General features: G+C 39.7%; 2 protein-coding genes and 1 long non-coding RNA gene across 32 annotated transcripts; 1 reads left to right on the top strand and 2 right to left on the bottom strand.

Moving 5' to 3' along the window:
• Positions 1-129,493: 129,493 nt before the first annotated feature.
• Positions 129,494-136,170, bottom strand: TENT5A (terminal nucleotidyltransferase 5A). Of its 2 annotated transcripts, XM_080585430.1 has the most exons (3): positions 135,944-136,170; positions 135,263-135,760; positions 129,494-134,363 (listed from the first exon to the last, which is right to left on the bottom strand). In XM_080585430.1, the coding sequence occupies exons 2-3, from the start codon at positions 135,695-135,697 to the stop codon at positions 133,584-133,586; spliced, it is 1,215 nt and encodes a 404-aa protein (XP_080441556.1). In that variant the 5' UTR covers positions 135,698-135,760; positions 135,944-136,170; the 3' UTR covers positions 129,494-133,583. The 2 variants fall into 2 exon arrangements, with proteins under 2 accessions (XP_080441556.1, XP_080441557.1); XM_080585431.1 differs by lacking the exon at positions 135,944-136,170 and having other exon boundaries at positions 135,263-135,911.
• A 17,974-nt stretch (positions 136,171-154,144) lies between these two features.
• LOC308191402 lies at positions 154,145-178,814 on the bottom strand. Its single transcript, XR_013947958.1, has 3 exons — positions 177,203-178,814; positions 166,241-166,348; positions 154,145-156,692 (listed from the first exon to the last, which is right to left on the bottom strand). It is a non-coding gene; the product is annotated as an uncharacterized lncRNA (long non-coding RNA).
• A 3,651-nt stretch (positions 178,815-182,465) lies between these two features.
• Positions 182,466-280,742, top strand: LOC308191401 (uncharacterized protein). Of its 29 annotated transcripts, none has more exons than XR_013947938.1 (7): positions 182,466-182,975; positions 188,165-188,275; positions 218,901-218,943; positions 229,475-229,592; positions 235,722-235,887; positions 255,145-255,245; positions 259,440-259,895. XR_013947938.1 is itself a non-coding variant. In XM_080583738.1 (4 exons), exons 1-4 carry the CDS (start codon positions 182,784-182,786, stop codon positions 255,168-255,170), a joined length of 372 nt encoding a protein of 123 aa, XP_080439864.1. In that variant the 5' UTR covers positions 182,466-182,783; the 3' UTR covers positions 255,171-257,834. The 29 variants fall into 29 exon arrangements, 4 of the variants coding, with proteins under 4 accessions (XP_080439864.1, XP_080439865.1, XP_080439863.1 ...); XR_013947935.1 differs by lacking the exon at positions 259,440-259,895 and adding an exon at positions 259,912-265,707 and having other exon boundaries at positions 182,475-182,975; XR_013947943.1 differs by lacking the exons at positions 255,145-255,245; positions 259,440-259,895 and adding exons at positions 206,880-207,032; positions 253,046-253,641 and having other exon boundaries at positions 182,483-182,975.
• Positions 280,743-281,738: the final 996 nt, after the last annotated feature.

The raw sequence follows: 281,738 nt of genomic DNA, 5'->3' as shown, positions 1-281,738 counted from the left end.
CCCTCCCCTCCCCTCCCCTCTCCTCTCCTCTCCTCTCCTCTCCTCTCCTCTCCTCTCCTCTCCTCTCCTCTCCTCTCCTCTCCTCTCCTCTCCTCTCCTCTTCGCTTCTCTTTTTTCTCCCTTCTGAACAAAGTCAAAACAGGCTAAAATGAAAAGAAGTAAACAAACAACCCAGCACAAAAAGTTTAATTTCATCTAAAAGCAGTTCTGGACCAGACTACATCAGATCATCTTGTCTTTAATTAAAAACTAACTTTAAACTTATTTTTAATTTTAATCTAATAAATAATAGGAACATATGAAATTTGCAGTTTACTCCTACACTGAAAGGTCAGGTGAGTTTGATTACATTTTCACTGGTAAATATAATGACTGGCAAAAATATAAATGAAGACAGGATTGATGCAAGGTAAAAATTACTGCTCTAGAAGTTCATTTAATTTTATAGCCATTTCAACCCTCATTCAACCTGATAATTTTGATTTTTTTTTTCTTGTTATGCTTACTGGTTGGCTGTAAAACAGAATTGTCAGGGTTTTATTTTTGTACTTTTCATAAATAAACAATTCTGAATGACCATTTCAAGTGTTCTGGAGAAAGCTTGGAGTGAGCCAGCAGATTCTCTGTTGACACTGCTGTGGAGCTAACATGCAAGCGCTTCTGCATAAAAAAGAGAAAGGATTTGATGTAAAGTCCAGCTGTCTGGTTCTTCATGTTGAAAGTGTCTTTTTCTTTTCAGCTATTACAAAATTGCTTCAGATTCAGATGTCCAATTCCGACTTTTGCACAAAGTATTTTTTACCAATATATTTTTCTTTGCTGATGATCTTCTTTAGTGACTTGTTTTTCTTCAGTGAAGAGGAGGAAGCAGTGAAGTGACAAACTTAAAACAAAGACATCATTTATATATGACACATTATATGTTAGAAGAACTTGAAGAACTCTTTGGTTCAAAGCCAAGCATTCAGAGGTCGAGGAAAGCCAGAATGAAAATTGCCTGGGCAAACTTAATCAAGCAATACAGGCTTTCATTACATGAATGCACACAATCATTTTCTGTTAGACCCCTATTGTCCCTTGGCTGCTGTGCTGTGCCCATTACTGTGTTCTATGCGCAACGTGTTTTCAACTCAGAAAGAAATTCGTCTGGGGACATTTGTGTAGGTGTTTCTCACTTCTTTCCTCCACAGTTCATCTTTTCCCCCTCTTTTGGTCACGCCAGACAGATTCTGCTTCCCTAATGTGAGGGCAACTGTAGGGTAGTTGGGAGAGAAGGGCTTTTATTTCAGATAAGACTTTTCAGTCCCAGTAACCAAACTGGAACCAGCCACTCATGCCCAGACCACACGTGAGGTATCATTTCAAGAGCAGCATGACTTTAGTGCATTAGATGAAGGGAATATGTCCAACTGTCATATGGAAATTATATGTGAAAGCCTGGCTCTTTCTAGGAGTTAGGAAGGGACTGAGTGTGATTAGTACACTAGCTCAGGCTGCTGAGATCTACAAAGTCTCCTAACGGTGTGTAAATTGCAATATTTCAGAGATGAATTAGGGCAGATATTCATGAGGTGTACTGTAAAGACAAGTTTCCAGTCTCATTTTCAACGTATAGAACTATGAAGTTTTCCAAAAAGAAACACCCAAACTATTACTTACCCTTAGACAAAGCTGACTTTTTTCCAAGTATAAAATATGAAACACAACCTGAGGCAAAGGTATGGCATAGAAAACTTTCGTCCTAACTTGGCAAGATTAAAAGTAACTTTAAAAGCAAAGTTAAAAAGAGTTTGATGATGGGAAATATCAAGAAGGCTTAACCATAGATAATACCACTATTATGCTAGCCAAATGAAGAGATATTACAATGTCTTTTGTGGCAGGTAAATACTGCTTTTCCTATTGGCTTCAAGGTGTTTTTTAAATAAAATTACATTTAAATCAAACAGACATTTTGGTAAGAGCAGTTGACTTCTGCATGTTTTTCTAATTCTGTATGTTTTTCTAATTCTAATCAGCTCTGCATGTCCCATGAAAATCTGAACTCAGATAGGCATATCTCTTTAGCGGTGAGTAGATGAATGTCAAAGTTTTTCAGGTTTTGAGCTCACAGATCACAAAATATTGTCTATTTCTACAGTGTTAGAAGTCATCAAAGTTCTACAAAAGCAAGGGGGACCCAATCTGTGTCCTGAAGACTGAAATCTAGGTCATCCACAATTATTTTTCCAGCAGGTGAAATTCCTACCTTACAAAACTATCTCAGCACATCTTTCTAACAGAAAGGGAGAAAGCTGTTTGGCCCACCAATATAGTTCAGTATCAGTATTAATATCAACTGCATAGTTAACAGACCATTTGAAAATCTGGAACTTCAGCTGTAAAACCAAGGTTGGCTGACATCACAAAGAGAATTTAAACTCACAAGAATTTCTTTACCAACCCCTACTCTTATTTTTCTTTGGCTTAGCAGATTTTCTTGCTGTTTTCCCATTTAAGCTATAAAGTTTGCTGAAATGTCAGAGTGCAGAGTTGTTGATCGTAACCAAGTCACATATCAGCCAGAACAGAGTATCATACTGCTTGCTAAATAATGGCTTGCTATCTTTGGCATTTCTATAGACCAGGCAGGCTTTCCCTTCTGACAACAGTCAGCTTCAGTAGGAGCCAACTAATCCTGTGGTCACTTTGAGTAGAGAGGACCAATTGTCACAGGCATCCATTGCCATTTCTCCTGTTTACATAATTTCAAAAGGAAAAGCAGACTGTCCTGGAGTCTCAGTGCATTAGAATCTACTGGTTCATGGCCATCACTCAGAAAGCACATGCGGTGCTCTGTAAAAACCCCAGAGTATTGACCAGCCATATAACTGCCTATGATATAATGCTGAGAAAGATTTGCCTTTCAGAGGAAGCTCTGAATTGGAAAGCCTTGACAGCATAAAATTTGCACCTAGAAGAGCTCATGTGTGAAGAGAGAGATGAACATGGCCACCTTAAGATAAAACAAAATGGTACTGAGCCAAACCTTAGTGATTGTACTTTAAAAACACAGAAAGCAATGCTTGAATTTAGTATTATTTCTGTACATCTGTCTTTAAATATAGCCCCTCTGAAGGTTCAAGCCTAAAATACATCCTTTTTCAACTAGCCAGGCACCCTACAACTCAGGCTGGGCATGAGGAAAATGTGTTTTATTGGTATTGAAGCTACATTTTTCTGAATAGGAATTACTAAAAAATAAAATAAATAAAATAAAATAAAATAAAATAAAATGAAAATAAAATAAAATATAAAACAAAATAAAATAAAATAAAATAAAATAAAATAAAATAAAATAAAATAAAATAAAATAAAATAAAATAAAATAAAATAAAATAAAATAAAATAAAAGAGCAGGCTAAAACAAACACTTGTGTTTGAATATTTTTTCCCCACCTGTCCACCAATTATCATAGTCTTCTTTTGCTTAGTCACCACAGTTTCTATCAAATAAGGTCAAATGGGAACTTCTGGTCAAATGGGAACTTCAAGGTCAAATGGGAACTTCTGTAAATGACTGCTTTATCACTGCCCCAGCAGTGGAATCCCAGGTAGGAGCTCTCCCAAACTGTAGTGCAATGTTTTGTCTTCTGCTGCAGTAATGAAGGTTCATCTCTAAGAGATTTTGCTCTAATCTGTTTATTGCAATGTTTCTGAACCACAGCTACAGAGCCCAGCATGTAACCTCCAGTGTAAACTGAACCCATTAGGGCAGTACCTACTAAAATGGCAGACCTACCTAAATGACAAGCAAAATTACTGCAATTTTGTTAAACTTTAAGCCCTCTTGAGGAAAGAAGCTCCTCTGCTTCAAACATTGTACATTTTATATTCTGTAGCAATAAATTCTAAAAGATGTCAATATTGACAGAAGTTTTTCAGTCATGTTACCCTAAATGCCCTCAGTGTGTTATGGCAGCAAATGGTAGTGCAGGTTGTGTCCTAGGAGGGAAATTTTCTTTGGCCACTCCCTTGCCAAGGATAGATATAACACAAATATTGCCCATTACAAATATTTCTTCTGAGACAGTTTCCCAGACTACCAAAAGATTTATAGCATTTTCCCCCTTGAGATTGGCTTATGTATAAAAACATCTTTATCCGAAAAACGAAGGTGAAAAGTTTTCTTTTTTTCTACACCAAATATACATTACAAAAATGCCCCATATTCATAAAAATATAGATATTAATTTTCCAATAGGAAGAGATGGTTGACACACGCCATTCATCTAAACAAGGAGTACTAAAGGCATCAGAGATTTTCGTGAATACAAACAAAACAACGTGGCACAATACTTGAGCAGTTAATGAATTATCCTTAAAGGACCTATTAATTTTACCTAGCTTGTGATTAGTTCATTTTGTTTAAAATTATCTCTCACTTTTTTTTTTTCCTTTTTTTTTTTTTCTTTTTTTTTTTTTTCTCACTCTTCCTGTTTTACAGGACGGCAAACAAAAAATCTAGAAAGTAGAAAGACAATCTGTAAGGTCAATCTAGATGAGCCTACAGTGCATGACAGGTGCAGTCCTGGTAGGTGCAGCGTATCTGGTCTCCCATGCAAACCATGGCCACACTTTGCCTCCAAATCTGGCCATGCATGATCCCCTTGTCTGAAAAGGTTGCCTTTGGAATGAAATAGTGGTATAGACTGAGAAGCTGCAGTGCATTCCAGTAGGTCCCCGGCCTCTTTGATAAAGAGATGACATTGAGAGTACCTCCAGAGTTCATCTACCACACAGTTCAGACATATGCATGATCCCTGCTAAGTGTCACATACTTGACACCCTCTTCAATTTTACTGAAATAAAAGATATTCTTGATTTTTACTAGGATTTCCCAGTGATATGCATTTTGACAATTCACTAGAATGGAACATTTTCATAACAACTTGTCATGAAATATGAATGTTACAAATCAGCAAACATTTTAAGGCATGTGGGGAGATATAAGTATTTGCATATGACATTTGGAAGGAATCCAGTAAAATCGGAGCATCTTGGAAAACTGAGAACGTTTCTAATGTATTTATGCTTTGGCTATCATAAATGATTTAACTGATTTACTTATACGTGAAGAAGCAGGTAGAAACAAGCTAAAGTGTATATACATTCTCCTTGCTAACTTACCTAGAAGGAAAGAAGCTGTTTAGGAGGAAGTGGTAATTTCACAAACAGAAGACAATAAACAGCTTCAAAGGTGCAATACTTTGCCATCAGTATGCTTGTTTTATTCTATTATCATTTCTTTGAATTACGTAAATCAGAGTGGAACGGTACCATAACACATCCCCAGGGCATGAATCACACCACCAACTGTTTCTCCACCAACTCTTCTGTAAGACAGATGAAAAAAAACAGCCTTGGACCACATGGCTTCTCCCACTTAATATGGAAGTCTAGTATGATGTGAGAAGTAAACAGTGCCTTTATACCCTGCTTTTCCTCAATGGCAGACTAAACCTTTGCTTTTTCCAGGAGCATGTTTACCTAATTCTCCCTGTTACCTCTGGGTACCACTGCCCACCACATATCCCTCTCTCCCAGATGCAAGTGTTCCCATCTAGAGAGACACAAAGTGCACATGATTTATTTATTTATTCATTTATTTTTATCCTAGCATTAAAATTACACAATTTATATGAGAAATGATATATTCAACAACATCACCAAGAACACGTCAATAAACGCTAGTTTACAAAGAGGCATGTTAATATGATTGAATTTGGTGTGAAATTTCAACACCTAATGAAGAGATTCTGAAGATATGGAAATTTTCTTAAAAAGATTGGACTCATTATTCTTAGAGTCATGTGTGTGTAAAAATAAGAGAGATGTTGTTTTATTCAACACAGTAAAATTATTTCAAATGCATGTATTTTTAAATGCACAGCTCTGACTTTTTTTGTTTCACTTATGAGTTTTCCAGGGAATCAAAATCAATAGATAATAACTCAACATTTCACAAATCTCTCTCTACCTCTGTGTCTACATTTGACTTGTATGGGGTCCCTAGGACCAGGAGCAAAGGTTCAAATATGAATCCTGCTTGACCTTCTGCTGCTCAATTAACTAGCTTTTGCTATTGATCTGTGTTGCAGAATCTACCCCAAAACCACATCTTAAACTTGCTTAAACCAGCAACCTAACTACCTAACATAACAGCATTCTGATGTAGAATAAAAGTGCCCAGACAACATAAGTTGGACTTCATACACACTTTTGTTGTTGTTAAAATCCCAATAAAATTATTATTATTATTTAATCTCACGGAAATTCTGTCATTTCTCAGACTACTTTGAATGAAAAATAATCACAGATGGAAGAACAGCCTGAGTACACATTGCCTGTGGTAGCTGATTTTGCTATGAAGTACCTGACAAACATACTACCTACAGTAAGTATATTTGCTTACCCCCTAACAAGAACAGGATGGGTTTATACTTTGACTGGAGTTTCAGGAAAGAGCTTGAGAGAGCTCCTGATGCAGGTAAACTGGTTTCAATATCTCACCCAAAAATTGAGACATTGCAAACACACACTATGGAAAGTTCAACTTATTTTGACAGAGGTAAAGAAAAAATTAACTGAAGTCTTCCTCTACTCATGGATGTCTGTAATATTCACTGTCAGGTCATGTCTACAAAGGTTAAGTTTTGGTAAACTGGAGGGAAAAGCATTGGATTTGTCCAGCTCTCTGTGCTCTGAAACACTTGCCATTTGTGAGATAAAATGATAAAATGATTGTAACACCCTGAGCACTTTCTTGGCAGATGCTGACAGTTCCATAGTAACTGGAAACTTAGTAAGAAATCTAAAGCCTAATCACTCAAGTCAGACTGCTTCTTCTCTCGGTAGCACTATGACTGGTACCTTTCAATTGAATAATTGAGTCTGTGTTTTGTTGTTGTTGTTGTTGTTTTCTTTTTTTCTTTTTCTTTTTTTCTTTGAAAGTACTCGGATTAGTTTAGGCTCCCTGTCATTATTGCAGGACAGGAAAATGGGATTGTATGATGTGGTGGAAAGGGGTATTTAATGTGTATTTCACATCCACAGCTTGAAATTACTTACAGCCATTCTCACATCATTTAATTGAAGCATGAGAACAAAATCTTTTTAAGATGGTTAATTTTTCCTGTGGTATAAAGTAACCCATCCCATATTCTTATTTTATAATTACTACTGCACACTGGAAACAGCAACTAAAAGAGCTCATGCCATTCTTTACCTGACATAAACTGCAAGAAGGCAGTTGTGAAGTTTTTAGCCAATAAAAAAGAAGGATCTCTACAAGTCATTATGTGTTCTCTGTAGTCTAAAAAAAGCTTTACCAGGGGTGACTTTTATGTCCTTTACCACTTTCTCTCCTACCCACTTTGGAAAGATAAACATAACAGGCAGTGCAGATCATTCTAATTACCTTTCAGATACCCAGGTAAGCAAGTCCCATACACTGTCCCAAATGCCTTAATTACAGAGACATATCTGTGTCTTTACCTGCTGCGTGAATGAAAACTCTAGTCAACACCACTCTTTTTGAATCAGAACTGTGTCAGTACTTTCCAGCTTTCATCACAACATCTTCCTGCTTGTGCAAAGTGGTTTCATTCTCCTCCTGCTTTGCTCCTTTGCTGCAGTGACTTGTTCAGTCTGATGTAGTAACCTAACAGCAATTTTGTCCTCCCCGGTCCTCACTTATAAAAACCAAGAAAAGTAGTAATTCTCACACTTGTGCTTGCTAGAAAATAGTCTTGTTCTTATCACCAAGTTTCAAACTCACTTCAATAAGGCAACTAAGAAATTACTTAGAGGAACAAAGAATTTTAGCCTATTTTTCTCTAAGGGATTTTTTCACAGGTTTCTCCAAAGCTATTACCCCAACACTGGTATCCACAGCTGCAGTACTTGCTGACTCAGACTGTTATATATTTATTTATATACTGTCATAAAACTCTTCACAGGAAAGGAGGTATGACTCCCAGCAAGCTCTTCACAGAAATTGTTCTCTCTGCCTTGTTTGTCATGTCTGCAAGAAAATTGTTCCAGTAATCTTCCTAAAGATTTGACATTGCCTATCTGGTGAATCAAAACAGTGGCAACCTGATGGAGTTGTCCCCCTCTGAATGACTGAATGTTGCTTAAAGCTGTTGAGTGTACCTTTGTTCCAGGACACATTGCACCATAACTTGTTGATTCATGTTTTTACAAAGCATGATTTGTAGAGATGCTAACTAGGGTTCCTGTGTTTCTGGTTCTTTCTGGAGTCAAGTTGTTACTGTTACAGCGTGATATACATCTTTAGGAAAAGCTATCAAGTACTTTTCAATAACATATGTAAGGTTATTCACTTATTATTTGCTGCAATGTATCGAGCATTTGAAAAGCATTTCATATTTATTTACTGAAAGTCATAGAAAAAGACATGAGTGCATATTACTTTCATTTAAACCCAGGAACCCTAAGGTTGGGATAAGAATAAACAAAGACATAAAAAATTGTTCTCACAAGTATGTTAGTATAACATTCAAATGACTTTTATGAGTATTTTATAGTGTTTGCTCTCTTGTCCTTCACCCAGAATGTGGATTACGCAGAATCAGGTGTTGGTTTTGTTTGGGATCTGGGTTGGTTTTGTAACACACGGCACCTAGGCATTTCTATATTAGAGAGCGAAAGTTTAAAGAAACTTGTCATGCACATGGACAGGAAGTGGCAAAATCAATAAAATTGGTTAGATCCTGGAAAACTCACTAGGGGAATTCTGTTAAAGGTGAAGAGTAAAGGAAAAAAAATTCTACACGGACATCAGTGTGAGAAGACACTTCAACCACCAAATTAACATAAGAAATGCTCTGTGGGTCAAACCAGCAGTACACTGGATCCAGCATTATCTCCAAAAGTTGCTGTTGGAGATGCCTTAAAGGAAAAGCACTCAAGTTTCACTGTTATCTGTGATATGTTTTACCCCTGCTCTGACAGCACTCACAATCATTGGATCATGGATGTTGTTACACAGCACGTTCCCTGTATTATCTGTTTATGGACTGGCTGTCCAAATAATGACCTTCACACACAAACAGAAGTTTCACTGATAGCTTCTCAACTGACATCTCTATTAATTTTTCTGAATGCCCTGGAGGCAAAACTATCCTTATCACAGCACGAGCACTTCCCCATCCACCAGCCCACAGAATGGTGTCAGTGGCTCTCACATGCCTGTCTCCAGGCCTCTGGGAAAAAGTGCCTTGGCCTATCCTGTGACTTTGCTATCTATGACTACTAACATGACCTGAGCCTTTTGCAGTGGCAGAAGATAAGAGACTTAAAAAAAGATGAATCAGGTTTACAGACTTGCCTCTATTCTGTATTTTGTAAAATACCTTCCACAAGTGGCACCAACCTTGTGCTATCAGGTACTCATGTGTCTTCCCAAATCAGTGCTTGGTGGAGGCCAACCAAAAGATGATTGTCAAGCAGCAGCCCTGTGCCCATCTCTCAATTCATTATCATTGCCCAGTCCTGAAGTCCAGGTACTTCAAATAGATCTTATAACCCCACCAGCAGATCCAGGCTGTCAACTGTACAACCCATATAAAAATATTTTCCCTTTTCATTGGCAGATATGAGAAAGCATCACCTTTCCAACTTGTGATTCTGTCCATATGGAGCTCTGGATGGACAGAGCTTATTCAGATTAAAAAGCACTGCACCTTTCCGTCTCCTGAATTCCAGCAGCAGGGGCCCAAAAATCCAAGATTCACCCTGTAATATTCCAGGCAGAAAAAGCATTTAATAAGATTGTTTGCAAGCTCTTCCTACAATGAAAGTCTTGAAGCGCAAAACATCATAAACACATTTTATGAGCTGTATTTTGTAAAATCTTTTCTAAACACAGAGAGGGCATTAAACAAAGATTCCTACTAAAGCAGGCAAACAGAATGTTTAGAAGTAAAACACTTTTAAAATGAGAAAATAACAATGTAGGTTAATAAGCTATACATGTACATAATCATAAAATATTAATTTTACAAAACAATTCAATTTTAGGTTTTCTATTGTGACAAATGAAGTATTGGATTAAAAATAATAAGATGAACTTAATTATCCGATGAATAAAAAAACCTGTGGGCTATCATACTAATATGGGTCTATGTCTAGGGTACTGAAAACAGAGCACCCTAAGTGATCTTGAGAATTTTGAATTTTCCCTTTCATTTCTGCTACGTCCTTTGGCATAACGAGGGATGATCACAACACTGTCCCTCAAAGCATCTCCTTTTCTCTGGCTTTGAGGCATTCAGTAATGCTTGTGTCCATACAGGATGGTATTCAAAAAGCATTTTCTTCTCTTCACTTCCCCTCCATTTTCTGCTGCATCAATATAAGCTATTTCTCTTTATTTTACAAGCTCTCCACAGCATGTCAGTGTTGTATCTACCACTTATTCAGTAGCCTACTGAGCTCAACTGGCTTACAGGGCTTGTCCCCATTACCCGTTTATTATATTTTTTAGGCAGTAAAGGCTCTGTTCAGTTTTGAATGATGCATCAATAAGATCCTAATAGATATGTCAACTTCTTTCAAAGCTTTATTGCCTATTTCTCATTTGATGTGAGGTCTTCAAAAATGTTGATAAGGGCATTGTGAAGGCCTGTTGTTATGACTGTCTTACTGATTCTATGCTAGGCACAAATGCTGTCTTTTAGCAATGCATTTATGGACACAAGCATATAAAACTTAATCTATAACAGGAATTCCTAGCTAATTAGAAATATTAAACATTCATAAATGCAAGTCTGAAAAAGAAACCAATTAACTTCTTCAGCAAAGAGTAGTGTCAGGTAAAGATTAAAACTGGAAAGTATATTTGATAAAATCATGTAATAATGAATGATTTTTTGTTTTGGTAATTTCTCCAGGCAGAAGTTAAGATATAGTTATAAAAACCATTTGTTTTTTTGGTAAGTGTAGGCTCAAGGAATTTAATTTGTTCGTTAATGTTCTAGTCCATATCAGAAAGAGATATGAATATCCCTCTCCATTTTACAGACAAACTAGAGCAGAAGAGAAATGTTTCACTTCTAGTCACATGGCAGAGCAATGTGAGGGTCAGGAACAGAAGTTCTGTCCCCTGAATAGATGTCTTGTCCTCTGTCTGTTGTGGTACTCAGCTTCTCTGAGATTCATTGGTATCACTGTTGTAGAACATGCATGCTAAATAGGATGGAGGATTCTGGATTCTGATATTGAAATTTGCCATGAATTTCACATAGAAAAGTGTCTCAAAACCAAAGATGAGGGTATTTCTTAAGAAATAGAAAAAAAAAATCCTCTCTGAATAATGAAAACTTAATTTGAACCTGCTATGTCTTTGTTTAAGAAAAAGAGAGTAAATATTTTCCTGGACATAGTCCTTATTTATTAGGTGTGTCAAGCTGAGTTAAAACATTCTCAGCAATATAATCTGAAATAAGTGAGTGAAACTACTGAGGACTTCCAAGGAACCTTTTTCAAACACAAGTGACATATGCTCATGCCCATAAGTGAGTGAAACTACTGAGGACTTCCAAGGAACCTTTTTCAAACACAAGTGACATATGCTCATGCCCAAGCTTACTGAATTATTTACCTGATAAGTTCATAGTACATTTTGGACTATATTGTTTTGTTTATTTGTTTGTTCGTTTTCTTCAAAAAACACTGAACAATGAACTCCTTCATCCTATTACAGGCCATACAGGATGAAACAGTGATATAGAGGATGATATAGCCACTGAGGAACTCTTCCGTCTTATGTTATTGATTGTTTCATATCTGCAAGACATAAGCCATTCCCTGAATGACTGGTTTTAGAATTAGGCAAGAAGAATTTAAAGATGGTTTTCTTGGCTGAAAAATAAGCAGTCAGGAAAAACTCTGGGTTTGTGCAGATGAAGTGCTTGAACTGGCAACTCCTGTTGATACTTCTGGAATAAACCTGAGCCGCAGGGAAGACTGGCTGCAATTATAGGCATTACACACTGTAATAAATAGAGCTGCATATATCATTACTAGTGATTGCCATTGAAAGAGTGTCTATAGTGGAGAAGGAAGGGTAATCACTGAGGAGCCAGGAGAGTTTAGCACTTGGCAAAGATTCAGGGACTTGTCTTTTGAAGGGGTGAAGCTAAAGGATTTCTATGTTTTAACAGATCTTCTGAGTTTAAAATATGTAACCTTATTTGATATATTTATTTTTTATAACTCCATAGGTTCAGGTTTACTGATCATCAAGATGGAGGTCTCCCAGAGCTCCTCACAACTTCAGTTACTCAAACTCTCAGGATGGTTTACAAACAAAAAGGATTTTCCAAACAAATATCACTGTGCACTGTACTCATATGCTCTAGTAAGGACTACTTTTCTCACGGTAGATACAGAAATGCAACTTATCATTGAATGGAAACAGAACAGCCCTTTGCTAAAAGGCTGCAGGACTGGATGTGCCCCTTCCATTGCCATCCACAAACAGGTAGAGAAACTATTCTAAATCACCCCTTTGCCTTTATATCTGTAGTCCTTCTAGTTTCCCTAGTTAGCCAAAAGTGTCAAATAGAGGCAAAGGCCCAAACCCTGCTTTTCTTCTAGCCTAAGGACCTTATTCCCATCAAGCTCATCTTGAGAACTGCAAATATCCAATAATCTCAGCACAGTTAAAAGCTCTCTAAGCTTCTGTTAACACAAGCCCCTAAAATCTCTCTCATAGGATCTCTGTCGGATGTATACGAACATCTCCAACACTGTGTGAACTCTCAGAAGGATTTTGCTAGCATAGCAATCTTGATATTGTAATAATAAATCAGTAGTTGCAGAAATTTTCAGCTTATGTATTGTGATAGAGGGACTTTCCCTCTTTTAATGTGTTAACCAGATGAATGTTGGCTTCTTCAGAAATAAACAGCCACAGGGATATTTAGAAATGCCCACACACATAAAGATGAAGAGTGGAGCTGTCCTGTGTTAAATCTCCAGGCAAGGTAACTCATACCCCAAATTATGAGAAATCTGCAGTAACCTTTGAAAATGAACTTGTTCAGTGTTTCATGTAGACACAAACCCATCAACTGCTGCAGTTTGGAGCTGAATTTTTGCTATTGTTATTTTCTTGTCCATGAAGTTCAAACAGCTAGCTAAAGACATAGAAGCGTGTTCATGCCACAATATTAAATCAGTTCAACAGAGAATGGAGAGGTATTTGGATGTTATATAGAGTCTACACCATACAGCATTGCTCCCCTCTTGAGGGATGCAATCACACATACTTTTCCTGTGCTAACTGAACCATAATGTTTTGTAATTTTCCAGGGTAATACTTTATCATTTCCCTTCATTTTCATTATGAAGTATTTGAACTCTTCATCAATTACTCACTGTGACCTCCAGTTAAGAAAGCATAATACAGTGAATTCAAACTTGAAGCTTATTTATCCAGTCAAGTTTTAGGCTATGAATAAAACACATAGCAAGTTTTCTGTCTTAAGCATTAACTTGTTTTGGAAATAGGTACAAAGTTATGATTTGAACTTAATCTGAACTTCTAAAGATCATTTTAATATAGATATAACAAGTGAAAGCTCCTCATCACTTACAAAAGAAAAGAAAAACCCAACCCTGAATATCCTGAGATGAACTTATTGCATTTGCTGAGCCATGGATCTTAATGTTAAGCTTATTTGTGTAATCACAAATAGTACCTGGGATGTGAAACACTGCCATAATCAAGCCACAGGAAAAATCTCTTCTTCCTTTCTTCTATTGGGTTGGTTAAACCTAGAAAGTTCCAGCCAAATATTTCGAGGAATGCAACAAAATGTTTGGAGAAGAAAAACCCTGATTGCGCATTACAACAATGACAGGCGTGTGAAGTGGACTAGTCTGACATGTGCTAATGAGGACTGGGATGTTAAAGAAAAAGTGGACAAGTTTTCGTGGCTTCTACTGCCTTAGGTTTCCCACAAGATCTTTCCTTCTGAGATGCTTTTCGGCTTGCAGAACAGCATTTCTGGGAAACTGTAGAAATGTGTGGCTTTCCAGATAAGATCTTTTTCTTTTTTACAAAGTTATGTGTATATGGAAACTTGCAGGCCTGCATGAATTTTGTGAAGAATTAAGCTATAATTTAGTAGATGACAAAAGAGTTTGAGACCACAATAGCTTGCCCTTCTGCACAATAACATCAGATGATTTGATGAGCACAGTACTATATGATCTTAAGTTCAGCATTTCACTTGCCATTTTACAACTGGATTTAAGGTTCACTGAGCTAAATAGGTATAAATATTTGGAATTGTAATGAAATAATTAAAAATATGTTTTATTTCCTTTTTTTTTTTTTTTAACTCAAGTTTATCTATGACACAAAGCTGGCTTGATAACTATGCCCTTTTTGTGTGTCAAGATGACATTTTCCCCCTCAGAATGACATCATATTAGTCTTAAATGTCAGCTTTTAAGAATTTTTTTTTCCAGGATTCTAGTGGTTTGCATTGTATTTAAGTTATTTACTCAAACGATATTTAAACAAAATATGAATGAAGCATCTCTCTAGTTTGTATCTAAATGTTCTGACAAATTAGGTATACAGAAACACTTGAATTCTTTCTATTTACATTTTACTCTAACATTAGGGCAGACAAATCAGAAGTCTAATTATGTTAAAAAGATACAGCAAAGATGCATCTATACATGCAGAAGCCGGTTTTCAGATACTCTTATTGGGAATTAACTTTGTCACTATTTATTATTATTCAACTAAAATACCAAAACTGTGTAACCATTTATCAGATTTAGATGGCCTTCCCCAAGGATCTAGGCATCATTACACCAACTCCATTTGTAAGATTGGGATATATCTGAACCACCAGTCATTGCTCAGACAACGGTTGCAATAAAAACTGAGGTCATATACGTCTTCAGTGAATTTATAAATCGTTTATAAATCTGACTAGGTTAGCTGTTAACAAGAATTTCACCTGAATCTTATGCAATACAAAAGGAGTTTTTTTTTTTTTTTTTCCTTTGTTAATCTTCAGGTTCCTTCTTTCTTTTACAGAGTTATGCCACAGTCTGTTTATTTAGCTGCTTGCATGATTCTTTATATTCTGCTCTCGGTAAACTTTGCACATGGAAAAAGTCTAACATTGAAGATGATTGTAGCAATGTCATTCTGTGCACATTCTGCTGTGCATTCATCACATCCCATCCATGCTATAGCTGTATCACTGTGTCTTGCATTTCCTACTTAACTTGAAAATAAAGTATGTCAAATGGATAAAAAATTGAAGTTACTCAACCTAGTTCACCAAAATATCAGCATATTCAAAAGAACAAAGCACATACCAGGTCCCTCAGCAATGACCCAAACCTTCCTTGACCCTACATTCACTTTTTAAATCAAGAATTAAATAGAAACTGTGGTTTTATAAGTTATTAAATCCATTTCCTCTCAATAAAGTCTGTTTTAGACATTCTGACTTGGCAGTATCAGCTGGGATCTTTCAACAATACCAAAATTCATTTCTAAATGACCAAAGTAGGGTGCGGGTGGGGAGAACATGCAGAACTATTATTCCATCATATTTCAAGGACCAGCTGTGACACAAAAGGAAAGGGTGGGAACAGGATCAGCAAACAGTCTTTCATTTCTCCTGCTAAGCAAGACAAAATTAAAACCAGAAAGAAACTAGAGCTACTGAGAAAAAGGAAGGGAAGACAAAGAAGAAACAGGAGAGAACACTAATAATTTTTTTTAAGTGTTACTTAAAAATAACTCAAATGAAGATCTGAAAACAGGGTTTAGTGGAACTGAGAGAGGGAAATGTTAACAATAAACAAGAAACAGACTGCACAAGATTAATAAAGGCTGGTAAACAGGTGCTTTATAGCTCTTGCAGAAAGGGTCTCCTTGTATGAGCATCACTTGTATGAGGAACTGGTGTTGCTGCCCAGGATGTCTCTTCTGGTTAGGAAGAATGACAAGAGCATGAATGGACCTGGCTGTCCCTTCACCTTTCCCACAGCACTTTCTCAACTCTGGGTCTCAGCAGTAACCCAAAGAGAAAGGCTTCAATGCAGCAGAGCTCTGTGTCAAGGGCAAGGGCGGCCTGGACAGAACTGACCTCTACTGTGTACAGGTACATGGAATAAGTGTGCTGAGCCTGGAAAGAGCCTGTTGCTGATCTGTGTGGCCTGAACACACAACATGAGCACCCTTAGGGCTGCTTCCAACCTGGCCGCAACTGGGAATAACCCACTGAAGTGTTTTGAGGGTGTTCCTGCCTTTGACTGACTAGAGGTCTCTAAAACAAGAGATCAGCTCTTGTCAGTGAAGGTAAAAGAAGACTCCAACATGTGTTTTCTGTTGTTGTTGTTTGTTTTTTTGTGTGTTTGTTTGTTGTTTTTTTTCTCTAACACCTCTTCTAGATTAGATGTGATGTGAGGAAGTGACCAAGTGACCTCAGCCGCTCCTCATATGTGTTCCCCTCTAGGCCCTTCACCATCTTAGTAGCCAAGGAAAGGTTGGATCTGGTGCACAGGGACGTGGTTTAGTGGGTGGCATTGGTAGTAGGGTGATGGTTGGACCAGATGATCTCAAAGGTCTTTTCCAACTTTAATGTTTCTATGATTCTATGATTCTATATCCTTATCATATGGGAGAAATGGCCAGGATGGGAATGGATGAATGGAACCAAGATCTGCTATGTCTTATCCATATAAGTCATTTCAGCAAGAGAAATGGGCAGTTTGTTATGATGACTTTCCTCCCTGGGCAAGGTTACCCAAGAGGAGAGATTGGAAGTATCTCCTTAGGCTTCTGTCAGGCATTGAGAAAAATCTGAAGTTCAGTGGGTGGAGTTCAGCCCACAGCATTGTCTGTGTTTTCAATGCCCAAAATCAAGGAATTATGTTGAGCAAAAATCAGGGTAAGGAAGAAAATATTACAGGTAGGGATAACACAGAGCGTGGAAGGCAGAGGCAGCTTTGTATTCCTTGTACGTTTAGACAGCGGTCTTAATGTCAGAAACCTTTACATCCCTAATGGCTCCCAAGATGGTTTTCTGTTGTTTTTGCCCAGAGTGGCAACAAAGTTGGGATCTTATTTCCTTGTTCTTTACCACGTGACTGGTGGCTCTTGCTTCTGAAAGAGGAGCTGCACATAACTTGGCACAGGGAGGTTGACACATCACTGGGAAAAAGACCTCCTTATGCAGAACAGTGGAACTTTGAAGTGGTTCTTCATTCCTCCTACTGGAATCCTGGCCAGAGAGGAATTTGGGGTGTGACACCAGCTGACCCACTATGCTTTGAGAGCACAGAAGTACAGAGCAAATTGCTCTGAGCCTGAGAACTGCTCTTTAAGAAACTACTCATTTCTCACTGAATGCTCTTCTGTCCAAACCTCTGTTTCTTGTACCTTTCCAGCTCTTAGCAAAGCAGTTTATACAAGAATGGAGAGATTCAAAACTGTGATTGCATAAACAAGATGAAATGCAAGCTGTTGACATTTAATAACTGGCATAAGGATAAAGAAGACATACTTGCCACTTTTGTAGAAAGGAGTAATAAGATGATCAATCTGAATAGAAAAATGACAAATTACTTCCTTCATAACTAAGAATTTTAAGCTTCCTGCCAAGAGCACTGAATCTCCGAAAGTGAAGCAACAAGGATCTGTGATCTGCTCTCACTGTCCATGTGCCACCAATGCAGGTCACCTTGCTTTCCCCAAGTAGAGCCTAGTTACTTGTGCTTTGCTGAAGCACATCTCTCAGAAGGGCAGTCTGTATTAATCTGAAGACAATAAGAGATGGAAAGTCTATCACTTCTCTTGGTAGTTAGTTTCTGTTGTTCCATTCCTACCTCACTTCTAAAGACACTTGCCTCATTTCCTGTTTGCATTTGCCTGTCTTTGGCATGCAAGGATGCTTCTTATGGCTTTTTCTTTCAAAAAGTCTTTTAATGTCTGCTGTTTTCCAGAAATGCTTATGCACACATCTAAATCTTACACAATACAAATCTAAATACACAATACAAATCTAAATCTTACACAATACAAATGCATTTTTGTGTGAGTCTACATTAATAAATTTTCAAGATTATTCTACCTGGAGCATTATTAACTTATCACTCTGACAAACTTTTTATGCTAACCCAGTAAAATTAGTGGATTATGACAAACATGCTTTGGCATTTAACAAAAACAACTTAATAAGCTTAGTTGTGCACCTTGAAACAAGAAGATAAAAAGACAGCTGAAAACACAACATTTGGACAGTGGTAAGGAACTGAGTTACTAACATTTTCTTTAATAAATAAAAAAAATAACAGAATAACTTTAAGTGTTACTAGAGACAGTCTCTCTCTAGAGAGAGACAGTTTAGGAGTAGAGGTAAGCTTACTCATTTTTTTTCAAATGATGAATTCCCTCATTCCATTCAGAGGAGAAGAAAAGGTGGAGGGGGAAGTAAATTAATGGAAAGAACTACCTCTGGTTTTCAGAGGACATCTTCTTATGAAGTCCAATAACAGTATCTTCCTTTTCAGCTGTAGTACAACGTTAAATCATTGGTCTTTTCTTTTAGGCTGTTCTAATTGAAATATTTCACTGACTTTTTGGAAATTTTTACTTCAGTTAAAACCCTTGAATAAAGTTCTCCATTGGCTTTATGGGCAGATGGAATCTGAACTCAGATCTGGACCAGAAAAACAATTAATAAAAGCCTTGTAAACAAGTGTGAGGCAAGTCTCTAAATGTAATGTAGGAAATAGATGGGACAGAAGCACACAAACCAGAGCAAAGCACTCTTCATGTGTGTGTTCTGAAACTTTTCTTTTACTGTGATAACACTGTGTTCTTTGTAAATGCCCCTTCCACATTACATCTCACAGACAGTTAAGTAACAGTAAGCTGTAATTGAAAACGAATTGGGTTTGTATAGTCTACAGAAGAGAAGCCTGAAGGAAGACCTGATAACGCTCTTCAAGTACAGAGAGGGCTGCCGCAAAGAGCAAAGGAATAATCTGTTCTTCATGTCCTCGGAGAGAGAACAAGAAGAAATGCGCTCAAATTACCGCTAGAGAAATTCAGGTTGGATATCAGGAAGAATCCCTAGGCATGGGAATAGATTACCTTGGGTGATTGTGAAATCTCTGTCAAGGGGAGCTGCAAAGAAGGGGCTGGACAAGTGTTTGCCTGGAGTGGTAAAGGCAGAGTTGAATTCTTGAGGCTGAGTATAGACTACATAACCTCTCCAAACCTTTGTCAATTCTGTTTTTTGTGAACTTTCCTTTACTCTGTCCATTTATAGAAGGGACAGAGTAATTTATACTCTGCAATTTCTACAGCATATTTATAGATATTCACCAGTTCCACCAAACAACAACAAACAGAAGCTTATAAAGACATGTAAGGAATAAAAATCAATATTTCTGTAAGTAGCACCGACTCTATAGCTTGTAATGTAACTGCTAAGGGTCATAATTACATTATAACATAATTATGAAAATATTTATGAAAACATTTGACAGTGCTAAAGCAGTAAAAGCACCAGAACCTGTGGATTAATACCATTTACATATATCTTTCAGCTGTCAAGCATACTTACAGTCCACAATTTTTCTTGACAAAGCTCAAAAGTTCATGAGGAGAAAAACAAATGCATTGTAGTTATCCAGACCAAATGACTAACTTTTAAATAAGCCCCTCTCCCTACCATGCAAGGAAAAAATGTCTACAGGGCTAAGACATGTTTTTCCATGAGGTAATATTTTTTAAAGCCAAATATCTGATTTTGCAATACATACTAAGGTATCATTGCCCAAACAATAAATACACAGTCCTCTGATGCAAAAATCCTGCTAGAATATAGTAAAAACCAATCCTTTCCCATTCATTTTGTAGTCTTTTTAAATGAACAATGAAACCATTATTCTTCCCACTTGAATATCCCCCAGTCTGTATTACCAGCACATTTGTATTGGCAGTATCATAATTTTCAGGATTTTTCTCAGGAACATCATTTCACAGTGACCAGTGGGATCCAAGCAACTTTATTTACTTTTGTGTTTGTTTCCAAAACATTTGCATCCAAACAGAATTGCTATAAAGTCTGTTGCAGAACCAAAGGTAACACATGCATCAACATACTAATTTTTTTTTTTTTTTTTGAGGATCTGAATCAACTTTCTTTGATAGCAAGTTGCTCTTGACATTAACAAAAACAAGTATGGTCCCAAATTGTTCATTCACAGCACCAGTTAACAGCAGTTTAGTAAGAACCAGGACTGCATTATAAGGACAAATATTTGGTATGATTCATATCTTATGCAATATCGAAATAAGCTCAAGGCAAGATTGCTTTTGATGCTATAGTCAGTCATCTCTGTAGTGTGACTTGTCATAAGTCTTCCTTGCAGAAAATACACTGAAGAAGTAGAAGCAAAGGGAATATCCAGTTAATGGTTACATAAGGCAAGGCTCATACCATGTGAAAATCAAAGAAAACTGAATAATACATATATTAAAATACACACCTGCTACATAAGGATTTGTCATATTATCCCCATGTTCTTGCCATTCAAACTTTTTTCTTTAATAGCAAATCCCTGCTTGAGAGGAATTTGGTTTAGTTTCCAATATCAAAATGAAATTTAGCTGTACGAAACATATTTAGTAAAGTAACCTGTTCCAGCATTTCTGGAAATCTGTCCATCTTCCTGCTTCAGTGCTCTGAATGCAGCTGTGTATGTGAGCTTCCTCACTCACCATTTAGCTCACTGAAGCAGCAGACAGAGTTGGCAGTAGGCAACTTTTAAGTTTTATATTCATTAGCATAAAGTTGCTTATGCACTTGCTGCATAGCCACTTGGTAATACCATAACCCTTGCCTTTCCTCTCCCTTCTCCTTACAACTTAAAAAAAAAAAAAAAAAAAAAAAACTTTGACCCTTTACCATTCTAACTTCTTACATTCAAAATGTCCCTTTAGTTATACATGCAGGGGGGCAGCTCAATTTTGGTATCTCACGGTAAGTGATTAGCACAATGACTGCAGTGAAAGTCAGTTCAGCTTCTGGGAAACATCAAAAATTTTCACTTCTTTGTGAGCCAATATATACCCTAAATAGCTTTTTGGTTGGGTAACAGACCTTTGTGTATTTGGATTCATTTTCTAACCTTTGGGGCTTTGATACTGTTGTTCATGCTTCTACCAATGTTTTAAAACAACAAAAAGTTTAGATCATCCAAAACCTAAATACAAAGCATGCTAGTGAAATCTGCATACTACACCTGGCCTGTGCTTTGCACCATGTGAGTCCAGCATCTATGCAAGTTTAAATTTATAATCTGAAGCATAAAACCTTGACACTAAATAAGGAAAAAAAAATATGTTCAATGTTTTCAATGAAGTGTGGATAGACTTGCATATAGAAGCATTTCCTGAGCATAGCTACATAAATAGGCCAGCTTTAGTGTTGCTACAGAGGCACAGTCCTGGCTGATGTCAGCTGGAAAAGTATTGGAATAATCATTGTAAACTATTCTGGAGGTGATTTTCTTGCCAGGAAAAATATTGCCAAGAAACTCAACTATATATTCAAAGAATATTTTTAATACTATTTTGATACATTTCACTGAGAAGTGTATAGCTGTTTCCACTTGTATTGCATATTCTCTGTCCTGAAGCAATTGTAAAGCAAATTGTAAACTATCATATCATCTGTTTTCACGGAAATAGCATGGAAAGTGATTTACTGTGTGTTCAAAAACAGTATAAAAATGTATTAACTATGAATATTCAGAGAAAAATGGATTTTAATCTGATTGTCATAAGTCTGCCACAACTCATGAGCAAAAAGGACAAATCTGTAACTGGAGTGGTAACACAACAAAAACTTGAGGAAAATGGTGGTGGTACCATCAGTATTAACCAGCTGGGTAAAATTCTATATGCTAGGTGAGCTACTGGTGGTCACTAACAACATGTAAGAGAGTTGTTATGCTTTCCATAGTCTTCTGATAAAAATATGTTTTTAATTCCTCTTGGGGGTGTTATTGTTCTTCACTTCCTATCCTAAAATGTGTGAGCATCAGCTACTGAGCAGCTGTCATGTCCTAGCCACAACTGGCTCTGTTTCTCTGATGACTGAAGCAATCTCTATACATAAACAGACATACATAAATATGAAGTTTGTATCTCTTTGGGAATAAGATCTTGAAAGTTGATTGCAAGATGTTATTTTACTGCTATAAACACCCACCAGTTTTCCCCACGCTACTCAGTCTTGGAACTATGGCACATTGTTTTCAGGAAATAATGCTTATTGAGATTATTATATGTGTCCAAAAACCAGTTAACATGTTCTCTTTAGATGGACAGTGTGGAGAAGGCTGTACGTGTTAGCTCATTTGTGAAGCAAGATGGATTATTAATAATAGAATTAATGATATTATATTCCTCAGTCCCACCAAATACACGCAAGAAAAAGAATACATGAGGAGACTTTATGGAAAAAAAACCTTTCCTTGATGAATTCTACAAAGCAACATCATTACATTTTTCTGATACTTTCATATTTTCTTCTTACTTTTTCGCACACACCCTTGATGAGATGTATCTCCTCTTTCCATGTACTGAACAAAGGATTTACCAATAGATGAAGACTTTTTTTCACCTGACACTCTCCAAGTGGTCTCACAGGATCTCTCCTGTGTTAATATCTGAGAAATCTCAGCATTTAAAGGCACAACAGAACAGCCAGCACTGACCTCACCAGGCTCCCCAGGATGTACTGGCTGAGGCTGTAAATTAAAGGCATCCCGCTCCTGTAGGGATTCCTTTAGGTCAAGGGTAGGCTAAGTACTTGTCATCATTTTCCAGTTCACAATGCCTAAAATAAAGTGAGGATTGTGATGCAGTCTGGTACAGCTGTGTTTTTCATAGCATGACACCATGAATATGTGCTGTATTACCACATGGGATAATGTAGGAGGAATGTCCTAGATGGAAAGAGTCAATGTTGACGTGGGCTGCATCCATACAGCCTGTCAGGAACAGACCCTGGAACAAATTATCATGTTAACTGTGTCTAGGTCTCCTCTTGAAAGGAAATAGCTGGCTTACTCCAGAGTGGAGTCTGGAAGAAAAGCAGGCAACAAAGATATTCAGTAACGCGCCTGCAAAAGCACACAATTTCACTTTTAGTTGGACCAGATTTTAGGTCACTTTTGAGCACCACTAAGAGTGTAAAAAATCTTTTTCTCACATTTTCCAGCCTTGAAATGGTTTTGTGTTTGATATTATAAGCAATTATCTTGGAAGAGCATAAAGTGCATTTTGCTGTAAAAAAAAAAATAAAAAAAAAATGAGGCCTACGGTACTTCCCACCCTTAATTTACAGATTAATACACAAAACCACAAAGCAATTGAGGCAGAATCCCTGCCCTTCATATCAACAAATCTCACTGCCGAGGGTAACATTCCCCTCTTCAGGCGAAATATTCGCCAATGTGGAGAGTCACATGCACACACTGAAATTTAATGGCCTAAGTCATTCACACTTTGGGGCATAGTACTAAAAATTTTGGTCTAGCTCAATCTTTGGAGGGACCCACATCCAGAGATCAGGGCCTAGGGGCACTGTCTTCTCAGCAGCCTGCCTCGTTCATTTTCTTAAGTGAGAACAAACTGCGCATTTTCAGCTTAGTCACCTCATTCCTGTAGATCAAGCCCAGAGGTCACTAGCGCAAGGAGTGTCTCTCCTCCCAGCACACAAGACTGACCAGTGACTCAACAGAGCTGTAAGCGCTGTATTGCATACTGTGGTGCTGAGCTGAAGGGAAAGCTATTCGAAATGGTTTAACAACACAGCCTGAACTTTACACTAGAGTAATCGTTCTCTCCTTCTTACCTGTCTTCACAGTTCTCCAGACTGCAAAAGGATTAAGTAGACCTTTGCACAGTTATATGCCTCCTTTATTACATACTTCTCAACTGATGTTCTTTGACCAGTCTTTGACCTTGAGGCAGGGAAAGTGGTTGGAGAATACTCACTAGCACCCTCCCTTGCATGTCCTACATGTGGAAAGCTCTGACAGTACAAGATCTCAGAAACAAGCTGTATCTTCCCAGCTAGAGAAATGCATCTAAAAGATCAAAGAACAGCATTTCCAAAGCATGGGATTTGCACCACCTCACCAACCCCTCTCTGGGACACCCACAGATTCCCTAAGCTCTAAGGTGATTGCTCTAAGCGTCTTAAACACACCCCAAGTACCTTGCTCCTGAATCTAAACCCAACCCCTCACTCATCTCTCTCATTAAACACTTATCATTTCCATCAGGCTTCACTCTGTTTATATCCTCTTCTCCTAACACTTGCCTTCTGTCTCAGCCTTTGTCAAATTGCCCACTGCTGTAGGCCCAAACCCCCTTGAACACCAAAGCCCCAGCCAGCCTATTGCCCCAAGGTGTTTCAGGCTCAGTAGCTGCCTGTTAGGATTTAATGACCACCTTGTCAGGCAGGTCTCATCAAGCCAACCTGTGCTGACAGAGAGGCATTCATGACACAGCAATTTTCATAGCAGTAATTCCCTAATAACTTCATGATCTGCATTTACTGAGTTCACTAAACCAACACTGTGGCCACATTTGGAATAAGCTATCAAGGTTTCTTTCAACATACAAACTGGATTCTCATACTTTTTTCATTTCTTGCTTCTTAAAAGTAGTGAATAATATTGCAAGCAAACCATCTGAAAAGTCATGAGAGCAAAAGACACAGCAGTAACTAGTTTCATTTTAAGAGTTAAAATGATAGTATGTAGATTCATGTCAAGTAGTTACCTCAGTTTTAGTAAGAATGATGTCCTATGCTTGCAAAGCCCTTGAACACCCTTTTCACAGAAGCATGAAAACAAAACTCTGTCCCAGGGACACTTGCTGTCCATTGGATTTTATCGTAATTCAGATTAATTCTTTTAGTCAATGTACTTTGTACAAGAGATACTGGCTTTAATGGTGGAGGTGGGGAATACTGCCTTAAAAAGACACACCATTAAAAGTCACTGTTGAGATTCTCTTATAATATATTCTTAATAACAATTGGACAGTGGACAAAGAAACTGGTTTGTCTGTTTAGCTGCAAGGGCTATGCATGTTTAGCTTTAACTCTATTTTATCCTGGAAGATTTCCTATCAGCGTTGGTTAGCAGCCCATCTTAGTCTGAGAGCTAAGCATCCCAGGTCAAACTCTCTGTTCTGGATTTTGATGTTTCATTTTGGCAAGCTCTCTGTTTATTTAGTTTCCAGGCAGGCACACAGGGCTGAGGTAATAAGACCAATGAACCAGTTTTCCTCAGGAGAGTTGAGCTATCATTTACAGATGTGCTCTGAGCTTTTTTGAGCTCAGACATTCAAACTCCATTCTTGTAAAGAGCAAAGAGTAAAAACATTTAGTATTCTTCTGGTGCTGTCACTTTTTTCTTCCTTTATTTTGACACATAGATTCAATGAAAAAAAAAAAAAAAACACTAATGGCATGTTTTTGGATTCAGGTTTAAAGCAGCTATGAGGCACCGTGGACACGGTTTGTGCTTGCAATTTGTGGCTATATGGAAATTAAAAATTTCACTTGGAAAGGCTGACAACTACAGTATATTTAGTTAAAACACCAGATGTACCTACTTCTCAATTAAATGCTTAGACTGGCATTCCTGAAATGGAAACCACATGGTCCTTCTAATTCTAATATATCACATCAGGGTCCCTTTCAGTGTGTTTTAAAAAGTCACATCCTGATGGAACAGTGAATAAAAGAAAATTCAAAATGAAGTTATATTAATAAGAGTCCTGTCATAATGCTGTTTTACATGACTGCTTTTCATACATAAGAACCCACCTTTAACTTCTTAGGATCTCATGTAGAGTGTAGTGTACAAATCTGTGTACTCCACAGATTTGTCAGCCTTGTGGTCTCTCTGAGGTCATCGTGTGGCAGTCCTTTTATCCAGGGTAAAAGATGTCATCAGTTTTGTCCTTATTGTTTGTGTAAAATCATACATTGCTTAAGCATGTTTGTCCCACAGTGGAGGACACCCATATTTTTAATACAACATGTAGCACTGTAACTGAACTCATTCACAGGACAGGTTTGATCTAAGCTACTATTTATCAATTGCACCATTCTGAAAACAAAATAAAACAGATGATGTTCCTTTTGACTGAGCTTCTCAAGATATTTCTGAAAAAAATACATAAATGTATTGTGATGTACTGATCACTATCTAAAGCCAAACGCTGCACCTTCAGTACATCACGGAATCACAGAATGGCTGAGGTTGGAAGGGACGTCCAGAGATCATCCAGTCCAACCCCCCTGCAGGGTCACCTCGAGCCTGCTACACAGGATTGCATCCAGGTGGGTTTTGAATATCTCCCAAAAAGGAGACTCTAAAACTACTCTGAGCAGCCAGTTCCAGTGCTCTGTCACCTGAACTCTAAAGTTCTCCTTCATATGGCGATGAAACCTCCTGTGGTTCAATTTATACCCACTACCCCTTGTCCTATCAGCAGCTACCACTGAGATGTGTTTGGCCCTAACCTCTTTACATTGTCCCCTTAGGTATCTATAAGAGATTGATAAGATCCCTTCTCAATCTCCTCTTCTCTAGGCTAAACAGGCCCAGCTCGCTTAGTCTTTCCTCATAGGACAGATGCTCCAATCCCTTAATCATCTTCATGGCTGTACTTTGGACCCACTCCAGCAGTCCTATGTCCCTCTTGTACTGGGGAGTCCAGAACTGCACACAATACTCCAGGTATGGCCTCACCAGAGCTGAGTAGAGGGAGAGGATCACCTCCCTTGACCTGCTGTCCACACTCCTCCCGATGCAGGCTAGAATCCCCTTGGCCTTCTTGGCCACAAGGGCACACTGTTAGCTCATGGTTAACTTGTTGTCCACCACGACCCCCAGGTTGCTCTCTGCAGAGCTGCTCTCCAGCAGGTCGGCCTCCAACCTCTACTGGTGCCTGGGGTTGTTCCTCCCCAGGTGCAGGACCCTGCACTTGCCCTTGTTGAATCTCCACCCAGCTCTTCAGCTTGTCCAGGCCCCTCTGAATGGCCACACAGGCCTCTGGTGTGTCAGCCACTCTGCCAAGCTTTGTATCGTCTGCAAACTTGCTGAGGGTGCACTCTGTCCCTTCATCTGGGGTTTATTTCTGGGGCTGCTGCAAATTAAGATTCTCACTAATGTCTGTGTATTTTTCTAGGTGCTAGAAACTGAGTCATTAGTTACTCTAAGGACAACAAACAGAATTTCCTTGAGTAGTTTGGTTCACATGACCTTGCTTGTATTTTCTTAGTAATTTTTCCTGGAAAGTACAGGGATCCTAATGCTCTTCAGCTTCAGTCTTTCTGATGGATTTGCTCCCAGAATAAGCTGTAGTTTTCAGATGTCTGGATGGAAAATTTTCTGAGAACCTGCCCTCCTATTACTGATGTATCTGGCCCATGAAGACTTTTCAACAGATCATCTGTTTAGGACTTCTCTGTTTGCTCAGAGCTGAAAAGAACAGTTATTCCTTTTTTTCATTTTAGCTGCCTTGCCTCCCAGTTCAAGCACTGTTTCAGTCTGAAGACTTCACAATGCCCTATAGTGGATAGAAAACAAGACAATTCTCAGAGAAGGAATTCAATGACCCATGAGCCAGTTTTATTAAACAGAAAACATTTGTCTATCAATATAATTATATTTTCATATTTCATAATATCCTAATGCAAATATTTTGTTTGGATTTTTTTTTTATTCATCTTGGAACCCATTCCATCTCTTCTTCGGTTACAAAGAGGTTGTAGGACCATATTTCCTGGTTCATCCTGTTGCAATGCAATTGCTACACACAGTGCTGTTTGCTTAATTAGCAGTTCTGTGAAAGCACTGCCTGTGATTTCCTTAGAACCACAGCTTTAAATTCAGTGATATACTTTTAAATACTAATGCAATTTATACATACAAAGTGAGGCAGTGAAACTGCATTTCCTCCATCCATGTAACAAATAAAATGATTTTCTCTTAATTGGAGAAACCTTTGACACATCTGCTGTGTGTGAACCCATGCAGCGGTGTTTTTTGTTGTTGTTGTTAAGTTTTAAATAAATGTCAGTTTGCTCAGAGCAGTGATTTTTATTATTTCTTTATGAATAGTCGGATCTGAGAATTTTTCAATTCCCTTTGAAACATGAAGCTAAAATACCCTTGAAAGCAGAGATGTTAAAAATAATAGTGTGTTGCCATTTAAGAAAGATGTTCTTCAGACAGAGAATAGCTCAGCTTCCACTTTATCTGCAGAATCATTTTGCAGTGCAAGTGCTGACAATAAATCATGTTAACAAGTGCTTTCATTTTAATCTTCCTTTGTCATTGCTTCTAAAAATAATGAAAATGTAACATTCATGAAAGTTACTTGTATTAATGGAAATTAGACCTGTCAGATTCCCACTGTAGTCAGTGTAATAAGCTGACAAGCAAAATTAATTTTTTTTTTTTTTTGTGTAACACACTGATTTGTGTTCACTGATGACAAAATGTAGATGCTAAGGTTACCATATCAAGCTACTTGACACCTGAACATGCTCAATCTGTTCTTCTAACACTCAGAAGATAACTCACACCACAATTTTTCTTTCATAACACTGGGAAGCCATAAGACAGAGAATGTCTAATCTTGAACTCCTATACAAATCATAATCATAAACACTTTGCTACTGTATTTTATCATTTTATCCAATTTGTTTTGTATAGGACACTTGTTAAGGAAGGAGACCTTTTTTTCTTCTCTTATTTTTTTCCTTTTTTTCTTTTGTTTCTTTTATTTTTTATTTTGGAAAGTCTTTAGATCTGTGTAATCACAAAAAAAATAAAAGAAATACCACTTGAAGTATTATCTGACATCTTATCCAACAGTTACACCAATTTCTACAGCTGATAATCTGAATCATTGGTTGTCACCAAGTATTTGACTTTCATTATTCCACTGTCTAAAATACCTCTTAATATACTTCAGTCATCTCATCAGAAAGTTGATTGTTCCATGCCCTATGAATCAGGTGACTGATCACACATCAAGAATAAATAATTGAGAATAGGGTGGATTCAAAATCAACAATTCATGAGCAATTGATATGAAGAAAATTGTCTAACCTAGTCAGTGACATGTTGTGATTAATACATTTGTATTTATGATATGCTTGCAATTGTGTGTGAGTATAAACAAGCATAAAGAACATTAATTTGTAATACAAACTGGTTCCAGAGATCATGTTATCTGCTGAAGTATAAAATGTGTGCAAGAACATAGCTGGAAAGCATAGACCTTCTGTTTGAAGTAAAGGTAGGACATACTTCTAGCACTGAAACTTTTTTTGTGTGTGTGTGTGTGTCTGTATATTAATTTTAATTAGTAATAAATGTAAGTTCTTTTTCTGCAAGGTGTTACTTCCTAACTTACCAAAATAGACAAGGTGTTTCCTGAACTGGCATCAAGCCAGTTTAAGAAAAGCCCTGTGACTGGGTACACAACAACAGGGCAGGCAGTCTACTCCTCCACACCCAGCCTTCAGTAACCATCTTAAACCTTTTATTTCTTCTTATTTATTTATTTATTATTATTTTTTTCATGCAAATCTGCCAGCCCATAGCCTTTTCAGGACAAAGTTACTGAGTGACTGATATTGCCATCACACAAGAAGTCTCTGATCTCAAGTGACTGGGTCTGAGTGAGCATTCCAGCCTGGTGAGTAGTTTAGGAATATTGCAGGGACTCCAAATTAGGAAGCAAAAAATGTATGGATTTAAAGCAAACAAGGTACCACATTGTGTTATCATCTGCCCTATCCAAAGGTGTTGGCAGGTAGCCACAGGAAAAGGTAAGGTGAAATTATCATGTTATTCAAGCTACCAAATTAGCTAGAAAGACTAAGGAAATGTTCAACATCACCAGGACTACGGCACATCAAAGGTATTCCAGGCCCTTTAATAACCTTTACCAAAGGGAATTTTGCCAAAGGCAAGGCTGAAGATGACACCAGCAAGGGCAAGACCTTGACAAGTTTGAGAAGATGCTCTAGGAAATCTGTTGCTGATCTCCAGCAACGAAAAGTTTTGTGAGAGCAAAACCATCTCAGTTCCTCCCTCTGAAGTGTTGATTTTGTGTTTGAGGAGAGACCTGATAATTGCCCACATTTATTTCCTAATATTTGCATTGGTAAATAAGGCTGCACAGGTGAGGTTAGCCATATGATAATTCACTGAACCTTTTCCAGGCACATCAGATTTCCCTATGCCTCTCTGATTTTTCAGTGCCCATTTTATAGAATTAACAAGACACTAAGAACACATTAGAAAAACCTGTAAATCCTCTCAGTTCTGCAGGAAAAATAAAACAAAACAAACAACAACAACAACCAAAAAAAAAAATAGATTTGATGATCGTCCTGTGCCTAGCACTAAAATTTTACTACGTTTGTGAAATCATGGATGGAAGACTCAATGGAAGAGTCAATGCGAGAGTCACAAAATAGGTATATCACAGCAGCTAGCAATACCAAAGCAGTCAGAATCAGATACCGAGTCTGTATTTCATTCCTTTATTTTCCTTCTTCATTTCTTTCTTTTGTAAATTCTGGCCTCTTTCCACTTCATCTTCGATGTCCCTTCTGTGTTCCTAGTTTCCATCTTGCAATCAGAACATGCAAGGATAGCAAAAAAAAAAAAAAAAAAAAAAAAAAGGAACCAACATTAGCGAAATCACCCAAGATTTTAATTACTTAGAGACACCTGGGAGTCCTGGGGTGGACAGCAGGCTGACCATGAGTCAGCGATGTGCCCTTGTGGGCAAGAAGGCCAAAGATACCCTGGGCTGTATTTGGAGGACTATTGCCAGCAGGTCAAGGGAGGTGATCCTCCCCCTCTACTCAGCCCTAGTGAATGTGTTGTCTAGTTCTGGGCTCTACATTACCAGAGGGACATAGAACTACTGGAGTAAGTTTAGAAGAGGGCTACAAAGATGATGAGAGGGCTGGAGCACCTGTCGTACGAGGACAGGCTGAGAGAGTTGGGCCTGTTTAGCCTGGAAAAGAGAAGACTGAGAGAAGACCTCACCAATGTGTATAAATATCTGAGGGGAGGGTGTCGAGAGGATGGAGCCGGTCCCTTTTCAGGGTACAAACTGAAGCACAGGAGGTTCTGGCTGGATATGAGGGGGCACTTCTGTACTGTGAGAGTAACAGAGCACTGGGACAGGTTGCCCAGAGAGGTTGTGGAGTCTCCTTCTCTGGAGATATTCCAACCCTACCTGGATACCATCCTGCGCAACGTGCTCCAGGTGATCCTGCTCGGCAGGTGGATTGGACTAGATGATCGTCAGAGGTCCCTTCTAACCTCGGCCATTCTGTGATACTTGAAGACTTAAAATGAGTACATTCAACACTTGCCTAAGAGAGAAAGAAGAGTTGTCAACTGAAAAGTGGCATAAGTCACAGAGTATTTTATTAGTCTACAGTTTTTATGATGATTGTGTTTTAAATCAATTGGGAGTAATATCAGAAATTATGGTCCAAAAGGAGAGTCCTAAATTTTATTTTACCATTGTATAGGGCACCTTGTAAGTTTGAAAAAGTAAAGTCAGAAGAAAAAGAAAGAAAAGTATATTAGGAATTAATGAAACCTAATCCAAATTTTGTGGATGATCTTAATAAGCCAAACTTAACATTCCTGATCTGGGAAATACATACATACCTGAGACATTACTTTAATCTCCACGTGTTTTTACACTTTGAAGTGCTCATGGTTGCACAGGTATTTCTATCCAAGAACAGTTTGCTCTTCTTTATCTGAACTTGATCAGTTGATCACCTCCTTGTATATTTAACTAATAAAAATTTTAACTAGTTAGTGGAAGATACATTTGGTCACACAAAAAAACATACAAACAACTGTTAATGTGTAGGGCTATTTACCAAGGAAACTCTGGATACTGTGATCTATGTGACAAAATATTTAATTGAATGTGATAGGGAATTTAATGAGCACTGCACACTTGTGGAGCTTCCTTTTCTCCTCAATGAGGTGGCACAGGAGCACCGATTGCACATATTCTCCAAGTGCCTGAAGAGTTAGAAAACCAACTGTAGCACATCAAACACCTGAAGCTGCAGAGACCCTTCAAACCCAAACAGCATAGCTCTTGAGAGATTTTTCAGCATGAGATTTAACAATGTAGAATTACAACAGGCTTCAGGAATTCCTGAAAAAATGCTGGTTCTGCTTTTCTTCTGCAGCAGTTTAAAACAGCAAAAGCCACTAGCTTTGAGAAATCCTATACAAAGTCGTGGGCAAGCAGAATATGATTAAGGGTGGAAAGATTCTTTTTCCCTGTATTTAGCTTGGTAGCACTTTGGGGGCATAAGCATATTTTTCATACATCAGACAGCATACAGATGTACAAGAACCTTTTTGAGATGTGATCTCATTTTAGCCTCCTCTGCTTAAGGTAAAGAGATCTAAGTGGGGAAAAAAAAAAAAAAAAAAAAAAAAAAAAGCAAGCCTTCTTAATCACTCCTAATTTTGAAAAAAAAAATAACAAAAAAAAGCAAACAGCTTTAATTATCTGAAAACGTCTTGTTTGGAAAACTACAATTACCCAGACTGTGTGAAAAGGACACTATCTGTAACGCTAATGTGAATCTCAGACTACTGTAGAAAGGAAAACAAGCAAGGAAAATGCTGTCTTTATTCTATGATATGTTCTGCAAAACAAAAACAAAAACAAACAAAAAAGGTCATCTGCAGCGTTTAGCAGGTGGAAAGGCAGTATTTCAACTGCATTCAACACATCAAGTGATTTTTTAAATGATATCTACTTGAAGTGCTAACTTACTTTCATAGTGTCGAAGACAAAAAGAAGATGCGCTTTCTGTCCCAGACAGTACTTTTGCTTTCTGTATATTGGGTCTTCCTGCACCAATTTTTCCACAGACTTGATACCACACCTTTTTTTTTAGTTTACCACAAATATATTTCTCTAACTCAATTCAAACTCTAACATGAATTTTTGAAAAAATAAAAAGCAACAATAATCTTGAGACACTTTCCTGTACTGATTCAATAGAATCAATTAGAAAGTTCAGTCTTTGTCATTCTTTTGTCACATATCCAAAAGGCAACCAACGTTCATGTGACTGAGGGATCTAAGGCTTATTGACTTTGTTTCCTTTGAAAGTGTCTCTCCCATTTAGAATGAATGCAACTTTTAAAGTTGATGAACTCTCAGCTCTCAGTGATTTCTGATGCTATATGAGTCCTATCGCCATGTAGAAGCTAGAGACGCATATCAATATTTCAGAATATACTTTAAAAAAGAGTTATAAGCACCTCACTTTGAATTTTTTTGCTTATGTAACCAAAGAATTACTTTACAGCTGAAAAATAAAACATGTTAAAAACAGTCCTAAGAACAACTAAACTCACACACCGGCTCACTGATATCAAGCCAAGAATGAAGAAAAACCTCATAAAAAAGAATGACAATATTTATTACGATTTAGTAGGTCACACAGACCATCTGCCTGCAAGTCGGGGACTATTCATTGCGATACCATAATCATTGCTGTGGACTGTCTAGTTCTGACTGCCTCAAAAGGTTGTGTTGTCACTCCTTCCTAAATAGATCATTGCCCTTCTAAGCTAACATGTGACATTTTAAAATTATGATGTGTCAGATAAGTATATTGTACTGATTTGGGGGGCGGGAGGGGAGAGAGGATTCAATTTTCCTGTTATAGAGTGAACAAATATACTAATTACCATAGTTTCTATAATGATTTAATTAAAAAATCATTATTGCATTGAGATTAAAATCTGTGACACTGAGAAGTACCTTCTTTTGACATAATCCTGTTTGCTTTTCCCTCATCTGTAATGTTTGCCTGACATTCATGAATAAATTTACCCCAGCTTGGCAATTCTTACTGTTTCATAAGGTACTACAATTCCTAGTTACATGTGCTCTGCTTGGACTGGTGTGTAATAAATCTAGAAAGCATTGAAGAGAAAGAGATTTTTTTTTCTTTAACTTTTTGGCAGCAGCATGTTTAAACATTATGACTCAGAGCACCAAGGGATCAATAAAAACACATTTATCTCTCTAGTTCCTTAAAATGAACTCTAATCCTACTTTCTGCATTTCCTGTTTGCAAGAGGGTGGGAAGAGATTCCTAAGCAGCAGTGGAAAAAAAGAAAAGAAAAAAAAAAAACCCTTATTTTTAATTATAGATTGAGAACAATCAATCTTTTATGGCTTTTTCAACAGCTATAAGACAACCCTGCTTGAGTTGCTAGTGATGTAGTTCTGGAATATAAGTGAATTGTTCATAAATTATATTATATATAGAAAATGCTTGTGCAGAAATGAAAAAGTTTTAAATCCAACAAGCACATTGCTAAAAAAAAAAAAAAAAAAAAAACAGAAAAAAAAAGCTGCTGGCTACTGTAATCATCCCATAAGTGATAAAAATGAAGGTAGTTTCACTTGAACTTGGAAATTCCCCTGAAACCATTTATGTTGGAAACACAACAGTGAGGATGAGGATTACTAGGCATTACATGGAGATAGGGTGGTAAGAGGCATTCCTGTCATAGAAATGTAATATGAAACTGAAACTGTACATTCTGATCTTTTCTCCAAATATCTCAAATCATATGTCAAGATACAGTAAGAGTATTATAGTGAAAACATATTCTCCAAAGTAAAAGGCACAGAGAGCCTGCTTGAGCCACAACTGAAGCGCAGAGGTGTTGGGTTATGCCCTCAGGACCTGATCACAACTGGCAATAGACCTTAATTTGACATCCACGTTGAGTCAGTTTGCACACAAGTTTAAATCCAGTAAGCCTGTACCCTGTGGGATGGCAGAGAGGATATTCTTTCTGATATAATACTAATTTCCAATCACTAGGAGCAAGTGTGGCAATTAAAAGCAATGGATTTGCCACTGGGTGAACACATGGACTCATTATGGTTCGGTTATTAATTTGCACTTTCAACAACACTGTCCTAGATTGATCCCTTGGAGTCAGAAGGTCAGCCTGAGCTTGCTGAGATAAAACATTGTGGGCTTTGCATTGAAAATGTCAGCTCCTTCCCACCTCTTCTCCCTCCTCCACAAGCTGAATTCACCCAGGTGATGTACCTGGGTACTCAATGATTTTAGCATCTTAGCTTCTAACCAATGTCTCCAAAATTCAGCAGTTTCCATAAGGGGAGGTTTTGCAGGACAGCTAATATTGCCTTGAAAAGAAATTACAGAGCACAGCATTGTAGAAATATTAATGACTCAACAAAGCAGTTATAACTTCATCACTTGGGGGTAGAGCTGAGCAAGTACATTCTAATGAACTATTGATTTGCTTCTTTTTTTCTGCCTGTGGGATAGCCTTAGAAGATTAGCCCATAAACTGATCTGTTTCTTTTTAGAATTGTTATTATTATTATTTGATCTTATCATGTGCAAATCCTTAACTATTGATTAGCATCAGGAAGTTCTACAGGTGTTCAATATTTGGCAGTCTAGTTGTTAGGATTAACTGGGATACTAATAAGTCATGTAGAATGGTTTCTTTCACCTGGCTGGATGAGACTACGGGCTCTTCCAAAACAAATATTCACATAAGCAAATGGAAAAACAGATGATTAAAGTCCATTTACTTAAATGCTCATGGACATTAAAGGCAGAGTGACAACTGAAGGAAACTTCCAGAAAATTATTTATTTGAGTATTTTATCTCCATTCACCCAGCCTTAATTACAATGTCATGGTGGGGGGGAAAAAAAAAGTACTGCTAAAAAATGTGTCTGTGAAAGTAAGAAAAAATCTATTATAAAAACACACCCAACTCAGATCTGTGAGACTGGAATGCCATTATATAAAATCAGCAAGAAAACATTGATTACTGTAAAATTTCAAAAGAAACACAAAAGATATGGCAGGGAAAATGACCATTTCATGAGGAGAAAAAAAAAAAAAAAAGCTACATAAGCTATATCATTCTAGCCAAGGAATGGAGAGATGACAGGTCTATAGAGCAGAAACAGGCTTGAGATCCAGACAACAAGGTTGAAGGATCTGAGGACAAGCCAAGTCCTGAGTTTATGCTGCTGTAACTAGAAACAAAATCTGGCCCAGAAGTTTATGGAAGGCTGCCAAGAAAATTCTTGGCATATTGAGTTAAAGATGTAGGTGGTTAACAGGAAGATCAAGGTCAAATAAGGAGACCCTCACTTGGCCTGGGTTCCATCAGATAAGACAGCCCACCAGGCAAACGGCAGTAAGATTTCAAGATTTAAAGGGCTACTCTTCACTGTAGTTCAAGACTCTATCAAGCAGAATGCTTCATTTCTAGAATAATATGAGTTTCTCCAAATACTGACATTTAATCATTCTTTATTAATGCGCCAAGCTTTTGAATCAAAAGAAGTGTTCCCATCATAAATTAACTTCTCTTTTATTCCCAGTGTGCCAGGCATTGTAATATATATCCCATGGGTGAAGCTTGAAAGATTAATGTTTAAGTTATACCTTCCATATTGTTAGTTTGTTTGCAATCTGTGGTTGCGCAAAGGGACTGAGGTGCTGAGAATCTGTTGGTGGGCTGGTCAAGAGCCACCTTAGATGAGATAAATCTGTAGCATAGATAAATTAGTTTTGTGGATCTTTTTCCCAAGAATCCTACAACAAATATTCTGGGTCCTCATTCTTTCATTAATACATAAATAAACATGTATGTATATATATATATATATATATATATATATATAAAGTGTCTAGCTCAAATAACTAACTATCTCATTAGGAAGCAAGATTCTGTGTATTTCACATAGATCTGCAAGTCAAATTGAAGCCTAGGCTCACCCATAATCCTATTAACCTGTGTAAAAACTACAGACTTCACATCTGAATTTGCTTCAAATGGGCAGTATGACACTGCTGCGTTTCATAGCTATTTCATGAGTTAATTCTGCCCAAAAACATATCTGAGGAAAAAAAGACACAGTATTGAATTACTGTCCTACATAAAGTATTCTGGCTTCCAGTCATCAAGACTTCAGAGAAGGAAATATACTATTATTATTTTCCTTCCACAGATGCCAGAGCCCAGATTACAGGCTGAAATTCAGCTGGCTTTTTGTTACTCCCTTTAAGCACCTTTCCTAAGAATGCTTTGGATTACCACCAGCATTGGGATGATAAGAGTTTAGCCTCTGTGCTAATCTGAGTGATTTCCTTTCTCTATGTCTAGAAATCACTGAAGACAGAGTCCAATGTTCATGTCATCGATGAGGTTTCTTGTGGACAAAGCAACAGAGAACTATGTGCAATGCATATAAATGCAGTGTGCATTCCCTGCATAAAAATGCAAACCACCCCACCTGATGTTTCATCGTCTTTCTCTTATTATCATAACCTCATCCAGAAACAGGCTGAGTTTACTACACAATATGTCCTGTCCTGCAATACAAATGTCAAGCATCCATCTTTTTGCTACGTCACACTAAAAGACAGCTGCTGATGCAAGTGATTGCCCTAGAGAAAGTGACACTGAAATGATACTGTTCTCTGTGATGCTGAAAGCCAGCAATTATGTCCAGGTCCTCACTTCTCGCAATGAGTCATCCATCTGCTTATTCCACCTCCTCCGACAATGACTGTCCCAGCTATTTAGGAATCTCAACAACTGAACACATCAATAAGTCACACTCTCATTCTGCCCATAATTTTAAGCAATTAAACTGGAGCCTGCTCATCTGTACAATCCCCTCAGGTTAATAATTTTGCAATTTGCTAGCAAATTCTGCCTCCTAGGTGAAATGGTGAGTAGAGAAAATGAAGTGACTGTATAGCTCTAACTTAAAAACTGGCTCACATCTCTCCATCTTGGAGCATTGGTACAGAGAGCACGTGATAGTCAGCACTGACTCTGGAGAGAGGCCTATGATCTTTAGCCCATTCTCTGTGAATAAAACATTCTTTGTATCACCACATATAGTTTTTCTGCAACTTAATGAAGAGATCACTTCAGGAAGTTATAATATCATCACATGTTAATGCTTCTTCACAGAAGACAAAGCACAAAACTCAACTGGTGCACACTGTAACAAAGCCCAGATATTTATTTGCCAAGATAATAACAATTTTATTATTGAATCACTTTATTCTGGAGACTGTATTTTCTTATATCAGACTATTCAGGCAATAGATGTTGCCACTGTCTCTGGTGGATAATTGTTTTGAGAAGGGGGGTTGATGGATCATCTGATTCTGCAATTTTATTAATGCCTACTCTGGCTGTCATGCCAAAAGGACTCTTTTATTTAATATCAGTGTAATTCAAAAGAAAGTGTATCTACAGACTGAATATTTTTTGTTAAAATATTCAGCACTGAAAGGGGAATGAAATATTCACTGGATAAATACAAGACCACTAACACAAAAGATCACATAGAAAGAGGAAATATGGGGAAAAGACAAAATCAATACTGATATATACATATTATGTACTTACATATATATGTAAGTATAAGGTAATTTACAAAGAAATCTATTCTTTCAGGTTAAATTTGAATAGCACATAATATTTGGATAGAAAGGAGGTTTTGTTTTCACCTGAACTGCACATAAGCAGACTTTCCAGAAGTAAATATTTGAACACTTCTGCAAGCACTAATTCTATTTAAAATGTTTCCAAGTACAGCATTAATTTATTTCAAGTAAAATAATTTATAAGATACAGCTTCTCCAATTCACCATAAATAAATAAATAAATAAATGATCAGTCAACAAATATTACATTTGAAAACCTAGTAGGAGAAAAAAAAAAAAAGACTCAAAGAAATGTTTGTTATCAGACTAGCTCTTCAAAAAAGAAGTAGTGAGCAATGCAATTTCCACATGTTCGAGTCTTTGCTTTCCAAAGGAAAGGAATCGCTTTTATGATATTTGAAAAATAACTTTATGTGATCATCAGGTTTTGCTCCAGTTTTGCTATGCAGTCAAAGTCCTCCAGGAAAGATGGGATCCTGACCCTGGAGTTCTTAAATATTCTCTATTGAAAGATAAATGGACACTCCATAAACTTTTCATTGATCTAAACATCTGTTTAGACTCATGAACAGCTTTTCAGCCAACTTCAGCAATAAGGAGATTCACTTCATATATCTGTTCTTTACTTCTTGCAAACAACAAAACATGTCTGTAGTCAGTGTGAGTTACCAGAAAGAAAGGGAATATCTAAACCTGTACAGAAAAAAATAAAAGAATAAAAATAATAACTTGTATACTCTCCTGTTTCCCACCCTTATACATGTAAAGAAGCCCAGACATCCAGGATGTGAAAGTAGGTGGATCCCCTACACTGCTTCTGAATGAGTTACTTAGCCAATTTATTATAGTCTTTTTTTTTTCTTTTTTTTTTTTTTTCTGGCTAAGTGAATAATTATTTTCCCAAGAAAAACAGAACTGCAACAACAACAACAATAAGAAAACTGAGAAATATATTATTCCAGAATATATTTTGTAAGAAAGATGTAGAAATGAGCCTTTCTTCAAGAGTCTGGGACATTTTCTAGATTTCTTATATATGTAACTTACAGCAGATCACATGTTTCTGCATCATCAATCATCTATTTCAAAGCAATTGGAACTTTGGCATTGCTGCAACATGTATGTGTCAAGAGTTTGATACTTCTTGCTCACACCTCCCTGTGACATTTTGAGGAAACAGCTCATAATAGTAGTTTCTGTGTATCCTATTCTGAACACTTCAATCTTTGCGCAAAATTCAAGGGCATTGTTCAGATCTGTACTCAGAGCCACCAAGTCCTCTGCTTGCTAGATTTTCTACAAGTTAGACCGTGAAGACCAGGATGCTGAGACCTCAGAGCCTGAGAAATGTTGTGTTTAGTGACTTTCACAGCACAATTGTCCTCCTAATAAAGAAGATGAGACAAGGTAAAACAAGTAATACAGATGTGAATATGACAATATATATATATATATAATGAAAACTAACTGCACATATTCAATGTTAAACATGATAATGGAAAGTGAAAACACTTTGTATTTGTTTATTTATTAATGATTCATTGAATGGTAGGGTTTATAAGGGCCTAATCATATTACATGTCCTAACAATGTTTTTTGTAGCCATGGGATGGAAAACAATGGGACAGTAGGAAACGTGTTTTATATGACCTTCATAAACTTGTCAAGCAGGTCCATCGGTTCCAGTATTTCTCTTCTAAGCTTGCACAAACTCAGTCTACAGGGCTGCACATTATCTTTTCTTCAAAATCCTTTAGAACTGAGCCCAGGAACATGCTGAATCTGTCCAAGAGACTACTGTCCAAGAAACAAGGAATTCAGAGCCACTTGAGGTTCAAATGTGATGCTTGTCACCTTGCAGACCCACACTCCCAAGGAATGAATCAAAATTTTAAATTTAACTTAGTTAAAGAAAATTATATTGTTTTCTTGCTGGATATTATAATAGAGTATGGAGCAAAAAAGAACCTCTGAGAGAGCACGTACAATTTATTCAATGTTATGCCCCGCCCTTGGATTAAAATTGTAGCTTTCTGTTGATGGCAATCTCTCAGCCAGAAGTTTTGTCCTGAGAAACATGAAATGAAAGTTTAATTGCTGGAACAAAATATATTTTCTAGCCCCAAGACCACAAAGGAGAGCAAGGCCAAGATATAGAATACTAGATGCCAAAAGTATTTGAGTGCAGTTCCTTCATGCATTGTTTTTAGCGGTGCTTTTAATTTGGGAATGGCTACTCCTGTCCCTGACACAAACAGATAAATGCCACCACCAAGGTGAAAATACTGACAGCTTAAGGGCTGATCTTCCTCTTTTTATCCATAAAATTTCAGGGACAGAGGTGAAGTGTAGGATTTAGTCGGCTTTTGTGTGCACTTGAATATTATTTCCAATACTTTTGGCCGGTATATGATCTTATCTCACTGCCTCATGCTCTAGGGTAAAGTTTATCATATCTTAGCTCAGTTGTTCCACACCATTTACAAGTAGTGGCCTTCTTTAACATTCTTATAAATGAATATATATTCTTTAAAAAGCAAATAAGTGGTTATTCTTTTATTATTATTATTATTATTTTGTTGTTGTTGTTTTGTTGACTGGTTGGTTTTATTTTGTTTTATAATGTAGGACCATAGAGAACAAGTCAACAAAGCTGATTAATTCAGGAGCTTTATTATATAATCAGATGCCAGCTACTTTGAGTAGAGGAGGCAGCACTAGGTTTTATTTAGGGAAGACAAATTTTGTTTTCCTAATATATCTGAAGCACAACACATAACAAATTTCCTCACTGAATTGGCCCTCACCTGATGTCTGTCACTGTACCACTTCTATGCAAGTATAGCACTATCAAATATTCAGCACTCCAATCTGTTAATCCTCTTGGAATCTTTAAATTCCACACATTTAGAAGTCAGATGACCATGTGCTGACTATATAATATGTAGGCAATTTTTTCTACCTTACAATCTTCTTTTCCAGGTTCTACAGGAAAATGATTTATAGAGGTCAGCTCCATTTGCTCTGATATCACAATAATGGAACATATATTGCCTTTTTATCTTACTGATTGTCTCATAGTATGACAGAAATATCAATTTAGTGCCTAAAACAGACTTCAGTGAATCATTTGTCACAAAACAGTTATGTTCCCTGAAAATAGTTATTCCCTATAAATAGTTATTCTGCTTAAAATTTATCCAAAAATGTCATACACATATTCAGGAATTACTTTCAAAATAATTTTGCACTTGCTTTTGAAAGTATTTACTATCTGAAATTTGACCTTTTACCATGGGAAAGAGAGGTCACATGGTACTATATGAGTCGCATACCTGAAGGAATAAGCTTGTGCCCTTTTCAACATATGTTCTCAACATTTACGATTACTACTTTTGCTTTCTAAGTATGCGATAGTTACTTGACCTTTGCTAGGTCTGTAAAAAATCTTGCCAGAAGATTTGTTTTTGGCACATGCTCTAAAACAAATAAACAAGAATGGTGCAAACACTGCCCACTGGTGCAAAGTGGATATGTTTCAAAGCACAAAGAGATATTCATATAATGTCTTTTAATTGTGTCCTGCAAGGATTTCTCTTTAATCACTCGACACAAAATCTTTTTCCCTGTCTTGCACATCTGGTTGTAAATCATTCCTGCATTATGATATGTGTTCTAGCTTGGTACCATGCCTTTGAATAGAGCAAATGCTGCCAGACCACTGTTAAGCTTGAGAAAGAGCACTTTTTGTTCCTATACGCATCCTACTGTTCAAGCAGCACGTGCTCTCTGATGGAGAGCTTCTCTCTACGCCCGCGAGTTGCAGCTGCAAATGGCAGACATATTTCAGTTGTTAGTTCCCAGGACAGATCTGAGAAGGGCAGGAGAAAAGCATTTCCAGTGGGAAGCCTTTAAATGTGGCTGTCTTTCTCACTGTAAAGGAGCTTTCAACTGAGAGTAGTGCCCTTCAGAGCACAATGCATGACTCATTTTTGTCTGGGCTGTCTAGGATCATTAAATATGTCCTGAAGGGTCTTCTGTGCGTGAGTAGGTGGCATGCCCACCCTTCAGAATTCCCCTTAGACAATCCCAGACATCATATCTCTTCACCACCTCTCCTGATAGACTTTATTTATTTATTTATTCATTCATTTATCTGCCAAAAAGTAGAGAAGAAACAAAATTTCCCAAACTGTGGAAACGTGTTTTTTATATTCCTCTTTTGGGGAAAGGAGACAATAATTCAGATACAGGGCCTTTTACTGTCTCTGATAGGGTGCTAAGGGAGTTGGCAGATGTGATTGCCAGGCCAATTTCCATCATCTGTCAGCAGTCATGATCATCTGGAGACATCCTGGATGACTGGAGACTTGCTAATGTGATGCCCATCTATAAGAAGGGTCATAAGGAGAACCTGGAGAACTACAGGCCCATCAGCATGACCTTGGTGCCAGGAAAGGTGATGGAACAGGTCGTCTTGAAAGAAATTACACAGCATGTGCGGGACAACCAGGGGATCAGGCCCAGACAGCACGGGTTCATGAAAGGCAAATCCTGCCTGACCAACCTTATCTCCTTCATCACCCTGACCGGGTGACTCAGCTGGTGGATGAGGGAATCACAGAATCACAGAATTGAAGGGGTTGGAAGGGGCCTCAAAAGATCATTGGGTCCAACCCCCCTGCCAAAGCAGGTTCCTTAGAACAGGTTGCCCAGGTAGGCGTCCAGACGGGCCTTGAATATCTCCAGAGAAGGAGACTCCACAACCTCACTGGGTAGCCTGTTCCAGTGCTCCGTCACCCTCACTGTGAAGAAGTTCTTTCTCATGTTGGTGCGGAACTTCCTGTGCTCCATTTTGTGGCCATTACCCCTTGTCCTGTCCCCACAAACCACTGAAAAGAGGTTGGTCAAATCCCTCTGTCTCCCACACCTGAGGTATTTATACACATTGATGAGATCCCCTCTCAGTCTTCTTTTCTCCAGGCTGAACAGACCAAGGTCTCTCAGCCTTTCTTCATAGGGAAGATGCTCCAGGCCCCATATCATCTTTGTGGCCCTCTGCTGGACTCTTTCCAGGAGATTCCTGTCTTTTTTGTACTGGGGAGCCCAGAACTGGACACAGTACTCCAGGTGAGACCTGACCAGGGCAGAGTAGAGGGGGAGGATCACCTCCCTTGACCTGCTGGCCACGCTCCTTTTAATGCATGCCAGGATCCCATTGGCCCTCTTGGCCACCAGGGCACACTGCTGGCTCATGGTCAACCTGTCGTCCACCAGGACCCCCAGGTCCTTCTCCTCAGAGCTCCTCACCAGCAGGTCGTCCCCCAGCCTGTACTGATACGTGCGGTTGTTCCTTCCCAGGTGCAGGACTCTACACTTGCTCTTATTAAACCTCATTTGGTTTCTTCCTGCCCATCTCTCCAGCCTGTCCAGGTCTCATTGAATGGCAGCACAGCCTTCTGGCGTGTCAGCCACTCCTCCCAGCTTTGTGTCATCGGTGTACTTGCTGAGGGCAGACACTATTCCCTCATCAGGGACGTCAATGAAGATGTTGAAGAAGACCGGACCCAGCACCGACCCCTGGGGAACACCACTAGTCACAGGTCTCCAGCCGGACTCTTTGCCACCAATCACCACCCTCTGAGCTCAGCCAGTGAGCCAGTTCTCAACCCACCTTACCGTCCACTCCATGGGAGACAGTATCAAAAGCCTAGCTAAAGTCAAGGTAGATGACATCCACTTCTCTCCCCCCATCTACCCAGCCGATGATGCCATCATAGAAAGCAACAAGGTTGGTTGAGCACGACTTCCCCTTGGTGAATCCATGCTGACTACTCCTCATAACATTCTTCTCTTCCAATTGCTTGGAGATGGCATCCAGAACAAACTGTTCCAACACCTTTCCAGGGACAGGGGTGAGACTGACTGGCCTGTAGTTTCCCAGATCCTCCTTCTTGCCCTTCTTGAAGACTGGAGTGACATTGGCTATCCTCCAGTCTTCAGGCACCTCTCCCGTTCTCCAGGACCTTTCAAAGATACTAGAGAGTGGTTCGGCGATCACCTCAGCCAACTCCCTTAGCACACGTGGATGCATCCCATCGGGGCCCATGGATTTGTGTGCATTGAGCCCACTCAGACGCTCCTGAACCACTCCCTCATCAACCAGGGGGGAGCTCTCCATTTCCCAGACCCTTTGTTCTCCTGCCAGGGTCGAGGAGTCCCGGAGGGAAGTCCCTGAAGCAAAGAAAGCATTCAGTATCTCCACTTTCTCGGCAGCTCCCGTTACCAGGACACTCGCCTCGTTCAGCAAGGGACTCACATTATCCCTAGTCTTCCTTTTACTGTTTACATACTTAAAAAAACCCTTCTTATTACCTTTTATCTCTTTTGCAAGCCTCATCTCTAGGTGAGCTTTAGCCTTCCTCATCGGGTCCCTGCAGGCCCTGACAACACTTCTATACTCCTCCCAAGAGGACAGGCCCTTTTTCCACATTGCATAGACTTTCCTCTTTTGATCTTATCGATGAGCTCCTTGCTCATCCACACAAGTTTCCTGCCCCCCTTCCCCAATTTCCTACTCTTAGGGATGCACCGATCCTGAGCTTGGAAGAAGTGCTGTTTAAATGTAGCCCAGCTCTCACAAGCACCCTTGCCTTCTAGCAACCTAGCCCATGAGATACTCCCAAGTAGGTCCTGGAAGAGGTCGAAGTTGGCTCTCTGAAAGTCCAGGGTAGCAATCCTGCTTTTAGCCTTACTTCTTCCACCTAGTTCCATCTTGAACTCCACCATCTCATGGTCACTGCATCCCAAGCTGCTCCCAACCTTCACATTCCTAACAAGCCCATCCCTGTTGGTAAGGACAAGGTCCAGAAGCACCCCTTGCCTCGTCGGCTCCTCCACCACCTGCATCAGAAAATTGTCTTCAACGCATTGTAGGAACCGTTTGGACTGCGCGTGCCTGGTCGAGTTGCTTACCCAACAGATGTCTGGATAACTGAAGTCCTGCATGAGAACCAGTGTCCGTGATCATGAGGCTACTACCAGTTGCTTGTAGGCCTCATCGACCTCCTCCTCCTGATCTGCTGACCTGTAGTACACCCCCACAACAGTGTCCCCCATACCAGCCCACCCCTTAATTCTCACCCACAAGCTCTCCACTTGTCCTTCGCCCTCCCCCAGGTGGAGCTGGGTACACTCTAATTGCTCCCTCAGATAAAGGGCAACTCCACCCCCTCGCTTCCCCAGCCTGTCTTTCCTAAAAAGGACATAGCCCTCCAGGACAGCATTCCAGTCATGCAAGCTGTCCCACCACGTCTCTGTGATCGCAATGAGATCGTGGCCCTGCGACTGAACACAGATCTCAAGCTCATCCTGTTTATTTCCCATGCTCCATGTATTGGTATACAGGCACTTTAGGGAAGCAGCAGGCACAGTTACCCCTGGAAGGATGCAAGAAGATATTCTGGACGGGGTATCGGGATCATTACCTTCTCTGAGGAGCCCTCAGACAATCCTGTGGGACAACTCAGAGGTTTTTCCCTACTATCTTCAGCAATGACAGCATTGACAACTTCCCCTAGCCCCTCTCTGTCACTTTTAGCTCTCCTCCCTTCCCCCATCAAAACTAGTTTAAAGCCCTGGTAATCAGCCCAGAGAGCTTGCTCCCCAACACACTTGTGCCCCACTTGCTGAGTTGGAGTCAGTCAGCAGCCCACATACCTGGCTTCTCAAAGGACTGCCCAAGATTGAAATACCCAAATCCTTGGTCCAGACACCACCCCCTCAGCCAGTGGTTCACCTGTCCTGTCCTCCTCCTTCTTTCTGGGTCCTGGTCACCCAGCGGGAGGACAGAGGAGAACACTACCTGCACCCCTGATCCCTTCAACAACCTTCCCAGGGATGCAAAGTCCTTTTTAACATTCCTCATTTTTCTAGTTGCAGCTTCCCGGGATCCAACCTGAATGACAACAAGAGGATAGTAGTCTTCTGGTTTACTGAGCTGTGGCAGAGCCTTCCTAATGTCTCTGACACATGCCCCAGGAAGACAGCACACCTCTCTGCATAGGTTATCTGGGTGACAAATGGGAGCCTCAGTGTCCCTCAGCAAGGAGTCTCTGATCACTAAGACTCTCCGCTCTTTTTTTGTGGCACCATGTCCTGGTTCCAGTTAGGACAGAGTTAAGTAGCTCATAGTAGCTGGTAGGGTGCTATGTTTTGGATTAGGATGAGAAGAGCGCTGATAACATGCTGATGTTTTAATTGTTGCAGAGCAGTGTTTACACCAGGCCAAGGACTTTTCAGCTTCTTGCTCTGTCCTGCCAGCGAGCAGGCTGGGGGTGCAGCAGGAGCTGGGAGGGGACAGACCCAGGACAGCTGACCCAAACTGGCCAAAGGGGTATTCCATACCATCTGACGTCATGCTAAACAATATATAGGGGTGGCTGGCCGGGGTGGGGGGGCCGGCTGCTCGGGAATAGGCTGGGCATCGGTCAGCGGGTGGTGAGCAATTGCATTGTGCATCACTTGTTTTCTTACACATTATTATTGTTAATACTATTACCATTATCACTATTATTATTATTATTGTTATTATTATTTTCCTGTCTTAATAAACTGTCTTTATCTCAACTCACAGGCTTCACTTTCCCGTTTCTCTCCCCCATCCCAGAGAGGGAGGGGGGAGGGTGAGCGAACAGCTGTGTGGTGTTTAGCTGCCGGCCGGGTTAAACCACAACACACCAGTTGTGATGCAGTGCTCTGTCCAGCCCCAATCCCTATGCTCAGTACTTCCCCCAATCTTGACACACTTCTCAGGGTTGCTTCCCGGGTTCGGACTACTGTCCAGACCCTTAACCTCTTCCTTTTCCTCCCTGAGAACCTCAGATCTATTACCCAGGGACACCGTGGGGGTTGGTGGCACCATGGGTGTCAAGGGCAAACGTCTCTTTCTGCTTCGAGCTGAGACGAGGGTCCAGCCCCTTTTCTCTTGTGGGTGGTCAAGCCCTCTTTCCTGCAAAGGGAAAAGCTGTTGATGAGTCTACCTAGACTTTGGCAAGGCCTTTGACACAGTCTCCCACAGTATTCTCTTAGAGAAGGTGGCAGCCCATGGCTTGGACAGGTACACTCTTTGCTGGGTTAAAAACTGGCTGGATGGCTGGGCCCAGAGAGTGGTGGTGAACAGAGTGAAATCCAACAGGTGACTGGTCACCAGTGGTGTTCCCCAAGGATCAGTGTTGGGGCCTATTCTCTTTAATATCTTTATTGAAGGTTTGGATGAGGGAATTGAGTGCACCCTCAGTAAGTTTGTAGATGACACCAAGCTGGGGGGAAGTGTCCATCTGCTGGAAGGTACGAAGGCCCTGCAGAGGGACTTGGACAGGATGGGTTGATGGGCAGAGGCCAATGGGATGAGGTTCAACATGGCTAAGTGCCTGGTCCTGCACTTTGGCCTCAAAAACACCATGCAGCACTATAGGCTTGGGGCAGAGTGGCTGGAAATCTGTGCAGAGAAAAAAGACCTGGGGGTGCTGGGCAATGCTCACCTGAACATGAGTCGGCAGTGTGCCCAGGTGGCCAAGAAGGCCAACAGCATCCTGGCTTATAACAGGAATAGTGTAGCCAGCAGGACCAGGGAGGTATTTGTATTCTGCTCTGGTGAGGCTGCACCTTGAGTATGGTGTTCAGTTTTGGGCCCCTCACTACAAGAAGGACATCGAGGCCCTGGAGTGTGTCCAGAGAAGGGCTAGGAAGCTGGTGAAGGGCCTGGAGCACAAGTCCTATGAGGAGTGGCTGAGGGAACCAGGGTTATTTGGTCTGGAGAAGAGGAGGCTCAGGGGAGAGCTTATTGCTCTCTACAACTATCTGAAAGGAAGTTTTGGGGAGCTGGGGTTTGGCCTCTTCTCACAGATAACTAGTGATAGTACTAGAGGGAATGGTTTCAAGTTGCACCAGGGGAGGTTTAGGTTAGAAATTAGGAGACGTTTCTTCTCAGAAAGAGCAGTCAGGCATTGGGACGGGTTGCTCAGGGAGGTGGTGGCATCACTGTCCCTGTGGGTGTTTAAGGAAAGGCTGGACCTGGTGCTTAGGGACATGGTTTAGTGGGAGATATTGGTGGTAGGGGGATGGTTGGACCAGATGATCTTGGAGGTCTTTTCCAACGTTAATGATCCTATGGATTTATATTATAAAATGTTTTTTTTTTTTTTTTTTTCTGGATAACAGCACCTGAAAAAAAGACTAAATTCATGGTATTTTTTAATTACTTAAACTTTCAGAACTCCAGCAACAGATTTTTATATCTATATGTATATCTGCTTTTTCATTTATGCCATATATGACAGACATGTTATGCATCTAGTATTATTGTATAATTAATACTAGTAGTTTGAAAGTAAAATAATGTTATAATTACAAAGCTGAAAGATCTACCACCTGGTACACTGCAGCTAACTCAGGAGATAAAGAAATGATAATGTTACTACCAAATGACCTTATAATTGTCAGTTGTAAAGTTCACTCCAAATCTCACATTAACCATTTGCTTGAATTAAAGCCAACTGAAGATTTACTTCATCCCTCTGGGTTTCAGAAAGTTATCAGCTGTTACAGACAAACGACTCTACTGTCTCCCAGACTGAAGGTCCATGTATTCAGCATCCTTTCTCCTAGAGCCACTAGCAACAGATGTTTGCAGAGCAGCTTGAGAACAGAACACACATAAAAGAGCTCTTCTTCTGTTGTAATCTCCTGCTTCCAGCTATCAGTGGGAGTGTCTGACATGAAGCTTGCATCTCAATGACTGTATGAAACAGCCACAAATGGACCTAATCTTCATTAATCTATCCAGTTCCTTTCCAGCTCTGTCTATACTTTTGGCCTCCACCATGTCCCACAAGGATTCCCACAGTTTAATTATGCATCATAAAGATTTCCTTTTGTTTGCTTTAAACCTGCTGCAGTATAGTTTCACTGAGGCCCACTAGTTTTTCCTCTGTGAAAAATGATGACTGATCACTCCTTGCTCACATTTTCCACATAATTCATGATTTAACAGGACTTCAACACACCCCTCCCCAGCTTTGCTTGCTGCAGTTTATCAAACTGTAATTTCATTTGATTTTAAATGCTTGTTTTATGCCCTTCTATACAAAAAAGGTTGTATTTGTATTCCAGCTGGTTGTTACACTTTTTTTTTTTTTATCAAGAGATTTTGCAAATAATTCGGTCCAAGTGAGGTGAAGAGAATAATTTCAATGTCAGAATGACTCTTGCAAAATCTCCAGTGTGATCAGTTCCAAAATAATATCTAAGTTTGTTTCAACACCTCACATCAGTTCCCTAGAAACTGAAATCCTCACCCTTTACAACAAAAGTTTGGGAAAGATTTGGTGTTGCATAGGATATCCTAGAAGGTATTCATCATCTTAGCAAATGGAGAGAAGAATTTCCATGCTTAGGCTCTCATCCTTCATTCATGAAAAGTCCTTGAACTGTCCTGTAGGTAATTTTTTCTTCTGATTCAGGAGTTGCATTAAGAGCCTGCAAGGAACAGAAGTATCCTGTAAGTGACCTAGATACTTTGAAATAGTTATTAACTATAATGTTAACTCATATAGCTAAAAGAAGGAGCACATATGTTTTTGTAATAAAAGATTAGCACAGAGAAAGCAGAATAATCAGAAATACAGGGAGGGAATACCTCACAGATTTGCTTCTTAAGGTCTCTTTTCTATTGTGTGCCTGGAGGGATGAAGACCTTCACATCTGACTTGGCAAATCATTTTGCTATTTTACATGGAAGAAGAAAGTAACACAATTTTGTCTCCTAATGTTTTAGATAAATCACCCTCTCTTAATCCCAGTCTGATGCTCCTGATGTATTAAGGGCAAGAATACCCCAAATCTGTTGGCCTTTTCAGGATTCCAGTATCTCATACCTAATTCCCTGGGGTCTGTCTTGCCAATCTCAATGTATTTTGCTCTCTTTGAGCTTTCTTTAAAAGCAACCCCTGACTTATCTCCTCCACTCCATTTGCTTTCTTGCTACTCAGAAATACTATCTTTACCTCTGAAACAGAAAAAGATGAAGTCAGTACATCAGGCCCATCACTTCCTGCTTGAGTAATGCAATATTTCTGGGCATGTATCATCGCAGCTCATTAGGTTCTGGACTAATGTGCAAAGTCACATCTAGAACATTAGTCTCTGCTGCTGTTTTGTTAGTTTGGGGAGTGGTGTTTTCTACATTTCTGCCTCATTTTATAGCTGGAATTAAGTTAATTTTCCCTGAGGAGTACTAGAACTGTATTAAACCAAATTGAATATCTTATATTATTTCCCATTGGTACTTTTACTTTCAAGATGAAATCAAATTACGTATACTTTTTTACTCGTGTACATAAAATAGTAAAGTGCTGCACTGAAGGTAGTAACTCAAGTTCTATAATTTATTTTAAGGAGGCAGAAAAATGTTAATTGCATTTATAAACGTAATTAACGTTTGTAGATGTGAGCCTCCGAGGGGGTATACATATCAATATATGGTCATGGAGAAGTTAAAATCACCTCATGATCAACTAAGCCTACAAAACAGTGAAGGCACTCCCCACCACTGCAAGACTGCCATTCAAAAGAAACATATATCAGAGCCTATGTCCTAGAGCACAGAGCACAGTTTGTCTGTCCTTTTTTTTTTTCCCTCTGTACCTCTCTTGTGAAATACTGTGATGTCAGTTACTGTTTAAATCTATTACAGACCAACAAGACTTTGAGATTTCTGTAAGAAAGAGCATTAACCTGCTGTATCATGAAGGTGCTAATTATTTCATTACCACAAAAGGGAGACAAGCACCAGCCTGAGGTTTTTGATTCAAAGGACAGCAAGTGATAAAGAAGTGAAACAGCTAAATAAATTACATTTGAGAGGGTCAGCAAAATCTACACAAATCCATCAAGATGGTAGAAAGAAGGTCAGTAGAACAAAGAAAGAGTATATGATGGAAATAAACATAGTTGTAATATTGTACAGCTGACTGTTCTAACATTTCTGCTTTGGACCAGCGAACAAAGAGTGAGTTCAGAGGTGGAGGCTCCAGGAAACATCCAGGACGTGGCCACAGCATCAACAATCATTGTAAAGAAGGGGAGAAATAGTTGTTTTGGTTTCGGTATTTGTGTTTTTTTCTCAAAGTGAAAGAAAGGGGAAAAAACAGTTTTAGAAGAAGGTGTTGAGTTAAAAAAAAAAAAAAGACAATGATTTGTGTTTTGGTGACTCAGTGTCTGTGTGTCTGAATAATTTGGTTTCTGCTACTAACAGAGAAAAGAGATAGAAGAACAGGTTACATAATTCCTCCATTAAATATCCATTTAATTTGGACAGACGACTCACTTGGGCAGTCTGTTAAAATCTCACAGAAGACAGGTTGCTGTCAGCAAAAGGTAACATCTGAAGCTACGAAAGAACCATGAGAGAAGACTGAAAAAAAAAATGTAGATAGGAATAGGAAAAGATAGCTAAAAGAAAAATTGAGATTTGAGAAATCATAAGATACTGATAACAACAACAACAAAAAAATTATCAGTCTTACCAAAGACTTCCTAATGTTAGGGAAATGTCACATCCATCTTAACATAAGATCAGACAAGAAACTACGTACCTTTCTAAGACAACGTCTTCTGTCACAAATGTGCTAAGAAAGGCTCATGTGTCAACAAAAGTATTTTTATTAGCTCACTTAAGATTTTTTTTAATATTGGGACCAGACCTGTTTAAGGTTGTGTCATTGACATAGACAGTGGCATCAAGTGCACCCTCAGCAAGTTTGTAGAGGACACCATGTTATGTGGTGCGGTTGACATGGTGGAGGGAAGGGATGCCATGCAGAGGAACCTGAACAGGCTTGAGAGGTGGGCCTGTGAGAACCTCATGAAGCTGTACAAGGCCAAGTGCAAGGTCCTGCATGTGGGCTGGGGCAATCCCAAGCAATACAGGCTAGGGGGGTGGGAGGGAATGGATTGAAAGCAGCCCTGAAGAGAAGGACCTGGGGGTGTTGGTGGATAAGAAGCTCAACATAAGCCAGCAATGTGCTCTTGAAGCCTGGAAAGCCAACCGTATCCTGGGCTGCATCAAAAGAAGCACGGCCAGCAGGTCAAGGGATGTTATTCTCCCCCTCTGCTCTGCTCTTGTGAGACCCTATCTGGAGTGCTGTGTTCAGCTCTGGGACCCCCAGAATAAGAAGGACATGGATGTATTAGAACAAATCCAGAGAAGAGCCATGAAGATGATCAAGGGGCTGGAGCACCTCTCCTACAAAGACAGGCTTGGGGTTGTTCAGCCCCAAGATTTGGGGTTGTTCAGCCTGGAGAACAGAAGGCTCCAAGGAGACCTTACAGCGGCCTTCCAGGACCTAAGGGGGGCCTACAGGAGAGATGGGAAGGGACTCTTTGTCAGGGAGTTAGTTACAGGACAAGGGGTAATGGCTTTAAACTAAAAGAGGGTAGGTTTAGATTAGATATTCAGCAGAAATTCTTCACTCAGAGGGTGGTGAGGCACTGGCACAGGTTGCCCAGAGAAGCTCTGGATGCCCCATCCATGGAAGTGTTCAGTGCTAGGTTGGATGGGACTTTGAGCGACCTGGTCTAGCGGTAGGTGTCCCTGCCCATGGCAGAGGCATTGGAATTAAACGATCTTTAAGGTCCCTTCCAACCCCCACCATTTTATGATTCTATGATTCACATTGCTAACAAAACAGAATCATAAATAAATAAATAAATAAATAAATAAATGGGGGAAGTCCGGGAAGTTTATTCTCTGTATTCATCCATATATATGTACTATAAATTGAAGTGAAGTGAAGTGAAGTGAAGTGAAGTGAAGTGAAGTGAAGTGAAGTGAAGTGAAGTGAAGTGAAGTGTTGGATGGTGACTGCCCCAACCCTATATCAATAAACCATGGAAATGTCAGTGTCAGCACTGAAGTAGCAGGATGACCAACATTTATATGGAAACATATGTGAGGAAGGACATTACCTTAGAGGGAAAAGTTTGCAGATATAGTCTGCTTACCACAGCTGAAAGAGTTTGGACTGAGATGAGAGTGTAAATAGTGAAAAAACAACAGTCATAAGGAACTGCTATGCATCTCCAGGGCAGGATTACGTGGCAGAACATGAAGCATTTATTAATTAAAAAAAAAAAAAAAAAAAGGAAATTTAGGAAATTTGTAAAAATGCCCAGACATTGATCATGGAGATTTCAATTATGTTGATGTTTACTGGAAATCAAGTGACAAGTAAAAACATTTTCTCAAAATTCTCAAGGCTCGTTCCATATGAAGCTCTCTGCAAAGTCACCAAACTGCAGCTTATAAGTAAAGCTGAATTCTAGGCTCTGCCTACAAGGTAGCACTTAAAGGTGTCAAAACAAGCTCTGAATGAAGGAATTTGGAGTCTGGAAGCACTACAGGTTACAGCAACACAGCAGTTCCAGCAGTCCGAGTTTATTACCCAGCTGCTTTAGCAACACCTATATTTTCAGACCTCTTGGGAGGCTGCAATAAGTGACCCCAGCTGACTATTATCCACATCACTATAAACAAGAGGAACAAGGAAAATGAGGGAAAAAACTGTAAGGACACTTTAAAATATTTTAATGGTAAATAGGCATACAAGAACTCCAAAATCCTTGGGGAGGGAGGGGGCGGCGGTCAGAGACTGATTAGTTGAAAATGTGTTACAGAAATTATAGCATTCACTTATCCCTGACAAATTCATCAGTCCCGTTGAATATTATCTACTTAGAGCATTACAGAATGACTTTGAAGGGAAATAAATAAATAAATAAATAAAATAAAATAAGATTAAAATAAAATAAAACAAATAAATAAAATAAAATAGAATAAAATAAAATAAAATAAAATAAAATAAAATAAAATAAAATAAAATAAAATAAAATAAAATAAAATAAAATAAAAGCTTCTTGGGAAGTAACACTGAAAGGGTCGATCAGAGAAAATAAACATATGTCCTGTAAGTACTTCCTAAACATTGGTCTTACGCCTGCAAGTACTTCCTACCTAACTTGGTCCTAATAATTTCAAGTGATAATTCTGCAGCTCTTTTAGCAGCAATCTTTACTGCTCTATTCAGCTAGTGATTCTCTCTTTAAGTTTAGAATACACGTTGAAAAATTGGATGCAATCAAAACAGGTATAAACAGGCTAATCTTACCTAATTCTCCATATTTTATTGCAATGAGGTTATCCACCCTTTCAAACACTAATTAAACAGGTTTGCTCCAAAATCTTGGAACAGGGGCAATAAAATAGTACATTGATTGATTTCATTTTTCAGGTTTCTACCTACATAAATAGGGTGAAGCAAAGAAACCTCCATTTAACAGACTTCAATTTTTACAGCTAACTCTTCCATTTACCCTTTTGTGTCTTTTCATCCTCTATGGAAAGTGTTTGCAGAGGACTAACTTGTACCAACAATGATATTTAAATATTTAGATATATATATATCAAGCAGAAAGTTAGCCCCACCTTGGAACAGCTTGATGGTAGCACAAAGCAGAAAAAAAAAAAAAGAACAAAAAAAAAAGTTTGTTCTTATGCAAGTCCCAAGGGCAGAACTTCACTGTTTAGCAAAGAGGTTGACAAGCGCTGCAGAGCAGGAAGAGGGGCTGGGGCAGTGCATTGCTCTCATACAATGGTTCCTAGGCAAAAAGAAGGATAAGAAAGAGAACGGGCAAAAGCATCCTTTCTCCCAGACTTCTCTTGTTACTGAGATTCTGGAAAAAAAAAATATATATATATATATATATATATATATATAAGGGTTAATTTTATCACTTATAAAAAAAAAAAAAAAACAAAATTTATGATTTTTCCCACAATGCAAACAGGGTCACTTCTCATTTCAAGTAGAAAAGACAAATTAAATATAGATGGTAGTGTGATCTTGTACTAATGGCAATAAAGTAAATAGCTTAAACTGTATTTCACCTCATCAGAGTAACAATACTCAATCTTTTCTAAAGTTTGCAGACTACTCTTTACAAAAAAAAAAAACAATAACAACAACAAAACTCATCTTTAAATATCTCTGGCTATTTTTTTTTCCAGTTTGAAGCAATGAACAGACAAATAAATGTTTGAGTACATACATTTACATGCACACCAAAACTTATGAATAACCCCAACTTAACTCATATCTGAGGGAATTTGGACAAATACAGATCATTGTGCTAAGAAAAGGCTATTGCTTAAAGTAGGCTACTGATACAAGATTGTTGATCAAAATAGACAAAAAGATAAATTACTCCACAAGCTCCAGGTTTTATGTGAAGAAAATTAGTGTCACTAATATAATACGGGATGCATCTGTAAAAAGTAATAATAACAATGAGTGATCAAAAATGTTTAAAGGAGTAGGTAAGAATCATCTGACCCTATGATGTACTTAGGTGTGTAAACAAGGTAATGGTTTCAAATCTCTTATAATCAATAAAAATAACCCATTTACCAGACTGGGTAAGCAAAGGAGAGAATCCATGAGTAGGATCATAGAATCATAGAATAATAGAATGGTTTGGGTTGGAAGGGACCTTAAAGATCATCTAATTCTATGTCCCTGTCATGAACAGGGACACCTACTACTAAAAACAACAGGAACAGTTGACAGCATTGTATTCACAGCGAACTAAAACAAAATGAATAGCAGGTTTGGAAAATAATCTGTACCAGTCACTGTGATTTCATGGAAGAATAGTCACAAAACAAACAAATCTGATTTCAATTTTTGAGGGAAAATTGCATACTTGATTGATAAAGACAATGGTACTTTTTATATTTAGACTTTTGTAAAATATAAACCATTTGCCTTAACAATGTTAATAAACAGAAACATCAATGATGCAGATTAACAGATAGCTAAATCACATATACGTATTTAAAAAAGAAAGAAAGAAAGAAAGAAAGAAAGAAAGAAAGAAAGAAAGAAAGAAAGAAAGAAAGAAAGAAAGAAAGAGAAAATAAAAAGAAAAAGATTATAATTGCTAAGAAAAAGATTACAATTGCTAATTTCACCAAGAGGCCTAGCATTCAACGTCATCAACAATAAACTGATAGTGCATATTACATACTTTTGTTGAAGCTTACTGATGGGATAAGTAGTATAACAAAATATTAAATGGTGCAAATGTCTGAATGGCCATGTAGTATATTTAGTACTTTGATACAGAGAAAGACAAGCATATGTCACAGATTCATCAAACTTTCATTGGAGATCATAAGCTCCAGCTTCTTGTCCAACACACAGCAATCTCTAATGCAAGGTAAGGTCAGCTGTGGTTTTCATCTGGCCAGCTATCCTTTCTCCAAGCACAACCTGTTCCAGTGCTGGGCAAACCTCCAAAGGAAAGACCTCTTCCTTATGTCATGGTCAGTAAACCTCCCAAACCGCATTTTTTAGCCTCTTTATACCATCTGTCATCAATGAAAAGGTCTCGGATCCATTACCTTTTAACTGCCCACATGTACGTGTATGCAGCTGTTAAATTGCACCATAGTTTCCTTCTGTCAATGTCAGTAAACCCAGCTCCTTCAGCCCCTCTAGGAAGATCACATGCCTTAGGCCACTGACCATCCTGGCAACTTTCTGCTAATGCTGGCCAATCTCTTAACAGTCCTCTTGAATAGTTAATCCCAAAACGATGCCATCTTCCAGCCACACTAGAACTGAGCAAAGGAGAAAAATTACGTATCTCAATATGCTGGCTTTACTTCTCCTATTTCGTGGTGCCCTGAGGGCACTGCCCTGCACACAAACAATGTTGAGTGTTATTATTTTGCCTCTGATGTGGAAGAGTAAACTTTTTTTGATGAAATCTGTGATGGTCCTGATGATTCAATCCTTAAGTTTGTCTTGACTGAAATTCTGCCGTTCACCATCTGATCTACCTTCCAAATTTAATGTCCTTTATGCTTTTTTTAATGTTCTCATTAAGTTTTTTTAAGGATGTTTATCCTCTGGACTCTGGATAAAACTATTGAATAATAGCAGTATTTATCTGTTGCATTTATCCACTCATTACAAATCCTCATCTAAACTCAGTCGTCCAGCTAGTTTCAAGCCAACTAAGACAGTCCATTCACCCAGTCCATGTATTTGTCAGCTTCTAAATGAGGATGTTGATCAAGGTAGTATAAAAAGCTTTACTGAAGTCAAGACAGGTTACATCTATTGCTCCCTGCTTATCCAAATCAAAAGCCATTTAATTATAGAAGGCAGCCCTCAGATTGCCTTCCTGTCCTTGGTGTACTTGGAAATGAATTAAAAGAGGACACACTCCATGATATATACATGGACTGGGATGAGGTTCACCCATCTATAGCTCTCAAGTCCTTCTTAACTTTCTGAAAGATGGGTTTAACATAAATTTTTTCCCCAGTCATCAGGGACCTCCCACAGCTACTGTGATGATTTTTACAAGTAATAAGCAATGACTTTGCAAGCAAGGCGTCAACACAAGAAAGTCCTCAATCACAAAGGGCTTAGCTGCAGTGAAACAACATAACATGATTTCTCATGCTAAGGCAAGAAGGATGTAGAAAAGGAAAAAAGTGAGAAAGAAAAATGAAAATATGACACTATCTGTTTATGGAACATTTTCAAGTATATGCAGGAATATACTATGCATTTCTGTTACCCCTCCTATAAAGGAGATATATTGAATTCTCCAATATTTCATAAAGATAAACAAAAAATGACTGAGAGTGGCAACAAATGCCAAGTTTTAATGTTTTATTTGCTACAGAGATGATGTAGAGAGTTCTGCAATTACAGTACAAATGAGCCCCCAGAAAGGGAGGACTATGGGGATTAACTTCTCTAACTTTCCATGAAAGGTGCAACAAGAGCCACTGGATGAAAGCTTTTCTGTATGACATTATTTAATCAAGTTCATGACATTTGGCTCAATATATTAATAACTGGATGAAATATGAAGAATCCACAGATCAGGCAAGATAATAGAATGGCTCCTTTTGCCCTTTCACTCTATGGATCTTAAATTTTATGGTGATAACAACATTATTGTGAGAACAATAAAAAGAACATGACCAGTAAATCTATATCAGAATATCAAATGTAAATCTTATGATACTTCTTTCAGAATATCTCATTTACTGAACAGAAAGCCAAATGTAGGGTAAAATAGAAGACCTTTCTCCTAAATAAATTAGAAGCACGTCATTTTTCATGTGGCAAAGCACTAACACTGTGACCAAAGTACTAAAGAATTTACTGTAATACACAACTTAAAAAAAAAAAAAAAAAAAAAAAAGACTTGTGCCTTCAGGTCAATGTGCAGCTGCAGACAAAACCAGAAACAGTGCTGTGTTGCATTATTGTAGCAATACAAAGAAAAAAGAAAAAAAAAAAAAGTCACTAGGATATTTATATAATAAGAGTTAGGATTAAGTATTAATATATCCTTGTGGTCCAGTAGATACTTACCCACATTAAGGTATGGGAAGCTTAATTAACCCTTATTGGAACAAGAGATCACACACATAGATTCAAAGGAAAATGAGAAAAAGAAGTCATTTTGTTGCCAATGAAATAATAAAGCAAGTTTCTGTACAACAATAACACTCTACATCCTTAATCCTTTGATAATGCTTAAGATATTTCCCAAGACAACAACTACTGGTGATTGGTGAATCAGTCTTGACAAATATTAGTCCAAATCAGAACACCAAATACATAGAGAATTTTAATGTATTTAAAGTTTCTCCCGTTCTTTTCAAGTGACCTCAAATTTTCAAGTTGCTAATTAGATCTCAAAGGAGAGTGATGCAAGCTCCTCAGAGAGTCTCTGGTAAGGAAATACTGGCAAAGGGTTAGGTATCCTAAAATAATTTTTCCTTATATGAGACTATACTCAGCTGGCCAGCCAGCCAGTGTTTACGTATTTTCTGGATAGCATGACAAATAGGGGACAAAAGTAAGGGACACAGAAAAGTGGAGCAAATTGCTAGAATGCAATTCCCAGGGAGAGGGGTGGAGAGAGAAGGAGCCTAGAAAAGGACAGGAGAAGGGGGAGCTGAAGACATTGAGGTTAAATCACAATGTATAAAGCTGTAAGAAACGTGGTTTCATTAACTTTACTCTTCAAAGAATTCCTTGTTTTGTAAAGTGTAGCAGCGCCTGCTGTCATCCCAATGCCAGGTTAGCTTTTGAATCGTAGGTCGCAAACGGCCCTCTTCTCGCTTGGCATCATTGCTAGGCTGGGATAAAGGGGGAAACTTTGAACAGAACATGTCTCTGTTCCCTCACATACACAAAGAAAAAGAACAAGACTACAGTTAGATTAGAGAACAGAGTAAGAGGCTATATTCGGTCTCGTTAGCCAGCAGGACTGTGGGAATGATGCAAGGACATTAAGACACCTATCCATTTAGAGCCTTTTAAAGCCCTCCATGCTTCTTTTAGACCACGGATCTGATTTACATACATAGCACAGTCTCCATTTAAAGAGCATGAGTGAAATTTGAGCCAAACTACTTTGTTTTTCCTGCTTGCCTTCTACCATTGAAACTTCTCTTGCAGTAAATTATCATAGATAAACAAGATGTGTCTTAAAATTAGCATCTGATTGCCCTCAAATTAAACCCATGCTTTTGCTTCAGAGAGATCAGTCCAGGATCAAGAAAATACTGTTAGTTTTACTAGAGTTCTTCATTAGAAAGGTGGCACAGAATTCAGAATAAATTTTATTGTGTCAGTCCCTCAATAGCATGAGGACTGATTGATAATTGTATACTGAAATCCTGGGGGAGGGTGAGGGGAGGGAAGAGAGGGAAAAAAAAAAAAAGGAAAAAAAAAAACAGTAAATGAATTACTCAGTATTCCTTATCCCAATGCATTATTTACCTTAGTTTAGCTAATATTAATCCCACAAAACCAGGTGGTGAAAACTGGCATTGGTCCATTGCAAAATGTTTCTTCACTTCTTGTAACTTAAACATTAAGTAAATTAGAACAAACAACATTCAACACTGTGGGTGGTGCACAGATGATACCACTGTGAATGGTAAGACTTCCAGCAGATTTAACATAGTCATGACTGTTCTAGAATAAAACTTTGTGTATGTGAAATGTGCCACTGGACTCCAATCAACCAAGATCAGGTGTCCAGTGCTGAAACTATCCCATCTGGTCTTCAGCTGCCAGTCAAGATGTACACAGATCCTCTCTCCTACATGCCATCCCCGTAAAAGCATCTCAGGTGTCTCTGGCACCCAGTGTGCGAGATACCCCCTGTGTGTAGGTGTGGTGGTTTTACTCAGGTGGGCAGCCAAGCTCCACCAAAGCTGCTCTCTTGTTCCCTCTCCTCAAAGGGAAAGGAGGAAAAAATACAATGCAAAGGCCTCACAGGTTGAGACAAGAATGGGGAGATCACTCAAAAATTATCATGATGGGCAAAACAGAGTCAGAGTAGGGAGACAGTAAAATTTATTGCCTATTAATAACAAGCTAAAGAAGTGAGAAACAAAGGAAAGAAACCAAAAAACACCTTCACCCCATCCACCCTCTTCCATCTCCTCCCCCCAAGTGGCGCAGGTGAACGGGAAAATGGGGGCTGCGGTCAGTTCCTGACGCTTCTTCTCTGCTGCTCCTTCTCGGTCCCTCTCTGCCCCTGCTCCACGCGGGGTCCCTCCCACGGGATGCCGTCCTGCCCGAACTGAGCCTGCGGGGGCTGCCCACAGGCAGCAGCTCTTCAAGAACTGCTCCCACACGGCTCCGTACCACGGGGTCCATCCCCCAGGAGCAAACTGCTCCAGCACGGGTCCCCCACAGGCGGCAGCTCCCCCCAGACCCCCTGCTCTTGCGTGGGCTCCTCTCCACGGGCTGCAGCTCCGGCCCGGGGCCTGCTCCTGCGGGGGCTCTCCATGGGCCGCAGCCTCCTCCAGGCCACATCCACTTGCTACACAGTGGTGTTAATATCCTAATCTGGTCTTCTATGAAATGCCACTCTTCAATATCTAGGAATCTCTATATTCTACCTGAGCAAGACTTTCCTATATTAAGATGTGACTATGTATGTCATCTTTTGCAATACTTTTTCCTTTGCAGCATAATAATGGGCTGGAAATCTCCTTTACCACATAAAATTCTGGTTGTTCTCCCTTGAGTCACTGTTTTACAGCTTACATCTTAGTTTTCATTTAGTACAGCTCCCCTGTGAGCTCTACTCTGTCCCCTCCTGAAGTTCCAGCTCCTAAATAAAAAGGAGCCCCACAGCTTTCTTAAGCTAGTATATTTCATGTCAAACCCTGGTTCTTGCTTGCAGGGACTGTGCAGTAACCAGGGTCTATGAAAGAAAACTTCTTTCTTGCCCTCATCTCCCTTCCTCCATGAGGACTCAAACCTGCCCTTGTTCCGTCACTCATGAAATTTGATTGTGGCATCTGTTCTGGATGTACTTTTCTGGAAGTTGTAAGATGGTTTCAAATGTGTTCTGAAAAAGACTGTTCCATAGCTAGACTTTCATTATTCCAAATTTCAGGTAGCATTACAGAAAATGCTGTGACCCAATGGTTTCTATCCTCAAGATCCGAGATGAGAGCTTAGTAAGGGATTTGATCCCATGCCTTCTTCTAGGGCATTGTCATCATCTATTTCTTCACAAATAGCCATGACACCTTCAAAAATCATCAGTCATTTCAAGTATACTGCAACAGCACTGACAGCCATAAGTTTTGCTTTGTTTCTTTTCACCTCTCAAATATTGTTTTCTTGTTAATTTATTCTGCTTTGCACACAGAGCCTTGGTCATTTCCCTCACAGAGGCCTGAGTGACTCAGATCTTTGATAATACTGCAGCATATCCCACCTACACTATACTGAGTTCACACTTCAGATATTTTCATCAAGTTTATTTATAGGTTTGCTGAAGTTTGTAAAATAGACAGAATACTCCATTACAAGGCTGGGTACTATTTAAAACTTTCTAATGTCAAATAGTTGCTGGTATTACAGTAGGCTTCCATAGATAAATGACAAACATGGTCTGTGAAAATGTAAAGAAAAAAAAAAAAAACTTAGTCACACAAAATACAAATTTTGAGAATTTCTACCGTTTTTAAACTAGGCGTAGAGAGATTTTTATCTTGGTTTACGTTAGCATCTTGTGGAAAAAATGCCAAATCCTATTTACCAAGCTGGTTTTGCCTTTAGTTCTTCTTACTCTTTCCTAAATTCAGCTGTGAATTCTTTCTGTAACTTATCTTCTCTGTCATCTGTTCTTGTTTGTTTTGAAGCATGGATTCAAATCAAACAAGACAAGGGGAAATGGCTTTCTTTCTACATAAAAAGGGCCGAAGGTGAAGGGACTATTTTCTAAACTCTGTTGTCTACAGCTTTATTCAGAGATCTCAAAATTAAATGAAAACCTCTGTACTATGTATAGTCCTTTTGACCTAAGCATCAAAACAAACAGAAAATATTGCATAAGTTAGGATATACATCTCAAACAGATAGAATTGATTAGGACTCAATATAAGATCTTTTAAGCGAATTATTCCATATTTATATTTTTTATGAAGTAAGAGCAAATAAAAATAAGAATAAAAGTTAACCAGCTCTTGCAGAATATTTTCTCTATTTGCACAAACCAATCCCCATTTTTCTTTGCACAAAAGGGAAAAATAAAAATAGAATAATATATATATATATGTTTTTTAAAGAGATGATTGTTCTTTGTTGGCCTAGGAATACATCTGACTTTTGACAAAGTCCTCTACATGTAAGAATTCACCGTATATTTACATTTACAGTTTGATTTTACCAATATTGTCCAGACTTCCCAAAAGCATTCTTTCTTTCTCCAAGTTCTCAAGCAGGAGAAAGCACTGGTTCCTTTTTAGTTTCTAATTAAATATCATTACTCTCAGTTATAACTGTGGATTTGGGGGTTTTTTTGCAGAGTTTTCAATAGCTAAGGATCTGGCTACTGCGAAAATGCAATATAACCATTGCTGCTATCAGTGAATGAGCTTGTATAAAACACCCAGTGACTTCACATGCAGGCTTTGCTGCAAGTCTTTATGTGTAGCATCAGAACCTCCCCGTTCTTCTACGAAATCTGACTCCACTAAGCTACACAATGTAGTTGGAGATATGAGAAAATATACGAGATTTCTGAAGAGTGGAAGGAAAAAAATAAAGTTCTTTGTTGAATAGTATTAACAGTTGGCCAATTAAGTGGACAAGATGTACTTGAAGAAAGAGCATTGGGGCTTAAGAAAAATAAACCACCAATTCATTCTGTTCAGTCTTAAAAGAAAAAAAAAAAAAACAAACTCAGCCAAACAGGATGAAGAGCTATTTAAATAAGAATATTGCTAACACTGGGATCCAAGTCAAGAGAATCGGGTCCAAAATGTGTCTGGGCATGGTGTGCATAGTGATCAAAAACTTTTTATTTGCATATTTCAGTGCAAATCTCTGGTACCCAGAATGAAAGAATTCACAGTGTTTATGCACTGCAATCTCTAGATTTCACTTTCATTGAACTTGCAGAAAGGATTTTTTCTTCTTTTTTGGTTGGGGAAGATAGTTGGGGGGGGTATTTTTTTAAACCATTTTGGATCTTTATCTGTAATTAACATTATTTATTATGTCTTTATTATCCTTGCATTACTTATCACCCTATTTCAACTGTTTCAGTACAATAGGAATAGGAAAAAATGTGGTTTTTTTCCTTTTTTATTTTTTAACATGTTATTTTAGGTCTTTAATCTGTTCATAAAATTAAAATAATTTATAAAGAAGTGTTCCTTACAATCCTTCAAACAGTTGTCCTTACAGAAATGTTTTCCACAACTGAAGAGTTTTAGTACAATATTAACAAAATAATATAGAGAATTTATCCATTATCCATCTGTGGGCTACTGGCCCACAGGAAAAGCATTAGTACAGATTGTGGCATGATTCCCAAGAAGGATTCAAGATGCCTCATGCCTGTATCCAATTTGGACAACCACCACGGAGGCATCAGTGTCAGCCAAACATGAAGATATACAATCTGTAAATGATAGATTGCGTCACCACCTGAAGTAATAATTGGTGTTCAGGTACTACAATAGGACAGACTCCATTTCTCGAAGTCCCTCTTATCTTACAGCTCACACACAAGAACATGATGTGCAGCTGAGCACTTGGCATTGACCAAACAAGAAAAGAAGATTTCCAGCTGGATCCTTGAAACACTTCCTTTCACCAAGGAGCACAGTGTGGATAATGTCAAAAGAAGTGTTCAAGCACATTAGCAGAGATCTGACATTCCCTTGTAACAAATACATGATGAGCATCTAGTGTACAGCAATACCCAGCTACACAGTAACATCTCTGGATAACAAATTTTTGGGGAAAAAAAATAGAGAAAAAAAGGTAGCTGGAAAAGAAAAGTGTAGAAACAGTTTTGTAGGGGGAAGGGAAGGGAAGGGAAGGGAAGGGAAGGGAAGGGAAGGGAAGGGAAGGGAAGGGAAGGGAAGGGAAGGGAAGGGAAGGGAAGGGAAGGGAAGGGAAGGGAAGGGAAGGGAAGGGAAGGGAAGGGAAGGGAAGGGAAGGGAAGGGAAGGGAAGGGAAGGGAAGGGAAGGGAAGGGAAGGGAAGGGAAGGGAAGGGAAGGGAAGGGAAGGGAAGGGAAGGGAAGGGAAGGGAAGGGAAGGGAAGGGAAGGGAAGGGAAGGGAAGGGAAGGGAAGGGAAGGGAAGGGAAGGGAAGGGAAGGGAAGGGAAGGGAAGGGAAGGGAAGGGAAGGGAAGGGAAGGGAAGGGAAGGGAAGGGAAGGGAAGGGAAGGGAAGGGAAGGGAAGGGAAGGGAAGGGAAGGGAAGGGAAGGGAAGGGAAGGGAAGGGAAGGGAAGGGAAGGGAAGAAGACCAGTTAAGCCATTATTTTTGTCCCAAAAATTAAGTTACATTACAGGTTCAAACATATCCTGGGGGAAAAAAATAAAAAAAAAAAAAAAAATGAAAAAGCTTTTTGAAGACTAACTGTAACCTACATAGGAAACTTTTAAAGACAGAAATTTTGTAAGTAAAGATAACTGGTTAATTGTCAAAGCACTGATGAAACCCAGTCATTGTAATGGTTGCCATAGAAAAAAATCTTCAGTGGAGACAGCACTAGCCAAATTCTGCATGTGAAGTGAGGAATGGTGTCTGGGCCAACATATGTGTTCCGGCCTCATATTCATTGCAGTTTGAGGGCAGAACAGATATAGAAAGGAAATGAAAGAGGTGGACAGGCTCCACCAGACCATATGCAAGCCTGGTCACAGACCATATACTTGAAAGCCCTCATAGGACTGACTTATCACATCATATTGAGAAGATTATGCTTGCTGGGGACATGAGTAGAAAGACTGTGTTGTAGAGACTGCTATAAAATCTTTTTTCTCATAACAGTGGAAAAAGTCGAGATCGGGTCGGGGGACAGGGAGATAAATGGTACAAATAGCTAAGAGAGTTGGCTCACATACTCCTGAACTCTTGCCATAAACAATGTCTGGGAATGGCCAGAGGCTCCTCCAGGATAGAAGCTGTGCTTGTTCCAATGGCTGAAAACTGGAATTTCCAGCATGAGCTCTGTGTGAATTACAAGATCAAGCCTCCCAAACCTGCAGTTTTCTGAGTATATGAAGAGAACAGAACTGAAATGCCCACATCTGATTTCGTCATTGCTGTTGTCCCAAACCCTTGGTAAGCTTCAAAGAATGCTGACTCAGCAGATCTGACAGAGGGTCTCAGAACTGGCCCAGGAAGAGTTCTTGGTGGCATAGAGAGAACATGGTTTTTAAGCTTTACCACACCCAGACAACCTGGACTTTTCCCCGTTGTTCAGCATAGCTCACTGCCTGTCCCCTCACCTTGCAGGATCAGTGGTGATACCAAAGTGACATATTAATTTGCTTTTAAATATAGCATTTGAAAATAGCAGGAATACAAGAATGGATTTAAAAATATGTTTTGAAGATATTAAGTGAATATCCCCAGCAGTTACCATTCAGATGTTGGGAGAATGGTTTTTGAAGACACTCTGCATTCTCTTTTTAAAAATTACATCAAAGTGATATGAATAATGTCTTGTTCTCATTTTATGAAAACAAAGCATATGCTTAAAACTCCAGATACACACCAGGAACACTGGGAACACTAATAGCATTTGGATTTTATAATGATGAATTAACAAGTAAACAGGAAACCATCATTTTGAAAGTCTCATGAGGCAGATAAGGAATGAGAGAATTCTGGCCCAACATATATCTCTTCACATATTTCTATGCATACCTAATAAATACACTTTGCATAAACACATATATGTTTGAGCACACACATATGTGAAAAGACTCAGAGAAACAATTTCCAGATTAGCTTAAATAATAAACGCAAACTGTTTCAGTTGAATAGGATACTAGGGTAGCACAGTTAAGCCTTCAAAATTTGAAGTGTCCAAATAAGTTTGCACAGGAAACCTTATATTCTTCTTCTCTCTGCTATTTGCCAAGACAAAGTTTCATTCAAGTATCATGCATTTATTTTTCCCCAGAGGATCTCTGTCTACTTAATGCACAGGATGGACTGTTCTCAATGAAAAAACACTTAATGAAAATAGACCAAAATATTTAAATGTTTAAATATGTAGGTTCATGGCTTATTTACATGGTATTATTGCAAATCTCTTCTGAAGGCAGAATAACTTTTATAAAAGCTCATTTCCATGGAGTTCATCAGCATAATATGTATTTTACATTAAATAGTTATTATTTAAACTACAAAAAAATCACATACAACAAACAAATAGCTAGAGAAACAAAAGCACAGGCTCAAACTCACAACCAAGTCACAAAATCCATCTTCTCTCCTTCTGCAACTGCTCATCCTGCAATTTTATCTGTAACAAAGGAGGAAGGGATCTTACAGAGAGTAGCTGCCATTGTTACATAGCCCTAGCTCACCCTCTGAGCACTGAACACCCTTGGGAAAAAAAAAATGGAAAAAATTGGAAAAAATATTATTGCTCCTACAGTTCAGAGCTGCATAACCACGCATGCACATACACACACATGAGCCCTCTAGAAGTTGTATAAAGGCAGTGTTCAGTGACTTTCAGCTGTTTCCAATCTCCTCATGCCCTGCTGCTTCCTTGTTCCCTAAGGATGCCAATACCCATCTTAGCATCAACTCCCAGCTCCTTTCTTCAAGCAGCCTGGTCTCCTTGTCTTTTTTTACATCTTTGAGTTTCTGGTCCCACACCTGACATTTTGGCAGCTTCTCGTTATGGTGAGGACTGATGGATCCCATGCCACCCCACCACCCCCAGAGGGAATGTGTTCAGCCAGGCTCTGCTGATGGAACATGGGTGTGCAGGGTCAATGTGGAAATGGCAAGGGGTAGGAGCACACACAGTGCATGCGAAAACGTTGTGTAAAGCTACAAGTAAATTCAACTTTGGAGAAGTTGTAAGCCATTGAAAACAGTAATTTGTAATGGAAATTGCTGCCTTCAGTATAGCTGTGATGGGTTAGAATGAGGAGCAGGAGGAGGCATTCAGACCCTGCAATGGCAGGAGTGGTTAGCATTGGCTGCACAGCATTTGGGAAATGGATTAGTCAAGAAGTTCCAGCTCTGTGGTCTGTGGAGCACTTGCCTGTGGTCCACAAAGAACTGCTTGGTTACATGATGCTAGATCTCCTCATTTCCAGCTGCTAAATTACATGAAAAGACAGATCAGGTTTCCTAATATTTGTCTTGATGTACACAGGCCACTGCAAGAAGACATGTAATTGTAATTGTTTGAGGAAGGGAAAATTGGTGTCATCATGGATGAAAAAGAAGCATGTCCACAATATGAGCCTTCTCATTAGATGTGGTCTGTGCTGTGAAATGGTGGGGAGCCTTGCATTAGACCATCAATTTCACTGGTATTTGTAGAATACATTTAGATGAGGAATTCTTTCCCATACCTTGTTCCTCCCTCTGTCTTGCAACCAGTTCTTTACTACACCAGGGGAAAAACAGCAGAGATGTCATCTGTGAACCCTAGACCTTACTGACTTCTGAAGGAGTGAAACTGCATCTATCTTTCTCAGTTGAAATAGAAATAAAAGCTTCAATGCAGTTTTGCTTAACTTTATTTTAAAAAAAATAACTAAAACATGGAGAAAAAAATAATTCTGACAGAGGAAGTGGGTCCCTCCTTCACATAATTTACACCATTCAGCACATTCATTGCAACACAGGCACTTTATTGTAAATATAGACGAGTGAAAGGGAAAAAAGAAAGCAGAAATAGCTACTATCTCATCCACATCCATGCACAGATGAGAACCATGCAGGGTAAATCTTAGGCCAACAGGCAGGCCAACAAAGGAGCAGTAACTCCTTGGGTTATCTCAGACAAATATGTACAAACATACAACAAATTCAGGACCCCTTAAATCAGGATGAAGCGAGTTGCCACTAATTGCAACTCTATTTCCCTTTGCTGTACACCTCACAATTTCTTTGTGAATAAAGGTAATTTACATTATTGTTGGTCAAAAAGATACAAAGATACACTGTGCCTCTTTGTGTTCAGAGGAGCATTTTGTGTGCAAATGTGGAGGATGAGAAGGTGGATCAGTGATCTTCCTCTCTGATGCATATCTGCAAGGGACAGACAGAAGAAAAAAAAGGAAGAGAAAATAACTGTGGTGCAATACAGATGAATGGTCTTGACTAAGGAAATTGTAATACTTGATATTGCCCAAGTAGAAATGTATATATTTACACACATAGAAATTTAATAAAATATCTAAATAAATAATATTTTCAAAAACACATATATGCACGCATTCATACTTAAGCTAGTATGTACACATATACACAGAGAAAATTTCAGTAACTACTGTAAAAAGATAATACTGATATATTATTATTTATCAAACATTACGTATGGAATTACAATTTACCTTAAAATTAAACTTGGAATCAGTTCCTGTACTTGAAATCATCCCAGTATTGCAGTATTTATCAAATGGTGCTTTTAGAGACAATTACTGAAGAATTCATAATATGAGTATACATTCATACCACTAAAGAGAAAGGACTTCTGACTAGGAGGATTATAAATTTTTAAAGAAGGGAGCCTTCTGGAAAACAACTGTAAGAAAGCAGACCCTAATTTTCTATTCAATAATTCAAGAAAAATGTCTTCAATAGCCTGCCAATGGATAAGAAATTTATTAACACACTTTAAATTCCAGAAGAATTATTATGAAGATCACCCATGAAGAGTCAAACAGCCAAAATGTGTCAACCCAGGAAAAAAAAATAAAAAAAAAAAAGTAGAGGATAGTCAGAGGATAGGCTAACCACAAATCAAAAGCCCAGCATTGGTGTTTAAGACAGGTATGTGTTACCCATTATTCAGAGTGTGGGTTCCTCAGAGGTGGAATGTTTTTCATTTTCAGCTAAGAAACGTCTTAAGTGGCATATGAGAATCAAAACCAAAGACGACATGCTAGCTTGTTTCAATAAAATCATCATCTGCTTGCCAGCTACAAACCAGAAATCCCAGAACATTTCAATGAGCTGCATAGCAACAGGCTGGTTTTGCTTCTTTACATGACAGCCAGGACAATCTGGAAGCCAGAAGCGTATGTCACAGACATTGGGGTTGGCTCTATTTCTAAGTCCACCTTCGAACTTAATATATTAGAAGGCCAAAATGCAGCCTTGATTGGATTGTCATAGGTAAAAAGGTTTGTGTATCACTTTTTTTTTCCTCACTATTACTATTATTTTTAACTGATTCCTTTTGTGGAAGACAATGGTTGAAAGATTTCCTTTGAAATGTCTTTGGAAGTCTCGGGGTCTGGATTCATCTTATCTAATTTCAATTACTTGCCTGAAGCCCTAAGTACTCTGCTTTTAGTCAGTGGAGACTATCTGCCTTTTCAGTCATTCTGAAAGATCTTCCATCAAGTACAGAGAAAGCCTTGTGTGACTAGATTAATAGTTCAGATGTTCTGGTTTGGGTGGAAGGAAACCAAATTTAAGACTGTCTGGTAAGTTTTCCTCCTTTATTTATTTATTTATTTATTTATTTATTTATTTATTTTTATTCCTAATAAGCTTGCATTCCAACTGAAAGATGAAGAACATGAAGAGAGCAATCCCAACTATTTTAGTGTTGGTGGTGGGTTTTAATTTGTCAAAGTAAAATAATGACAGCCTCTATAAGATGAGTTTACCTCAGCCATATATATCCCCCAGTGTCTCAAAAGTTTTAGGAATGGTCTCCTGTATTTTTCCTCCAAACACATCCAGTGCTGGTTGCTCCACAATATAGCCTGATAATATCTAACCAAACATTATGTTTCTACAAGATCATCTTTGATGCAAATAACTAAACCCAACCCTTCATTAGCCTATCTTGGCTGAGTAACTTAATGCAGAATATGGTACCATTATTCATACATTATTTCAGGCCAGGTCTCATGTCTTCCTGTGATGGATCCTCTAGAAATTACATGGCACAACTCATAAATCATATGATGAAATCATACAGCCAACAGTACATTCCAGTACGAGTAGGCAAGGATGGTGGGACCCCTTTGGATTGACATCCTAAACATCTCAGTATTTTTTGTCTATTCTTTTCTTCAAAAGAGAATTCAATTAACAGAATTCTTCATGTACCTTTGTAAAGGGATATTCAAGGTGCTTATAAATGTTTTTCCCTGACTGCTTGATCACAGTATCACACAGTATCACAGATTTCTAGGTTGGAAGAGACCTCAAGATCATCGAGTCCAACCTCCGACCTAACACTAAGTACTCCACTAAACCATATCGCTAAGCTCTACATCTAAACGTCTTTTAAAGACCTCCAGGGATGGTGACTCCACCACCTCCCTGGGCAGCCCGTTCCAATGCTTAATAACCCTTTCGGTAAAGAAGTACTTCCTAACATCCAACCTAAAACTCCCCTGTCGCAACTTTCGCCCATTCCCCCTCGTCCTGTCACCAGGCACGTAGGAGAACAGACCAACCCCCACCTCTCTACAGCCTCCTTTAAGGTAACTGTAGAGAGCGATAAGGTCGCCCCTGAGCCTCCTCTTCTCCAGGCTGAACAAGCCCAGCTCCCTCAGCCGCTCCTCGTAAGACTTGTTCTCCAGACCCCTCACCAGCTTGGTCGCCCTTCTCTGGACTCGCTCGAGCACGTCCATGTCCTTCCTGTAGCGAGGGGCCCAAAACTGAACACAGTACTCGAGGTGCGGCCTCACCAGAGCCGAGTACAGGGGCACAATCACTTCCCTAGACCTGCTGGCCACACTGCTTCTTATGCAGGCCAGGGTGCTGTTGGCCTTCTTGGCCACCTGGGCATACTGCTGGCTCATATTCAGCCGACTATCAACCAATACTCCCAGGTCCCTCTCGACCAGGCAGCTTTCCAGCCACTCATCTCCCAGCCTGTAGCTCTGCTTGGGGTTGTTGCGCCCCAGGTGCAGGACCCGGCACTTGGCCTTGTTGAACTTCATACAGTTGACCTCAGCCCATCGCTCCAGCCTATCCAGATCCTCCTGCAGAGCCTTCCTGCCCTCGAGCAGATCGACACATGCACTTAGCTTGGTGTCATCTGCAAACTTACTGAGGGTGCACTGGATGCCCTCATCCAGATCATCGATAAAGATATTAAAGAGGACCGGCCCCAGTACCGAGCCCTGGGGGACACCACTAGTGACCGGCCTCCAACCAGATTTGACTCCATTCACCACAACTCTCTGGGCCCGGCTATCCAGCCAGTTTCTAACCCAGCGAAGCGTACGTGATCTTTGAAAGGATCCCATCATTAATTGTAGCAAGGAATTATAAGGCAAGAGGGATGCTTGAGATCCTTAGATTTATAGCTATAATACTTTTTCATAGTAGCAATGATGAAATTGGCTTGTTTTAAAGTGGAAGTCTCTGTTACAGAACTGGTCTCCTCTAGCAAGCCTAATCAGTTGAAGCTAAAGGAAAACTTTATCTATGTTCTACTTCAATTTAACTAGCTAAATTCAGGTTAAAACAAACAAAAAAGTTTGTCTGTGTCAGGAAAAGGGGATCATAATTGCACTAAAAAGAATTCCACTACTGATACAAATAGCGCTGTTTTAAACTATCCATTTCCAGATCTCTTTCAGTGGTTCTGTGGGAAGAAGCAGAAACCATGGAACCAGTTAGTCATCATGATAGTAAAGCTCTTTTAAAGCAGTTCCAGTTGTTTATTATTGCTGATTTCAAGAAAATAAGCTAAAAATGTTCACTGATGCATGAGATTGGTATGAAACTTAAAAACACATACTAACTTTTTAAGACTAGGTTTGCCATTCTGTGAGAGAGACAGACAGGCAGACAGAGACTCTGAGAAGCAGGGACTGAAGAAAGAAACCAAAAGATAAAAATGTGCCACTTTCGATGTGAGAAGGCATAGGGGAGCTTCCTTATTTTGGTCACTTCCTCTTCCCTCTTTCTTGCTGATACACAAATATAAGCACAGTGTACAGTCCCCCACAGAATGCTCCTGAACCTGTAAGCCTTTGTGAAAATCTCTCTACTCTAATTAGCTGAATTCTCTTTGGAATAAAGGAGATTAAATAAAAATTCCAGCACAACAGAGGAGTCATGTTTAAGACAAGAATGAATGGTCAGGGTGGGATCATGAATAAGTAAGTAAGTAAATAAATAAATAAATTAAATAAATAAATAAATAAATAAATAAATCGAAGCAAAACCAGATAAAAACTTCCATCAAACTATTGTCCTTGTAAGTTCAGATTTCCAGCTGCCCATTAAATCATCTGAATTCTTCTTGGGCTCAAATATCTCCTACAGATCAATTTGTAAATCAGGATTTAAGGTTGACAATGTGAAATGTCCCCTGAGTAAAAGTCGCATCACAAAAGTTTTCACTATATTCACTCACAAGAGAGGAAGACAAAAGAAATACTAAAGTGCTTCAGGAACAGATTCAAAAAGAAGAAAAAATATTAAAATTGAATTGTTGTTGTAGCTTATTTAAATTTTGAGTGTTAAGGAAACACTCTACTGCCTAGTACCATACAACATGGAGGAATTTAGGGATATCTGATACCACTTTATCAGGACTGTATTACTTTTTCAGTCCTATATTTTATAATTCTTTAGTTCATAATTGAGACCTCTTGCTCCTTTTCCAATGCCAAGAGGGAAGATGCCTCAGCATTTCAAATAACAATGAGATCATGACTCCTATTAATTTGATCTGGGTTTTTAAGTCTAGTCTTCCAGCACAAAACTCAGCCATACAGCAGAACTTTAACTAGTAAACAGCTTCAGTTCACCAAAAATGTACACCATCCACCCTATAATAGGCTTAAAGCCTTTCACATACAAAATTAAAAACTTCAAGAAAAGCAATTCTGTCACCAGAATGGAGGAATATTCCTGCAATAGTAGGCAATTACTCCTCTGAATATGCCTATAGATCAAGAGGATCCATCTATTGCAGCTGTAGCACCCATACTGAAGATTTGAGATTCTGCTCCTAAGTGAAAAAGACAGAAGGCTGGCTGGAGGCTGCCCCCCAGCTGGCCCAGAGGTCACAGTACCTCCAAGCACTGGAAAGTGGTCAGATTTAAAAAGACCAAGCAACAGTTCTTGTCAATTTGAAAGAAAACTTTTTTTCTGGCTGGTAGTTTAACTGAGTATAATTAAAAGACATACCAGCGAATCACCTGAGATTCACAATTGTAAGGTGAAGCAAAAAAAGTATCAAGATAATTTCAGCAATTACCAAAGCATGATTAGAAGAATGTCTGCCTCCTAGTCATCTAGTAGATGACTACTAGAAACCTCACGTTCCACTGTTTGCACAAAAATAAAATCAGTTAACACTGTTTGCACAAAAATACAATCAGTTAACACTGTTTGCTTTCACTCTTCCCTAAAGAACATGAATAAATCCAAACACCCAGAGTCTCAAAAGGGTTATAAAGGTGACTATGGAAAATGATGAGTTTAGAGTTATTTATGTTATTTGACTATTGTCCATATTTAAAAAAACATATAAGTAGACATCTGGGAGGAAGGGGAATAGAAGTAGAAATATTTCTTGGGGTGTGAGAAACATTGGTTTCATATGCCTCAATATAAAACATTAAATAAATTCCCCTTAAATTTTGCAGAAGACTCTTTCTTGTTTAATTAAAAATCACAGAATCATAGCAGGGTTTGGGTTGGAAGAAACCTTAAAGAACATTTAATTCCAACTCCCCTGCCATGGGCAGGGACACCTCCCACTAGACCAAGTTGCTCAAAGTCCCATCCAGCCTGGCCTTAAACATTTCCAGGGATGGGGCATCCACAGCTTTTCTGGGCAACCTGTGCCAGTGCTTCACCACCCTCTGAGTGGAAAAATTTCCTTCTAACCTCTAATCTAAATCTCCCCTCTTTTAGTTTAAAACCATTCTCCTTTGTTCTATCCCTACACTCCCTGACAAAGTGTCCCTCCCTAGCTTTCTTGGAAGGCCACTATAAGGCTTCCCTGGAGCCTTCCCTTCTCCAGGCTGAACAACCCCAACTCCCCCAGCCTGTCTTCACTGGAGAGGTGTCCCAGCCCCTTGATCATCTTCGTGGCTCTCCTCTGGACTCATTCTAATAATTCTATGTCCATCCATGAGCAAAGTAGAGGGGGAGAATCACCTCCCTTGACCTGCTGGCAATGCTGCTTTTGATGCAGCCCAGGGTACGGTTGGCTTTCTGGGCTTCAAGCTCACATTGCTGGCTCACTTTGAGCTTCTCATCCACCAACATCCCCAGGTCTTTCTCCTCAGGGCTGCTCTCAAAAATAAATAAATAAATTAATGAATGAATTAATTAATTAAAATAAAATAAAATAAAATAAAATAGAATAAAATAAAATAAAATAAAATAAAATAAAATAAAATTAAATAAATAAAAAGTTTAGTAGAATATCAACATATTCAAGAGTCAAGTCCTCACAGGGTACTTGATCTCATCTAAAAATAATAAGCAAAACACAAAATCATTTTATCTGTGATAAACTTGCAGGATGAATTGAAGAATGTGATTTTGAACTCTTAGTTATCTGCATACAAATCACCGTCTAGAAACTTCAGATGCATCTAAAACTAAGTTTAAATTTACTGGTATGCAACTTAAAATTACTAGTATGTATAACAAAAAGTGTTGCCTATGGAAATATCATTCAGTTTTATCAACACTGAAAAAGCCTCTGTTTAACATAAGATGTAGTCTGTGAAGACACATTTCAAGTCATAGTTCACCTGGAAAGAGTCTGGAGGAAAAAAAGAGAAATATATTTGGAGGTATGAAAAACTCCAACTCCAAAAGCAAGCTGCTAAACCTATGGAGAAAAGATCAAAGAGAGTAAACAAAGGGTGAAAGACAGTATATGACTAAGTATGTAAAAATGATCCATAACAAACATGGATCTCTGTGCTTGTGATGGACAGAATAAAAGTAGCATAAATGGTGCATAAAAGTAGCACAGTATCACAGCATGGAAGATGCAGTTAGATTTAGTGAAAAGCTTTCCAGTTTTAAAGACAATGAAGTACTAGAATAGCTTACACACTGTAGACCTTAAGAGGTTACATCTATAAGTGTAAACATCTGTTAACTTGTTTAAAAGCCAACTTAATTCAATTAGCACAAATCCTTGTGTGGCATTTCATTGAGTTAGTTAAACTAAAATCATAAACTCCCTGAACTGGAAGGGTTCTCAGGAGGTCACCTAGTTCATTCTCTGTCCCCAGGCAGGATCAGCTTCACTCACGTCATCCCTGACAGATGTTTGTCTGTCCTGTTTTTAAAAGGCCACCAAGAATGGAGACTTTATAACTTCCTTAGACAATCACTTTACTGTGAGAATGGTTTCACTAATCTACATAGCACAATATTACACAGCCACAGCAAAGTAGGAGCACACACTGACAGATATCAAAGTGATAAAAAGCAATATATTAAGCAATGGTAATTGCTTTTAATCATGTGAACATTTTTATTACAATCTCTTAACAAATTACCATGTATCAGCTGACAGATGGTAACAAAGCAAGCACACACACAACCTATCACAAATATAAAATAAAATACATTTGCTTAAACTAAATTAAGCCTTTTACCTCCATTTGCCAGGGGCTAAAAATATGCATGTGATTAATTTCTTCTGCTCAATTGGCAGCTGGTTAAGTCAGGATAACTTTATTTTTACTCTAAGTTCATAGGTAATTTCTATTATAAGTTGATTTACATATCACTATTTGAGAATATATTTATTCTACTCACAGCATTAATATATTTTCCTTTTTCTGCATACTCATATAACAAAGTCTGTGGGCTCTAATCAAGCTTTGATAAAGATACATAAGAAATACATCCAGAAGATGTATTTCAACAGCCAACAATGCTCCTATCCATATTTTTGCCAAAATACTTCCCACTCCTTTGACAAAAAAAGATAATGTAGTCACTAGTACCACAGAGTAACACCTGTCCTTACCGGTGCATTTAGCAGAGGAAAAAAAAAAAAAACATGCAAGAGAAAGTTTGCAAGAGAAAGATCGTCTCTTTCTTCTGAATTTAAACCTCTCTTTGCAGCTACACTAGTGTAGCATAATACATCTGCTTTTACAATGCATTGTCTTTGATGTAGTATATTGTAAAAAACATTTTAATATTTGTTATGCTGAACAGAGACTCCTGCCCTCCCAGTCAAGTGGCAGATGTGCCCACCCTTCATACCCACACCTCCCTCTGTTATTGTGGTACATTCTTTTCAGATGAGAAGACAAGCATGAAAGACATTTTTCATCACATTCAAGTGCACTGGCAAAGATAACTTCAGGGACATCCCTGGAAACTTGCATTTTCTTGCAAAGTCAATATTAAAAATATATAAACAAATAAGTCTGAAAGGTTTTGTTGTTTACTTCTGAAAAAATAATGATACGTAATAACAAGTCCCTTTATACTTTGTTTGACAGGAAGATGCCAGGCATGTATTACATTTGTTCACAAATTACCATTTGTTCATGGTAAACTTTTATAACTCCAAGGAATGAGTAAAGAACTAGGCTTACTTTCCTCAAAAAGACTTAGAAAATTAACATTTTCTTTTATTATTTCAGGTCTAGTAAATGCCACTTTCACCAAATTCTAAGAACTAAATAAGGCCCAACTATATTATGTAAAACAACAGGGTGAAAAAGATATTAGAGTATTTCACACTTTTTGAAATACCCCATAAACAATGTTAAAGAGCTTACCTGCACATTACAATGCAGGTCTCAAAAAAAAAAAAATTTAAAAATGTATAGAGTTACATTAAAAGAAAGAAATATTGGTACATTTTATAGATGTCTTAGCATTTCATACAAAAAAAATCACACACTCTGGAGTCAGGGATGGAGAGAGGATGGTTACTTATGGAAACACCTTAGACAATCGTATTATGTGTTGTTAATGGCAACTTTCAAATTCACTAGTCAAATTCAACAAAAAATAGAAAAAATGTAAAAAAAAAAAATGTTCAGCCTGGATAGAGGAAAGACATCCCAGTTATTGCCTAGTAAGGTGATAATTCTTTTGTGCAATAAAGAAGACATTATCTTGTGCTTATGAGTTACCACCCACAGGTATGTAAAACCATAGCAGCAACAAGGTGCACATCCCTCTGCAAACCAAACAGGAAACTTTATGAACCTAACAGGCTAGAGAGAGAGAGGGAAGAGATCCAGACAAGCAGGACACAAACCTGTGGGAAACCAGGATTTGGTAGTTCCATTGCTGTTTGACCAATTAGGGGTGTCTCATTTAAAATGAGTGAGAGATTTCCTTGTGATGAAAAGGCTACTACTATTTTCTTCTGTGCATTTTCTTTTGTGAAATTTTCTTTTTAGTAAATTGGGTACTGCACCACTATGTAAGCATATTTAAAGTTGCCAAACAACTGGATTTACTTGTCCGAAAAGTGATTTGTACCCACACTCAGATGCTACCGAAGAATCATTAGAACATAAACATGAAGACTTTAGATATCAAAGCATTATATCTGATATCAAATAACTGAATATAATAGAAAAATATTTTATTGTTATTATAAAATCAATGTCAAATTAACCTGGAGCCACTGAACTTCCTCATTTCATTGTCTAACAAAAGATTCAGCTGCTCAGTTTCCAGAAGTCCTACGTGGAGCACAGCTTCTGCCCAATTACCAAGATGTATATCATAGACATCACTCTTTATGGTATTAATATAAAACTAGAATTTCTATTTTAACTTTTCACAGGCATTTGTAATGAGATCACATATAATATAAAAAACAGTTCTCAAAAGGAGACATATCCCATTTGACTGGAGTTTCACTTTGAAATTTATGACAAATACTTAAATAATTGAGCATGTAAGGATAACGTGAACATTTATGTTTCATGGTTCTTTTTATAAGACTGTGGTAAATAATAATATTTAGAAATATCTTATGTCTAAAAAGGCTTCCTGAAAATTCCTAACTTTTTTTTTTTTAACAAATCTATAATCTGGCAGAATATATATATATTTATATTTATTATATTTTACATTTTATATTTTATTATATGTATGTATATATATAAAATCAATAACATTAATAAATCCTACTATGATGATTTACCCAGAGCAAATTAACTGCTGGCTATTTACAATTTTGCTGGTACTTTAAGCCAAGTAACTTTGCCTTAAAATATCAGTTATATTCTAATCTGCTCTCTTCAGAGAAAGAAAAACTTATTAAGTTGCACTATTTTCTTTAATTCATTAACATTGTCATTAATAATGTTTGGTGATTCCCCAAAGTCAGCTGACAATTTCTTTCTTTAAATTACCTTTCTAATATTCATTTTAATGACTAAATATGCAATCTTTGTAGAGTTAAGAAAATGTGTAATAACACAATCTAGAATGCAATTGGCAGAAGGCAAAGAGTCTCATAGATCATTTGTTCTCTTACTGTAGATATATGTCCAAAGAATAAGTGAGGTTATCACTGGCATGCATTAGCCACAAGAATGGTTATTTTCACTACATAGTCACTGAGCTGTTTCCCTGCACACTAAAGTTAAAGCTGCCAGTCCTAATGAGGATAAGCCTTAGAATGGCTGAAAAAATATCACTGTCAATTGCCTGATGTTGACTGAATGCCTAGGGACAATCTTTCTCCTTGCTGAGAGAGAGAGAGAAAACAGATTGTTTGTAGCTGTTTTGCATTCAGGTTGTTTTCCAGGTTACAATCTTTAGTTAACAGAGGACACTACAAATAGTCCCATAAAATTCTTCAAGGAAGTCATCTCCACACCACATTTAAGGAAAATGATATAAAAGAAATGGGTTTCTTACAAGAGGTCTAATTTAAATCATTGTTGATAGCAATGTTCTTTACCCAGAATCAGAAGGCTTTGGAAAATATTTTACAACTTTTATAGTTCTTTGGATTATATTAGGGACTTTTCTAAAGTTTGAGGCACTATTTTTTAATCTTTTAAGTAATTTGAACCTGATAGCAACGAACACTCAACAGAAAAAAAAAAAATACTTCTACCAGGTTCCTGAATGGAATGCAAAATACAAAGTTTGGGTTGGTTGTTTAGAACTGAAGTGGATTTGAAATTATTGAGCTCTAGAGCAAAATACATCAATAGTAATGAGTATTTGTAATGTGTATGAGGTAATGCAGAAGTAAGACTGATACGGTGAAATTTTAAGCCAATATATAAATGCTCCCAAGACACTCGTTATCTGAGCATCTGGATGCACATCTCATACTCAACTGAAAATCTGTTTTAACAAATCTCTGTGACTGAGGTGTACATTCATGATGTGCTGTGATGATAATAAACCCTGGAAATCCCAAAGCCAGATGTTTCAACACCCCATCAATAGGGGGAACTACTAGGTGCAAGAGCAAGGTAATGTGCAAACCAAAGGAGACAGTAAGAAACTTGACTAGCTATGATTGACGTAGATGGGAATCATACCTTTGGATTTTTGGACTTGTGACTTGATGAGCAAGCAACATACATATTTAATCATCACCATCTAGCTTTAACAGGAAAATGCATTTCTGGATTCTTATTCCAGACAGACTCTAAGCAATATCCCCCTTTTATTTAAATAAGCTGTTTTAAGAGTATATTCTGTGTATGTTAGTTTGGTGTATTTTATGATAAAGAAAAAGTTTGCTGAAGATTAACTTCTCCACTCCCACACTCACCCCATGTTGCTTGGATATGTGATTAGCAGTTTATTAGAACAGACCTAGTAGATTTAAACATCTTGGTTTATGGTTGTACAAAGTCAGCAAAAGAACCACAATACTTTATAATAGCAGGCAGATATCATATTGAGGTTCTTTTTCAGATCAATACTCAACACAGGCCTTGCCATTTTTATGCAGTCATCTGGAGAGCAAAAACTCTCTTCCCCAGCTCAAAGAAGACCAAACAAGCAGAGAGACCTTGCCCTACAATGGACATTTCACTTATTAAGAGTGATCTCTGGTAGTCTCACAGTCTTCAATTTCCCCATCACATGTTAAGATCATTTGTTAGACACTTCTAACAGGAAAGCTGTCTTTCAACCTCTTCTGCTGGCAGTGTCCAAAGGAACATCAGATGGGATGTTAACTTAATGGGTGAAAGTTTACCCCTGAAGAACTACAGTGAGATTGTACAGGCTCCAGAGAAGAACCTTGATGAATTATTGGCTGGATTACACTTTGGTAGGATTTAACATCAACTCACTCCAAGTCTGAATTTAATTCTCTATTTACTATGGGATCACACGACAGAGTAGTTGTTAAACTGGCTTCACTGCTTGCTGATGTTGAACAGAGATGCTGGCAGTCTACATTTTGTCCTTTCTCTTCTAGTAAGGGCAATCCAGAAAAGTAAATCAAGCTGTGGCTCTTGAAGAGCAACTAGTTTAACATATAATGATTTAAACCTAAGCTGCTGTTGCAATCCTTTTTGTTTGTTTCACATTTACAAAATCTTCCAATAAGCAGCAATCAAGCTAATGATATAGACAACTACTAGTTTTGACCTAATTAAAACATTAAAGGTTTTTACTTTTAGGCCTGTTTGGCTAAAAAAAAAAAAAAAAAAAAAAAAAAAGTATTCTTCCCATGTTTATTTACATCATCTTTGTAACAGACAAAGTCTTCCTGTTTTTCCTCAGTGGAATAAATAAAAATGTATGCCATCTGAATAGTTATTCATTCAGATGAGTTGTTATTAGGGTAGGCTATTCATTAACTGCTCCTTTGTGTGTGGATAATTGGTGTTATACACCAAATTACACGTTTTCCCAGTTTTTCCAGTTCACACAGGGTTCCTAGTCACCATTTCATTCACAGTCATCTGTCATTCCCCTTCCATGTGACAGTGCAAAAGAGAAAACAAAAAAATAGACTAAAAACAACTGTCTTGATGATCATTAGGTGGAATGTTTACACTTACAAACAAGCTGGCTAATGCTTCAGTCCATAGGTCGTGGTTCTAATGCAGATTATTCATCTGAGCTATCTCTAGTAGAATTAATATGTTCTTTATAAAGAAGTTCTATGCTGTTTCAAAAATCATTTCCTTCTGTTCCATGATCCCTTTGAGTTCCCCTTGCTATCAACAACAATTCAGATTGGACAAACAAAAGAGAAATATAACAGCCATGACATCAGGTTCAAAACATTAACCTATCACTCTTCTCTCCACAGTTGCCCAAATCCTTAAAACAAACAAACAAACAAACAAAAAATAATTTTCTTGGACCTTCCTGAAAAACATGAATAGTAATCAGAATATTTTCAAAGAGCATTTTATGAAGCACCTGTAAAATACATAGAAAAACAATTTCCTTACTCCACTTTTTTATTTTTTTAAAGCAGAACAGTGTTTTAAAAAGACCATTAGAAAGGACACCTCTTTTATTTATTTATTTGTTTGTTTTTCTCTTCCCTGTTGCTTCACTTTCCATTCTGAGACATCTGGATCTGGTGAAGTACATTGTGGTTGACAAACAAGAGAAATGCATGTGCTTTTGGTTGCAAGAGTCAGGCCTATTGACAAAGTTTTCATTGTCCTGTTGTATCTCACTCACACACACACACAAGCTATGAAAATATGAAAATCCAAATCTTCAAACAAAGAAATAACTACTGCTTTTCCTTTCTACTACATATAAAGCAGGGCCCTGCACCTACCCAAGGGCCCTGTATCCTGTAATTACCAGGAACAAATTGTAGTTGTCTAAGACAGACTCTGAGGGGACAGGAAGTATATTGTACCCAACAGAACTGTCTCACCCTCTTTAATGGTTTTGTGCCACAAAGGCTTCCTGAATTAGTGGTGGTGTCCTTGAATTTAACTACCAAGATGGAATTCTTCCATGAATTCCCTTGGCCAATTTTGTGACAAGAAATGTTCATACCTACAACATACCCAGGTAAGATGTTCTGCAGAGTTACTACATATGCAACTATTACCCTACCTGTCAAGTTCACTCAATGCTTCCTAGCCCTTGTATGGAGTAAGACTCCGAACAATTTTTCCTAGTTCATCTTCCACAGAGTGCTCATGCTTATATAGCCTTCTGTCATTTCTCTCCAGGCTGACAACTTATAATCTTGGGCCATCCTTCTTTCCCTCTTTTCCAGCCATAACAGCTCTTTTTGAACTTGACAACCCAAGGCACAAAATACTATTTCATAAGCAAAACAAACACTGTTTTACATAAAATTTTGTATTGATTAATAATAATTCTTAGCATTGTTTGCTTACCTCCCTGAAAAGGAATGAACTAATGTTTTTGTTGATGCTCTGTTTCTGTTCCAAAATCGTATTCCTAGAGACCAATTCAAATTGGCCCAGAAAGCAGCACAGAGCATTCAAAATTTAAGTTTTTTCTCTTTCCACCTTGTTTTAAATTTAACTGGATACAACTTCAGCTGTTATTTTATTCCTTAGTATCAGCAGGTGCTCTTGTGACTCTCTTCAACTAGGCCTTACTATTCTAAATAACTTGACGCTTCACTTTTTTCTAAACCAGTTACAAGTATGTTGAACACTGTAGATCCCTGAAGAGACTCTTGTAAGGTCCCACTAATTATATGGCTTTTTGTAGCTTTGAACCATTTTTTATACTTGTAAGGACATTACAGAAACTTAGATTCTTCAATTTTCAGGCACAGAGCATGTCAACTGCATTAGTAAAACCAGCTATACTACATTAGCCTAGTCTTCTTTATCCTTAACTTCCGCTATAAACTCTTTAAAGAAGTTCAAGCATTTGAATGTTCTGTCTACAAATACCATATTTGCCTTTTAGTAGTAGCTTGCTCGCAGAGAAAAATGACTTCCAGCCACATAAATTAGATCCAGAGCTTTAGTTCCCCAGAAATTCAACAATCTTTGAATTCAGCATTTTGTTTGGTGTTGTAAGAAAACAGCAGTTTCATTGGCATGAATTTAGTCAAAGTGACAGGATGTTGGCAGTTGGTCCATACTGGTAATTTTGATTGAATGAGCAGCTCTTTTACTGCACTCTTCTTCATTTTGTCTTGCCAGTCCGATATCAATATGAAGATATAGAAATTAATTCAGGCTCTTGATTGCTGCTGATGGATTATTGTAAACAAATAGGCTCAATACAATGTAAAATGAGGGAGTGATTGATGCAGTGACAAACAGAAGACAAGGCACCACTGACAAAGTATTTTTCAAGGAAGAATAAATAGAAACCAGTTTGACTTGGATTCCTAGATGACAAAGTACTTTAAATATAGTCATCTGGATGCTAACAAAATTATAGTTTGGAAGCAAAAAATAATAATAATAATAATAACAAGAATAAAAGCTGAACACAAGCAAAGCGGGAATCAGAGACTGAAAAAATCATCATGCAAATCATGCAAGACACAGGAATCCTCCTCATCTTGTGACTGAAATCCTGGCCAACAAAGTCCTGAACAAGTTATTCATCCCATATGTAATGGATATTATGTTGTTGCTCTGTTTTCTATAAGTTGTCAATAAATCAGCGTACCCCATATGATTGGAATGGTTTGGGGCTTTACTTATTACTATTTCCTGTTCACCTGTAACTGCTGCAGCTGCAACAGGCTTATCAGAGAGCATGTGCCAGAATGAATACAGATCACAGGGTTCACCCAATTAAAAAGCTCAGAACTGGAATGTCTTCTGTAAAAAGTTTCAGGAAAAAAAAAAATAAAAAATTACTTATAAGTGAAAAGAAAGCACTTTCAAGTAAATAGTCACAGCTCTATGTAAGTCCCCCAAAAGAAGCCTGAAGTGGCCTAAGGTCCCGGAACGATGATGTTTGCATCTGTACCAAGAGAGCCTCTCACTTGTTGTCTGCACAGGTCAAAGCATGAAATGTAGATTTGGCTGACCTGTTTTTGAGAAGTTACTCATACTGGGGCGTGTTCCTTAGTAGCCTTCTTTTTCCTAGTAAACCTCAGCTAAACTTAGTTAAATATATTAAATAGAAATTACTGGTATGATAATTAGCCTGTTTCCTCTGCAGGCTCTTGATCCTTGCATCCTGCAGCTGAGAGGTGGGGCATTAAAGTGTGCTACCTTGGTCTGGGCAGCAGCCCCTAAAATAATGCTTTATTGCATTAATCTTTCCAGTTAGGGAAGAAAAAATAAAATAAAATAAAATAAAAAAGACAATTTAGTAATGTAACTGCTGTGATATATTTCTCTCTCCATAAAAATGCACAAGCTGTTTCTAATTTCTTTTGTTATCAACTGCTCTTTGTTCTGGCCTTTACATTATTTCTCACTTTATTCTGACATTGTAAGGCCTGGGTTGGACCTTCTTCTCAATTTTTAGAGGTGTCACTGGAAAGGAAAAGTTAATTCAGCTCCAAGAGAGAAAATTATGAATAGGTTTGCAAATGATTTTTTTTCTTTCCTATCTCTGAAAGCTCAGTAAACTCCAGTAGAAGATGAAGAGGCATTATCAAGAACTGGGCATAGGCACAATAAATGTCCCAGAAGTGACACTGCTTTCTCTCACAGTTGACAGTTCAGAATTCTGTCAATTAAGAGATCAGAGCAGTTTCATTTCCCCATAGATACTAGAACTCTTTTCTTGTACACCATATTATGTTATTCTACAAATAAGATGCAGGTTATAATAATTAGCATTTACCTTATAAAACTGATTAAGTGCTTTCCTAGGTTTCTCATATTCTGAGCAAGTGTCCTAAAATACTACAAACTGTGACTCATTCTTGTTCAGCAATGTGAAATCTAACTCTTCGGGTATGCAAACCTCCAGAAGACAACACAGAGACCTGGGTGAGGTACCACAGGACCTCAGACCACACATTCTTGTGGTCTGTCATGTTAATATGTCCATGAGTAAGTAGTCTGTGAGTTTTTCAGATTAGACCAGTTACCACCTCTCTTACTTTTGCCAAGTCTATGTTTTCCAACAACCCAATGTAGTGATTACAACTCTATTGTCTGTATTTTTTCTGCTTTGAGATATCACTCATTATCACGCAGTTCCTCTCTGTGGCACTGATCTTCCTCACCCCAAACCACCAGTTGCTTTTATCTCCTTCAGGTCCACAAACACTGCCACCAACTTCTTTGGTGACATCTCATGTACAGAAGAAATCTTGAAAGGATTCCTGGAGAAGTTACTCAGTTCCCTTCAGCATTATTTATAACAGAAGGAAATTCCAAATTGAAAATTCAAATTACTTTATGATTCCAAACACTTGGCTTATACTCAAAATGGAAAATGTTCCCCACCATTGAACTAGATTGGACTCTCCCAGCTCTCTGAGATGGTAATACCAAGAAAAATGGTCTTGGACACACTAAATCCTGAAGTCACCTATCCCAATTGCAACACCTTTGTCATTGATGGGCAATGAGGGGGACCATTGTCAGCTAAGGGGAAGGATGGCACTTGGAGGCTGCATTAGATCTGACTACTTCACTCTACTATTAAATGTGGTGAGGGTGTGATGTCAATAAAGGAACTCTATTCTGGCCGACCACCCATCCTCCTGAAGGTTTTTTTTTTTCCTTCTTCCAGACACTGTGCCCAGAAGCCCCTCTATCAACTCTTCATGGATGCTCTTTACCACATTGTCACCTTCAACTTTTTGTTGTCCTGTTAAGGAGTTTTGAGATGGCTTTTCCGTATGGGGTTACAGAGTTTGGGTGTTAGTAGTTCAAGCCTCCACAATTTTCCCTCTAGATTCATCCCCATGCTTTTTATTTCTGCTTGCCTGCACATTCCAGCCCTGCATTGCTTGTGAGATTTCTAATGAGGTCAAAACTCAATATAATATAATTGAAAGGAGTGATATGTTTTCCTTCTTTCTTTTTACTTGGAAAATAAAAAAGAAAAAGAAAAGAAAAGAAAAAAAGAAAAGAAAAGAAAAAAAGAAAAGAAAAGAAAAGAAAAGAAAAGAAAAGAAAAGAAAAGAAAAGAAAAGAAAAGAAAAGAAAAGAAAAGAAAAGAAAAGAAAAGAAAAGAAAAGAAAAGAAAAGAAAAGAAAAGAAAAGAAAAGAAAAGAAAAGAAAAGAAAAGAAAAGAAAAGAAAAGAAAAGAAAAGAAAAGAAAAGAAAAGAAAAGAAAAGAAAAGAAAAGAAAAGAAAAGAAAAGAAAAGAAAAGAAAAGAAAAGAAAAGAAAAGAAAAGAAAAGAAAAGAAAAGAAAAGAAAAGAAAAGAAAAGAAAAGAAAAGAAAAGAAAAGAAAAGAAAAGAAAAGAAAAGAAAAGAAAAGAAAAGAAAAGAAAAGAAAAGAAAAGAAAAGAAAAGAAAAGAAAAGAAAAGAAAAGAAAAGAAAAGAAAAGAAAAGAAAAGAAAAGAAAAGAAAAGAAAAGAAAAGAAAAGAAAAAAAGAAAAGAAGAAAAGAAAAGAAAAGAAAAGAAAAGAAAAGAAAAGAAAAGAAAAGAAAAGAAAAGAAAAGAAAAGAAAAGAAAAGAAAAGAAAAGAAAAGAAAAGAAAAGAAAAGAAAAGAAAAGAAAAGAAAAGAAAAGAAAAGAAAAGAAAAGAAAAGAAAAGAAAAGAAAAGAAAAGAAAAGAAAAGAAAAGAAAAGAAAAGAAAAGAAAAGAAAAGAAAAGAAAAGAAAAGAAAAGAAAAGAAAAGCTCACCAGTGCAATCAGAAGCCTGTAGCACTTCCCTGCCTACAGAAAGAGCACAGCTTTAAATACTTCTCTGCCTGCAGAAAGAGCCCAGTTTTAAACAATGATGCTAACAATTTTGACTGGCAGTATTGGCTTTTGCAGTGTATAATCTCAGGTGTGTGGAAGTAGAGATTGTTTCACATTATCATTCCAGGGCCCCACGAAACACAGGTTCCAATACAGAGTAGACAAGAGGTGGGCTCTGAGCAAGCAGAAGTTGCACACACAACATTGCAGCAAACTGCTTTAACACCAAGCCTTGAATATATAATCATTTGATCTGGTACCCAGACCCACAGCAGCAGAAGCCAACCAAGGTCAAAGGAGCAGTTTCTGCTCAGTGTGGTAATTCTATAATGCATACAAGACAAATTCTACAATAATTCCGGGAAATGGTAATTTATAATTTCTAGAAATCTCTTATAGATTATATGTCTCACATACATTTTTAAGTTCCCACAATGGGTAGTAATGTTCAATTTTCAATTGATGGTGCTGGACATGAAAGTTAAATCGAGTGTGCTAGCAATTACTGGATGATTATTTTAAAAGTGATGATGTCCTAGATTTTTTTTTCTATAATTGATGCCCTACACACCTCAATGAAAGCACTTTCTCATTAGAAATTCATAAAAGCAAAATATAGTTTATGTTCTAAATATGCTAGAAAACTTTGTCTATTACAATTTAACTGTTCATTGAGTTCCCAGAGGTTTTATGCTCCCAAACCATAAAAATTGTTATACATACACAAACACATAAAATACCCATGCATACATAGTAAAATTTTCAATACCAAGAAAAACAGAGCTTGAATGCTTGAAGCCATGACGAAACCTAGCTTTCAACCAGTTAGGTTTCCTAACTTACAGCAAAGTGGTGTCTCAAAAACAAAAGCTTTTTAAAACAGGAAAAAAGATCTTATCGATTACTGAATATTTAAATAAAACAAAGTAGGGAAACCCATTCATTGAAAGATGTAACTATGGGTGGCAAGAAGTATTTGGCATTAGGCAATGCAGAATGCAAGGTTCCTTGCTTACTGTTGCTATTGTGTTGCTTCCTGCCTTGCATTAATTTCCCTTCAATCTCCTTGGCAGTTCAGGCTATTTAATGATCCTGATTTCTGTACCTTTGAATTGTTAGATGTGAAACAAAAGGCATTATTCAAAGAGAAAGGACTACTCTCTCCCCTGGTTCTTCATCAAGAGCTCACAGCATGAGCTGTACTTGCCATTATCAAGTAAAGGATATCAGTAAAATCAGTGGGAGAGCAGCAAAAGAGTGAATTACTATGGAATCCGCATGAATGGAAAAAAAACAGTGTAAGAGACAAATACTTTCTCTTGATGGTTCAGATAAACTTGTATCCTATTTCATGATCTGTCAGTGGTAGCCAAAATTTAGATTATTCTTTTCGTGTCCTCTAAGCCTGTGTCAATTAACTAAATATTTAGCAGGGGACTATACAGAAAAGGTGGAGAAAAGAAAACTCTGATTTGTTTAAATTCAATAACAAGACTAAACTCACCCCTGACTACACCCGATTTTGCCAGTAGGACCTATCTGCAGGGACTCTGCTAGCGATCACTTAGAAAGAAATTGTAGGTGGCTTAGAACTTGCCCCGCATATGTAGCACAACTAGGTAAACAAGGGTTAAAAAGCCTGGGTGGTAAAAGGACTCTATGACGTGCAAATTCAGCACATCTCTGCAAGAGCATGTGCTGGTGGGAATCCTTCCTAGAGCACACCCGGCAAGAAGCAAACTCCTTCAGATACACTGGCAGCACTCCCTCGCAACTGAACCCACATTGGCACAGCTTAGTGCAGAACAATTTCTCTGTCTTGTGACACAGTATGTCAAGGCCTTTTATTTTGCTAATGAGCTCTGTTATGTCTGTTTTAGTAACTCTATCTGATGTTCTGAAATGGAAACTCTGCTGCTCAATTATTGTTAATTTTTACTTGGAACATCTCTCCAAGCACTTTCGATCCAGGTGGAAAGCAGCAGCCACTCTAAAGGGTGACCTCAATCTATCAGGAAACAGGTTTATTTTTAGACTGTGACTGTTAGTTGTGCAAATGATATGGCAAGTTGAGCTTGCAGTTTCCCAATGAATCAGTCAAAGGATCATGCACTGGCAAAGCAGTATGGTGTTATGACATCCGCTTGGCAACAAGACTCTCAACTAAAATATGAAGAAACACATGTACAGAAAGGAATCCTGATCATGCTGTCACACAGATTTAAAATAAAGTAATCAGTCAAAAGCCCAGGTATTCAGAAGAATAGTCACACACTGCAAGCAATAGCCATCTGAGGTTAAATGTTTAGCTAATATAGTAGCTGTGCAGCAAGAAGTTACACTTAATGAAGTCAGTATGTCAGATATTCAGGAGCAAGATGCTATCTTCAGTACACCTCTAAGCCTTATTAAACTGCATGACTACTGTGTTTGGTAGTATGCTGGTAGACACCAGCACCACGTGTACTAAGTGTAGTCAGAGTTCATACATGACCACAAACCCTACTTGTTGCCACCATCTGCTCTCGGTTCTGTGATCACCTCTGCAAGGCAAACCACAGCAAAAGGTTTGTTTTGGAGCATGGCAGCTGCCATGTCTCAAGAAGAGAAAGCCTGGTACATGAGGCTCAGTACCATTAACTCTTCAAAAGTAACTTGATTCCTTTCTTCCCAGCCAAGTTTTATCTGAGAAAACCCATTAGTCTTGCATGATGATAGCACTGGAGGGAACTCTTAGTGACAGCACTCAAGGATCTGAGTGGTGGACTACCTCTGATGTTTTTTCCTTCAAGAGCATGGGACCTAAGCTAGCATGACATTTTCCAGTCTCTCTTCAGCAGCTGAAGCTTTTGCTTCAGGTCACTGTTAAAGTGCTAGAGAGAGAAAAGCATTGCACTATAAATGCTGAGTTAGTTCTTCATTAGTCTGTGATAAAACAACATTGTCACTACATTACTTTTGAGACAACAGCTCTTCCTGTGGCTCAAGATTTTTTTTTTCCATGAAGAGCAGAAATCCACTACAGAGGAGGAATAAATGGGAAAAAAATGCATACCACCATGTCTCCTAGACCTTCCTATTTGCACATATTTCCTTACCTACTTACAGACAAGAATCCCATAGGGACACCTGTTTGCTACCACTGAGGTGGAGCACAACATCTCTCAGGCTCACCAAGTTCTGTTCTCCTTGCAAGGAAAGTAGCTGTAGTATTGTTGCCAAATGACAGCCTAGTGCCAGAGGAGAATAACAAAGCTTTGCATCAGTGTTGCTTGTTTTCCTCCCTTTCTGCACTGTGAACTGGATGGAGCAATCAGCTTCCCACGACAGCAGCAAGCTATTCATTAAGACAGTTTAAATACAGGTTGGTGCAGCAGACAATGTAGGAGCTCTACAAGTACCTGTGTTTATAGCTCCTGAGTCATCAGCTAAAATAAGTTTCAAGGAAGGAAGCTAGAAATGCTTTATACATGCCCTACACACATTAAAATAAATAAATCGACAACAACAAACAGAAAATCTGCTCATCTAATCTGAACAGCAAGTTGGCACCAACAGGGTCCTGGAGGCACTGACATTTTTTCCACAACAGGAAAATGTCTCAGGGACAAACCTTTCCTGAAGTCAGAGAAAAGAAGAAAGAGAGAAGTTTCAGAGGAGTCTTCCCCTCTGCTTTCTCATGCTCATTCTTAAGTATTTAAGAGCTGCTGGAAGCCAAGACCCAGTTTTAATTTTCACATCTGAACTACCTGATTTTTCTTTTTTTTTTTCTCACATCTGCTGTATGGCATGACCTAAAAACATATGGGTCCACTGGTCAGCTTAGGCTCACTCAGCTACATAAACTCTGTTGCTTAGGAATCAGACACTAAACTCTCAAAGGGAAAAATCACATCAATAAGCTATGACAACCCCCCAGATTCTATGGAAGTTGTTCTATTGACAGTATGAATTCAGTTGTGCAGGTCCTTACAGCCCACAGTTTTGTGGTTCAGAACTCACAGCTCTCCCTTCTAAGTTCTGTGGGCTGCTCTGACCTGGTGCTGAAGTCCATCAAAAAAAATATATATATATATATGTCTCATAATTATTGCTTTCACCACAGCATTCATAAATCACTGTGTAGAACTACATGTACTGTTAAAACCTATAATGCTATTTGCAGACTGCAAAATCATCCATATTCTCCTACACTGAATGATCCAAAGGAGTGTTAGAACAGATGGTGAAAGAGCAATACAGATACCTCTTCCAGCGTTCATTATTCCTACACCCAGCTGAAGGCAGAGGAACACCTCTTTTTGACACTACTGTCTTAGGGTTGCTGTCTCTATACAGGTTCTGGCCCTGTACAGTCTATCCATTCACTGAGCTCATCTGCCCATCACAAAAATCATGCTGCTCATGCTCCAGAAATAGAAAGAAAACTAATAGAGAGATTAAAAAAAAAAAAATAGAGAGAAAGCTAACTGAGGGAAAACTAATACTTCTGTAGCAAAGACTACCAGGAAAGCATGGCCTGAATGCAAAGGCAGACTAATGCAACAGTCTATAAGCATGAGAATTCTCCTCTTGAGGAGGATGCCCCATTATTTGATTATCTTGGTAGGCAAACAAACCTCCAATTTCACGCTATGAAGCAAGAAAACTCTATTTATTGTCACAGACAGAGAAAGAAGAATGGAAAATAGTATCTATTAATAAATCTGGGATTCAAAAACATATTCCAAAAAAAAAATAAAAAAGGAACACAAAGAGTTCTGTGCTTGGTCACTGCTTCTATACGCAAGCCAATCCTTCACTTATACAACTCGTATGACTTGTAAGCATTTTTTTAACTGACATTTTTCTTGAACTGACACATTGTTCTGACATTGACGCATGTCAGGTCACATTGTTAGGCTCTCATAGAAATGGCTAAAAACCAGTCATATTTGTCAAGCTGCACAAAACAATTCCATTGCCATGAAGTAATTCAGGCATGAATTGGAAAAGGTACAGAATTAACCCACACTTGAAAGCTTTTATCAAGGAAGTTCACAAAGATGTCACAGCTTTGCTGTATTTCCAATAGGTTACAGAGTTATGTTCCTGCCACAAGAACAGTTATGTTTGTTTGTCAAGTGGTTTATTTATAGTAAGGGAATATTATTCAGTTACATTTTTTTTTATTCCAATTACTGCTTCTAAAAATCTATTCTTTTTCCTCACTAAAGTGTGCATAGGCATGACAATGTTGTATTTCATTTTAAAAATGAAAAGTGCATTTACTGAAGCTCCAGGAAACATTTAAAAGAGAAAAGAAGTAAGTTAGGATAATTGAAGCAATATAAGATATTTAAAGAATGTGTAATTTTCTCATCAGAATGATTAAAAAAAATAAAAATAAAAAAAATCTCTTCGTGTAAATTCCCAAGTGCTATTTTTAACCCTTCTGTCTGTTTTTCTTCACTGTGCTAGGGTTTTTGTAGGTACCACAGTACCATAAAAGTATGTTGCATCCTGGGCTGCCAAATCATACAAGCAGTATGCTCAGGAATTAATTTCATTTCTTTTCTTATCCATAGAACTTCAGTGCTTGAATCACATCCCAGGGCTTCTGCTTTCATTTTCCATATCTAAATGCTGCTACAGCTTAGTCAGAAACCAAGTGACCCATGCATGCTTGCTGACAAGCCGGTGCAGGTTGTAGGGAATACGCAAGTCAGCTTGTATGTCCTGGCTCATGGATTTCATCTGTACAGACTTGCTGGCCTAGAGATCTGACGCAAGCTTTTTATTGTCTCAACAAAAACAAACAAAGAGAAAAGTGAAGAATTCCTGAAGAATAAACAACAGTTTCACTACCAACACCTTCCAGTTTAGAGAGAGACAGAAAAACCTATACGTTCCTTGGAATCCTTTGGCTAACAGCACATGGAAGCTCACCTGTTTTTTCAGCAGAAGAAAAACTTTTTCCTGAAAGTACATAAACAAACAAACAAAACAACAAAAAACAGAAGCTCCTGTTGTAATCAAACTTTATCAAGTCTAAATTCCACCACTAAGAAATGCAGACAAAATTAGACGTGCCTTACAGAGCATCTGCCTTTTACTCAGAGCAATAACTACCAGTGGGATCACACCAAAGTTGTCGTCTTATGTAGAAGAGGTCTTCATCTGGTCACTTACATGAAAGTTAAGCATATCTCCAGGGGTAAGAACCAGGCTTGCTAAAAGTGATTATTGCAGAATTGAAAATGTAGGCACTTGGTCTGTACAGAAGCATACAGGTTCCCAAGCATAAAGGTTCCCTGTGCTGTCTGAAGGATTGTCACAAACGCCTTGACATGGAGAGCAAAACCTAAGGACATCCAGAAGGAAAATACTGTATATTCGGATGATGTCTGAACTGCCTGGAGCCTAAATTGCATCCATCTGAATTTTCATCCACCTGTGATCTGTGGCATCCAGTGCACCACAGCTGATACCATGACCAGAGGGGTAGAGTTGGTGGTTGTTGCCTTTTTGCATCATAGGGGTTTAGAGTGTTCATCCAGGCATGAAATGGAAACACTGTCTTCCAGCTCTGCCAGCTTGAGGAGATTCAAATCTATGTCACTTATCTTACAACAGACCTTCCTAGTTACTATGCTATGCTTGGCTGATGTGTTTTCTGTTCTGTTTTTTTAAGGATAAGACAATGCTCAGCCATGAAGCCCAAGCTCACTCAACCAAAAGCGTAAAATGCAAGACAGACATAGCCTCTATATATTAGAGGCTTTGATACCTGCTAGAAAGGGGCAAAGCTGATTTCCGCTTCCTTAAAAAAATAAGAGGAATTTAGGGATATATTTTTTTTTAATTTTCTAACTCAGCAACTCGTTTTATGGAAAATGCATGCAGACTCCTATAAATGGACCCCTTCAAACACTGTACCTTCTGTCTGACCTGCCCAACCGATAGATTTCTGGGGATTTTCAGAGAACCAAATGGCTGGGACACCTCTGTGAACACTGACATACAGTTGCCAGAGTTAGCAAGGATTAAGCAGCATTGCAGCAGTCCTGAGTGGTCCTCCAGACCTGAGTGCTAAATTCCCCATCCACCCACCTCCACCACCTCAAGTAGTTGGCTTGAACCTTCTCCTCTGCTCAGCACATTCAGCATGAGTTCTGCTTTGATTTTTTTTAAGTTTAGCCTATAATTTCAAGTTTACAGATGGTGCAGCTGCTGATAAAGAAATGTCTTTTCTCAACTGTTAGATCAAACCAGATACAAGGTGGAATGTTCTGTGGTTTGAAAAGGACTAAATGTCATCCTAGATGTAACTTTTGAATAGTGAAAATGCACTGAACTCCAGCCCATTGGTAACATCTACAAAAATGAGGTTACAGATGTATAGCCAATGTGCATGGAAGTTCTGGAGAATATCATCAAATTGTAGCATTTACTATGACACCCGTTCCTTTATGAGGCAGTATGCAGCCCCATGGAGATCTATAAAGACTTTCATGTACAGTGTAAAGCCACAAGAAGCCACGGGACATGTAACCTCTGAAAATTAAACCAGTTGTTAAGTACCAAAATCTGAAAGTATTGGTTTCATCTAATCAAATACTTGGAATTACTTGAATCTGGCAGAGAACAAAAATGTATTTTTCCCGGTGTTTCAAGATTAATTCTCTAGTACTGATATGCTCTTCAATTTTTCACTCCTGGCAGTACAGATAATAACTGCTGGTACTGGCAGAATTCATAAATGGGCTCCTGTGCCCATTTCAGTCTGTATTAATATGGACATTTACTGGCAAAACTCCTTTCCAAGGATTTAAGACATCAAATTTGGTGAGTTTATAAGTGAAGAGATCAAGAAATCCATGGATAAAAACAAATCCCATAAAATCTTGCCAAATGTACTATGGGATTCCCTAAAGGCTTACTTGAGAAAAAGAGAATCATTTATTTTTCCTTACCAAGAGCCAAAACAACAGAAAGAATACCACTGGAAACTCTAAAACAGATGACAAAGAAGACAAAAAATATATCTGTTTAAGGTTAGCATTACCGATGATAATTCTAGCATATTAATCAAATTGATATTTAAATTGTATAACATAAGTCATGTCAGAGCAAGTTTCTTGACCAAAAAAAAAATAAAAATTTACACCATAGAATGATGTAGTAAGTCAAGGAAATAACAAGAAACTGCATGTCTAGAATTATAAAAAGTTAGGATTAGTAATAAAAATGAAAAATGAAATGAGTGCTGTCATGGAAAGAAATAGTCCTCTGTATCAGAATACATTTTTGATGTTCATTATGATCAGGAATCTTTTTTTTTTCTTTTTTTTATGAATTAAAAACAAACCAAAAATAGCTCATTAAATTTTTATCTCTATAATTTATCATTAGGGCTTGCATTCTGACATCTCTACTGGAAGAGTAATTCTTAAGTACAGTTTATCATCTTTGCATAAATTTAGAAGGATTTTTACCATGTTTTGGGCATACAACATTTAAAATTTGCTTCTGTAATATTTAATATATTGACAATAAGGAAGGAGATACTTCTCTGAAACATTTATAGGTCTTCAAATGAATTTCAGTAGAATTTGCCTATGGTTTTTAATGAGGCTTGAAGTCCTGTAGAAGTTAATAATGGAAAAGGCTAAGTATTCCATTTTGTGGGTTCTTTTTACTTCAAAGTAAAAACAGTTTTACTGACTTACTATTAGTATCATTTTAATTATGTTTTGTGAAAGGCCAGTTACAAGAAAATAAGAAGCGTTTATTACCCATTTGCCTATTACTACCTGTTTGCCCCAACTAAAAAACGACCCTCTTTATACCAAGACCTACAAGCACAATTCAGTTTGACTATGCAAATCAATAAATTAGCCTAAACATTTGATAAGAAAACATATTATAAATGTATATTTTATTTAGAGTCATACATGAAAAGATGCAAAGTGCCTAAAATAAAATCTAAGCAGGTATGTTAAAATAAATAAATAAATAAATAAATAAAAAGATGAGTGAGCACAGAGGATGAATTTTTAATATAAATGGTTTCAAAGTTTTGTGGGTTTCTAAGCTTAATTCCATTTTAGCAGCAATCCCTACACAAGCTAATTGAATATACACTGTCTTTTTACCACGTCTCAGTGTGAAAATTTCCTTGAAAATCTCCAGCTCTGGATCACACAAACAGCAGACTCTGCCCACACGTGACACCACCAGAGGTAGGTTTCTTACATCCAATACTAAAGCTTGGTTCTTAGATAACACTTGAGCGGAAGTGGGAAAAGATGAGACTCAGGAAAGAACTCGGTCCCAGTCTACAACAAGTGAAATTGGACAGGGTCCCAGTTTCTCTCCAAATTGCAATTAATTTTTCACGCTTCATTTCTGTCTGTCTCTGACCTGGAGTCAGTACTGGACCCTTCACAGCTTAATGGTGCATGTTCTACACCCACTGATCTTAAAGAAATTAAGCTTATCAGCTTCCCTATTCTTCTTTCTTCCTCCTCCACCCCAGTTGTATGAGCAATTGACCTCCAACATGTTCTCCCTACCCTCTGCTAAAACCTGCCCTAGATCACATCAATGGGATATGACCACAACTATCACTGTCTCTTCTATCATTGTAAATGAACAGTAGTACTGCAGTCACAAACAAGCCACAGCATCAAAGCAGCAGGAGACATAGAGACATATAGCCAGATCCACCTCATAAATGAAACTAACCCTAAAGCTTTTCCACCTTTTACTTGCTATATTGCTTCCAGAAATAAGTATGAAATTAACTTTACAATTTTAGTTGGCCAAAACCCAGAAGGTGTCAGGAAGAAGGAGTTTTCCTTCAGACAGTCAATGTATAAGAGCCAAGAATAACAATCAGCAAACCCTGTAGGAACATAAATGTGGGTTCATAAGGCACACTTAACACCTGCCATAGAATCAAAATTCAAGAGAACAATAAGCAGCTTAGATATCCCATTGAAAGGATGCCAATATTTGGCTGTGGGGTCTCACTTCACTATGGGAAGTTCTGATTTAAGTACCTACTACGTGTCATCAGAATATGGTTCTGGTCATCAAAACAAAAAGTATTGCAAAACATTGAGATATTCTTTCAGGTTTACATCACATCTTCCTTGTAAAAGGTTGTTAAGTAAATGAACAAAGACAACATGAAGCAATCTGAAGTGAAGCACTCTACTCCGGTGAGCAGGAGACAAAGGCCAAGGTAAGAGGTGATGCTATAGCATGATCCAGTGACCCACTATGAGTGCTCTGAACAGCAAGAGCTTAGCAGGGCCAGCCTGCTTCATTGGTCAAAAAGGAAAGCTGTAGCAATTTTTCTATTATTAAATAATAATAATAATAATAATAATAATAATAATTAATAATTAATAATAATAAACTTTAGCTTTCAGGAGACTGATTTTTGTATTTGTCTATCCAGGCCCCAGGGACAAGAAGGAAGTATGTTCCCTTACAGAAATAGATAAAATGCTTCATCTTATTCCACAGCTGTGTAAGACGCACATGTCCAAAGTTTCTTCCTTTCTTTCTTTTGTGGTGCAGATTTTAATTTCTCATATATTTAACAGAGAGTTTAGGTTATTTTTTTTTTAAAAAACATTTAATCTATCTATCAAGGATGGAGGAAGGCAGCACGTGGTAAGTGCAGGAATCTTGTCATTTGTGAAATACATGGACAATGAACTGGCCTCCACAGCATCTAGATGTTAGACAGGGAAAAGGGGCAGGCAATACCAAGAGGAATAAAAAATATATTTTGTTGTCTATTCCAGCAACTACCACAGGGTCCTCTTTCTATGGCTTGAACATAGTCTTTCCCCTCCTCTTTCACCCAACTCTCTCAGTGACACTATTCTGCTGAAACTTCTCACGCACTTTACATATCAGATTTTAAGACATTAAAGCTCCCATCAAAATAGGGAATGAAAAGTCAGCCTGGGAATCAATGGATTGTTACTCAGGGTGACTCATTTAAGACAACACAGTTATGTTAAATAACTATTTTAAGATATTATGATTCGATTTGATTTGAATTGATTCTTCTTGAACTTGTAACCTTTCACTCCACCCTCTCCCTCTTGGGCCTACTTCTGTTGAAGTCACTTGGATCTCTGCCATAACACATACAGCCTGCAAGCAACGGTGTAGAAAAAGTAATTCAGAAAAGTTGTGTGATGGAAGAATTTGGCACCCTTTTCAAGGAGAAATAGAATAACTACCAATGTGACATTGAATTTCTAGAACCCTTTACCCCTCCTTCTCAGATCTTGGATCAAAAAAAAATAAAAAATAAGCTCGAATGATTTAGATAACAACGTTTATAGACTCACAATTTACTGTAAGGAGTGTCTCAGGTCTGCAATAATAGACATGTCAAACTCAGGAATGAAGTTCACTGGCATATATTAAAACTAATAAAGCCTATCTCCATACTTGGTCTGCTGCCTCTTAGCCTGTGCCATGTTAGTAATCATTCCCTTTTAAATAGTGTCATAATTTTTACTTAAACATGACAGAAATCAAGGCAAGAGCACCACAGGATCACAGAACTGTGTTATGTGGATCTAACTTCTGCATCTAATAATAATTTATTTGAAGGCAGACCTCCCATTCCTTAGCTTCCTAGTAATATTTTCCATTAAGATTCAATAACGAAGGCAGGAAAGGGAAAGGAAAGACATTTATGTCGTGTTAAATCTTTATTCATATCTCTAGTTATTTGTCTAAGGTCTTTTCCACCTTTGATTTCCAATAGCAGCAATATCAAGGAATCTCAATGCACTTAGATGTAAAAAAGGCTCTTGCCAGAGGCGTAAGTATCCAGAGGATAATAAATATTATATATAAAACAACAGTTATTATATATTTATTATATATAAAACAACACTAGGACATACACAACATGCAAACAGAGTAGTGAAGATCTTTGACTTTAGTGCAGCCAGCAGCATAATTGATTTAGAAAAGCCCAGTGAGATGAAAGATACCCACATGAATAAAAATTACCGACTGAGAGCATACTAGTGTATCTACTGGGAGAAGGGGTGTCAAAGAAGAAAATATTATAGAACAATGTGTACTATGGAGTATTGATAATCTCATTTTGCCTAGAATAGTCCCAGATCCACTTGGATGCCAGCTACATTAAAGGTTTGAAGTGACAGCCGGTTGGACCATAGCTTCTAGGTATTTTAAACTTATCCCTGCCTCAAAAAAAATATGCATGAAGTAGAAATTTAATATCTGACCATTCTTTTAGACTTGGATGTCCCATCAGGCTCATTTTCTTTCAGATCTTCAGCAATCCCGTTTAGCTATACCTTTATGAATTCCACAGCCAAGACGGATGGTTCTGGTCATCTGTTCTAATTTCCTGGATAACACAACCCATCACACCAGTTCACCTGGTGGCTGAACTGCATGTCCTGAATTCTTTTTCAGGTCAAATCTTCCAGACAGACTTGTAGTCCCCCATTGACTAATACATCTCTGGATTGTGCATTCATGTTCTTCAAGTTGCAATCCATTGAATTCATCTAATATTGTTACTAAACTCTCTCAGGAAACCAGAGAAACAATCTACAGATCTGCTGAACTTTATCCCTCCGGCACCCCTGAGTTATCAAAAAGGCTTCAAGCAGCACCACATATCATACAAAAGATGAAAACCTTGTGACCCAAAGGAGCAGCTGGTTCAACAGAAGAAGGACTACATAAAAGAAAAAAAAATCCAAAGCAATTGATAGAATATACTAGAGTCTCTTTCTGGTCTCAGTGCATGCTCTTCACCACCAAAATCAGTGAGTATAAGAATCCAAAGGTTTCATTTAAATATATTTCTTCTTCCCATTGACACATACAATAAAGACAGCTTTGACTGCAGTTGTCATAGAATGCACATATGTAAATACATAAGACCTGAGAATTCTTTTCTCAGTATGATATCTAAGACTATGAATTGTAGAAGTTAGCATTTAAGTAAAAATCAGGAAGAATCAGGAAAAATTTGAGCTCTGTCACTGGAAACCACAAAAAAAAAAAAAAAAAAAAAAAAAAAGTACGTCCTTACCACAGAAGTTATTACTACTTAGCAAGTAATGGACAGAATATGAAAATTTTGGGTGCATTTTCCTTAATGAAATTTATTTTTTTCTGAATATTTCAGGTGATCTCTTTTATCTACTTAGGTATAAAATTGCCTTGCAGATTACATGAGCAGTCAGAATAACATTTTGCAGACCTAAAACTAATGGAACTGGTTGCATTTTGGTGTAATGGTAGAGATGTATACCAGGGAAATGCCAGTAACTCTTTCAACCAACTTTTGTTCCAAGTTAATCTGCAGTACAACCTAGGATGCTTGATACACCAAGAAAGCTATAAAACTAATTCATCCTTTCTACGTGCTGCTGATTCCAAGGCTGTAGTTTTTCTAAGCAGGATAGTATTTATTTTTCATCAAACAGTGACAATATTTTCGGTTATAATTTCCTCTGCCACAAGACAATTTAGGGCCTGATCCTGGGAAGTGGTGATTAATCTCTACACTATGAGAGACTAATTGCAAAACTGGAACATGCTGCCCAGGGAAGTAGTTGAGTCAACATCCCTTGAGGTCTTCAAAAAACATGTATATGTAGTGTTTAGTGACATAGTTTAATGGTGAATTTGGCAGTGCTAGATTAATGGTTGGACCAGATGATCGTAGAGATCTTCTCCAACCTAAATGATTTTATGATTCTATGGTTCAAAAGAACCAATAATTAGCTACAATTGGCATACTAGAACATGAACTTTCGGTTTTGATGTCCCAGGCCTTTCACCAAGCAGACAGTCCATTTTGAAGACTAGACTGCGTAAACCTTCCTAGTGCTACAGAGCAGGGATATTCATTCAGCCCCACATCCTGCTCCCAAAGCCTCATCAGGCATTAATTCTAGCAACCAAGAGGTATCCATGCTACTTCATAGACAATCTGGATCAGACACTATATATAACTCACTGGAGAAATTTAACAGTAACTAATTTAAGAACACACTTCTTGCCCATCAGAGGTGGATATTTTTTTCAGCATATTGGTAGTTTCCTGATCACTGATCTGCTCAATACATTTGGAAAAGGTTTTCTTATGTTTTGTTCTTGTTGTTGTTCTTGAAATTGTCACCTCAGTTGAATTTCATGATAAGGATTTTGATTGCTTAAAAATTATTTTCCGCATGTAATTATTTCCTAGCATTCACTGTCCTTCTCAATTTATTCAACTGCAATAACAGGTTATATTTTCCAATAGCCTGGAATGGCTACACAAGAAAACATTGCAGTTTCTGTTTGCCTTCGTTTCACCTTGAACTGCTGTCTCCCACCAAACTGAGGGAGAACTGGAACTTCCCTCAACACCTTCATAAATCTTTGCTACAAATCCTCTTCAAGTAACTCATGAAATTTCAATCTTCCATTTTTTATCTCTTCATCAAGGAGTGTAGTGATGGGACTAGAGGGAATGGATTTGAACTAAAAGAGGGTAGATTTAGATTAGATATTTGGAAGAAATTTTTTACTCAGAGGGTGATGAGGTACTGGAGCATCTACTCAGAGAAGCTGTGGATGCCCCATCCCTGGAATTGTTCAAGGCCAGATTGGAATGGGACTTTGGGCAACCTGGTCTTGTGGGAGGTGTCCCTGCCCATGGCAGAGGGGGTTGGAACTGGATGGTCTTTATGGTCCCTTCCAACCCAAACCATTCTATGATTCTATGCTTCTGTGATATAACAGAATATTCAAACCTCTTTGCCTACAGGTGAATGACATGGTCAGTTTATGGAGCTCAGCAGTTAATCTACCTTGCAGTACTACAGGCTGAGCAAAGGTTGTTAATGCTCATGCTTTTGCAGACAAAGTTAAATAGATATTAAGTTCCTTAAGCAGTCATAGTTATATAGATACTAAGTTCTCTAAACCAACAAAAAGAAAACAAAATCACACATTATCAGATGCTATTTTAGAAAGACAAGAATATGCTTCCTCCTCAGAGAAACAGGAAGCAGATGGAGAGAACAGTAAGAGCAGTAAGGGCAGCCAGCTGCCAAAGGTGAAGGGACAAAAATACAATTAGCTGTTTTGAGGCTGCATCCAGGTGTTACCGCCAAATGTAAAGAGCTAACCGTAGAAAAGCCATGCTGAAGAACTACTTCTGTAAGACAGTAATTTTACATTAATAAGCTTGTATGAACTAAAAACAATGAAGTAATTGTTGCAAGAGGAGAGAAAAGTGCAGAAGTATGTCTGCATGTCATTACACATGGTATAAGTGGTAGTGTTAATTCACAAGAAGTATGAAGGTGAACAGGAGACACAGCAGCGGTTTCAGTAAGTTGCCTTGGTTATGATTACCTCCTTTATGATCTTATTGCGTTTTTCTGTTGTTGTTGTTTTGTTTGGTTGGTTTTTTTTTTTTTTCATTATGCTTGTGCTTAGATAATTGGATTTTACACTTCTGGGGAGGGCGTATGGCAAAATCAATGGCACTACTTCTGCTTCCTGCTTTTTATGGGAAGTCTTTTTCTGTGGGCATGTTCTGAGAATATCTATGAGGAGGAGTAACTGGTTATCTGCATACTGGGCAGGGACTCATGTCTATTAGTACAGCTCCTCAGACTTCATACCCCCAATGAATTCCAACATGTAGAAAACATTGAAAGCACAGATCATTGGAATGTTTGTATCCCTAGAAAAAGGTGACAACTGAGTGCAAGTTTTGAATATCTATAATTTGGACTCATGGCAGTGTTCCTGTTGGGAATCTGGCTCAGAAACTATTCTGTGTCTTGAGAAACTCAAAGACCAAGGCAGAGGATTTGTTACATAGAAAGTTTGTAGTTTAAATCAACATAACCAAATCTATCTCTTTGAATCACATCGTGTATCAAATGACAGCACGATTAAAGATGTCTCACTCAACAACTCTTCTGCATGTCTGCTTCATTATCAAGAGTTTAAATATGTGCCCATCTTTCAATTCCATCAATCTATTTGTCTGAAATTCTCACACTCACAGGCTGTCTCTGTTCCACATGGTATCTTCATTAACATGTTGGCAGTGACTTATTCTATCCTGCCTGTCCATTTGCCCCTTCATTTGTAAAACATATGAATTCGAAACCCACAAAACTTCTCAAATGAAAAGTACCTGTGAATTGAAATATTGGAACCGGCTGCCCAGGGAAGTGGTTGAGTCACCATCCCTGGCAGTATTCAAAAGATGTATAGATGTGGTGCTTAGAGACATGGTTTAGAATCATAGAATCATAAAATCATTAAGGTTGGAAAAGACCTCCAAAATCATCTGGTCCAACCATCTCCCTAAGTGGTAGACCTGGCACTGCTAGGTTAACAGTTGAACTTGATGATCTTAGAGATCTTTTCCAACCTAAATGATTCTGTGATTCTATGTTCTTTGCCATCTTCTCACACCAACGTTCCTGTTTGGCAGTTTATGATGTCTTGTCCAGCAGTTTCCCACCTCCTGTTCTGTGAGATTACCCTGAGCCTGAAAACCACTCAGCAGCCTGGTCACTTGTCAGTAGCGTCCTAGGTAAGACCACACTGCTGTCTCCTCCAGGTCACTCATAAAGGTGTTAAGCAGGGCAGCTCCCAGTTGTGGGGAAAGTAACTAATATCCCTCTTCATTTTTGCCATTAATGAGAATATGGAAGGATCTGGCCCACTTGACAGAGTTACTGGTATTCAGAAATGACTGTAGATATCATAGGTGAGGATTTCCAAAGAGCTTTATAGTCCCCAGAACTGACTTTGACCTACATTTGTGACCCTAGAAAGACTTCTAACACTTCTTTTGGGTGTCAGTCACTCTGGCACTCACTTATTTTGGTTCTGCTCCCAACTGCATGACCAAGACTAACTCTGCCTAGCAAACATCTTTACCAGCAGAGCAAACAACGCCATCCAAGTGAGTGGAGATGAAGCCTGTAGAGGTGTTACAGTCTGTTACCACTAGAATAACTTCCTTTATACAGGTAAAGGAGCCATGCTGATACGCTCTACTTTGAGGGCTTTTGTGGAGGAGAGAGATTTTTTTAGAAGGAGGCATAGGACTGATTCTTACAATGCTCTTGCCTTTGCTTGTGAATGCAAGGACAGTAGTGATGTACAATCACAAGAACACAGAACAAAAAGTCGCTTCTGTCCCAGAGCTGTTCCCACTCAAGCTCTGTCACTGAACATCTTCTGGGTATCTGGCTGAAGCAGTCTAATGCAGCAAAGAAAGACTATCAGTTTTATGCTTTAATTCTTGTTTATCTTCTATGCAGTCACAAAAGCACCTTTTTTATTTTTAAATCAGGTAGAAAATCACCATCTTGACTCCAGTGTGAAGGATGAAATATCAAAAACATCACTATCCACCTAAGTAATTTTTAATGAATCGAGTCCTTTGTCCAACAACAAATGAACTTCTCCTCTTGGCACAGTAATACAATCTAATCTGTTCTTATTTTTGGATTAATTTCAAAAACTGTCTCTCTGCATTTGAGAGCTTTCTCTTATCCTTTTATGTGCAATTTTTCTTTCTTAAAATAAACTTTAAATATTATTTTTACTTTCCTTCTTAATTTCCACCTGAGGGAAGATTTCTTACTGTAAAAGGACTAGAGCTAAACTGAGATATCCTTGCCAATGCATAGTTTCATTTGCATTTACCTTGCAGAAAAATAAATGGTATATTTCTTGTCCTGGCTTGATGCACGCAGGCTCTGAGGTGCTTTATCCACTGGTTCTACTCTGATATATATATATTTTTTATGCTGGACTATGCCACACATTTACTGTGTTAGAACTTCACAGAATGGCATCGGTGTTGTGACATTCCTCCTGATGATACTTAGCAAGTATCCTTGGCTTATATATGTTTTAAATTCGGAAGCTTGGGCTCTTTTTCATTCTAAATAACAGCTCAAATAATAAATGCATATACATGCATATTTCATGTATAAAATTATACTAGTCATAAATGTCATTACAATAAAGACAACATATTTTAAGCCCATCCAGTTTCATGAACCTTCTTATTTTAACTGTCACATCACCGGTCATGACAAATGCCTTTGTCTCCTTTTCATGATATGCTGCTATTTCTGGGTTTGTTCACCCACTGCCAGACTCTGATCTCAGTAACATTGGTGTAATTCCAGTGTAACTCCAGAGTGGCCCCCAGTGTCTGGATGAAAGTCTGATACTCTTGGTTCAATCCAGATAAAACAGTAGTAATGCGTGCTGGCAGAAGGAAATATTTTTGGGGATTTGACAAGGACCGTGACCAGACTTCAGACTGAGGGCAAACATGCATATCCATCTGTTGTCAAGACAATGTGCAGTCCCAGGGTCTGTTGGGTTTGGCTGCGGTGGGTCTGCTCTCAGTCCCCAGGGCTGGGCTCATGGGCTGCGTTCTCAGGATCCCGCGCTCCAGCTTTCATTCCCACTGCTGTCTGCTGGAGTGGGACCAGTGCCAGCCCCAGTGCACTGTGCGAGGGCTCTCTGGGCCAGCTTCTTCCTCTGTGGCACAGGCCCTGTCATGCCCTTGGGCAATCATGCCTTTCAGACAGTGCTCCACTCTGGGCTCAGAGAGGCCAGCTGTGCTCTGCAGAAGAGGGGGACTTTTTCAGGATGTTGCGAGACATCATGGCATAGACGTACATTCTCCTAATCTGAGCTACTTAATTATTTGACAAAAGCTAGCGGACTATGCCTGCATCTGAGTTGATGTCAATGGAACAAATAATGAAAATCAGTTCTGTTCAGTCCTGTCTTTTCAATCTCATACAATCCTTGCGCTGTAACAAACCTCTATTTACTATACCTAAAAGACCAGTGATATTTTTCCTAGTTGACATACCCACAGACTTACATATTTGTCTCATTTATTGTGGTATTTCCTCCTCTGACATTTTCCCTGCTGTACTGTTTGTGCTGTACAGATGACTTTTAAAGCCTCTCCCTTTACTCCCTTACCTGCTGAGACTCGCTTCTATCCAAACACTGGATCAGAGTCTATCAAACAAAGTGCTATGCTATCTTCACTCCTAGCCTGCAGTACCTGCTTGCCACTGGACCGTTACTCTACAAGCCTGCCTGTGGTTGGTAGGTGACAGCCCAGTTCAGTTTGCAGTGCTAGTCACTGGTGATACTGGTGTTTAGCATCTGCCCTGACTGCCTGATGAGCAGCGACAACATGAGCTGAAGTTTTGTTCTCTACACACTGGATGGCTTGGACTCTGCTTACTTCTTCTGCTGAGGCACCATCTCTGCACTGGTTAGTACCACCAGAGCTGAAGCCCCTACAACCTAAAATATGATGTGGCAGCCCCTTGGCTTTGCAATTTATTTCACTTGTTTGAGCTGTAATATCTTCTATCTACTCACTTTCAAGGCAAATTTTGTTTACAGGAATAGCAAACACAGGACACAGGCTGCTATTTATTCCTTACAAATGAGATACTGTTTAGCTGATTTTAATTCTATAGGAGGTATATGTGAAGACTTCTGTTTTACTTGTCCTTGTACCGTGCTTTCACAGTAGAGCACTTGGAAAAAGAGATGGGAACATTTAAAATGCCTGTACTAGTTATAGATGCACACAGTAAATGGCACACATGCACTGTAGACAGGCGTGCAGGGCCACACACCCACCTCGCCCTGCACGGCTACCCTGTGCCTTCTCCCAGAGCCCAGGCAGACGGAGCCGGCTTGTCTCCACAGGCATAAATACCCCTTCACACTCCCAGAAGAGTCTGACAAGGGCTGATTCAAGAGATGCAGAGGGAAGAAGGATAACATACCCACACAGCTAATCTGGCAGTCTGACTCCTGATCTGTACCATTCTTCCAATAATTGCCTGCCAGGATCAAATGCACAGTGCACCCATTACAACCTCCTCTTTTTTGTGTCACAGTTCAGGAAATCATCTCTATTAAACAGAACATTAATACACATTCTCAAGTGTCATTATTGCTGCTGAAGTAATGATGGAGGTGGTTATGGTGGCAGCCAAGTAGCTGGGTGGAGGTGTGTTGATGCAAAAGAGCTGGGTAGTTAAATTCAGTCTGAAGTGATAGGGCAAGGTATTGGGCTTTGGTACTAGCAAATAAAAAAGTCCAACTTCACCCCAAAAGAAAGAAAATAATAATAATAATAATAATAAAATCTTTTTCACAGGTTAACAAAAGAGGAACAATCTGTGTGAAGCAGAAATTAAGATACTGAGCAACACAAATTGTTGCTCAAGTAAGCAAATATTACTTATTTAGGGTTTACACAGTCTCAAGATAAACCTTCAGAAATCAGAGGCCTGTAATTATCTCATTTCACTTCAGCTACCCAAAAATTGCCTAGCTTCAGGGCACAGCCAGGCTGCACAGAGAGGCAAAAACCTCTGAGGATTTCTACCTTCAGCCACTAGAGTTGTGGTAGGAACACACTTCCCGTTATAATATGCTCTCCTAATTCCTGCACAAATTCGGAATATTTTCCCCAAAGTGCAGTTTGATTATTGTTCACTTTATTCCAATAAAATTCAAGCAGACTAAATCCCTTACCATTGTGACACCTATGCCAGCTTCAACACAGCTTTGCATTCACAGGGAATCAGTCAAAAATTCTCCTCCACTTTGCTTTTTGCCCTAAACCAGATAACTATTAGCATGAGAGATGGCAGATTATTGTTAAATAGTCCACTGCTTTACCACTGAACTGAATAATTAGGGTAGCCTTGCCTGAAGGCTGACATTATGGACTTTAATCAAGAACAGAGGTCAACAGTGAAAAATTAAAGTTCCTATTTTTTCCAGAGTATGTAATTTATCTTATGATTTAATCAAGACTAGCATGCCACTTTTTATTACTTAGCATATCTTTTGTCATAAAAGGGCCAAATTTCCCCTAGGATTTGGGTGACTGAAGACTCTCAAGTCTTCAGGAGATTTTCAAATGCCATAAGATATGTTCAAGCTTGTAGGTGTCCTTTCAAAATCAGGCCCAAACCATTAACTCCTAAAAACAAACTCAGAGCTGTAGTTAGTTACCCAGCACCAAATCAGCAAAGAAGCAATTATGAAACAAACAAATGAAAGGAAGGAACAAAAAAGCAGGGCTGCTGCCAAAACAGTAACCAGCAAGTGTGTATAAACGAGAAAGGAAATCAAATTCATCCCTTTGTCAGACAAAATCACACACTTGCCGTCATTCCTTGTAATTACCTCTGTCGATCCAGCCCTTCCTGTCTGCTCCCACACAGAGAACCAGAAGTCCTATGTCCTCTTCTCACACTTCTTTCAGGGGGAAAGGGACTAGAAAACTGCTATGTGTGGCTATCTAGGGCTCTTATGTAGGTGTCTGCAAAAAGTTGTGCCACTGGCACGTCACATCCTCCTCATCGTTATTCAGTGGCTCTGGTCAGTGTATGTTTTTGGAGTCACACCAGTCAGGAAGCCCAGGGCCACTATTAGAGCTTAAATCTCATGTTACAGCTAATTGGAAGATTCAGACTTCAAGGAGATAAATGAAAATGCCAGAAGGTAGCATAGCACAGTGCCTGTTAATGCTTGAGGGGTTTGTTTGTTTTTCTTTCCAGGACCCATTTCACTGCAGTGACGATGAAAATTATCATTATGTGCTGCAGGTAAAGGCAAGGTGTTGGCAATGTGTTGTTCAGCATTGCCATCATGGCTTTCTCTCTGAAACCCAGGCTGCCTCACTGGCACACGTGCTCCCCGTCGAAGTCACCCAGGGAGCCCCCACTGCAGGCTCACAGCTGGCAAGACGAGTTCTTCAGCAAAACAAGTAACATATGTAATTTGCTCATAATCCTGTTCTCCTGGACATGTACAACACATGCATGTAGGACTATAAATGAAGCATGAAGATACAATGTGACCCAATGGGAAGGCAGCATAGTTGGAAGGGAGACTGCATTTCTACATTTCTGCTCTTGTTTCCAAACCAGTGGTAAACTGGCTCTGGGATCCCTTGAAAAAAACTGCATAAAGTAGAAGGCATCAGGAAAGACTGCAAAAGTAGTTTGGCTATACTAATGTCCATAATCTAAGAAGCAACAGTGGACAAGAGGCTATTAGAAAATTGTTTGGTTATCACTGAAATGGCTTTTTTCAAAGAGATTTGCCTAGCAGAGCCTCATTTCACAAGATAGACGGTGACAAATGTTCAACTCCAGAGCCTATCTGTGAGAAGAAAAAAAAAAGATCAAAAGATTTATGCTTTGGCTACTCTGCTGGTATTTTACACAGACAACTCTCTATATCAGGCAACTGCTTACTTGGATTCTCTCACCCGTGTCTTGTGTGTAACCTAGTCATCTCTCGCAGATAGAGAGGACTGTGGACTTGAGTGTCAAGTATCACAGATGTTTCCTTTAGTCTGCACAAAGCACGGCAGTTAACTCTAAGTCCTGCATATCCAGGGTATCTCAAATGTACAGCACTTACACTGATGATGTCCAAACGAGCTGTAAGTCAGCTCTGTCTTTGTATTCCCCCCACAACCCATTGGGACGTGTCCGATTCCCATCATCTGCACACATAAGACATGTCTGGGAAAACTTCTTCTCCCCACAAGTCATTACACCTGAGTCTTAACCCACCTTGCAGAAAGTTTCTATTTCTAGCTATTTTTAATACTCTAGTTATCAAGGATGACGAAAGTGCATTGAGTTGCACAGGGAACACAGGAAATACTGAATGTTAATGAAGACGGGCTTTATTATTTTTTCTCTTGCACTCTTTTTTTTTTTGGTCTACTTAAGTCAACTTTAGACATTCTTTTCAAGAAAACAGTACTTAGAAAAACAGTGAGCCAATATTGCTTGAAAATATGCCTTACAATTAATCAGAACCATATCTTTAAAAATCACATGATAATTCTATAAAAGGTCAAGATACGATACTAACTCAGTTGAGTTGTGTGTTTGGATGTAATGCATGGCTACCTTAACCATGGCCTATCTGAACTGCCTCATTTATCTAATTTGGCATACATCCCTTTCATTAACAGACAGCAAAACCTATGTAAATGAACACATGCTATCAAAGACATCCAAGTGCCTTTCTTCCTCCATCACTCTAAAATGTTTAGACCCAGCCAGGGGCTTTTAAACCACGGGAAGAACCAAATTCTTGTTTCAAAAAATTGATATCCAGATTTTAATAAAGCTATTTTTAAGTTATTTGTGAAAATAGAAAAGCTTTGTCGAGGCAATTTTTAAAATTTTGATCCAAGCAGGACTAATACACATGAAAAGCCATTTTGATTAATTAGAAATCTTTCTCCTTTAACATGAGGGCCTGGCTGAAGTCTGGGTGTCTGATAGTGTGGTTGGACTATGAGGAATAATGAGGGTGGTGAGGCAGTAGCTCAGGTTGCCCAGAGAAGCTGTGGATGCCCCATCCCTGGAGGTGTTCAAGGCTAGATTGGATGGGGCTTTGGGCAACCTGGTCTGGTGGGAGGTGTCCCTGCCCATGGCAGGAGGGTTTGGAACTGGATAGTCTGTAAGGTCCCTTCCACCCAAGACATTCTGTGATTCTGTGATTCTGTGATTCTTTGATTCTATGATTCTGTGATTCTATGATTTTATTCTATGCTATACTATGGTACGCAGGTGAGAGGTCCTCTTAGTTCTACAGGGAGAAAGGTAGGATTCACATGGGGTTTTACTGGAGACTTGGGACTGGAGATCACCCTGGCATTATTTTTTCCTAAAATATAATCCAAACAATATGACCTGGAAAAAAAAGCCTTTCAACTATTGTTTTTAAGAGTCCAAACAGGAAAAAATAAAAATAAATCAGAAGTGGAGAGTCAGCAGATTTTTAATCTTGTGGAGGAGGGAACTGGAGGCACAGAGCACAAACACAAGACACCCTGCAGTGGGGAATGAATGTACAAATGTTTGTCCCCACTCACTGCCTTCCTGGGACAGGCAACGCAGACAGAGCCAAGGCATGGTACTCCTTTTTGAGGAGTAAAAAAAAACCTTTTTGAGGTTTTGAACTTGCTATTGCTCTCAGCATCATGGAATTTCCTTCAGCCAGAGCTGTTCAGCAGCAAGGAAGATCTGCTGCTTTCCACCCTGTTTCTCCATATCTTCTTTGTTTGCCAAGAGGGACAGGTTTTTCTTTGTGGGCTGGATGTGCCCCCAGGTTGTGAAGAAAAGCTAAGGTCTTGAGTTTGACAGGATCATCTATTTCCAACTCACACAATTTCACCTCAAAGATTGTGGGGAGAAGCAAGTCAAGAAAGGGTTTTTGTTGTTGTCGTTGTTGTTGTTTTACCCTAAAACACCATGCAGTTTGTTAAGCTCATGATGAGATTTTTTTATGTCTCACTGAAGCCAGTTAACAGGTTTTACAGCAAGCTAAGTCAAAAGTTAGCAAAGAAGGTATCAGAAGGAGCGTCACTAACCATGACATTGCCAGGAATTTCAGATGTATTGAATCATGGGTCATGCTGGTTTGAAAGCTTCTTAAAAATATAATAATAATAAAATGATGATGATGATAATAATAATAACAATAATAAATAATAATAATAATAATAGTGTGTATTTTTACAGATGAGAACACAATGAAATACTGCTTAAAGAAAACATTTTTCATACCCCAAGTCTCACACCCAATGTACGACTTTTGAGCGCTCTTAAAGAATTAGCTTTAAATGTGCCATTCTTTTAACTTAGTTTTCAGTGAGACTGTTCAACATGTCTATCATTACCTGACAAGTCTATTGTGGGGGTTGCACTTTGCTGATCTTCTACGGTCAAGTTTGATAGGACTGCTGCTATTTGGACTTTCAGGCTAACACCCGCAGCCGTTAGTGAGGGCTTTGCTGCAGAGATCTAGACTGCTGACTTGGATCCATGGCAAATTGCATTATGAAACAGAGAATCACCTGCACTGTATTTCCAGAAGTTCTGCATAAACAGGAACAATTTCTCTCTTTGCCTTCTTCCAATACATTGATGACTTTTCTGTGCATGTGTAACCAGATCTGCGTGAAATGATGGGTAATAGCAGCCTGGAGTAACGGGGGGAAAAACAAATTTTATTCTCTTGCATAAAATGTCAAAACATGGATCAGACTGGCTGAACATCCAGAAATTCTTTCCATCCCATCACCGGATTTGCCAGCCATTCTAGGATGTCTTTTTTCAAAAAAAAAAAAAAAAAACGAAGACGACTTACGAAATTGTCTAGCTTGAGTAAAGACAGATATTGTTTCCAATAGGAGGAGTGAGTTTATTTTGGAGTTTTAGATTATCTCTTTTTAATGTCTTATATTTAGGGATTGCTTTTCATTCCAAAATAGTCAAAGATGCTTTATATCATAAAAAAGGTCTCTAAAAAGTGTCTTCTTTGTTTGTTTATGTGAGGCATTATCTTATTCTTAGCATTTAATATAATCCTTTTGGAGTCCATTAGGTCTTGTCCAAGTTGCTGATCATGTAAAATTCCAAAATATTTTAAAAGAGGCCAGAAACAGCACAAAGATTAATAAACAAAACATTACTGCCCAGCTTTATGGCAAAGCAAAAGACCCATTTGGATATTTTTCATATGTGGGCAAAAGGAAGGGAAAAAAATGTAAGTTGATTATCCTTACAGAGGGCAACTGGTGGAATTGTAACTTGCATTGTAAATGGCTCATTAGTAATGAAACTGAGAAGAAAAGTGATGTCGAATCATCAAAGATTTACCACAACCTCCCTCTTTTTTTTTTTTTGTTTGTTTGTTTGCTTGTTTGTTTTTTGGGGGGTGCAATCAGAGTAAAAAAATGATACTTATGATTACTTACTAAAGTTGATGTGTATAGCAGCTACAGGTGGTGGTGACAAAATTCTTTCAGGAGTTCTTTCTTTGCTCTTTTTGTGTCTACATTCAGCAAAGCGTCAGGAATAAACACAAGAGCATTTGGAAAGTCCGTGCTGTGCATACTTAGCAAATTTGAAGCTTGAACTGTTAAAGATGTGGCCAATGAGAACAAAAGCTGATGTATATGTATATGCTACGCATATATGCTGCACTGAATGAGCAAAAAATATTTGCCGTCTGGAGAAGTCATAGATGGAAAGTGTTTGTATGCTGAAACAGCCATAAAATAGGAAATCTGACATTATTTTTCCTACCATTGGCAGTAGAGATTGTCAATGCATCCTTTGTTGGAAATGTGTTTTAGTGTCAGGAAGACACCCTACCTTCAAGGCCCTCAGCTTCTTAAAGTTATTGCCTCTCAGAGGAAGGCAATACACATCTGAGAGCGGCTGTTATGTTGAGTGCAAATAGCCCAGGTCTGACCCAGAGGAAACCGCGCTCCTCCTGAGCAATCTACCAAACACCCAGACTGATTTTCCTGGTTAAACCAAGCCTGGCCTTCCTCTTCACGGTGCCTGTTACCTTTTTAGTGCTTATCGGGCTCATGACAATTCTTAAACCCATCATTTACCAACACGCAGCATGTCTTCTCAAGCTGCACCTCTGCACCTTCACTAAGGGGAGATCACCTGTGGTTTTACTGGTGGCCGTCAGTTTGGTGACGGTGCAGTTCCCATGACTGCAGTGCACCCACTCCTGTTTTATCATCATGGGAGGAGACAGGATCTCCTCATCAAGCAGCTTTTGGACCACTTTGGGCAGGAGGCTCCTGTTTCTGGGGGGCAATACCCTACCTCATGATGGGCTGCTCCACCACGACCAACCTACAGCACTCTGAAACCAGACAGATGACAAAGCTGTGGACCAGCTGAGCAAACTGGCAAGCAGACAGAAACATCTCCCCCTTCTTTGTCAGCCCAGCGAGGGGTTTTAGTCAAGGACAGATGGCATGGCTGGATTACTGCTGTGGGACAAGAGGAGTTGTAGAAGAAGCAATCCCCATGAAGGGAGCACAGGAGAGACCAAATGTCATGAATCTTGTGCTTTTAGAGTCATTAGAGCAGGAAGATGCCTAACACAAAATGAAGATACTTATTTTTGCGAGGTTACTTATTGTGAGTTTGCAACGACCTTCTTCTGTAACAGGAAATGTAGTGCATGTAGGTGTATGTAGTCTATAGTGTAACATATAGCCCATGATCTCCCCTTATTCACTGCACCCCCAGCTGCAGTTTTGGGCCCACAGATAAGAAGTCAACCCTGTGAATGTAGCAGTTGCTGCTTTTATTCAGTCCGCCCCAAGGAAACAAAACAGGTAGCTGCTTCAGCAAGAGTATTTTCCGTCAGAAGACAGATTTACAAAGGGAAGGCTTACCTCAAATGACCTTAAACTAAAGATGCAACCTTCTCCCCTCTTCCCATCAACTTTGCACCAGCAGATTCCTATATGAGTAAACAAACCCAGATCCAGCTGTTGACACCTATAGAGAATGATGTCAGATCATTACAGGATGCTCTTTAGTGCATAGAGACTGTCTAACCTGAGTACTTAAAATAAGCTTACATTTCTAAGATTCAGTATTACCATCTTTTCCATATGAAAGGTGATATTTCAATTGGCAATTTCCAATTGCAAATAAAATACTACAGCTGGAAAAATATACATGCTGGAATTCACAAAATTCCCATGAAAACGAGAGAGGAAGTCTTCTCCTAGTTTGAAGTTGTATGTGGAAAAGACATTAGATACTGTCATAATCTGAATTGAAGCCCGATATCTTTACCCTGTTATTAATGTGGAAAAACAGTGACTTAACGGGTAAAATAATGTCTATAAGAGCAGTCTTCAGCTTTTCATTTCAGCTTCTCAAAATGTGGAACTTTAGGTACCCAAGTGGAGCACATAACTGGAAAATCTGGCCTAAAAATGCTACTGCTCAAAGAGAATATCCTAGGGAAACATATAAAGTTGGCTTTCTCTCCTTTTTTTTTTTTTCCCTCTACATTTCTTCTTTTATTCCTAGCAGGACTGTAAGTTTAGTGAGATCATAAGGAAAGAAAATAAGATAACACAGAATATTTGGGACATAGCTAGGATTCAGCTATTTAGATAAACCCTAGATAAAGATCTAGATTTTGAGATGGCAAGCCAAATCTAAATCCAATCCTTCTTACCTTGATCTATGAGCCAGGTGACAGACAGTCTCTCACCCAATGAGTAGCAAGAGGAAAGACCACAGATTCACATACTGCTTTGATTTTATTTCCCAACAATCTCAGAAGAACTGCCAGACATTGTGATCTCACGTAAGGGAGTATGTGCTCTATAAGGCACGAGTACTGCAAGTAAGAGCTGGAGTCCAACTAGCAATCCAACTTATTAACCTACAGTCAAAGCCAATTGACTTCAACACGTTTTGGGGCATGTATTTGGATCCTGTGGATTCTGCCAACTCCTGGTTAGCAACAGCGGTGAAATTAAATGCATGTTACTCTGGGGCTAGAATAACACAAAACTATTGTGGCAACCAAACAAACATTTGTGCACGAAACTCAGTGAGATCTGGAATGCAAGGCTGCTTGCAAAACTTTTTTTTTTTTTTTTTTGTCTCATAATAGAAACTGTGGGCATCTTGGAGAGGCTGAAACTACTAAAAGCCTGCAAATAATCGTGCCCTGGAATGCTGGAGGCCAAACACTGATGGAGAGGAAGCAGAGGAAGCTGAGGGCACTGTGCTTTGGTCACAACTGGTTTTAATTGCTCCTATTACAAAATAAGAAACAAATCAAGGTCCCACTGAAGCCAATGGCAAATCTTTGGGTTTGGTTCTACAGAGCTGCTTTTCTCACTATTAATTTCTCCCCACTTCCCAGAAAACAGAGATTGCTTTTAGCAATATTCTAATTCCTCATCAGCATGCTATTGTTACTTGTCATTTCTAGGTAATTCTACAACCATGAATGATTTAATTTATAGCATCAAATATTGGCCTCAAAACCACTTTCAGTTTTGTGTTTTTTATCTTTCAGATATTTCACTGTTTATACTTACAGCCCTTAGTGATGCTTAGTTTGTTTTTTACTCTGTTAGATGTGACATGGCCAACTGTCATTATCAGTTTACTGGGATTCCACTACAAACCCAGGATTGTATCATGCTCTGTGGTATACTCAGCTGGCTAAAGGAAGTTTTCAGCACAGTTTTAACTGTGAAGAAAATAGTTTGCTGGAGAACTTCTGCAATTCCAGATGTGACAAAGTCTGGTACTCAGACTGCCTGACACAAAGCACAGCAAAGTGTTAATAGATTGGACTAAGTAACCAGTTTGAAAATGAGTAGGGGGGTTAAACCATCTTGTAGTGGTAGAAAATCCAGACAAATGGCCAACTCCCACAGTTTCCAGAGGGTTTGGGGGGGTTTTTGGTATCTCATAACCCATTTGCATTGCTCTGAGAGAACTTCTGCGGTGCTCATTACAATGAGTATTTATGTATAACCTGCACTGTTTACAGCCCAAGCCCAGAGATGAGAACAAATTTCAGGAATTTTGAAGCGGCAAAATGTTAATGTGACACCAGAGGCTAACAGGATAAAAGGGACTGGGAACATGACCTGTTCAGGTAAAATATGAACTGCCACCCATTATTTGGAGCGATGGAAAGTAGACACTAAAGACAGTCTCCATCAAGCCTGTTAGAAAAGAGACAAGACTATGGATGCTACACAACTGAGACTGGCTTTCAAAATCAGATTCATATTAATAAAATCCTGGGTATTTTACCTGTCTTCTATTCCCACTACTAAAGCCAATGTCATATGCAGAAAGTTCCCAGATCTTGCAAAGTCCTTTCATGGGAGTGAGATGGTCTTGCAACAGTTTCCATCCTTTAGTCCCTGCTCTATCATGTCACAGGACTCTGCATCCTTCATTTTTTATTTATTTATTTTTTAATAGGTAGTTGGTTATTAGTTGTTGGAGTCAAGGAATCAAAGGCTGTAAGGGAATGGCAGATGACATGCATATTGTGCATGTCAGGAGAAATGAACTACTGCTCCAATAAATACTGGGCTTAAAACTCTGCTCAAGCATCTAAGGAGGAGGCAAACAATATCCATTGAGTGACCAGGCTCTAATATAATTGCTAGGAGTTCAAATGCAATGTGAAATGCATCTCCCAGGTGAGTCTTTGCCGCACCACATAAACTGCAGCTGCTCCTCAACACCGTAGCCCGAACTTATTTTTCACAGGCTCCTTATCATTTCATTCTTCCCAGTCTTTTTCAGCAGCAGAGACCCCGAAACACAAAGTAGCAGTGCAAGATTGCAGAAAAGCAGTCTTAGTAACTTCTCTTTGGGACAGTTGTAGCCCCCAGAAATAAATGGGAGTTGAACACTTATCTGCGAGGCACACCAAGATGATCAGGAGACAATAACAGAACAATAGGGCTGGAGGACAAAGGTTTGGTGAGTTGTGCTGGGGAGCATAAGGATGATGAGAACAGGCTAAAAATTATTTCAGGGAACAAAAACAACCACTCCAAGCCTCATCCCTGCAGCTTTCCTAGACTCAGCATCTGTTGCTCCATCCTGTGCTTCTGTATTTTGCATCATACCTTCCCCTGATGCTCAGCAAGAATGAGCTGGAGGCAGTACGTGCTGCAAGTCTGCACACATGCGAGGCGTCTGTCCAGCTGCATCCTTGCAGCCACACACTGATGTGTGCAGTGAGGCCCAGCAGATAGCTACACACCAAGAGTCATGAGATAAAGGAGACACCAAGAAACAGAAATGTGGCAATAAAATTTGATGTCACTTCTGATTTTTTTGCTCAGCGCATTAAGTAAAATGCCTCTACCTTAAAACAGACTCATTCAGTTTCAGTGTCTAGCCATCTGAAAGGCTCAGAAGCACTGAAATTTCATGGGGCAAACAGATCTGCTGGCTTGAAGAAGTCTTCACTCAACAGATACTTTCCCTCTGCATCTGCCGCACAAAGTTTTTAAACAGAAATCTTTCCACTCTTCCCCTCCTGGCCAGCTCCTGACAAAATATGCTGATCCCTTGCCTGCACCCATCCTCAGTACACATCATTTCCAATTAGTCTGGGATATGAAAGGCTAATCATCTGTCAGCTTTGGAATGCATTGGGTCTCCTCTTGCCTGGCCAGGCGAGGAGGTGTGGGACATTTGCTTCGCAGCTGCCCGACCAGGCAGGCAGGGCAGAGCGCTCTGGGGGTGGAGGAGCTAACGCGAACTGACTTTCTCTCACCCCACTCGAAGGGCTTGCTACAAGAAACTATGCTAGATATTTGTTTGCTCTGGCTGCAAGTGCACAATAAGGAACATTTTATGGACAGCTGATCCTGCCTTTGGGCAAAGAGATGATGCAGAGTACACTTGTGGGCTCTTCCCACCACTTTCTCTGATAAGGGGATTACACAGACTGACAGATTTAAAAGCACTGACATGCATCCCCCATCCCCAGAAACAGCTTGAAAAGCCTTTCACCATTTCACCTCCTTCCCATCCCAACATGCTCCAGCAGATTTGGGTACTTACAGCAACAGGCTGGGCCCTGTCCGAGGAGGAGCTGAGCTCCCCGGGTGCCACACCAGGTGCTCACAGCAGCGCAAGGAGAGGGACTGGTTTTGAGGGGGTTTGCAGTCAGCAGCTTTGCATGGGAAGGATCCAAAGCTTTTTATACTTTCCTTGCAACATAGTTTTCTCAATACACATTATGAAGGAAGCAAGGAGCTCAGGAAGGACAAAGAGAAGGTGAACCTGGAGGAAGGCATCTGAGCAGCACTGTACAGAAGACAATACTCACCCACGAATGGAGGGCTTTCAGGCATAATGGGTTCTCACTGGGAAGCTAAAAATCTCTACATGGTCTTTGTGACAGCAGGGTTCTGACTGCAGACATCATTTTGCGGATTATTGCCAAAAATCAAGAGGCCTGAAAAGAAAGCTGAGAACTGTCCGCTGGGGAAAGAAATCCCCATGCCTTTCATGAAAAGTTAATAAATGTCAGAGAAAAAAAATGAATATGTAGTAATGGCTGTGCAGATCAACTTTCTCTTATGGCAGCAGTGCCAGATTATTTACTGGAGATATGGTTTTCCTATTTGGGGATTTTTTTCTTATAAATAGATAATAAACAGTTTATGAATGAAAGGTGGACTGGAAAAAAAAAATCTATTTGACACACAAAATTAAGTTTCAGTGCCAAAAAGCTTGGACCTAGTTCACAAGGAAAAAAGTATTTTTCATGCAGACATCCTACTGCAAAAAGGAAAGCCACTGGAGATTAAGGAGGAAATAAATAGAATTAATATATGAGGAGTAAATAGGGAGGAAGTTTGGGCCATTGGAGATTAATGAGGAACATAAACTTGCTCTTGCTTTGCCCAAGACATATGAGCTGAATTGTATTTTATGTGTTTCAAGGTGAATGGAAACCAACAGAACAGTGAAGAAACTTCCCAAGAGTTTTCACTCATAGCCCTCCTGGGACTCTTTCCCTTGGAGATATAGATGGCTGGCCAGAAAAGATGCTAGCTCTGCAGTGTTTTGTGATGAGCTGGGGAAGATCCTCCAGACAGCTTCATTGGCACGTTTCCTTCCTTCGAGCATGAGACAAACAGTGCAAATTACTTGGTTTTGTACAGAAGCCACTGAACTGCCAGTGAATAGGCCTTAACTAAGCTGCCTTTTGAATCACAAAATTAAAAACAGTGAATAAAAACTTAAAATGCATTATCCAGTCTTTATATGCACACAACCACATGCACGCGCACACGCTTTCACACATGCACACCCATGCATGTGCTCAGGCAGACCAGAAAATTTGTTATTTCAAAACAAATTTACCACATAGCTTCAGATAAATATTTTGACCATGAAATGTCAAAATGCTCAATAGAATTATTATCATGGAAAGCATATTTTTTATTTCTACATTGACCTTGTATTTTAAAAAAAGTTGAAGTACATTTAAAACAATTTGTTCTGTTTCAGATAGAATAAAATCTCAGATGAGACTTAAACACAATGAGCTGTGCAATTATCATTAAATCCTCAGTTTTAGTACCAATTTTTCCCCAACTCTGACACCCCACCTCCTCCTTCATTTTCAAGTGTGTTGACCTATGTAATTTCATTTCCCCATCCACTTTCTCAGGTTTTGTCCCAGAACCAAAAAATGTCTTTCTGGCTGAGCTTTAGACTTACTCACCTCTACCATCCCCGCTCCTGGCAGGGGCCAGCAATAACTGGGGGGTCCCAGGGGTGTCCAAAACCCTCAGCTGTGCAGCATGGCAGGCTGCCTCAGCTTCCTTTGGTCTCTCTCTTTCCATGCATGTTAGGGGACTTTCTGATGCCTTTGAAGGCTCCAGCTGGGTGCCACGGCAGGAGTGGTCACTCTATGTGAAATCAGGTGGAGCTCCCCCTGGGCACCCCAGGAGCATCACAATCAGTGGGGCAGCTGCTGGAGTGCAGTGTAGGCCAGGCATGAAGAAGGGGTGGAGTTTAGGGGGTGAAAAAGAGCAGGAACTACAGAAATTGAGAGACTGCTGAGAAGTGGGAAAAAAAAAACAGCCAGATGGAAGCGTATCCTTGGGACCATGTCTAACAAAACCTAGGACAGAGCTACTGAACTGAAGAGGTAAAGCTATGGGGCATCCCACATATTTACAAGAACACAGTGAGCGGAGATGTGTTTGCAAACATTTTAATCTGTTTTAGTCTTCACTTTCTCTTCAGAATCCACGCTAGTTTACCCTCAGTACAGGTTTTGGAGTTTCAAAGACTATCACAAATTTCTGTCATGTTCACTATAAGATCCTAGGCAGGCCTACCTAAAAATCCTGTCCACTTTAGGTGTCATCACAAACAAGGTATGAAGTCCCATATCCTGTATTCCCACAGTCTCTTCCTACAGCTCTACTGAAATTCAGCTCTCCTTCATAAGCAAAAGGTTGGCATAATCCAGCTGTATTGTAACGCAGATTTCATAAGTCACTTTTTGCCTGTTGCATATCCAGCATATTGCCTGTGCACCACAGCTACCGCACAGGTCAGGGCCAGCTCTGTGGTCTCCCTTTGTTTGGCCATGGTCACTCCAGGTTCTTCATGCCAGTGTCCTGAAAGGGCTGTTGACACCAAGGATGGGTTCTGCCCACACAGTGTGTGGGTGTCTAGGAGAAAATAACAACAGAGCAAGCTGTACCCTGTATTGCAGACCTCCTTCAGATCCAAAGGGATGGGACAGGTGGCTTCTCCCAGCCTACATGCTTTTCACTCTCATCCGTCAACAGAATAAAGAAGAAATGACATCAACTCTATACTATGTAGGAAAGAGTTTGAACTATGAGCTATCATTGTTCTTTCAGAAAGCTAACTCATGCCATTGTGAGAAGGACATTCTCTGTGGTGGACAAGCCATGCCTCTGATTAGCAAAGCAGTTGCTTCCCAGGAAATTAATGGCTTATGATTAATTTGCCGATTTTTGCTTTTACTACATTTAGGAAAAACTGGATCTAAAATTATTGGTGCAAGCTAAATGCATATGAGCCCAACCTTCTAAATAAGAATGTTTCTATCTATTGCACTATCAAAGTGAGCAACATTTGAAATACTTTTCAAAAAAATTATCATTCTGGTCTTTCTCAGCATGTTATTTAAACTATACCTAACAAATGGATTCATTTAGAAATACGAATGCATTTCAGAAAGTAAATAAAGTTTTTATTTGAATAAGTTCCTATATTTGTTGCCAAGCTCTCAGGGAAAATATCCACTAATGTTTATCACATCATCAGAGATGTGAGCCAAACTTTTGCCAATGCACTGCATTATGCTTTATTTAGGGCGAGGGGAGGGAATTGTATCTTACAGAAGTATCTCATATTAACCAACAACTGTACTGCAAAGAGCTGCAGACTGCATGAAGGAGATCTCCACAGGCCAGAGGCCTTCCTGATAGGCAGCACAGCAAGATGTGAGAGCCTGGTGGGGAGGTAGAATGCAGTATTCCAACCCAAATTCTGAATTTCTTGCCTTCTGCAGGTTTAAACCACATGTGGACTCACCCAGTTCCTTATGGGTGTTTAACAGCCATACTGTAAACCCTGAGAATATGGAACGAAGACGGAAACATAGACCACCCCATAACCACAACCCATGGCTCTCATGGGCAGCGCTGCAGGCCCAGGCCTGCAGCTGAGTTTCAATTTATTCTATTGAATTACAAAAAGGACTATTACTAGATTCCCCTCCCCTCAACCTCATTATATACAGTGGTTTGCCATCATTAAACCTGCTTTCTGACAATCTTTGTCTATAAACTGCTTAACATGTCAAGATTTTTCTGAACATTGCAATTTGATATATTAAAGAGGTAATGCATTGAGTAAGACTATGTGTCCCAGGAAAATGATTTCCCGCTGTCAGTGTAGGACTGAGGCATTGTGGATTTATGGTAGTGAGTATTTGGGGGATTCACTAGCCAACTGGTGAAGGTAGCCCTTCAGGGGCTAATCTTTAATCTTTTAAATCTTTTTAATTTTTGTTTATTAAGAAAATCCCTGAGTCCAATGCATTTATCTGGCAGACAACCTAAATAAATAAATAAATAAATAAAATTTGGTATCAACTTCATAGAAATAAAAAGCAATACACCCTGCCAGGACACCCACTCACTTCAAGAGGCACAATATACGGACCCAACTTCTGCAGCGTGTTTGTTACTTGTAGCTCTAGAGTCATATAATAGTTCTGCACATTACTCAACAGTTGTTTCATTTCACCTCCTGAAGTGATTGCAATTCAATGGAAGGGAAAAAATGCACCTGTTTTAGCATCAACTATAGGAAAAGCACTGGCTTCAGTTCCCAGTGACAGAAATGTATCAGATCAAACACACAGCTTTTAAAAAAGTGGGTTCAGCAATTTATGAAGGCAAGCTGAGGTTCTGACATGACGTTCTTAGCAAGTGAACAAATTTACAGAACTCGATAATACTTCATGAAAAATTACTCTTTGGAAACACTTTTTGCAGTGTATATCCCATTTCATAGAGAAGCAAGAGCTTATCTTAAGCAAATGAGTTGACTTATAGCAAGACATGTAAAGAATGAGTGCATTGAAAGCCCCACATGAAGAAGCTCTAAGGGAAGGGATTCGCACACAGCTGTTTGCACAGTGCCTGGTACAATGGGTCCTAACCTGGTCATGCGTTTTGGTTGCTATTGCAGTGCAAACATTCAACAACAAAGAACTAGCAAGCAGTGCTACGGTCAAGCTCAGCTATCAAATCTGCTTTGTGTGCTTCTTGCGTGCCTCTACGAGCACTGGCGTAACTGCTCTGGCTTCATCCACAGGCCTGCCAGAGTCAAAGGAAAACTCTGCTCTTGGCCCTAGCAGCTTTAGCTCAGGAGTCTGGAGCATTGGTCAGCATTTCATCAGATCATTCCTGTCATTTGTGGATGTTCCCATTGCTGTGGGAAGGCATTTCTGAGAGGACAAAAGATTGTCACCCGATATTAAATACTCCCACGTGAATGTCTTCAGAGCTTGGCGAACAAGCTCTTGGCACTGGAAAATATCTGCTGGACAACCGTTTATGAAGAATATCCTCTGATCGGTCAAAAAGCACAGTTTAAAAGAGTATTTCTATGTGTATTGGCCAGTAATGTGCACCCAGAACAATTAAAATGAAACTAATGCATTAGGTGATCTGCAGCAAATATGACAACTGCCCAAAAACCCTCCAGAAATATTCAAATTAGGTGGTGAGCCTCTCCCATGCTGTGCGTGCACTTGCCAGAAAGATTGCTAGTAGTTCCCCATCAGCACCTGAAGCCCTTTTTTCTTTCTTCTTAAGATATTATTTTTGAGGTGACCACCAGTCCATCCACGAAGAAGCTCTGCTGCCTAATAAGTTGTCTTCAGGGAAGTGACAGCAATAGCCTGACCCGAGGCAGCTGCTGCATTCCCCATGTGCATATGAAATACAGATATCCTTCCTGGGGGCAGACAACAGCTGGTGACAAGTGGCATCTCCAAGACCCTGGAGACAACCATGGGGCTGCTAGGTTTGGGGTGAAATTTTGTTAGTTTCAAGTTCTTGGAATTTCTGTGATCTTTGAATACTTTTATAAAATATGACATACTTGAAGACCCACGGTGGCTGCAAGAAAGCAGATGCTGCTCCCCAAGCATCTGGTACACAGCATGAATGTCTCTGCGCTCAACCCCAGGGGACTGTGACTCCGTCTCACACAGGCACAGAATTAGTTTGGCAGATGAGAAAACCCAGCCTTAAATAATTGACATTATTGGTGGCAGAGGGCTGGGAAGAAATGAAAAGCACGTTGGAAAGCTAAATCTAAAAAAAATGTGTGATTCAGTTTTACAGTTCTATAAAAAAAGGCAAGAGAGCAGTTCACAGCTGGCAAGAAGGAAGGCCCAAGCTCTTAGTTTCACTTCCTCCACTGCCTGACATTTATAGGATTACTTATAAACAACATTTATGGTAATCGGTCAAGTCATAGTTCACAACACTGTCACAAAGCAGAGAAATATCATGTTTTCATTGTTTTCCAAATGAAAAAGCACAGGGTGAGGAGGATGCAATGTATATGCTTCTCTGGTGGGTACTTTAGCCCAAAGCTATGTGTCTGGATTGCGAAGAGTGTGAATAAACTACTACAACCCAAAGAGAATCCTTCAAACTGAGTAAGAGCTCTACTCTCTACTAGTTTGGATGACGACATTTTTAATTAACATCTTGCAGTACACTTTTTTTTTTCTTGACTTAATCATAATTGTTAAACTGCTAGTTTTAATTCATTTGAACTGTTTCTCTGCACTTCCTGAGATGACCAAGTAACTGCTTGTACAAGCCCGTACGCATAAATCCCTGCCTGTATCATGACGAACTGGCAATGAAAAACTTAGTTTCAAATATTTCTGAATCCACACCTGTTGCTGAACTTAGTTAACAAACCTTCGAGCATGGATGTCACATCAGTGGTTCTCAAGCACCAGGAAGCAGCTGGATTATTGATAATCTGAAGAGCACATGAAGCTGTTGCCTCCATTTCTGCTGCCACAATCAGGATGAGAAGGCAGCAGAGAAACATGCACAGAAGAGCAATGCAGAAGTGAGAGCAAGAGAAATTACTCAAGAGTAAAACATTAAACCAACCAACAAACAAAAAGACTGTGGCTTTACTTTTTCCTCAAAGCATGAGTTGAATTAAGAACAGTTACAATTATAGAAAGATTTCCGTCCAATTACTTTTCCATATCAGAACGTGCTGCAGGAACTCCTTGGATGTCTTGGACTGAGGGAATGACACAACCAAAGGAATCACCGTGAAAATGAAGGTCATGCAGCCACTGTGGACACAGCAGTGCTCTTGAAGCACTAAGGAAGATGTTCAATGAGAGAAGATCTTTGCAGAGCCACATACATCTCCACCAGGAACCCCTGACTTCCTGCTCTAGGCACCTCCCTTCATTCAAATTGCAGAAGGGAAACTAGAGGTGCACAATGGCACGGATGAGCTAGATGTCTCCATAACATATTTATTGGTTGCTGTCGTTGCTTTAGCATTGATTTTAGAAATTAATCAATTCTTTACCTTGCATGGGAGAAGCTGAACGGAAGAAAGCCTGTGTAGGTAGATACTGAGACTTCCACTTCTTAAAACCACTGGTCAGTCTGGATTTCTCCATGGTTGGAAGACAAACTTAATCACCAGGAGAGTTGTTCACCCAAAAGAGTTGCTCACCCTCCATTCCAACAGAAGGGAAAGTATATTTACACCTAATATCCTCTTGAAAAGAAGAGATTTATGCCTTTCAAGACATTATGGAAATCTAAGAGACCTTTTTACCCTGGAGAATATCCAAATTCTGTGTACAATATTTAAGTGTGCATTTGGGATGCAGTTTTTCCACAAAAAATAAAGAAAAAGGAATTTTTTCTGGTGTGTATTGGCACTGCATACCCTGATGAAATAGCAGCCAGAGGAAACGGTGGAATTGCGCATCCACAAAACGATCATTCAGAGTAGCCTAAGATTATGTAAGTGTTTAGGAGATGAGTCTGCTCATTATGTTTTATCAGGCCTTTGAAGGCTTAGTATTTCTTCTCTAAAACTGCAGATTTTGATTTTGTCCTCCTGCTCCATACATGAGGAGATAAGAGTCCCACACACAGAGCTGCTTCTACAGACAGCTGCAAAACTACACCAGTTCTAATACCATGATCCCAGAATGGCTGAGGCTGGCAGGGCCCTCTGGAGGCCATCTGCTCCAACCCCTGCTCCAGCAGGGCCACCCAGAGCAGGCTGCCCAAGACCACATCCAGGTGGCCTTTGAAGACCTCCAAAGAGGGAGACCACTATCACAATGAAACAGCTCATAGCTATAGACTGTGCTTTATCTAAGGGCAGGTAGCCATATGCATTGAAATTTACTATAAATAAATAAATGTGAGGAATTTGTTTGGTGGCAGTTTCAGGAAGGCATGACTGGATCCACACAAACATTTGTGAATGAAACCCACACAACTGTGCCACAAAAAATCTCTGCAAATGTTTCATGGGCGTTTCCCAAGAGGTGATTTATAATACAGACCTCAGTATTATGAATTTATTTCCTTTCCAGGATTCCACATACTTTCACTAGAGGATGTAGTGCTGACTTAGCCTATGCGTAGCTTCATTCCCAGGCAAAGGGGTTCCTGTTTTTTATTTTTTTATTTTTTTAATTCAATAAAATAAAAACATGTTGCTGCACATCTTGCTGATGCCAAGAGAAACTACAAACTGTTGCTTATCTTCAAAAGTGACAGCTTCCCTGATCATATTAATTTTAGCAGGGTGAACACAAAGATTTGAGCCCTTTCTCCACTTCTACTTTAACATCTATTAACATGTCCTCCCACTGATGTTGTCAGTCGGGTGACTCAGGGTCTCACACCTTGCTTTTGCCCTCCCTCTTCCACAGTTCTCAGTGCTCCTCCCTCCATAAAAAAATCCAGCTTACTGAAGCACAGCATTCAGCTGGCTCTGTCTCCATCATATTCTTCCAAACGGGAAGGAGGACTCACCACATTCCTGATACTCAATTGGCATTCATCTCAAAAAAAAAAAAAAAAAAAAAAAAAAGAGAGAAGCTCCAAAGTGTAAGAGCATCCTCAATCCCCATTCAGGCTTGTCTTTTGAGAGGCGTATAAAGACATTTGAATTTAGATAGTTTCCAGTCCTGCAATTTGCACTTGCTTCTTCAGGCATTGCAGACACCTCAGACAGACTGCTTGCAGTATTTTAGAGCTGGGCAAGCTAACAGGAGGAAGCGCCGCATGGCCAGGGACACCGAGCGCATCCCTCTCTGGCACCGCTGCCTGGCCTCCCTCGGCCGGCCTCTCAAAGGAGGCTCTGTGCAGGAAGGCACCCAGCGCCGGGCAAGGGGGCTGCTCCTGTGCCTGGAAAAACGAGCAGCCCCAGCAGCTTGTTTGTTTGTTTGTTTTTCTAGGGGAATACAGGTTCACTCATCATTAGAATAAGCGCATTCAAGCGAGCACTTAAACCAGCATTAAGTCTTCCAAGAGGAGAGGGGTGTATGAATGAGGCCAGTAAGAGCTGCATACTGCAGGGTCTTAGTCAATATTTTTCAAATCTGGGCCAGGCTGAGGCACCCTGGTTTAAAAAGTATCACCACTAGCATTGTAAATTAATATTCTATATTCCCTTGAAGTGCCTTTTGAGGAAATTAGCCTTCATTACTGAAGTGTCTCCCCTGTAAACACAGCGAATACCACTGCTGACAAGGACAGCACCGTAGGGCAGGCAAGGATAGCAAATGTTGAGGCTGGGGGAAGAACTGGATAGATCCAGCAGCTGTGTCCAACAGGCATGTGAATCCCCTCTCCCGAGCTGCAGTGCCTGCCTTTCTGCTACAGACAGACCCATCTCGGCACCTCTTGCCCCTCAGGACTACTCAAACGGCGAGTGGAGGCATTGGGACCCTCGTGCCACTGCTGGCAGGGCACTTCACCATCCACAAGCACCAGGCCTCACAAGAAGGTTTCAATCCCGCTACCTACACTGGGAAGGCAGTAAGAGCAGTGCTGGTTGGGCAAGGCACCAGATTTTGGAGCATTTACACGGCCTGACAAGATCTGGACCAAGTGGTTTTGGTGCTGGCTGGGGAGCTTCTCCACGGCCCAGTGGTCCTGACGTTGGGCAAGGCTTTTCAAAATGGCTGCACTCCCATCAGAAAGCAGCCCAATGCTGCTCTTCTCGGAAAAGTGGTGCCCTCGTCTTTTCTTTAATGAAAGCGAGTTGGTATTCATTAGGAGCAGGCCAGAGCTATTTCAGACATGGAAGACAGCAGACACAAATCAATAGAAAAAAATAACTTCTTTTTATTTACAAAAAAAAAAAATCCAAATATTGGATGCTGTAAACAAAATTCACAATCTGTTCCCTCTAGAGTCTGTTTTCCATCAGCTCTTTTTCTGTGACAAAGCCTATAGTCAAAATGTTCCAAAAGAGCAATCCAAGGAGCAGTTTGCTGCAACAGGATGCCTTGCAGAAGGCAACAGTTGTAAGGAAATCTGAGGGAAAGCAAATCTGCACAGACTCCTACAGACTGCAGGAGCCTGCAGTGCTTCAGCCAAGCTGTCTTGAAATTTGCAAGTTTTTTTTTTTTTTTTACTATTTATTTTGTTAGCAAACCATTATTACAACAGCAAAACAGTACACTGATTTTCTTTCTCGCAAGGGAAACTCTCTGCATAAAGAAAACCATACAAAAGAATATATTCAAATAGGAGCTGAATATGCAGTTACAGTTTTTCCTCTTCTGTGCAGTTTTATCTAACACACTTCATATTCTCAATAAAAAAAAAAAAAAAGCTTCTTTTGAACTGGTAGGAGTTTCTGACATGATGCAAACCAAGCATTTAGTAAGAAGTGTTTAGAAGATTTGTGTGAAGGCCTTTGTGCAAGACAAAACAAAAAAGTATTTTAAGTCCAATAAAACTAGAAAAATATCACTTTTTTGGTCTTCTAACTGCCCATCTATTTTTAGAAGAAATGTTCTTGCATTTGGGGGGACAGCTACATCTAAGGAAAAAAAATCCCATTTCAAAGCTCTCGGTTGTTTCACGATAACTACGCTGAACCAAGTTTAGGTCCCTGTTGGTTAGCAATAAATTCAGCTGCGGCACAAACAGTTTTACTGTAATCAGGTCAATGTTTTTAATCAGTTCAGCTCTTTAAAAGGGGCACTGTCTCTTGTAGCAAGTTGTAGCCTTACAGCTGATTGGATGGGAAAAATGAAGTCTACAAAGCAAGAATGTGGTTGTTAACTTTAAAAGTACCAGTGTGCTGAAGAGGAGGGGAAAAAACAGTTAAAAAAGAGTCAGACTTTACGGAGGGGAAGGTGTGCAAACCGCAGAAATAAACCAGCTTTGAAAAGGGGTTCTTATTTTACTCTTGGCCTGAACTCACGCCTTCTTCCCACCTCTAACACCGGGCACCTTTTAAACTCCCAGTCACAGATACAACAAAGCTCCACCAGTTCCACCACTTGCTCATTAACATATGCAAAACAGATCCAGAATACCTATATAATATATATAAAAACATATTATATATGTATCAAAATGCAAACGCTGAAAGGTGCAGTTTAGCTCAGAGCCCTACTGCATGCACTATAAGGTAACTAGCTGCTGTCAATCATAAAAACACAATAAAATTTGAGCGGAGAGGAAGTAAATCAAAACTTTCTTCTAAGCAATGGAAAAAGGGTCCTTCAAAGGAAAAAATACATTGTGTCATGTATTATCAGCATCTTGTGGTTATGGCACCGCTATAGATTCTCAACCCCCTCGAAAGAGCGGATGACTCATTTATTTGCTGCAAATAGTTGTGGCGAGAGAAGACATACCACATTACCAGCTGATCCTATTTCCCCAGCCCTCCCCGGCGCTTCCGCTAGAAACCCTCCCCAGAGCTGCCGGCAGTGCTCGGGTTTGAGCAGCGCCTTCCAGCCCCGCTCCACCGTTGGGACACGGTGGGGCACGGGCCCCCAGCCTGGGGCTGGGAGAGGAGGAAGCCCACAGGAGGCTGCAGCCTCCACAGGAGGAAGGGACGGCGGGGACAAGGTCTCCGAGCAAACACAGCAAAGGGCAATGAAACAGCTTTTACATTTCCTGAAGAATTCACAGGGAAGGTGCTTCAGTAAACAAATCGGGTTCCTGTTAGATTGCCTTCAGAGTTAGAAGTACAAAGCGTGACAAAAATAGATGTACCTTAGTATCTCTGTAGGGAAAGCACTGCCGGGATACCAGTCTTGTCCTCCCTCGCCCCTGCCTCCACAAGACCATGCAACGAAGCAGGTCGCATTTTCTCTCAAAAGCCTGATTTCTCTTTTTTTTTTTTTCCTTTTCCTCAGTACAAAAAAAGCAAAATATTAGCGTCAAGTGTCATTTAGTCATCAGGGTTTCAAAGCCCAACGAAGAATCTAACACCTTCAGGGATGGCACTGAAGTGAAAACAACAGCAGAGGTTTGATTTTCCCCCTGCTGGTCTTTTGGGAGAGGAAATGAAAGTGAATAGTTATTGTTCCAATGTAAAGTGATTCCATTTAAATAAAGTACAGTACTGAAATTGTAAATGCAGTGTGACAACCAGATCAAAGATGTTTAATATTTGCATAAAAATATATATATAATATATATATATATAAAATATAATTTTAAGCAATCGTGCAACACTCTTAAAAAGGGTTCATTTCACATTTACTAAATTCTAGTGGTCCTGGAATGCGTAACGCATTCTATTAAAATACTCCTTTAAATACTAACAATTAGTGTTCAGATCACCAACTAATACAATATTCTTTAGCTGTCAGGGGGTTTAAATAAACCTATCTTTGATCCACGTTCCACTGAATTACACATCATGGAGGTATGCAGTCACAACATTAGTGGGTTAAATGTCAAAATGGCATTACAGTACAAAACAGTTAAAAAAATCAGCTAGTCATATGTTTCTCCATTTGTGGAATTATTATGGCTCACAAGCAACTCACTGAATTACTGTAATCCTTGTTCTTGCAACCAAAGACATTATCTGAATCCCACCTTAATCCTGACTGGTTCGTTTACTCCAAATTTCTCAGGTGTGGGTTAAAAATTCACTGCAAGGTGCCCACTGTCCTATGACATCCTGTTGCAAACTGGAAAACACATAGTACTTTATTTAAACATTCCTTAATTGCTACATTTTCCTAGACCACATTAATATATATTGTGTGTGTATATATATAGATATACACATAGAACATGTACATATATACACACACAAACATATATACACACATACACACACGTACCTAGGATAATAGCACACCAACATAACATTTACTCTATACAAGTATTTGCCAAGAAAAAAAATAGGGCATTTCCTCCACCACTTATTCACAAGCTTATGGTTGTTTTTTTTTTGTTTTTAATCCTTGTGTCCCTGATAAAACAAAATGTATGGTTAAACCACAAAACTATATTTTTCTCACTTCAAATTCTATGAAGGCATCAGGCACTTTTGATTACTATTGGTGTGTACAAATATAGCAACATCTTTTCTTTTTTAATATATATATATATTTATATATATACTCTACTGTATCTTCTTTGCTCGGATAACTTATTTGTGAAATCTTTGGTCCTTGAGCATATTTTGTTTGCCACAGCTCGTTTCCCTGCATTCTCACATTTTTAAAATGTGAGGCATGCACACACAGCTGGAAATAATGGACTTTGTCATCGTACGTGTTTCTGTTTTTATAACTGTACCAATCTACTACTGTTCATTTGGAGCAAGCTGTTTCTGGTAAAGCATTCTCTATTCAAGCAAGCTATACATTCTACACGGTCAATCCATAGACGGCACTTGCTGCAAGCCCCAAATGCAGTAATTCCAATATACATTTTTATTCAGCTTATCTCTGCTTTATGCCTCTACTTTTAATTCCTGAATATATATATAGAATTGTTTTTTGTATTTTTTTTCTTTTTGTTGTTTTTTTTTTTGTTTCTTTCTTTCGTAATTCTCCCTTTTGCAGATCCCATTCTAGAGTAAGGATAAAAATAAAAGAAAATAAGGCTTTCCCACCTTCTCTATGCCAAAGCTATGGGAGCAGATACTGCCAACCCATATTGTCATCAAGCATTCCTCCCTCGCTTATTTCAGGGGAAGCTGGTTGCTTTTAATGACAGGCCTCTTGTGCTCTGGGGTAGGATCCAATTATTTTGGGGTTCTTTCTAGATCATGCTCCCGTTGTTTATTAGAAGAACCACAGGCTTTTACCAAGCTTGAAAACCAGAGCAGATCATCATTGCACAAAACACCCCATTTCAAAGGGGCACAGGACCCCCTTCTACGTGTTAGAAAACGTTCTCCCCACCGGGTCTACTAATTTCGGTCCTTAATTACAGGGCAGCCAAGTAGAGTATGTGTGCTGCTGGCACGGGAACACCGTCTGAACCTGGGCAATATAGTAATTGCTGAAGTTAGCATCTGCTACATATGGGGCTGGCTGGTAATAGCAGGTGACATTGGCCACATTGGGGATGATATTTTGCTCAGCTAGGACCCGGATGGCCAGCATGGTGATCAGATTCAGCGTCTGTCTCCTCTCATGTCCCATCAGGCACACTGTGCTCTCATTCACCACACCGTGGAGGGTCATGAGATAGTCATACTTGCGGTCCTCTAATCCCACAAAGTGGTTCTGCAAGTAGGACTCCAGCTTCCTCTGCTGCTCTCCAATGTCTGAGAAGTCAATGAAAAACCTCGAGCACATGTATCTCTGCAGGGACTTAATCTCGGACTCGGAGGCAGCCCTAAAGCCCCTTACCAAAAGGTTGCAGTACTTGAGCAGACCCCCTCCTCTAATCTCTTCCGGGTTTCTGGTGGCAATTATCTTGTTGCAGAGGTGATCGAAAGCTTCTTGGAAATCCCCATAGACGCTCTCACCGATGATAGTCGGGTGAAAGGTTTCAGTCATTGGGTTCTCCGAGCATTCATAAAAAAGCAGCAGGGAGTCCAGCTTGATTTGAAAGGAGTCGACGCTGAATTCGAACTGCCGCCTCAGAGAGTCCACAAATTTCAGCTCCACGTTCTTGCCGCTGTTGTTGGACAAGGAGATGAGACTCCACCGGTCAGAATCATTGCATACCTTTACCATTTTCTGCACGTAGGCTTCCTACAAGGGGAAAGACAAAATGAGCAAATGAAGACACGGTGGGGAGAGATCTCCCCCCCCTGCAGCAGCCGCTTGCCTTCTCCCCCACCTCCACCCCGTCCTAGCGAAAAGGCTGTAAGGAGCCTGCAGGCACGGATCGGAGGAGAAACGCTCAGTGTAAGAGCCCAGAGCACTGTCATTGCACAGGGATGGCAGGGGAGGACGTTCCTGGGACTGTCGTGCAAGGGAAGTACTTGGCAGGGCTGCTTCTAAATACATCTACATGCAAAACTGATGGCGCGCATGCCAAATATCCATGCACCCCCACACAGAGAGTCACCGCTACAATTAAGATAAGAAACCCTTTTTATCGGTTTCCACTTCCCCTCCCCCCAAAAAAAGAAAACTCAGCAAGTGTTCAACGCTCCCCGACCCTGCTCTTGCGGCGCCGCTTCCGCAAATCTGCCCCATATGCCAAGAAATCCCTCTAAAAACCTTAAAGGCATTTGGCACGCCGCCTAATTAACCCGAGCGAGCCGTCTGCGCGGCAAGGGAATGTGGCTCAGCACCGGGGCATTTAAACACCCCCAGAAGAGCGCAGCGCGAGCACTTGCTTCCTTCTCGCAGCCACAAAAGCCCCCCTAAGCCCCCCGGGGACCGGGTCTGGCACCACAGGCTGCTGTAGGGCTGAGCCAGGAGACTGGCAGCGCCTTGGCTGCAGCAGGTACACCACCGGTGCTGGCAAATGCAGTGACACGGAGGGAAGGAAGCTGATCAGTGCCGGGGAGCACCAAGCCCAGCTGCTTTACCGCAGACCCCTCTTCACGTGCAAGGATGGGGGGGAAAAGTCCCCCGTGTGTCCCCGTGGGTCCCAGGGAGCGGGGCAGGAGGGGACACTGCCCCTCTCCTCGCAGGGTTACCTTGAGGGTGAGCGGCGTGATCTTCTCCTTGTTCACCCCCTCGGGCAAGAAATCCAAGAGGCAGTCCAAGACCACGTCCTTGACAGTCTGAAACTCGGCTTCCCCTTTGAGGTCGGCGCAGAAGATGAGGTCCAAGTCCTTGTAGCCCAGGCCGCTGTCCTGGTGGAGGACGTGGCTGGCGGCCGAGCCGTTGAGCCGCACGTCCCTCAGCCCGATGCCCTTCTCCTCCAGCCGGCTCCGCACCACCTTGACGATCTGCCGGGGCTGCATGGCCAGCGTGGGGAAGTTGCCGCGGCCGTGGATGGGGATGGTCTCGCTGAGGATGCGGTCCAGGCGCTGCACTTGCTCCCAGCTCAGCACGTTGCACTGCGCGCTCTCGCAGCCGCCCGCGTACCTCCCGGCGGGGCAGCCGCCGGCCTGCCCGTCCTCTGCCATGCTGGGCTGGATGGCACCGCTCCGGCTCCTCACCGCCCCCCCGGCGCCCCTCGTCCTCCGCGCCTGGCGAAAAGAGCAAAAAGCGAGCGGTCAGCGGCGGCGGCGGCGGCGGCGCTCCCCCGGCCCCCGCTGCGCACACCTTAAATTAACCAAAATGTAAAAAAAAAAAATACAAAAATAAAAACCCGCCGAGGGGGGTAGGGGGGGAAAGCCCCCCGCGAGCACGGCGGAGGAAGGCGCCCGGACCTGCAGAGCCGCCGCTCTCCTCGCCCCCCGCCGGGGCTGAGGCCGCCCCGCGCCGTCGGAGAGGCCGCCCCGCGCCGCCCGCCGCCCCGCTCGCCCCCGCCGCGGGCCGCCGCCGTCTCCGGAGCTTTCGTAGTTGTGCCCGGGGAAGGTCCCCAGTAGTTTTTATACGGGCTTTCTCCGCTCTTCCGGGGCTCCGAGTCACGGCGCCCGCGGCCCGCCCCCTCCATCTGCATGGCCGGCCTCGCCGGTGCCCCCGGCACGCCCACGGAGCGCGCACCCACGGGCCGCCCCGCCGCCACGGCACGGCTCGGCACGGCTCGGCACGGCTCGGCGAGGCGCTGCGCAGCCGCCCCGCCCCGCTGGAAATCCCGCGCAGCGCCGCGCAGCCGCCCGCCCCTCGCCCTGCTTTTGGGGGGGGGGGGACAACAAGTGGAGTCCCCTCGCGCTGCCCCGTATTTTCGTCCCCAATTTTTAACACCCCCCCCCCCCCCCCCCCTTTAGGGACGTTCCCGGGAGGCCCAAACTTCGCAGCAGAGCGGCGGGATTTGGCAGGGCCCCGCTGCGAGCGGTTGCCGAAGATCCCGGAGCTGGGGGGGGTCTCGGCTGCGCCATCCCCGACGGGATTTTCAAAGGCGGCGGCGCAGGGACGTCGCGCAGTGCCTGCGCATCCCGGGAAGAATATTATATATATATATATGTGAATATATATATACATACATATAATAAGCAGCCTGCCCGTTTATTACAACGTTGGTGATTTCGGAGGGAAAAATAAATAAAAATACCAGGATAATGCACACACACGTCTAATTTTCAAATTTTTTTCATCTTGATTTTTAATTTTCAACGTTTTTTCACCTTCAATTCCTCTGATTTTTAATGTAATCACTCCGCATTTGCGCCTTTTTCACCTGCTCCAGCGCTAAATTTGTTTGCGCCGGTCCCGTCGCGCTGCGCGCCCCCGCGCACCCCCCTGCGCGCCCCCGAGGTGGGGGGGGGGCGCGCAGCGCGCGGCTTGCGCGGGGAGGGAGGGGGGATGGGGGGGGTCGTTGCGTCACCGCTCGGAGCTTTGTGACGCGCGGAGCGCGGGGCCAATGGGGGCGCGCGGCGGCGTGACGCGCGGCCGGCCCGAGCGGGCGCTGCGCCAAATGGCGGCGGGGGTGGGGTGGGAGCAGTGGCGGTCGACGCACGGAGCCCCCTCCCCACATGTCGCCCCCCCCCACCCACCCCCCCGCCATTACGCAGCGGGCTGGGGTTGGGGTCCGTGCCTGCATGGCACGGGGAAAGGCTCAGGAACGCCCCCCCCCCGCCTAATGAAAGCCCCGAGGGTGCCGCTCGGTGCCCCCCCCGCCCAGCCGGGGCGCCCCCCGGTACGAGCGGGGAAGCCCCCGCCGCCCTCCCCCGCTCGTCGCCGGCCGCAGCCGTGTGGCAACGGTGCCCCCTGCCGGGCAGCCGGCCCTCCCCGTGGGGGGAGACACGGTTTGGTCGAGCTTGAGGGGGTGTTTTGGGGGGTAGGGGGTGTTAAGGTGTGTGCGGTGGGGGCAGCGCGACACCGGGGGGGGGGAAGCAAAGGTTGCGAGGTGCAACCCAGAAGGTCCCGCTGACCCTGCTGGAGACACTGCTGGTGTCGGATGGAATAAAGCACTGAGGTGTGTAGGGTCCTGTGCCAGCGGGTTAAAGAAAAAAGAAAAGGGGGGGAACGGGAGGGGGGGGAGAAAAAGATAAACGGGAAAAGAAAAGGGAAAGAAAAGAAAAGGAGGGGAACGGGGGGGGGGGGGGGGAGAAAAAGATAAACGGGAAAAGAAAAGGGAAAAGAAAAGAAAAAGGAAAAGAAAAAAGAAAAAAAATAAAAAGGAAAGAAAAGGAAAGGAAAGGAAAAGAAGAAAAGAAAAGAAAAGAAAAGAAAAGAAAAGAAAAGAAAAGAAAAGAAAAGAAAAGAAAAGAAAAGAAAAGAAAAGAAAAGAAAGAAAAGAAAAGAAAAGAAAAGAAAAGAAAAGAAAAGAAAAGAAAGGAAAAGCAAAAAAGGGAAAAAAGGAAGAGAAAAAGAAAAAGGGGAAAAGAGGAAAACGAAAAGGAAGAGAAAAAGAAAACAGAAAAGAAAAAAAGAAGGGAAAGAAAATGAAAAGAAAAAAGGGGGAAAGAAACGAAAAAGAAAATGGGAAGAGAAAAAAAGGGGAAGAGAAAAAGAAAAAAGAAAACGGAAAAGAAAAAAATGAAAGAGAAAAAAGAAAGGGGAAAAGAAAAAGGGAAAAAGAAGTAAGGGGGGAAGAAAAAAAAAGGAAAATGAGAAGAAAAAGGGGAAAAGAAAAAAAAAGGAAAATAAAAACCTTAAAATCGGGGAAAGAAAAAGAAGAAAAGGAAAATAAAAGGGAAAAAAAGACAAAAGGGGGAAAGAAAAAAAAATGAAAGAAAAAAATGAAAGAAAAGGGAAAAGAAAAAAATGAAAAAAATGAGAAAAAGAAAAAGGGGAAAATAAAAAGGTAAAGAAAAAGTAAAGAGAAATGAAAAGAAAAAGGGGAAAATAAAAAAAGGAAAAGGGGAAAATGATTTTAAAAAAAGGGGGGGAAGAAAAAGGAAAAGAAAGATGAAAAGGGGGAAATGAAAAAGAAAAAAGGGGAAAAGAAAAGAAAAAGTGGAAAAGAAAAAAAAAGAAAATGGAAAAGGGGAAAAGAAAAAAGAGGAAGAGAAAAAGGAAAAGCAAAAGGGTAAAAAAATAAAAAAGAAATGAGAAAAAAAGAAAAGAAAAAAAGAAAAGAAAAAAAGGAAAAGAAAAAAAGAAAAGGAAAAAAAAAAAGAAAAGAAAAGTAAAAGAATAAAAGGAGAAAGGAAATTAAAGGGAAAAAAAAAAGGCAGGAAGCTTTTAAAGTCTGGATGTGTACACGTGAATGCAACTTGAAAGCAGAAGCCGGGTATCTCGTATCCGCCGGCAGGTCTTTTGCCTTGCCAGCGAATTCATTATTTAAAATAAATACTCAGGCTGCAAGGGGCAGCAGCTGGCCTGCTGCAGGCCCGGCTGCCGGGAGGCCCAGCGCAGCAGCAGCACTGCTGCAGGTGCCTGCAGCGCCCGCGGCCGCAGAGGCCGAGGAGACGGAGCCGGGTTGAGGCCGAGGAGGCCCCATGTTCAGGGCACCTGGGGAGGTTCCAACACCACCCAGCCGAGCAGAGCCCCACTCCCAGCATCGCTTCAGCCAGAGGAAGCACGGCACACCTGCCCTCTCATCCCGTTTTAATCTAGGCCATCGCTGAACCTGGGGAAAGATGAGCTAGCAATAGTTAACACTTGGACTTCCTATTTGACTTCTCAGCATGCTGCAACTAAATTTTAGCAGCATTAAGTTCAGCAATACCACGGAATGTCTCCGTGCATTTACCCTGGCCAGTAGGATTTAATGCTATTTTACATGCATCTTGTTTCCTTTCTCCTCTGTAAATTGATGCCAGTTGCAGACTTAAGAAGAAAAATAGGCAGAAGCTCGCTCATGCTGAAGAATACTGCTCTGGTAAAGGCCACGCGAGCGTAGTTCAGAGGAAGCCGTTCACACCGGGCAGCTTCGCTGAAGGAGCAACGCCAGCCAAGCCTGCTGTGAGCACCTGCAGATCACATCCCACTCACTTGAAGCAGGAGGGGAAATTGTTTCCAGTCAGAATTGTAGCATGGACACTTTTTCAGTTCAGAAAAGTACACAGGATGTTGATCATCGTGCCTTTTTTAGTATAAATTAAAAACTATTTGAATCAGTGTGAAATTATTTTCATGTCTGGGGTATACTTCAGGGTACAGGTGTATTCTGTACTTGCTGCTCTTAAGCCAACTCGAATGTGAAAGCCCACATTACTTTAAATCAGTAGAAATAATTGAGAATTGTAGTAGGAAATTTAATTAGGGTGTGTTATGTTATAAGAACTATAGAAATATTTGCATGAGTTTCAGGAATCACTCATTATGACTGATGCTGGTAATGCTGTTGCTATTAAAAGCATTAATTCAGTTTATGAACATGCTGTGTCTCTTTAATGACAAATATGTATTTTGGAAGGAAAAGTTTTCATTGGTGTTTGTTTTTTTTTTATTGAAATTGTGAGCAGAAATTCTTTGACAGAATTTGGATGGGGTTACTCACACAAGCTGTTTGAATTGCCCATGCAATTAATGGGAAGGTAAGATGTGCGGTGTGAACCATGCCTTTCTGTGGGCCCGCACAATATTGTTCAATTAGTCCCTTCACCCCACCAATACTCTCCATCCGGCTGCAGAAAAATTAAGATTAATAACACCAAGTGTGTTTCTGTATGCATTTGTGTGTATTTGGCTAATAAATTCTTCAGCGTGAGTTGTTCATTCATCCCAGCTGCATGGGGGAGAGCGCACTCCAGGTGAATTCTTACTGAATTGAAGAATTTTTAGTATTTTCCTGACTGAACTCCATGGAGGTAGACCATAACATCATCCTGGCTCCCTTTTGACCACTATACAGTGCCTAAAACAGGAATGTGTTCTTTAGCTGTAAAAAAGGAAAAACCTGTGACTCTGCGTCTATCTGAGCTCCAAATCAGGTGAAGGGGTAGCAGTAGATGGAGGCAGACACTTCTGAGGCCTCAGCCTCTCCTGCCCATGGCCTGCGGACTTTGCCTTGGCCCACTCATGTTTTGCCTGGTTTGTGAGGCTGAGCCTCCCCATCCTGCACCTTTCCAAGCTTGAAGGTTTTCAACAGGAGGAATTGGGTTTGTATGCCACAGCTCCTCTGCTAACACAGCCAAGGTTCAGGACAGACAGACAGACGGTCAGGGGATTTGGTTCTGAGCAGCAATGCCACTTCAGTCCAAACACTAGTGTTGATTCAGCCAGAGGTGTTTGCTTTTGTTAAAATCACAATAAATATCAACACTGTTAATATCACTAGGTATTAAAGGCCTTCTCTCTAGGCCTTCTGTCTGGGGATGACATGGCAGAAAGAAAGACATACAGGAAGAGCAAGGGAAGTCTAAAGAACTCCCTCAGAAGTTTAGAAAGAAGATACAGCAAAACTTTATCCCAACTATGTCATAAAAAAAGTTTTGTAATATCATTTCATACAGAGCCCAAGGGCAATGAAAACATTACAAATGACACCTGTTTTCTGCCTGCTGAAGATGGAAGACGTAACCGGGCAGCAATCATCTGAAAACTTAATTGTGCTGGCACACAATTTTCTTTCTGGAAAACAACAAGAACGTGGCTGAAGAACATCCCTAGCTGTTCTCCACCCAGCCAACATCTGGGAGGATCAGCTCACCGCCAGATACACATTTCTGGAGAGCTCAGGCCATCATTGTGCCCTTCCTTCCCCACCACCTCGGGTAGAGCAGCTGGGACCTGCTGGGAACAGCCTTTATCTCCATCCTGCTCCCTCTGTGGTGCAGTGGGGAGCCACCGGCACGGGTTCATTATGGCTGTTGCTGGCAGGGAGATGCCAAGGAGACATCAGCCACCAGGACAGGGATTCGGAGGACTGCAGGCTTGGCCAGGAAACGCTCTGGGCTACCACAAAAGCCTGCAGAGCCAAACACAGCCCAACCTCACCCCTGTGCACACACACATGCACACAGCCCAAAACCTGAGTTTCATGGAAACGGCCCATGGTGAACGGGGAGTAACTGGAAGTAACGATGCTTAGCAAAATGACTAATGTTGCTTTCAACAATAGCACAGAACAGTGCACTTTCAAAATAAACTCATAGACTTTGTCTATACTAGACACACTTGCAAGCCTTCCTTAACCTTTACTCATTCACCTCTTTCCCAGACCTGGTCTGGGCAAAGTCTGAGCATGGGTGTGGAAGCAGAGCTCAGGCTGGTCTGGTTTTGTTTCGTTTTCTGTCTCAAGAGTACACAAGCCTGATTTTAAAACTACTTTTAAAGACCTTGACTTTCTCGTGTACGTGCATAAGGGAGTCCCCTGATACCTTCGTGTTCTATATATTTTATTTCTGAAATTTATTTCCTTTGGTGATACCAATAAAAATTATTACATTTTGGAATGGAAGAGTCTATACTAGGAATTAGCACTGGAGTTAGCGTTGACTACTGGAATATTCAACACTAAGGCCCTTTGAATAAAATGAAAATCAGAGATTTCTAGGAAATGATCTTTCAAAGATAAATAAAAGAAGCATTTGTGCTTTCAAAGTACTACAGTTCTATTAGCTTTGTTTTCCTTCTGCCAGTTTTTACTGGAAAGATATTTTACTCGTCCTGGGAAAAATGTCATTGTTTGGACTAAATGCCGTGTTGTTTTGAAAAGGTACAGTTTAAAGTAGGCCAAATTATCAGACTTTTCTGATGAGCCTGCCAGTAGCTTTTTGCGATTCTGTTGAGAAAGTGTGTGTCAAATGAAATAGTAGCGCTCACCATCTGCATTGTTGCAGCAGCTACAGGACAAGTCAGAGATCGGGGCACCAAATGGTCCATCAAACTAAAGACAGGCTGCTGCCTAACCTAAAGAGTTCGTAGTGTCAGTACATCAGGAAATGGCAGTATTTTCCATTTCATAAACCCAGCATTTGCTCCCAGGGGAAGAGTTGTTAGGGTCGCCTCCTGGCCAGGATTAGTTGAATACAGGCGAAGGCAGAGGCTCCAGCAAGGCTCCTGTCTCCTCCACCCCAGACCCGCGGTTGTCCCACCCTGTAGGACACGGGCAGGTGAGGTCCCATCAAGCCCCTTCCTGTGGGTGCTCCTGCAGAAAAAGCAGCTGTGCTCCCAGATTCAGTGCAGTGCTACAGTCATGGTGGAGCCCATTGCTTACATATTCTGGGCCCTTGGGATCTGAATGCAATTAAAATGGGCTGCCCAGGTATGCCTGTTCATTTGGGAGGCAAGGATCAGGCTTTACTCTCTTGAAGAGACTACATTTTTCATTGCTATGTGAGAAAGTCAACGTCTTCGGTCTTCTTGCCCACATAGGAAAGGCGAAACCCCGATGTTTCATGACTCATGCAGCCATGCAATCCCAGTTGCATATGACTGATAGGATTTTATGCCGATTTTACTGTTCCATGTTTTGTTTATCCTAAAATGCATTAAGCTCATGTGGGAATACTCCAGTGGATTTCACCATTCTGCGTCTTATTCAGGGGAGCTGGGGAAACACATCATTTCGGATTTAAACAAGCTGTCCTGCATTTGGAACAGCGAACTGCAGAAAACACACAACTAACAGAAATCGGGTTACCGTTCATTCGGACAGAACTGGTTTCACAGATTCAAAGCCATCATTTAGTTTCACCTACTACAAAACAAAAGCTGTTTACCAAATGCTTTCACTATCAAGAGAATGACTCCTGATGCAGCCAGAGCACATTTCAGTCTCGATTAACATTTATAAATTCTGGAAATTAACTGTATTCTTGCAGAAAAATTGTTCCATTTCCTAGTTACTCTCATTTTTTAAAATGTGCACAACATTCCTAGTCGGAAGGCACGTTTACACAGAATGGGATTGTTCCCAGTGATTTTTCTTGCTGCACACTGAACTGACATGTATTTCTAGGATGCAGTTCTTGGCAGCTGTCAAAAGGTGAGACGCATTCAGTGCTGCTTCTGTCTAAAACTGCCTGCTGAAGCAATACAAATTGTGCAGCTGACTCCCCACACTACTCAGCACCCCGCCCAAGTTGACTACTGCAGATAGTGGGCTGCTGTGAAAGAAGGTTCTCTATTGCTACATGCCCCTGGGGTGCGAAAATGATCTTCTTACAACTGCACATACACCAACAGCCAACACAAAACCATTATTACCAGACTAGAGTAGACTTTGGTCATCTACAGTTGTATGGGTGCTCCAGGCCTTTGGGATGGAGGCAAAGAATCAGAGTGACTTAAAAACAAAAGAATGAAACCCAGCATTTTAGGGCTGTGCAAGTGGGACCACAATCAAAGCACTGCAGCAATGGACCAAAAGGGTGGGGGAGTCCTCTTCCAAGGAAGCAAAGAACCGGAAGGTACCACAGTCCATGTGTGCACATCAAGAGAGACAAAGAGGCGTTCTGGTGGCACTAGTGTGCTACCATTTGAAAACCAGACTTTGTGCCAAACATCTTAGTCAGAAGTATACTTCCTGCTGCCCATGGGATGCCACCATGCTGGGCTAATGTGCCCTGCTAGCCTTCTCGGATCCTGGTGCTGCCTTAGCACTTCCAAAATTCACAGAAGCCCAGAAGGGCTGAGGCTGGCAGGGCCCTCTGAAGGCCACCTGCTCCAACCCCTGCTCAAGCAGGGCCACCCAGAGCAGGCTGTGCAGGACCACGTCCAGGAGGTTTCTGAGGATCTCCAAGGATGGAGGCTCCACCAGCCCTCCAGCTGATTGGCCCCAGCACAATTGCATAGTCAGTAGGGATCTGTTCTTAATTTTAATCTCCTTTTTGTATTTCTCAGTCTCCAGCAAAACTGTCACCCAAAAAATAAGAGGTCACCTCTTTCTGGTTTGTTTCCTTTATCCTTTCTCCACCCCCCACCCTCACCCCGGATCATTTCCAGTTATCCATGTGCTGATGATGGCAGCTGCTGCAAGGACCTGGTTCAGAGCCGTGCTGCTCTCATAAGCAGGAGTGTAACGACATACTTCACCAAAGCACCCACCCACAACACTCCTTTTTCACCCACAACACTCCTTTTTCTTTCATGGGTTTCCTTTTCCTGCGTGTGAAGCCTTATTCCTCCACACCCTGTGCTGCTTTGGTATGCTAGATTCAAGAGCAAAATCCTGCCAGAGAAGAGTGTTTGGTCAGAGTATGGAGAAAAAAAGAAAAAAGAAAAAAGAAAAAAGAAAAAAAAAAGAAAAAAGAAAAAAGAAAAAAGAAAAAAAAAAGAAAATAGGTAATTTATCAACTACATTTCAAAGCAAAAGTAAGGTATCTTGTGAAAATATATACATATATATATATAATTTTTTTTCCAAGTAGAAAGGGGAGTATGTTATGAATGCAATAAAAAAAAATAAAAAAATAATTAAAAAAAAAAGGTGAAGCATTTTTTCCCATGCAAGATTTTTCCACCAGGAACGTGAAAATGCTACAGATCAGTACCTGAAGTGAGTTATTATGCAGTAGCATGCCGTGCCTCCACTTCATGGGAAGGGCAGAGAGCCACTTCTGAGGAGGAAAATGCTCCAGCCTGTGCTCTTGCTGAGACCCTGCGGGACCCCAAGTGGAGCCAGCTGCATCAAGGGCCACCAGCTCCCACAGCTGCAGGTTACTACTGATTTTAGTGCCAGGCAAGGCAGGCACCCCAGGACTCCAGCCCTTCCTGAGCATCACTGAGCGTCGCCAGTACCGTTTACTTCTGGCAGAGATGGACAGCTGCACAGCAGCACCTGCAGCCCATTTTTTGCTCAGGGCAGGCTACAAACCCCTGGTGCTCAGGGTGGTAAAGCTGCTTCCCCGAGGAGCATTTGCTAGAGCATAGCTATCTTCTCTGAGCTCTGCCACAGAGGCATGCGTCTCACTGCTGTGGAAGAGCTCAAAAATCAGCAAGACCTTGGAGGCAGGAGCTGTTCCCAACTGGGAAAGCACCAGAACAGCTCCTGCCCCCAGCTCTTGCCCAGTTTGGAGCTCAGCTGCTGCCCCACTCTCAGGAGGCAGAAGCAGCCTGTTCTTCAGGGTGGCAGCTTCAGCGCCTCAGCCCTGCTGAGCTCAGCAGTAGCCCAGCTGAGCTCTGAACCCTAAGCTGGCTTTGTGCATGGATAAAAATAGCAAGGCACAAATAATGTTTATAACAAAATAAGGGCAATTGTCACATATCTGTTCTATTTTTTTTTACTGCAAAGCCCTCACATTTCTGAAGGGGCAGAGACTTGTACAAAAATGATCTCCCAGCCAAAGCACTACAGGGCACTTTTAGATCTTATTTGTTCCTTGGGTATGCAGTTTTGGGTGGCTCTGCTGAGGAACATGGAGGAGGCACCCCAGAGGGTAACCTCAGCCCACCATGGGGTTGTAGGATGGAGCTGAGTCAGGAACAGAGCTTTTATCTCCAGCTCTGATGTTTGAATATTCCCCATCACAGTGGAAATCTTCTAAGACAGCTCATCTGACATGATACTGAGCCAAAATACGGAGAACAGTTTGTGAAATTTCATCCTTTTGAAACAGAGCCCTGAGCTTGCCTCCTACTCATACCCAAACCTAATCTTTTCCTGAACAACAGCCTCAGCTTGATCCCTGTCCCAGTTTGGACACCATCTCCTCCTTGAGTCCTTCCCCAGTGTTAAGGAATTTCATTGTGGATGTACCACTCAGCATCTGAAAGCACAGATAAGTGTCACAGGCCTATGAGGTGACCTGATAAATTAAAGGAGAGCGGATGGTACACTAATATTATTAGTCCAATCCCTGTTCCTCTGCCAAGGACCAGTCTCGCTGTTCAAAATTAACCCCCAGAGGTTCTTATTTATCGGCATAACATTTGCTTCACTTGCCACTGACTTCACCCAGGAGACCTGTTGTCCTAATGCAAAGCTTTTTGGAAAGATTTATATTCCATATGCCAAATGCTGCTCTCATTTGGACTACAATAACAGAGGCAGGGTTTTGGCTCTGGATACACAGAACTTCAGGAAGAGGCAATCTGTGCATTTGTGCAAAAGGCTCAACAAACAACACTGGATTATTCCTGGAAGTAGTGCACAAAAGTCCTCCATTCAGGAGGGATGATTCCCCACCAGTCTCTTCCCCACAGTCTCAGGATATCCTTTGGGTAGGAGCCCCACATCTCCGCCATGCCCACTGACCAGGCAACTTCTTAGGAAAAAGCTCCCCATGTTGGGTGTTGCTCCACAGGCCATCCAACATGGCTTTTTGCTGCAAGGAACCAGCAGAGCATTATTCCGTGGTCGCTGATGCATCCCACTGTGTGCCCACTTGAGGCAGGTAACACATTTCTGTCATTTTAGGATGGTACATATCCACAGCAGAATTTACAGCAATTTGTTGCTCTGAAATATGGCACCTAGATTGCTGTCAAGTAGCGCATGCCCTTCACTGGGCATGTGTTTGTTCCACGCATCATTGCAGCCTCCGTCTTAGACTACATCATCTTGTAAGCAAACTGGTAACATTTTAAAAGCAGCTGATGCCGTGCAGACAAAGTGGTTCTGTTTTCCTATTAACTGAAGTGTGCTGCTTTTCATCACTCACTACCTTCATCACCTTCACTTCAAAAAATAGGTGGGAAATGATTTCACCATTTTGCTTCTAATCAACTGTAATCCTGAGCTGATTTGTCTTTAAGAAGTTCTGGCCTTGCTCCAAAGGGCTGCACGTCCCAGAGACGAGCTATCCATTTCCTCCGGCCTTTTTAACATGGCTGCAGCTGAACTTTTAAGCCAGATCATCCCCCTTTACCACACATGAGATTATTGCTAGTGTGCAAATTGAGGCAGAGAATTAAAAATAGCTGTGCTGGTGGCTGTGAAGTCACTTGATCTAAGGCTTAGTTAGAGGTTTATGTGTCACTTGCAAGTACGTGAGTTCCTGAATAGGCTGTTTGGTAAGTCTGTGCTGTGGGGAGCCCTGCTGTACAGATCTGACTTCTTTGCTGTCCACAGGTCAGCTTAGGACATAGAGAAATGAAAAAAAAAAATAATACTAATAAAATAAAAAAAAGGCACATTTTAGAACTAAATAGCTAGGTGATTGAACTACTTGTGATGCAAGCCAGTAGTGTACTTGTACATGCTTAGCTCAGCTGAGCTCAAAGTAGTCGTACTGTGCATGTGTTGGATGCTCTCATATAGTGCAGCACAGTAGATGTGTGAGCCACAAAGGCAGAAGTGGTTGAACCCAACTTTTGTAGAAATGATGCAGGAGAAATTTCAAATTTCTAATTTTCCATGGGCTTAGTTATTTTGGCAAAATGCCTGTTGTTGTTTTTTAACATGAGCATTCTTAGCTAGGGAATTAGTTAAGAGAGATTTTTAATCAGGCATCCAAGAGGAAGGAAAGCAAAGTTCCAGGGTAAGAAAGCAGCATGTTCTTCCTTCCAAAACCTATAATCTTAAACACAAAAACAATTTGTTTGTCAAATTATTCCTTACTTTTTTCCAGACTAGGTGTAATTCTTCATTTTTATCACTGGGCAAATGCCATACATCTAAGTGCAGTTCATAATTCTTCTGTACCTACTAATGAGGAACAGGTTTGCAGCCCTCAAAGAGAGGCCGGACAGACTGCAGTCACGCGACTGCAGAAGCTGCTCACACATCCTAAGCTCCTCTTGTTCTTCATCTCCTTTTCTCATGTACGTCTTTTCATTCCTACATAAAGAAGGAGGACTTCCTATGGTTTTTCAAAGCAAACATTGTGCAGAAGGAGATTTACTTCGCATTTCTCTTGTGCTTTTGAAAAGAGGCTCTTTAATTTTGGACACTTTAGAATACATTAGCAATTCATCACTTGGCCCTTCTTAACAACTGACTCTCTCATTCTTCTTGCTAGCTAACACACATCTCGGTTTTGTTGCTGAGATGCCTGAAGTTTTAAAGCTGTACTTCCTACTCACCCCGAATAGTACAAGTGCCCCAGCTGCCGTGACATATCTGGCAGGTTTTCTGCCACCACATCTGAAGTATCTGTCAAGGTTTCACTAATCTAACACCATGGAGAGGCACGAACCACAGGGAGCTGTGTTCATTGATGGTATCCGATGGACAAACATGGCTCAGTGTCCCTGAGAAAGGCTGGGGATTTCATGAACTTTCAGCATAAGTGATTTCACTTCTAATCCTTTATTTGCCAAGGGTTCCCCTCAGCCCTGCTCCTGCCTCCTCTGAGCAGAGCGAACATCCATCTTCACACCCCGTCCCATTCCTGACAGCACCCTGGTGGCATCTTTTGCCTGACCTTGGCTCAAAAGCCCAGTACTGTGGCTGGGGAGAAGGGTGGAGAGGCATGTGGGATGGATGGGGTGACACAGGAGCTACTCGGGGGGCACATTTCAGGCAGCTTGAGTGAAAATGCACCCACTGTTCAATGGCCCCCTGGAGCGGCTTATCTTGTGCCAATAGCCTTACTACGAAATGTGTGCTTTTCATAGACACAGCTCTGCAAATTTCATCTAACATGTAAGTATTCTTAAAAATGAGGCCATTTATAAACTCCTCTCTTTCCTCCTCTCCCTCCCTGCCCTGCTCCCCAGATATGCCTTTTGGCAGGGGGAACCCTGCCTGTCACAGGCTTATTCCGCATGGCTCCAGACCAAACAATGAAGCAGTGAAAGGCGTAATGGCAGTTAGCGATGAAAGGAAAAAGAATAAATAAATAAATAAATAAATAAAGCAGCTGTAAACCTAATGGTACATATAAAACTCACCCAACTTGGACCAGAACCACTGAATACATTTCTGTTATCTGATTTCCAGTTATAGATTGCCCTATCCTTTATGCACTCATGGGTATTTCCCACAAGTGCTCACCTTTCAATACGTTTAAGTCAACCTATTGTTTTCAAAACCTGACATAAAAAAGGCCTCTCCAGGGCCTCATAGGGCCTCATAATTTGAGCAAGCTGTGCAATCTCAGCAACGGCTCTTTTGGCAGAGGCTCCCTGCCACATGGCAGGTTTTGGTTCTGTCAGGGCACCACTCTTCTGGAGCAAAACAAGGAGGCCATGTACCCAAACACAACGTTGGCTCTAAATACCTCTCCCATCTGTAGTCATACCAACTGGGGACGTGGGTTTCCGGCAGGACACCTGGACTCTGGCATACCAAAACCCAGTGCAGACTTGGGGGCTGGGTCATTTCAAAGCCACCCAGCTGCTGGAACAAGTCTGGTGGCTAATCTTGTGGAGGAACACTGAAGAACAAGACGGCATTTGTGTGCCAGACTCGTTCTCTGCTCTTCCACCTTTCTGCTCAGGTACTGGATGTCAAAGTTGGATGGAGGGTTGTCATTCATAAAAGTAATCTGGTGCCAATCCTGTAAAAGCTTCCTTTTAAGAGAGATAAGATAATGCAGTCCAACAGTTCTTTAACTAAATAGGATTAATTAGCAGGAAGTTGGCTGCTTAATTCACCACTGACCTGTAGAACCTAGTAAGAATGAGGTCGTTGGACATAATAGAGCTATTTATGAGTTTAGGGCAAACTCTAATAACAGAAAATATCATTTAAAGCTCACTCTGATATAATAAATTTTGGGGGTAAGAAAATATTACTTATTAAGGAGAGATCTAATCTTTAAAATAGTGTGCTCTGTGTACTCAAAAGTTTATCCCTTCCAAAACAAACTATTGCAACATCTAAGCATTCAGTCAGTGGACACCAGACTTTGATATTCAAACCCATCAGGTTTTCATATCCTTTCTCCCAAACTTTGTTATACAAAGCTCACTTTTTCTATGACCTTAACGTCTCACAAGAGCTTCACATTATGAGAATCTTATTTCATGTTTCAGTGCACAAGGATCAGCGCTTCTCTGTGCATATCCTGATTAATCATCTTGATTAAATGAGGTTTGTTTAAGAATCACAAAAAACAGCATACATATATTTCTATAGCTCCCCAATTTCCTTCCAGCTTCTACCTACTTTTTCACTTGCTTTTTCTGATAGCAGCTGTTTGCAAATGACAGTTTGTATTACTAATACACATGTGCATCTATAGCATTTCTGTCAAAACAATATTCCCCTTTTTACCAAAGAATCTCTGATTTCTTCCCTCTCCTCCCCCAATTACATCCTGTCATCCTGTCTGTCCCCACACCATTTAAAGGATTATCAAGCTGGGTTTCAGTTGATTATAGTGTATATCATGTTCCAAAATGGCAGGTCCAAAACCATTTATAGATCAGAAATACCACCTGAAGCCATTCTTGGCAGCTAAGTGCACCTATTTCGGCGTTCTGTGGTCATGTAGAAACCAGGCACAACAACTACAAGGATGACCAGAGGGCTGGAGCAACTGTCCTATGAAGACAGTCTGAGGGAGTTGGTGTTGTTCAGCCTGGAGAAGAGAAGGCTCTGGGGAAACCTTATAGTGGCTTTCAGTACCTAAAGGGGGCCTGCAGGAAAGCTGGGGAGGGACACTTTGTCAGGGAGTGTAGGGATAGGACAAAGGGAAATGGTTTTAAAATAATAAAAAAAAAAAGTTATATTTAGACTAGATTCAAGGAAGAAATTCTATACTCAGAGGGTGTTGAGGCACTGGCACAGGCTGCCCAGAGAAGCTGTGGATGCCCCATCCCTGGAAGTGTTCAAGGCCAGGCTGGATGGGGCTTTGGGCAACCTGGTCTGGTGGGAGGTGTCCCTGCCCATAGCAGGGGGGTTGGAACTGGATGGGCTTTAAGATCCCTTCCAGTCTGAACCATTCTATGATTTTATGATCCAAGCTACAACACAGTCAAAAAAAGAAGTATTGATTTTTCATGCACCAGGTCTACTAGTCTTTCTGCTTGCAAAGCAGAGGGATGAATGGTTACCCCTCAGCTGCCCATGTGGGAACTAAAAGACTTTCCTCTTTAATTTTTTTTTTCTATTATTATTCCCTCCATCTTCAAAGCCTTCATGTAGTAACTGGCTAGTGTCCCACCTTAGCTTGCCAGGGAAGCTTGAACATATTCCTTAAGATGGCCAAAAAGGTCGTTATGGTTTGAAAGAAAACATTTCTTCTACCCAGGAGCTCAGCACACCATGTCCCCATTTCTCCAGCCTGCTGCCAATACTGAGAAGTGAGATTGCTTTTCAAGCTCAATAGTGAACAGTTTTGTGTGTCTAATACAAAAGATCAGGAAGCCAGACCCACTTTTTTATTTAATACATGGAGCCAGATTCTCAGCTGGTATATGCTGAAATAACTCTACTGGTGCGAAGAAAAATATACTGATTAACACCAGCCAAATTTCTGCTCTACATATTATGTTTGCAAAGTAAATGGCATAAATCATGGAAACCGTACTTATTTTTTCCATTTTGAGACATTCTTCTTCCAGTATACCCTGGGAAAACACTGTTGCCTTTCCTAAAGTGCTAAGGATTCAATTAACAACAACAAAAGAGGGCCAAAAGTGCTTCCATAAACCTTCAAAACTTTACTAGCACTGTTCATCCCTATTACCTCCATAGCCACAGAGACAAAGGAATGAATAGTTCCTCGTCTAGACTTTTCTTCTCCTGTCTAGTATTGCTTTAATATGTCAGAACTGGAGGCATGTGTGGAGGGAGGAATGCATGCACACACATGATGCACTCTCCATCACGATACACATCTCTGTCTTTCTCTCTGGTAGCTCAGTAGCTCAGGCTACTGGAATTCCCATCAGCTGAGTGTATCCAAATGGCCAGATGATTCATCAGTAGAAAAGGAAAATATCTAAACTTTGCCTGTCTTTTAGGGAAAGTTATTAGTAGAAAGTGTTGCACTTAGGAAAAAAAAAAAAAAAAAAACATTTGCTAAGTTTTATTGAACTGATCTATCTTCCAGCATATCAGCTTAGAACCTACATATCTGCACCTCATATCTTCCGAAATCTACTGTTCATACAATGTTTGGGGGTGTGGATGCAACTTTGAAAAAATGAGTGTTACTTGGTGGTAAATTATTAGTGCTTTGATTTGTTAGGTCTTTTTAAGTGGACATGTAAATCACTGCAACATTCGCAATGAGTAAACAAGTACTCCCACGCTGTGAAAGAAGATAGGGATATGTACAAGGCGATAGTACAGCTAGTTTACTTTGAGCCTCAGATTAAATAAGTGTTTTCACTGTTTGATAGATATCTGAGCTGGCAAAATGAGGCAGAAAAAGGGGAAGGGAAGGGAAGGGAAGGGAAGGGAAGGGAAGGGAAGGGAAGGGAAGGGAAGGGAAGGGAAGGGAAGGGAAGGGAAGGGAAGGGAAGGGAAGGGAAGGGAAGGGAAGGGAAGGGAAGGGAAGGGAAGGGAAGGGAAGGGAAGGGAAGGGAAGGGAAGGGAAGGGAAGGGAAGGGAAGGGAAGGGAAGGGAAGGGAAGGGAAGGGAAGGGAAGGGAAGGGAAGGGAAGGGAAGGGAAGGGAAGGGAAGGGAAGGGAAGGGAAGGGAAGGGAAGGGAAGGGAAGGGAAGGGAAGGGAAGGGAAGGGAAGGGAAGGGAAGGGAAGGGAAGGGAAGGGAAGGGAAGGGAAGGGAAGGGAAGGGAAGGGAAGGGAAGGGAAGGGAAGGGAAGGGAAGGGAAGGGAAGGGAAGGGAAGGGAAGGAAGGGAAGGGAAGGGAAGGGAAGGGAAGGGAAGGGAAGGGAAGGGAAGGGAAGGGAAGGGAAGGGAAGGGAAGGGAAGGGAAGGGAAGGGAAGGGAAGACTATTTGCTTGCTATGAACATAGTGAATCTTATATTTCTAGTTTGCTAAATTAAATACGTCCAAGTGTCTGGAAGATCTGATCAGGTAATAAAAAATATTAGCAGCCTACCCTCATTCTCCTCTGAAGATTGTTTGGAAAACTGGGATCCAGTTTACTGCAGAGAATAATCAGCCTTGTTATTCTTCTAAAAACACTTGAAAATTGAACTTTCTCACTCAAGAAATTCACCTTCCGCCTCTGCCCTGCCATCCATTTCCCCCACCCACTAATGTCCCAGAAAAAACAACAAAAAAAAAGTTTCAAAATACTGGCTGATATTCAGGATTTTGAACACACGTATTCTGAAATTTTGGGAAAGACTGTGAATAGCCTTTCCTGTCATTCCTGCCTGCTTGCGATGGGGATTAGGTGGGGGGGGATTATCCTCTTCCATGGATATCCTATTCCATGATTACAACATGCCCATGAGCAGAGAAACTCCTTCTAACACTTTGCTGAGATGGATGAACTCCTAGGACTTCCAGTTCCTACACACATACGTCTGTCATCCTAATAATCAATAAATCTGGCAACAGCAAGAGGTCTCACTCTAGAATAATCTTCCCCAGCATGCTCCAGTTACTTGAACTATAGCTGGATAAGCATTAATAGCCTCAGAGAAAATCCAGGCCGTGCCAGAAGGGAAACCAACCCTAGGTGAGGACCAGGAATTCAGCAGCAGCTGAAGCCTGCTGACATGCCTAATGCATGCACTTCCTCCTGTTCAAACCGACCACTTGCCTAATCCCACTGACATCAGCAGGTTGCAAGCAGCTCGGTAATTCTGCACATCCCAGCAGGTTCATCTAGAATGGTGGCCAGTCTGGGCCTTGCACACCAAATTTCCATTGCCCAGGGTGGGATTATGCCACACACCACAGCTAGGGCTGGTAAACTGGATCGCCTGATGGGACACTTCCTGCTGGCCTCACCCAAATTCCTTGGACACTTCTGTTTGTGCTTAAACAGCTGCACAGGCTCTGTCAGCACCAAGATTTTATTTTGCCATTTTGTTCTTCTCTCTCTCTGCCCACTGCACCTTTTCTTCTCCTGCCGCTTCTTTGCCCTTGCAAACTCAGCAGCCTGGAGCTAACACTTATTTCAAAAGTGGTGCTACAGCCATCAGCTGAAAGCAGATTTTTTTTTTTTCCTGAGCCTTGAACATCTGTCAACAAACATTGCGGGGGAGTGCTTGTTACCGTAACAGGTTGTGTGGAAAAACACAGCACTGCTGTTCTCTCCTCCCCACAGTCTTCCTCTGGTTTGATAAACCTGAACTGTCCTTCATCTCAGGCCTATAACATGGGTAAACAGGGATCTTTTTCAAATCAAAATGAGGGAGAACATTTTAGGGAGTAGGCCGTACAACTAAAGGGATTACAGGCCAAAAAATAAAAATTAAAAAAAAAAAAAAAGCCAAACCTCTGCAATAGCTAAAGGGCAGAAATTATTGCTGCAGGCTGCTGCTATCAAATCCACCAAGACATAACCTCATTTATTAGTCATCGTATTGCCACCGATGAGAAAATGAATGAAAACAGTGAATAGAATAAAGTTTCCAAAGAGAAGGTCTTGAAATAGTTGTGTGATGCACCCCTCTGGGTATGTGCTGCCGGGTTGTAAGGTCAGTTCTTGCCCAACACCTTGTATGTGAGAGACTCCAGTGATGAAAGATCTCCAGAACATGCAAACCCTTAACACATCTGCTAACGTGTGGCAGTCTTGCTTTATTCTTTCATTTACTTGCCCTTTTTAATTGGAGATGTGAGGCACAACGAAATAAGCTGCACAAGGTGCTATACCCAGGGAAAAAACACAGACCAGATCTCATGGGCAGGGGCAACTCTGGTTTTAACTGTAAAGTATTTGACTAAGAATAGTTTATTTAACCTCTAGGACCTTTCATGGAGGTGCTCTGTGTTCTGCTGCAGTGAAGGAAAAGTAAACACTGTTACTTTATTAAAACTATTTATTCTAGTGAGTGTCTTTCCTTAGGGTGCAAGTGACCAATACCCTCCAAGCACCACTTCTTGCACATGTAGTCTGAGATAGCACTTGCACAGCAAGTGTTTAGATTTAAAAGACAGATATTCCCCAAATCCAGGGCTGCTAGGGCAGGTCCCCAGAGTACTTTGTGCCTGCACCTCACCACTTACAGACATGATCCCAAGTACATTGAAATCAACGTGTGACTTTCCACCCACTCTACTGGGCTTTTAGACCATGGATTTCGGCACTAACCCTACCCAGAAGTGGAAATTGCCTTATACAGACTGCCTTGGTGTTGGCTTACAGCAGTCAGCTTTGACAGGTTGATATTCAGCTTGTTCCATATACTCAGTTTAATGGGGAGATTGCCACTGATGGGGTTTTTACTGATAAATGTTTGCTGTCATGAATAGTGTGATTCTCAGGAACTGACTTTCTGAGCTACACGACGTTGGCAAGGGCAGAGGAGCTCTAATAGGGTTAGGGATTGGCACTCCTCAAGGGTGCAAGAAGACTTGGGACTATGGGGAGGTAGCAAGGGGAGGGAAGGAAGGTGGGAAGAAAGGAGGTACAAAGAGGAAGGGGAAAAAAAATCATCCTGACCATATTCATTCTCCTTCAGGACAGCTTTTCCATAACTGGAGCTTGTCATACCAACAAGGACCACTCACTCTCACTGTTCTGTGTCCCAGCTCCAGAAAAATGCTAGCATTAGTGGATTACGTATTAGTTTGGGGTTATGTGTGCCATAAATAATATGAAGACATGTTACTATGTTCTGGGACTGAGGCTGTCCGTTTGCTGTTGCTGCTGTATGAGGAAGAAAATGGAAATAACAGTGAAAATCCAGAGGAAGCACATGACCGTATCTCCCACATGCTATGCACAGGCACCGTGTGCTCTCTCTTTCCTGAACCAGAAAACAGGATTGCCATGTTAGGTGCTGAATTGGACACATTGCACTGGGTGAGGGTGAAATGCATTCACGCTGTGCATGAGCTGCCTGGCCCATGCCTGATGTTGGTAGGAGCTTCTCCCATGGAGGCTGCTCAGCCCCATCCAGAGGTTGGAGACCTTCAGAGGCTGGCTTCTGGGACAGTGCAGGTTTGATGGTGCTCTCGTGTCTGAGCAGCACAGAGCTGGCAGCTGTTGTGTCTTCCTCATCAAGTTTTCCTAGCCTCTGCGTATGATGGAGCAGAGTCAAACGCAAGACCGTATTTCCAGGCCAGGTCATTAATCCATTCCTCTCTTGGCCCACTGAGGTGCTTATATATTGTGTGTTTCCAAAACTGCTTTGCCTTTGGTCTCCATGGTGAGTTTACCAGCCAAGGTAGCATCTGATCCACGTGAACCTTTGGGCAGAGCTGTCCTCAGCAGGGGCAAGCAGAGCCCTCCTTTACGCCTGCATTCTCAGCATCGCCTCTGCAGACAGAGCAGAAAATGTGGCTTTGAGGGATTTTGTTTGTTTGTTTTTGTTTTGCTGTGTTGTTTTTTTTTCCCACAAAGCCTTAAATGACAAAATAAATTTTAAAGAAGTTAAATTTGAAAGGCTGTGAAGGTTTGACTGCTACATCCCATCTTCTTGCCTCCAGAAAGACAAGACCTGAGTTTTTACATTGGATTCCAGTATCAGTTTTATTCAGCAAAACTTCTTTGGCTGAGTGAAAAATGCAAAATCAGACAGTTTTCTGCATGAGAAAAAGCGAATCATTGCTGCCTTGATAGCTTACTCCATTTATTAAAACTGCTGGGCCAAGATTTATTTTTAATGAACTCTGATCAGTCACAGCCAGTGATTTCACAATTTCTGTTAGTACTGTAGGCATTTGTTGCACTGCAAACAGCTCATTTGCTTACTTTCTGGAAGAATTTTTTTTTTCATCTGCCTTGAAATTGGTCACACAGGCCTCTATGGGATTTTTCAGGCTAAGTATTTTTGTTCCCATGGATAGAGGCCGTATGTCAAGCCCTTTATTGTCACCAAAGATGAAAAAAGAAAATAAGAAAGAAAGAAAGAAAGAAAAAAAAAAAAAAAAACACTTCTTGCTTCTATTCTGCTAAGGCTTTTCCCTTTTTTTTTTCTTTTTTTTTTTCAGTGTTTACTGTGCCTTGACATCCTGCCTCACTGAATGATACTTCATCCTTCTACTTTCTGTAATATGCATATGTGTGTAGAGGAAACAACATGCTTTACAGATGGCAAAGGACAACACATAAATCAAACTGAATGCCAAAACAGAGACAGTCAGAATGAAGGTTGTAGTACCACGTGTCTGCATTATATCTTTTTGTTTAAAAAAAAAAATGGAGCTGTGAAGTAGAAATCAAAGTGCTCTGTCTTGAATCATATAAGCTAAAATGCCTGCAAAGTTTCTCACTGGAACTGGAGCTTTTGGGCTGGCTGTCAGAATGGCAAATTGTTATATTAAGGAGTGCCAGCACAAAAATGAATCTTATTGACCATTTTCTTATGTTTTTTTTTCTTTTTTTAATTTTTTTTCTCCCTTCATAACTATTTTGTATTTTATAAAAGCAGGAGGTGGTTCACCAGGAAATGCACTTCAGGGCAATTATTGCATGCTTCAGGTGGTCTTAGCAAAGCTGTAATCAGATGTAAATAGGTTTACTGTTGTGTATTTTGCTTAATAGTATGGGTAATCCCTTGCAAAAAGTGGAAAAAAATATCAAATAGTGACCTTATCAGCTTGGAGGGGGATGTACCCTAGAGTCTGTTACATGGTTAGATCTTAGGCAGACGGACAAGTTCTTCATCCAGCCCATGGTTGTGGAGTCTGGCTGAGGATTCTTTTGGGTTTCTTGGTTGAAAAGCGATGCAGAACAGCCGCACACCAGGGCTTGGGGCCGACATGAGGCCCATGCCTGGCCAGCAGCACCTCAGCCTATGCGTCACAGCCAAGCCCTTCGCTTTCTCCCTGCGTTCCCCGGGATCCAGAAGAATGAAACCACTCACGCTGGAGAGTGTTTATTTTGGTTTTCTGAAACAATTTTAAAGCAGGCAATGAAGGCTTATCAAAGGGACACCACTGCTTAAAGAAATTAAACGAACTACAAAACCTGCACAACTCACTATTTGAAGAGGATATTCCTGCCAAGCCTCCCCTATTTCTTTTACCGTGCCGCCTTCTGCTACAATGCGGCCTCATCTTCCCTGAGAAACCTTGGAAATCAGATCATTCAATACAACAACCATTGTATCTTAGTTATTCTCCATATCTTTATCCCGTATTTACTCTCTCAGTGTCCATGCTGATGCTGCGGGCAGTAGCAAGAGCAGCAGCTGTATCTAATGGTAGAAAAGAAGGGGACTGGACTGACACCTGGGTTGTTCATCTGTTTGTCTACTTGGAGGCTGGGTCTGTGCCATGGAATTGTAGCCAAGATACGAATTTGGAGGATGTGGGAGGTTTAATCTCCTCTGGCCCCCGAGTTTAGTCAACTACGTGTTTGCTTCCCTGTAGACTTGAGCATTAATGATGTTGACCGGTTCTGTGAGATAACGGGTATCCACCAGTAATTTGAGTAAACTCACAGGGAATGTAACTGCAACCCTGGCCTCTCTGTGAGGAGCCTTGCTTCAGCCAAGCCTCAAGCAGTGATTTGTCCCCTCCACATCTGGGAAGAAGGACTGGAGTGACATCCAGAGTGGAGTGAAGTGACATCTGGGCTGTGCTTGAGGTACGGACGCCTTGTTAGTGGGCCGCGTTGCTTTCCACCTTTGACACCTGGCAGTCACCCAGAAATGCACTGAAACACGGGCTGCCCAGACCAAACCCAGGTGTCTGTCAGTTTTAGCTCATGATACAGTCTTTGTATTAGTTTACATTTGTGTAATACTACCAGAACACTTGGTTCCTACTGCATTACTTTAGAAAGAAAATAAAATGTACAAAAAAAATACTTAAAATCCCATGTAACCCAAATATTTGCACAGCAGAAACTTATTAAATAGCTAGATCCATCTATCTAAAGCACTAATATTTGCTTTTACATGTTAATACCCTAGCACTTCACAGATTTGAAAGAAAACCGTGTTCACAGCAAAATTCACGGCCATGCTTGTACCACAGAGAACAATACACTGTTCTCAGACAACAAATCAGACACTCCTCTATTTTGCTTTTTAACATCAGAGCATAAGGAGATTCCTTGATATGGGAGTACTTATACCTGGGTAAAGTTCCAATTCATTCTTTACTCATACAAAACAGAGTTATCTGTCAGGTAAACGATTTTTTTTACCTTTATTTTCCAATATGTTTCATGCTGACTCTTGAGGAAAAATACACATTTCTCTCTTAATTTCTAGAGTATTTCAGTGACAAAGTTTTATTTTTTAAAATATTAAAATAAACAACGTACATTTCAGCCTGAGAATTCGCTGTGCATGCCAGATCTACAGCTGTAGCCAGTGTGACCAGATGTCCAGGGGCAAATAAGAGGACAACTGCTTCTGCTTAGCGGGATTCCAAGACTGACACTACATCAGTGCTCCAACAGAGCCAAGGAGTAAAAATATGGCTGGAGTAAAAAACACTGCTTTTTTAGACACTTCTTTGCTCCAAGAATAGCCTGTTTAGTCTAACAGCACAGGACAGCTGAGAAGCAGTAATAAAAGCTGCATCACTCGAGACGCACATGCAGGATGGCATTTACCAGTTAAGGGATAGCCCTCCTAAAGCTTTTCCCACATGGGTAATCTCCTCATCGCTTGGGTAATCCCATTAACTTCCTGCAAGATCCAAATTCCCAGGCAGCTGAAGAGCTTCCGGTGAAGCCCAGACTGTTTGTACCTTTGTTTTTAGTTTTTGTGGGTTTTTTTTTTTTTGTTTGGTTGGTCGGTTAGTTGATTGGTTGGTTGGTTGGTTTGGTTTGGTTTCGTTTGGTTTCTTTTTTGTTTTTCAAACTGGGAAATGGAGATAGATTATATGGTTTGTTTAGCGAATCACAAGCCATCAGGTAGACAATAGCCTGTGAATTGGAAATATGGACTTTGCCATTTCTTCACCCAAAGCTATCGGTGGCTGTGTTTGACCTGAACTAAGCCCTGCTTGGCAAATACTGTGTCTGACTCAATGACAGAAAGGTCAGAAATGAGGAAGCACCCTGTGCTGTGAGAACCTCATCACTTTTGTGTTCCAGGGTTCATAGTTCTGCATTGACTGCGCTAAATCTTTACAATAAAGACTCAGGCTAAGTCGAAAATCCCAGTTCTCATTCAAATGCTCTGCTTTATTCAGAGAACAGAAGAAGAGCTCATAAACTTTTCAACAAAGCTCAGCTGAATTTTAAATGTGCAAGGAAACAACTGAATCTTGGATGGTTTGGAAAGGAAGGATCTCAAATGTGAAAGTATTTTGTTTGAAACATGCAGATCTGTTTAAAACAAACAGTGCAATAAATTCAGCACTGAACTTGTTGAACAACTTAATAGACCTCACTTCCTCCTCTATCAAATGAACTGTTTACATGGGACAATTAGCCCAAGACTCCGCAAACAAACCAAGAAGAGCTTTCTCCTTCCCCCGGTTTTTAAAAGCATTGCCTGTGAGTCTCATTAAAATCCATAGGAACTGACACAACTGTTTTAATGCTCCCCATTGCCTTTTTGTCTTCACTTTCGCAATTTGACTTGCTGCTCTATTATTTGCCTCTTAATATCACAAGTGACATTAATTAAGGCTTTAGGCTCCCCTGCTTGCCAAGTTTAACAAACAAGCATGCAAACTAGAAGCTCTTTTGCTTGATGGGGCACATTTTCCCATTCAGAGCCAAGCTTCAGGCTGATCCATTGTGAAAACACTAGCATAAGAAGAGCAGTTTTGCAATGGAAATCTGAACACTTGATTTTTTTCTATATACTGTTATGACAATTTATTGTCCTATTCTTTCTCAGCTTTATTCTTAACTTTTATTTTTACAATGATCAGACAAATTGCGTATGACTACAAGGCAACAAACTTCATTTATTTTTGGCTTAATCCTAGAAACCTCACTCAGTCCAAACTCCTACTGTTTCCTGGGAGATTTTATCAAGCAAGAATTCAGCACAGAGTGTGAGGATCTTCTCAAGGCACAGGGATGAACTGTCTTCATAGGTAAGTTGTGTTCACCAGCAGAGCTGGCTGAGAATGAGCTCACAAAGGGTTATCTCATCAGAAGCTGTGTGCCCCAGTTTCAAAAGTGAAGGGAGTTTCAGAGTGGCTCTTCTGGTCAGAAAAAAGAGAACAAACCACCTGGACCAGGGCAATAGTCTGGTACCAGGAGCCCTGAACTTCAGTGTTGGAGACCACAGGTTCCTGCTCCCCACCAGACAGAGAGGAGGCTTTGGTGTGCTTTCACACATTTCACATAAGCTCAAAGCGCTGGCTATTGATGAGTTTGGTCTCTGTGTCTTAACAAATTATTAAACTCCTTCCATCCTAATGTAGAAAGATCCTATGGTGTTGCGATGCACTGGAGGCAACATGCCTTCAGTCCATGGTTGAGGTGCCTCTTGTATAAGCAAAGCAATAAAGAAAAAAATTAAAATTTATCAGGGAGTTCCAGTTCTCCTCATGCAATGACCTTTTTGGTGCCTTCTAGGCAGCACCTCTCCAACGTTTTCCCCTTGTCATAGCCATGCAGTTTGTGACAGGGATCAGAAGGCCAGGGTGTCTCAAATAATTTTCTTTCCAGAAATATACTGACACTGTAGAAATCAGAATGATGAGATAATTTGGTCTTAAAGATAGTCCACACACTTCAGTAAATGTACAAACATTTTGACTGTAGTTGGCATAATTTCTTTTGGAACGGATAGGCAATTTCTGTATGCAGAGCAGCAGAGCCCCTTCACAAGTAATCTTTGCTGCCATAAATTAACTCCCCTTTTTCTCTCTCCATTACAAATATTAGTCTGGATAATTCCAAAATGCCCAATAGATAATTCTGCCTGACAAATAGTTCTTAAAAAAAAAAAAGAAAGAAAAAAGAAAAAAGCCAGAGAAATCTATGTAATGTAGCCTGGTTGAGCAACATGGCAGTTTAGCTCTGACGTTTCTGAATTGGTATTTCAGTATTTTGGTGGGGAGCAGTACAATGGATGGTCAGAGAGCCTGTTTCAGCAGATCATAGATTGCTCGAGCTGTATGTGTGGTATGTTAGCTAGACAGCAAACCCAAGAGGCCTTTCTGAATATTTGTCTGACACTGATAGATAACGAATGCTGGGAATATAAGGCACCAGCTCATCTCTGAACTAACACAACAGCCTCAAGCTGAAAAGCATTTTACCATTCCCAGATGCATTCCTACACTTCAGTATGCTGTCTCCTAAGCCTGATTGGTAGCCCTTTGTCAGATCAGGCAGTGGAACAAACTGTGCCACAAAAACAGACTGGAGAAAATACAGCCGGCATCGAAAACTACCCAGTTGCCTTTCCTTGTGCACATGTCCAGTATGAAAACCTCAGGAAACAAAAGTGTTCAGCAGCCACCTCCTGCTCTCTGGTGTAGGGCAGCCATGGGCACTTTCACTTTCCACTTCCCCGCTGGTTTGCAGAGGAGCCAAGATTGCTGCTCAGCCCTGCCTCACCTAGTGTGGAGACACCAACAGAGCACTCTTTCAGCACGGCTGCTGGCATGTGCAAACAGATGACCGGCCATAAAATATTGTTCTTTGCTCAGGCTCCCTTTCAGCCATGGAGAATTGTTGTCCCGGCTGCACGCTAAACACAGGCACTGACATCTAGGTGTAGAAGCACAGTGCTACTTTACTTGCAAAAACTCAGTGTAGGGCCTTCCCTCCTGTCTTTGAAACAGCTCATCCTTTCTTTGTTCCTTTTCTGTACTTAATTATAGTTTTCCTTGTCCCACCTCGGCTAACTCTGCTTAAATATTTATTTTACTGGTTTACATTGCACAGTATGCCATATACCTTGAAGGAGTACTATATAAAATAAAACCAATAAAAATGGTTTTAAAGCACAAATAAGGGGCTTCTCTCTCTGCTAGGCTCTAGCAATCAAATGAGTGTAATTCACTGCCTCTGCACTCAGATACTTCAAAGCAATTTGTGAATAAGTAGATTTCTATCTCTTTACAATATAATGACACAGGAAATTGAATTTAATGGAAATTACTCTGTGAAAAACAGATTATACTCCATGAAGTGTACTCAGCAGCGCTGTCACCACCAAGTTGTACTAGCGTAACTTTGCAATTGGGTCTATGCTCCATTTCTAGCTGGAGACAGTGAGAAATGCAAGGATAGAGAGCATTGGGGCATTTCTTGTATTATTTCCTAGCATTTTAACACAGACATAAACTGATAGTACCTGGACAATCAATCTCTTGAAAATCCTGCAGTAGTCACAGAATACTCAGCAAAGTCCTAATTATATTGGCTGAACGTTTTTGTAGGTACATAAAGCCCAGATAAAATTGGGGAATCTGAAAGTCTGGCAGCTCTGGGAGAAGCTACATGCTCATGGTTGGATGCAACCCTGTTTGGGAGCTAACTAACAAGCTGCAGCTTCAACCCAGTGAAATGATAATTGGGAGGTAGGATTTTCTGCAGGCGACAGCAGAAATTGCCACATTCCCATAAACAGAGAGGAAATGAAGCACAGAGAAACACCTCCTGCAAAAGAGACTGCAGGAAATTTAGGTCAGTAGTCATTATTTTAACATTACAGATTAAAAAAGCAAAGAGAAAGGCATGTTTCTTCTTTCTGCTGGCAAAATATGTAATCTATAAAATGGTAGACCTGAGACCTGTAATTCCCTCATAACTAATAAAGGCCAGCTAATGAACATCTACCCATTAGGAAGAGAAGAGCTGAGACAACTCTAACTCTTAAAGGTCTCTGCTTAATACCAGCTCCTGGCCCATGGCAAAGCACAGAAGGACCTCTGGCTGTACAGAAATCTGCCCTAGATTTCTAGAGATGACTAACCTGGCTGCAAAATCCCTTTCAGGGGACCTTGATTTTCATAGGGCAATCTGTCCCTTCTGAAAATAAACTTTTGGATGCCCCAAGCTGGACTCCAAACACCATTAGTCAGTTCTAAATTATAATGTAAACATGTGAAACAGCCACGTGCACAGATGACTGCATATATGTGCATGTGTTTGCAGACCCATCCTTAGAGGCAATTTGTAATGTGTTCATATGGAGACAAGTCATTTGGCCATATGGGAGACTCATAATAAGAAAACAGTGATTTAAATTGTGTGAACTACACAAATGGTGTCAGCTAATTCTGAACAGCGACAGTATTAGCTTAAATAATTGTTTGAGGATTAGAAGGATTAGTTGTTGAGATTCGGTATAAACAGATCCCAGAAACAATGCAATCACTCAGAGCACTCTGCTCCAACACACACTCATGCTGTGGCTGCAAAATATACACAGGGCACAAGGTCTGGAAAATAAATGCAGAGGCAATGGCAGTTGATGTCTGGATACTGGATTTCTCTTTGGTAAGGAAGCCAATATCAAGAGTAGTGGACGTTCACCCTGTTGCACTCATTACATGCTTTTTTAGGCTGATATAATAACCCTGGAAAGCAGCATGTCAGTGAATCTGCTCTAGATAAATATCCAGCCACTTCTACTCCACCTAAACCTCAATATCTACACGACTTCAGGCTATGCAGTGGGCAGGAGGTAGCTGCATAAACAACAAAGAAGAGTCACCTCAGAGGTGACCCAGGGTCTTGTCTGGCCTCTGGTTCTATTCACATACACGTGCTTTTTTGAAACAAAGATAAATACTGGGAATCAAAGTGGCTGCACGCAGAAAGGGTCTCATTCTTCTTTGATCTTAAAAGATACTTGCTACAGAGAACAAATGCAAACAACCTTCATCATATTTAGTGTATTTTTTGTTAGTTTTAGCCTCTCTGAAATGTGTGGAGTCCAGTTGTTTTTGGCACAGGCCTGGGCTGCAGCATTGCATGGGTGAAGAACCTATCCAAGTCCAAGTGGGCTTACAGGAGAACATTTCCACTACGAAGAGCACGTACAGCAAAGTAAATGTAAAGGACTGCAGCAGCTCACATGCAAGCTTATTGAACTCTGAGGGGCATCTATTTTTAATAAAATATCACCACTTGTGCTCTTGAGTCCATAGAAAGTAATTTAGTTTCTTTTCAGTACTTCGTGGCAATTATGGAGAGGTTTCTTGGCTTTGTGTTTGCTTTTAAAAGCCAGTTGGTCTCCACTCTTTGCTCCTGTCCAGTTAGATTATCTTTCATTGCATAAGGGTACATAACAATTTGAAAAAACAATGGTAATTTATCTATTAACACAGGGGAAAAAAAGAAAGAAAAAAAAAAGAAAAAAAAAAAAAAAAGAAGAAAAGAAACAGAAACCCGGCATGTGTTAAGCATCTCTTTCATCAGTCCACCCTGTTGTCTTGGACTGTGACCAATGAAATAATACAGTACATCAATCTTTTTCTAAAACCAATGTAATTCTTGCAATGTCTAGATGGCTTCTGGGATTTGAGACTATTTACTACAGTTTCTGAAATGTTAAGACGCTGTTTATGTAAATGAAAATATTTATCTAGGTTACTGCTGTCAAGTACCCAGTAAGAAACATTTTGAATTCATAGACAACATTAAGCAACAACAGCAACAGAAACAACTAGCAGCCAGCATTTGGGATAGGCATAAAAGACTATATAAATCTAAAAAACGATAGTCTGGATTCTGCTGTTAGGTGACCACCTGGTGCTCCTAGTTATACAGCATTAATTCCCATTAGAAACACAAAATTTTGCCCTTGAATTATAATTCCAACCACAGAAATTAAACTGTAGCAGCTTTCCTGACAAGTACCAATACTGTTTCATGTCATCGGTAACAAGTTTTACAGAAAGTTACTGTCTGTCCTTTTAGTCAGAGGTGAGGAACTTCTTTTAACATTTCAATATATCAGAAAAAAAATAATATCAGCTTACCTTCCCTGGGCTACTATGATATTATATGGCTGCAGGTTATGTGAAATAAAGTTGCAACCGTACTCAGATCAAGGGATGAGGTTCCATTAGCCTTATGAAAGGATTCACCTAGGTGGGAAGAGTAAAGACAGTTAATCTAAATTACTATTTTAAACAGACTATCAAAAAATTTTGAAAACCTAGAATAGACAGCATCGTTCACAATGAAAGCAGTCCTTATTCAATATAATTTATTCCACTTCAAATTGAGCTATCAATTGATGACAAATCAGAACTTGTTTCCATTTTGCAAAGCTTGAAGAGGAGGACAGCATTTGATATCAAGTTATAGGTAGTAAGGGCCTCAACACTAGTGTCCACTAGTGGCACATGCTCTCTAGCTGAAACAATGGAAAGATATGGGAAGAAATTATATATGCTCATTTTTTTATCAGATGGAGCCAATACAATTTTCGTAAGTCTTCTTAGGAAATAGTGATGCTATCACTGTTCTACTGTTCTACAGTCAATAATGTATTACAGTTTCAGAGTGGTGGTCAGGAAGCTCCAGTAGCTATTGTGCAACCAAGAGAAGAAATGAAAGCAGGAAGAAGCCCCAACATGCTCATCTCCCTTCTTCCAGCACAGAACTGCTCTCTGCACAGCACCGTGCAAGGTCCTCTCCTCCTTTCCTCAAGACAGGTTTCCACCTTAATGAGGAGTCAGCTGCCAAGCCAGAGGCCACAGGCCTTCATGCTTGAGGCAGCAGTGCCCAGCACCAGGAGCCTCTTCAGCCCAGTGCCCTTCTGTTTCCATCCCAGTGCTCCTATTTATAATCTCTTATGCCACCGCACGCTTCTAAGTTGGACACAAAAGTTATCTATATTTTCTGTATTTATTTGCACAAAGTCATTTCACTCACACCTCTAATTATTATGTGGCTCCTCTCTGAATACATTCCCTTTAGCTGGTGGCTCCTGCTGAGGTGATTCACACCCAAAGCATCTCTCCCAGCCCCCATGCTGACGATGAAAAAGAGGCAGTCTCACCCTAGCCTGGGGAGCACTGTGCTGCCTAGCCATGGCTCCATCACCTGGGGCCTCACACGTCCTCTCCTGCAGCAGGGAGGTGACACTGGCTGTGGTCTCTGTGTCTTCAGGGTCTGCCCAAGGCATCTTTACGGCACAGACTAAGCTATCCTGGAATAGCTAGGCCCAAAGCTGTAACAGGTTTGCCAGGAAATATGGGCTGTGTCACTGCATCAAGTCAGATAATTAGGTTGTAGGGAATATAACGCTAAAGGTCAGAAAACAGAATTTCTCCTTGCAGCCAGCTGCAAACTAGTTTTTCATTTTATATAATATGTAATATACGTGTATATATGTTTCCACACATGCATGAACATATATGTGTCTGTATACATGTAAATGTGTGCATGAATCCCCAGATATGTGTCTGTGCTTCCATGCATTTACACGCATATATGGATATACACACTTTCACATATAGGCCAACAATCAAATTAGCTGAATTCACAATGGTACCAGAAGTTCATATGAGGATTGTTACAGAGTGTTTTGCATTCCGATTTCCACCTAGGGTCAGGTCCTTCAGCATCATAAACCATTTTCTCCCCTACAACAAGGGGAGTATATATACAGTAAGAATTGCAGCAAGGGTGATGTAGCATGACCAGAAAACTTGTTGCCTAGAAGAAAATGGAAGTGTAAATCCATTTAACATTCACTCCCAGGAGATGTCCACTGGATTAAAATATAGCTGTGTTTGACTCTTTTAATAAACTAATTTTCTGAGAAAATGTCACATTTCGAAAGAGGGCATTTTACATAAAAGTTCTTTAGTTGAGAAATACATTTTCCAGTTATTAAACAATTCTGACTGAACACAGTCCTCACAGCAAGGGTGGTCAAGCACAGTGGCTGGCTGCCCGGAGAGGCTGTGTAGTCTCCATCCCCAGGGATTTTCAAAACTGGACTCAGCATGGCCCTGAGCCATCTCTTGCCTTAAGCAGGAGGCTGGACTAGCCCACCTTGCGTTTTTTGTAAGAGTCTGAGGTTTTCGGCTAGTTACCACACTGAGGAACCGTAGTTTATGCCAGCTACCTGGCAGGCTTTTAGGACTTAAAAAGTGATGAGCTCTTTTTGTAGCCCTCAGAAGGAACTAGCATACTTTTAAGCTTTCAAAGGATCCTAAAGAATTCCTGTTCTCAGTTGTCATCTAATCCCATCTTTAGCCATGTCTAATTTATTACTTTCTGGCTAGCAACAGAATGAAGGATGAGGACCTAACTGAAGTGGTCCAAGCTTTTGCAACTTTCACAGTCTCACTGAAGCACATTAAACAGCAGCTGGCAGCAAGCCCTTCAGAAGCAAATTCAGCTCCTTCAGCATCCCATTGAGGAACAGAATCAGATGCACATGCGCTTCTTGTTCCCCATCCTGCTTTCTCGCATCTCTGGGTATAATCCGAGAGGCCTGATTCACCACCCATCACTCTCCAGCCTAAGCAGTGTAACCACATTGATGACACTATGATCAGCAGAGCTTCTTTCTCAAAACCCTCTGTGTAGAATCTGGAGCACCACAAGTATTTCTGCAGGGAGACACTAAGGTCTGGAACAAAGGCCTGAAGGTGGCCTGGCCACACTCAGCTCAGTACATCATATTTTTCTTTCTATCCTCTCAGGAAGACATATCTTGACCCACAACTTGAGGGAAGGCTGACTGGCTTCTGATTAACATACTCAGTGCATATTTCATGCACCATTCCTGTGCAAGCTACATAGCATGTGAGGCAGTCTTAAAAGATGCCACAGACCCACGAGATTATGCATCTCGGCAGGTCCATCGGGAAGATTTTTGAGAGCCACCCCATTGCTGAATGGTTGAAAGGTTTCTGGTGCATACTTCAGCCACATTTTTCTTGATATTGTTCTCTGTTTATCTCCTGCTTTGATTTCACTTCACTATTTCCCATCTTTCATGTTCCACTTGTGCAAACAAACAAGACATAATATTAACACTAATTCATTTAGCAAAATTGTAGCCTTGGCAAAAAGGGCCACTTTCAAAGAGTGCTGGCAGAAAAATAAACATAGGAGAAAATAAACGGGGAGTGCTCCTTTTTCTCTGAGCTACTGAACTTGTCTTTGATCTCACTGGAGATCATTTTATCCAGAAGAGACAAAGAAAACTCAAATGCAAAGTGAAGGGAATGACATGGCAAGGTTTACCTAGAAACTGTATGTTTCACAAGAAAAAAAAAAAAAAGGTACAATTCAAAGTAGGGAAAGTCTGAAATTCTTCACACACCATGGTATTGAAGAGAGAATAATTCATAAGGGAAGTAGTGCAAGGATATGAGCAACATATCTCCAGCCTGTAACTACTATTTGTTCCGTCCTTCTCCATCAAGAGATCAAATAGTTTGGTAACTGCCAAGCAAATTTTGGCTTTTTTGTCACCATTCAAGCAGGAAATTTCAGTAATGAAAATATAATCATGCAATAAAAACTAGTAATAGTAAAAAAAAAAAAACAAAACCAGAGAAAATAAGAAAAAAAAAAGCTCTAAGGAAGGAAGAAATATACAGAGTTGCAACACCTTCCTAGCATCTGTTAAATGAAATAGCAAAACCATGTAGTATATGACTTTTTTCCCCTTAAGGGACCAATATATTTTAGCTTTTTCTCATTGACAGTGACTGTTAAAATAATCTCTTTTTTTCACATACTCATAACATTCTGGAAAAACAATTTATTTTGGAGACTGAAATTCTTTAAATCTGGTCCCAGCCCAGAGACATTTCTGGAAATTTGAACAAAATGCTGTCGAGTATTTCTGAATTATATGTAGATGTCTGTCAAAACATACATTCTTTCAAGCCTTTCTTTCTTTCTTTCTTTCTTTCTTTCTTTCTTTCTTTCTTTCTTTCTTTCTTTCTTTCTTTCTTTCTTTCTTTCTTTCTCTTTCCTCATTCATAACTTAAAACATGATAATTTCTTTAACATAAGAAATCAAATCTTCATAAGTGATTTAAAAACTGTGATTTTTTTGTTTATTTTTAATTATAGCAGAGTATAGTGTTTAAAATATTCAAAGCTAACAATGGTTATGGTTGCCATATGAAGTTAGTAATTTTAGAAGTTTTCTGTCTCAAAAAAATCCATTTTTCCAGAGACTCATCAATGCAGACAGGCCACGGTGAAATATTTTTGTTCATGTATAAAACAAAGGTAAAATAAGCAGAAAAAAAACAGCACATCACACCTCATTTGTAACGTTAAAAATGTAAAACAATCACAAAGCCACTTTTCAGAAACACTGTCATGTTCAAATATTGAGGCTTTTAGGCTGTGTCAATACTATAAAAAAATATTTTGCTGGTAACCTAGTCACAAAATATCATGCTATTTGTTGAATACAGGCTCTGGTCAAGGTTATTGAAATTAAAGTTTCTTTAAGGAGCTTGTAAGAACTGGAGATCCTTTCCTTCCTGCAGAACTGGAAATGTCAGTGGCTATGAGCACAAGATGTACACTGACACAGGGACAACCTTTTGTCAATAATTGTGTCAACTGGGCCTGTTAGGTTACAGCAATGGGCAGAGGTGGCCTGGAGAGCCCTGATCTGGAGGGGTGTCCCATGGGAGCCCCAAGCACCGCTACTCACAGCAAAATATGTCCGTGACGCCAGAGCTGGAACCCTGCTCTTACTACAAATGCCTTGTGATTTTCAACGACCACAAGTGGTCAAGTCCTTAGGTTTAAATTTCATCTCCAAGCTGGGACAGGTTCACCAAGATCAAAAAGAAATACCCGAGGAGAGGGAGAGGGAGAGGGCAGTGGACGTCTGGGAAAACTAGTTCTTACAGAATAAAAGAGATCAAATTCCCCATGGACAGTCTGGCTTCGTGTTTTGAATGCCATTCACTTAAATTGGTTGCCTGGTGTAGTCATATCTGCTATAATTGCAGCAGATTGCAATTGCAGAAACATCTCCTGCATGCATACCCTTTTATTATGGCATATAAGCACAACATTTCCAGTAATTTAGGGGCAGCTAAAATCTCCCATTCTTTGGAAGCTGCCTCCCCTGTAGTAGTTTATGCAACATCACTGGAGCAATACAAGCCAAAGTGAAGTACAGTAGTTACTATGTTAGAAGTTGATGTCACTAGCTATAAGTTCTACTTGGAATTTAAAACAAAACAAAACAAAACAAAACAAAAAAAAAAACAGCCTGCTAAAATCCAAAAGAGAAATATACTGCTCGAAGTTCAATTAAAAAACACCCACAGAGTTTTTGTCTCTCTCATTGAACTGCAGTGTCAATCTGACAAACAGTTTCTGTCTAGCCTGCTAAAGATTCGCAGTATATAAGATTTTTCTTAGCATCCTTTGAAGCAATAACTTGTTTTTAAGAAAGACTAGGTTCTTGTCCATGATATTCTTTCATAACAGCTTGAAAGGCAGTATGATTTACAGGAAAAGAGGCCCAATGTTAGCAGCCTGAAGCCATCAAATCATGGTGATCTCAGTGCCACTAACTTTTGCAATATTGAGTGTTTTTCATGAAGCACCCTCTACTGGAATTGTCTTTCACTATAAAGAGGTAAATTGCCAGCTTTCTTGGTTTTGGAAAGACACTTGAAAATCTGAAGTGAGTGCAGAAACCTCGAGGCAATTAAAAAAAGAAAAAAATAGGTTGATTCTCATGAAATCTTAAAGCTAAATGATTTCTTAGGATATGCTTCATGAGTTTTGATCTCATACAGCTGGCAGTACTGTATTTTTTCCCTAACTACAATGTGGCTTCTACTTCTCATTAATTGCCATATCTTATGCTTCAATAAAGACTCAGCCTGTGGAGTTACACAACTATAAGAAACATTTTTGGCTTCCCCTTCCTCCTCCCCAACATTTCAGACAAAATCTTGAAAATAGAAAGCCTGAAAATTAGAATGTGAAAAAAAACAAACAAACAAACAAAAAAACCAGACAAAATACTACTTTTTTTTTTCAGGAATCTCTCAATACTTAAATCTGATAGTCTTTTGGAGAGCCAGCTCACAGTTTATGGACCCATGGGATGAACACTGTTGCTAGTTAGCACTTAAAGGAGGAATTGGGTTGTTTTTTCTCTCACAGTGCCTTGAAAATGGAAAGTACTGCTCGCCAAAAGTGCCATACACTTTATACTTTTATATCCCTTTATTATGTGTATTACTGTGCCAAGAAGCCTGGAGGAATCACAAGCCCGTTCCACCAGTTACTACACGCAGCACAAGAGAGCCTCTTCCCTACAGACCCTGCGGTCTAACTGGATTGCCCAGGTCAATTTGTTCAATAAGTGGCATTTTGTTCCACTTATCTTTGCTAGTGTAGGGGCACCAATTACGTTTTATCCAAAGACAGCCCCAGAGGCTCAGGAGAGGGCATAATTTCAGCCAGAACAAGGGAGCAGACACCTAATTTGCCACCGGAAGAGGCCCTCAAGGGTGGCCGAGCTCTTGCTCGAGGTGGAGCTGCCAACAGGCAAAGGCAGAGGGCTCTGCTGCCTGCTGGGGCATGGCAGAGCAACATTTACTTTATATGCTCCTTGGCCACACTTTTTACCATTATCCAGGGGTTATGTACACACATGTACAGGTTAATCCAGAATGTAGCCAAGATATGATAGCATCTACCAGCTATTAAGGTAGTGCCTTAGAGTTGTTATAGCCAATGAGAGCATCTCCATTAATTTTGATTGGGCAACCCACAACAGTACAAACATAGCATTACAACCTTTGTGTCCCAAGCAGAAAAAACATGCCCCCTCTCCTCCCCTATCCCTTAAGAATAAGTACAACTCTACAAGTGTAGATAACAAAAGCTGAAAAAAAATACCACCAATGAAATGATAAACAGGACAAGAACCAGCAGTGTAATAACACTATTGATTTCCAGCCCTGTCCCAATCAGGTTTTGCAAGACATTGCAACTGCTAGCCATTCACAGACTTTTCAAAGAAGCGCCAGGCCATGCCTAGATGAAAAGCTGAAAATTGGAGAACCGATAACACAGGAGCTGCTGGTAGGGACTGTCATCTGTCCAGCCAGGAAGATATTTATTTATAGAAAAGCCTTTGAACCAGACCACTACAGTTCAGCGTAGTAATGACAAGTTATAGTGAATTCAAAGAGTGGTAGGGTATAACACAGCCATGCATTATATACTCCGTTGTAAATGGTCTCTGAGGGAAAGCCTGTAATTTAGGGAGGTTTGAATGGCAAAACCTGGGTCATTGTAACAGATACTTTTTCTTAGTTATTTTTGTGGAAAGGGTGAAAAAGAAAAACTGGCCTGAAAATGTCAGGCAGTGTGTGTTTTCATTCAACCTTAGTTAGCAATGAAACCTGGAGCTCAATTTCCCTCGAACAAATATTTGTTTTAAGATTAATTGTTCACACAGGAACTAAACAGCAAATTGCTGAACATGAAGCTCCTTTTGAAGGAGATTTCTGTTCCTTCTCAGGTCTGTTTTCTCATGTGTTGTTGGCTCTTTCATATGTTCTGTCACCTTCAGGAAGCAGAATTTGAGCAGAATCAAGGAAATAGTTTTTTCATTTGTTTGTTTGTTTTTAAATTTCATCCACATAGGTGTTGTTTTTAGGATTAATATTGCAGGAGAGACTTGGGGCTCTGCTCAGAGCTCCCTGTTGTGTCAGATCACTGCACCACAAGCACTCAGCAGGCAGCATACTCCAGAGCACAACTTAAGGAGTGCAACACCACCTCAGTTAGGTGCCTTGGACAGACTGAGAGATACAGACAGAAGGAAAAAAACAAACAAACAAAAAAAAAACATGAGAAAGGAAGCAGAAGATCAGATGGTGAAATCCTGGCTGCCTGGAAGTCAGTGGTCCAGCCTGGCTTCCCCAAGGCCAAGTATTGTCCCAGGGGCACATCACCTAACTCAGCGTGACAAAGCATGTCACCTCACTCAGACGGAGAGCAGAGAGAAAAGCCTGACCTTGCCCCCCACCCAGCCCCCAGTTTTGTCAGACTGCTCCTTCAAAAGACAACCAAACCCAACATCTAAGCTCTTGGGACCATATAGTCATTACAGTCCAGAGTGTTCTGCTTTGCTTTGGCAACCCACATCTCAGACCCATGTTCAAGTCAAATGTAGACATTCCTGACCTCATTCTAATCCCAGTACCTGCACCTTACATTTCTCTTCAGCAGTTCATTTTGCACTCCCTTTCTTCTCTGCACAGAATATAAGTATTACAGGTAATTTCTCCTTTAATCTGAGGCTGTAAATACGTATATCTCCACACATATATTCATCAAGTGGTGCAGATGGTTGTCCAAGTATTCTGTTGTGGGCAGGCCTCAATGTACAGCTTCTAGCATCACCATAGAAAAAGGTGCTTCACCAGTGTTAGAGTTCAGAATTGAGAGAAAAAACAACCAAATCCAAACCCAAATATGAGAAACCAAGATGTGCAAAAGTAAGATTTCACTAAAGCCATAGAGTACTTTCAGGTCGTCATCGCTGAATAGGAAATTAAATATGAAGACACGTAGTACAAAATTGTTTCCCTGTCACTAAAAATGAATTCTTTTCAAATGAATTTAAAACCTCCTCATATCCATCTGCCTACTTTTAACGAAATTCCACCCAGAATAGGTCCAAATTTTATCTGCATGATCACTCTCAACTCTCTTATCCAAATTTCCTGTTGATACAGAATAGTCATAACAAAGAATTGGAACTTGTGTGTGAGAAAAGCAAGATTTCTGTCTGCTGTTCATGGATTATGTTGATAGACTGAATAAATTAATAAAATAAAATGGAAGGAAATATTGACACAACCATCTCTTTTATTTACACTTGTGTTTTATGCAAGAATTCTTTGTAGTCCTTCTTCTCTGACTTCCAACAGTCCCTTGATTCCCAAAACTAACATTCAAAATCAGGGCATAGCATAAAGATGAGATTTTTACCACCCCACCTGAACCTCAAAATAATGGGAAAAAAAAAATCACACCCTTAAAATGGTGCAGAATAAGCTGCTGGCATCTTTTGAAGCTTTGTCAAATTGAGCAGTATATTACTCATGGAGCAGTTTAAATTTTCAAACTTCCTTTTTGGTTTGGTTGTTCTTCTATTTATTTATTTATTTATTGGAGAGGGGTTGGGGGGATGCAAAATGGTAGAACAACACTGAGTATCTCTAGAACCAAATGCTGAGAAACTCAGCACAGTTCTCTAACCATGACACCAGTTAAAAGGAAAAGCATCACTAGTAAATATTAGGTGTTATAAGGAAATATGAGTGTAAGGCATAAGCTATGGTGAGCCTGATTCTCAGGTACTATAAATCATTTCTTCATTAATCTGTGAAGCAATCTACCGGAAGTTGTATACTAACATTAAGTGAGAATTAGATCCTCTGTTATTGAAACCAAAGCCAAAACCAACTAAACAAACATCATCCAGACAGCATTCAGTAGCACATTGTTTCAGATAATTATCAGAAATTGATAATTAGCCATTCTTCCTACAATACTTAGTTAAACCCCTATGGTGTAGCATATTGGTACTAGCATTCTCTTTTATGGCAAAGAAAGGTTATTTAGATCTATTAATTAAGTCAAAGGAATGAACCACCAATTCAATTTCACATTCACTAGCACCAATTAAATGAGAAACGTGATGAAGCACCATGACTACTTGCACTACAGCTTTAGGATGAAAAAGAAAAAGCAAGCCCTAAGTGACAGTCACTACCTCTGTGGTCTCTAGTGAAAGAGTATGAGCTGTAATGAGAATGTGTTCAGGACTGAAGGTCAGAATCCAGGTTTGCTATGTTCCAGAGTTTGATTTGGTTTAGAGCATGCTTAAATCTTTCTCAAGATCAAAATTAATTATCTTACCATCATGCAGTAATGTCTGGAGTTTTTTTGTAGCATTCACATTCAAATCACAGTCCAGTCAGTACTCAGCATGAGTTAAAGACCTTTGCAAATGCACACTCTGGCTGAGTTTCACATACAGATCACTGCTAAAGTCTCCCCTAGCTCAGCAGTGCAATTTAACACTACAACAAATATGCTTTTCATACTGTTGCAGTAAAAACAATTCAGTATGCAAAAACAGTCATTCAACAACATGTTTTTCTACCTTACCTCATGTCAATATTGATAGCAAATAAATACGTGATGTGATCAGAAATTGCTAGCAACCAGTGCCCTCTGAATGGCAATGCTTGTTATTAACAAGAAAAGTTTAAAGTGTACTTCTTTTTCCCCACAGCTTTCTGAGAGTAAAATAAATAAATAAATAAATAAATAAATAAATAAAACGGCATGTAAAGTGACTTGATTTTGGCATAGCTAGAGACAGAGATTCTCAGTGTGAAATATGGGTTTTATTTAAAATAAGTCATTAGTGCAGCTGTTGAAAGTGTTTAAATACAAGTAATTGCTGCTAAGCTATGTTTTCAGAAAGTAATATTTTGTGGGTATCATCTTGGTCAGAGATCTGTATCCCAGTGATAAACATTATTTGAAGTATTTATTTTACGTTTTAGAGGCTCAAAGAAAAAAAAAAAGGAAAAAAAAAAAAGGAAAAAAAAGTGTCAAAATCAGATGTGGTTCCTGGTCAAGATCATGACTGGAATCAACCCAAATACAAAAACAAGTACAGCTAAAACCATGCAGCTATTTCCTGGATTTGTAGGTGAACATGCCAGCCTTTGCCTTTTTTATGTTCCTAACAGTCAAGGGATTTTCCATACTTCCTTGCCTTGCCTATCCTCCCTTTTTGCAGGTGAAGCAAGCAAGGAGCATAATGTGTCGATAGAAACAGCAGCTCCAGTCCTGGTATCAGGGGAAGATTGGCTTGTGCACTTGAGGACACTGAACAGGACGATAAGTGAGGTTAATCACGCCTAATCAGCTGCACTCACCCACACCGTTGCAGCACAGAAATCTTGGAAAACCAGGTGCCCCCGAGGATGACGCGGGACAGGGAAGCTTGCACCAGTGATTGAATCAGGAATCGAAACTGCAGTGGCTCATTTCTCTTCATTATCTTCACAGGGAGAGCTGCATGACTAGGCTGGATTTAGACAGTTAATCTTTAACTTCTGAAGTTAGGTGTGATGAAGCCAATCTGAAGTAATTACAGAACAGGGAAAATGCAAACTCTATCTTCCACTCTTGGGCTCATAAATTTGTAGCACTAACAGCAACACTCACAGGAGAAGCTAATGGGACATTAAATTCCACAGTAGGCCTCTGCACATCATCTTGCTTTTGCTGCAGGGTGGGCAGTTTTGCATAAGTTTTGGCCCTGCTCTGTAGACTTCTACAGGTCTGAGACTGTACTGCCACAGTGCTCTATGTGGCATGCTTCCAACCATCCCATCCCGCTCATACTTTAAATTATGCATATGCTCAGTCAGTATACATAAATCACTTTTTTTTTTTCCCCTTAGGTCTAAAGGCCAAAATTCACCAATAGCAAAAGCCCAGCCTTCTGGGAGTTCATCAGAAGCAATACAATTTCCTTCAAGAACTTCATCATCTGTTGCAATGACTTGTGCTTGAAATGGAGCATATATTTTAAAAGATCTAACATAATGTAGGCTTTACTTTATTCACAGATTGTAATAGCTAACAGTTAATATATATATAATAGTCAATGGCCCTCACTTAAAATGCTGTGTCTTATACCATGACTGACTTTGTCCGCATGCAGATTCCTGATCTCATTGTGCCTGTGCCTGCAAAGTTTTCCTACTGGGCACCTTTTCCTCGTCTGAGTATACATACACATACACATATATATTCACTAGGGTCAGATTCAATTTCATCTTTTTACTTGGGTTTATAGACTGAAGCGGGAACAGAACACTATTGTTGCCAATGTTTTTGACTGAAAATGCAAGTTTTTTTTCTGCATCTTCCAAACACTTCCAAATTTTGAGTATTTTGGGAATACTCATGAGTATCTGCATCACAGTAGAGGAGCAGCTCTTTACCAAAAACCTTGAGATGGCTTGAGAGGAAAGCAGAGAGAACAGACCTACTGATTTGGGAAATCCATGCATTTTCTTGCCCAGACCCACAGCATTTTTAGATCCTTCAATTTGCTGTAGCTAATCTGATTCACGGTCAGCTGTGCATTATACCCAAGCACTCTGAATTCTCAGAGTGCAAAATCCAGCATTCATTGCTTCAATGTACTTCTTTACTAACGCTCCCATCCCCACTAATGTGCAGAGGCATAAAAAGGCACGTAAAGAAGAACACAACATTCTTTAAATGATGGCTTTTAACCCTGAAGTAACATTATAAGACTTAAACACTGGGAGGGCTGGGGGGAATGGGGATATTTTGAGGGTTTTTTTAGAGCACTTTTCTAAATCATATCAAGTAGTGTCGGAAAATCTTAAACTGATCTATCCTGTTAGCTAAGAAAATTCCAGACACTTCATTGAGGGGAGACTATAAAGACATTGTTAATTCTCCAGTGAGACCAGTTATTCTGTAACAAGTTGATTAGTCATCTGGCAGCTGCTCTGTTTGATCTAATCATCCACAGAATGCAACAGGCAGAAGAGCCAAAACACATCTCCTGTACATGGCAGTCTTTCAAGTCTGAAAGCTGTTTCCAGAAATAACAAGAAAAGAAAAGAAAATTAGACTTACTTAGTACCAACACCAAGATGGAAAATTAAAAAAAAAAAAAAAAAAGCAGGGGAGAGGAGGGGAAGGAAAGTGTGGCTGAAGATTCATTGCCCGTGATTTTTGCAAATCTGTTCACTCGCACCGAGTTTGGTCAATGCTCAGCTTTCATGAGGCCCAATGGGAAGGTGGCTGCCACTGAGGAGTCGTTGCCTGCGTGTTTACCATCAGGACAGTTCTCTGCCAAAGTAATTCAGCCAAGAAAGTACAAGTTAAGCCCTATGAGTGGAAGCCACAAGAGAATAGGACAGCACAGTAGCTATATATGGAGATTCAGGCATGGGAACAGGGCATCCCAGTGTACTGTACATGCTTCACTGCTCCACTGGCAGCTAGAAATAGACTCTCATGCATGGGCATCAGTAAAGCAAGATTTATTAAGCAGGAGAAAAGTAATATTTTTTATCACGTTATATTTCCCTACTTAACTACATTAAATGCTGGCTCAATTTCCAATCCAAAGACTAATTTAAAAATACTTATTTTTCTCCTATTATGCTTCATGAAGTTCACCCATAAATTTTCTGTAACCCTGCTTGATGCTATTTATGATATTATATTATATTCTCGCTTGATTCCAATATTTCAATTTCTTACAGCTTAAAAAAATACTGTAAAATGCCAAGTTGCATTAACAGGAAAATATATCAAGTCCTGCAACTAAATCTTAAGCCCAACTTCCAGATTCAAAATTTATTGTTACCCAGAAAATCATTTATTGGAAAAGAGTAGATTTAGTTTGGATCTGATTTAGTGGGAACCACTCACAAATAGAACTAACAACTTCAAAAATGAAAAAAAGACCCTATGTTTGAACTAGATATATCCAGGAAATCATCCGATAAATTTTTCATTAAGATGAGCATAACAGTTTAGTGTAATCTAATCAAATAAAACTGCTGGTTCTTAGTCACTTCTACAGCAAGATATGAGTGATATTATTTTAGACTTTGAAACAAATATATATAATACATTAACACATTATTATATATGTATATACTATCCACTGTAAAACTGAAAAATCTGCTGTGGAGAAAAGTATTTAAGCAGCACCATGTCACAGCTGCAGCATGAAGGAATTTCTGCTTGCTAGATAAGTTACTTACTTTGTATTTATGGGCATCTAAATGCATACTTTTACCTGTCTAGCTACACTATTTTACCATCACTGTCAGTACAGACAGCAAAACATCACTTCTTTCACGCATCCTTGGAAGAATGCTGATCCAAGATGATAAAATTGAGCAATTTTCTAACAAGTGAATCTCATGACAGGCCAGGCTGAGGTCCCGTATAAGCAAGTGCCACAGTTCTGAAAATTCAGGGATGAAATTCTGAAGGGCAATTGACTAGTTCATTTTTATGGTTCTCCAAAAAATAAATGCAATTTCCTCATCAGCATAACCCTTAGGCAAACCAAGCCCAACTCAGCAGACACAACTTAGTAGATACAATAAATTGGACACACAAACCAGATCCACCTCTGTCTTTGCAAGTCCTAAAACATTTACATAACTTCACATGTAAACATCATGGCATCAAGTGACCCTTTCGATGTCAGTGGCACTATATGCTATAGTAAAGTTACAGATTATGGAAATGTGTGTAACCTCTAGCTGCAATTTATTTAGGGTGAAGAATGTGTTTTTGCAGCATGTTCGTAACGTGTACTACAAACATGCCCTGGTCACCCATTAGGGTTATGAGGCTTCTTCTAATTTATCACCATAAATGATGCTTCATAGGATAACAGCACAGGAGAACCTGCTTATGTCTAAAGACACTGCAAAAGCACAATTCAGAGTCTGAAGGACTGTCTCTAACAACAACAACAACAAAAATACATTGAAATTATTTAGGATTCCCCATCCTCTAATTGTTAACAATTTCTCATCTAAATGTAATGGTCACGATCCTGATAAACTAACATTCTTACATTTTCTCTATTACTACACTTTGAAAACTCTCAGAGGAATTTTGAGTTATGTTAAAAAAAAAAAAAAATCTGTAAAAAGCCCTTTCATGTGGAAAAATGCTGATAATGAATTAAATGTGTTCTCAGTGAGCACTCAAAGCATACAGCAAAATTTTGATAATAGGATGTTCTCCTGTAGGCAGCTAATAGCATATCGGTCTGGTTTTAAAAACAAATGCTCCACAGGTTCCTCTCTCACAGTGGGTACAGCATTTACATAGAATCACAGAATCATTAGGGTTGGAAGAGACCTCCAAGATCATCTGGTCCAACCATCACCCTACTACCAACGTCACCTAACTAAACGTTTTTGCATTATGCAATGTCAGACATCAGGCACAGAGGAATATTTTCATTCTTTGCTATTTAAAATATCAGGCTCAGGAAAAGAAAAGATAAAACAAGTTTGCCTGGAATTAGACAATTCATGTGTATTCCTAAAACAAACAAACAAAAAAAAATCATTTCGTATTTGTTTTGTATAAAAATGTGATTATTTTTTTCTATAAATGGAGAATTTTTGGCAGTTAATCTACTGGCAGTTAATCTACTTCACTGTACTTCACTTATTGTATGTGATAGGTACCATGATGATATTTCATACATCAGATATAATTATGCTTTTCTTGTTTCTCATGTGCTCCTTGCCATCATAGAGCATAACGCCATCAGTCAAGATATGAGGAGGAGTTGCTCATTATACCTTTACTGACTCACATACCCAGCCTCTGGATTTCAGGCACATTACCCTTCTCAATTAAATATTACACAGTATTTTAAAGCCCCTTCTTTCATTCCTATATAGAACTTCATTTACACTGAAACCTCTTGAAGGATTTCAGCTGATTTCACCAGGCTTTTAGTCAAACCCAAATTATTTTCAATATCAGAACAGAATAGGTGGATAAGGAAACTCTCAGCAAAATCAGCCAGCTCCAAAAGTCAGCATGCTACCACGTTAACACCCCAGATTAACCCCAGCTATTCATCGTGCTGCAATTTTGCGCTTAGCACACATATGTGCAACCAGCAGTTTCTGTGTGAGAGCTGAAATGTCAGGAGCAGACACATACCCACCTTAGGAGCCCAGAAAACCTCAGCAGCCCATGAAGAAAAGCAGGGTAGATCACAGCAGGAGCATAACTGCGTTGGAAGCAGGCTCGCTCAGTTGGCTGTTCCAGTTAAGTCCCTGGATAAGCCACAAATACCCTGGTATGACCCCTCTTTTTGTAAGAACACTACACTGCCATATATCATCACCATACTTATGTAATGTATCCTGCAGCTGAAGGATGGGAGTAGGCTGGCAGACTTTTCCCGGCTTTCTTTGGCTCTTCAGAATTGTGCTGAGTGATGGAGACAAAGCTCCAGCCACCCCATCCCTCTGCATCCCTGAGATTTGCTTTTTGGGGGCAGGAAGTGTACAGGTCCACAGGCCCCAAAGCAGCTGTCTTTAGCAAGGTTCCTGAGATTAAACACTTGCAAATGTCTCCTTGCCTCTCTGGTGCTCCAGTTTCCCAGCTGAAACCCTACCCCACAAGAGCATAGCAGAGCTCACAAAGGGTTTTCAGATCCAGAAATCTCAGTGTTTAAAAAAAATAGGGCTTCTGAAACACCAGAAGTACAATCAAGTGCATCACAAAAACTAGGAAGTACATCCTACGGACACAGTGAACCAGCTAAGACAACTGTACATTGAAGGCATCAGTAGAAAACCTCGGTGGGTGTTTAGTAATTAAAGATATTGATGAAATACTTCAGTGATATCTACAGCTAGTGTAAGAAGCACATGAAGCTGCAACAAGGCTAATTTTTCCGCAGGAATGCCAACCCAATTCCTTCTACCAACCCACCCTATGAAGAGGAGTGATTTGGCAGATCTCTTGAGAAAAGAGACCAAACAACTCTTGAGTCGTATTGCCATGGAGATACAAACACAAACAGAGCACCTCCTGCTGCTTACACAGGCTCCAAGGCACCATACAGCAAGAGATGTAACAGACCCAGGAGCTCAGGTAATACACAAATTCAATTGCTGCCCCCTTTCTGAAACTTTTCCTGAAGGCCACGTCATTTCTGTGTGATCCAGCATGGTCTTACTATAACACTATCATAAATTTGCATTTTTGTGTGTCTCTGCCTTTCTCTGTTTCAGCTGGGAATAAAAGCAAGAATACTGAAATGCCATACGAAGGGGTTTTTTTTGTTTGATTGTTTGTTTGTTTTGTTTTGTTTTCCCCGGTTCTTTCTTTTTTTGATGTGAAATAGAAAATTCCAGAAATCTCCTGAGTGAACGTGTTTTTACAAGATTCTTAGCCCAGGTTTTTGGAGAAGCAAGCAATTTTTTTCTCAGTTAAACCACTGAGTCTTTTGAGGGGCAGCCAATTGTCCGTAATGCTTAATATTCAGGTTTTCTTCCCCCTGTTTTTCCCTCTGATATATTGTCAGGGTGGAACTATTCCAGCCTGCTTCAGCAGACGCCCTAACGCCTCCTCCATTTCTGTGTGCTATGGAAGAGCAGCTGAACCAAGCACTACATTTTACGCTGATGGAAAAGTTATCAGGGAGATCAAAGAGGCAAGCAGGAGAAAGTCATAATCCTACATACGCGCTGGATGTGTAATGAATTATTTGAATAAATGAGAATTTAAGGAAACCAGTGTTTTGTTAAATACCTTCGGTAAAACAACTTGCTGAGTTTTATCAGGGACAAAAGTCATAAACGGGCTATAAATACTCTTCGCTATCTACTGTTTTGTTCTTGCAAAAGGGGAAGGATCTGTAGCATTACCTATCTGAAGCTTCACATGTGTCAGATGCTCCAGACTGGTTGGACTCTCACCCAGAACAGGAGCACAGGTGTTCACTGTAACGATATTAAAATATTTTATGTACAAAATCTCTCCCTGAAAGCTGCAATCAGCAATCTGTGCTCTTTTAGAGGCTTTCCTGGGCTTGGCAACACCTTTTCTAAACAGGCAGTTTATCTTCTGATAAGAAGCAGAAAGACTTCATTTACAGTTGTTTAATGCTATTAGAGTCTGTGAATGCAGTTTCCGTAACAAGATAGGAAAAACAAGCCAAGTCTTCTGCGTAGGATATTTCTGATCTCCAGGATATATGGTATTGTGGTGCGTGACTCACCGGGCTGCTGATGTCACACGGTATGTGCTATTCGGCTCGGGTAACTGATAGAGAGAGTTCACTGCACGACAATAGTTTGTGCTACGCTGACGTATCTCACCTATCCATTATAAGATGGTAACCAGGAAGAAACTTAATGTAAAACATATAAAAATACTATTAGAGATAGAAAAGAGACACTCTCTTTTTCCATTTGCAACACGATGCTGTTAAGCCCACAGGAAGCATGTGACCATAGTGCTGAGCATGGAAAATCAAAGGCAGTGGCTGCCCTTTGTCCCCTGGTCTGTCTGTCTGTCTGTCTCGCTGCCGCTGGGCACCCTGCGAGCCCCGGCGGTGACACCCACGGCATGCAGCATGCTGTGGGAGAGGCTGCCAATTTTAGACGCTCCTTGAGCTCTCGGAAAGTTTGTTCTTTAAATATGGCTCAGCAAACAAAGCAGTAAGCACCCTCCCGAGCACTTTGCAACATTCAGAAAGGAGTCTCAGCTGCTGCAGGGACTGAGGTGTGCTATGCACACACACAGCTGTGTGGTTGCTCTCAGAGAGTGCATTCACACACCCCTGACGCACACAGGGTTAGGAGCAAGAGCAGATATTTTCAAGAGGAAAACCATCAAGAAATGGCTCAGCCCTAAGAGGAATGAAGATGAGACACTGCGCTGAGACATTGCTGTCACTGGTGGGAATGCACACGTGCAGTGACCCCATGGTTGGCAATCACTGCTGTGACTGCGCCAGCAGACATAAATCTGCTTTCACCTGACCACTGCAGTGAAGAGGAGTCTGTTGCCTGCAGAAGTTAACGCACACCCTTCAACATCCACCAGCCAGCTATGCTCTGCGGACCTCTCATACGGAGATGATAAATAGAATGAGTTTGGTTAGACAGGTGATCATTTTCCTCACCTGTTCACATACATACAAATAGTATTAATCCAGATAGAAAAAAAAAAAAAATGGTTGTTCTGTTAAGCGGGCAATAAATCTAATTCCCCCCTCAGCTAGGAAGAAATCCAGGTATTTTCCACTATTTTGCTGCTTGGATCTCTGTTGATAGCATAATACATTTATTTTTCCTATGGAAAAGGAGCAAAGAGAGTTTTTGAAGTGAGAAGAAAGCCTTCTCATCATTGTCACCTTAAAATGCTCCCTTGATTTCTCTGAATGGTGCAACCCATGCAATTAACAACCAAGGAACTGCCCAGGTTTTATAGAGTTCAGCATCTAATGAAGGCAACGAATACCGCTCGCAAAGCTGGACTGTGGCACACCCAGCTCCAACTTCTTCTCACCACACTCCCCACTGGACCAGCGCCCCTAGGGCTTCCCCACCCCTTGACATGCACATATGCTTTTGAGGACTGAACTATGGAAATTCAATAGCAATTCAGTGGCAGTTAGGATTTTTTTTTCCACGTCCAATATTCTTCTGATCCCTGTTAAACTATCCATTACAAAATTAAGGTCCCGCTCCCTGGCATTTCCGAGGTTTATTTAAAACCCCACTTCTATTCTTATCCTACAGAAAAAGCAACTCCAGCTATCCTCTTCCTTTTGCCTGGTGAGGTGAGTCCATTCCCATACCTCCGAGGACCCCAATTTTTCTGCAGATAACTTTTTTCTCTGCAAATCTTTGTGCTTTCACCTTCCAAAGAATTGTCACCACATAACACTATTCAAAGCAAGTACCCAAACTTTCATTCACTCAACTCAGAGATCAAATTTACCTGAAGATAGTCACGTGTTGCCACCTGTGTGAGACCTGAAGCAGGAGGAAGATAAGTTCATGTAAGAAACTGAAACCAGGAAAACTTTATTCCTGTAAACAGGACCAGTCATATTCTCCAGTTTTACTATTCAAACTCTCACCCATTTGAAGCAATGCTAATCACGGTATTTGGAATTTACAGTTTGAAAGAAATCATGTGCTCAGCCACATGCTACCCTTCACTTAGAAACAGCAAATGAACACCAGTCATAAAACTCATCCCTTTCCAGGCAATTCACAAAGAAGGGGGAAATGGCTAAGCCTGACAAATATTCATTATAAATACTTTGTACCTGGCTATCTGATGTGTGGGTAGTTAGATGGGTGAGCAGAATATATACTTTAGAAGCTTTCTAAACAACTTCCTTGAATTTTCACAGTTTCATGTTCACAGATAACAGCCTTTTTTAATAGTAGCTGATAAGAAGAAAGTCTTTCCCCATCACAACTAAACTAAGTGGAAATAGTACAAAATTCACAGTTCACATATATTACTTTGCAAATAATTAGGTAAACACAATAAAAACATTTTGCTTATGCTGCGTTGACTGGGGGACCACAAGAAGGCATTTAGCCTGCTGCCTACTCAGTCCTTAGGAAAGCTGTGCTGTGCAGCTGGGGTAAACCTCTTTCTCAGAGGCACCAAGACACACTCTGCTTGCTGTGGTTGTGCAGAAACCAGGATCAACAACTCAAGCATAGGGAAGGTTACCTGGGGGCAGGGTCGAAGTTCTCCATAGGAAAGCATTCTTGCATGAACAAGCAATCATCTTTGACCATTAGATAGGTCTTCTTTCTTGCTGGTAAATAATTTTCAATCAAGTGGGAGAGGCCATGTCTGTATCTCTTGAATTAGGGTGATTTAACTCCTCCTCGCTAGTCAACAACCAGTTTTATTTTTAGTAAATGTCTTTATTGTTGTTGTTGCTGTGTTCAAATATGTGGTACGTCATCTGCAGTCATGAGGCTTAGGCAGGCTGATGGGTATACCTGGCAGAGTCATTAATGCTGCCTGTATTTCAGTGATGCTCTACAGCTTTGGGAAAAACACATTTCTTAGCTTCCCTCAGTGTTCTTGCCTTTACAATGGGGCTCATTCAGATGCTGAATGGAAAACAGAAAATTAGTAATATTAATATCCTGCTTAGTGATTTTGATTGATTCCAGAACAGTTGCTCATGACTCAGATATCTCTGGCAATGGTATAACATCATCACTGATAGCAATGTAAATGTGGAGTGGCATTCGTTGACTAGGCACTTCAGCATGCATTCTTCTTGCCTGATCAATATCAGAATGCACAGACAGCTATATGAGGTATTTATTTACTACTCAGGAATAATGTATTTTGGGACTAGTCTCCTCATTGTTTTCATAGGTGAGCAAGCTCAATGTAATTTACAAATTACCCAAATTGGGATACATTGTCAGGAAAGGATCTTAACAAACATCTTACAAAAGGAATCAGGTTTTTTGTTTGTTTGTTGAAGTGCAAGTTATGCCATGAACTGATGCTCTGAACTGGCAGTGAGTAATAATATATTGTTCATTCTCAGGACAGATTTGTGCTATTGACATGAGGAAAAAATTACAAAAAAAAAAAAAGCCAAATACAATGCCAGTATGCATTCAAAGGGGCATTTCAATTAATACATTGTCTCAATCTCCATCAAGACCTCATTTCATGTTGGGAAAAGAGGAATACCATCTGGGATAGGTGCAGATGGGTGCTGAGTTGTCTAAAATTTTGAGTCAATCAAACGGAAAAGGTCATAGAAATTATTTTATCCATTTGCAGGAGATAAATGAGCAAGATAAGGACTGCTGACTGTCAGTGGTAAAAGAGAAGGGTCACAGGGATCATCTCAGAACATTTACCACAAATGCATGAAAGCAAATGGGAATAAAGTGGCTGTAAAGAAAGAAATGTAGTGAATTAGAGAAAAGTTTTTACCATCAGACTGATACTTTATAGCATTAATAAGAGCAGAAAAACAGTTTGGCTTTGAGGTTGAGCTCAAATCATGATGAAAAGTTGCTTACTGTGATAGCAGAGAACAGGTCTTGAAAATGCATGAGATCACCTCTAGTCATCCTGTTTAATATTTGTTGAACTATACTTGTTATGCCTAAAAAGAACATTTGCAAGATATGGACAAAAGAAAGGAGTCTCTCTAGTGCTGCTCATATGAATAAGGCAAGCACTTAAATGAGGCCAACTGGATCCAACTAGAAGCCAAATGTTTCTGTCAAGCCTGTGTAATCTTGAAGCATCCCTTTGTTCCTCAGGGATGCCTGGTGGTTCTGCTGAGCTGGCACGCAGCGCATGGGGGCACCGCTCTCAGCTCTGCATCCCCTTCCACCAGCAGCTTGGTGTGGCTGTCCTCCAGCAAGCACAAGGTACCTGGCCCTTTCAAACTGAGAATGAATACAGAGATTTGGTAATATTGCTCTATAGTGGGGAACAAAGTCTCTAATTAGTTGGCAAAGGTACCTGTATTTATTCATTTGTCGAAGATGGCCAGAGAAACTATGTGTTTTTAAGTGCTTAAAGCAAAGACAACAAGCTTTAAAAAATTATAAGGGCAGAATTTTACCTATGCATCATCTATTAACCCTTTCATAAGCAGTTTTCTTTGGCAAATGCTGAAATACCTATTCATGCATGTCAGGGTTATACTGACATTTATATATAACTAGATAAATGAATATCTGAACATAGTCAAGAAGTTTACCAAATCAACTGGTAAAAAACAAGAAAACATATGGCAAACATTGGTGGCAAGTTTCAAGCAATTATTCAGCATGCTGTTTTCCCACTACTGCCAGGACCCTAAATGAGATCAAATACAAAACCAAGTCCCATGGAAATCTATAAACCACTCAAATAGTGAATAAAAAAATACTGGGGCACAAGCTAGTCAAAAATTAACAATGAAAAATATAATGAATTGTTATCATTCACGAGTCATGAAGTATGAGTGGAGAGTCTGAAATTAGAGGAGACTTGGAGAGAGAAGACAAAATAATCATTGAAATTTAAAAATTCTGAAAATTGCAACAACTACTAAACTTTGAACTATATGCCTTAGAAAGCTTTAGAGAAGTTTCTATCTTCTGTCATATGAAATAAGAACAATGAGGCATTCACCTGTATCAGGACGGGAACGGTAAATCTTGTTATGCAATTTGATCTTGGAATTTATTGCTCCAGGATGTCAGTGAGGCCAAAAAAGTCTAGATAAACTGAAAGAATAATTGCATTTTCATAAAGAGCAAATATATCCAGTACTGAAGCGATTAATATTAATATTAGAAAAGCATAGGAAAGAATACGAAATCATTTTTCAGAATTTGTGCCAGGAGACATTTCCTAGGAGACAAAAGAAGTCCCATCTATTAGACAAGGGTCTTCCATTTTTTAATTATATTTTCTTTTAATCACCTGGTCCTAGCTATTTTCAGAAAGAACACAAAAAGTTATCCTCTTATACTGACTATTCCAACATTAAAACTTACACAGAAAGTGGGAGGAAGCATCAGGAAAATATATTAGCAGAAGAAAAAATGAATAGCAATTTTAAAGCTTATTAATTCTTGCTCCACTGAAGGCAAGAAAATCGTTACTATATCCTCTGCACTGTACTCAGGAATATTCCCAAACCTTTGCTATGTTCCAGCATTATGGATTAATGAGGATATGACACAGTTAGCTAAGAGCATCTCCCTATTAACCTTACGGGTTAGCCAAGACAGTTAATACATCGGCCTTGATGGCATTACTTGGTGATTGTAGGTCAGGCTTTTTGCCAGCACTTACCCTCTAAGTGCTCTTTAAAAGAGCAATAAAAATAAGAGAAATGGCTGTCAAGTAGAAATAGACATAGATTGAAAGGACAGGTGGCTTTAATTAAAAAATCAGTGCAAGAACTGTCCCTGTTGCTCCAGAAGGCATTTCATTCCTTGTCTCTGATTTCAAAAGGCTATAAATTATGCTTTCAGGAGGCAGGGCTGGAATGCTGACTGACCATAGGTGTAGTGCTCTTTGAGCTGGCAGATATAACAGAGGACCTATGGGAGGGAGGCGTGTACCCTTCTGCAAGGACAGCCAGAGGCCAGGGTACTTGAGGGCATCAGATGGCTCCAGACACGTGTGGGCAACTGAATCTTGCCCCCAGGACACAGAGCTTCACTGATTTCAACAGAACATTAATTTATGATGCCTGAGAGTGTAGCTGAATGCATTATTCAGAACTAAAGCACAGCATTATTAAAACTTGCCTCTTACCCAAACTTCATAATTAAAAACAGGGAGAGAAGAGTGAACACCAGGTCCTGTTTTGCTGATGCTATTCAGGGATCAGATTTTAAAACTTTAGCTTTGGTTCTGAATGAATATCACATGCTGTTTATCAGCAATTAGGATACTTTCATTTCTCTAAAATCTTACAGAAGAAGGCGGGGAGGGGAAGAAGGATCATGTTATTACCCTTATGGAACCTATATAAAGGAAGCTTGCATGAATTTCTTTACAAGTGCTATATAATTTTGAAAATCCTAATTAAAACCAAATGATACTCTCACAACGTTTGTTAAAATAAAGGTTAATCAGCCAAACCTGTCATGTCCAAAAAATATTATTTTTTCCATATATATTTTTAAAAGCCATCTCAATACCTTCTGAATTCATGACAAAAGCTGCTGTCTGATCTGGGGAGGAACTACACCAACATACATTTTAAAGTGCACCGCCTTTGGCCTAGGAAAATATAAGCTTGGAAAAGAAACATCACAACCTTCCACCTGCATATTTTTTTCTCCTGTGACAGGAACTGAAATCACATTGCATCAAAGTCAGAAAAATACAGATTGTTGCTGAATACTAGTTTAAATAAGATTTGAACAAATCCATGCACAACACCTCTCCTTGAGTCGTTCTTGGTAGTGTTTGTGGTTTAGCAGTCACAGCCCCATCTTCCCATTACAAAAGATTTTTTCTTTCCTGTTGATATGTGTAAGAATAGCACAAACAAAAAATTGACAGTCCAGGTAAAACAGCAAAGCAACCCTACAAAGCATTTAATGTCATGAGGTGAAAACAAAAAAGGAAAAGGTAAAACAGTGGAGAATTCATAAGTGTGTAAGGTCAATTCTAACAAAGAGTGGCAAAATTCTCAGACAATTTTAGGCTATTTTAAAAATGGAAAATATCACATGATCATGAGATAAGGAATTTCAATGGTGTAGAATCAGGAAGGTATTTTTTGATATAATGCTTCTCCTTGTAAAGTGAGATTTATTTTTAGCAGTGTATTAGAAGAAAGTGAAATCACGATGTTATTCCTACCAAGTGTCAGTAACATAAAGAAAACTGTTGTATAAAGAAAGCTACATAACCAGATAGACAGAGAGTTTGTGTGCATGTGTGTGTGCATACACATGTTGACAACACTGAAGCAATCATGAGGAATCCTGATGACAGAATTGAATAAAAGCCTATATAAGATACTGGTAACAGATGTCATCTCCTGCAAGCATCATGATAGTTACCATTTTTCCCCCCTTGACATTATAATTTGCAAAAGCAGAGCATAAAGCTCTACAAATTCTAAACAGATGCAGCCAAGAAGAAGCAGCCAAGAACTGAGTCCCTATCAATGAGTAAACTTTGAGCAGAAAAGCAGACTTCTCCCTGTTTTCAACCTTTCAACATGCTTATCTGGAAATGGACTTTTTCCCCTCCCTGTTTTCTACTCTCCCCCCCTCTCCCCACCCAGGAGCTGGAGCAGCTCTGCTGGCTCCTGGGTACTACTCCTTGTTCAGTGCTTGCATAGCTGGTCTCCCATCATCAAACAAGTCAGCTGTGCAGCAGGGAAATGAAAAGGCCGAATTAACCCAAATGCATAATGAAGCACATTTAGCAGACCATACTATGGTTCCTGTAGGTCTCTATTGTCTCTCCTCCCAGGCAAGGGTGGGTTTGATTGCTTTCAGTAGTTCACTAGCCAGCTTATAACTGCACTGCTGTCCTGAGGGCAGGGTTGAAGGATTTTGCCAAGAGGATGCTGGCTCTGCATCAAGCAGCATAAATAACTTCCTTCTCTTACTTCTGTCATTCCTAATAAAGCTGGTCAAAATATAAAATGTTTTTTTTTTTCTTTTCTTTATTTCCCCCATGAAATTTTGCCAAGGTGTGAGGATACAGACCAAGTCAGAGGGAGGGGAGGAATCTCTGCACCAAGCCTCCATCTGCCTTGTAGAGCAATGCCGCAGGAGCTCACAGCTTGCTGAAAAGCCCCTGCCTAGCTCCAAAGCTTCAGACGTTACCTTAGTAGCACACTTAATGGTGCACCCTTCAGAGAACTTGACATTACAAGCATAAATGGGGTTTTCAGAAACATCAGGAGAAATTTGGGGATCAGGTTTGTTATTCTTCTCAAGGTAGTCGGATTTACCAGTGATAGTGTCACTATCAAAAAGCTAGATAGACCCACAGCCAGTTTACTAGCACCTCACACTAGAAGAATAAATCTCACTTAAGTACAATGAAGCTATATATCATTTTCCTATTGCCAAAAGAGCATATGTTCACAAAACTTAAATATTAATTATTTAAATACTTGTAACTAAAAGTATGATTGGGAATGGCTAGGCATGAATACAACATCCAACAAGAAACATTCCCTTGCCAAACACAGGCACAGGCCAGGTACTAAAAACTCAAGGTTTCCAGCCCCACCTTTGCAATGGCCTCATCTTGCAATCCACTCATTTCCTTCCATTGTATGAAGTGGGTAAACACTGCTGCCATCTTCACAGAGGTTTAAGGAGCTTTATTTATCCATATCTGTAGCAGCATTTTGTAGTGTTGGTATAAGACCTTTATGTAAATGTGTAACATACCCAGGGGAGAAAGGAAGGGAGAAAACAGATCAGCCCCACTTGAAGTGAAAATGGACCTCATTGCCTCATCAGATCTGGGTGATAAAAATGCTGAACTCCTCCTCCTGCCCAGCATTATTATGTAGCATAGCTTTTCTTTAGTCGATGCAGTTTTAGATTACCCTCTCTAGTAGGCAATATTATTACTTTTATCTTCTCACTTATCAACCAAATTTCTAAACCTTAAATGGCCTATCATTCTAGTTGAGTAACAAAATAAACAGAGTAATTCTACCAAGGCAATTAAGGAAACATTACACAACATCACTACCTGAGATTGTTAGCCTACCAGATACCTCATATTGTTCCAGCTAAACTAATTGAAACTTGAAACAATTAGGAAATGGAACAATAGGAGCAGGCTGGAAGGAGCACTAAATGGGGAAAAAAGATGGATGCTGACTCTTGACACTGTGGCTCCATGACAGATGGAAAAGATTGGGTAGGGGATGCACACATAGGCAGGGAGCAGGTGCCCTAGTTGCCAACTCCTTCTCCTATTCTTCTGGTAAGGACTACATTTTTGGTTAGATTTCCTGTTTTAAAAGATTGCTGGGAGGAAAGGGAGAGCAATATACGTTTGTCTTTTGACCTTCCTATCCTCCACCCGTATGGAGGCAAAAACTTTGAGCCTTGTACTAAAAAGGAATCAAATTATATGTTATTGTATGTTTTGAAGCAAAACATTTAGGAAAATTGTTGAGGAAACTAACTCATATTTTTATATCAGTTGGAGCTAGGCTGTCATAAAGCACTGAGAAACAGCTGAAGTACAAGAGCGATGAGATTATGGAAAAGGCAGTATGAAAGACCAAAAACATTTTCATAAATAAAAAGACAGTACAAAAGGGTGCTTATTCATCTGAGAAAAAGAAGAAAAATTTTCTCCTAAACAGAACTGAAGTCGTACAGGATAAGATGAGGGAAATGGCCAGCCTGAAGGAGTGCCATACATACCCAAAAGTCAAGTAGAGTTAGTCAAGATCAATACTTAGAATTTACCTAAATGGATTTACAGAAACTTAGGTGATTCCTTAATGAAATATGGATATCAACCACCTTTAAATTATATTGGTTCATTTCTCGTTCTTTGCCAAAGTCTACATTCTATTTTTCAATTTTGCTGAGTCTCGCTTTGAATGCAACACAAAGTGAAGGGTTTGCCATTCATTCCTGTTTAATACTTTATGGCATTAAATCCGTTGGAACAGTTTTCTCTACATCAGCCAGACTAAATATCCCCATTTCTTGCTTCTGTAATTGCCAATAGAATGGGTCAAAACAGAATGATTTTTTCCTTTTGTTCCCCCATATTGATGAATATATTCAGGCAGTTCTTACTCTTAATTATCTCCGTAGATTATTCATCTGGGACTTCTTGCAGTCCATTTACTGCAAATGCCATAAGCAATTATGTCTCCCTACAGAGTTATCATTTACCTGTGATTTTCATCATTTTTACTGAGCCATCTCATTACAACTGCATTGCCCTCTCCATGTTTCCTCCAGATTTTCTTGCCAAGGAAATGTCCAGAAATAACATTCCAGGAGCTGGAAGTGTGAGCTGGTATGGTATCACCTCACTGTCCTACACCCCACCCAGCTCTCAGCACAAAAGATTCACATGGCACATCTCTCAGGGATTCCTCTCCACACTCCTCTCTGTCACACCTCCTCTGCTGATGCCCATCAGCTCTGGAGTGGTAGAAATCTAGACCAGAGCAATTTGCTTGAGATAATTTAACACAATTATAAACAAAGCCTATTCAGCTGATTTTGTGTCAACGTGTCAAAGCGGCAATTGTTTTACATTTGCTTGAGCAACTCTCAGCGTGTTGTTTTTTCACCAGAAATTTGGCCTCAACAGGTGCCAAGTCCCAGTCTCTGAGATGGATGGATGCTGCTCTTTCTCCCTGGCTGCCATCAGCTCCTCGCAGTAGGAGTTCCCCCCACGCTCCCAGGTGTACACGGGGTGTGACAGTACAGCTGCCTCCCTGATATGTCCAAATAATGACCTGATCTTCAGCCGTCCTCCTGGGCTCCCCCAGCACGCTCCTGCTGGGGCTAGCTCTGCACAGTGCTGTCTGGAAGGTGCTCACCAATGCCTCTTCAGAAGAAGCATTGAAATGCCTCTTCAGAGAAATGCCTCTTCAGTCATATCTTTTAATCAGTCCGGATAAATGTTGTCAGTGGAAAGTTGCTACTGCTCACAACCTCTACAACTTTTAACATGTACCACATGTTCCTGCATTACGGCTGGCTCGCTCTGCATTCGTATAGAAAAGACGGCGTGCAAACGCATCCAACTGCTTTTAAAATCAAAAGGAATCTTTCCACTGAGTTTAACAAGAGCTGAATTGAGGTCTTGTGACCCTGCTGCAGAAAAGTATTTACACACATGCCAAACTCCAAGCATGTGAAGAAGCCCCATGAGTTCAACAGGCTTATCAGATGCTTAAACACTTCAGTCAAGGCACCAGTGTTTTTTTAAGTTGCTGTAATAGCGCCTCTGTTGTACAAAATAAAATCCATGGGAGACTTCCCTTGCTCCAATGAAAGGAGGAATAGCCCTTGAATAAATATATTATGCATAGAAGTATAAATAATGTGTGTGTTTATATACATATGCATACACATGCATATACATATCTTAGCCTCAGTTCTGCAGTTCATATTCCTGGAAAAAAAGCTTTCGTCTGATTTATGTGATTAACTGCAAAATCCAGTGCTCGAGCCCACATTCTTTACACTGAAAAAAGCTTTCTTTTAAATGCCCTTGTCCCAGTGCTGACAGATGCTCTCCAAGCTGGGGCACTCTCATACAGCAGACAAATAAAAAGCCTGAAGTGCCTGAGAGGTAGAAATATCTGCCTTGCAAAGGTAAAATAAGAAATAAAGACAGTTAGGCAACATATTGAAAGATTTACTTCAAAGACTATCAAAAGGAGGAATAATTTCCTTTCCTGCTTTAGGGCAACGTGTATTTAGATTAAAATGTAAAAGGTGCAGTGGAAGTAAATGCCCTCTTTGTTGTCTATAGAACCTTTAAAAATCTGTATCATATAATGGTGTTTAGGGGAAGTTTTAGGTCATCTCCCTCCATTCTGTTTCCCTCCTTTATCTGTTTTTTTTTTGTTTTGTTTTGTTTTGTTTTGTTTTTTTGTTGTTGTTCCATCAAAAACTGTAATAGGCTTTAGCTTAAAAATGGCTTTATCTTAAAAATTCCCTACTGAAATGGAGTGAATTCTTGCATACATATACTGAGTAGCTGCAATTACATGTGATTCAGAAAGGGGCAATGCAGCATTTCAGCTGCAAAGTCTCCAAAAATGAAATGAGAATAACAGAAATCTACCTTGGGGTGAGGGCTGACAGATAACAGCAAAAAAAAAAAAAAAAAAAAAAAAAGACACTGAAGCAATATGTCCCCAATTCTTCAGCTTCTAAAGAAAAAGACCAAATTGCTGCATAACTTCACTGAAGAAAAGATTCCTCCAGATTCACTGTAACTCATTTGTAGCAATATAGAAACAGATGGTTAGGTAGATATAATTTTCTATTTAACTAGCAAGTTGCTTCTGCTCTACTTTTATTTGATGCTCCATAATACATAAATAAAATCAATAACATCTGTGAACATCACTGCCCTTCCTCTCTTCTGAAATACCACATAACCTTCCATAACCTTATTTATTGCTATTTAGCCTCATGTCACTATCTTAAAACTTCTAGCCCAACAGGAAATAAAGTCTGGATTACGAATGCTTGGGATTTTTACAGCAGCAGGCAGGTAGGCAAGGGAGCAAACACTTCAGTTCAGGGGTATTAAAAAGATTTTGACAACTCTTGGGTTTTGAGAGGATTTTTGGAGGCTTCTCTCTCCTTCAAGTGCAAAATACATGGGAAGGCAGGCAGCCAGCACAAATAGACTCTGGAATATTAAATTCAGCAGAGGAGAACACCAATTTATCCCACCAGCTCCTCTGGTACATGCTCCCCGGAGGCTTAGCCCCCATGAAAGAGGTCTGCAGATAATGCAGATGCCATGAACAGCAAATGTGGTTTGTGTAAAGACCTGAGTTTAATCAGTGGCAAAGCCACTTCTGTACCATCAACAGCTGAAGGGTACTCACCACAATAGTCCAAGAGCTAGCCCAGTATTTTCTCTACTGTGCCGTCTCTCATCAGAGACTAAAGAAGCAAAAGGATACTTCCAGCAGGAAGCTGCCAGAGGCAGAGGTTGTTAGGAGAGACGCCTGTTGCTGGTGAGGTCTGGTGGCATAGATCAACAAGAACATTGCACTACAGCATGTCACTCACAGCTCTGCTGGGACTATGAAGTATGGAGGTAGAGTGTTGGGCTATGATTTCTTAAGAGAAATTTATCATTCTTCCTCTTTTCTCCATTCAAAATATCTGAGACGAGAGAGCTGTGGTTATTGTTTTGCATATCGTGGCTCTAGCAAGAGATGTTTGATGGTGACAGGCTTTTGGGACAGAGGTGGAGGACTGAACAGGATAAAGGAAGACATTTATTGCAGTTTCCCCCATACTGACTATGGGGAACAGTCCCTATGATATACTGTCACCTCAGCCATGTTTAGATGCAGTCTAGAAGAGAGGCAGTTGGAGCAGAGCCAGAAAACAAATTAACAGCTATCTGTAAATAATGGCCTGGGGTCTGGTGCTTGAGCTTATTCCCTGCTCCTTTCTGGACATAACCCTTCAGCCTAGATTAACTCTCTGCCCACCGAAGAAAAAAGCTATTATCCTTAGTGATGTTCATCCCCATGCCTGTACCATGTAGTTATAGATCAAACTTCATTTATGGAGTAGCTATGGATGTGGTCTGGATCTGCAGTCTACATTCTGAATGAGGTCAAAATTTATCTTAATGGTCTCGTTTCTTCCCCAGACTTATGAATCCCTCCACAAAGGATCACAAGGAGCCTTATAGGATCCCGTTTACACACAAACTCTCACTAATTTCTTACTTGTGATTCGGTACATGAGAATCAGCAGCCACAAACCAAGACCATCCTATACAGTTGCATACAACCACATTTGAGCCTGAACATGGCACTAAACACAAGCAAAATCTTATGTAGAGTAATTTGGGTGCAAGCTTGACAGATATCTGGAGCTGTACAAGCATTCTAGGGCTATGTCTGAACCTCACGTTGTTGTTCATCAGACACAAGCATACATGAAGCACAAAAAGCAGAGTTATCACTGAGAGGTCACTCGATCATACTTTCCACTATAACTCTCAAGCAAAATGATATCAAATGATATATAAGGACAGGCAGTATATGCCAGGGTAAAAGTAAGCCCAGCATTGAAAGCAATTTAGGCTAATACGTATGTCTTTGTCTTCAACTCACTCAGAGCACATGCGTGTTCAATTACAGATGATGTGAGACCAATGGAGTAAGCTCCCTGCAGCTTTAGTCCTCCCATCCCAGAAGAAAATCTGTGAATGTTAAAATATCCAAGGTGGATACATTCCAGTCGTTTCTTTTGCCTTTAATGTAGCTTTTGTATACACTATCAGTAGGGTAGTAGCTTTTGAATACACTATCAAAACCCAACGGATTTACCATATGAGATTTTTTGGAGTGTATTAGCCCCCTCATATGCTGAATCTGAGAAAAGCTGAATACCTGATTCCACTGATCTGACCTGGTTAAATGGTTCTTATAAATGCCGTCATTTCCTACTGTTTATGCAATTTCTCCTTATCTAATCATTTTCAGGAGGAAAGTCAGGGGTTGTACAGTCAGGATCCATAAAACATGATCAAGAAAGTCTAGCTGATTTTCTGCAAGTTTTAATCATTTTTACAGAGATCCACTACTGGGAGATTTCTAGTGGTTAACAAATAAAAGAAGTTGAAAGATGTTGTTTTCTGTGTCTAAATTACTAATTTCACTTGACAATTATCACAGACGGATATTATATTTAACTATGTTCAGTACCATGTTTATCCTCATTTTTCTAGCATATCAAACCAAGCATTTACATGTTCTTTCTGTCATCAGCCTGAAACAAACAAACAAATAAAAAGAGATCACATCTCTAAAATACCCTGTTTTTCTCAGCAGGTTTGATAAATAGATGAAAACAAAAAACAAACAAACAAAAATATTTCCATTAAATAAAAGTTTTATCACAGAACTCTGAGATTAATTTTCTTGTCTCTTTTCTTTCCTACTTGCACACTACCTCCTGCATCAACCTCCTGGCAAGTCAACAAGCTGTGAGAGCAGTCAGTCCCTGCTTCTGTGACTCAGAGCATTAAAGCCTGAAGTTTGGCAGGTGCCCAGGATGAAGAAATTTTAACAAATCTCCCACAAAGAGCACACTAATCATAACAAGCACTGAAGCCTTGAACATAATACTTCCTCCATATGTAAGATTCCCAATTTGCTTAATGGACTCTTCTCAAACTTTGCAGTATAATATTGCAAATGTTCTTTTACAAATCCCAGGTCCTCCTTCGACACATGACCAGCATGTACATCTCATAAAGGAAAAAATATAATTTACTATTCAGTTCTGGCTTCTGCCAAGAAGTCTTTTTCCAAGGCATAGTTTATTGGAAAATAAACAAGAAATACCATGTTCAAATTATCTCTGAGGGATACCTCATCTCGTAATTCCCATTGCAACAGCAGAGGCACATACTTGCAAGAAAAAATGTTGTTGATCTCTTTTTGGGTGACCTCATCAAAGGTTATTTGGAAGAAAATGGAAAACCAAACTGATTTATTGGGAGCTGGACTCCGTGAATTTCATACAGAAATTCAAATGATATATTTTGTAACTACAGCTAAAGAGCCTCCATTTTGTAAGGTGTAAGTCATTTCCACAAGTATGTACTCAGTTGTCTGCACCACACTGTTGAATTCATGGGGCTCTGGAAAAGACAGGTTATTGAAGGCAGAAATGTCAAAACAATGTCAAAAGAAATTCAAAGGCCTAAGAAGAAGGGCAAGGCCTTATAAACTCCACACGTTATGGTTATGCACTGTGCTGACACAATATAAATTACTACAAGTGAATACAATTCTCTTGCTCATAAGGCTGCAGGCTAATCACAAAGCACACAACAAACCTATGCAGTTTGTTGTTATTGTTTAATAACAGGAAACATGGACTGTGGGCTAGCTGTGGAAGAGGATGGGCAAACTTAAAAACAGAAAGGACTGAACAGTTGCCCATCTAAAGCACTAAAAGTAGGGAGTACCTGCTGTCAGAGAGTATTAACAGAGAGAGAAAAAAAACTCTCAAAATACTTATTATAAAACATCACAGTTATATTTATTCCAGCTTCTTATTTACATTAACTGAAGGTCTTTTGCACAGTCCCCAGCTCAGACATGTTTGCCTCACAGCAGTCTCTTGCTGTGCCCAACATACAGAAGTACCAGGCTGAACACAGGCTACCACAGCTTACCTTTGAGGCACCTACATTTTGGAGCAAAATACCTGTGGACTGCTGAAACTAGTCAGTACAGCTCCATATTTTATATTCTTCTTCACATTTCTACAATTTTCTCATGTTAAATAACTGCTTTTCATGTACTTTTTTTCTTCTTTTTTCTTTTTTTTTTTTACATCAATGGACAAAAATGCCTTTTAATTTTTAATTTTTAATTTTTTTTTTTTACCTTTTTAAAACATGGAAGAAGTAATGTCTAGAACAGTCCATGCAGACGTCTCCCTGAAATCTGGCACAGTCATTAAAAAAAGGATACAATGCACAATTCAGTAAATGTGGGAAGAACAAGTTCTGGTGAGTCTTGAGTCATCACTCACAAAATTAATGAATGAGATGTCCAAAACCCACCATTTCCAAGTTCAAAACTGATGAGAAAATCTTTCCTTTAAATGGTTCTGAGAGGTTGCCAGTGGCCAATTCTCCACGTCCTAGACAACAGACAAAACTTCAAGATACACACAACCTTCTTGGTAGAAGTGGCATGCATAGTTCTGGTGAGGGAATACATGACATATAAAGTGTTCTAATTTGACAAAATTATTGTTCTTTAAAACCCAAGTACCCTCCTATTTATTTATTTATTTATTTATTTATGACAAATACATGTTCTTTAGGAAGCAAGGGATGGGACCAGGGAAAATGAAGAAACAATTCAAGAGCTAAGGAAAATTAAGCCCTTTGGTTATACTAGTAAAAGAACGATAGCAATCAACTCCTCTACCCAGCTTTAATAGCAGTCCTTCATAAATTTTCAATTAAAATTGCTATTTTAATGAAATTCTTCACAGCTGCATTTCTCTCACCCCAGTATTAGCATTAAGTATTTAGAAATTTATTTTTTTTAGAAGTTAATTCAATGGTGCTTACAATTATATAGCTACTATCTCATTTTCATTTAACCACTAAGTCATTATGGTCTTCTAGAATGAGACTGTTTCAGAAGTTATAAAGATTATTTGCTAAAGTTTAATAATACTTACTTAGCCATGAGTATTAATTTCATTGAATAGTCAATACTTCCTACATTGCAATATCCTGGCATTAAATAGCCAGCTATTCATTTGCAAGACACCATAATCTTTTTATTAAGCATCTTTTGCTGTTTTATGTCCCCCTTTCAAACTAACAATTTATGAGCATCTAAGTATGATGTATTCATAACATTTAAAATAAAACATATTTCATAATTGGTCAAATCTTTCTTGAATTACCTGTCTTCTGGAAATAATTTAATATCCCTAGTTCAATAAGGAGTTGAAAGAAAAAATAATAATAACAGCTCACTGGTTGAGTTAAGATACTTTTTGTGGCAGTTAAGATCAGAAATGTTACAAGACTGACTTTTCTCTTACACTGTTCTTTCTAATAATATCTGTGAGAATAAGGAATTACGACTCTTTTTATATCCTGGATGCAAACATAGATTTTGAGGTGCTTTTCTGTATCAAATAAGTTAACAGAGTATATACCGCATCCAGATGGAGTCCTGCATCTAGGTCTGGTATCTGTTAGAGCTGGTCCAGAGAAGGACCATGAAGCTGATCAAAGGGCTAGAGAACCTCTCCTATGAAGAAAGGCTGAAAGAACTGGGGTTGTTCAGCCCAGAACAGAAGAGAAGGCTCCGGGGAGACCTCATTGCAGCTTTTCAGAACTTAAGGGGGTGCTTATAAAAAAGATGGAGAACAACTTTTTGCTCATGCAGATAATAACAGGACAAGGGGGGATGGTTTTAAACTAAAAGAGGGGAGATTTAGATTAGATGGTAGGAGGAAATTCTTCACTCAGAGGTTGAGGGACTGGAACAGGCTGCCCAGAGAAGCTGTGGATGCCCCATCCTTGGAAGTGTTCAAGGCCAGGCTGGATGAGGCCCTGGGCAACCTGCTCTAGTGGGTGGCATCCCTGCCTATGGCAGGGAGATTAGAGTTAGGTGATCTTCTAGGTCCCTTCCAACCTGAGCCATTCCATGATTCTGTAACACAGAAATATTAGATTTTTTCATTGTAATCTTTTCTATTAACCAATTGGATGCCCCCCTCAATATAGTATTAGATTGCCATTCATCCAAATGCAGGCCCCCAGAAGCAAATAAATCTAATCTCATCTCATTTATGTGAGATGGTTCTTGCCCTTATTTCACACCATCTCACTATCGGGATGCTGGTAGCTGAAATGGAAAAATCATAGAGTAGTGTAGGGTGGCATGGACCTCTGGAGGTCATATGGTCATACTAACAGATTGCAAAGGTCCTGTTACATGCTAGCTTTGACTTGTAGCCTTGAAATCAGTGTTACCAGTTTGGTCTCTTTTGTAAACATTCTGAGCTTCAAATCCCATTGTCCAAGTCACTGATGAGGATACTAAACACTATCAACTCCAGGTACAACCCCTCAAAAAAGTCACCAGTACTCAGTAACAGACTGAATTTCAAAGCAGTAATCACAACCCTTTGAGAGCAATGGTCCAGCCAGTTTTCAGCCACCTTGTTTTCCACACACGGTCCATATCTCCCTGACTGAATTGCAAGGATATTATGGGATACTGTGTTGACTGTTGCAAAAGTCAAGGTAAATGATATCCACTGCTCTCCTTTCATCTTATCAAAGAAGACAATTAGATCATCCTGTCACAGTTTTCCCTTGATGAATCTGTGCTGTCTCCTCTCCCTGTCTTGTCCTTCATGTGTCTAGACATGAATTCTGCTAGGATTTGCTCTACAGTCTCCCAGATACTGAGGCAAGGCCGGTAGTTTCCTAGTTTTTCCCTTTTGCCTTTTTTGGAGATAGGTGTGGCATTTGACTTTATCAATCTTCCCCAGTTGCTACGACCTTTCAGAGAGGACAATTAGCTCCCTCCTCACTCTCAAATGCATCTTTTCAATCCCATGGATTCATATATGTCCCATTTCTTTATATGATCCTGAATTTGGTTATACTCTTCTGTACATGGTACATCACTCCCATAAACTTTGGACTGACATTAGAAGTCTGAAAACAGAACTTGCCAGGAAAGAGTGAGGGAAAGAAAACATTAAGTATATCAGCATTTTTCAAGTCTTTTTTTCACTAGATTGCCTTCCATGTTCAACAGGTACACACACATTTTTAGTCTTTCATTTTGCTGCCAATGTAACTGTAGATAAATCCCTCCTCATTTTCAACGCGTTGAGATTTGGCCTTCTTATTTCATCTCCAAATGCATGACTGATTTTTTTATATCCTTCCCTTGTTAGTCCATTTCTGTTTCCCCCTCCTGTACTGTACGTTTTTCCACTTGAGCCCAGCCAAGAGTTCCCCAGTCAACCAGCCTGGTCTCCTGGTATGCCTGCCCATTTTCTCACACATTGTGTTGGATTATTCTTATGCTTTAAGGAGATTATCCTTGATGAAAAAAAAAAAAAAAAAAAAAAAAAAACACCTTTCATTTCCCCTACAGAATGAGTTCCTTTACTCTTCCAGACAGCCTCTCACATGATCCTGCCTAGGACAGTTCCCTGAACAAACTCAGGTGTGTTCTCCTGAATTCCATGGTCTGGTCTCTGCTACTTGCTTTGCTTACTTACTGCATGATATTAGTCATCACTATCTCATGGTCACTGTAGCCAAGGCTGCCAATTACACACTCCATTCACAATCAGTTATTCCTTGTTCATAAGCAACATGTCCAGCAGAGTCCCTCACTGGTCCATCCAACATTTGCATTAAAAATTGTCTCAAACATGCTCCAGAATCCTCTGGATTACTTGTCTTCCACCTTTCTGTCCATCCATCACATACCGGATTCATTCATGAATCACTGGGGCCTGTGGTTCCTTTCTTGAGGAGTCTTTTGGTTCTTTGAAATAGGCTTTATCCAGCTCCTCTTCCTGACTGGGTAGTCTGTAGCTCTCTCTCACAACAGTTGTTTTTATTGGTCTTCCCTCTGAGCCTGACTCCTAAACAGAAGTGGCCTTTCCTTTCTTCCACCACAGAGTTCCACACATTTGAGCGGCTTCTTTGCACAAAGTGCAGCCCCACACTCATCTTTCCCTTCCTGTGGCTCCTCGCCTGCCTGTGCCCACCTATAGCAGCTCTGCCATACATTCAGAGCTATCCCACCACATCTCTCTAATGGCAAAGATGCCACAGATTTTTGACTGTGCACAATCTTCCAGCTCCTACTGTGTGTTTCCCAAGCTGAGTTTACGTCTGTACAGGTGCTTGCTAAAGGCCCTCAGTTGCCCTCCTTTCTCTGGTAGAGAACAAGAGCTTTCCAGGTTGCCATGTCCCATGTATATTTCCCCTCTACTGCCAATTCCTGTGAGCCACAGTTTCCACCTTTTGATGAACCTCATCAAAACTGTCCTTTCTAGGTTAGCAAGCCTGTTGGCCAAGACGCTGTGGCCCTTCTTTGTCAGACGCATCCCTTATCACCCCAGGAATCATCATATCTGCAAGAGGGTCCTATGGCTAAAGCCATGACTGCAACACCAGCAACATAGGCCCTGAACCGTGGGATACACCCACTCTACCCAAACCTTTGCTCTTCACTGGCAGATCTGAGAACACCAGCTCAAACCCCTTGCAATCCACCCTAGTCCTCAGCGTTTGTATATAAATATGCAGGAGAACAGGGCCCAAAGAGAAGCAGAACATCAGCAGAAGGCCTCATGGGAAATGATGTCTTAAATCCTTCCCTGTCCTGAGACTCAAGAGCTTAACTTTATGATGTTCAGTTAAGCACAGACAGCAAAATAAAATGACTTAATCTTAATTCTGTGCTTGGGCCTGTTTATAAACATAATCATCCCTTTTTGTTAAAGCATGACAGGACAGCCATGTGGGTTTTGTTTTTTGTTTATGTTTTTAATCAATTGCTCCATAACTAGCACACTCACAAAAGAAATGGGAACCCTGGGTCCTAGGGTGTGTTCAGCTAAAAGGAGTTCAGGCCCTTCTACCTCACTGTCTGGGAGAGTACTCCAGCAGGCAGATGTACAGACTATTCAGGGCAGAAGAAAATGTGGTGCTTTTAGTACTTTCTACTGGAGCTGTTCCACCTTCGTAAAGGAATTCAAGATTTAGTAGGCCAAGAATGCTACTTTCCAGCCAAATCATTTAGGGCACTCTCTGGGAAAAAGGAAAACTTGGGTTCCAAACCCTGCTCCAAGAGACTGTTTTTTGTTGTTTTGTTGTTGTTGTTGCTGCTGCTGTTTTTTTGTTTGTTTGTTTAAGAAGTCATTTCATAAAGACTCCAAGGGAAAGTACAATGTATGTCTCTCTCTGCTGGAATATACACTGCAGTCAGACTGAAAATATCAACCTTCAGGCAGAATTGCTCCAGAAAGAGACACCCCCAATGATTTCTTCAGCAGCTTTTGATATTTTTTTAATCTAACTTGAATAGTATTCTCCTATCCAAAAAGTCAGATTCCCCTGCACAGCTAAACCATTCACTGTCTGAGCTGTGCTGTTCAGCCTGTGCCTTCCAGCAGTGACACTAACTAGGGAAACAATAGATTTTCTGGCAGAAGATGTGGAATATACCTGTTCCCTTCAAATCACAGTATGTCTAGACTCATGTCCAAACAAACTCATTGCTGCTAAAACAGGAAGCAAAGCATTTTTGGATAAACATACAAAAAAAAAAAAAGAGAGAGAGAGAGAAGACTAAATTTCTTTTTTAGAGTTGTGAATTACATAGGATGCGGTAAATTGTCTAGTCAGTGTTTGTCTACATGTGGTCTGAACATTTTTTATGAAGATCCTGTGTTTAAATACATATATTTTTTGAATAAAGATTAAAATCCCAAGAGTTGTTATGCCAATAGCAAATTACAGGGCGTTTTCTTCATCTACAAGATCACTAGCTTTTGCCATTGGTTTTGGGTACTGATTTATCCAGAAATATGAAATGGAACAGTTGCCCTACCAGAAGCATATATTGCATTTTCAGTACTGCTGAGGGCACAGTTCAAAGAAAAATACATATAGGCACACTCTCTCTGTTCCCACTGCAGTAAGTGTACTTAACTTTAAAAGTATAGGGTACTTTGTCCAAGGGCGTTTCAGGAATTAAACACTTTTCTATAGTAACAAACTTCAGAACCATTCAGCATTCTTTCATTTTGATTTTGAATTTTATTCCTCAAATATATTTTTTTTCCTGAAATGATATACTGAACTTTACCATTTCACTCTTTCCTAGGAAAAAACATCTTGCTTATAAAACGTCTTTCTTCGTATGTTACTAATCTCTTAAAAATTGGCTTAAGTCATATAGGTACTCCTGATGTCCCATTATCTTAAGTCAGGAAAAGTCATTTTTGTCTGCTTAAAGAAATGTGGTCTTTGCAAAGAACTGGGGAAAACTCAAGAATTTAAAATCTTCTGACTATGGGTAAAGTTGTTTGGGCAGCTTTAGGTGGACAGACACAATTCACAACAGTCTTAGAGAATTCCTACACTTAGATTTTGTAGATTCCTACAATTAGATTTCACTTTTAGGACAGAATCTATTCTAAGGCTATTCTTAGTTTTACATCTTGCTTTACTATCCTGTAAACTTTTATATTTTTTCAGATGTAAAGACAGCACGGGACAGGGATCAGCACTGTGACAGGATGTGTCCCAAACTCAAAACAAGCCAACCGAGCAAACTAGAAGCAGCAGATCCATTTTAGTGAGCAGGCTAACTTCCCCTGTTTTCAAACAACTGGACTTAACCATACTAAGGTGATACCTAGTGTCTTTTTACATTGTACTCAGCATTGAATCTCTTACAGAAGCTTAATCAAACCTGGAAGCATGGATAACATGGCTGCAGTAAAAGTTAAATCCACGTAAACACCATGTAGGACACTAACTGATACATCTTTTTTCCCCCCGATTTTTTTTTTGTATTAATCTCACCATGACAGCCTGCACCAACAGTAGATCCTCCTCTGACTTGAACCCTGCTGCTTTAGAACAGATTAACCTGACTGACTCAATTAGTCAAACTTCAACCTGCCACCACCTCTGCTGCTCTCAGTCCCACGCAGTGATTTACATATGCAGTGCATTCAGTTTCTAAGCATGATTTTTCTCCTATTTTCTTGCATCAAAATAATTAAGTGAAGAAAGTGCTTCAAGCTCACTGAAGAATACTAGTAACCACCACAGGGATACTAACTCCCACTAATCCTAGCATTAATGCAGTCCCAAATTGCTCAGCAAGGTATTTATTTACATGGTTCAGTCACCCTTCCATGCTGTGAATACTTTTCACAGATAAACAACAGAAAAGAAGCATCTTCTTACTTTTTCCCCAAACTTACCAAGGAGTGAAATTTTCCCAGTAAGGCCTTCTCTGTCCAAATTTTAGGATGTTCTTTTGGACCCTTTTATGACATGGATATGAGTATATGGGTTCCCCAGCCAGAATGAGTCGTAATATCTAGCATTTGCACAAAAGGCAATGGCTGACACCACTTAGATTGAGAATAGCCTTACCCCACCACTTTCAGTCTAACCCTCTACTGCACACACACACCACCACATGCTTAGGAAAACCATGGCATAAGACAGAACAAAATATACTCAGATGTAAAAAGCAGCCACTCTAAGCTGAGGCAAAAACACAGATCAGAAGTAATTTTTTGGAAAACATGTAAAAAGCACTGACAAATTGCAGACACTTGGAAATGCTTTTTCATATGCAGGAGTTGTGGAGAGCACACACCCACACAGAAGATTAGAGGGAAGTAGAGGCAGACAGAACATTCACAGCCAGTACCAGAATGCTTGGGAGGCAAACTGGAGGGCTTCCACTGTGAAGAGTGTAGTTTTGGACCACCACTGCGTTGAGCTCAAATTTTGAACTTTTTTTTTTGGGGGGGGGGGAGGTGTTTTTACAATAACTACATGCTTTTCTAGAGACCTTGATCCATCTCCTTGAGTAGGTTCACTTTTGTGTCCCAAAACTCTCCACTCATTAGAACATAAATAATGAAAGTGATTGGATTATGAACCTAGGTGGATGATACATTCAAACCAGTTGTAACACTGAAGCGTAAAATCAGTCCAAAGGCGACAGCACAGTAGATCACGAGAAAACAGTTCTCCCTCTGCCTCCTACAAGACTCATGTATTAACAAAGCAAATATTATGATACATGAAAATAATGACTTTGAGATAAACACAAGTAAGACTGCAGAGTAAATTCCTAAGGATTAGCTGCATGGATCTCTGGATATCCTGAATAACACTATTAGTCACTATGTGACTAATCATTATACCCTCAAGACCAGTTGCAGAATATGGGAGGAGAAATATAAAATTAAGTGTAGATAATGGAAAGTTTATCCTTGAGAAACATATTAATATATTTCAGGGTCTATTTGCCTGTGAATACCTATCACACTCACCACTGTCAGCTGCGAGAAGGGTGATATCACATTGTGAGGTTAAATATTTGATTCTATTTACCCCAATGCATTCCCCTACAAAATTGTTACTATTGTCGATAGTGTCATGATAGATCCAGTTCATGGAGTCAGGGAGTTGAGCTTGAGTAGTGCTCAGCCCTCTTATGCGAAGCATTACACTAAGACCTGGTGACGATCTTTTCAACCTGTTCAAGTAAGTCTCTTTCTATGATTATCATTCAATTTCTACTTAAAAAAAAAAAAAAGACAAACAGCTAGCAAATGGAAGAAAATGAATAGATTGAGATACATGGAATTTGTAAACTGCAAAGATGAAGTACAACAAGCAAGGGTATTCTAACTACTAGTAAATATATTTCCTTATTAAAATGTGGAGCAGAAAGAGAAAAGAAAGAGGCAGGTGAGGGGAAACTTAGAATTAAACACACAAAGCAGAAGAAATCCAGTTGTGTGTTGCTGCTGCTGCTCCATTGCTACCATGACTCACTCTGCAGTGTCCTTGTTCTGCAAGGACCACAGCTGAGAATGGGCTGTTATGTTCCACGACCTTGTGCTAAGCCCTTGCACAGCAAAACTAAGACACAGAGGAGAAAAACTTAGCTATCCTTGTGTTTAATTTTGATGAGTTGCTATTTCATGCCAATTGTTTTCAGTTGCTGAGTCATTTTAGTGGGAATTTAATTATTTACAAATGAAAATAGAAATATTATTTTAGTGTGCAAACAAGACACTCCCAATCCCACACATTAGGGCTGTTGCAATTTATCAGGCTTACCCCTGCTGACAATTTTTGAGGACTTGTTGGACTTAGATTAGGTATGAAATGAGCTCATTCTCTGTTGTAGTTCACTGGACAGTTATATACTTTACAGGCATTTAATACAGGAACTATTTAAGGGCTGGAACAGAGCAGATTCTTCAGATTCATCAGCAGCAGTGCCAACATTTACTTAAGCTTTTCTTATCTGATTGCTGAAACAGTCAACTAACCCCTTGCTACTATTAGGTCCAGGTATATCAATTTGTTCTTAACTATTTCATTGCTGCCCACTGTACCAAGTATATAGGGCACAATATGTGTGCCTACTGCATCTCTGTGGTCTGGTTGGTTTAAAAGAATGGCATCATATTCATTGCCATGAGTCAAGGAAGATGAGTGCAGTTGGCAACGGCAGCCACTCACACTACACTGTGTGTCACGCCAGCTCCACTTCTATGTAAGTTACCAGACTGAAGCAACAGGCAACAATAGATCTTATAGATCAACATTAGATCTTAGAGATCCTCTTCTGAAACACTGTAAGGTCATAGAACAACAAAGTCAAAAAAAAGTGCTTCAGGTCTTGGTGAGCTGTTTGTAGATTTGGGTATAAAAGGCTGTCCAAGTACAAGCCATCATATAAGAAGGTGAGAGAACAGCTTTGCTTTGTGGTTAGAACAACAAGATTGGGTTTTGCTGGGAAGGATGACAGAAACAATGAGACACACCTTCATTAATTTTCTCTTGGTGGGGGCTGTCACTGCAGGAGCAACAAGAAATTATAATAAGCAATAAACAATGATATGAAAAAAAATGAACAGGGAAGACAGCATTTTAGAGTCATTTTCCTACCAATCTGTAAAGATTGACACTTTGCAAAATCACTTTCCATAAAAGTTGAAGGATTGTAAAAATATCTCAGTTCATTATTGCCTGTTCCTCATTTTCTAGGCTTGACTGTCATCATGCTGGCAGCTGGACTAACAAAATCAGATGCAGAGTGTATGCAGTGTTTACCGAGAGCTGGAAGGTTATATGTCAAATCTGAAATTCCAGGTGACAGTGAAGTCCACTCTCCATGGATACATGGATGTAATGGATACAAAGAAACAGCTAAAACACCTTTAACTATAGGAACTGATAGAACCATGACCATGGTACTAAAGCCTGGCACTTTGGGAAACATTAATTTAGGGAGTGGCTGAGAAATGAGCATCAGACAGAAATATTTCTATATAGGAGAGAATGCTGAATACTAGTAGCAAAGTGAGTTTCAACTTTCTACATAATACAGCTTTTCACATATTTATGCAAAAATACGTGAGAGTGATGAGAGAAAATTCAAACATTAGCTATTTATTCTGTTCCAGCCCAAACATAGGTACACGATCAAGTGCACTTGGAATGTTCCTCAGATATTCATCTAATCTGATGCTCAGAAGCCCTCTAAAATGACTGTCCACCTGCATACCAGATTAAAAATAATAAAACAACCGGAAACAACTTGGAAAACAACCCAGCACTGTTAATTTGCACACCAATGGCTGCTTCCAAACAGAAAATCCATGCTAGCTCTCCCCCACTCCCCCCCAGCCCCCCCCCCCCCAAAAAAAATGTATCCATTTTTCTTCATGTGTCATTCTTTAAATTTTGTTTTTCATTCTTGCTGTTATCCAAATTGTCCCTCAACTTGAAAGAGCTCAGTGGCCAAAAGTCTTCTAAATGAGACTTTGTCATTTCAAAGCTGAAGGGAATAATATTCTTGTTGGGTTGACACTTGACATCCAACCTAAAATTAATCCATCCTGAAGTAAGGGTTGACATTTTTTGAAACAGCTTCAGCTACTCAGCTCCAGACTTTTCATGAAATATTTTGTTGTTGCCAGGATGCATTTTTACATCAAATTTCTTTGTGCAGAGTTTAGTACAGTACTTCTCACATTTGAGCTTCATCTTGCCTATTTCCCATAACCATCCCAGCTGGTTGCATTCTCCAATAGAGGTGTGGCATAACATACAGGTGTCTTGTGCTATCACTGAGAGTAGAACTGTAGTAATGTTACCTATTTGTCTTTCTTTGAATTTTAAGCAAAACCTTCAGTTTTAAAAATCACACCTTGTCTACCTTTGAAATGGGAAGAGCAGACATAAAAAAGTAGAAGCATAGGAAAAGATTTAATATTAGATAACAAGGCAAGACAAAAGCCTTGCCTGGAGCTTGTTCTAGAGTATGATGTCCTACCTATTACTGATTCTTACAGAATTATATCACTGAACTCATTTGACAATCAATAACTAACTCTTGGCATGTTAAAGAGTTAAGAATGTTAAATTTAGCATTTGATTAGGGAACAATAGAGTTTAAATATTTTTTTCTGTGCATGCTAGGTAGCTTTATGCCTAGACAGAGAGTGAAGTGCAGTCCATGAAGAACTTACATCACTTCTTGGCAGTAGTGTTTGCCATCAAGGAGAGCCTACTAAGTATTTCTTTTTATGATCAAGGACTGTTGAAAACACACATATAGTAAGAACAATCTCTTAAATGAGAACTGTTAAAGAAGTTTACCATGGCCACAACTTCCGTTCTTTCTTATGCTGGGGTATGAGCAAGTAGGGCGTGGGAGGTGAGGAACAAGTTTGACAATATGTTCAAGAACAGATAGTAAGTTAGCACAAAGTAGTATAGCTTCACTGGCAACAGTCAAACTGTCCCACCTTACTCTAGTGAAAGATTTGGCCACAAAAGAGATAGTAGATCAAATAGCATTTTTTTATTAAAAACATTTTGTTCCATTCTAATCTCTGAGTAACAGAGCACATACACACACACAAACTGTAAAGGAAAAGGTAGCTATTAGTATGAGCAAATTTATAAATGGCAAGTGATACATGCAGTAAGAAATAGTGGGGGATGGAATATAAAATACAAAATGCTGCAGTTTTAATCTGACGTTTGCAGTCTTGGACAGAGATCCTGCAAGTTTACAAACCCAGTGCAATTAAGCGCAGTTCCAGCAGAAGTGCTGCCTTTGATTCCTTCCCAGTGCCAAGAATGGGAAAATTTCAGCAGATACTGTTGAAAAGGATACTGTTGTCTCTCAAGAACCTCCAAATGACTTTAATCTGCTTAATTTTATAGCATATCAGCATTCAAGGTTCACAGAAGTACTAAACCTGCTGTTTCATAGGGAAGAGAGAGACAATGGGGGAGGAGGACAGTTCTTGATCAACAACCTTGGCAAGCTGGGGGAGATAACTTAAGGGGATGCTGGTACAGGCTTGTGTCAGAGAGGAGGGAAAAAAGAAAAAAAAAAGATGCTTGTATTTTCTAATGCTTTTAATAGATCTTTTCTGCTTTTCCCACTGAAAGACAAGGCAAAAACTGAAGTGAGAAAGAAAGAAAAAAAAAATCTTTAAAGGTTTCCATGAACAGTGATAGAGAGAAGAGATCATTTTAAATCATATTAAAACCATCAGGAAAAATGTTAGATTTTTCTCTGCATTTCAGGGAAATCAAATCCCCAGAGGTCAATGAGTTTGCTAAATGGGTGGGGGAGTGAGAGAACATTTAAAAAAATCATCCTCTAATTTGGAGCCAAGGTCAATGATTTAAACTTTAATGCTCATCTTGAAACCGAACAGACAATGAGCATAGGTGGAACCATCCCAACTAGCAATTACCCAGAGCCAGGCAAACAACAATTGCAGAAGTAACTATTACTGTACGTGAATTAATGTTTTCAAAGCACACATGAACTCTGCCAGCTTGCTAGCCTCTGGTCACTTCTGATGGTGATAACTTGTTAAGCCACAATACTTAGCCACGTACAGCTATATCAGGAAGATGCAATTGTTACAAGATGTCATACCACCAGGCATTCTCAGCTGCAGCCAAGACATTGACACTCAGCCTACCACCATTTCAGAACTCAATCTTCCATGTCATGGTCAAAAACAAATGCCAGAGAAGCTGGCTACCACTTATATATGAAGTTCAGTGCATCTTAACCAATGAACACACGACTTCAACCTTGAAAATACATTGGTGAAGAACTTTCTTTACAGAGCTGTCATCTTGTAGGAAAGGGGGGGACCCATATTCAGAATGACTGCATTTCAGGAGGTCTGACCAAACCTTTCCCACCATACAGTGAATCTCATTTCTATGTAATTATATGGTTCACTACTCACTTCTTTAAACCCAAATTTAACTCAGCCCACACAAACTGGTGTCATCTTAGTGCTTATTACTGTAAAATATTGACCTCGAATGCTGAATCATAAAACAGAGTTTCTAGAAAAGATTACAGTGTGTGGTATATTAAAGAATACTACACCCTGTTAAGTTTCCACAGTAGACAATTACTTTCAGGTTTCTTACTTGGTATTTTTGTCTCACATTTGAAAGTATTTGCCTGTAGGGAGACTGAGGGCTATGTTCCAGAGTAGAGAATTTACTCAGAACTTTCTTATCCAAAGGAAGATATTGACGCCAAGTGGATTTTATCTGTCTAGGGAGAAATTAGACACAACATTAGAAATACACCTGATAGAGGGTGGAAAAGCATAGTGTCTTTACAGTGAAATCCCTAAATTATCAACTTGTGAATTAAAACAGAAAGAGGCTGAAGTGAGAGTACAGAGTTCGGAACTACCAAGTTCCTAAATGGACTTATTAGAAGTATATCACCAAACGATTGAGGTTGCACATGCCATTAAAATAGTGTTTATGAAGATTATTTTTTATGAGGTATTTTTTAAAATGTTAAGCTCCAGGGGATAATTTCAGCTTTTACATTTTTGTAATAAGAAAGAGAGAGAGAAACTCTAAACAGCATGGCTCTGAGGGAACACTACAAAGCGTGACAAAGGAGCACCTTGAAAACCCCAGAACAAAAGACAAATAAAGAGAATTGTTTGTCTATATTTTTTATAAAGAATCAAATTCAATAAACAATTCATGCTTATACACCCAGTTTTGGGGACTTGTTTCCTGTTTGGTTTAGTGTTTTGTTTTGTTTTCCAAATCAGGTCTGATCTCCATCTCAAGAGCTTGGTTCTTCTTGAGGCTTATGTTCAACTGGCCTAGTCAGAGCATAAACACAAGAAGGGACACTGTTTTCCCAGTCTCATGTTTATTTATCTGTTTCCATTTCTAATGACTAAATTAGGTGAAAATATTATCCACTGAAAAGGGATAAAAATATGAGCAAGAGTATCTAATTTTGTAAATATTCCTCTATGACCTGGCAATGTATGCAAAACTTCATCCCTCACAGATAGAGCTCTTCCAATACCTTTAACTGGTGAGGATGTTCACAAGTATGAAAGACTTTCACCAAATATTGTTCTCTTCATAGGCTTTGCTTTTGAGAAATGATTGTGCTAGTGATCATAGATGTCAGGCTCTGAGGTGAGGTCATATTTTCCTTCCTTATGCAGTCCTTCTGGTAAGTACAAGATATCTACATTTGGAAGTATTTACTGTTCTTCATCAACATAAAAAGTAATAAAGTCCTGTTAAATTCAATATTCAGATTTCCCATTTAATCAACTAATATGACAGATAATACACTATCTGAAGTTCAAATTATTTTTTTTTCAAAACACTTAATAAAATGATACGAGATTTTCATGGAGATATTATGCCTTTAGCCCTTTCCTATATAAGAAAAGAAAACAAAATGAAAAACTAACAAAAACAAACAACAACAACAAAAAAAAACTGTTCCAGAATATAGCCTTCCCCCTGGTATCGTAGGCACTCTTCGCATGGCACTCACAATACTCGATGGGCATAGAAGAAATCATCTAATAGACCCCATTGCAATGTCACGACAAAAACAACAGCTCTGTGACAGTAGCAGCAGACTAATTTCCTTGAGTAATGAGGGAAAATCAAAACTGCTTATGAAAAGGAAGATACAGCACAGTTCATATACAGCTGTTAACAAATAAAAATACTATAAGAACTTCACTACACTACTTTTAAAAAGGCTGCTTTAAAATAATGTTAACATAAAATGTATATTTTAGTGAGCCTAATCTAACACACTATTTCTCAACAGGAGTTTAGGCATGAAAGATAAGCTATAACATCCATGTGAAAGACTCACCTTTGTGGTATAGTTGTCCAGCACAAGCTCAAAAGCCGTGATACTCTGGGTATGCCTTAGGGTGCAATCCAAGAAGGAATGATCAGGGAGAAGTTAACAATCAGAGAACTGAGGCACCTCTCAGGACAAGCCAGATCATAATCAAACATAGATCTGAGGATTTACTACTTAAATACATTATTTGAGGAAAGAAATTTATGCTTAATCGATTAAGGTTATCAGTGTTCCAAAAACAGCAGGGAAGGAACTTCTTTTACACATTTTTCACAAACACTTCCTAAAACATAGAGAAAAAGATTATTACTTTTTATGCAACCTCAACTCCATGAACTATACTGGGGATCCTTTTCTGGATACATGATATGGATATAAATATATGATTTTAGTAGGAAGTAACTAAGATCTCTCTAATGCCCAGAGGAGCATAATTTTGTCAAATAAATTGTCAAATTACAATCCAAAACCTGATTTTCATAAATCATGTGAAAACTCCTATCAGTGAGCAAGGAAAAACTGTTTTGTTTTGTTTAATAATATCCAAATTATTCATTACTTCAGAGTGAATACACAAAGTACTATGTGTACTTGCTAAACCTCCAAGTTCCCCCAACTTCCTATTTCGAATTCAACTCTTTCCAAAGTTATTGATCTTTTAAGTGCCAATATGGTAAAATTAAAGTGATACAACAAATTTTATGGAAGATTTGCTGCCTCTGCACCTATGAATATAAAAAATATAACAGAGATCCACAGGTAAAAAGTATAGCTTCCTGTCCACTTGGAGATATAGAAGTACTGAACTGAAAGACATTAGGGATTTTAGCAGGTATTGCACATTGACCCAGGCCACTATTGATTGCAACAAGGAAATCAATAGGGAATGGAGGAGGCCAGAGTTGAAGGTTTCCTGGTTATCAGCAAGGCAAATATATGGCAGTCAGCCCATACAAAAGGGCAGTAGATATTCACATCTCAATGTAGATATAATAAGGTATATTACTTTCTTAGCTATAAATTCTTTGAGCTAGGGCTGTGCAACTGACTGAGAAAGTACTGCCACTTGCTTCAAAAGGTTAGTGAAGGTAGAATAAAATCAGACTGGTTGTAACCAAAATTGGAAGACCACTGGAATCAGCAGCTGTCCCTTACCATACGTTTTGGCTTTGTTGTAATGACTCACAGTTCCTCCTTTTCAAAGGATGACCCAGCAGTTAGAGGAACTGCATTTGTTAGCTGCATGCAGAAGCTGACTGGGTGTGATGGTACCAGAGGGAGTGATCAACCCTTCTTCAGTGGCATTTACTTCATGAAGATTATTTAATACAGGGTGATTTTTGTATTAATTTGCACAGGATGATGAAAATGGCATCAATGGTCCTTGCTATATCTCCTTTGAACTAAGATAGATGCATTCTCTTGGAAACCTGTGTCTACTGAAATTGGTTACCATGATTAAAGGGCTTTGGAGAAAAGGTAGGAGGTCCCATATATTGACATTTGCTGAGCTTGTACTGAAGGACAGGTGCTGGCTGTCCTTTTCCCCTCTCAGGGACCCAAGGGCACTGCCAGCCCTGCCTACCCTCTTGGGGTTCCCCCCACCTTGCCCCAAGACCAGCACCTCACAGCAGCCCCAAGGCTATCAGCCCCTGCCCTAGTGAGGCCCTGCCCTGCCTGGCCATAGGCCCTGCTGAGTCAGGCCCACCCGTAGACCCATGTCCCAGCCCAGCCTCGGCCTGCCCCCATACCCAGGGAGATGCCCTGTGTCTGGGGTTGCCCCAGTGTCTCCAGCTGCCCTGCAGCTGGCTGGGATGGTAAGGGTGGGCCCTGACTGATGACCTGCCCTGATGGACCCCATGGAGAGGCCCCACCACTCCCAGCCCAGCCGTAGCCTGGCATCCCCATGGCAGACCCATGCACCTTTCATGTGGAAGTGTAAATCTTGCAGGTGCTGGGAGAGCACAGAGGCAGTTAATTCCCATCTCCTCCCAAAAGAGATGAAGCAATTACCCTTTATGCTGCTACTTTTCTGCAGCCTGCATGCAGGGGTGTACAAATTAAATAGGTCCAGGACGCAAACAAACGCAATGACCCATGATTATCCATGCTCTTAAATTGCTAACACAAAACTTAGTACAATTTTGGCATGCCTCCAGACAATATATGGGCATTGCTCAGGATAAGGACAGGCAAGGGATCTTTCCCAGATATTTGGATTGCAGCTGCTCATCTTGGGGAAGTGAAAGGAAGAAAAAGGCAGTTTAGCAGTTTGGTGCCATACATGCTGCACTGACCGGCCTCAGGATCAGAAAATAGCTCCAGGCTTATTTTATCTACTTACATAGGCAGTGCTTGAGTCCACCATTGAACACTGAGGTTACATCTGTGCTAGTAAACAAAACAGACCACAAACCATTCTTTGATCGTAATGACCACAGGTTACAGCAGAGCCCTTGTCCATGCAACTAAATGTTCCTCCCATACAAAACAGAATGGTGACATCCATATTACCCAACTGTGGACAATCTCAAGTCAACAGGAACTGTCAGGGAGAGCAATGGGTCAAAACTGTGTGAGAAAGCGTGCTAGTAGTTAAACAATATGGATGACCAGGATCCACTGCTTAAATGCTGACCCTCTTCAATTTACTAGTTTAGGCAGTCTCAGAGTTGAACCACAGGGTTAGAATTTCTTTCTGTTTCTAAACACAGGGATGTTTGAAATCTTGCATGTATTGCTGAGATTTTGTTGCTTTTGCTTCTTGTTTCTCCTTGTGAACCAATGCAGATTGGCGTAATCCTTGTCCATGAATGGATTGGTATCAGTATGTTCGGGGAAGAATAATAATACAAGGAATGAAAACAAACATAAGTAATGCCCCATACATTTTGTCTCAGCAGTTATTTTCAGCCCCCAGATTTCCTGAGCTAGATTTGTTTTCCATATGTTCTGCTAGAGCCCATGGATTTCTCTACCATAAGTTTATCTGCTATTCTTTGGGCCTATATAAGCAATCAAAACATCCTTTGGAAAAGAGTTTTGCAAATCTATTACCTGTTCCATACAAACCATCTCATTTTGTTTGCTTTGAACTTTGCTTCAGTCAATGTTTTGGTTTTTTTTTCCTTGTTCTTGTTGGAAGAAACAGTGAATATTAGATCTTGTCTGCGTTTTCCACAGAAACTATGATGTTGGAGGCCTCTGCCATTCTTCTCCAGTGGCTGAAATCACTTGTTAAAAGTATTAGCCAGTCCACATTTGACATCTCTAAACATCTTTGTCCTTTGAATCTTCTTCAGCTCTACTATGTGTTGAGAGAAGACAGAAACAAAGATGCACGAGGTAACCAACATACAGGCAAAGCATGGATTTGTACAGTGGTATTATGATATTTTGATCTGTAATCCCCAATTTAAGGGAACAAAACATATGTTTTATTTCTTCTTTTCTGACCACCCTTGAGCGGTGAGCTGACGTTTTCATGGAACTATTTAGCACAGTACCAAAATCTCACTTCTGAGATTAATGGCCAGCTCAGAGCCTGTCACTCTACGTGAGAAATTAGAATAATTTCTGCAGCAGATTTGCAACATTTTTTAATTTATCTGCATGTAGTTTTATCTGTCATTTTACTGTCCAGCCTCACAGGGTCAATTTTCAATTCTTCGCTGTCAATTCTCATCCACACTACCCTAATTAGCAGTGTATGCCAACAACTTTCTCATCTGAGGGCTCAACCCTTTTCCAGACCACTCAAATATATATATTTTTACAGCACAGTTTCCGTAAGAGATCCCTCTCAAACTCCCTTGGAACCCTTCAAGACCATGGATGTATGTGTTTCTATAAAAATACTGAAAGTCTGAAAAAACAAGATGGGGGAAGTCTGACTTTGAATGAGGTTATAGGCATAAGACAAAAGAAAGTTAAACTCTGCAACAGTGTAATGTCAGAGTACGAATTGTCATGGTCCTGAGTGCACCAAGAGGCTTCAATTGCCCCAACCAGCCTCACTTGAACACCCAACCTCACTCTCTACTGCTGGGCCCCAGAGCTCCAGCTAAGCTCAGGCTCTGGCCCACAGTCCTAGCCTGGAACACTTTATAGGCACTCTTGTAGTCAGCCCTGATACCTGCAATTCCTGACTGTACCTGTGTCACTTTCTTACCCTGTCTGATTATGACCAGATTGTTGATGGAAGCCTTTACTGTCAATAGCTCTAGGTCATGGACCAGCAGCACACTTGCTATTCTCTGACAGAAATAATATAGGAATGTAAGGTAGGTTTGGCCAATTGAAGTGATGCTGTAATGCTACATGGAAAAGAGAAGGGGAGAAGACAAAGTTAAATGAGGAGAAAAAAAATTAAACGAGGGAAATACAGTAAACAATTTAACTGCACCCACAAAGAACACAAGACTTGTGTATTTCCAACTGTCTTGCCTCAATAGGAAGTTTAATATTACCAGTCAGGGAGGATAGTGGTGCAACTTTAACCTGCTTAGAAAAAGATCAGAGAGGCTGCCGGAGCAGAACAGATAATAAAAATGGAAGAATTCGATTATAACTATAGAGACAGAGGAAATGTCACAGTGAGGAATGATATAGTTTTAAATATCATGAAGGACTACTTGTTAAACTTACTAGTCAGAAAACCCACAAGTGAAGAAGCAATTTGGCTTAGTCTTGAGCAGATGAAATGTGGTTTGCAAGGTTACTTTTGAAGACTTGCTCTGTAATTATGACTACTATGTACTCAAATTTAGCATTCTTTGCAAGAATGAAACAGATTTAATTTCAAAAAAGAGAACAACATAAAAATGAAGAAGCTTGTTAAAAACAAATTAAAAGGAACACAGAAGGATAAAATTCTTGCAGGCAGACTTGAGATTATTTAAAGACAACTAAACTGAAAAAAAAAAAGTCTCACTGTAAATGATACCTTCTAAGCAAAGAGATACAAAAAAGGACCCACCAAAGTCAAAACCATTAAATAACAGAATAAAGGAAAGCAGTTAAAGTTAAAAAGACTTCCTTTAAAAAGCAGAAGTCTTATCTGAAAAAGAGAAACAAAGAAGAGTATAAATTCAGATAAATCAAATGTAAAACCATAAAAGGCAGATGGAAACAGATTTTGAAGATTAACTTGGGTAAGTAAGATCTTCTGTGCTTCCTAGCAGAAGATGTGTACAGTCTGTAGAGGTACTAGAACTGAGCATAGAAAAGTCAAACATAACAAAAAAGAAGTTAGATGAATTCTCTTTGTCCATTTTCACTCAGGAAGAGCTTAGCCACTTTCACAGCCACTTTCTTGATAAGAGGCAAGTTTGAGGAACCACCACAGTCAGTAGGGGATGTTTAAGAACAAACTGATAAAATAAATGCTAGGGAATCACTTGGGCTCTATTGCATTTAATATTGAGTGGTATAGTAGTCAAACTGTGAAACTATCCAATTGCTTCTGTAGTTGTAATCTACTAACTCTGCTTCAGTGCCAAAGAAACAGAGAGTAGCAAGTGAAAAGCCACTTTTTAAAAGGGAATTGAGAGGAGGCGCAAGTAAACTATGCCAGAAAGTGTGAGTTCTGTTCAGGTGACATGGGTAGAAACTAGGAGAAATAATAAATTTGTTCAATATGTGATGTACAGTTCTACTGGAGCAGCTTTTGCAGTACAAAGTCAAGTTTCATATACATAGCTGTTAGGATTCCCTGATAGTTCATGGTTCAACAGGTACATTGATGATGGTAGAGATTCACAAAATTACATTAATTTCCTGAAATATTTGACAACACATCTGTCCATAAGAAACTAATTGGTCAGGATATAAGAAAGAAAAGGTTTATTGAGTATTTTAATCAACTAAAAGCAGAAAACAGAGTAGGTAGGCATAAAGAAATTACCTCAGATGTCCAGCACATTTCTGTATGAAAACTGTTTAATACACTCACATATGAGCTGCTGAATGGGATAAATCATGAATCTACAGATGATATAAAAGCATTCAACACAGTAAAAATGAAAGCTGTCTTTACATACGCATTACATGATATATCATGACTGAGCAAGAAAATGACAGCTGAAAGTCAACATAAATAAGTGCAAAGTAATATATATCTAATGGATACGTTTAAATTAATTATTGCCACTGAAAGAGATCACAGAATCATAGAATGATTTAGGTTGGAAAAGACCTTCAAAATCATCAAGTCTAACCATCAGCCTGACACTACGAAATCCACCACTAAACCATGTCCCTGAGCACCACATCCACGCATCTCTTAAATACCTCCAGGGATGAGGACTCAACCACTTCCCTTGGCAGCCTGTTCCAATGCCTAACCACCCTTTTGGTGAGGAAATTATTCCTGATACGCAATCTAAACATCCCTGGTACAATTTGAGGCCATTTCATTATGCCCTATCATTTGTCACCTGAGAAAGAGACCAACATCCTCCTCATTACAACCTCCTTTCAGGTAGTTGTAGAGAGCATTTAGCCTCCTTTTCTCAAGACTAAGCAACTTCAGTTCCCTCAGCCACTCTTCATGTGTCTTGTTTTCAGGTCCTCCCACCAGCTTCATTGCTCTTCCCTGAAAGCATTCCAGCAACTCAAAATCTTTCTTCGTAGTTCAGTGCCCAAAACTGAACACAGTATTTGAGGTGCAGTCTCACAGCTGCTGAGTACAGAGGGACAATCACTCCCCTAATCCTGCTGGCCACACTATTTCTGATACAAACCAGGATGCTGGGCACACTGGGCACACTGAAGGCACATGCTCAACCAGATGTCGACCAGCATCCTCAGGTCCTTGAACTGGCACCCTGCAGATTCTGTGTAACCCACGAAACACACTAGGATTTTTATCTGGGCAAATGGTCAACCAAAGAAGCATATGATGGAGTCATAACTACCGAAAGACGAACAGGAAATGGTTATTACTTGATTGTTAAAATGAAAGAACTCAGTGTTGAATGAAATTTGCAGACAGACAATTTCAAAGCAACAAAAGGAATTTCATGAGGAGATATAGTTGAATGAGCATTTATTGCCACAGAAATGTGTGGATATCAAAAGCATAAATTGGCACCAAAGGTAACTAAACCAATTAGTGGAAAAAGAAAGAAAACATCAAAAGATATAAACCTGTGGTCTAACATCTGATTTAGGAAGTTCCCTTTTTTACTAGAACAAAAAGATGTATACATGGGGGAAAGTACCAATATACACTTTTTATCCTCTTTCTAGGCATCCATTCCTATACACTGAGACAGAAATCTAGAATAAATATGGCCTTTGCTCTTCTTGTATAAGGACTGCACTGCTGTCCCAAAAATGCTGGCACAAACACTTAAATACACACACACACACACACACACACATATATATATGCAGGCAGATGAGCTAAATTGTATGGCAACACTTCAGACAGGGAATAATGAAAAAAGTCAATTCTTCTTTCTCTGAAGTAACCTCTGCTCAGACAGCTTTTATGTAGAACTGTTATGATTTTAAAGAATTTCTTTTAAGATCCACTGTACTAAGCACTCACGTGATTGTTATAGAATATTTCTACTTTAAGTTTGACCTTTTGTGACCAATATCAGTTTATAAATATTGTTTAATTACAGAAATTTAATACATTCAATCTCCATTTTCCAACCTCTAGTTTAATAAAAATTGCCAAGCTCTGCCACAAGATTTTTAGATACTCAGCCTTCCCAGTCCCTTCACCCCAAGAGAGCTCTAAAAACACCTTCAGAAATAATAAATTAATGATTAAAAGTAAATTAATCTGCATTCTCTCAAGAACTGTTAGTTTTTTACGACAAAAGATACTGAAAATCCTCTGACAGTCTAGCAGTCAAAATGAGGCACAAAGTTTGTCTAGTGTGAAGTGTTCTTTCCTTTTGGTTTTGAGGTTTCAACCTCAGTGGCAGGTGACTGATGCTCTCATTTCTCACTAGAAGGGTAAAAGAGATTCAAGAGTTAAGTTAGTGTTCTATAAATACTCAAGAAAATGTCATTTCCTTTTTTTTATGGTAGGCAAATCAAAAGGTCAAGGCTGAATGCTCATTTTTCTCTCTCAGAAGCATCTGTTCTGTCAATGCTATTTCACAGCAGCTGTTTCCATCTATAATGTGTATTGCTGTAAAACGATAGCAACATGGTATAACATAGGTGGAACCCTGCTTTCAGGCTTTGCAGGGTGAATGTCTCAAATCAGCCTTGACAGCTACTGGAATTCACATCATGCAACCAAACTCTATAAAGAATACAAAGGAAACACTATACAGAAATACCTAATGGAAGTATGCTACTCTGCTAACACTGTCTTCAGTCCATTATATTTAATAGGATCACAATTCAGTGGTCCCCAGTTTCACCAGGGACTTGTCGATTCCTTCTCTTGTGGTCCCCACAGAGGTCCCAGGAAGCAACAAAACTGAGCAGAGGCAAAAGAACAAGATGTCAAAAGCATGTATGACTGCCTAGTGATGTTTCATCTTTGCAATGTTTGTACAGTCTTCAAAACTGCAGTGAGAACAACACCACTGAGGTCATAAGCAGAGAAGATGGAAATATTTAGTGGTATATGTGGCTATCACTGTATGAAGAAATTACCACGATTAGATGTTTTGAATAGACAAAGAGTTCTGAATGCACTTTCAGGCCCATCTTTCACTTCTCATGCAAAACAGTTGGGCTGTCATTGATATCAAGTAAGTGTCGCTGGCTTAAATTCACTTCCACTCACATTTAAGAAGATATCTTTATCCTGTGGCCTGCATCCAAATACCCAGTATTAAATCTCCAGGTGTCACTTTTAACTGATAGCCTGCAATTAGTGTTTGATGGGCCATCAATGCATTATGCAGTTCCTCCCTCTGAAAGAGTTTTCTCTTTCTTTAAATTGCCAAGATTGAAAGAATTATGTTCTAATCCCCTGACTTCATCCAGCTCATTTTGAAACTTAATGTTTTTCAATTAATTCTCCCATAGGGAATTCATTCACTTCCATCACACCAGCACAGCCAGGTTGCCTTGATTAATTACTAGCACTTGGCCTTCTTCTTCAGTAAGTCTCAGTACGATGTCTAATAACTGGAAAGCTTTAGTAAAGCTACTGGGTAAATCAATGCTTTATGTCATTCCAAACCTGAAGCTTCAAAGAAATCTACAAAATTGAAGAAAGAAGACCGAAGTTTACAGGGGACCAGTATTTAAGAACTGAGAGTATGCAAGGTTCAGACCTAATTTAGTTCCCAAGGTAATAAACCCAATTCATACTGGAAAGCCACTTCACGCACATAACAGGATTCATCAAATAGAGAATATGAGTTTGGTAATCAAATTACACATTCAGTTCTGGAGATGCAATACAGCTGCCAGATTTGCAAATCCGAATACACAGGAGTTGTATCTTAAATATTAATGGATTAACATAGGAGAGGAAGTTTGCATTTATGATGGAGATTAAACTGTGTTTTTCATTCTTGTGAAGCCTACAGCAGGGACTATGTGTAGAATAGCATCTACTCTAATTCCAGTTTTTGAAATAGGGCTTTGCACATGGACCAAACTTTGGAAAAAAAAAAATAAAATTATATTTTTTCATATATATACACACATATATATATTTCCAACTGAAATTCAGCTTCATTATTGTTTATCTGCAGGATGACCTGTGTGAAAAATTTAAGATTAATGAAAGGAAACAATCTAAAACATATGAGTCCTATGAGAAAAAAAAAAGTAGATAATCTTTTTACAAAATTTACCTTCCTTTTTTGCTTGCTATGTAATTTGAAACCAAATTGGTTTTGACTTGAAATAATTATTTGCATTTATTCTAAAATAGAAATTAAGATATAAGCATTTTTTTTCTTTTTTTCTTTTTTCTTTTTTTCCTTTTTTTGGGGGGGGTGGGGAGAAGAAAAAGGAGAGGTGGAAAAGGATAAGTCTCTAATTATTTGAATATATTTCCACCACCACATTACCTTAAACGAGTCTGCAGTGCTCTGAGACTGTTTCTTGCTCAGTAGATTACAGGAACAGCAGACATCTTACTGCTCATGATTAAGTTATCAAGATGCCAAGATTGTTAACTTGCTTCATTAAATGTTATGTTATTACTACAGCTATTGTACTTATTTTATATTAATTCTTAACTCTGATCATTTTCCAAGCCACTTTTCTGTAATAGAGTAGACAAAAGCCTCTTGCCAGGAGTTGGTTGAAATCTTCTTTCCAGTCAGTGGTAGGCATACAGAAGCGCAGAGAAAATTCTACACAGTCCTTGGATTAAAACTTTATTTTTGCTCACACCAATTAAAGCAGAGAATAATGAACCATATTTTTATGAGTCTGACCTTCAGTAGCTTCTTCTGAAGATGAACTGAATCACTGAATGAAGTTTTAACTCCAAACATCTCACTATTGACACATCTTTGTCAGCTGCCCTGTCTCAAACATGTATCTTTCCCTTGACAGGATCTGAGCAGAAATATAGTCAGAAACAGAAAACAGACATTAACTGGGAACCAATGGAAAATCCAAAGATACCCAGAGAATGGGTACTAGTATGTTCAAAGCAGTTCACCCACAAGCAGCTTTACTCACAGGGGCACACCGAGGAGCATCCACACCTTTCCAGTTCAATCTGTCATACAACACACCAGAGCTCAGCTGAATGACCATAACACAGATTACCTCAACTAAGCTGGCAGGCAGCGGCTACCTAAGTATATACCTTTAGCCAGCAGCAAACACAAGTTAATTCAAATTTCTTCAATGAAATCAGATAAAGCCAAATGAAACTGCATTCCATTTACCACATGAGTGCACACATCACCCATTGCCACCACTAAACCCATGAGCGTAAGTCATAGAAACTTGACTCCTCTGAAGACGGCTGTACAACACTGCTAAAAAGTTTGATTCTTTAGAGACTTCAGACAAACCCAAATCCCCTCCATCCATCCTGCAGACCCCACCAGCTTTCTCTCTCTTTTTCCTGGATGTCCTCACATCCACTTTTTTCCATTTCTTCTCTCACTACTATTCATCCCCTACCCTACTAATTCCCATTTTTCTGGTCTGTTGGGACTGAGAAATAGCATATGCCACTTGGCCATTAGGAGTAAAGAAAGATGACACAGCGAACAAGTAGGTCTGACCCAGGACAGCATAACGAGACTCCTGAACATCTGTAGTCAACCTTTGGTTTGTGCAGCAGGCAGTCAAGGGATGTCTCTGCCACCACCTCAGATACTCTTAGCAATGGGAGCAAACACCATACACTACCACTGGGCTCCAGTGGGTCCACAACCCAGACAGTCCAAAGACAGGTTTGTTCCAACTAATCTACTCTGGAGGTGTAAAATGTACATGTAATTACAATCAAACCTTGATAAAAAGTTTTATATATGTCCAATACCATTATAGTAAAATGACCCAAACTCCAGGCTCACATACCTGCTGAACTGGAGCCTTCTTGAACAACAGAGATAAAATTTGCAGTCTAATTTGGTAAATGCTTGTTTAAATTGTATGTAATTACAGTGATGTACAAAGGGCAATAAAATTAATTTCCCTATTTAATAAAATGAAAATAATCCATTTGTTTTTCTTAAGTGTCCTTGTAATTTGGATGCTGTGTTGTATTTTACTAAAACCAACCTAATCAAGAAAGCTGTAATTATCTTGAAATACATTTTCTGATTTATGATAAGGATTGGATTATCTTGAAAATGGGATGATGGCTTCATTTATGTCCCAGACCTGATTCACCTTTAAAACTGTCTTTGTTTTTGCTTCCTGGATGCCTAATAAAAGAAAGTATTTTCGTCTTGGACTTGATTTTATGATTTATCAAGAATGCTTAACTCCCACTGAGGCTAAAATTATCACAAAAGGTCCCACCCAGCAATACCTGAAAGGGAACCAGAACAGTTCTGCCAAGGCATTGCTGCCTTAGGAACAGGATCAAGGCAAAAATGGCTTCCAAAGGTAGAAGTCTGGTTTTGAAATCTTTGGTTTCCAAAGCAGAACTTCACCTTTCTCAGATTATCTGCCTCCGATCAGTTTTTCAGCAGAATTCTGCCATTCTGTCTTTGCAAAGTTAGGTTCACCTGTGTAAAAGTCAAAGCTGGGGTGGATTTGTACTGGTGCACTAGCCAGAACAGCAAAGATAGATTTTCAGTTGTCCCGGATGCCACAGCAGAGCTGGCAGGGACCCTAATACAGCAAAATCACATACTGATACACCACCACAGAAGTCTGGTAGATCACTGGCCTGAACATCAGGAGCACAGGGCACCTTGTTGCTGTCTCACGATAGCAGAGGCGTGATGCTGTGGACTATTCCCTGTCTTGCATAACCCGTCAGTCACCCTGCATTTAAAAGATGTAATTATGCTGTTCTTCTCTGTTGGACTGATAAACAGGCCTGGTTTTAAACAGCATGGGAATGAGGTGGTAGTGCTGGACCACCAAGCTGAGCTCCCACAGAGTTCGTGAAAAGTACTGAGCCATGATTCTTTGTGTGGGGACAGCACAAACAAAACCCATTCTAGCATCTGCTTATTCTATAACTCTGCTTTCTGCCTTAGCAATTCCAGGCCCTATGGGTTTCTGCTGTGCTTTCCTCATCCCAGTGACAGTTCTCACATACTGCCAGGCAACTATTCACACCACCTTTGTTTTTTCTGCTCCAAGGGTAAGTTTCAATAAGGGCACTGCCAGGCCAGTGTCTTCATTCCCAATTTAAATACTGAAGATTGTTTCCAACCACCTAGCTCAGCTTTATTAATAGAAATTCATTAGACTCTTTTTAATTCTAATCTTCAGACTGGCAGCCAAATAAGTGACAAGTACTTATGAACTGTGGGATTGGTTATAGACATTGTGTCACATCTCTTGTGTAGACACAAACATAAAGAGAGCACAAATTACTTGAGCCTAAATGCCTGTCAGTGAATAAGCATGTCACTTTTATAAGAGTTAACACTGCAATAGGCACAGTCCCAAAAAGGTGCAGAAGGTGAAGTGAATAGATCTGAGCTCAGCAAGGGTGCAGTATTTTATAGCCACTGCTGAGGTGGAAGGCTGTTCCTGAACCAGTCCCTCCTCCCATTCCTGCAGCTCTTTGTCATGCTGGCACTCATGCAATGAAGGGTGACATTTTTCTCCTCTGTGAGTCAGCTGTTCTGTTTCAAACCTTAACACTTTGGGGAAAAAAGAAAAAAAAAAAAAAAGACATTCACCTCTTTTAAAACCTTCAGGACAAAAGTAATTTGGGATTGGGATAAGGAATATATAATGTAGATAGATCATTCCTGTGATTCCCACCCTGGGACAGGTGGTGTTTGAGCTCCACCCGAACACTGCATGCTCATAATCTGTCTCGTCACCATGACCGGAAGATCATGTTCAGGTCTGAGGATTCTCTCCGTAGCTATGAGAGCTGGTGGCATGAATGCAGCCTCTGAAAATGCTTACACATGCCTACTGGCATGAGAGGCAAAACCCAGCAAAGCCTCAGCCCTTCTGAAGCAAACTAGCCCAAGTTGCAGAACTCCTGCAATGGCTCTGACAGGCAGAGGGACCTGGCTTGCTTCACAGCGGTGTATGATGAAAACACCATAACTCTTGAAGCTCAGAGGTTAGCCACAGGTTGTGCAGAATTGTAAGAAAAACGTTGCAGGGAACGGTCACACTTTGGCTTGCTTGATGGGAGGCCCCTTATCTGCACACAGGGGATGAATCTGCACATAGCTCTATCCCCCAAAATGGGAGCTGGGTCTAACTTGCTGCTTCCCACCTTTCTATACTGTGCTGAAGGTCAACAGATGTTGTCATTCTCCTTTAGGCCTATCTGGAAAGGGACAAGCATCTCTAGACTGAAAAAGCCCCCACTGTGTTCAAAAGCAAGGTATTGCCAAACTGTCAGTATCCTTTCTGCCAGCCTGGACCATACCTCCAGCTTGGTGAGTTGTTTTTTTTTTTTTAATAGTAGAAACATTGGTCCTGTCTGAAGGGGAAAACATGGACAATGGCTCATGCAGACATTCCTCTCCCATTTTCCCCCTTCCCCAACAACTAGTGAGAGAAAACAATGCTGAAATTTCCTGCAAGTTGTACATGGCAATGTGAAAAGACTTTAAAATAAGTAAATAAATAAACACAATTTTTGAATCAATTCTCAGTACAGAGAGGCAGAAGTGTAGAACTAACTGCATTTTTTTTTTCTTTTCATGGACCTTTACTAATCTCAAATGTTTTAGCCAGGTGTTTGGAGAGCCTTATTATCCCCATTACAGTTCCTGTCTGTCTTTTGGCAGGTGTAGCTCCTAATTTGCCCTTCAATTTGAGATAAGAGGTGGAGGAGGCTGCAGTCTAGATAGCACGGTAACCAGTGCAATGTAATAGCTAGAACTAGCAGTAGCTTGAGGAGGAGGAGCTTCATCAGCTCTGTACAAATGCCCTTTATTTGGGATGCCAATAAAACAGCAGCAGGGAGAGAAGACAGGGCACAGATCCATGCACTAAGGGTAAACAGCATATCAAAATACCCTGGGGAAGTGCTAGGCCAAATTCACAACCACCTGATACCGACAGTTTATGAAAATATACCTGTCTGAAGTAACATATTTAACTTCAGACTCCTCTATTTGTCAATTGAATCATCTGCTTAAGCATCAGTCACACCTTATACACAGACTTTTGTAGTAAAAGTTACAATTACCAACCTTTTGATTACCTTATAGCACCCAACAGGCAGAAACCATGCTGAGCACTGTTACACTCACCTCTTCATCAACAGCACTTCCCCCAGTGCTTCTGGAGAAGTCAAGCCCTCTCCCTATTTTTTTTTTAGAAAGAAAAAAAAAAACTAATTTAGTGACTGAAAAGTGTCTTGTGCTTACTCTTATGAACACCTGATTGATCACCAAATAGCTTTCACCTGCTTCAGTGTAGGACCGCTAGGTACTGTCTTAACATGGCTGGCATTTTAAAGTGGACCTGTTAAATATCAGGATTTCTTACAAGCAGGTCTATTTATTATTTTTTTTGACACCTTCTCTTATTTTTATTCATAGTTAGAAATAAAAGTAAGCCAAATGTCCTCCTACTGTTTATGATACCTCACACTAGTTATCGTGCCTAGTGCTTTTACAGCAAATGCAGGAAGAGTGGTTTAGTGTCTATGGGTGTCAAACTGTAGAATGTGACAACTAAAAACATGGTGTGCATGAACCTTAACCAAAGATATTAAAATATGTTTTTCTAGCTTTCCCTACATGTATATGTACCTCTCACGTATACTAGTTACAAGCATAACAAGGCTGTGGAAAGCTGCAGTCAGAAATGTCATCTTTCACGATTTCCATTCAAAACTGCAGAATCAGAAAGGAGAGTTTCTGTTTACCACCTTTTCTTGTTTTTTGTAACTCTAATGTAGAGTTACATTATAAAGCCGTTCATTTTTTTTCTGTCATCTGTCATTCTATAATCTAACCATCCAAATTTATCCTCTTGAAAAAGAGGGAAAAAATGGATGACCATGGTGAAGGGAAGGGATGGGAAGGGAAGAAAAGAAGCATTTTCTTAAAAATAAATAAATAAATAAATAAAGATCTGAATTTTGTAAGGATAACAAAGTCTCAGAAGTTGAAGCCAAGAAGAGTGGAAATATCATGAAAAATAAATGCAAATTTGAAATATAAATGCAATCATGCTATTTAAAATGTGCATTGTAGTTTGGTCAAAACACTGCAAATATAAGCCATAGTAACAGTGACAGTTAGAGTGCTCTTTCACAAGAGCACTGCAGTATACACCAGCATAAAAACTGAGACTGTCCACAAAGCTTAACCACTTGATTTCCTAAGTAACTGCCTTTTCTTTTAAAGACTTCAATTTGCTAGACAAGAAGGAAGTGGTAAGCCAAAGGGCGATTGAAATCTATGATCTGTCACCACACTGGGAGCTGATGCATGGCCAAGGTAAAACAGAGAGTGGTAAAACAGAAAATGAGACAAACCGGACAAATAGAGCACTAGATGATTGCTCTTATTTCCCTGTGAATTATGATAAAGTGGTGATTTCATTGCACATGAAGGCCTTTAAAAATAATACTTAGGTGTATGGCTTTCACACATCCAAAGGACTGTGCAGGCTGTGCAAATGAAATTACCTCTTCATGTTCTTGGGAAATAATGTGATTGCATCTCAACTGCCCACATGGGGCAGTTATTTCTGGTGACCATGGATTGCAGGCATTAGAGGGTATGGCATCTGAAATGATACACATACGATGCTCTGGGGGGAAGGCTGGTGCCTTCTCCTACTACAGCAGTGCTTACTGCAATTTCTTAGCTAAGGGGTTATCACAGAGCACACAAGAAGCAAATACTTGCTTCTGTATGCCTACTGTATACCACTCAGACATACCCTCAAATACCCACTATACCAGTCTCATAATGTTATTCTGTGAAAACAGGAATAAACGCTCTGGAGAGGATGGCAAAGGCTATTTTCCTCTTTGTCTGATATAGTTAAAAATGGATGTATAAGAAGGAGTCCTAACAGGTTAGAAATATTTAGGTCATAAAGCCAATTTTTTTTTGTCCAGTAGCTCTAAAATGACTGCATTTTGGCATCCACACCTGTCTGTAGCTATGAACAAACTGTCAAAGTTAATATATACTGTGTTATTCCTGATCAGGGACAGAAACTTATAACAGGCATTTCCAGGGCATTTACGGGCACTGCTAGCATTTCTGCAGCAGAAGTGCTAAGACAGAAATTTGGCAAATGCTGTGTATGACATGGAAAAGCTATGAGGTTTTTCCTCTGCTAAATAGTTGCCTTGAAATTGTGTAAACCTTCTTTAGTTAAATAAATATGGATGAGGACAGCAATTTTTCACTTCTGGTGTGTCCAGGTCTGTAGAACTGCCTCTGAACTGAATATCCAGTCTCTTCAAAGGCAGCCAGCAGTTTTCTGCTTTACTAAAAAGGATACTCATTTCTTTGAACTTCTGGCTTTGCTCTTCACAGTCTTTCTGTCTATGAAGTAAGATTAAACTGAATAGCACAGATAAGCCAAACTGAAAAGCTTGGAAAGAACACCACCTTGTTATCAGGAGAGGTGCTGGTTTTATTTTCTTGCTGACAGGTAAACCCCCTCAAACAAGCACTGGAACTTTATCTCATATCAATCAATACATGTCCTTCTGACATAACCAAGAACAGTGTTTCATTCTGTGGCCTAGTCTGTCCTGTGGACATCAGTTGGCTTATAGTCTCTCAGTTTCAGCAGCCTTGTAGCAGTGAATAAAACCCAGATGCCTGAAGAAGTTACTGTCTCCAGCCACTTGTTGGAACATAAAAGCCTTTCTGGCCCACTGTCTGACCTAAAGACTGTGGGGCTAAAACCACTCTCCACAGAGTTTATTGGTGTTCCCCAGTGGAACTGGAACTATTATAACCCAGCAGACACACTTACATGTCTGGGCACCACTCAGTTATCAGCAGGCTTAACCTCTTCAACATTTGATATCCAATTTTTATGACTTAGAATCCCAGAATGTCTTGAGTTGGACAGGGCCCACAAGGATCACTGAGTCCAACTCCTGGCTCCACACGGGACCATATGTCTGAGAGCATTGTCCAAACACTTCTTTAACACCGACAGGCTCAGTGCTGTGGCCACTTCCCTGGGGAGCCTGTCCCAGTGCCTGACCACCCTCTGGGTGCAGAACCTTTCCCTAACACCCAGCCTGACCCTCCCCTGTCCCAGCTCCATGCCGTTCCCTCTGGTTCCCTCAACTTGAGCACTACTAACTGGTGATCACAGAAAGCAACAATTCAGCACAGAGATCTCTCATCCTAATATCAAGGTTTGCCCTGCATGGAATAAAGTAGTTTAGCTCACAGGTTTCACAAACAACCTAGAATCTGCAAGTATTTTTCAAAGCATTAGAGTCTTGTGTCTGTGGATCACAGTATCTTGGGCTATGGCTGCCCTGCCCAATTAAAAAAGGGCCAGTGTGGCAGCCATGTCCTGGGCCCCTGATCAGCCATCTTGTGAAGTTACTCTTAACCCCTGCTTTGGACCCTTTCAGAAAGCACCCTGTGAGACCGAACACACCAGGAACTGACCCCAATTCATAATGGATAAGGGTGTATTTGTTTTGGCTCCACAGCCTTGTAACAGCATTCCAGTAGATTCTGCATCTTTAAACACATGCCACATCCTAAAGCATACAGCATATACCTTCTAATTTGTGCACTATAAACACCCATCTAGTGGGTTGCAAAACAGCCCCGTATTACTTCAGGCACACTGAACTGTAAAGAAACATAAATATGCCTTCAGAAGATATTAAAACCAATTTCTACTATGGGTCCATTTGAGCCAGTGCATTGGACAGTTTGTCCTAGGACTAAGGTTTGATCCATGGCCATGATTTATTCAGCAATGCAGGCATTGCCTAATGTCCAGTCTGACTTCCTGGATGCCACGGCTTCCTAGTTTGAGGTTGGCCTTTGTAAGATCTCCAGTCCTTCAGGTTACAGTTTGCTAACATGAAGATGCTCACGTACGCATAATGCTAACATATCAGTTTACAGCACAAAAGATCTTCCACACTAACACACGGCATAGGCACTCAGGCTATGTTTACTCCCTCTTGCTCTGAGGCCATCTGGCACTAGTGAGGTCTATTATCATCCAAAAAAGGGTGCCCGCATCCAAACTACATGTTGGGCATGGTGCCTGGCCCGTGCTAATTCTCAAAGCATGCTCAGGAATTGTTTGGAAGAGGCCCGGGCTGGCTGCCCAGGCAAAAACCATTCCAGGGACAGTTCTAACAATTTAGCAATGTAGACAATGAAGTTAGTGCTTGGGCCTGTCTTCTGGCACTGTTTTATTTCTAGTATAAGCAGAGCCTGCAATTGGGAAAAAAAAAAAAAAAAAAAAGGCTGTGTCTTTCAAGAAGTGTACTTCTCTGTCTAAGTGGCATGAAGTGCTTCACATTTGCTGTATGCTGAGTGTCTTCAGAGGAGAAAAAGTTTCTGGAAGTCGAATCACAAACAATTTACAATATCCCAGGAACACTGCATGCTGAACACTTGAAAGCATGCTAATGAACCAACAAAGGAAAGATCCATAATATCATTCAAAGACTCTCCTAAATAATGGCCTATTTGCTTTAGCAAAATGCATACTTATTTGTGAGTGCATAAAATCTCTCACCGCATGTTCAATACACAGAGATCTTTGCTGTTGGCAAAGCTCTAGTGGATCTCAGGCAAGACCAGGTACCAAAGGATATACAGAGGAACAGGCTTGTACTAGCCAAGCCATAGAAAGCACTCAGCTAAGTGATCTAACACCAAACAGCTTTCAGGATGCTGGGGAATCATGTCCATGGTGGTGAGCATGGTTCTCACTCCTTGGTTTTCTCCCATTTGTGAGGAGACTTCTTACAAATGAAAAAAAAATAAATAAAATATAAATCAACAAAAAAATAAACAGGGATGTTTTAAGGCTCCTGATGCAAATTGTGCACTCTCTGGCCATTTTAAACAAAGAAAGGAGAGAAAAAAAATCACCTTCTCCCATGTATCCAAGCTTAAATACTAAGAAATTAGAATAAAATTTTCTATAAACAGAAATCCTTTTTTTCAGATTCCAGCAGCCATGGAGGTACCACAACACGAGATGCTTTCAAACCCTATATCTTTCAATTCTTCCTTATTATTATTATTATTATTATGCTAGAAAACTGTTTGGTGTATTGCTTCTATAATAGCAACAGGTATTTTGCATATAATTAGCATAATTGGCTTTGACAACCTCACTTAATCAGCATACACATATGCACCCACAGGACAATGGCATCTTACGTGGCAGTAGTACACAGAAACTCGGGAGTGGATGGGATGATGGGCCTGGATACTGGCCTCAGCTGTCTGCAACTGCTGCCAACCATGCGATATGGTTCCAGTTGTCAAGCTCCATCTTCCTAACTATGTTATTACCTCCAAGACAGAGATGTTCCCAAATTTTTGCTCTCTGACAATCTTAAACCTTCTTCTAATTTTCAGGCTGAAGTTATTCATGGTGAGGGCACACCATTGTTCTTCATGCCATCGCTGTCATTGCTGAAATAACCTTCCCCCTTTGCTACTTACAAAGAAAAGGCCTATCCCACTCTCAGCCTTGGAATGAACCAAATTCCTCTACAATGTGTAGACACTGCTGGTGATAAAGGTATTTGCACTATTAATAGCAAATCTTCAATAACTAACAAATATCTTTATGTAAAAAGTTATCTCATCAAGATATCAGATTATCTTGGCATAGTCTTCCTTTGGTAAATAGGCTGCATTTTTTTGTTTTTCTTTCACTGTGATACCTTTAATGATTTTTCTTTCACCATTTATTCTAATACTCTGCAAACCACTCAGGTCGGACTAACAGATATCAAGCTGTCTATTTTCCTTTCATAGACACAAATATTACAGCAAAAGTTAATATAATATCACGAGTTCACAAAGAAATGTTAATGAAAATCATGGAAGTTCGTCGTCATCTATCTTTACTTGTGTATTATTTTCAGGTATTTGTTTTAAATATAATATGCATAATGAGAAAGTCAGCAAAAAAGCTAGTCTGGTTGTGGAGAAAAGCACTGAAAAATAGATCTGTTTTCCTTCAGCTTTGCACTAAGCTCTGCACTAAGTACAGAGCTTTTAATAGCAAAAGCATATTGTGTCACTGAATTTTCTGTAAAGAAAAACATACAAAATCCAGATTTTTTTGATTGATAATCTTGTTAACACAGGCAAATTTCACGAAGTACTATGCCCAGACTGAGTCCTGCTATGACCCCATATTTATAGGCAACTAGGCAGCAGCAAATACCACTGAAGAAAAATCTACAAGAGTCTGGGAATACTACTGCAGCATATGTATTAGTCAACAGCTTAAATAAATTGACTTTCTAAGGTTCAATTAATTTGCAAGTCTCAATGAGTATGTGTTCTTCTGCCCCTAAAGCTGAAGTGGTCTTAGCAGATCATAAAAGAAAAAGTATATATATATATTTTTTTTTCCATAATTGAAAACCCTATAAGTAGTTTTATTGATTTAATTTAAAGGATTGTCAAAATGAACATTCAACAGAGAAAGCTTCAGCTGAAAACAAACTGACTGTGAATGCTATTAAAAAAAAAAAAAAAGGCTGGAAGTTAGACTCTATATGTAACTTTAGTTGCCACACATCCACCCCTATTGTCATAGAAAATTTCAAAGTAGTGCTACAAGTACTCTTGATTTGGGTACGCTTACTATTAAAACTCACGTGTGCATATCATGTGAAATGTGTCACGGGTCAGTCATTTCAGCTTTTGACTGTGAAAGCTGCTTTCTAGTAAAACTGCAGGCAGAAATACTTTTATTAATATGCCAGCTGAACTAAACTGTTTTCAGTTCTTTCAGATTTATGTTTTCCTATCTTTCCAGATCTGTGCATCTATTATGAAAGCTTCTGTATTTGGGCTGTTTCAGTGTTCTTTCCAAATTTACATAAATCATAAGCCATGGCTGCCTGGTGTTCAAATTAACTTTTTGTCATAAGCAACCCTCACCAATTCCATCAAGCACAGGCCCTTTCTTACTTCTGCCATCTATATATCTGCAAATAATTTCTTCTTTCAATACATGATCTGTTCTGATTTTCATAAAATTTTTATTAATGTGTGTGTGTGTGTGCCATTCACCTTCCTTCCAGCATCTATTTTTTGAGACTACCAGAAAAATTCCTTGCACTTTCCTTTCTTCTGCTGTTTCTCCTCAATAATGTAGTCTTATATTATAAGAAATAATATTAAAAAAAAAGACAAAAAGACCAAGCTGCACATATGCCTAGGTATTTGCACTGATTTCCAGTGTAAGTATATTATCTGTCTTTACCACTTTCTTTGTGCTTTCTTGCTCATGGTTAATTCCATTTAGTTCTTTGTCCCCTACCTTCAGCGAGTGTTCAGATTTATACACAAAAGTATTCAACAGTCTTGTGAAACTTAAACAGTGAACTCTTCAGGGTATGAACTATTTGCTTCTCTCACATTTGTCTTTATTTGTTTTTGTAGAGCGATAAGCATGCCTAAGTTCAAAATACTAAGTATAAGAGCCAATGCCATTAACTCCTCAGACCCCGAAGTTACATGCAGGTTTAATGTTCAAGCTCCGTATTCTCTACAATGTATGTTTCCCATTGTCCAGGGAACACGGTGGATCCAGGTACTGGATTTATACATCTCTTAATATAGGCATACTGAGATATTAAAAGTCTGGATGAATAAAGCATATTGTAAGCAGAAATTGTTACCTTGAGCTACTTGGGAGGCGCCAAACAAGAGAAATGTTTTGAACTGCTCTATGCTTCATTTCTGTGGATAAATGGTGTCCAAACTCACATTCTCCATGTGCCTAAAAATTCCACTGAATCCTGGTGTCACTGCATAGACTTGTTGAGAGCCTGCAGAGAAAACTGCTATAGGAAAGTTAGCTTGAGAGCTGATTTTGCCATCAATAGAATCACACAGGTTCTGCTGAATGATTACAATAATTCCTTAGTAGTTCACCTCTCAGAATAACTTCATGTTATTCATACCATATTATCTCCTGCTAATTTAAAAATAAAAATGTCACAACAGTAGAATATCTACAGGAGTATGTTATACATGTTATTAATCCATGAAGGCATCCTGTATTATTAAACTATTGTACAGTATCTTAAATATTCATTTTTTTTTTAGTAAATCAAACTTTTTTTCTAATTCCCAGAACAGATATACATGTCCATAAATTTATATATATTCAGGTCCCCATGCCTTGACAGCATTTTACATGCCTGCAGTCCGGAAGCTGCAGACTCCACCCTGCAAGCTGGCGTGGGACTCAGTGCTTGTTGAGGAAGAGCTCTCAGAAGGAGCCACTGAAAACCCTGTCACGTCAGGACTTCCCCACCAAACTTCCTCTATGGAAGTACTGACAGCTCCCGATCCCACCGGTTATGGTCTGAGACACCTTTCTCTGCACTTACAGTCCTGGACCCTTCCACCTCCACAGTAGTTTTCTTCTGTTTGGATTTACTTTGCACAAAGGTTCATTCACTCATTGCTGACAAAACTACAAATCACATATTCTTGCTTTGTTGTCTCTCTCTCTCTCCTCGGTCCCTTTCCCACTTGCACATCATCCCTTTTTCCTTTTTGTCATTATGCTTTTGCACTTATAAATAGATGTCTTTTTGGATCTGAGTTTTGATTGGCAAGGCTTTCTCCGCCCTCTGGCCCATTTTGGTCTTTATGGTTTTGCAGTTCTCCCAGAAATGTAATTTCCTTGGGGACAAAAAAAAAAAAGGCAAGAAAATCTTCCCCTTCATATAAAAATCCATTCATCCACTTTTCATTTTAGTTTCCCTTAGCAAAAGCTATTCTGTAATTAAAACATTGGCAGATAAAATTGCAGAGCTTTCCAGTTCAAGTGAACATTATTGTTTAACATGATAATCTTGTGTCTGACAGTTTAGTAAACTAAATGACTAAAAACATGTAGGACCATCCAGATTAAGGCTCACAGTGAGCAATTTACACCACATCTTTCAGACAGATAGACAGACTCAATTTCCACAGGTAGTGTTTGCAAATGGACCAAAACAGATGATAGAGGCCAGGATGGCCGTGCTGACTAGGACCAACGCTGACATCTACCAGTAGATGATTTAATTTCCACAGCAGATACCTGTACACTTTCTTGGAAAGCCTTCATTCACTCGTGCACTGAATGTCAAGCAAAAGGACCACTGCAGAACGAAGGCACCAGAACATCTTCAGTCCCATGAGCTAAGCACCCTTATTACACACACACACCAGCTTTTTCTAATCTGGGAACGTTATTAATATATTCCATGCTTAATAAAGCCAATTCCAATGCCACAGGCATAATAATACATGCATTTTTACTAGTAGCTCAACTGGTGTGAGACCTCTTCTAACCACTCATTCCTACCCTCACCCACCTTCCATTTCACTAGCACAGCCTTCCATCCCCAACACCACTTCTACCCCAACCTTAAATATAGTTGCACCAACAAACTAAGGGAGCTATGAGCAGCATTATAGAGGTAGGAACAAATGCCTGGGGAACAATCCTAGGATGTACAAACAATCTGAACTTTTTTGCAGCTGACCTACACCCATGACATAACTAAAGATGTATGTGGGTTTTTTTTGTGTGTATGTTTTTTTTCCATATCAGCAGTATACAAGGAAGCAAATTCTAGTTAGTTTTCAACCTACCTATACTAGAGATTTTATCCCAACAATGGAAATCATAGAGCTGATATTTTTGGCAACTAGAATGAAGAGAGCAGCCTCATGGATGTGAATTAACTTCAGAGGACAGAACCCAAGCAGCCATTAATAGATTTATTAGTCCCTAGAAAGTCAGCAAGGATGTGTCAAGGAACACACACAGCATGGCACATGCAAACTTCTTACTTCTTCTCATCTACCTTACAAGGCATAACTTTATCTAGTTTTAGCTGGGTACATCATCTTCCATCTCTAAAATCTCTCTTTCTTCAAGAAGTCTGAATCTCTCACTGCATATCAGGCCTTTGGGAAAGTGGTGAAAGAAGTTCATCTATCTTCATGCAGCACTGCCCAGAGATGGGGATGTTGGGTTGTGCTTTCCTCTAAAAAAGAGAGCGAAATTGTAAGACCCTGGCCCATGATTTTTATGGATTTGTGCAGATGAGCAACTCTGTGCTTTGCTTTTTGTGCAGGTGAAACATATTTTTTAGTTAAAGAAATAAAACAGGCTTGTTTAAATAGCAAACAGGGCTGCGTTTTAAGTCTCTTTCAAACCATATATCCTATCAACAACCTTTACCTCTACAACCCTAGACCCTCAGCCTGCATTCGTGTTTTACTGATGCAACCCACTGGAGAAAAAAAAAAAAAAGTATTTAAATCACGCTCTTTCAATTTTAATCTGATTTCTCTATTACCACAGTAATAATTCTTCCTTTGGGAATTCTGATGTCACCAAGCTCCTGTAGGAGTTTGCTGGTAAATTTACTTGGCATCCCAGTCCCTGTACAGGCATTGTGTTGTCCTGCTCATTTTGCTGTTATCTGTCCAAAGGGGATGGTTGATGATATCTTTTGACCTTTAAGTCTAGCTATTTCACACAAAAGGGTGAAGAACCAGCCTGGTTAAAGGTTCCCGACACATTAAAATGAGAGTGTTTTGTCTTTAGTGAGTTAATCGGCGACTATGACTGACGGATGCCCAGTATTTCATGTTTCTGTAGTGATGCACAGAGCAGACTCTCAGTGGAAACACCTCAAAGGAAAGCAGACGCTGCTCTCGGAGTCTTTCCCCTGCTCTCATCAGTGTGCATTGTAGCGTGCCAGGGAGGAGACCTGCTCTCCCATTCATTCCTGCTGCATGCATGAGTAGCCTGCCTTGGGAGCCTTCAGTGCCTTTTATGAACTCAGTTCATACACCTGGGAATAAAGGGCTAGCCTCCCAGATTCCAGAATAATGCATTGCCCAGGTTTTGAAATCCAGTATCTCTTTTCTGTGTTCTCTCCTCTGAAAATAAGTTCATTATCACAGTCCCAAAAGATTTTTATGCATAAATTGCATGTCAGAGGAGAACATTACACACCCAGCCAATGTGCACAAAAAGCTGGGTGAACCCACTAACTGATATGTTGCTACTTGACATAAACTTGCTGCTGCTTGCCAGTATAGGATTATTTCCAGTGAAAGTATTCGAGGTCAGCTTGCATAGAAAAGAGACATACTGCACACGCATGCATGATTGCTCCTTAAACCACAACTAACTCTAAAGAAAGCTGAGCTGAATATTGGTCAAATTAAAATAAAATATTTCAGAGACTAAAATCACTTCACAAGAGATCTACAGAAGTTGTCCAAACAGCTAATTAACCATGCAAGCAATGGTGGACAAAATGTTAGTGACAGAGAACACCTTAGGCATCTAGTTAAAGACAAGAATTTCATTGCTTTTCATTATTTCAAAAGCAGGAATTTATAACGCTGGTCTGCCAGATATGAGTCTCTTTTTTCTGCTCTGCACAGTCTTCTGTACCTCATCTAGATGGTTGCTGTTTTACTTTAAGGTTAAAGTCTAAACTAAGTTCAGACATGTATGTGGATATTCTTATCGCTTATATTGTTATAATTGGTTATAGAAAGATAAAAGCAAGGCTGCATGAGTAGAAGTGTATAAACAGTTTTAAATTAAATGAAAGCTTCTGTTCACAGGTAGCCTAAACATAGTAGTTACATGGTGATAATGCATAATTAACAATGGTAGGACAGCTTGCAGGTAAATCTCAGTTTTATCCTTGATTTATGTCCTTGTCTATATCTCAAATTATATCCTTGAATCTGTATCTCATATCTTACTGTCTAGAATTACATCTTTACAATTCATGATCCTCTCCTCCAGAGCTGAATTGCCAACCATTAATGTCATTCAGACAGTCCTGAATTGCTCCTAGATAGAGGTCCAACAGTATTTATCTTACCTCTTGGCACTTAAATGTTTTCACAGACAGCTTCCGTAAAATATTATTCATAGAATAACTTGGGTTGGAAGGGACCTTAAAGATCATCTCGTTCACAGTTGACAAGTAACTAACAGGCAGAAATCCCTGTGCAAGGATGTCTATCCCATCATTCAGTCCTGACTCCCAAACATTTTGCAGGCACTAAATTAATTTGTTAGATTAGTAACATTTGAAATTTGTTCAGTACTTGCAATATTCTTGGGAAAATAAATAAATAAATAAATAAATAAATATTCTTACTGTTCTTCTTTTCTAATGATGTTTGGTCAGCCTTTTTCAATCTGCAGGTCTGCTCAAAGCTATTGAATGGAGTTAACAGATCCCTGTAAATTTAAACTTTTACTTTTGTAAGTTATATTTTGGAAATTCCTTAGGAGTAGTCGGCAGACTGTGGCTTGGAAAGCACCTGTCACTCTTGTGACATGTTTTCAGGAGCCTTTTCCCTTCTCCCCTGTCCATGAGAGGGATTCAAAGGCAGCCTGTCAATTAGGCACACATGCAGCATAAAATGACATCTTGACCATTCTTAGCCTAAAAAAGCCCACACTTTGGCCCTCAAAACAAAGACTGATAACTCCAGTGGTCACTAAAAGGGGCACTCTATGAACAGAATTTAAATCCACCTAATGGCTGCTTTTACTCAGCTGTTTCAATTCACACTGTTATTCCCTTCTCCGTTTCCCTTTAATGCAGAGAGCTGGTCCTTCCTCTTCATTGCCTGAGGACTCTCCTGCTTAAAGCAGAGAGCCATCCCACGTGCAGATGAGAGGGAATTTCAGATTAGAGCAACTAGCATGATTAATTGGCTAGAGAGACAGTCTTACTGTACAAAGACAGCTTTTATACCATGAATACAATACATTCGTATGACTAAGCATGAACTAAATGATGAAAAAGGTATATTCATCATTTTCCCTGTAAATATTTGAAGAGTATAAACATGAAGAAAGGGAGTGAATTGTAGTACTTTACTTTCTTGCTGTGAAATAATATCTTTGGTCATGAATGACTGCAGCCAGTGACGAGGGACTCCTACTTTTGGCCCAACAAAACTTTCAGCCATTCTCTGAATAGTTGTGTGCACACTGTGAAATCTTGTAAGCCTATAGCCCAGTCTAGGATGAGGGAAGCTCTTGGGCACCTGCCTGTGAAAACTAGAGAGGAACCAATCACTTTTCTGGGCATGTACATGAAATTTCAGGTGGAGCCAAGAAAGATAAGAAACACTGCCTAGAGAGGCAGAATAGTCAGGGTGTATTGTTCTGGGTGCACCCAGTGACTCAAACCATATATTGAAATGTAATTTATCACCAATTAACCCAAATTTGTCAGAAGAAATAAACCTCTATGTTGTGTTTTTTTTTTCTTTCTATTTACATAAATTATAATTTATTTCAGCACAGTAGCATCTCAGCACAGCAAGGCATTCTGTGAGCACAGGCTTATTTCCTGCAGTCCATCTTCCCCATATTCCCTCCACACTAGTCTTCTGGTATTAACTCCTGTCTCCCCCCACAAAGTATTATGCAACTATACTGCTCACTAAATAACACAACATCCAGTTTGTCTCACACATGGCGTTAATGGTGAGCCTTCAGAGTGGCAGTAAGCAAGCTGAGGACACTGTCTTCGAGTCAGAAAATCAATTCCATGCATGGGAGGGCGACATGAGAGAGACAAGATTTTTGTGGAACACCTAGGCCTAGCATTCACTAATTACCTTAGGAAAACTCAGATCAAAGGGAAGCAGCAGCATTATTTGTACAGGTGAATGGATTCCAGGCATTCCCTCTCCCCAGCTCTGAAGCACAGAAAGCAAATGAGAACTGTTATTGAAAAGTGATCAGTACACAGTGGGATGGTGATCAAAGACAAAATGTGAGCTATTCTGCAAAACTCTATCCATGTGGACGATTGAACTATGCAAAATTAAGAGATTACACTCTAACCAGAATTGAAATTACTGCGAATTGTTTATGTCTAGTTGCAAAGCATTTCAGATGACTCAGCTCATTTTGTGATGATCATTTTTTTAGGCTTTTTAAAGCTAGAACTGTTTCCTAGAGAGAAACAACAGAAGAACTATTGCCCAAAATAATTAAGACAAAACTGGACAACATTTGCTGTCAAAAACAGCATAGCCTTTGCAGTGCAGAGCAGACATAGGAGATATTTCTGTAACTAATTTCTTTACTTTATCAGAAAGAGATTTCCTTTGGTTTCACTACATTCTTTTTAAGTTCATGCTCCTTTGTTCCCGTGTCTGATGTAAATTCAGAGATTCCTACATGTCTCTTCGCATACGGTTCTGCTCTTTACAGTCCTTTTTCACAATACTAGTTTTCAAAGCCTTTTGAAGGATTACTGGCTCAGCTGAATCCATCCAATGACATCTCATAGGCACAGTCATTAGAAACAGAAAAAAGAGCAGAACTTCACATCCAAAGTGCAATTCCTCTCCATACAAACTGCCCCATCTCAGTTTCAGCAACATTCAGTTTTATTAGAAGAATCTCATTTTAATGCACAGATTATTGTCCTTGTGGCAACAAATGGAGAAAAATGTGTTAGCACCCATTTCACATCCACTCCGCTCTGACAACACACCATTAGACAGCCCACTAGACTGGAAGAGTGCCTTACCCGTGGTTGACTGAATATCTGCTTTCTTCTCTGTCAGATTCCTCTTTGAAAAGTATTTTTCTCAGTAACAGTTTATACATGAGCTTTGCACACCCTGTACAGGTCTATTGCCTTTTTTTTTCGTTTTTTCACTTGTCTGTATTGTACCGAACTTCATTCATGGCAGTGCTTGGAAAAGAGTGGGAAACAAACAAACAAACAAACAGAGTTGTCACACCAAAATTTCATTATCTAATTCAAAGCATTTCTGGGGCAGGAAGTGCTGTATGGCCAGAACAGGAGAGGCCACAACTGAAGGATAAAGGGAGGATGTGGTCCTCCCAGGTCTAAGTGGGTTGTTCAGATACAGTACAAACAGCCTGGAACTGGGGATTGGACCAAGGTGGACCAGGCAATGACATAAGGAGGACCAGGCAGAGGCAAAGCAACTCACAGCCTGCCACAGGCACTTACACAAAGCACCTGGAGTCCTTCTGGTTGAGTCCCTATCCCTGGTAGAGCAGCAGTCACAATATAGACCAATAAAACAGATCAACAGTCTGAAACCAGTTTGCAGGATGATTCACTCTGACCTTTTTTTTTCTTGCCTTTTCCTCAAGGTCTCACCACCTCTTAGAAGCTCTCCTCCCATGCAGGAGGTCAGTCCTTGCCTGGCTGGGAGAAAATAGCTCATGGTGTATGTCTCAATACATGAATTGAAGGAGGACCTCAAATCTGGATCGAGCCCACAGGATCTTAGATTATCTGAACTGAATACATGCTCAGGTTTCACACAGCAAGCCCCCCAGCTGCGTGTTCATCTCCCCTGGGAACAATCCAATTCAATACAAAAGTGAAGATGAATAAGATGAATTCCAAAATGATTCACAATGAAGTGTTTCATTCGTTCTGAACAAAGAGTTTTCAGAACTCTTTTTTCCCATGGGGAAGGGGAGAAGAGGTATTTCAGCTTTCTATCCCCACTCAGGGTGGAAGCAAGCACTGAAACATTTCCCCAGAAATATAATGGGTGGGATGTTTTTTTGTTGGTTTTTTTTTTTTTTTTCCAGCTCTGATTTTCTATTTGTAGGTGAGAAAGAAGGTGGGAGAAGGGCAGAAGACAGATATGGTGATGGGAACTGGAAAAGAATTGAAAAGGATTGGGTTAGCATTGTCCATCCAGTTTGAACTATAGACTTTACCATGAACTTTTACAAACTAAAACATTGCAGATGTGTACAGTGCATGCACCTACACAAGCAGAGATCTCTTGCTAGATTTTTCTTCCCTTTTTCCTATCAGCACCAAAAATGTGAGTTTTGCCCCTAGTCAGAGGCCTGAACTCCTGTTCTGAAGAGCATTCTTCAGTGCAATTCAGAAAAAGTTCTTTTTTTGTCACTGGCCCCATTACCTAATGCTTTGCAGCCCTGCCCAATAAAGATTTATTCATCTCATATGTTCCTGGTTGTGACCTTATGTTCAGCCGCAGTTGGACGACTCCACACTCCAGGGCTCTCATCTCGGCGTTCCCAACCCAGGAGCTGCTGCGCCTGGGAAGACCAGCCTGCAAAGCCTCACCGGGCAATAAATCCAGCCTTGAAGGCCCAACCTTTTTAAATCAAGCATTCAGCCTCATCGGTTTTGTTACTGCATTAATACCACCCCGAGGAAAACCAAGAATAAGAGTCCAGTATATTTCCAATATGTTACTTTACTGGCAAGTTTTGTATTGAGTTCTGTCTGAATATTTCATTTCTTAACTTTTCTTTGAATCCTCTTTCTCAAGGTGCTGTTTATGAAGAATGTCCCTGAATTAGCTTCTGTACTGAAAATAGGAGCCCACCGTGAGGGTTTACATGACTGAAGTCAGCACTGTGCTCAGCTCTCCCCTCATCCAGACTTGTTTCACAAGTTTTCTGCAGTTAAAACTTATTCTTCCACAAGCTACATGCAGCTATGCAGTTCAGAAAAGTGAATCAAAAGTTTTCTTTCAGACTATTACCCTCTTTCCCTACCCCCTGCTGTCCAGAAGTCCGTAGTTTCTGGGACAGTCCAATTAAAAAAAAGTGAGCATCCCCCCTCCCAAAACATGTTTCTCTTAGTTCGTTCAGTATTGAGTCTCTCACTCCAGCTGAGCCCAACATTTCTTTCCTGCTGAATCCCCCTGGCAATTCCTGTGCTGAGTGCTAACAGCGGTGCTACTTTCTCTGCTAAGGGAAACTCTGAATAACAGAGGAGGGGCTCTTGTAAATAGGCAAAAAAAAAAGGTAAAACATTCACTGCTGGTACTTCCTAGAAAAAGTAGTGTTTCAGTATTACAAGAGCAGTCCAGAGCTATGCACCTTCTAATAGTTATTTAACAATGATCAGAAGATCTTTGGTCTTAATTACAGCTAAATTTTCCCACTCCCTGTGCTGACAGTGACATTGAAATTCTGCCAGATTAATGGCCTTTTCCTACTTGTATGGTCACTTATGGCTAATTTGTCACCATCCATGAGGCTTTGTTCATGCATTTACACAACAAAATGAACTGGGCTTTAACCAGACAAGGTAAGAGATTTAGTTAATAAAAAATAATGAAGGATATTTCTGAGACACTCTGGTGAACTCAGCACTTGAACCTTTCAACATTCATTTACCCAAGAGAGCATTTGATGAGATCTACTGATTTTCAGTAATTAGTTCACTCAGTGTATTTCTTTTTCATATATTTGACCATTTGTAATGAGAACTAAGACACCAAGCACGTAATGAAAAAAAGCTGTCAGTATTACAGCAGTGGTTTTGACGGTGGTGCTAATAGGTTATTTTATCTGCACTTATTCACTGTGGACTTTTCAAAGGATCTATCTCTTGCTCTTGGCTTAAGTAACAGAAAGTTGTGGTTGATGTACTGCTGATATGTGAAAAATACTTTTCACTGATTTGAGGAGGATCACATGTGAAACTGGAATCACTGTGTTTCTTCAGGAATCAAAAGTTGACAATAATATTGAGCCTTGCCTTTACCTTTTTGCAGTGAGAGAGAAATCAGCTGCATTTGACCTAAAAACCTCAGGCCTAATTTTGAATAACTACAGAAAAACAGTTTTTAACAGGATCGCATTTCACTGTTTCAGACAAATGTGAATTCCTTTCCCTTTGCGTGGATTTCTCTAAGCAGGGAAATCCAATTCCCTCTGGATTCTTCCCCTCTGAGTGAAGGATGAGACTGAGTCATCCTCCGTTTGTTTGTCTTTGATGACGAATATTACTCGCAACTTCCAAACAATGTCAGCAACAAAAACAGGGCATCTGGGGCTTGGTTCATTTATGCTTAAACCCTTCCAAAACATTACATAGAAAATATGCATATGCTTAATTTTAAACACCTGAATAACTCCATTGGCCTTAACTGAAATATTTCTGACATTAACATTTGCTGGATTAAGAACTTCGTATTTATTAAAGCTGTGCCCCATTTGCAATAGGAATATGGTGCTGGTGCAGCTGTGCCATTCCTGGCAGTGAAACACGCTTAATAATTTATTTGTTTAGACATATTCTTCTGGGAGCACCGTGACATTCATGATCTAACACAACTACTTAGGCTGCAGGTACCACTTATGTCCAGATAGATAGCTCTTTGGTGAGGCCATGCGTCATGATTCCCCTGCAGAGAGCACTACAAAGGTGATTCCTTGTCAGACTTGCCTTTGAAAACTGCTAATTCCATTCATTCACCTGTGAATGCAAAATGCAAGGTGTGTGATGGAAACTGATGGAAAGCATAGCACACACTGCCGTAAGCAGTCTGAGATCTAGTCTAAGATCTAGTCTGGAATTCTTTGTCTTCTTCAGAGGTAAAAGCATGGTTTAGTATAAAGCAGTGGCAAAAGCACAGGGCTGCAACTCCTATTTACCTATCTCAATTAAAGGCAAATAATTCTCTAGCAGACTGCAAAAATCTGCACACAGAAAATATAAATATTCATGTATTACAGTTACTGTTGTCAGTCTTTTCTCCTTGCCATCTTTTTCCCTGCTCTGCAATGACAGAGGAGTTCTGTTGAGCCAGGCTCTTCTTACAACAGACAGGATGAAATTGTTTCCTTGGTTAGACAGCTCACCCTTGAGGTATGCTCAAATATATCCTCTTTTGCACATCTATGCTGCAGCTTCCAATTAGGGAGGCAATATAAGCAGCAAGCAGCAGCAGGGGAGAGAATAAGATGTTCTTTCTCTCCAGATAGAAAATCCCATGCTGACAAAAAAGTTAGGATTCAGCAGCTCAGAAAGTTTCTTTGCTTTCTTGTGCATTCATGTGAGAGAATTCACATACGTGTACACTCCTTTCCTGAAGGTTGGAACTGTAGCTCTCAGACCTTGAACTATTCAGAGAGCTGGAAATGTTTGTCTGATCCTCTGCAGTAACAGTTTATGGAGAAAAGCTCTTTTCTCCCAAGAATATTCTCATCTGGAAATGCAAGACAGCCTCTTCTCCATCTGATAGTGGTTTTCCACTGAATTCTGTCTGGGCAAAATAACTAAGCAAATCCTGCTGTTATTTCTACTTGCTGCTGAATGTTGATCTTTTGAAGTCATTCCTAATGCAATACAAGATGAGAACAAATAAATTATTTTTTTAATAGGGACAAAATAAATACACTCCAAAAAAAGATTATTTCCAAGTTGCTGCTCATCATCACCAAAGTCTGAGATGGTCTGATGGTGAGGAGGCATCACCAAGCAATAAACACCTCAGGTTAGATAACCCAGAAAAACTCTATCTCAGCTGGGATCCTAAACAAAGCCTTTGAGCAAATCTTTGGGAAAATCCCCAGGGACACTCCCTTCCCCATAGTCTGTGGCGTTGTTTTGCTGTTGTTGCTGTTTTTTATTTTTTTGAGAATAAAATGCTGACTTGATTATTTTCAGGCTTGATATTATACTACCACAATGTTCTTACGCTTGCAATAGATTGAAATGTTTTAATGATATACCTGGTGTTTATCTGGAAGCAGAGAGGCTAAGCACCACCCAGCTCAGTCCAGCATGAAGGCTGAAGCAGGTTTGTGTTAATTTTGAGCTCTTCATGCTGCCTTTGCATTTACTTAGTTTTTCTTTAACTTTTGGCTTTATAGCCTCAAAGTAACTTCAGTCAAAATAGCTGAACTTTGCCAGGTTTCGGGTCAAAAATATGTCAAAAGTAGAGTTTTACGTGATTTCCACCCAACAGTAAATCCCTCCCTGTATCTGATATTCAGCCTAAGCTCACTTGAAAAGTTTTAGGTTTTGCAGGGTACGTTTCTCACAGCTCTACGTTGAAGAACGCTGGAATGTTATACTGCTCTCAGAGGGCTTCATCCAAATCCCAGCTAATTTGATGGGCGTCTTCAAGACTATCAGGAGAGGTGGATCAAGGAAAAGATTTTGCTGATCTGCAGAATCAGATTCTCAAACAGCGTGCACAGAACAGTGCCAGACAGAACAATAAAACAAGATAAAAGTGTTTTTTTTTTCACTTGCTAGTTTCAAGTAGCAAACATTGAGGGCAAAGTTCCTGGGAAACACCTCATGAAACACATTTCTTCTTCTACACTCATTACTGCAATAAACATCATTTTAGAGTCACAGCAATAAACATTTTCTTGAGACTCTTTAAAACGGACAATTTTGCACCCTCAAAGATAGTGAATCCCAAAACAAGATTGACACCTCCAGATACATGCTTCTTGCCTGCAAGTATGCACTCTGGCATATTCTGGAAAAGCAGCAGCATACAGCTTGCCTCACTAGTGCCTCATTATATTTTTCTAATATCTAAAGGACACAAGTTCAGCACCAGCTATGAGGGATACAGGCAAGGATATTTCTGGAGCGTCTTGTTTAAAATCATACAGGGGTAGTCCACAAAGAGATTTAGACCCCTAAGAGTCTCAGCACCACAGTTCAAGTGCTACCTACCTTCAGGCATGTCCTAAGACCCTTCCACTACAACACATTTCATGAAGAAAAAAGGAAATCACTTAGTTTATTTCTTTTCCTTTTCCTTTCCTGTATTTCCTTGCCTTTTCCTTCACAGCTGTTATTCAAAGGCCATCAAAACAAAAGTAGCTCAATACTAAGTTATTTTTCACCCTATTTTATAAGAACTTTATGCAGCATCACTTTTATTTATTATGCAAAGCAGATTAAAAAAAAAAAAAAGTGAAGAAATTGCATTGAAAACAATGCAAAACAGAAAACAAAGTTTACACCAGTCCTTGTTTAAATGTTTTCTAACATAACAACTCATACTGCAAGCTCCCTGGTACCCTATCTGTATGCTTGATCACTGGAGACAAAGATTCTCCTCCAAGGAAGAGGAAATTCCAGGTTTCTCATCACCCATTGTGTCCTACAAGAAGAACGACAGACCTGATGTCAACCTGATGGTAATTTCTGGGTAGACACGTGGTCTGTTAAGCTGCATTCATTTCCTGATACTTACAGGCTTAACAAAGAAGAAAGCCTGCTACACTGCTTGAAAATGAGGTCCTGTGGGTCAGTTCTGAAAAACCACAAACATACCAACATATAGAAAATATTACTAACCTCTGTTTAAACAGGGCTATCTTGGCAGGTTGTTACGCAACTTTTCCAAAAGTATGTTAGATATTGGCAGACACTGAGAAATATCATCCAAGTCCTTTTCTCTCTCTCACACTCTTTTTCTTCTTTCTTTAATAGTCTGTCAATTTGGTGTCCTGGAGAGAGAAAAAAAATGTTCCATGAAGAAATCACTTTGAAGCTTAATTTTTCACTGCCAAAAAACTTGGGACACTCGTTTTTTCCAGTCTTTCTCTAACTCTTGTTATCACTACTGCTGACTCATCTCCTGATGCTGAAGGAAAAACAGTTTTATGGGAACATGAAGAGGTCACAACTGAATTATTCTGGCTTTTATAAATGGCTCTGCAAATCATTCTCCACATTGCTATGAGACAGATTTTCATAATTTCTGGGTCAAAGCTTGTGCTTCAGAGCAGGGGGATGCCCAGAGTGGTGGTGAAGTGTGCAGTCTTACCTCTTGGGCACAAAGACCACTTCTTACCCAGCTTCAGTGAACTATTGCTCTCCTGCACACTGTTGGAGCAGTACCACACAGGAATCTCATTCAGCTTTCCCCAGTAGGGGAAAAATAAATAATAAATAAATAAATAAATAAATAATCTCTCACCTCCCCTATAAATGCTTACAAGGTGCAGTAAATCAGGACTGATTCCTCAAGAAGCTTCTGGAGAATATAAAGGCTCTACTCTACTCTACCTCTAAAACTTGCATGGGGATTTTTATTTTTAAGTGTGTTTGTTTGTTTGTGTATAGAAACAAATCATTGAATTACTTCTCCCTTCTTCATAAAATCCCTTGTGCTTTTCACACATATAAGTACACCAATATACTTGAAAGCAAGTTAAATAATCCCAATAAATACTATTGCAGTGAGTTTCACCTGCACTTGCTATCTACAAATCTTTCATACATAAGTTATGAAATTAGCACTTTTAGCAGAGGTTATTTGTAAATTCTTCTAGCAAAAAGATGCTTGGAAATTATGCTGTCTGTGAATAGTTCACTGTACATGTTTACAATGACTTTGTATGTAATTACATACCATTAATCAGTCAGATGGTTGTACGTCTGCTCTCTTTTCAGAGGCAGAACACTGTGTAATGAGAATATGAATATGATATGCATATCAGCCTATGCAGCTGAACATAGCATTGACCGGGGCATATCTGTAAGAGTTTCTGCTTTTTTCAAGATTTTTCAAGATTATTAAACAAGCGTGTGTGTGTGTGTGTGTGTGTGTGTGTGTGTTTGTAAAGATGGCATAGATAGGCCAGTAACAGACATAAAACTGAAAAATCACTTCTGGCTTTCAAGAACCACTCTGAGATATTTTCCATACTGAGAAATACACTTTACAAGCCATGATGCATATGTGAGCTAATAGACTGTTTGGTTATTCCTCATCTGGTGAAATTAAAGAGCATCTCATAGACTGCATGTTAAAATGAGTCTCCAGTTATTTTTAAGCAGAATGATAGTCTTAGTAGAAGAGGGTAAGCTTGCTTCCTCTCATGAAATAGGTTTGCCTTGCAGTACTCATACTCACCAGACAAGATATCCAACAAGCAGACTGAGCAAGCAATGCATCCACTGGACTGCTGCATTACAGGAGCATGGTACCAGCATGAAGACAAAGGCCACTGCTGCTGCACGTTGAGCATGATACCATCCTGGGGCAAGTGTGCCATATTCCCATCACTTCCTGCATTAACACCTTCAAGCACGGCAGACAGAGGAAGGCTGCCCATGTTCGATGTCTACATAGGTTTCAGGCATGAGATAGCTGCTAAATGTTTACCATTACCACAAAGAAGGTTGTTCAGGGCAGAGCAGAAGACAAATTTCAGCTGCTTAGGAAGTCAAAGTCTAGGGTGCCAACATTCAAATCATCTCCAGTTTTATGCTGCAACTGAGAGGTATTGAGGTTTGCAGTGTTGGAGGTAAGAACCTTCATCTCTCCTCAGTCCTTGAAATAGGTGCCCTCTTCTTTGGATCAAATTCTTGGTGAAGTTTGTTCCTTCTCAATTGGTTATTTGGAATTGCCACCGAAATTTGCTGTTGAAAGGCTGGAATAAGCTTAATAAAAAAACAAACAAACAAAACAAAAAAAAAAAAAAAACAAGAATAAATCTTCTTGGGACGTGAGGGTTGAAATTATTGTTAGAATCATCTGCTTCTGAACATTTTCAGTCCTAGAATTCATGAGAGTAGTGATAAAATATAGCTAATGTCTGACAATCCCTATTTCAACAGTGAAATTCACAGACAAATAAACATGCTTCTAAGTACTATAGCTTGATTTGCTTTGTAAGCATGTACCTTCTTTATCCCTGCACATGGAAATGGCTTTCATAGGAAATTTAAGATAAATAGAAGAGAAACTTCAGTATAGACATGTGGTGTTCATCAAGGACAACTTCCAAATCAGCAGGAGTTCTCCATAGTTGGAAACCTTCACCATACCATCATTATCTGCTCATTAGGAACCCTCCAGCATCCATGGCTGAAAGCCAGTAACCCCCTTGCCTGCCAGTTTGACCAACAACACTTTTAGGACTTGAGTTCCCAGAACTTGATAACATCGGAGAAAATAAATAAATAAATAAATAAATGAACCTCTAATGATGATTACTTGCTTACCTGTATTCCCAGGCCTGAGTCTATAGCTGGTTACTCATTGAGTTGCTATTAATATGTCAAATCAGCATAGCAATCACAGTCAAAAAAAATAATTAATGATGGCAATAATAGTTTTTGTTGACCATGAACCTGTACAGAAACAAAGGTTACATTTACCTTCTCCCATGAGATGGGTACACATTTTGCCACTTAAAATATCCAGTGATATGCAGTCTCCTTAAGCAGGGATGGCTTGTTTTGAATCTAGTCAGGATAAGCAGTAGCACCTCTACAAGAGATCACTGTATGTCTTCTGTCTTATCTGTAGAAAACATGAGGGAAAAATGACTTCTCTTTCTCATATGTAACATTACACAGAATCGTCAAATGCCCTGTAAAGAAATAAAAGTGTCACTGGTTCATAACATTACTTCAGAGCATCTTTATTTCTAATAAAAACCAGTGTGTCCTTCTGATATACTTATCCATTCCTGTATATTTCTGAAATCTTTTGCTGTCTTGCCCTGATGTTTTGGCTTAATTTTCTTGTTCTTTCTTTTTTTTTTTTTTTTTTTCTGACTATACTAGCTCCTGTCCATTTTCAATTAGTTGTTTTCTGTGTCCATACTGAAAAGCTGTAATGATTTTTTTTTCTATTACATTCCTTTCCTAGTTTGCACATTGGGTATATTTACATTAATCTCGTAGAGGTTTCATACATTGCAATCCTCCATGTGATGCAGTCTGAGTTATGGGATACCTGACGGGCCTCTACAGAACTGGGAGACATGCTATAGATGGCAATTTCACTAGTCATTGAGAGAGAAGCCTTCCATGGCCCTGTTGTGTGAAACAGGTCTGGATGTGCCAGGTGACATCCTGGCTCTGAGGAGGGTGTTTGTTGCAGAGCTACAATTTCTCCATTTATCTCCTCTCACCACAACTCTGTCTTGAAAGTCACAGAGTGAACTCTTCCATTCTCTAAAACACCACATTTTCTAATGTCATTTCAGAGCGTGGTGAATCCCTTGTTTCCTGAGGCCATGGAATGACCCCTGTTGTATACACCAAGCCAGTCCTTGTGCCTGGACCAGTTTGCCTTTGTACCACTACAGTGAGTCTGCATCCAGAGCTCCTTCCAAGGATAGTTACTCTATTTGCATCCTGCACAGCATCCTGACCGCTAATCTATAGCTCCCTGTCGTAGAAACATCTCTAAAGGCCCCTTTCACAGAAAGTTGCCAGGAGACAGCTCTTTCCAACCATCTACAACTATGAGGAGATTTTCTCTCCACCTTTGATTTTTTTTTTCCTAGTCAACATATTGTAGTTTGTTCCCAGCACAGGTAAACCCTGACCTAAAGCAGATTCAAGAAGTCCAAAGGAAGTGGATTTGTAAATATAATAACAGCTCCATACCTGCTAGGGGATTTCACTGCAAGCCCACAGAAAATGCTGTGAAAGCTTCCAAGATTGATTTCTATCCTGTTTTTTTTCCCAGTTTCCATTTCTCTCACTCTGATAATATTCATTATCCAATAGGAATTCTTCCTGTGGTGTTATTTTTAAATTAATTTTACAGGCTACCTGTATCATTTGTGTGTATAAGGAAAATCCCAAAATCTGTAAAGCTGTTTGTAACTTTTGGCAACAAAATAGTGTTCTTCCATGTTTATAACATATAGCCAGCTATACCTAATTCCTGAAGAAATTAAGCTTGAAAGAAGCTTTGATATCAATACATTTCCATTTGAAATACTCCTTTGAGCATTTCAAAGCCCGTGGACATTATGGTGATAACTTACAATATGTTCATGAATATGTTCATGAAGATTTTAACCCAGGATGTCAATACCAGAGAAGCTTGCTAGGATAAATAACAATGAACTTAATACCAAACAAAGGTTGTTATCACTTTCCCTTTCAAGTTTTGATAGCTAAAGGACACAAGCAAAGTGCTTGTGTCACAGCCCCAGGCATATGGGTTTCCCTTGTCTAGTTACCTTGCTAATGAGACAAATTAAAAATGGTAAAAAACATGTCAGAACTTAGCTTTTTGTTTGAGCAATGTTCACTCCCACGGACATAACAGCTATTTCCCATTTCAAAAGTTATTAGCATGATCCTTTGGAAGAAAATTCAAAACCTTTCAGCATCTGAAACTAATTAATGCTGTGACTGAGCTGTGGCAGGGTGTAAAGAAAAATCTCTCTGCAATTGCTCATTTGTACTCAAAATAACCTTCGCTACTTGTGTATATCTTTACTGTCAGTGGGAAACTGAAACACTGATCGCAGAAAAGTAATTGCCATTTATAGTCCAGCAGAGCAACAGATATACCTACACCAAAACCATTTCTATTCATATGGATCCCTGTTCATGCTTTCTGTTGGTTTGCAAGGCAGAAGACTCAAACATGGATATCTTGGCGACATGAACTTGGCAACTTGGGGCCGTTTTGAATACACAGCAAGTCCACAAACCTTTACTATGTCACGTCTCTAGGAGAAGACAGTAGGGGAACAGTACAGTCTGTTAATGAAGATTGAGGCTTGATTTCAAAGCATGCTAGTGTCCATGATTGTGAGCATGACACTTAAATTTTCAGTGTTTTTTGTTCTCTTGCTCCATGCTAAACACTCATATTGCCCACTTCACAGATCTTTTTTGAAGATTAGTTGATTTTGATTTCTACCATGTTCAGCTACTACAGTCAAAAAGGCATCAGGGGAGATTATATATATATATCATTATGTTTGTAATCTTTAGTCTAAGCTAGTTAAATAAAACCAAATATATTTATGCCCCTTATTAAGGAGTTGACCACAGCACTTATAAAGGAGCAGTATTTTCATGAAGAAGTTCAGCTGACTGTATTAGAACTTCCTCCATAATTAGCTCGTTCACCTTCATTGAGGATATTATTGATATCCTCTAGAACGAATGACAACCTGTGGTGCAGGCTTTGCACATGCATAACTCTGTGAAAACTCCCAATACTGATATACACAGCACACCGTCAAAAGTACATGTCAAAAGAGCAAGAGATAAGTTATTCCTTTCAGATGATAAATAGCAATGCAGTTTATTTGAAAATGTCTACATTTGGATAGTCTCATATTTCCCTTTTCAAAGATAGAGGTTTTATTTCTCCAGGTTCTGTGAGGTTTTTTTTCCAAATGTCAGGAGAAAATTTGTTAAACATCTCATTCTCTTTCATTTTTACTCCATTTATTATTTATAAAACAATGAATCACTAAAACTTGGATTTATCAAGGACTATAGTTCATTTTTTTGCTATGAGACATCATTTAAAGGTCAATTATGGACTTTGCATTTGCTCATGCACTTAATTTGCCTGATGCAGTGCCAGTTTTTGAAGAACTCACTTATACATGCCTTTCTTACATTTCATCTGGAACTAACACCAGAAAAAAAAAAAAAAGAAAAAAAAAAAAAGAGGATAAAATAAAATTGTTGAAATAAATGGCCTGCATTTGTCTTTAATGGAAAAGGCTAACTAAGGTAAGAAAGATTAGATTTGTGACTAAATGACACAATTAATGCTTAAGAGAAGTGAGATGCTGATTCTGCCAGATCCTTAGAATCAAATGGTGAAATTAGGTGCTTCTCTACTGATTCAAACAAGCATTTATCTATTCACACAAATGGAAAATTTGTCTCTGAGATTGCAGGTGCATCTGGCTAGGCAGTTCTCAAGGACAGTCTCTGAAGTTGTGATTATGACACCAAATACATTTGGTGACCTTGCTAGACAAACTACATGTGTTCAGATGACTGAATAGGGAATCAAGGAAACATGGTGAGTTCACATGGCTTTGGGTGGTTATTTTTTGGTAGGTGAAAGAAGAGAAGGGTAAAAAAAAAAAAAAAAAAAAACTCAGGATCAGTTACCAAATGTATTATATGATAAGCAGAAAAAGAAAGCATTTTTTTTCTATGCCTTCCTAAAAAGATAATGTTCACTGTGGGATACAGAACAAAGTGCCTGAAGTATAAGGACACTGAGAATGTTTTCTACAGTGTTTAGAAAGCAGAGAGTTTATCAATAAGATTTATAAGATGAAGTGATATACCAGCTTTTTCAGAAAGAAAAAGAAAAATAATCAGAAATATCTTTTTTTTCCCCCTGCTGTGCCATTATCTTTAAATATGGTGTTTTCTCACAAGTAATATATGCTATACTGAGAGCTTGCCTGCAATCCATTACATGACAATGGGGAAACCTCCTGGCATACTTCATTCTTAGATATCAAACTGAAATCACTAAAAAGCAGTATGTAGAACTTCATATAAAAAGCATCCACCCTTAATTTGCATATATTAGTTTGGATTAAATTCTAGCAATGCATGACCATATACTTCCTTCATTATCTTACTGGAGAAACAACCTTTGAAAGATTTAGAGCAAAAGCAAGCTGGGTCAGCTGGAAAGTTCATGTCAGTGTGGATGCATTTTCCCAGGGCTCTTCTCTCCACATCAGCTCCACAACAAGAATCCAAGCTTTGTTTAAAGACCAGGTCTTAACATGCAAATCATCTCATAAGGTTGGCCTAAGAAATTTCCTGTCTCCAAAACCAGTATCACTACTGTCACCTTTGCTGTGATGTGATATGGCATTTTCAGCTTAGCAGAAAACAGTTGCCAGGGCCAGAGATAAAACTTCTATTGCATATCTAAAAGTAACATTTATTGTACTTACATTTACTACACACTCACACTAAAATAGAAGGATATAAAAGAAGACCAGCAAGCATACAAAGTCATTTATCTCATAGAATGTGGGAAATGAGTTATAATTTCAAATTAAAAAACAAACAAACAAAAACCTGCTAATTCTGAAAGACATTCAGATGTTATAGGTGATGCAAAACCATGCAGATCTTAAATGGCCTCATTAGAGATCCCTCCTCCTGCTCCCTTCTTCCCCATTTCTTAAAATGATTCAAGTACAAAGTAAAAACAAATCTAGCAGCTATGTTTTCATGTGCTGATTAACATTCGTAGTTATTGTGACCAAAACCAGACCAAATGTACCTGGGAACCAAATTTACACTGCAGTAACCTGAGCACTCAAGAATGCTTTTGCAAATCTTTTCACTTGACAAGTTACTTTGTTAAAGTAACTTTTACTATTGCATTACGTTAATCTGAATTAGAATTCCTGAGATGCCTTTAAATTCTTATTGTATTGTTAGCATCAGATTAAGATTTTTATAGGGATCCTTCAGAAAAACCTGCTGTCCACTCACTACTGGCTTCTTTTTCTTTGCTTCTCACCTGCAGATAAGTTCTAGTGGCACACTGTCTTATTATATTGTGGATCAGTCCTAACTAAAACTTGGCTTTAAAAGAATCAAATTCTACTGCAAGTTTGTAGATTTATTGCTGCTACAAATGTGGTACCTATCTGGGTTTCCAACACCTCCACATGAAGACATCTGAATCAAGGAGTCTCAGTCAGGACCCTTCTCAGATTTTAACTTCTATGGGAAAGCTTACAGAATTTACTGCAGATAAATCTGTTCTCCAGCATTTACAATCACAGGCACAAAAGCTACACCTTCTGCTACCGAACAAGACTGCTATAAAAAGAGTGGTATCATTTAACAAGCATTGCTCCCTTTGGAGAGCATGAAAAGTGTAATGGTTTTGAAAACCTGCTGTAAGCACATGGACATTCAATGGCCATGTTTGAAAATTTGGGTCTTAATTTTTATTTGCAGCCATAACACTTGTAAATTCTTTATTCCTCCAGCTGCTGAAAACACGTTATATAAACCAAACTCTGGCACTTGCTAACTGTGTGGAAGGAAGGCATATATGCCCCGAGACTGCCGCAAGCCTGGTCTTCACTGCCTCTCCTGGAACTGCCTGGCAAGCTGCAGAGAAGGCTTTTGGAGGAGATCTTGGAAGAGATGTCCCTCTGCTGAGCATGGAGAAGGGAGAGCTGAACTCCAGCTTGTTATCTCCACTTCTTACCACTTCTGAAGTGATTTATGCTTCAGAAGTGATAAGAAAGATAACAACTGCTTTTGATCTCTCAATGGGAGGCTAGATCTAGAGGTTATAAACAGGCACTAAACAGGATATGAGTTATTGTACATGAATGAATTAGTGCCCCTTACTAGGAAGACAAATTTGTTCAGGACATATTCCCATATAGATGGTTATTTTGGTAGAACAGGCCTCAGCAGTCAGCAGTCGGGATCTAACAACCAGGAAGATACTGAGGAGCACTACGTGTCCATGTCCAGGCACAGGCAAGATAGCTCTGTGGAAATGGATTTAAGAAAGGGCAGTAAATGCAAATTTAATAAATAAATAAATAAGGAACACCAGGTTCAGAAAAGCTAGAGGCTCCTATGTCACCTTCAACGCACTTTATAATTGGGACATTATCATCTTGTGTATGTTTGTGCAGATATTAGTTTTGAAGAGAGAAGAATCCTGATTCACCACTGCCATTCAGCCACACGTGATACATCTGAGATCTGAGAAGTCAAAACAGGTGAAAGCTGTTTTCAATAACACTGAGACAAAACCACCACACAATCCTCAACCTGTGAGATACTTATCTGCCACACGCTCCTGATTATCATTGGCTGCATGTGCACAGTATCTCAAAGGATCAGATCAAAGAACAAAGCTAGAAGCATTGATTGTGAGTCTAACTGCCGACTATTTTTGTGCTCTGTGCAGCCAGCTAATTTACTCTATGCACTTCAATTAACCGAGCCAAACAGCCTTTGCCAGATAACCGCAAATATGATTTCTGTCTAATTGAGCAAGTATCACTTGCAATTCATTCTTGATTATAAATCTGAAATGAGGCTCCCAAACCTGTTTTCATACAAATTCATGTGAAAAGCAAAGTCTCCAATGAGCTTCAAATTATACAGTCCTGATTTGCACCTCTCAATTTACATTTCCTTTAATTTAGGGATGATATTGCCTGGGAGTTTGTTCCCACATCCAAAATGGAAGAAGGAAATGCATAAGCAATAATTCATCTTCAATGACAGATGCAATTTTTATAGAGCAAACACTGCTTTATTTGCTTTAGACAGCATATAAAAAGCAAGAGAATTCTCTAAAGGAGATGTCATATCTTTTTTTGGACTCACTGTAGTGTCTAGATAATAGGTACCTTTTGAAGCACAAGAACACTTCTTCAGGTGTGCCCAAAATATTTATCCCTTTTTCCCTAATCTGTCACTAGTGGTCCCTGAATATACACATGTAAAGAACAGGTTCCAAAGTCACAGAACTAGCACAGACCATTGCAGGTGGCTGGTACCCAGGACTCAGAAGGCAGTGGGGCAGACGATGAGATGTTTGTCATTCAGATCCCATGGACAGTGAGATTTCTTTAGACCTCACAACTCAGGCAGTAACGCCTCAACTATAAATCATAGTAGACCTCTTGATTAAGGTGAATGCCATACTAGAGGTTATGATTTTTCCAACTGGTGTTGAAAAATAAGTTTAACGCACTCTTGGCTTAGCCAGAACCAAGCTGGTTTCTAAAACAATTTGACCTGTCAGCGTTGCAGTGGCTGAAAGAATTAGTGTAGCTGGGCTGCAATAACCCTGCTAGCAGCTCTCATCCACTCATCTAAGCACAGAAAGCCCTTTAAATACATTTGTGGGGGTTCTTCAGCGTTTTTATTAAAAGGGAAATAAAAAGGGAAAATGTCAATAGGACACTTTGTGGAAACGTGCTGTTTAATTATAAAATACCTCATGCTGAGAAGGCACACAAAAGGAATAATTTCAGTTCAGGTAAAACAGAAGAGCATTTCTAAACCCAAACACACAATATTCATTAACTGCAGTCAAACATAAGCCATGACTAGGCAAGAAAAAAATATCAACTTTGGACATTATGCAGAGTATTTCAAAAGAACAAGAATTCAGCATCTAGAAGGAATTTATTTACACCAGATGTTACAGATGAATTTCAGCCTTGCAAGAGAAGATGGATGCTCTCCAAGTGCTCAAACGTCATTGATGTTTTTTGAGGTGTGACCAGAGTGTGGGAATCACAAGGAAAAAAAAAAAAAAAATCACCACCACCAACCACCTACTGCACATCTTTTTTTCCTGGAATTGTAGATCACGACTGTAAAAAACTTAGCTGAATATTTTACATTTAGACATGTCTTGTAAGTGAAAATACCAAGCTGAACCCTAAAACTTTATCAGTGTAAACCATTATCACACTAAGAAATATTCTATCAGCATTACATTATATATGTGGGCATAGAATGAAATAAATACACCAGACATCTCAGACCCCCATGGTCTGAGATACCCTGTACTTACTAATTGTAGGCAGAACTCTGAATCTTCTTTTAGTTTGCCACAAATACCATTAGTCTAAAACATTTTAAATGGAAGAAAAACCCTGGTACAATAAAGCTCTGTTCAACATGAGCATCTCTCAGATGATAGCACTGGTGCATACACCCTTCGTCAAGAAGAGCTGCTCTGCTAAAATTAGAGTTACAAAGGAAAAAGGATAGTGGGAAGATGATGAAAAATGTCAATTCTCCTGATACTATTTTCTCTCCTTTAGCTGTCTGGAGAGGAACTTGGTTGTCTGAAAGGGCAAAAAAATCCTCTCTGTATTATTGGAGACAGTGAATGGATACACATGTAGCCAGTGCACTGTGTTCTCCCTTGATAGCCCCAAACTAGAAAAAAATCAACCAATAAACTCCATTTAGTAGCTGCTAAAAGCATGGTGTTTTTTTTCTTCTACTTCTTCTTTTGTAAGTAAACACAAACTATAACTTTATTCTCTGCCTTGTAAACCATATGAACCATATGTTTTGTTAAACATGAGGAGCCTGATTCAATTCTTCTGGGCTCCATGGATGTTTTTCAACTAACTTGCTTTGACAGGAGTTGGATAGTAGAAAACTCGTTGGACCTCTGGCATAACCATCACTTTTTTAATTGATTAGCAAAGACTTTTCCATATACACACACACAAAAAAAAAATCTTCAGAACTGTTCAAGAATACACTAGGTACAAAAGAAAAAAATCCTGAAAGGGTATTTATAGTAAAATTTAGGTTAGCTACATTTTATGTTCACTAAGCTGTTGCCCTGGAGGATTTTAAGCACAAAAGCCTGCAAAGAGATTTAAGGGACTTAAGTGTTTAGAGAGAAGGCAAAATCACACTAATATATCAGAAGTAGGTCTTTGTGAAGCCTTCTATCTTCGACTTAAGTTGCAGTCTGCTCAAGGCCAGCAAAAGGGAACACAATGCTTCACAGAAAAAGAAAAAGAAAAAGAAAAAGAAGAAAAAGAAAAAGAAAAAGAAAAAGAAAAAGAAAAAGAAAAAGAAAAAGAAAAAGAAAAAGAAAAAGAAAAAGAAAAAGAAAAAGAAAAAGAAAAAGAAAAAGAAAAAGAAAAAGAAAAAGAAAAAGAAAAAGAAAAAGAAAAAGAAAAAGAAAAAGAAAAAGAAAAAGAAAAAGAAAAAAAAGAAAAAGAAAAAGAAAAAGAAAAAGAAAAAGAAAAAGAAAAAGAAAAAGAAAAAGAAAAAGAAAAAGAAAAAGAAAAAGAAAAAGAAAAAGAAAAAGAAAAAGAAAAAGAAAAAGAAAAAGAAAAAGAAAAAGAAAAAGAAAAAGAAAAAGAAAAAGAAAAAGAAAAAGAAAAAGAAAAAAGAAAGTCATTATTTGCTATTAAAATGAGCACAAGATGGTGAAACCAAGCTGTGTCTCAGATTACAACTGTAGTTTGTTATGTTTGTTATACGGTCACTAGGCTAGCATTTGAGTGTCAACAAACTGCTGACTGCTCATAAAAATATTCTATTTAGCAACAGTTTTGCTCATACTGTATAACAGATTTGCTGTATTTTCTCTTCCTTTCACTTTATTGCAAAGGATATTTATACCGAAATAGAAAGCTTATTTCTGAGGAGTTCATCTGTTCCCTCTGGCATTTCCACCCCTGTTATCAGAAACAGATGATCAAGACCTGAGATGGAGTATCAGCTGAGAGAGCTGATAAACTCTGCTGGAGCAAAAGGCTTTGCACATGATTCAGAACAGAATATTCTCTCCGGAGGACTAATGGACCAAGACTTCTGTACGCTGTCCTAAGTTTGCCTTTAATTTAACAAGTAATCTGTCAGCTCCACCTGTATGTATATGTAATGTGTGTGCACATACACACAAATTTTCTAATCCATATGTGCACCACATGTAGTCATTTCTTATTATCAATACTAATAATAAAAATAACAAGGACATGTTTGGGTTATTGTCACTGTCATTAATCCTGCCACAGTGTAAGGAAAAAGGCTACTCAGATCTATCTCAAATTAGTTGTACAGTGGATTTGCCTTTGTCCATTGCGTGCACTCCCCACCCCACCACAGTCATCTTCCACTGAGTTACCTTTGACAGCCACATCTGTTTGTATTCTTTTGATTTTACGTGCTGGTGCTGCTAACCAGAAGCCTGGCAATAAAATGGATAACACCTGATTACAAATACATGTCAATAGCAATCTCCATAGGATACCTCACCATCTACTTGCTGTCTGCCTGTCATGAAAATAACGGGAGTTGTAGGTTCTGAAATGATAATTACATTGTCATAAATTGTCTTCTTGCAGAAATGCTTATCTAATTTTAAAAGATACTGAAGGTACAATCAAAGTAGCTGGACACCTCCTGAACAAATTCAGATGCATATTTTAAAACAAAGAAACGTCTGATTTTGATTGTCACTGAGAAACTGAAGTAAGGCAACACAGAGAAGATATCCTCAAGCCAATGTAAAGCAAGCTTAGTTGGAAGTCTGCTATTACACTAATTTAAATTGCAACTGCAGAATGACATAGACCATTGGAAGAGTTTTTGCTATAAAAACCCAGACCCAAGTTCTCAGATATCAGGGACTGCTGCACAGAACAACCCAGAGCAGTTAGATTATGGGTAACAGCTGGATTACTGATGAAAAAAAAAAAAAAAGTCTAATTTCACAAACTTGCCAAAACCAAAAACTCCCACTGATGTCTCATTTTCTAAAGTCAGTAGTGATTCATCACGGATATTTGACCCACAGTTTTTGCCCTTTTAAGCTTGAAAATTGCCTGCTGCAGCCACTATCTTAGCACAACAGCCCAGTTGCCTAGAAGAAAGGATTAAGGGCTGCATTGATTTCCAGAAATACAGAATCCAGCAGGGAAAAAGCACTACTGAAAACAAGGAAAGCAAAGGCCAGACTAAAATTTGTTGATTTTATGTATGTTTGGCAATGTTTTGTGGTATTTTCTGTTGAAATCAGCTACATTTCACCAGTGACAGAAGTTGATAAAAATATAAAAACAACCACTGGAAACCCAAATACACCAATAGTATGTGGCACTATAGTAATAGTAGCCAACTTGGTCAATAATGTTATCAATACCGTGACTAAAAAATAATAATAATTAAAAAAAAAAAAAGAACTTCTTGAGCAAAGGAGGTTCACCAAACCTGACTTTTTTTTTCTGCAAAGAGAATAAGAATCATCCTTTTTGGGACAAACTCTGAAGATCCCATTTCTTATTCTACCTCATTCAAAGGACCAGAAACTTACTAAAGAGCACTGCAAGCTGAAGCCCAGCATGGACCAGTAGCAGGCCCAGCTAGCTGCAATGGCTAGAAAAGAGCCATGAAAGTAAGAGACTGCTTCAGACTGGAGGGAGCTGCATGGGCTCCAGAAAGCCTCATCCTTTTTTATCTGTTAAAATCCTCTGAGGCAGCCAACAGGCTCCAAGGGATACTAATTTGAGCAGAAACAACTGACTACTCCAGCAGAGCTCCACAGCCTTATGAGGAGGTCAGCACACTCTAGGTGAGGGAAAAGGAACAGCACAGAAGTTAATCAGGCTTCACAAATTGCACTATAGCTTTTCTGCATTCTTCCTCCTTCAGTAAAAATCTGCTCAGTTATGGTCTTTTATTTCTCTCAGTGCTGGCAAAAGGTAATGTGCTGCTCCTGGGAAGCCAAGCCTGTCTGATTTTATAGCAAAGGCTTTGGGATGAAGTAAGTGAGCTGCAGTAGTTTATGTTTTTTTAATTAAACTGCCTGTAAAGCAGAGCTCTGCCCTGCCATTCAGTGCTTGGGAGAGGGTTACATCTTGTCTTTATCTTTGCATTTTAACAGTTTTCACCAAACAGGCAATTGCTTCTGCTACTTTCTCAGTAAAACTAATGGAGGTTTACACAACTAAAACAGAATACAAAATTTCAACAACACGGTGCTTAGCATATCATTGCTTACTCCTGATGTATTTGTGGGAAAATAATGGAAATCTAGCATGAGATCTAAAGTTACACAGATGTGGTGTGGAGGCCTGAGCACTGGGATTCAAACAGGGATGTGACCCCGAGGGAGACCGTCAGAAGCCTGTTCTGAGAAGATAGGGATACTGTGTTGGAGCTATGACACATGTGATGACAAATTTCAGGGTCACCAGAGAATCTGACTCAGTTATCACATCTGTCATGCTTGTATGGGATCCAGCAAAACAGATTAGCACTTGCAAACTAGTTGCTAGATATGTAGGTGGGCAGCAGATTACAGTTGCCACCTTAGAATAAGTTTCATCTTTGGAGGATAATTTTTATCCTCAAATTACATATGCATAATGCCTGAAGTGTAAACTGTGCTGGTCCTGCCATATAAAAACCGTGCAACTGCATTGCTAACACTCTCTCTTACGAATGCATCGCTATAGTCTAGGATTAAGCAACACCAAAAGAAGATGACGGATGTACCAAACAACAGTCACTGGATAACACGGTCTTCTTCCATCATCTCAAGACGTGATCTACTCCCGAAAGGTCAGATGGTTCAAGTCTCCAAGGAAAACATGAGAAGAGGTGTGGGTGACTTAATGTGTATGACTTTTCCTTCTGAGTAATGGTTCTTCAGTGGTTCTTTCAAAAAGAACAGTCGTTGAGCTGATGTCAACAGAAGTTGACCATCATGCCCTAAGGCAGAGATGGGGAAACTTCTTGGTCTTTGTGGTTGTAATTGTTAACAGACCAGTTCCCGTTCTGGTGACTCCAGGGCAATACTCTGTCACTGGTGTGAGTGGTTTGCCATGTCTGAGGAGGAGTCCAACCTGTGCAGCAGGTCCAGTGCCTTTCAGAAGGTCATTACAAATTTTCTAAACAAGCTTACTGCTATTTAGTGGTGCAGTTACGCTCAAGGAGAAGAAGGCAAGTGCTGCACAGCACTTTCCTTCAAGGAAAGGAAACCATGGAAAGAAAGTGCAGAAATTTTGGAAGTAAAGGAAAGTAGTTCTATATAGAGTTGCTTCACGAAGCCTCTTTAAGCAAAGATGCAAGTGAGTCTGACCTGTACCTCACTAAAACTAGCAAGATGCTTTCAAGTAAACATACTGATCAAAGGCTACAACTACACAGGAAAATAGAGCAGAATGGCATTTTCTGGTCCAGAATAAACACTTTAGTGTGGCTCACATCCTTCTCTCATACCCCATCTCCCTCTCTTTATCCCCACAAAAGACAATCCCTGTCCAAGCTGCTCATCAGGAATAATCCTGGGCCATGCTGTGCCTGAACCTCATCAAACCACTACATGGACACACACCCATTGCCATTGACCAAAACCATGCCTGGGAGCATGCTAGCAGTTGAATGCACTCAGGACAGTGTCCTAATTTGTGCCCTGCCCTAGCCCTCCTCTCATATGCTCATATGGCCATAAACAGAAAAATAAATAAATAAATAAATAAATAAAAGGATAAGAGCCTCGTGAAGACTGAATATGTCAGTCCTTGCTTCTCATTATTAGATGTCAAAAATGTACTGCTGTCTGCCCTGCAGGAGCCTCTAGTCCCTTCATTTAGAAGCTGTATTAATGTGGAATGAGATTATTAAAACAAAATGACATCTTCACACATTAAAAACTTCGAGGATAAATAAAATTCTACTCAGCACATACATCATGTAGAAAAAACATTTCAAAATGTGCAGTTGGACAAAAGACCTTTTGTGGACATAGATTAAGCATGGGCTCCTGTTTCTGTGGAACTGTGTAGCATGGATCACTGTGGTTACATACACAAATCTAAGCTTACTGGGCAGCATCTTTAACCGGCTGTTTGAGCTATTTGAGAAAAAAAAATACAGAAAGCATAGTTCTAGAAATTACATATATTATCCTACAATGATAAGCTCTGTTTTGAATTTTCATCTTTTTCTATGGGAATAGAAAGGAAAGACAAGAACTGTGAAGACAAAGCAGAACTGGAGTTTCCATTTCCATGACACTTTATAAATGCTGCCATTCCATAGGGTGACTTTTTATAAACTGCTTTGAAAGGAAAAACTTCAAAACAAATGTAGTAGCCATGTTCCAAGCAGAGGAAGCAAGGAGTCTTCAAGGTATATTTTAGGTTTACAGCTCTCTCTTTGGTACAACTCACAGCTTCTCCCTGCTTACCCCCCTCCTTTTTTTTCTTTTCTTTTTTTTTTTTTTAACAGAACTATCAGTTTGAGGTTCTTTGGTTCTTGGTTTGATTTTTCCTTCTAAAGCTCTCTCATGACACAGAAATATTACCTTTCTATTCCTTCGTTAGCAGTTTTGAAAAGCATATGACAGTTACAAAAATTGACAGACATTAAACCTGACACTGGGGAAAAAAAATTTGAAGACTGATGTCAAGATGAAGTAAATTTTCAGGGCAGAAGGAGTCTCTGCTACCGTGCATAATTTACCATGACCTGCTGTTTCGGCACTGTTTCGTTGTTTGCATTTGCTCAGCTGTGTTTGATCTCTTATCACAGCTGGCTATCAGCCTGCTGCAGCTGCTCCTTCTTGACCTTTTGCTTGAAATATATTTTCCTCCCCAAATGTGCTAGAACACACAGGGCTGTGCTGCGCTTCCTTGAGAATGATGAATTACATTGGTAAGGCCTTCAGTACCTGCAAGTAAGATCATTTCTTAAGCAATGTTCAACCAGAGCACAGAGGGAAAGAGGAATATCTACCCTTTCTTACAGTCTGTGAGTATACTGGTGGAACTGATGAATTATATTAGACTAAATACTTGTGTGTTAACATTTTATAATATATCTATATATTAGAACTATATTTAAGGCTATATTGTTGAAGAAGAGAAGTACAACTATCATGCTATCCTTACAATCAGTACAGTAAACTCCCATAAATATTCAATGGGTCTCCAACCCTTAGACTCAATAACAAAAGAAAAATTTGAAAGAGGATCCTGTGGCTATACTAGACCTGTGAGGATCAATTATTTCCTCTTCTGCAAATAATCTAATTCCTAATTTTCTTCTTGCTGGCTCTGAGATTGCTACACAGCATCTAAGGCAGAAGAAATCTAGCAGACCAAATACACAGTTCTCTAGATTTCCTTTACCCAAACTGGTGGGACTGCGAGGGGTCATTCATGTCATTGTGATGTTGTCTGGAGAGCAGTAAAGCAGATGACAGAGGCTATTGGAAGCAAACAAAGCAGAACACCACTTCTGCCGGAGTTATAACCATTTTTCCCTTGGATTTCTCCTGACCTTCTTCATGTCCTGTGAGTGAGAATCCATGACCACACTCACTGTATCCCTGATCTCTACCAGATGCAGCAGAGAATGAGGAAAGAAGTAGCTCATCGTCTTGTAATTGTTTTTTTTTTTTTTTTTTAATAAGGTTAAACATGCAATTTAGGTTTTTAGTTCCTACCCATGGAAAACAAATATTTTGCATATAGCTGGGACCAAGCTAGGCAATCACTCTAGCAAACAGATCTACAAATCTCAATCTCCCTTGGCATTTCCAAGTCAGGCAGGGAATACAAAAGGCCCAAGCTCAGCATGTTTGCAGCTGTGAACAGGTACAAAGCGAGTTCACGTTACAACACTTCAGCCCATGAACTGCATGTAGCTGTGTGCATTTGTGAGGGAGGGAGCAGGCAAGGAGTGAACATCTTTCCATGCCAGCATGGAAGAGCAGCAGAACTACCAGCCATTGCCTCGGGGGGTTTTGAGGATTACCTTGTTTGTGCGTTTAGCTAATAGGCCTGCCTTCCACACTCAGGAGTTTCTCCAGGGCTGAACTCAGTGTTGAAGAATTTTCTCCAGAGTCAAGGGGCTGGACAAGAGACCGGCAAGAGCCCTGGACTTCCCGCATAACCCACCTTATCCACTGGGGTCACCGAGCAACCCCAGTGTAATGACCACCCTGCCCAGCTTCAGGCACTGCTTGCACGTACCTCTGCCATTCTCTGCCAAGCTTCACAAAGCCTACATTTCACCAGCTTCATCTAGGGTGAGACTTAATGTCCCACAAAGTTCAGGCTGTGTGATGTTCAGATTGCAGCTTTTCTGTCTATAAAATGGAGGGGCAAGTAATGACTGTCTGGAGAAACCCAGGAAGCAGATACTGGAAAACAAGCGGTAAGCACGATGCTGACACAGGGCCTATGGGAACGCAGTATTTCCCACCAGATGATTAATTAGCCACAGCCTAGTAGGATGGAGGAAAAGGAATTTGGACTGCAATACTGATGGGGTCACCTCCTTCTTTCTTCTCCTCACACTGGCTGTCTCTTCCCTTTCTGCCTGCCACGAAGGCTCTTTCCCCCCTGGTGAATGCATGGCAGCTCACGGCTGATGCCTTCAGAAATTTTCTTTTTTTGTCATCAAGCTCAGATCAGCTCTGCTCTTTTTGTTACAGCTGGAATCCCCCTCAAGGACACAGTGCAACCGATGGAAACATTGAGATTTCTCTCTTTGGGAGACAGAATAATAATCTGCTCTGTAAACAGCAGTCACTAATCTGAGCATTACCAGCAGCTAAAACCAAAACTCGGGTCAAGTCTGCTGAGGGTGCTGCAACATTTCCCATTTTGTACTCCAGAGGGGAACTAACGCAGGCCAGTATAGCCCTGCTTGTTTCCAGGCTCCTCGGTTTAGAAGGCTCCTAAAGTGACTCAGTGGCCAGTCTAGCCATAAACCAATAACTCATAAACCACACCAAGAATTTTGGCATGAGCACCAAAGAACACACACATGTGTGCTGCGTGCACACATCTGTATTTTGTAACTGAGACACCGTTAGCTGGGGAACAAATGTTAAATGTCAAATACTGCCTCAATTCCAAAAGCAGAAATTGCTGTGACTTGTAGCAGCCTCTGCCACCATAATAACCATGCTGGAGAGCTCCTGCTAACTTACCCATGCAACAAAAGACCACTCACATGAGGGAGGAACAAGATGTAGATCCCAGTCATGTCCCTATCAGGCAGTCCAAGAGCAGGCCCACTACATGCTTGTGGGGCCAGGCTGGGGCTATAGTAGCCACAGCCCAGACCCTTTTGCCACCAGCCAGTCCATGGGCAAGGGGCCATCCGCAGCCAGGCCAGGAAATCCCATCAGCAAGTGATGTGGGGGACAGGGACATACCTGCAGGACCACTCAGGGGAGGCCAAGGATGATAGCCCTAGCTGAAAGGCAGCTCTCTGGGGAAGGAGAGGGAGCTGCTGAGGTGTCCTCAGCTATCATCAACCCCCAGCTCTTTAATGATGCCCACACAAAGCCTTTGCAGCTTTTAGGGAGTGGTTCCAAACTTTCTCTGTTTGGCAGTTTTTTTCACTGTTTTCTATGCTAGGTATATTCCAAGCGTTTTGAAATAATTGCACGCTGTCTAGCCCAGGTCACCAGGCAGCAGGAATAGCAGATGCTCAGCTTCGAACTCACTTTAGCAGTAAGCGCCTGCTGTGATTTAACCCGGCACCCAGCTAAGCACCCCATAGCCCTTTGCTCATTTCCTCAGGGGAGAGGCTCGGGGGGGGGGGGGGGGGGGGGGTGGAGAAAAAAGAAAGTAAAACTCATGGTCTGAGGTAAAGACAGTTTAATAGAAAAGGAAATAAATAAATAAATAAATAAAAAATAACACAAAACAAGTGATGCACAATGAAATTTTTCACCACCAGCCAACCAATGCCCAGCCAGTTCCCAAGCAATGGCAGCCCCCCAGCCCAACTCCCCAATTTTTATTCTTTGCCATGACATCATATGTTAGGAAATATTTCTTTGGCTAGTTTGGGTCAGCTGTCCTGGTTGTGTTCCCTCCAGCTTCTGGTGCACCCCACGCTTACTTGCTGTCAAGGCACTGTGAGGAGCCAAAAAGTTCTCAATTCAGTGTAAGCACTGCTCAGCAACAACTAAAACATTGCTGTGTTATCAACATTATTTTCCTCCTAAATCCAAAACATAGCACCATACCAGCCAATATGAAGTAAATTAACTCCATCCCAGGTGAAAACAGCTTTTCAACTCATAGCTGTGAAGACAGACTCTGCCGTATACAGGTTTCTTTTGTAGAAAATTGAAATGCAAATATCACAACTTGTACTTTTTCTTGATTTCACTTTTCCATGCACAGCTAGCTACCACAGTAGAAGAAGCAAATATTATGCTGCAGCACTAGAGAACCATAGTTTTATGGGCGCGGAGGAGCAAGTGACCACTGAATCCAGACAGCAACCTACATATATTTCACTTCTGTTGACTCAATCACTGGTAATCTGGTCTTGCTGTTTAACCATTCCCCTAAATATTAGGTTACTAATGAACTTGTGTCTCTTCAGTGATTGCAAAACACTGATGACGGAGATATTAGAAGTCACTGTTATTCCACATTTCTCACAGTTTCCACAATTTGCTCGAGATCACACTAGAAATCTGTGCTGAGAACAGAAGAAAAATTCAAATTCTCATGCTATCAGTCTTTCAGATTACTCAAAAGTAAATATAAAGATAAACAGGGAGAAGTGAGCCAAGTTTTGAGGGAGGGAGAAGGTGAGGGGGTGGGTTATTCAAGCTTTTGCTTTTGAGTATTCTGACTGTAATTCAGCAAGACAGCTAAGCACATTACAGAACAGCAATATGAGGCTACATATATGCTGAGAATTAAATGCAGCCATAAAGAGTTTCCAAAACTAGAAGACATAACACTATAACTCCAACAAACAATGAAATGCAGGAAGCAAAAATGCATTTTCTGATTCAGTTTTTTTTTTCCTGTCAGCATCCCAGGAGGAAGAGGCAGGACTAAGGAATGTGGGAAAGATGAAGTGCTAAAGCATCCTTAGAAAGAGGGGTTTGTCTTTAAAGAAAAAATGTGTATCTTCTCAAATAAAATAAATAGATAACACAGCTTTATCACTCCAACATTACCCTGTAGACATTTCTTGATCATTTAAGTTAAATGTAATTTTCTGAAAAGCACAAAGGTCTACATGGCTGGGAGACTGGGAGACAAAAGCATTTTTAGTTATACAGGAGACCTAGTTTAAGATGAATGTTAAAAAAATAAATCCATCTTAGAAAGAGTAAAGTGTTTTTTGTTTGTTTAAATAATCTATTTGAAAATATCTAACCTGCTACACAAAGTTAAATTTTTAGACCAGTAAATCACAGGGAGTGGGTTTTTTTAAGGAATTTCTACAGGAAATTCAAAGCAAAGGCCATATGCCACTAAGAACATTATGAGTTTCCTGGCATTAGCTTGGCTGTTGCCAACAGACAAGCTTATAAATGCTGCTATTGCAAACGAGTTGGATTGAAAGCAACTCATTTCTCCAAGATAATAAAGTCTCTCCAGCATAATAGATAAGAGCAAGGTCTCTTGCTCAACGTGCAGACCTATATATGTTCTTGTCCAAGTGGTGGGCTGGAAATCTCAAGCTATCAGTTTGCTCCATTCCAAAACCCCATAAAGTTCCAAGAAATCTCACTGGAGCTCTAACTCACAAACAGAATCCCCAAGCAGAATAGAGGAGAATTTGGAATTTCCTTTGCCAACATATGTAACATCACTTTATTCTGTAGCTAACATGGCCTGCTTTCCTATTGGCAGTATGTACAGACAGTAAGACAACACAAAAGATTACAGAAAAGCATTTTTTTTTTCCTTTGATTAAACAATGCTTGACTTACTTCCTTTTCTGAAGCCAAATAAATAACTGTTAGTAGCAATGACCATGATGGAGCTCTGTTGAGTCCCCAGTCACATTTTTTTTAAAGGTACTGATTGCACAAGAGAACAATATCACAAAAATTATACATAAACATGCCGGAAAAAAAATCCATCTTTTCTCTTATGAAAACAACCAACATCATGGATGCTTTATTTCTGCCTACATTTAGTTATTTCCCCCTCATTTATTCTTCAAATTTTTGAGTGTAATTTAAATTTTACGTAAAATGTTAGGAATAACAGATAGGTAGAGATTCTGCCCTTTCTTACAGAAAGACGTACAACAGATTCACAAAAAAAATCTTCCTTGAATTTTGAGCAGAGACTTGAGTTTTCTGTAGACCTCCATCATGTTGGAGCAATTCATCCATCATGTCCTGGCTTGTGCATGGACAGAGAACTATGGCTGCAAGAGCTCACAAGGGGAAGAGGTGAAATGTGACTGCTCACAGACAAACACTGAACAGTTTTGTCCGTGAAAGAGCTGTCTGGGAAGAAGGGCAACACTGAACATAGTGCATTAGGCCTTCATATTAACTATGCTTTGCTCATAGTTCTTCCTGCCACACAGTGGCTAGGTTCATCTGAGGAAAATATACAAATTTACCTGTCTTCAAAACTTACGTGGTGATTACTTATGGAATATCTGGACCGCTTGCTATCAGTTACATATATCTCATATATCTTGCATGACCTCCATGAACTAGGTAATGCTTTTATACTCATCCCACAAAAACAAACAAACAAACAAAAAAAAAACACTCCTAGTTCCTCTGTAGCCATAGCATTGCAATCCTCATCTTGGGCAAAATATTAACTAGTCATGTTTAAAGCATACCTCAAATTCCTGTAGGAAACCTGAGAGTAGAACAGGGAAATCAACTTGTTTCATCCAGATCTCAGGGTAGTTCTTCAGCCATCAGGCCTTCCTGACTGTTTCTCTGAGTTTAAAAACTAGTTTGATTATATGACAAAGTCTACCACGAAAGCCCTTCACTTCATTTTCTGTATCCACACAGGGGATGGAATACATTTGACTAAACCAACTTTCTCAACCAGTTTAAACTAGGATAACTCCCAAGAACATAGAACTGTCTTCAGAGTCCATCCCAATAAACTCAGCCCCAAATAGAGTGGATTGAGGTATCATAGAATCATTAAGGATGGAAAAGCCCTCCAAGATCACCTGGTCCAACCATCCCCCTACCACCAAGGTCACCCACTAAACCCTGTCCCTAAGCACCACGTCCAGCCTTTCCTTGAACACCCCCAGGGACGGTGACTCCACCACCTCCCTGGGCAACCCGTCCCAATGCCTGACTGCTCTTTCTGAGAAGAAATGTCTCCTCATTTCTAACCTGAAAATACATCATGTTACTGACAGTAAGAGCTAACTTTGGCTCCAGATGAAGTTATTGCATGTGGATAGCCATAGGAACATCTGTAATGAATTTCAGGAGCCTGTGAACAAGAAGACTGTACACAGTTCACCAGGAAACTGCTGTGCAGTGGGCACCATCGGTAGTCAGAAGAGGCAACTGCAGCCCAGCACACAGCTAAGGTTACACACATGGATGGAGCTGTTGAATTGAGTGGTTGCATTCGAATGTTTATCTATTTAATGTTCAAGTGGGTGCGGGCCAGAACAAGAACAAACAGTGAAATCCTGATGTGTTGTAATCAACAACAAAGGTCCCACTGAAGTCAACACTGTAAGCATGCCACCTGTATTAGCAACAGTTACACTTGTTAATGCCTGCAGGTTTGGGGTGATGTCTTTTGCACTACTGTTCCAGTCTGTGCCAGCAATACCAAGTAGGGGCTTCGTTTCATTACTTAATTAATTCTTTTTCAGTGAATTGATGCAATTGAGGAACGCAATATAGGTTATTATATGTAGCTGGAGGAACTGTCCAGGGATTTTCTGTAGTCCTGCAGCAAGTAATGCAAGTTATACTAAAGAACTCCTCCATTAGGTACTCTGCATTATCTTATGTTTGCCACAGGCTTATAGTATACACATGACCTGTCTCAGTGACTCAGATGCTCACTGTTAACTTACATTAATGTTATGTACACTGGCAGAAGGTAGATCTCTCCCCTTGTACATAAAGGTGCCATCTGTCACTCTGCCCATCAGCTACATGCTGACAAATACCCTAGGTACAACAACCATTTTACGGGAGGGGGTCAGAGGACTTTTTAAAGTGTCACAGAAGAGTAACAGGAACAGCCAGGGAACACAGCAGGTCCATCAAGTCCAATAAAGACCCTTCAGCATGTGACTCCTCAGTGACCGTATTTGTTCTTCTCTTACTTATTCTCTATAATGAATTGTGTCACAAATCTACTTTCTGAATCCAGTGAGGCTCCAATATTTCTATCTGCTGGGCAAGGCATTCTTCCAGCTACAAAACAAGCAATGATGCAGTTGCTAATTAACCACAACTCTCCAAGCCAGCTAGCCATTAGTGTGCAAACAGCATGCAGCTGGCTTGTCTGCAGCCTCACGAACAGACACAACAAGGTATCATGTTCTGGTAGTCCATATTCTGCATTCGGGGACATCCCTACAGATTTTCAGCTCAAAATGCATTCCAGACACTGGCTGAGTAGCCAAGGAAAGCAGAGCTTCACAGAGCTGATGTTCCTTGTTCACTTGATTTATTTTGCACACATGCATGCATAAGAAAATCAGCAGATAATAACTCCAACCATATCCCTGTTCATCTGCAGTCAAGAAAAAAAAAAAAAAGATGGATTTAAGTATCACATGAAATTTTTCCACTGGAGCAATCTTCATCATACCTCCACAAGCAAAAGATCTGCTCAAAATGACAGTGCTGGAAGCTTAGAACAGATGCAATCCAAACAGCACAACAGTGCATAGATAATAATCTCCTAAACTTACACATTTTCTAATAAAAAATAAACCCTTTTTCCATCATCAGACCCACTCATCTTTTAAATAATTTGAATAATTGACTAGGAATGAGAATGGCCATCAGCAGTTAATGCTTCAGAATAACTAACCAATCTAAAATCTAAGCCCATGTTTTCTGATGTTTGAAACTTTCTGACAATTCCAGCTTTGGAATAAAAAAAATATTTTTCATGTTCTGCAGAAACAGAAAAATCCATGCATCTCACACTTATTCCTGCCACATGATTTGTCAAACATTTAGGAATCATTTGATCTCTGTGTTTCCTTCCAAAGAGGAATGGGATCTTCAAAGCAGCACAGGCAACCTTATGCTTAAGTAGCATTACTAGAGGTATGTAGTCATAAACAGGATGATCTAGTACAAACTATGATACCAGTGCTAGACACATTAAAAGAACATATCTATAACTCCTGTGAAAATGTTGTCCCATGATAGGCTCAGTTGTCCTCTCAATTTCCATTTCTCCCCAGTGGCACTGGGGATCTCAGGGAGCACACAGCACAACCTCTCACGGCCCCAAATGATGACCACGCTGCTCAATCCATTTCTGCTCTGTGGATATACTCCCTGTTTAATCTGCTGATTCCTGTTCTGACACACAGTAGCAGTTCGCTTCAAACTACATCTCAGTGCTTCAGAGTCTACAAAGCACGGTGGTATATCAACAGAAATCAGCAGAGATATGCTGATAGTTGTTAAGAATTACAGCCAGCATCTGAACTCACAAAAATTCAGCAATCCACACACAAACAACAGCAATATTTCCTAGTTTTATGTTTTCATAAGTTAACGAAAAGAGATTTGTTTCCACAACAGGTGCTGAAGCTCCACAAAGTATTATTTGCCCTTCTTTTCAAAGCATTATTTTTGTCAATGGAAATTACTCAGAATGCAGTAAAACGTGTTTTTCTAACAAAGCCCAAATCCTGCTTCTTGTGCCAACATGAACTTTCCAATGGTGGACAATAAAGTTACCCTTTAGACTAGAGAAAATGTTTTTTAGGCCTTTCTTTTAATCGTAAAACAGTGCTAAATAAATATAGAGAGAGACCCAATAAATATATATAGAGATACTCATTATGGTTTGGTTTATGGGTAACACAAACATTCCTTAATGATCTCAGTTTGATTTTGTGTAAAGCCTGGTACATGCTGAAAAGTTTTCCCTGGTTCACTAATCCCAATCAAGTAATGGCTGAATGTCATTAAACTAGATCACTCCCACCTTTCTCAGTCCTTTCAAAGAATCAGCTACAGATCAAGCTAGTTAAACAGAGCTAAAATAAATGAATATATAAATAAAATAAAACATAAGACGACTGCTTGCTGGCCTGTACATTTTTAAAGCTGTGAAATAGTTATTTAATGGTTCATACAGTGACAGTATTTTTATTACTAGTGTATCTGCCTCTACTCTGTTTTCCTCTAACTGCATCATCCCAGGTCTGCACTAGATTTTTTTACCACTTTGTACTGCAGGGTGTGGATGGGACGATCTATTTCTTTTTTAAGTGACAAAATCATAATGACTTTTCAGTCATATCATGAGCGGGAAAGGTCATTCAGTTATGCATTGCTTTGTTTGTACTTGCAGCGCTGTGAAGTTCTGCCAGCAAAATTGTTCTGCTGTCATCATAAACTATGTTTACATTAGATGAGTTCAGCATTCAGGTTACAGACGGAGATGTTCTAATGAGACTAGGAGGCCATTAAATTTTTTTCTTCCAAATGAATGGCTGCACTGTTTTTAAACAGAAATTTCCTTCTCTTCAAATGGATTCATTGCAGAGCATTTTCCCATATTACAATGTTAGACTTCATCCCAACAAGGAATAAAATCCTATGTATATTTTGTTCATACAACTTCACAAAGAAAGACATATGAAGTTATGTTATTATTTTTTTAAAGTTCAAAATCCTAAGAAACAAGCAAAGTCGTAGGAAGTCTCTAACAGTAGAAAGGACCAACATAGAGGACCAGAAACAACTTTTTTTAATGCACAAATATCACCATTACTAATTAAAAGGCAAAGAAAATTATTCATATATAGTTGACAGCCATTGAATATATAATTGTTACAATTCTTTAGGAAGAAAAAAAAATAATAATAAAAAAATATATCTCAATAGGAAGTGTGTCATATTAATGCAATTGTCTCAAACTTCACTGCCACCAAAGCTCACTGCTACTAGTGGAACTGGAAAAGGCAGGACAAACACAGCTTTTGCACCACAATAAAAAATGGTGGTTAAATAAAAATGGTGTGTCATCTGCCACAGGCTGAATGAAATCTTTTACACAGATGCCAACTCTGGCCTGGATTTCTAGCCTTTGAATTGTTTGACTTGTGTTTTAAAAATATGTACTTAGATGCAGACTGATGCAACAGTGGGAAGAAGAGATTGTACCTGAATAAACACCCACAAGGACCTCTGAAATGACAAACGTTTGAAAACTCCATAGAAAATCTAATTATCCAAAAGTTATGGCTTCAGTTGGACTCCCAGTTATGCTAAGCCAATTCAGCAGTAATCATGGTGGCAAACCAAGTCTTGCCTTTTGCAGCCATTTGCAACGACTCCTGATAGTATTTTTGTTACTGCTAGGCTTTTTGACAGAATGGGTAAAGTTCTCCAAACATCACCAGAAAAGTCATGGGTGCAAGTTTTCCGAGAATTTAGTGCTGAATTTGGGCTGAGATAGGTGCCCACGTGATATGTGATGTATAGCACTACATGTCATAGTCATTCACAAATGCCGTACGGTAGAATCTTGGCCCTGACAGAATCCCACCTACACTTCACAGGTTCACTGCACAAATGGTTAAGTACGCCTTCTGTATTCTTTCAGAAATTACACATATGGATCCCACCTACCAGTTATTGTGATGCATAACTCCAAACACATGAAGATTTCCTTAAACACGATATTATGAAATAGGCATCTAATCTAGGACAGGCCACATGAGGAGTGTTCAGAATTTGGACCAAGTTACCTTGGAAATTTCAGGACAGTAGATGTCCTTCAAAACAGGTAAGAGATGCTCTACAAAGGCTATATCCATTTCCAAGTTTGTCTATCCTGCCTGCCATGTTTGATTTACCAAGATATTCTAAAGACCAAGACGCCACCAGGTTCAGAACCATTCAGCCTCCAGAATGGAGCTCCTTCTCATCTTTGATGCAATGTAGCATTGCCTGTCAGTGCTGCTCTGTCGTCAGACAGAGAGGGACACTCACCAATTAGGCAGGCAGGTTTTATGTCTTGGATACTGGTAGGAAAACTAGGTGGCTGAAGGAAGTCTATCCCTGGCTCCTGAAAAACATGTTAAAGAACTCTCCATTTATGGCAGACATTTTTTCAGAATAGAGCTAAATCTAGGCAAAAGTTTTAAGAGATATGTTGTGTAAATTACTGAAATCATCTTGAAAACATCATGATCATAAGAAAGGCCACATAAATGAAAAATAATATACTAATTAGCTAACGCAACTGAACTTTAAGCTCTCTAGGACCATACTCACCACAGTTGCATTGATTGGCAGCATCATCTGCCCTAAGAGTAAAAGCAGGATCAGTCTTCCAAGTTTGTGGACTCAGGTGAGAGATGGAATATATTCTGTAACAAATATCTTGTAACATTTCCAGTAATTGTTTCTGAATAATTTTCAAAGAATAAGATTTTTTTTTTTGTAAGTGTATTCAGTTTTACTGCAGACTTGCTAAGTATGTTGGAAGAATACAGAGGTATTCAAGTCAAAATGGGAACAATCTTAAAACAATAAGAGTGAATAAATAAGAATAAAAATAAATAAGAATAAATAAGACCTACTCATTGGAAAAAAAAATAAAAAATCCAAATGACCGAAAGGGTCTGATAAATCAAACAGTTTACTGCTTGAAAGAGAATTTTACAGTCTTATTCGCGCTAAATTTTTCAATGCCCAGTTAGCCATTACTTCATCAAAATTACAAGTGGAAGAATTACTGGTGTTTTCAAACTGTCTTCAGTTTTCCTGGTAATTTTTGTTTGCTTTTTAATGCTAATATGGCGTTGGAACATTCTATATTTGAGTTAGTGGCTCACGACATTAGACATAGCACTAAAGCACTAAAAAGTGTCACAGATATCTCACAGCACACTTTATTAGCAATGCCCAGTAAAATATCTTTTGCATTTGAAATTCATCACTTCCTAAACAACCTAATAAAAATGGTAAGTTTAGAGATGCCTACAGCAATGTGGGCTGTACACAAGCCTGTTCTTCCACACATCACTTCACAGTGCTGCTATTAACATTCATGAGTAGTAAAGCTGGCTGGTAGGGAGCTAAGCATTGGCTGTCAGCTCGTCATGTTGAATCAGTCACTGCTGATATGAGCTTGTGAATAATGCAGTATTAAAGTGAGCACTTCTGCAGATAATGACAAAACATCAAAACAACAGTAAGGTCATTATTGAGTGTAAAGCATGAGACTCATTTCACAGTGTGTTTTATTTAATAACACTGACAGTGAATAGGGCCTTTTAAAACCAATAAAAATAACTGTGCCATCTGGATATGAGGCATTATAAAACTCTAGCCTTGCAGGTG

Source organism: Anser brachyrhynchus (genome assembly GCF_964034855.1).
Source record: "Anser brachyrhynchus genome assembly, chromosome: 3".
In the NCBI taxonomy this organism is placed as follows: Eukaryota; Metazoa; Chordata; class Aves; order Anseriformes; family Anatidae; genus Anser; species Anser brachyrhynchus.
The sequence above is the reverse complement of the archived record's forward strand: the minus strand, read 5'-3'. Positions and strand labels throughout refer to the sequence as shown.

What these genes read in the sequence shown, in the direction of transcription:
- TENT5A (XM_080585430.1), bottom strand. Translation starts at nt 135,697, where the DNA reads ATGGCAGAGGACGGGCAGGCCGGCGGCTGCCCCGCCGGGAGGTACGCG. An exon ending in TCACGCCGCTCACCCTCAAG is followed by an intron (nt 134,364 to 135,262) that starts GTAACCCTGCGA and finishes TTCCCCTTGTAG; the next exon opens with GAAGCCTACGTGCAGAAAAT.
- LOC308191401 (XM_080583736.1), top strand. Translation starts at nt 182,784, where the DNA reads ATGCCAACCCAATTCCTTCTACCAACCCACCCTATGAAGAGGAGTGAT. An exon ending in TGTCCTCCAGCAAGCACAAG is followed by an intron (nt 188,276 to 218,900) that starts GTACCTGGCCCT and finishes AATCTTCTTCAG; the next exon opens with CTCTACTATGTGTTGAGAGA. An exon ending in AAGCATGGATTTGTACAGTG is followed by an intron (nt 218,982 to 222,165) that starts GTATTATGATAT and finishes TCTTGTTTTCAG; the next exon opens with GTCCTCCCACCAGCTTCATT.